At 34.4% G+C, this 212,519-nt stretch overlaps 6 protein-coding genes and 1 long non-coding RNA gene across 29 annotated transcripts; 2 read left to right on the forward strand and 5 right to left on the reverse strand.

Moving 5' to 3' along the window:
• Positions 1 to 6,594: 6,594 nt before the first annotated feature.
• On the reverse strand, positions 6,595 to 30,962 carry LOC138325887 (protein phosphatase 1 regulatory subunit 42-like). 13 transcript variants are annotated; one of them, XM_069271867.1, is made up of 12 exons: positions 30,808 to 30,853; positions 30,564 to 30,699; positions 29,780 to 30,010; positions 29,064 to 29,233; positions 28,664 to 28,802; positions 28,047 to 28,281; positions 27,196 to 27,327; positions 26,783 to 26,869; positions 24,802 to 24,837; positions 23,569 to 23,607; positions 21,582 to 21,696; positions 6,595 to 9,096 (listed from the first exon to the last, which is right to left on the reverse strand). In XM_069271867.1, the coding sequence occupies exons 3-12, from the start codon at positions 29,912 to 29,914 to the stop codon at positions 8,946 to 8,948; spliced, it is 1,239 nt and encodes a 412-aa protein (XP_069127968.1). In that variant the 5' UTR covers positions 29,915 to 30,010; positions 30,564 to 30,699; positions 30,808 to 30,853; the 3' UTR covers positions 6,595 to 8,945. The 13 variants fall into 13 exon arrangements, 12 of the variants coding, with proteins under 12 accessions (XP_069127968.1, XP_069127969.1, XP_069127967.1 ...); XM_069271873.1 differs by lacking the exon at positions 30,564 to 30,699 and adding an exon at positions 15,751 to 15,781 and having other exon boundaries at positions 8,959 to 9,096; positions 30,808 to 30,962; XM_069271868.1 differs by lacking the exons at positions 24,802 to 24,837; positions 30,564 to 30,699 and adding an exon at positions 24,488 to 24,502 and having other exon boundaries at positions 30,808 to 30,962.
• LOC138325888 (uro-adherence factor A-like) lies at positions 18,222 to 21,456 on the reverse strand (the record flags this gene model as incomplete). Its single annotated transcript, XM_069271879.1, has 1 exon — positions 18,222 to 21,456. A coding segment is annotated over one exon (1,494 nt), but the record flags the coding sequence as incomplete, so codon positions are not given.
• Positions 30,963 to 31,494: 532 nt separating the features above from the next.
• Positions 31,495 to 43,242, forward strand: LOC138325889 (guanine nucleotide-exchange factor SEC12-like). The gene is made up of 9 exons (XM_069271880.1): positions 31,495 to 31,630; positions 35,701 to 35,899; positions 36,409 to 36,620; positions 36,956 to 37,039; positions 37,458 to 37,573; positions 38,692 to 38,868; positions 39,299 to 39,371; positions 39,646 to 39,805; positions 40,174 to 43,242. Exons 1-9 carry the CDS (start codon positions 31,502 to 31,504, stop codon positions 40,257 to 40,259), a joined length of 1,236 nt encoding a protein of 411 aa, XP_069127981.1. The 5' UTR covers positions 31,495 to 31,501; the 3' UTR covers positions 40,260 to 43,242.
• A 669-nt stretch (positions 43,243 to 43,911) lies between these two features.
• On the reverse strand, positions 43,912 to 152,674 carry LOC138325890 (centrosome and spindle pole-associated protein 1-like). Of its 7 annotated transcripts, XM_069271881.1 has the most exons (64): positions 152,304 to 152,674; positions 150,326 to 150,434; positions 148,849 to 148,923; positions 148,015 to 148,041; positions 145,675 to 145,770; positions 143,749 to 143,916; positions 142,591 to 142,719; positions 141,892 to 142,092; positions 141,349 to 141,468; positions 139,774 to 139,971; positions 133,851 to 133,988; positions 126,842 to 126,982; positions 126,352 to 126,492; positions 125,956 to 126,087; positions 125,530 to 125,643; positions 124,827 to 124,904; positions 123,443 to 123,571; positions 122,257 to 122,433; positions 121,086 to 121,241; positions 119,305 to 119,358; positions 118,526 to 118,573; positions 107,141 to 107,233; positions 104,911 to 105,036; positions 102,389 to 102,481; positions 100,411 to 100,464; positions 99,806 to 99,874; positions 97,058 to 97,167; positions 96,420 to 96,495; positions 95,942 to 95,988; positions 93,872 to 93,974; positions 89,665 to 89,694; positions 88,601 to 88,672; positions 86,769 to 86,847; positions 86,190 to 86,201; positions 85,152 to 85,166; positions 81,980 to 82,076; positions 81,573 to 81,740; positions 81,159 to 81,377; positions 79,103 to 79,138; positions 76,863 to 76,972; positions 76,514 to 76,604; positions 76,112 to 76,144; positions 73,586 to 73,712; positions 72,945 to 72,994; positions 71,654 to 71,751; positions 71,289 to 71,476; positions 70,815 to 70,868; positions 70,344 to 70,493; positions 69,881 to 70,018; positions 67,174 to 67,242; positions 63,854 to 63,940; positions 63,155 to 63,191; positions 62,513 to 62,601; positions 62,146 to 62,192; positions 60,717 to 60,832; positions 56,938 to 56,967; positions 53,896 to 53,919; positions 53,310 to 53,330; positions 51,426 to 51,557; positions 48,351 to 48,440; positions 47,188 to 47,288; positions 46,793 to 46,901; positions 46,506 to 46,575; positions 43,912 to 46,266 (listed from the first exon to the last, which is right to left on the reverse strand). In XM_069271881.1, the coding sequence occupies exons 2-64, from the start codon at positions 150,419 to 150,421 to the stop codon at positions 46,203 to 46,205; spliced, it is 6,042 nt and encodes a 2,013-aa protein (XP_069127982.1). In that variant the 5' UTR covers positions 150,422 to 150,434; positions 152,304 to 152,674; the 3' UTR covers positions 43,912 to 46,202. The 7 variants fall into 7 exon arrangements, with proteins under 7 accessions (XP_069127982.1, XP_069127983.1, XP_069127984.1 ...); XM_069271882.1 differs by lacking the exons at positions 124,827 to 124,904; positions 125,530 to 125,643; positions 125,956 to 126,087; ... (2 more) ...; positions 133,851 to 133,988; positions 148,015 to 148,041 and adding an exon at positions 138,493 to 139,239; XM_069271883.1 differs by lacking the exons at positions 124,827 to 124,904; positions 125,530 to 125,643; positions 125,956 to 126,087; ... (2 more) ...; positions 133,851 to 133,988; positions 145,675 to 145,770 and adding an exon at positions 138,493 to 139,239.
• Positions 152,675 to 157,391: 4,717 nt separating this feature from the next.
• LOC138325892 (syntaxin-7-like) lies at positions 157,392 to 187,473 on the forward strand. 5 transcript variants are annotated; one of them, XM_069271888.1, is made up of 12 exons: positions 157,392 to 157,436; positions 166,925 to 167,130; positions 169,111 to 169,182; positions 169,448 to 169,517; positions 175,009 to 175,102; positions 175,289 to 175,432; positions 175,854 to 175,906; positions 178,846 to 178,936; positions 179,308 to 179,380; positions 180,233 to 180,315; positions 182,086 to 182,191; positions 183,372 to 187,473. In XM_069271888.1, the coding sequence occupies exons 2-11, from the start codon at positions 167,064 to 167,066 to the stop codon at positions 182,185 to 182,187; spliced, it is 849 nt and encodes a 282-aa protein (XP_069127989.1). In that variant the 5' UTR covers positions 157,392 to 157,436; positions 166,925 to 167,063; the 3' UTR covers positions 182,188 to 182,191; positions 183,372 to 187,473. The 5 variants fall into 5 exon arrangements, with proteins under 5 accessions (XP_069127989.1, XP_069127996.1, XP_069127994.1 ...); XM_069271893.1 differs by having other exon boundaries at positions 157,393 to 157,432; XM_069271889.1 differs by having other exon boundaries at positions 157,395 to 157,461.
• Positions 187,474 to 187,654: 181 nt separating this feature from the next.
• LOC138325894 (uncharacterized) lies at positions 187,655 to 188,204 on the reverse strand. Its single transcript, XR_011208835.1, has 3 exons — positions 188,079 to 188,204; positions 187,826 to 187,994; positions 187,655 to 187,742 (listed from the first exon to the last, which is right to left on the reverse strand). It is a non-coding gene; the product is annotated as an uncharacterized lncRNA (long non-coding RNA).
• Positions 188,205 to 192,407: 4,203 nt separating this feature from the next.
• Positions 192,408 to 198,402, reverse strand: LOC138325895 (uncharacterized protein DDB_G0284459-like). Its single transcript, XM_069271899.1, has 3 exons — positions 197,741 to 198,402; positions 195,060 to 195,364; positions 192,408 to 194,680 (listed from the first exon to the last, which is right to left on the reverse strand). The coding sequence occupies exons 1-3, from the start codon at positions 198,129 to 198,131 to the stop codon at positions 194,384 to 194,386; spliced, it is 993 nt and encodes a 330-aa protein (XP_069128000.1). The 5' UTR covers positions 198,132 to 198,402; the 3' UTR covers positions 192,408 to 194,383.
• Between the last annotated feature and the right edge of the window lie 14,117 nt (positions 198,403 to 212,519).

Below are 212,519 nucleotides of genomic sequence, written 5' to 3' on the forward strand. Positions count from 1 at the left end.
TTGGCGGCCGCCATCGCCAAATAGTTATCTGGCGGCCACCATTTAGTTATCTGGCCGCCAGATACTTAAGTGGCATATATAGCTATTTGGCGGCATCCAGATAATTATATATTGCGGCCGCCACTTCATTATCTGGCGGCCGCCAAATAAAACATTTCGGTTATCCTGAAAAATATTTTCCTATGTGAGACTAATACGCTACCGTAGTTGTATATGTATATATGTCGGACACCTTAATAAATCGCTCCAGCAATAAATAAATGTCTGTTTGAAGTAACCAGTAACTGGTCAACATTTAAATGGTTAACAATAAATATGTCCGTAGTGTTATATAACTATAAAGAGGTTTGCCTAACCAACCATGGAGAGGTTTGCCTAACCAACCACAGAGGTTTGCCTAACCAACCATAGAGAGGTTTGCCTAACCAACCATATAGAGGTTTAGAGAGGTTTGCCTAACCAACCATAGAGAGGTTTGCCTAACCAACCATAGAGAGGTTTGCCTAACAAACTATAGAGAGGTTTGCCTAACCAACCATAGAGAGGTTTGCCTAACCAACCATATAGAGGTTTAGAGAGGTTTGCCTAACCAACCATAGAGAGGTTTGCCTAACCAACCATAGAAAGGTTTGCCTAACAAACTATAGAGAGGTTTGCCTAACCAACCATAGAGAGGTTTGCCTAACCAACCATATAGAGGTTTAGAGAGGTTTGCCTAACCAACCATATAGAGGTTTAGAGAGGTCTGCCTAACCAACCATAGAGGTTTGCCTAACCAACCATAGAGAGGTTTGCCTAACCAACCATATAGAGGTTTAGAGAGGTCTGCCTAACCAACCATAGAGGTTTGCCTAACCAACCACAGAGGTTTGCCTAACCAACCATAGAGGTTTGCCTAACCAACCATAGAGAGGTTTGCCTAACCAACCATAGAGGTTTGCCTAACCAACCACAGAGGTTTGCCTAACCAACCATAGAGAGGTTTAGAGAGGTTTGCCTAACCAACCATAGAGGTTTGCCTAACCAACCACAGAGGTTTGCCTAACCAACCATAGAGGTTTGCCTAACCAACCATAGAGAGGTTTGCCTAACCAACCATAGAGGTTTGCCTAACCAACCAAACAGAGGTTTGCCTAACCAACCATAGAGAGGTTTGCCTAACAAACTATAGAGAGGTTTGCCTAACCAACCATAGAGAGGTTTGCCTAACCAACCATAGAGAGGTTTGCCTAACCAACCATAGAGAGGTTTGCCTAACCAACCAAATAGAGGTTTGCCTAACCAACCATATAGAGGTTTGCTTAACCAACCATAGAGGTTTGCCTAACCAACCATAGAGGTTTGCCTAACTAACCATAGAGAGGTTTGCCTAACTAACCATAGAGAGGTTTGCCTAACCAACCATAGAGAGGTTTGCCTAACCAACCATAGAGGTTTGTCTAACCAACCATAGAGAGATTTTTTTTAAAATTTTTGTCTCGCGTTTGATGATATGCTACAGAACGCGGAATAATTCATTAAGGGTTATAAACAAAATGCGATATTAAACAATTATTTTATTGTGATAGCGATAGGTTTTGTCCGTCATGCTCGTCATTTCTTTATATGAATGCTTACATTCAATATTGTTTTTGTTCAGATATCACTTGGATTGTACAAGTGGCGTTAGACAGTGCAATGCACTGCATCCCACTGTCGTCTACCTATCACCGTGTCAGCAGTTGTCAGACAAATTTATTGGTCAATGAATGTTTAATCATTACACGATCGATTGTTTATAGACAGTACTTAGCTACCACGGTGTAGGTAAATCTGTATATCGCAACAATGACCCGACACTAACTATTTGTCATAGATACATTAAAACTGTAAACATAATAAATGTTGTCCCGGTCATGAGGAGATACAACTTCGCTAGCCAAGGATTTTCAGTACTATGCGAAACTGGAGGTTATAATGATAGTATCTAAATACCAGAGATTTAAACACTACTTAAGCTAAAAATAGGGACATTTGAACTACAATGTATCTTATCGTCTAGATATATCGAACATACATCATATAATGTTGTGTATTAGCACAATTGTTATGAATTGTATATCATTGTTAGTTATGTTGTAATGAATATAATTCTCAATTTCAAATCAACAATATGGATCAAGTGGTTGTCCGAATAAATACCTGGAAATGATAATAAAAAAACGTGTCGTTTATTTTTTAACACCAAAATACACATTTCCGTTTTTTTATAACAGATGGAGAAATGTATCACAAATTGGCTCAACAGACTGACGAATAAGTATATGTTGCATTATAAACGCTACAAGATATGTAGTTTAATGGTCGACAGAACCTTACCAAGCGCAGCTGGCAGTCAATTAGACTATGAACTTCAATCAGTTATTATGACGTCATTATCATTGACTTGTGACGTCACAATTGTCGTGCCAACAATCACGGAAAACGGCTGTTCATTCCTTGACGGTAACGAATGATTAATTTATTATATATATATCCCTTTGTATGTCAACATATTGGCTATGAATGACAACTGAAAACGTTCAATGCTTAAATATCCAGCTGTGTCTTCCCCACACTAGTAGTATTTGTTACTTGACTAATAGTTTGAGTGTTGACCGGTGCGGAACGTTTACATGCGCTTTATTATTGACGTCATAATTAATTGTTGACGTCATAAACACCGGCGCGCCGGCTCGACCCAATACCGGTCTCGGGAAACAGTTCATCGGGTTGGTCCAAACACCTCGGGAAAATAGTTTTGACTATTGACTGGAAAGGCATGAAACAATTGTATAATATAATATGGCATAGGGAAGTTATAATTGCCTGTGCTGGGCAGGCAACAAGGAGAATGTTCGCAGCACTGGTGTGAAGGGCAGAGACAGGAAAGCAGACCGACTGTCAAGAAAAGCAGAGAAGTCGTCCAGCTGGCTGTGGTGGAGACAACAAGACATGAGCTGGAAGCTATCCACAGACGGGCAGTGATTTGGCCAATCACTGTCGACTCGCCATCTTGAGAACGTTCCAGGTTAGGAGTCGAAACGTTCAGGGAGAGGTGGACCTGGCTGATGACGTCTGTGGAGCTGCAATCCAGGGATTGAATTTAGGTTTTTTTTCGTGCAACAGGTTTCAATTTTTAGATTCGTCAGATAGGCCTGTTGGTTACCAAGAGAACCTTCTTTGTGGATAAATCATATCCAATATATATGTGATCTTGCAAACACTTTCCAACACAGTATAATGCAATGTATAAAAGGTCAAAGTCATTCAGATTTGAACAGACTTGATGCCTTTCATCACAGATTGTTATAGAGTCAAGACAACGTCTTTTGACCTATTGGTCATAGTGGAGATGTTGTCAGAAAAGTTTGCCTACTGGAACCAAGCAAACTTGAATAAAGGCTAAGGTCACTTGTTTGAAGAAATTTGGTAACCAAGCACAATACTAGGTCTGTGGACCTCATAGTTATTGTGGATAATGTGTTGGTAGATTTGAAGATTTGAAAAAAAATGTTGCTTGTCCAGCATCAAGACATACAACAGGGTTGACATCAGGTCTCAGGACCTCTTAGTTATTGCTAAGTTGTTGGCGGTCTTTGGGCATTGTGACCCATGACCTTCCCAAGCTCAATCATTTAAACAAACTTAGCAGTGCTTCATCCCTGCAGGCTACAAGTTTTTTTTTGTCTGACAAGCAAAAATCTAAAGTTTTGTGATATAAACAACGAAAATAATTTTCTGTGTTTTTTTTTTTTATTATTTCTATGTTGCATTGATAACAGTGTCAAAAATATTTCCTTCCACCTGGTAACATTAAACTTGAGCAATATTGTTTACAATACACTACACCACTACACATGTGTGTATTCAAACACATGTGTAAAACGTCTCATGTATGTGTCCAGTTACACATGTGATGTTAGTCTTCACTGTCTGTAGCATTCCTGCATGAAATATCTTACACATGTGTACACTGTTTAATACACACATAAGTACACACATAAGTTCTACACAAGTGCACTGCTTACATCAAATATTTTGTAACATCAGCATAAACAATTATTCCTTTCAACATTCAAAAACATTTTCTTCTGTATGTTCATCAGAAAAAAATAAATTCTACAACCCTCCCAGTGAAAATTGTTTACCTTAAAATACTTACATTACATGTACAAAGGAAATTTGATTATTCTTTTATTGGTACACTAATTCTCACTATTCCATACATAAACAAATATTCATACCCTGTTTTCACCTATCTACCAGAAATCGTCCGACGGTCCTCCAGAGCAACATTATCACAGCTACATGATACTAGTCCTTTTATCATTATCACCAAATACCTCCCCCATTAACATATACAACCGCTAGCAAACAGTCTACTGCCATTCCTTTTAAGAAAACAAATAAAAACTGAATATATAAGCCTACACACGAACATGAAAATTAAAAAAAAAAAAAAAGCATCTACATAAACAAACAGTTTTAAATTTAAGTATACATTGAAATGCTCACTGTTAAGTTTACAGAATGTGTCTCCCCAATAGGTAGATATATGGAGACATGTGATAAAAACTTCACAAATCAACAAAGCGTACAAAACAATAGCGCTGTCTTCTACCAAGTGACATCACATATAAATATATCTAAATCACTTAAATCATGAAATATATCTATTAGGTCATTAAACAAATGTGGGGTGCTGTAAAATTTGGTAGGATATATATAGCACACAGAGGCTTACAGTACTGAACACATCAGGAAGGTCGGCCAACTATATCTTCGTGATAGAGTCAAGCTCAAATAAGAATGATTATTGAATGGAATGGTGCATATTGTTAAAAATAAATAAAACAAATCCACAAAGTTAAACTAGGTAAAGTATTAATCTTGTTTATGAAGTCTATGGTCTACGTAAATACCAGAACAAAGTTAAACTAGGTAAAGTATTAATCTTTTTTATGAAGTCTATGGTCTACGTAAATACCAGAACTTTGCAGATAATATTCTTTCTGTTCTATCAAGTTATATGTGTACTAGTAAGAGTAGTAATTATATAAAAAATTTAAATATGGACACAAGTTTTTAAGAATTAAAATATCTTTTTTAATGAATCTACGATCTATATAGATGCCAAAGCTTTACCGAATCTATGGTCTATATTTTTTGTATGATATATTTACATTAAATATTTTCCTGTTCTTCTATGCATAAGTAACTCCCCGCCCATTACGTTTGTTCACTCCCCTCCTTCTACACATCTCCTCCCATCACTTTTGTAGTTTTATATTGACCAACATAATCCACCTAACCTTTACAATAGAAGACTCTTCTCATTGACAATACAACAGCATGAGAACAAAATCACACAGATTAACAATTTGCTGTAATTTATGACCAAGTAAGCAATATAACATCAGATTTCACCACAAATATCAAAATATGTTAGCACTTCCTTCGCTACACTGTATATCAAGACAGCTTACTGAATGATAGGTTCCAAAAGTAGAAGCAGAGGTCAGACAGGAATATCATGCATATACATGTTATATTAATGGATGGAAAAATTCCCTGTACCCATCTCTGTTCCTTAAAAAAGAAACTTGATATAGCTACCTTCTACATTCTATGGTCAAATGCCCTTTACATGTTCAAATCCATAAAAATAAATGAAAATGAAAATGAAATAAAAACCCTGGAGGACAAAATGAAATTTAAATATGTAATGTTGATGAATGATATCCAAAGGTACAAACACTTGACAGTCGTGGGTCTCTACGCTTCTTTTACAAACATTTGACACACATCATAAATCATGAAATAAAACCAAGCTAATCATAACCAATGTTGAACAGTCCACAAGCTACAAGAAACCTTTAAATGTTTATCTGCAAACGGATAACAATTCAGTCATGTCATTCTTGCTGACATTGATATTTCTGACAGGTAAAAATGAGAGATACACATTGCACTAAAATCATTAATTCCCTTAGGGGAGAGACAGGAGATATCTCAATCTTCTGTTGGAGATTCTTTAGTCATCAATTCAATTCATTTTAGCCCATGGACCTTAGGGTCCATAAGAGTAAAAATCAAATACTCGACTAGCCTTGTATTGGACAAGATAAGAACCTTAATATATTACTGTATGGATTCAAATTCGACAGTCTCAACTCAAAAGGATATTTCATTACTCTTATTTTTTTTAAAATGAAGTTTCAAAATACATTTAAATGTACTTCTGCAGTGAAGAAGGATATATCTGTTTCAAAAAATTAGAAAAACTTAATTGACACTTACTAACTTTCGCATATTTATACTTATTACTCCCATTCATATCTAAATACATCATTTACACTTTCTATCACACATAATACTGCCAAAATACTGATACAGATCCTGAATTAAAATGATAGAAATCAAATGCAAGATATATCATTATTATACATTTTGTTATATAAAAATTATCAACATGCATCTGGACGGCTTTTACTAATATGCACACAGACAATTGGAGAAAACAACAAGTAGGACTCTATGGTCAATGAAATATTAATATCAATTATATCACTCAGGCTAATTCTTTTACATAACCAAGAAGCAAAATATGGCATAAATGTATTGTTCTACATTTCTTATGAAACATATAACATAAAATATTGACAAATTCCACGTCATTGTTTAGTATTTTAATTGAAACCGTTGTAATTACAAATCGTTGATCAATACGATTCAGCAGGTAAATATGTTCGCTGTATCTATACCCGAGCCAACGTCACGCACGTTTAACAAATGAACTGCATAACCACTGAGGAGGTGATAAAATGATTTTTTAGACGAGCCAATTCACCTAATAAGGTAAACACACTATTGTCAGAGCGATTTGAGCAGTTCTAGACAAAAGTAGCATTACTCTACGAGCAAGGGACAGGGTTCGGCATACAAGAAGTTCAACCACAATGTGTAATGGCGGACAGCGAGCGAGTTTGAACACTCCACACGCATTTCACCACCATGGGCTTTTCTGGCATATTACAGTAAAACCAACTGATCTAATTTCCATTAGAACTGGGTTTTTCCCGATATATGTACAAATTTTAATGTTCTTTTAGCCTGAATTGTCCCTTTAATATTAATATCAATTATATAAATTATTAAATTGGGAAAACATGCACAAATAACCGACATGGGAAAGAATTTAACTGATATCACAGACTGAGTTTAACAATTAAATATTACAATTTGGTAACACTCTATGTTTTAATAATGATAACTGAATTGTTAACAGTTAGTGGATGGACGGTATTATAGCACCTTAACCCACTTACGACATAGGACGGAAACTTGGTCACTGACACAACACCACACAGCTTCATAGCTTAACACACATCATCTGTAGGTCACCAGTGTACTAGTAGGACGGAGACTTGGTCACTGACACAACACCACACAGCTTCATAGCTTAACACACATCATCTGTAGGTAACCAGTGAAAGTGTGGAGAATTATTGTAGTATAACCAACACACATCATCTGTAGGTCACCAGTGTAAGTGTGCAGAATTATTGTAGCATAACCAAATCAGAACAACTGGAAAAATTATGCAATCAACAAATGATATTATTTTGATGATAAAATTAAATAACTTTGATTTTTTTTCCCCTTAACATTTCTCTTTCTTTACATTTTTTTTCTTAACAAATTTGTTTTTCTTTACAATTGCTTGCCTCAGAAAATTAATTTGTGTGTATTGAAAGTGTATATATTATTGTCACAATTAACATAATACTGATTGCAATAAATCTACACATGAAACGACAATTAAAGTTAAAATATATTGAGACATTTCCTATAATATATTCTAAATCAGCATTTCATATACAGCTACAAAATTGCACTGATGAATAAATAAGCATGAACAAATATTCAATTCACAGGTATTTCTGGATAGTTACATCACGATATTAGTCCTTCATTTGGAATCTTACAATTGTATAGGAAAACATAATGACAAATTCTACTTGACTTCAATAGTTATTCTTATAAGAATAAACCATCTCTCTCTCCATGTAGTTGGAAGAGATAATATGAATAACTATAATTAGTAGCGTGAGAGGTCTTGCCAATATTACATGAACCTGTCTGCAGGTACAATGACATACAGATGTTAAGCAGGCAATTGTGAATCTCTAGTCTTTAGTATTTTTTCTGTTCCTTAACTTTTTGTCTTTGCCTTGTGTTCCCTAGAAGAATGTCCTCTTGTAATTTCTTTTGAAATCTCAGCCTTACAACATCAGATCACTCCATATATGCAGTCGTGATACTACATGGCACACCAGTAAAAATATTTTACTAACATAACAATAAAAGCTACAAAGTAATGTATGTGTCTCTTCAATGTGCTAGTAATACTTAGTAGATCCTTAACTCTGTACTCAGTACCAGGTGATAGACTAATGTCATTGAGCAGGTTCAGCACCCATCAAAAGTCTGGTGATAAATGATTGCTGTACAACACATTGGATGGATGAAGCATTGAACACCGTGCGTATGAACAGAACACTGTCCTCTAAATTGTCTGGCTCAAAACCTACACAGAACACTGTCCTCCAAATTGTCTGGCTCAAAACATACACAGAACACTGTCCTCCAAATTGTCTGGCTCAAAACCTACGAAGAACACTGTCCTCCAAATTGTCTGGCTCAAAACCTACACAGAACACTGTCCTCCAAATTGTCTGACTTAAAACCTACACAGAACACTGTCCTCCAAATTGTCTGGCTCAAAAACCTGAATGACCTTTAGGCCAATATGGGTCTGTATGACCTCAATGTATGTCCCTGTATGTTCAGGCACCACTCAGTGTATGTCCCTGTATGTTCAGGCACCACTCTGTGTATGTCCCTGTATGTTCAGGCACCACTCAGTGTATGATCATCCCTGGGTGTATGTGCTGGGTACTGTCCAGGTTTCCCGACAGTTCAAAGGTCATGCTCATCAGAGGACGTCGCCGCAGAGGTGCCGATGCCACCGATCCCGAGGACAATGGTAGTGTTGCAAATTCATCAGCGTGTCTGTGGGGGAACATAAACAAAGTAAGATAGTTAGTCGGGATAATGATTGGATGTATGACGTGTACAGTAATAAACATCAGCGTGTCTGTGGGGGAACATAAACAAAGTAAGATAGTTAGTCGGGATAATGATTGGATGTATGACGTGTACAGTAATAAACATCAGCGTGTCTGTGGGGGAACATAAACAAAGTAAGATAGTTAGTCGGGATAATGATTGGATATATGACGTGTACAGTAATAAACATCAGCATGTCTGTGGGGGAACATAAACAAAGTAGTTAGTCTGGATAATGATTGGATGTATGACATGTACAGTAATAAACATCAGCGTGTCTGTGGGGGAACATAAACAAAGTAAGATAGTTAGTCCGGATAATGATTGGATGTATGACATGTACAGTAATAAACATCAGCGTGTCTGTGGGGGAACATAAACAAAGTAAGATAGTTAGTCCGGATAATGATTGGATGTATGACGTGTACAGTAATAAACATCAGCTGGTCTGTGGGGGAACATAAACAAAGTAGTTAGTCGGGATAATGATTGGATGTATGACGTGTACAGTAATAAACATCAGCGTGTCTGTGGGGGAACATAAACAAAGTAAGATAGTTAGTCGGGATAATGATTGGATATATGACGTGTACAGTAATAAACATCAGCTGGTCTGTGGGGGAACATAAACAAAGTAGTTAGTTGGGATAATGATTGGATGTATGACATGTACAGTAATAAACATAAGCGTGTCTGTGGGGGAACATAAACAAAGTAAGATAGTTAGTCGGGATAATGATTGGATGTATGACATGTACAGTAATAAACATCAGCGTGTCTGTGGGGGAACATAAACAAAGTAAGATAGTTAGTCCGGATAATGATTGGATGTATGACGTGTACAGTAATAAACATCAGCGTGTCTGTGGGGGAACATAAACAAAGTAAGATAGTTAGTCCGGATAATGATTGGATGTATGACATGTACAGTAATAAACAGAACATAAACAAAGTAAGATAGTTAGTCGGGATAATGATTGGATATATGACGTGTACAGTAATAAACATCAGCATGTCTGTGGGGGAACATAAACAAAGTAGTTAGTCTGGATAATGATTGGATGTATGACGTGTACAGTAATAAACATCAGCGTGTCTGTGGGGGAACATAAACAAAGTAAGATAGTTAGTCCGGATAATGATTGGATGTATGACATGTACAGTAATAAACATCAGCGTGTCTGTGGGGGAACATAAACAAAGTAAGATAGTTAGTCCGGATAATGATTGGATGTATGACGTGTACAGTAATAAACATCAGCGAGTCTGTGGGGGAACATAAACAAAGTAAGATAGTTAGTCCGGATAATGATTGGATGTATGACGTGTACAGTAATAAACATCAGCGTGTCTGTGGGGGAACATAAACAAAGTAAGATAGTTAGTCGGGATAATGATTGGATATATGACGTGTACAGTAATAAACATCAGCTGGTCTGTGGGGGAACATAAACAAAGTAGTTAGTTGGGATAATGATTGGATGTATGACGTGTACAGTAATAAACATCAGCGTGTCTGTGGGGGAACATAAACAAAGTAAGATAGTTAGTCCGGATAATGATTGGATGTATGACATGTACAGTAATAAACATCAGCGTGTCTGTGGGGGAACATAAACAAAGTAAGATAGTTAGTCCGGATAATGATTGGATGTATGACGTGTACAGTAATAAACATCAGCGAGTCTGTGGGGGAACATAAACAAAGTAAGATAGTTAGTCCGGATAATGATTGGATGTATGACGTGTACAGTAATAAACATAAGCGAGTCTGTGGGGGAACATAAACAAAGTAAGATAGTTAGTCCGGATAATGATTGGATGTATGACATGTACAGTAATAAACATCAGCGTGTCTGTTGGGGAACATAAACAAAGTAAGATAGTTAGTCCGGATAATGATTGGATGTATGACATGTACAGTAATAAACATCAGCGTGTCTGTGGGAGAACATAAACAAAGTAAGATAGTTAGTCGGGATAATGATTGGATATATGACGTGTACAGTAATAAACATCATCGTGTCTGTGGGGGAACATAAACAAAGTAAGATAGTTAGTCCGGATAATGATTGGATGTATGACATGTACAGTAATAAACATCAGCGTGTCTGTGGGGGAACATAAACAAAGTAAGATAGTCCGGATAATGATTGGATGTATGACGTGTACAGTAATAAACATCAACGTGTCTGTGGGGGAACATAAACAAAGTAAGATAGTTAGTCGGGATAATGATTGGATGTATGACGTGTACAGTAATAAACATCAGCGTGTCTGTGGGGGAACATAAACAAAGTAAGATAGTCCGGATAATGATTGGATGTATGACGTGTACAGTAATAAACATCAGCGTGTCTGTGGGGGAACATAAACAAAGTAAGATAGTTAGTCGGGATAATGATTGGATGTATGACATGTACAGTAATAAACATCAGCGTGTCTGTGGGGGAACATAAACAAAGTAAGATAGTTAGTCGGGATAATGATTGGATGTATGACGTGTACAATAATAAACATCAGCGTGTCTGTGGGGGAACATAAACAAAGTAAGATAGTTAGTCGGGATAATGATTGGGTGTATGACGTGTACAGTAATAAACATCAGCGTGTCTGTAGGGGAACATAAACAAAGTAAGATAGTTAGTCGGGATAATGATTGGATGTATGACGTGTACAATAATAAACATCAGCGTGTCTGTGGGGGAACATAAACAAAGTAAGATAGTTAGTCGGGATAATGATTGGGTGTATGACGTGTACAGTAATAAACATCAGCGTGTCTGTGGGGGAACATAAACAAAGTAAGATAGTTAGTCGGGATAATGATTGGATGTATGACGTGTACAGTAATAAACATCAGCGTGTCTGTGGGGGAACATAAACAAAGTAAGATAGTTAGTCGGGATAATGATTGGGTGTATGACGTGTACAGTAATAAACATCAGCGTGTCTGTGGGGGAACATAAACAAAGTAAGATAGTCGGGATAATGATTGGATGTATGACATGTACAGTAATAAACATCAGCGTGTCTGTGGGGGAACATAAACAAAGTAAGATAGTTAGTCGGGATAATGATTGGGTGTATGATGTGTACAGTAATAAACATCAGCGTGTCTGTAGGGGAACATAAACAAAGTAAGATAGTTAGTCGGGATAATGATTGGATGTATGACGTGTACAATAATAAACATCAGCGTGTCTGTGGGGGAACATAAACAAACTAAGATAGTTAGTCGGGATAATGATTGGATGTATGACGTGTACAGTAATAAACATCAGCGTGTCTGTGGGGGAACATAAACAAAGTAAGATAGTTAGTCGGGATAATGATTGGGTGTATGACGTGTACAGTAATAAACATCAGCGTGTCTGTGGGGGAACATAAACAAAGTAAGATAGTTAGTCGGGATAATGATTGGATGTATGACGTGTACAGTAATAAACATCAGCGTGTCTGTGGGGGAACATAAACAAAGTAAGATAGTTAGTCGGGATAATGATTGGATGTATGACGTGTACAGTAATAAACATCAGCGTGTCTGTGGGGGAACATAAACAAAGTAAGATAGTTAGTCGGGATAATGATTGGATGTATGACGTGTACAGTAATAAACATCAGCGTGTCTGTGGGGGAACATAAACAAAGTAAGATAGTTAGTCGGGATAATGATTGGATGTATGACGTGTACAGTAATAAACATCAGCGTGTCTGTGGGGGAACATAAACAAATAAGATAGTTAGTCGGGATAATGATTGGATGTATGACGTGTACAGTAATAAACATCAGCGTGTCTGTGGGGGAACATAAACAAAGTAAGATAGTCGGGATAATGATTGGATGTATGACATGTACAGTAATAAACATCAGCGTGTCTGTGGGGGAACATAAACAAAGTAAGATAGTTAGTCGGGATAATGATTGGATGTATGACGTGTACAGTAATAAACATCAGCGTGTCTGTGGGAGAACATAAACAAAGTAAGATAGTTAGTCGGGATAATGATTGGATGTATGACGTGTACAGTAATAAACATCAGCGTGTCTGTGGGGGAACATAAACAAAGTAAGATAGTCGGGATAATGATTGGATGTATGACATGTACAGTAATAAACATCAGCGTGTCTGTGGGGGAACATAAACAAAGTAAGATAGTCTGGATAATGATTGGATGTATGACATGTACAGTAATAAACATCAGCGTGTCTGTGGGGGAACATAAACAAAGTAAGATAGTCGGGATAATGATTGGATGTATGACGTGTACAGTAATAAACATCAGCGTGTCTGTGGGGGAACATAAACAAAGTAAGATAGTCTGGATAATGATTGGATGTATGACGTGTACAGTAATAAACATCAGCGTGTCTGTGGGGGAACATAAACAAAGTAAGATAGTCCGGATAATGATTGGATGTATGACGTGTACAGTAATAAACATCAGCGTGTCTGTGGGGGAACATAAACAAAGTAAGATAGTTAGTCCGGATAATGATTGGATGTATGACGTGTACAGTAATAAACATCAGCGTGTCTGTGGGGGAACATAAACAAAGTAAGATAGTTAGTCGGGATAATGATTGGATGTATGACGTGTACAGTAATAAACATCAGCGTGTCTGTAGGGGAACATAAACAAAGTAAGTTAGTCGGGATAATGATTGGATGTATGACATGTACAGTAATAAACATCAGCGTGTCTGTGGGGGAACATAAACAAAGTAAGATAGTCGGGATAATGATTGGATGTATGACATGTACAGTAATAAACATCAGCGTGTCTGTGGGGGAACATAAACAAAGTAAGATAGTTAGTCGGGATAATGATTGGATGTATGACATGTACAGTAATAAACATCATCCATCTACTTACACTGAACATTAACATTATTAGAAATCCTATTAACTCATTAAAAAATACATTATGCATATGGTTCTATAGTCTCATCTAATTTAATTAGCTAACTCAAGTGAGTCCCACCAATATGAAATTAATGAGATTGCAATCAGGAGCAAATTAACAATTTATTACATGTCATTTATAATGACAGACAAACATTATATTGTACCTGTAACATCCTTCCAGTATAACTAATACAACATGACAGTGATATACAATATTCCTATCATGTTTATCACATCATTTTCCATGTACATGTAGTAGGTTCCACACTTAATTTAAAGTAACTAAAGGTGTTTCAACATGTTTTCTTTGGCAAATAACGGAAGCTTACAATTCAAATTACAAATTTCAACATGATATAATTTCGTAATAAAAAATATATATACGCTTTTTTTTTTAAATACACAAAATATGATAAATTATTAGTTAATTAATCACTGCAAAAACAAACAAAAATGCCATGCTGAGCCATTAAGTCCCCACACACCATATACACGAGAACATAATCATGTTTAATATGTTCACTGTTCATAACAAAAACTGCCCATTTTAATTTACTACACATCAGACTTTGCAAGTAAACATTTTTGTAAACTTGTTTGTACCTATTTTTTCATATGGACTGTTCCAGCCTTAGAGTTAAAAAGATTTCAACCTGTAATCTTTTGGTGAATTAGGTAAGAGGACAAGCACACAATTTTACTGTTAAAAGGTTTAAGATTTAGGTGCCCTACTATTGATGTATGACGTCCTTTGGTCATCAGACTGGACAGTAACATCATCAGACTGGACATCAACAAAGGTCAGTATAAGGAGCTACACACTGGGACCTTACCAAACAATTTTTACTACTGTCAACATGGTACAGCTCATTTCGGTGTTAATTACACAATCACACAACAATATTATATGTAAATGATTTTAGTGTTAATCGCTAATCGGGACAGTGATTATTTATCGTAAACAACCTTGAGACATTTATAAATGTCCCTAAATCCATGACATGAGTATAGAGCTCAAAACATGTGGGACTTTTTGACAAACAGAAAGTGATGAATGTAGCAGTGAACATTCAAGGTCAAGTAAAGGTCACACACCAACGGTTACACATCTCTGATACCAATAGTTTGAAGCCATTTCTGTAGACAATAATTTTTTGAGCCATTTGTTTCCACTTAATGGCACCAACTAAACACAAGATGCAATAGATGACCTTGAACTGTTGACCTCAGGCAATAAAGACCAATTACTGATGATAACCTTGAACTGGTGACCTATGTTTACGTACAGATAACATAAATACAATGACCTTGAACAAGTGACCTTTTGATTCAGATTGTATCCGTGATGACCATAAGTGGTGATATTAATACAAATAAATGTGATGAAACTGAACTGCAAGTGACTTCTGGCAACATTGAATGAATTGGTGATGATCTTGAAGAGTTTACCTTTATACAGACAACATCAATGTGATGACCTTGAACTAGTGACTTTTCCAATACTGATTACATACTGATGATATATGAAATGTATACCATGTAATATATTGATGATCATTGGTCCCAATCATCATTGGCTTTCTGGGTGTGACAGAGATTCAAATTTGTCAGTAAACAACCAAACATGTAGTGAAACATGTGAGTAAAAAAACTATAACCACACAGCATCAGAGATTGAATACATTACCTCCCCTGGCCTTCATGTCATCACAATGGTTCTACAGACAAGGAGAAGGATGTTATAACAAGGTTCTACTAGTACTACAACCTCATTCTTACCAGGAGGCCGTTATAACAGGGTTCTACTGCTAACTCACTTTCACAAGGAGACTGTTATAACAGGGTTCTACTGTTCATTCACTCTCACAAGGAAGCTGTTATATAACAGGATTCTACTGCTCACTCACTCTCACAAGGAGACTGTTATAACAGGGTTCTAGTTTTCATTCACTCTCACAAGGAAGCTGTTATATAACAGGATTCTACTGCTCACTCACTCTCACAAGGAAGCTGTTATATAACAGGATTCTACTGCTCACTCACTCTCACAAGGAGACTGTTATAACAGGGTTCTAGTTTTCATTCACTCTCACAAGGAAGCTGTTATAACAGGGTTCTAGTTTTCATTCACTCTCACAAGGAATCTGTTATAACAGGGTTCTAGTTTTCATTCACTCTCACAAGGAAGCTGTTATATAACAGGATTCTACTGCTCACTCACTCTCACAAGGAAGCTGTTATATAACAGGATTCTACTGCTCACTCACTCTCACAAGGAGACTGTTATAACAGGGTTCTAGTTTTCATTCACTCTCACAAGGAAGCTGTTATAACAGGGTTCTAGTTTTCATTCACTCTCACAAGGAATCTGTTATAACAGGGTTCTAGTTTTCATTCACTCTCACAAGGAAGCTGTTATATAACAGGGTTCTAGTTCTCACTCACTCTCACAAGGAAGCTGTTATATAACAGGATTCTACTGCTCACTCACTCTCACAAGGAGACTGTTATAACAGGGTTCTACTGCTAACTCACTTTCACAAGGAATCTGTTATAACAGGGTTCTAGTTCTCACTCACTCTCACAAGGAGACTGTTATAACAGGGTTCTACTGCTCACTCACTTTCACAAGGAGACTGTTATATAACAGGGTTCTAGTTTTCACTCACTCTCACAAGGAGACTGTTATAACAGGGTTCTACTGTTCACTCACTCTCACAAGGAGACTGTTATAACAGGGTTCTACTGTTCACTCACTCTTATAAGGAAGCTGTTATAACAGGGTTCTAGTTCTCACTCACTCTCACAAGGAATCTGTTATATAACAGGATTCTACTGCTCAATCACTCTCACAAGGAATCTGTTATAACAGGGTTCTAGTTTTCACTCACTCTCACAAGGAGACTGTTATAACAGGGTTCTACTGTTCACTCACTCTCACAAAGAGACTGTTATAACAGGGTTCTAGTTCTCACTCACTCTCACAAGGAGACTGTTATAACAGGGTTCTACTGTTCACTCACTCTCACAAGGAGACTGTTATAACAGGGTTCTACTGTTCACTCACTCTCACAAGGAGACTGTTATAACAGGGTTCTACTGCTCACTCACTCTCACAAAGAGACTGTTATAACAGGGTTCTACTTCTCACTCACTCTCACAAGGAGACTGTTATAACAGGGTTCTACTGTTCACTCACTCTCACAAGGAGACTGTTATAACAGGGTTCTACTGTTCACTCACTCTCACAAAGAGACTGTTATAACAGGGTTCTAGTTCTCACTCACTCTCACAAGGAGACTGTTGTAACAGGGTTCTACTGTTCACTCACTCTCACAAGGAGACTGTTATAACGGGTTCTACTGCTCACTCATTCTCACAAGGAGACTGTTATAACAGGGTTCTACTGCTCACTCACTCTCACAAGGAGACTGTTATAACAGGGTTCTACTGTTCATTCACTCTCACAAGGAGACTGTTATATAACAGGGTTCTACTGTTCACTCACTCTCACAAGGAGACTGTTATAACAGGGTTCTACTGTTCACTCACTCTCACAAGGAGACTGTTATAACAGGGTTCTACTGTTCACTCACTCTCACAAAGAGACTGTTATAACAGGGTTCTAGTTCTCACTCACTCTCACAAGGAGACTGTTATAACAGGGTTCTACTGCTCACTCACTCTCACAAGGAGACTGTTATAACAGGGTTCTACTGCTCACTCACTCTCACAAGGAGACTGTTATAACAGGGTTCTACTGTTCACTCACTCTCACAAAGAGACTGTTATAACAGGGTTCTAGTTCTCACTCATTCTCACAAGGAGACTGTTATAACAGGGTTCTACTGCTCACTCACTCTCACAAGGAGACTGTTATAACAGGGTTCTACTGCTCACTCACTCTCACAAGGAGACTGTTATAACAGGGTTCTACTGCTCACTCACTCTCACAAGGAGACTGTTTATAACAGGGTTCTACTGTTCACTCACTCTCACAAGGAAACTTATAACAGGGTTCTAGTTCTCACTCATTCTCACAAAGAGACTGTTGTAACAGGGTTCTACTGTTCACTCACTCTCACAAGGAAACTGTTATAACAGGGTTCTACTGCTCACTCACTCTCACAAGGAGGCTGTTGTAACAGGGTTCTACTGTTCACTCACTCTCACAAGGTGACTGTTATAACCGGGTTCTACTGCTCACTCACTCTCACAATGAGACTGTTATAACAGGGTTCTACTGTTCACTCACTCTCACAAGGAGACTGTTATAACAGGGTTCTACTGTTCACTCACTCTCACAAAGAGACTGTTATAACAGGGTTCTAGTTCTCACTCACTCTCACAAGGAGACTGTTGTAACAGGGTTCTACTGTTCACTCACTCTCACAAGGAGACTGTTATAACAGGGTTCTACTGCTCACTCACTCTCACAAGGAGACTGATATAACAGGGTCTACTGTTCACTCACTCTCACAAGGAGGCTGTTATAACAGGGTTCTACTGCTCACTCACTCTCACAAGGAGACTGTTATAACAGGGTTCTAGTTCTCACTCACTCTCACAAGGAGACTGTTATAACAGGGTTCTACTGTTCACTCACTCTCATAAGGAGACTTTGATAACATGTTTCTTCTGTTCACTCACTCTCACAAAGAGACTGTTATAACTGGGTTCTAGTTCTCAATCACTCTCACAAGGAGGCTGTCATAACAGGGTTCTATTGCTCACTAACTCTCATAAGGAGACTTTGATAACATGTTTCTTCTGTTCACTCACTCTCACAAAGAGACTGTTATAACAGGGTTCTAGTTCTCACTCATTCTCACAAGGAGACTGTTATAACAGGGTTCTAGTTCTCACTCATTCTCACAAGGAGACTGTTATAACAGGGTTCTACTGCTCACTCACTCTCACAAGGAGACTTATAACAGGGTTCTAATGTTCTTATAGAACCACATTCAACTAGCTTTTACAATTAATATTACCTAATTCACAATGGACTCTCCACTGAAGTTGAGGATGTATTTATGGAGATATCTATGGTAAAAACACATTTTAAAGTATAAAGTATACATGTACTTCTCAATAATGTGGAAAAAAATGAAAAACATCCTTTCAGTATTGAGAACTGCTCAAAAAAACATCTCATCTAATTTTCTCTCACAGAAAACCAGACATACTGGCACAATGATATTAGACTTGAATTGATTCATTTTGAATTGCTATACTTTACCTGACTTGCTGCCCAGACTTATTGTCTGAGTTGTCTGACTGGCTTACACATACTGATCTAGATTATCTACATGTACTTATTGATATGTTACAGTTATCTACATGTATTTATTGGTATGTAACAGGCACATGTATTCACTTTACCTGACTTATTGGCCTGATTTAATGATTAACTATGACAGAAATTAATGACTCCTGTTTCCCCATGACTTATTGATTTGTTATTAAAGATGTACCTTTTTGGTCTGAATTATCAACTCATTTTAGCCTGAATAATTATTCAGTCCTATTAACCTACTCATATTGACTTACATTTATCTGACATATTGGCTTAACAGATCGAGTCAATTTGACTACACTTATTACCTCGGTGTATGAAAAATAAATCATCTAGGCTTGACTCACTTTTTTTATGAAATATTGACATGACTTTTGGAGTAAACTTACTGACCCATTTTTACCTGATCTATTTACCTGACTTGGGTCACTTTTACTGAACTTACTGGCCCGACTTGCTGAGTCACTATGACTTATTTACTCACTTTAACCTGACTTACTAAGTAACTATGACTTATTTACTCACTTTAACCTGACTTACTAAGTAACTATGACTTATTTACTCACTTTTATCTAACCTACTGGGCTGACTTACTGAGTTGGACTAACTTACTGAGTCACTATAACTTATTGACTCTCTTTTATTTAACCTACTGGGCTGACTTGCTGTGTCACTATGACTTATTGACTCTCCTTTAGCTGACTTTCTGGCTTGACTTACTGAGTCACTATAACTTATTGACTCTCCTTTAGCTGACTTTCTGGCTTGACTTACTGAGTCACTATAACTTATTGACTCTCTTTTACCTAACCTACAGGGCTGACTTGCTGTGTCACAATGACTTATTGACTCACTTTTACCTGACTTTCTGGCCTGACTTACTGAGTCACTATGACTTATTGACTCACTTTTACATGACATTCTGGCCTGACTTACTAAGTCACTATAACTTATTGACTCACTTTTACCTGACTTTCTGGCCTGACTTACTGAGTCACTATAACTTATTGACTCACTTTTACCTGACTTTCTGTCCTGACTTACTGGGTCACTATGACTTATTGACTCTCTTTTACCTGACTTTCTGGCCTGACTTACTGAGTCACAATGACTTATTGACTCACTTTTACCTGACTTTCTGGTCTGACTTATTGAGTCACTATAACTTATTGACTCTCTTTTACCTGACTTTCTGGCCTGACTTACTGAGTCACTAAAACTTATTGACTCACTTTTACATGACATTCTGGCCTGACTTACTAAGTCACCATAACTTATTGACTCACTTTTACCTGATTTTCTGGCCTGACTTACTGAGTCACTATAACTTATTGACTCACTTTTACCTGTCTTTCTGGCCTGACTTACTGAGTCACTATGACTTATTGACTCACTTTTATCTGACTTTCTGGCCTTACTTACTGAGTCACTATGACTTATTGACTCACTTTTACCTAACCTACTGGCCTGACTTACTGAGTCACTATAACTTATTGACTCACTTTTACCTGACTTTCTGGCCTGACTTACTGAGTCACTATAACTTATTGACTCACTTTGACCTGACTTTCTGGCTTGACTTAATGAGTCACTTTGACTTATTGACTCACTTTTACCTAACCTACTGGCCTGACTTACTGAGTCACTATGACTTATTGACTCACTTTTACCTAACCTACTGGCCTGACTTACTGAGTCACTATAACTTATTGACTCACTTTTACCTGACTTTCTGGCCTGACTTACTAAGTCACTATAACTTATTGACTCACTTTTACCTGACTTTCTGGTCTGACTTATTGAGTCACTATAACTTATTGACTCTCTTTTACCTGACTTTCTGGCTTGACTTAATGAGTCACTTTGACTTATTGACTCACTTTTACCTGACTTTCTGGCCTGACTTACTGAGTCACTATAACTTATTGACTCACTTTTACCTGACTTTCTGGCCTGACTTACTGAGTCACTATGACTTATTGACTCACTATGACCTATTGACTCACTTTTATCTGACTTTCTGGCCTGACTTACTGAGTCACTATAACTTATTGACTCACTTTTACCTGACCTTCTGGCCTGACTAACTGAGTCACTTTAACTTATTGACTCACTTTTACCTAACCTACTGGCCTGACTTACTGAGTCACTATAACTTATTGACTTACTTTTACCTGACCTTCTGGCCTGATTTGCTGAGTCATAATGACTTATTGACTCACTTTGATCTAAGCACTCCACTCTTAGCTTTCACTGGGGTTTGCTGTTTCTCTCTGGAAGCTGGGTCCATTGTGGTTGTCCGGGCCAGTAACTCATCAAACTGTTTCCTGGGAAGTCCTACAAACACAAAAGGGGAAGAAGAGTTGGTACATGTCCCCCTTAATTGATCGAGCAATATTCATACGAGTCGAGACTATCTGTCAGAGCAACATTTAATGTTATATATAGCAACACAATATTGTTCCATAACCAGTTTAACACATCAATATTGCACACAGAAAACTATCATAGCACAAGCAAGTTTAGCCTCATTTAAACAATCACATATCATGACAAATTATTGTTCTAGTTTTAATACATCGATCAGACAAATTATTTCATGTCATACATATTTGAGGGATTGCACTTTACTGAAAACTTATTCTAAACTCTATAGTGTAATGCAATATATTAAAGCCGATTTAGAAAATCTACCACAAACTCTATCTTGTAATAAACTACCAAAGAAACCGTTATAAGAAAAAAATGACCTACTTGTCATAGTTAGAATGAAGGAAAATCAAATCTACCAAATAATTAATGTAACATCAAAGTTCATAATAATATTTTCTTTCTGTAAATTCATAATTCATATAGATTAACTAACATAAACTAACATATTCAACATGAAAGTAACAAATGATAATTTTATATCATAAAAATTAAAGACTTGTCCCTGAGTGTGTTACAGACTGTATAATTCTGTGTGCTTGTGTGGCCGGCAATGTGCACATGGATGGTGACAAATTTGTGATTCATTACCATTACAAACCTACATGTAACTCACTTAAAACTTAGTGAACTCTGCAATGAAAATATTCAACTGGATACTCATTTTACTGTTCTGTATTTGCATATCACAGTTATCTGTCATAGCTTGCAGGTAGGTATTGATTGTGATTTCACATGTTTGTAAGTGTAATGTCATGCATTTCAAAGAAAATGATAGGAGTTTAGCTCCAAAAAAAAAAAAAGACATCACAATAGATACCTACCCACAGGGGAGGCAACAGTAACTATGACAGAATACATCCAATCTAATACAGAAAGCTTGATTGAAACAAAATTATAATTTATTCATTGAACTACGTTTTTGCACATTAAGAAGAGTTTTACCAATTTATATCAACATGCATTTTGTTTTGAGCAGAAAGAAATATCATGCCGTTTAGTGTCATTCAGAAAAAACCAACCCCATCACCTTGGAAATGTCTGCTACCACTATAGTATCTATATTCCGGGTATACATGTCTATATATATATCTACATTTTACAAATGTTAACAGATACCTGAAGTAGAAATCTAATATTTCTGTACATGTAATACTACATGACAATATGTGAACTCCATGGATTCTTTATTACGTATATATACTTGCCAATTTGAACACCAGACAAACCAGAAAAAAAAATCCTCATCACAATATACCTGACATCCAGTGACTTTGTCCATGTAATATTACCAGATACAAAAGAAATCATGTTGTCATGATACAATATAGCATGTCACCAGGTTTGGAGGAGGACAAAAATGGCAGCTGTCACTGGATTTTGCAAAATATTTTGAAGTTGAAATTTTTCAAAATGAAGTTTGCTATTACTATACTTAATATATAAAATTACAATATACTGTGTAGATCAAAAGACTAGAAAGAATAGAATTAATGATATATAGTTCATTTCACATATTCTGGCAATGATTATAGGGTATTCAAAATGTTAAAAAAAAAAAGAGAAGAAAATGACATTTTATTTGTAATCCAGTCAATAGCTACAGGCAACACTATGTAAGTGGTAGTGTGACTGCCATGTTTAAAAGTTAGATAATTCTACCCGATTGGTTATAGATCTAGCGCTACAGACAGTTATGATAAGGAATGCAGGGAGGAGACAGGCTTCTGGTATACACGGCAAGTCTACAATTATCAACATGGAGTTATGATGGCATACCACTTCTATGCTTCTTAGCGGATCTACGGCCTTCAATTCCTGTGGAAAACACAACATGGCTACCGTATAGCAACAGGTCACCAACACAAACATAACATTAAATAGCATGCACGTACTGTTAGTTCACATTTAGTGGGACAACCATTGAACAATTTTATATAAAGTTCAAATTTAGTGTGACATGGATTGGACAATTAAGTACACATTTAGTGGGACATGGATTGGACAATTAAGTTCACATTCAATAGGTTTAACTGCCACAGTCAGAGTTGAGGTATAAAAAACTAGTAGAAATAGAGTCCAATCCTGTCTTTGGGTGTTGGAATACTGTTGCTGAAAAAAGCCTGAAACATTTTTTGTTTCCCTAATTAATTGTGTACTGGTATTTCATGATTTAAGAACTGTCCTAGAGTTTCTATATTTAAATATGTATTAGTCTGTGTTGTGATATGGACAATCAAGTATATATCATTCCAATCTGTTATAATCACACTTTTAAGCAAATATCACACTCCACCACAATTCTGCAATGTTAAAAATGAATGTGGGGTTTTATTTTCTGCTTTAGAAATTAAGGCTCACACGCATTTATTGCTTTTTGATTGATAAGAAGATTTATAAAATGTCAGCCAAGAAGATTTATTTTTGGATGATTCCTACCAACTTTATGACTAACAATAATTGAGGTTAATGATATGCTTATCCAATGGGCATTAGTCATGGCGTATCATCACCTGTATATATATCATCTGTATTAATTAGTAGTAGATAAACAATAACTCATCAGATTAACGTTGTAAATCTCTGCTCATCGTTTAGTAAACACTGAATTTATTAAGTACAAAACCAATACAAACATGCAACAGTACATGCAAGCTTTACTATAAAACACATAATGATAAATCTGCTTCAATCTCACCTTTCATCATAAGCCCTATTGGATAAAACATGCATGATAAGTACCTGGCCAGTCTGCCATCTACACTACACAGTCATTCTCAGCTACACATGCCCCGTCAATGATTAGAGTCAGCCCGCAGTGACCCCAAAAGCTTGTCAACAACTTACGATTAGTATGCTTTCAGTGTTAATATTCACTGTATCTAATTATAAGATGGCATAAAAGTATCATGAGAAATTAAAGGGTTACTGATATTGACCTTGTACAGAGAATGTGACAAAGTTAAATGTTTCAGAGAGGAAGCATTTAGTGTCCTATATACTGTATACTACCTCCTGGCAGGAGTTTGGTCCTCAATATTGTCTTGGCTGTTATTACAAGATGGTGACACAGTATTATCTTACCAAGCTGAAATATCTTACACTGAGGAATCATTGGTTTCTAACATGCACTATAGGAAACCTGGATTACCAACTTCATGGAAAGATGATAGAGTATTAAGGTCTAGACTATTATAGTTCTTTTTCAAAAATGAAGTTTAAAACTAAATAAACTTAATATTTAAATATTAATAAATCGTAAAGGATAGATAAAGATACACAATTAATATACATATATGTGCTGATAGAATGTGACAGATATTGAGAATTCCTGTTTTAAAATTAGTAATTTCTCTCATAAATGAAAACAGAATAGAGAGACTAAGGATTTAGTGATATAATGATTCATACTTGAAACATGCATTCTCATGATGCATGTAAATTTGTGTTTTAAGACCTCAGAATTTCAGAATTGTCTGTTTTTATAAGCAGGTATAAATCAACGTCACTTGTGTGTGATAGTTACATCATGAGGATACAATGTAGGAGTCATGCACAAACAAATGACATAATCAATATCCGCTTATAAGAAAAGATAACCTATATCACAAAAAGACTCCAAAGTGGCAATCTACAGGTACAAACTGGGTCACTAGCCTATATTCACATGCAGGTCTCTAATCTCCATATGGATAGTTCTATATCATGGGACAAAACAAAAAGTGTATGAAGGAGTCTATCCTATAAACATATCTATACCTCAGTGGTATCAGTTAAATGGTTACGGTCTGAAAAGTAATTGATAAAGATAAGGAAACAAAGAATATATTCTAGTAACTGCTTTACTAACAGAAGATGTATTTGTTCTATAGAAATAGTCAAACAAATGATTAAACACTGTCATATTTATATCTTCTCTTCTTTATCATATAATATTTTGTGCAATGAGTACTAAACATTCTTAAGAATAACAAAAAAGACTTAAAATATATTCAAAGAAATTTTAAGATCAGATACCAAAATTATTCAAATTTTATGGAAAGGGTACAAGGGAAAGGTCCAACCTACATCTACGCATTTTAATAGCTTGGAAATAAGCATTAAAGCATACAGGTAAATAAGCTATGGTTGGGTGCTTATCATTAGGTGTGGCAAACATAATCAGTGAACCATGCAATATCTTGATTCTGTCATCAACTATCATGTATGAAGTATATCTATCAGTCAGGAATGAATTTGTCAGTTATACCATTCCCCAAACATTTTATTGTCACGGCAATCAAACCATCACCATAGGACATGGGGCACATTGTATTCAAATAACCCAGTGGGTAGAAGCACATTCATGGGTAGATAACTCAACATAAGAGAGTGGTATGGGATGGGAGAAAGGTTTATTATAAATGTGTAGGAAGGGGAGATAATACAACACTTAGTGTATGGAGGGGAGGTAACCCAACTAGTACCCAACCATACGGAGGGGAGATTATCCAACCAGGACACAACAGTGATACAACATGTGGGGAAATGGAAATTATCATTGGAATGAAGAAATGCAAAAATATTGGGTGCAGAAAGGTGATTTAATTTTCAGATCTGGAAATGTCAAGTAATAACTCATAACATGGAAGAAAAAAATATACTCAAATTCAAAAATAAATATCATAGATTAGGGAGATAATCTATACGAGGTGCAAGGAAGGGAAACGCTAACACTTGGGAATAAGGAGGGGAGGTAACCTCACTAAAAAAAAAAGATAGAGGGGAGGTTATTCATTGTTAACACATATAGTCAATACTTGCACTATTTTAGAAATGGAACATTAAATCACATATTGACATCAATTTTTAGCGACTTCATTTTTTTTTTAACCCTTTGTTGGACCATAAATGATTTTTTATTTGGTGACAGATCAATAATTATCTTGTGTCTTATACTTTGTGCCTCAGAGTGAGATCATGGACATATAATTATATGAGAGAGAGAGTTTACCTGGCATCATGTAGCCTGGGATCTGGCTGCTTTTTACTGGTCGGGCGGGGTCCTTTACCGGGGGTAGCTCTGCTGATCTGTGCAAGCCTGTATAAATAGATACCATAATGTATAACAAACTATGTTTTTATAGAGCCATTCTAATGACATATTAATATGATTAACTTAATGAATACTATAAGTGGTACCCCTATGACATTATTAAGTCATTTGACAGAAGATAAAAGATTTTATTGGCATGGCCCATTAAGTATAGTTCACAGGCCCAATCAATGGTAAATGGAAGCCGTCAATGATCTGATATTAGAAGCTTGATTGTGGTTTATTATCCTTTCTATACGAACAATAGGAAAAACTAGTTGGATGCCCTGGCAGAAGGAGGAAGAGAATACACCATAAATAATTCCACTCACCATCTCCTAAATCTGCGTAAGCACTTCTCTGATAGATTTCATCTCGCTTTTTCTTCTGTGTTTCTTTATTTGCATGCCATTTTCTAAGGAACTGTCTCGATGTTTCTGTTATTTCTTTTCCATCTAAAACCTCTATATAAATTAAACAACAGAAAATTAACAAGTCTTCTTTGACATGGTAGTGTAAACTTTGGAAAGAAGTTCATGGGGAAAAACATTGTAGAACATCTTAGTTTCCAGGATTTTTTTTGTCTTCATCTTAATTTCTTTTCTACAAAGCTATATTTACAGGAGCGTGCAGTTTAAAAGAATCATAAATTTGAGTTTAACTGAAATATACCATAACCTCATTTACTCAAAGTCGATAAGCAATGGAAATTGAAGTTCATATATTTAAACCTAAAAAGATTAAAAACAAATGTGTGTTTGACTGATTAGAGTTAAAATATTAAAGATGCTCCACCGCCAACAGAGCATAAACAATACTCATCATTTGAAAAATAATTGGTGTTCAATCGTGTATATATATGTCAAATTAACACAAAAAATAACATGAAATAATTCATTTTGCTTTCGCTGCATTTGCAATCAGTACATCATTCCATATAGGACATAGTACCACGAATTATTTTGGGGATGCAATTAATTATTTTTAATATTTTTAATTTGAAGTAAAATTAGAAGCTCAAATTTTTCATTGGTGGTAATGGTGTAAATTAAGTAACATTTGTAACTGAAGAAAAATACTTAATCGTTTGCTTCTGTTTTTGATAGTGAAAAAAAAATCATTTGTCAGCGGTGGAGCATCTTTAAATGAGATTGTGCTATAAATGTTGGCCAGACATTCGTACCTAGAGTTTTAGCCATGACAATGATTCTGTCACGGTACTTGGCTTTGTGACAGACAGGATTGCCCATCAGTTCTAGTCTCCACAGATAAGGCCAGTTACCAAAGTTGTGTGCAAGATCCTTCATGTCACTCAGCTCATTGTCATTGGCCATGAACTGTGAGATATTCCTCAGACCAATCATGTCACGGACACTGTCCAGTCCGTTACCAGACACGTTGAGCACCTGTAGGGACATCTGTAAGGCAAACAAAAATAATGATATCACCTAGTGATTGAACTGAATACAAATCTTTTGGTAGTACATTTACTTTGCGAATTGCAGGTTGAACATTTCTATGAGCGGGAGTTTCTGAGGAATTATAGTCTAGCTAGAATGGAAAATAATGAATGTTTATGGATAGATGTCATGTTTGAGAATCAAAAATAATTCTAAATGGTTTACAAACAATTTAAGACATTACCACAGGGTTCATCTGTACAAGGAGTTTGTCATAAATTCCTACTCTAGTTAATTTAATATGAAAACACATAACAACAGATTGGATTACATACATGTAAATGACAGCTAAATCAGTTGTGTTATAGTTTTCACTCATTATATGGAAACAGTAACTTACAGCTATTCCTTTTAGAGACCTTGGATCAAACAACAGCTTTTCCCCTGGCGGTAACCTTTGATTTTCTACATGGAGCTCCTGTAGCTTGTCCATTTTGTCCAGGCCTTCTAACACTGTGATACAATTACCTCCCAGATACCTGTGGATAATACCATCGGCACTTTACAATGAACATTTAGGAGAAACAATCAAAATTCATCATATAAAGACATACAATCTATACATAGGCGTCTGTCAAACTATGATTTTATGCAAAAAATACAAATTAAAGTATCATCTAGCACTTGATTTTTAAGGATTCATTTATTAATTTAGTAATAAAATTACCATAAAATATTTGTTCAAAGTTTTAGATAGAATGAAGTATATAATGTGTAACCTCTTATATGTGAGCACTCACAATTTCTGTAGGCGAGTCAGCGGTGAGAGATTTTCTATCCTAGAGATGTCGTTGTTCTGGAGGTATAGCATAGTCAGGTTCATGTTGTGATGTAAGGACGGTATCTTGTTTAATTGATTGTCATATAAATATAATACTGTCAGGTTACGGCACATACTGATATCCTCGCCCTGTAATTAACAAATGGATGGAATACTTTATTTCCTTGTAAGACCATTGATTGTACATAATTTAATAAATTAAAATTCATATGTTCCCATGGCAATGTTTCAACATTCAAGATTTCTCAAAAGATGGTTTATAATCCTTATTATGATCAAGATGTACTATTTTGTCAATTTATCAACCATGTTGAAGTATTGATAATTTCATAAGTTAAAGAGAAAAACAAGGATTTCCCAAACATCAGTTTTATGTTATACATGCATGCATGGGTTCATGATGGTTCTAATTTAAAATTAGGGTGATCGGGTGGTGTAGTGGTAAAGCCACTCGCCTTTCACCTCGGGCGTTTACATTCGAGCAATCGAGAGTGATTTACATAAGTTGTATAACTATAGTTTCATAATCGATGTAAAATAAATAAAGTTTATCTTTTAATTTGAAATTGCCAGGAATTTCTTTTTATATTTTTAATCCTAATCTTTGAACATATAACATGCAACATGATGTTTTAATAACAAACTTAAAATGTGTTTTATATAGGAATGCTTTACCACATCATCAATGCTTCGGTCTTCCAAATACAAATGAGTCAATCGTCGAAGGTACTGCTGCATTGATTCATCCCGCTTCTTTTTTGTGTAGCCAGAGGTGCCCCTAGCAATGAGGTCGAGTGTTAGCTTTACCATGATGGTATGGAGCCTTGGAGGTTGTGAGTCTGTGAATATGTTGGTCACCAGGTCTCAAGCATCAGATGTAGACAAGTTATCCCCCTCAACATCATCCTGTGGTAACAAAACAATTATGGCTTCAGAATGAGCATAGTCATACAATAAGAAAAACAATTCTTAAAAGTTGTTTTATGACAACTAATTTATATACAGTGACTGTATATATATATATTTTTAATCTTTGAATAAAAAGCTGTAAATCAAGACGATAACCTGTAATGTACAGTACCTTTGGATAATTCATACAGGTTTATCTGTAGGAGTCCCACTTCTAACAAACATCAACTAGGTTAGTTTGATGGCAATAACCTGATATACTCTGGTATTCACTATTCAGATGAATAAAAGTTATAGGATTTTCCAACCTTTAGATTGTGACTCCTTTCATTTTTGTACACACATAAAATCAAATTTCATATTTCATCTGTAGCACATCAATGACAATCACCAATATGACAAGAAATAACTAGACTCTATACTTAGAGAAATTTGGAATATTGATACATTTGGTTAATTTACCATCTTCAGTGCCATCATAATTCCTAAACACATGTCAACAGAATTATACCTTCGTGTATGTGATCCTATTTCATTTATCTATCCTCACCTGGCGGAGACAGAACAGTGTTGCCTAGGCATAAGTGTATCTACAGTCTTGAGAGTAATCGATAGCAGGCTCCTACTGTCAAGTGTCAGAAGGGGTGTAATAAGGTGTAGTCTAAGTCAAGTAGCTTAGCTAGGGTCTAAAATACAATTGTCATCAATAAATATCATTACGTAGTAAATAATAAATTGACATAACCGTTGTGTGTGGTAGATGACATTTTTTAATGTGGACAATTCATACTTACATGACTACATCAACTTCTAATGGCTGTGTTCAACTCGGTCTATTAGAGCCTAACAACATACTTATATTTCTACAGACCTTCCACCGACAAGAACAAGGTCAATACATTTTTCAATTATTTTTATATTATTTGGGTACATATACCATACAAATTTTCATTTTTCAAAATATCGAATAATGAAAATGTGGAGGACGTGCACAATATTATTACCTCATCAGATATACACTATCATTTAAAAATAGTTTACATAAGCGGAAGAATTACAAATTTATCCACAGCTTCGTCACGTGACCTGTTGTCAGGCAACTTAGTATTCAATTATTTATCTAATGTTTTCATATGGCTTAATGCATCAATTCATAAGGGAAAGTGCATATTTCAACTACATGAACAGTAGATTTTATTTTTTCTTTTCGATCATATTAAAAGATTCTGTGAAATTCTATAAAATCGAAATGCCGCGACACCAACAAGCATTTCTGAAACCCAGATCAGCAAAGGGAACTATTTTTCTGTTTTAGCAGATCCGCAGAATTTTTATTTTGTGATGTTTAATTTAGGTGATTTAAAATCAATAATAAGATTATCTCGACCATTTTCTTCGATATTATTGGTGGAAAAATTATTCCCAACAATTGAAATTATTTATATATATTTAACTAAACCGGGACCAACCGGAGCAAATCGTGGCAAGATGGCCGACAAAGGTGGTTTGTTGGCAAGAACAGAATTTCCACTTTACGTTGTCAAATCCTTAGACGAAAGACATTTTCTTGTAGCTGGCGGTGGTGGTGCTGCAAAGACTGGCATTGCTAATGCAATCGTAAGTTCTGTATTTTGGTGATACGTTATCCGATTTTGGTTTGTTTTTGCCGTTCTGTCCAACACGGCCCTGCCCATGGCAGCTGTCGGTGTCAACTGTGTCGACAACATAGGCCGACCTTATGGTGTGTGGACTGTCTGCCTGCTGATTATATGCAGTCGCTTACATCAGATTTAATTAGTTTCTAAACCCTTGTCAAAAAGGCAATAGAGTGAGAAGACAAACTGATTTAATTTAAAAGTTAAAATAGAGAGTGCTTCTTCTTTAGGTATTCGCCATCCGTCAATAGTGACGATTATTCGGCACAGTGGGGATGAGGTAATATACAGTGCATTTTTTTTGGATCGGGCCGAAGCAAAGCGAACTCTTGTGATAGAGTACTCCAACAATGTTAGAGGTATACACGACGAGACACTTTTGATCATTACGCCATGTCTAACCTCTAACAATTGAGGCAGGATTCATACGGGGAAGAAATGGGTTCGATATGAATTTCAAATTGTGTTTACACTAACCTTTGACAATCCACATATTGAAAGAATTATCCAAACTCATGCTAAATCCAAAATACAAAGCGTCACTATTGCACTTTTAATTTTATAATGAATTTAGACATTTCTTTACCCCCACCACTATTTGTAAGTCTACCTGATCGCTATTTTTACTCTGTAGTTACCAATTATGGAATGGTGAAGGAAAGTAAAATATTCTTATCTGCAATTTCAACTAAAATGTATTTAGTTTATTTGAATATTTCCAGAATTCATCAGAACTGATAAACGTCCTATAACTTGATAAACCGGAAGTGATCACAAATTGCAATGAAAATTTGAATAGGATTTAACCTAGCTACAGCGCTGGACATGATTGCTATGGGTCACCTATAAAATGTGTGATACTCCGTGGATTTATATCTGGTCATACAACCTAATATAACTGGATGTGTCAGTGATAGACAAGGCCAGACGCCCTGCGCCATATGCACATCTGTTGAATAAATGACACATCAAAAAAACATACTTTGCGCTCTTTCGGCGCATAGACGTTTGACTGATCATCGGTAAGATACAAATGGTTTTTGAGACAGACCCCGGTTTCTAAACACGCTGATGAAAGGTCGTTTTTGATTGGTTCCCCGCCAGCTGATTTGTCCAATGTATACAGAGGTTACATGACGCGTATTACAAACCACTAATGCATTGAAATATCGAGTTTTGTTTATCGTTTTAATAAGTAAATGTAACTATATATCGTGTTCTGTCTTCGAGTGTAAGCGATTTTCATCTAAATAAACGACTTGTCACGTGACACTCAGCAATGTTATAAGCGGTCCGATGTAAACAAAGATGTTATCCCGCAAAATTCTGATACTGTACGGGGAGTTCCCTGCGTTAAAACTTAGATTTAAATCTGTACTTGCTGGTCGAAATCATCTGAGATAATTTCCATTCCTTTCACTCGACAGCCTGAAAGCGACAGAGACAATTTCTTTAGCATTTTAATGAATTAAACTACATGTATTTTGTGATGTGGTCGATCACATTCATGTTACTTCACCTGAAGAACACCTGAACACTGCGTGTGACTAGTCATCCACGTGCATTACGGTAGTAATCTACAACATTCCTTCCGTATTTGGAGACAGAAACAGATAAACTTGTAAGCGTTCATTTCGTTTTGCTTCTACAGTAAGTTGATTACCGCTGGTCTTTGAGTCGGTATATGAACTACATACTACTTACGTTTCTGATTTTGTATTTGACAAACATTGACACATGAAGTGAACTAGGTAAAATGTCTGTGTATTTCTGCTAACATAGGTATAATCCATGTTTTATTTTATTACAACAAGAACAAAAAAGTTTAATATTACTTTAAATTTTGAAGCAGTTTCTGGTTAAATTATCTGTTAACAAATTCATCTGCTATCATTATTTTCTTATTTGCTGAATCAACATTACACTGACTAGGCTAATGAGTGACTAATAAAACATTGATGATACAAGCTGATGTTAATTTTTTTTTCGCCTCAATGTCCCAAGAAAATGTTGTTTTGGCGCATTGTCTGATCAAATGTCTCATCGAAATTTGATATCAAGGGGACATAGTCGCATAGTAATGAATCGCCTTCCCTTTCACTGATGTGTTCATGGATAACTATTTATTTACACTATATATGATATATGAAATTCTGGTAAGTTTTCTTTCTGTCATTATAAGCATCAAACTTCTGCCCTAATTCGAGGGCGGAACTTGGGAAGACTCATATAGGCTTAATCCCAGATTAGATGTTGGTATTGCCCATCAGAAGTTTCTCAATACCGACGTCTAATATAGAGATGTCTCGGTAACATTATTCTATGTAAATCATCCATATATGTAGAGATGGAAAACTTTCTTGTAAACTGGAAACGGAAATCACAAGATCCAGTATTGCGCAAAACAGTATGCGAAGTCACACTCTAGTGTGATTACCACACTCAAGTGTGATTACAAACAATATTCTTTAAAATATTCAAAATGAAAACATTAATGAAAGATAACTTAAGCCTTCTAAGTAATGGAAAGCCTTCTAATTTAAATTCTAACTGAATCTAACATGTCGTTTTGTCCTGAATCTTAACTTAAACATCGTTTTACGTGACCATTCGCTTCAGAATTTTCTGCTTGGCAACAGAAAATGACGATGAGAGATGATACATTATGTAGTCGCAGTCGCATATTTTTGCATTAAGAGAAGTAGAAGTATTCTATGTAAATATTTTTTTTCTTGCTATAAACTCAATGCCAGTAATTCAGCAAGGCTATGATTCTAATATAGAATTGGTTTCAAATAGTCGATAAGTCAATACACATAATAAGCAATAAGAACAAAACACATAATATCAATAAGAGTCTAATCGCCGGGTCAAGGGAGATAACTCTTTCGCTGTTAGAAATTCTTTATTCATTTACCTGGCTTCTCAACTGCATTCATTACAATTATATATTTCTATTTTTTAACAGTTAAAAACTCAACATATAAAAGAATGGATTAACTGCTATGCTGTAAGATAGGCTTTGCCTAAAATTAATTTAGAGTGTAATGATCGCAACTTGCACTCGGAAACATATAGACTATATATAACTTAAACTTATATAGGTTTCTGCTACACTCGGACCTCCAAACATTTGAATTTGGGACCTTCGGACACTTAGCTGGATGAGCTACCTGGTCAGATGATCATCTTAAGTCCAATATCACAATTACAGGAGAGGAAACAAATTAATCCATTCAGATGGGTATTCAAAAATCAATCTCAAAAGATGATTGTCTTGGGCTGGTTAAGATCAAGGTTAAATACTCTACTGATGCGACCACTAGTCACTTGCATCAGTGTAGATATATAATATGGCTGAAGGCAAGGCCTTCAAGGGCGCAGCCAAATGTTTCAGTAACCATTAATGATGCAACGTTAAAAAGTGCAATTTGTAGAAATAAAGGAGCTGAATTTTCTATTTATTTTTTATTCATATATTAACTCTATTATCCCAGTCCCAAAACCTACATTTGAGAAGGAAACCCCTATGAGAGAAGGAAGAAATTTTATTTCCGTAACGGTTATTCCGTTTTTGGTCAGCTGATTATATTGGAAGATGGTCTAAATCACTTGAATGTTTGAAAATAAAGAACGATAACACTGAGCTTCTGCCGGATGAAGATTACGTTTGTCAGAGCATAAGATATGATTTCCATATGTATAAAAAAATAGCGGATGTAGGATTGAATTTTGAAGATTTGCTTTTATCTCATATTTTTCATGTATTTGTTACCTTAAAAGTACTTCGCACTTCGTGCCCTTCAGATACACATGTCTGCACCTTCAGATCTTTTTAGCAGAAATTTGTATGCAACTGGCCCATCATGAGAAACCAGGGATGTATAAAATGAATATTTTTATAAATATGTATTCAAGTACCGATCCAACTTAAATTAAGCATTGTTGCGGCTTTCAATTGTATCCACCAGCAATAATTATAACAATACCCAACAGATTGTTTCATTTTGTGAATGTTTTATTTATTTCCAGGAAGTATATGAGGTTAAGCTTGAAGATGGCAAACTTCAGGCCGTCAGTATCTGTAGACACGACACTGGAGCACAGGCCATCATGAATGGCACGAATGTGTATGATGGCAGACACCATCACTTTGCTGCTGGTCTGGACGATGAGTGTCACATATACTCACTTAAATATAAAGTGGTGTCACCCAAAAAGAAGACATCAGGTATTACACTTTATATTTCTGATCGGAACCCATGTACATATATATATGTCAGATGTAGTTGCTGTATACAAGGAACATGATTATATATATGCTATAGCCAGTGTTTCAAGATGCAGATATAATAGAAATACAATGTATTAAGGAAGTGCATAATTTCCAGAGAAAAATTCAAAATAAATGTGCATCATGTTTTGTGCTCATAAATTATTGCAATATGCTGCAGGAAATTTCTCAAATTTCTACATTTATTTAAAGGATAAATCACAAAAAAATCTTTAACAAGGTCTTGCATTGGGACTCCTCACTCTGGGTCCTAAACTTCCTGGTTTGAGTTACGGTATATTTTTCCTTTTCTAATATAGTACCAGTACTTACAAAATTTTAAAAGGAAATAACAATGCAAGTTTGGCTGAATTTTTTTTTTAGATTTAATTCTACAAAAAGTGCTACAAAAATTGGATTACATAACATTATTATTGTATGATGCATGTTTTACACATATTTCACAGATGATGGAAATTTACGAAAAAGGAAAGGCGATACCAGCTCAGAGGGCACTCCAAACAGTACTGGGAAGCAGATAATGTTTGACATTGATGAAGTAAAAAGTACTAAAACAGACTTCAATAAAGACAGCAGTTTTCAGAAGGTGGCCCAGATCAGTCCGAATCGAAGCTTTATAGCTACCGGGGGGACTGATGGTTATCTACGTGTGTGGAAGGTACACATATTTTCTGGCTACAAAAATCTAGCCTGATAAAATTTCTCTTCAATATTGAAAAAAAAGCATTAATATATATTAGGGGAGCTTCACATTGTGAGCAAAGTAATTTTATGTCATTTGGCATCACATGCCGATGTCATTTCACCACTCAAATCTCCTGAACTAGTATGGTATTTTGATGTTTATTCAAGAGTTAATGCATTTTAAAACTGGGCGGTATACATCAAACAAAAGAGGAAATCTCAAAATCCAGAATAATGTTTTCAATAACTTTACTTTGACGGGAACTTTTAGTGACTCTTTCTTTGATAATATTAATTTCTTTGCTTCAGTTTCCAGCATTGGAAAAAATGTATGAAGTTCATGGCCATAAAAATGATATAGATGATATAGATATTAGCCCACCAGGTGATAAGGTAAGTATTTGTTTTATATGACCACATATAAATGAGTTAAATATATAATAAAACTTGCACCTACTATGTATTGTTACAGAGAGATCTGACACAACATTATTTTTTTTCTATCCCATCCAAAGCTGTCCTTTTGTTTATAATTGTTTGGTAGTGCAATTTCACTATCAAAGAATGAAACTGAAAACAAACATTTTTAGGTTTAAAAAAGTCCTATTACTGCCATAAGAATTTTATCTTGGTATATAGGAAGTGTATAGTCCATTGCCTAGCTTTTGTTGACTGTGCGAATGAGTTTAATATCTATAGTGAAGCAATGTTGAGTGTGGCCTGCTCTTGGAATGATAACTTCTCATTTGTTCTGACCCTGACTTAGTCACATAACAATGATGTAAAATCATAGTTTTTGGTATGTTTATAGATTGTGACAGTATCTCGAGACCACTGTGCCTGTGTATGGAATTCTAAAGATGGTAGTAAGATTACAGATCTCAAATGGCCGTTACAGTCAGACGAACACAGATATAGATGTTGTAGGTAAGTAAGTCTGATGAACACAGATATAGATGTTTTAGGTAAGTTAGTCTGACAAACACAGATATAGTTGTTGTAGGTAAGTTACAGTCAGACGAACACAGATATAGATGTTGTAGGTAAGTTAGTCAGACAAACACAGATATAGATGTTGTAGGTAAGTTAGTCTGACAAACACAGATATAGATGTTGTAGGTAAGTTAGTCTGATGAACACAGATATAGATGTTGTAGGTAAGTTAGTCTGACAAACACAGATATAGATGTTGTAGGTAAGTTACAGTCAGACGAACACAGATATAGATGTTGTAGGTAAGTTACAGTAGACAAACACAGATATAGATGTGTGTAGGTAAGTTAGTCTGACGAACACAGATATAGATGTTGTAGGTAAGATAGTCTGATGAACACAGATATAGATGTGTAGGTAAGTTAGTGACAAACACAGATATAGATGTTGTAGTTAAGTTAAGACTGATGAACACAGATATAGCAGTGGGAAAGCTAGATTCTACAGTTTTATTAAATGAAAGTCATCTTCTACATTTCATTTGTTGAGTGTTGGTGGGCTATTCAAATTTCCTTTCAGTGGTCCATTAATCATCGGTCTGCCTGTAAACAAATTCATGATGCCGCCATTTCTCAATACGCACTGAAAGAATATATCTCAAATTCATTGGTAGATTTGGTAGGATTGCATTTTTGGGACTGATCAGACAACAAGATGTCTGTCAGGCAGTCAACTTTGGTTTTGATCGTTGGAGTTTGTAACTTCCGGTTTTCACTATTTGAAGATTTTCTTTATATTCTGAAGGTTGTTATTGATATTTTGCAGTTTTTCTTGTAAGCTTGCATTGATGTGTGTGAATCGTAAAGTAATAGATATTTGGCTATCTTGAAATTTGGCTAATATTTGATATAATCTTACATTTTGTACTTTTTATAGAACACCTTGTTTTATTAGCAAGTAAAGATTTTTCATCGCCATTTTGGTATGAACAAAAAAGGAAATGATGTACAAACATGTATGTTAAGCAAAGATTTTAAATCTGTGTTCATATGTTGTGCTAAAATTTGATTTATGCCTATAATCTCTGAATGTTTTTATTTTCTCTTTCACAGGTATGGTTTGATAGAAGGCAATAAAGACAAATACAACCTATACACTATCAGTATACCAAATAAAAGATCTGCCCAGAAACCTCTACCCTGTTATATTACCATGTGGAATAGTGAGAAATTCACACCAAAGCGTATGATGAATGCTGGTACAGAAGTCCTATCAAGTTTGGCTGTGAGGTAAGGCTGTCATTCATTATTTTAGGTAAAAATTACTTCAGAAATAAAGTCTTAATTGTGAGCTCATTTTGGTAGAGTTCACTATGTAAATCACCTGTTACATTAAAATTTAACCTTTGTAACATCACATTTTAAAACCTCAAGAAGAACTCAATAACTGATTAGAATGAATATGATTGAAATTGTAATCCATGCTCATTAAGTATTGCTGTGATAAGCAATCTCCTGTTGCAGTTATTTTCACAAGATTTAAGCACCTGTTAAATAGATAAATTGAAAAATAGGTTTGTTTGCATTACATAGATCTTCTTTAGATTTAAACTAGATGTTGTTTTATAAAGTAATGATTTATTTGTATCTTGTTGTATTTTTTAAACTAGATGTTGCTTTATGGAGTAATAATCTATTTGTATCTTGTTGTATTTTACAGTGATGACGGCATATACATCGCAGTGGGAACAATATCTGGCAGCGTAGCTGTATATATATCCTTTAGTCTACAGGTATACTTTGATTTCTAAAAAAAAATATTTTGAAGAATCGAACCATATAATTTCATTCAGTTATCACCAGGAATTCACTCAATTTGCCATCTTCTACCTCTAGAATATAACTTCTGGGCACTCATTCTGTAGCCCTGATGATGATGTGATCACTACATAATGTATATTTGTTTCAGTGTAGCCCTGATGATGATGTGATCACTACATAATGTATATTTGTTTCAGTGTAGCCCTGATGATGATGTGATCACTACATAATGTATATTTGTTTCAGAAATTGTATTACAAGAAAGAAGCCCACAGTATATTTGTAACAGGAATAGAATTCATGCCAAGCTCGGAGGGGACACGACAAGTGACTGGAAATCAAGACTTTACTTTATTGAGTATCTCTGCTGATAACACTATCCGCATGCATCAAGTGGCCACACGAAGTAAGTTTTACTGGTAATGATGTATACTCAGTTACTCCCGCATGTACTGGGACAAGGTTACTGGGTCAAGTTACTCTTTGCATCTATTTATAAATAGAATGTATGGAGAAGATTTTTACCCGGTTTTATTTTGAGTGAAAAACTAAGAATTTTAATGGATTCTTAGAATTTAAAGTTAAATTTTCATTATTCACCAAGTTTATCAAAATCCAATTTGACGTAGACTTGGTCAAGTCCTTAATACTTGCAGGATCAGTCTAAGGGAGAAATATTTGTCCCGGAAACTGTAAATGCTCTTAATATTGATAAAGTTATTTTAGTATTTTAATTGGAGACTTACAATGTATCTTACCTCATTTTGTTGTCAGATTCCTACAGTGTGCTACTGATAGTGTTTGGTGCTTTACTAATTGTGCTGATGATATTTGTGATGCTCGGAGAGTATGGGATCTGAGAGAAACATTCACTGACTAAACTAATGGCAGCTACCGACATGTAAACCCAAGGAATTCCAACAGCTTGGATCTATAAAAGTCTCATTGGTGATGGTGTTAAAGTGATTTTTAAGAAAATAAGATGTATCAAAAAATGTTATTATTCAATGATTTCTGGGGTCTGTTATCAGACTTGCCTTTATTGGATGCAGGACTCAGATTTTTTTCCATTTAATCTTTTAGAAATAAGACTTGTCAACATAAAATGAAGGGTTGTGTCAATCACTATTATGCAGTTCTAACATTAGGTGCTTTGACAACTATACCTATATATATGTACGAATGGTAAAATCTCTACTCTGTAAACAGCTGTAACACCATCGAAATTAGATACCTCTACTTCAATATCACCAATATGTTCAGAAATTAGATACCTCTAATTCAAAACAAACATCATGTTCTCCCAGAAAGTCTTCTTCAGTAAAGAAGTTTTAGCAAAATATGTGCAATATGTTCCATTGTATAGGGTGATTGTAAGGTTGTAAAATATAGCAAACTTGCTTTTCTTTTCCTTTTTTTAACATTTAGCAAAAATGTTGTGAATGGTTTTGAAGTTTGTGGAATTTGTCTACGCATGTTTAATTCATTTTTATTTTCGTAATAAACACATGTTTATGTTAAGGAATAAAAACTACAATAAACAAAAAATATCTTCTAAAGCAAAATTAGTAATTATAAAACCTTGTTCAAACATAGTAAAATACTAAAGATTGAAAACGATAGGAAAAGGAAATTCCATAAATGTATATAAATGGTATTTTTGTGAAGATATGTCGTCAAGAAGGAATATGCTTTATAATGGTGACGATGCTGTAATTTCATGTGAAGTGATATGTTACCGGTATTCATAATGATACAGTAGTAATAAATGGGTGTAAATTTCTGTGTCCCTGTTAGTATAAAGCGTACCAGCTGTATAACATATCTTTGTCTGTATGTAGTAACTGCTTGATTATTTGGTGTAAAGCTTAAGAGTCAGTTAGTACTGTACAGTTGCTAAATTTGTGGATTCACCCAAATTTACGAAATTTGATACATGTACTTTGCAAATTTTTTCAAAAAACATGGTTTTACTTATCAAACTCTGTCATGTAAATGACGCTCCTGAAGTCTACATAAATTCGCAAAAATAATTTCCCACAAATAAGATCTACACTTTAAAACATTTTAGGCCTGCATATAAAGACCACCTATGGGACAGTCAAAATTATTATACTGATTTAAATTGTACTGTAAATCACTTCATTATTTTCAACATATTGGAGGGATCTTACTGAATCCTAGTCATATACATGTGTTAAAATATTTGTTTAATATTTGAATTTAAGCTCTATGACTCGCAAAATTACACAAAAATAATGTTGTTTATAGTACCTCATATCAGTCAAGGGAATAAAAGGGGATTAACCATAGCTATCAAACAAGTTACCTGGTATATGAATCAATCCTTTTGTGCTAATGTTTGTCAAATATTTGGTCTTAGTAGACACCAGAGCTTTAACTTATATTATTTATCTTTGATCTTCGTCTGTCATGATGTAAATAGTTTTATAGGATACCACAATACATGTGGTGTGAGATTTATGCTAGTCCATTTGGTTGCCTATATTGCTCACTTTCACGATAATCGACTTTGCTGGTCAGAGTTATTATTGTATCATGTAATTTTGATTGAAGTACATGTGTGCACACAACAAAAATATGCAACGATCATTTAGAATTAAGAAGTCAAGAAAACCTCTATGAGGCTCTAGGATCATTAGGAGATAAAGTGTGTGCTTTTGATAGCCAATTAAGAGTGACCTATTTAACAATTAAGAACACCATTGATGATTACATTAATTGGCTATGTCTAAACTTAAGATTTGTCATACATAACAGTGTACCATGATTTTAGGGCCTGATAGATCTCTAATATAAAACCATTTCTAGTCATGGTTTGATTTACTTACTATATTTATTAATACAATGTTTTTGTGTGTGGATAGTTTCCCTAAACAAAACCAGTGAGCCTCGTAGGAAAGGTGTGTTACTGGGGGAGCTCTAGACTGCTTGATTGTATATTTTATCTTTATTACATTTAGAATATCAAAAAAAGATTTCATTAAAGACTAGGTTACTTCTAAAATTTCATCATTTAAGTTTAATTTTGTAAACCCATGATTGTTGTCTTTAAATGGATTAATTTTTCTACGGTTATAGAAATATTCTAACTTATTATAAACTAAAAGTTACTTTCCTGCAGTTATAAATGTTGACGTATAAATGTGTGCCTGTTTGTATGGGTTTGGGGATGTTTGATATATTCTTAATTTTTATTTATAATTACTCATTCCTATTTTATTTTATGTCACATTTAAACGAATTGTATGATATTTGTGTTATAACTTTAACCCATATCATCAGATGGAAGTATAACATGTGTATAGAGGATAGCTTAAGTAAATACTTCATACATTCAGAAATTTTCATTCAAACAGAAATAAACTGCAATATTTAAAGACGACAGGGTAATGGTATTATCTAAGTTTAATTAGTAACCCTTTAATTTATAAGTATTAAATTAATATCATTTTTATTGCAGCTTAATGTTTCTAAGGAATTTTCTTTACATTAATTGTAGAAAACCCAATTATTTATTACAATGTATTTGTTTTTGGTGATTGAGCAGTGTATTAAGTTATTTAAAAGTTAAGGTGAAGAAAATTTAATCTGAAAACAGCCATTTAGCATTTGAAATGCTAATGACAGTTAATGGTGGGAGAGTGCTGTCTGTGATATTGTAGTGATTTCTGTAGTATTTGTACTTTTATATGTTATTTTAATGTCTGGTTACACACAGTGTAACATTGTTAATAACTGGTCACCAAAGGCCACTGGCAATGTACGATATCACCGATAATAAACCATATGTGCTACGGAATAAATCATTTACATACCATACATTTGTAATTGTTGTAATCTTTCTTGTTCGGCCACATTGTATGCATTACCAATATGACCAGTTTCTGATATATAAGATCATCATGACTGCGAGTTGGAAGATTCTGGAACTGGTATCAGTTTTATCAACAAGTTTACTAAAGTCCAAACTAAATGGTCCTTAAACGAGAATCAGGTTTTGTTGACCCGAGTCCAAAGTCAAAACTGGGACCTCACTATCTTTTGTCATAGATATTTTTGCAGTTTCATAACATGTCTCATGACCAAAAGTGAATAGCAAGTTTTGGACAAAAAAAGCAACCATATTTAAAATATTTCTGTACTCATGGTTCATTAATCTGTTAACTAACTTGCATAATATGCCTTTTACTCCAAAAGAGGAGTTAACTTGCATAATATGCCTTTTACTCCAAAAGAGGAGTTAACTTGCATAATATGCCTTTTACTCCAAAAGAGGAGTTAACTTGTATAATATGCCTTTTACTCCAAAAGAGGAGAGAGGCAATAATTACGGCGAATACGGTACATAGGTTCTAATGATGATGTGATCTGTCAACCTGATTTGAAGTCGTAGATCTCATAATGTCTGATCAGAAATATTGACCATTTGGTGTCTGTATCAATTTGTCTAGTGAACAACTCCTAGATCAAACAGTAGTAAACACACACTTGATTTGTGACATTTTATTTAATATATCATTAATCAATTTTTCCCTGATGACAAAGGAATGCTTCACTACATTGATAGTATTATAATAAATAGTACATATTTCTACATTTAATTATACATGACAAAGTTTATATAAATGCACTGTAAGACTGGACGGATATAAAAAACATTCAGAATCCTATAGATATAATACCACCATTTACATGGTGAAATAAATGTTTCAACATTCTGTATCTTTGCCCCAATTTTCTATTGTTAAACAATTCCAAATAAGCAATGCATACATGTACAGAAAGTACATATTAAACATACATGACTATTTTGTTTGACTAATTAAAGTTAATGTGACATATCATTTCTATTTCGTGATGAAACACATTTAATTTACGATACCATATCCCCTGTAATTTGAAGGCTGTTACGATACGGGACAGTGATACATTTATCAGAGAGTAGGAGTTTTCTCCCTTTGAATGAGATGGCGCTGTGACAACATAAAACAGCACCAATAACAGACTGCCATCATCAGGCAGACACAATGTTAATGACAAGAAGTAAGCTGTACCACATCACTGAACTAAATGGCCATGAATGGAATTATCTCCTCATAAAAATGGCAAACTACACGAGAAGATAAAAACACTAAATAGAACTATCTGGAATAACTTGTGAGAAACAATTTCCTGCAATTATTATTGAGCAAGATCTGGAAACAAATCTGAATTCAAGGAATTAGTTAATACTAAAAGTACCATTAGTAATATGGTAAGTTTCGAATTCTGGTATAATGTAACTCCTAACATCCACGTAATGTTTCTTAAAACTTTATTTCTCTCTATTAAACTTCCATCCCAGCTCCTAAGAGTAAAGAGAGACTCATACCATAATGAATAGAACATAGTTACATTGTTACAATATCACAATAATACACTGTACATTATTATTGTATTCATGATATGATCCCTAAAGACAATACAATGGTAGGTTGGGGACATGGAATACAGGTACACCAATTAATCAGGTGTTTTAATACATATATACAACCTATATCTCAACATTATATAACTAAGTGCATGGCGTACTAACAAGTGCAGGGTATTTATAGAACGAATATCACAGTCTTGGAGAACAATAAATAAAATCTCTATATCTTACAAACAAAATAGGTGTACTATTAAGTAGAATGAAATACAGATCCCATGTCTATGAGGCAATTTTGTGCTTTATACACTTGATATGAGCTAGGCTCAATCATTAAGCTTGCTAGATATTCAACATGTAAAAAAAAAACGAAAAAAAAAACCTAACTTCGTTTAAATCTGCACAAAACTTCAATTCCCATTTGAGGTTTGTTTATGAGTCATTATCAAATCCATTAAGAGATCCTCATGGGATTTGATCCATCATTACATGGCTTTTAGGAAAATCATTGGTAAACTCTTAAAAAAATGTATTAATTTAAATCATTCAATTTAAACTCTTTACTATCAAGTTAAAATTATAAAATGGCAATGATTAAACAATAACTACAGTTCCATAAATATATATCAGATCTTAATTATGGACAAGAATATGATACACAGTACAGATAAAAATCCCCAGTGAACATGCTTATGATTATAAAGGACAGCATTCGGACACAAATCATCATCAGGGGTCAACATAATATTTGATTAATCAGGGTCAATGTAATGTTTGATTAACCAGGGTTAACCTAATGTTTGATTAACCAGGGTTAACCTGATGTTTGATTAACCAGGGTTAACCTGATGTTTGATTAACCAGGGTCAACCTGATGTTTTATTAAAGACTGTCAACCTTCTTAGATGATAACTTATAAGGTGTTATGACATACTTCGTCAAGTTAAATGACACATTTCCTCATGTTAAATTTCATATGTATAGGCGTGACAGACTCTTCACATTTTGGTCACATTCTGGTCATTTTGTACTTCTCTATTACATGTGTCCTTAATCTAGTTGTCCTGGCTATACTGGTATCCAAGTCATTTGACACGTAAACATTTTAACCACGTTAAACTGATGAAAAGTCCACATTCATCCAGTAATGTGTTTTCATGTCTTCCTTGGTATTGTGCCATGATGGCTTATAAATGTCCTTGCATTTTGGCCACTAAGTCACATCGTACTGTCCCAGACTATTTGGCGATAGCCTTTGGAACATCTCAGTATTTGGCCGAGCTGTGTAGACCACTGTTGTGGGAACACTATATTCTCTTAATATGCATATAACAAATCGTCCTATCGATCATTAGACACTAAGAAGCTGCTATAACTGTTTATTTCCTGGCTGTAGCCACGTATCGTCCTGAAGAGTTTGTCCAGATGGCGGCCTGAAACAATCAAAACAACACTATAAAAACGGCACAGGTTTGCTCTTCATTTTCTGCATTTAATATTCTACCTTAAATTTCTTTTAATAAATAATAAATGTTTGGTAATCAACCAACACAGAACAGGGCATTATCTTATCTTATCCATTAAAACTAGATCAAGGTCATAAAATTAGATCAAGGTCAATTGTTTGAACAAGTATATTTTGAATGGGTATAAAAGACAATCAACACTTTACCTGTTATATCTCTGCTTGGCCATAAAGTTTTCTAAAATTTCATCAGGATCAGCCATGGACACTTCATCAGCTGTAAATAAAACTTGAAAATTTTATTTTTGCACAGAAAAAAGTGTGCAAATTACACAAGTTTTTACGTTATGTATGATTAAATTAAAATATAGAAGAACAATTTGCATAAGTTTTAATGCTCTACAGAAATAAGCATTTTGAACAAACCAATTTCAATGCATTTTCTGATTTATGTTTTAAAACTGAAGAGATAAAACAGGAAGTCCTGTACTGACCATTCATTTGCTGTAAACGCCTAATCCTGGCATCGTTCTTCCTCTGTAGGCGGTCGACATCCAGACTGGATACAGATCCCATCACATTGGATGGGCCTGCTAGGTCATGCTGTAAACAATGATAATAGATATGGTCATTTCCAATTAACTATAAAAGTATTTTTTTTATATTGAAGAATGTATAGTGAAATGTTTTTTTTTTTTACAAATTTTTTTTCTATCTGATCATTTTTTAAAACTAGCATTGTCAAACAAAGTCCAATTTCGATATAAAACCTAAACTGGACTGGTTGTATAGACTTGCTCTTCTTCCTCACTAAAGGGAGTCAGTTGTAGCTATGACTTCTGTTTTTATTAATTTTCTTATCACTGCAATCAAATGATATCTAACTTACGAGTGGTGTGACTCGCTCCCGTCGCCTCATTCTGGCAGAATCATTCCTCTTGGGCGCCATGTCATCAAAGTCCTCTGGGAAGTGATTCACATTTTCTACATCTGTATAAGGGTACAAATCTGTCCTTGAGCCACAGGTAATAAAAGTATATTGCTTATCTCTATTACAGTATAAATAGGCTATTTCTAACAATATTGGTACAAAATCTTAAATCAATGTTAAGCCTTTTCAAAGTTCATATGTGTATTTACTTTAATTTACTGTGAAATTCAAGTGTAATTCTCTGCATGTACTTGTGTGCAGATACATTATGATGCACAGTTGAAAAATGTTCAAATTTCAAAAATCGTTATTTCAAAATACAGGTACATTTTTTTTTAAAGGACATGCAATTGATGTCAATGCATTGGCCAGTAATAATCGTAATACATATAAAGAAAATCATTTTAAATGTAACTTTGTTAATTAGATTATTAGTTGTGAACTAAAAAGTAAAATAAAAGTATGAGTGAAAACTAAATCTAATAGGAAAACATGTTATAAATCTTGGTAAATTAGTAAATTAATGTATATGGAAAAGGAATATACAGTATTTAAAATTTTAATTGGCAATAATCAAGAAGCAGAATACATTTATATTTTATCCTGAATTTCTAGTCTAATATCAATTACCGGGTAGTAATTTACAAACTATTTGGTTTGCATACATCACAATCATAAGTGTAGGGAATAGCGAAGGTGACTGCTCCAACACCCTTAAGTTTAATATTTTAAGCCACTCCCTTTTCTTTCATAAATACCATTAACCTTCAGATCCTCATTACAAAATACACTGTACACACCTTTTATTATAATAATTATGTTTCTAACCTTTAGTTACAATCATAATGTCAAATTTGAAAAAAGAAATTCAGATATATCAGAATTTTCTCAGAACTGACTACGGTATGTGTCTTAATGTAATGAAATTTTCATGCATCAATGGTTTTTAAAATTTTAGTACACTTGATGAATTTATCTTTTTAACAATTAATGTTTTAATAACACGTATATCTATTAGGTGAGATTGGTAAAAACTGTGATGGAGATGAGAAACATGCAGTATAAGAGAGTGACCATATCCAGGAGAACACCATGCCCTGTACAACACATGCAGCACCAACCTATAAATGCTGTGTTGGCCTGGAGAAGAGATCTCGGCGTGCCGGTCCCCTGGCGCGCTGACATACCTAGGTCATTAGGAGGGACGTAGCCTGTAGGACACGATACGTGGTTAATGACAGTGAAAATATCAACAATGTAAATGTAAAAGCATGTGGGATTAATAAATAAAGAAACAAAGAAACAGATTAGACAACAGCGGATCAACTAACATAGGTCTGTTTGTCACATTTCATTTAATTTTTGTGAAATTGAACAGGTAAATTATGTATCTACTTCAATAAATCAACATATGCCATGTATCACTTCTCTCTAAGATCCAATGTTGTCTAAAAGTGATGATAAATTCGAAAAGAGATCTAGAAAAATTCTAGAGAAATTGCAATGGTTGTAGGCTACAAGGAAGCAAAATTCATCAACTACATTATATGTACTTAAAATATTTAAAAAGAATAAAATGTATTTTAATAATATTTCATATTTAAGACCAAGAAAAATAGATAAAAATGTGAATGAATTCTTCAGTTTGCGATGCGCATCATCATTGTGAACAAGTGGTGCTAACCCTACTTTGACATATATATTTGTTTCTTTACTTTTTTATAGTGCTGTGCCATATCGTCTGTCTTTGTCTCAAACACAATTTTCATTGAATAAGAAGTGGTTACAGAGATTTAACAAAATTATCCAATAAGAAACTATTTATTAAACAGAAAGTTTGCTGAGTTGAACTGGTGTGAAATTTTAAAATTCAAAATCGACATTCAGAAGATTTACCAAAACTAAAATGCATATCATATATGTTAAAAAGTAATTAAAAGTTTAAGCAACATCAGAAAAGTTTTCATAAAGGTAGTGAAGAATTCATATTTCTACAGTAATATGTGTAACAATACACTAGATGTACAATCTATACAAGGCTACAAATCACTACGGATCAACACTGTAATGGCTGAAGATTTACATTGACGGTTCGAGTTGAGCTCCCAGGCATGGAAACGTACAGTCGGGGAGTGGTACTCTTCAATACAGAGGAGCATACACATTATCATACTGTTTGGTTACAAAGCAAATCAAAAGCTTGCTGTTGGTTGTAATGAACTTAAAATCAATGATAAACAAAATTGGTTTTAGCAACATAACTATATAAAAGTTGTAATTTTTACAGCTAAATTGGTTTATAACTACTGCACAAAGTCACACAATTGTATAGATATAGATAAAAGATGTTACACCACTTACACAAAAGAGTCTGTTGAACTGTGCTGATAAATAATTTTTAATTTTATTGTAGAGGAATTGAATCAGGCTGATTGAAGTGATCAATGTTGGCCTAAAGGTTACATTTGGATGTTTGGAGGTCAGAGATCCTGATCTGAACTCTATCTTGCCTCAATTTATTCACTCGGTATACAGTTGGTGCCAAACTCTTGGTTAAAGTGGGATGAATGCTTAAGAATCTGGCCGGGTCAATAGCCATCGATCAGGTAGCTCAAATGAATACTCTAGAGTATCCAAGAGTTCCAAATGTCCTTATGTCACTACCACCCAAGTCTGTCTAGCAGATAGCACACTGCCACACTGTTACTACCCTTAGGCTAGCAATCTTCTTTCACTCTCATCGTTACCTTTATTACTAGCAATGCTGTACTGAACGTACAGTATATCTGGATTTATTACTAATATATCTAGCGTTATGGCACCAACTTCTCTTTAATACCAGTATACCTAGCATCAGCGTACGAACCTTGTGGATTATGTATTACATGAGTTTTCTCCCTTGACAATATTCCAGCTCGCATCACTTTGTAAAGTTAAACATTTTCATGTCAATATCTAAGTTGCTTCCAGTGACTCTAAACTAATTAATTCATTGTATCAATGTAATCAATTTCTTGTAAACATCTTAAACCATGCAATGTATAATGACAGATCATAAATACGATCAACATTTCCCTCAGTAATAAAATTAACAAAAGATTGAAACATTTTGAGAAAAGAACAAGTACTGAAAGTGCATAAACCACCATATATCATATGATGTCTAGGAAGGCTAATGAAAGTAATAACTAAAGAAAAAGCTAATTGGAGAAATAAATGTCTAGATCAGAGAAAGAAATAATATATATTCTTGGTATCTGATAAATGTTGCTGCTCAGAATGATTTTTTTCTCTTGGTAGAAATGAAATGAATAAAAAAAGATAAAATTCTGAAATCCTGCACTCTATGTAGCTTTCAAAATCCTAAATATGGTTGAGCAACCAAGAAACCAAATAAAGTTCAAGTGAAAAGGAAATGCGTGATCTGTTTAGAGAAAAAAGAAAATTAAGAAAATAAAGATCCACATGCAATTACAGTCTTACAATATAATATTAATTGTCTTTAAGAAAATCAGTGGAGTCTGAGCTTGAATTTATTTGTTTTAATACATTATGAAAACTTTTGTCTGAAACTGATATATATACTAGTTCATAATTACAATAAGATTGATGATAAAATTACACAGTCATATAGACTTTATTAACCAGATATGAATGGTTTTGAGTGAGTGTATAAAGTTAAGACTTTATTCACCAGAAATAAATGGATCTTACTCCTGTCTTTGAGTGTCTGTTAAGATTTTATTAACCAGGTATGAATTTGACCTAAAGTGAGTGTCTGTATATAGTTTAGACTTTAATTACCAGATATGAATGGGACAATTACTCCTGTCTTTGAGCGTCTGTATACAGTCCAGATTTTATTAACCAGATATGAATTTGATTTAAATTACTCCTGTCTTTGAGTGTCTGTATATATCTAGTTTCTTTTAGTGTCAGTATATAGTCAGACTTTATTGACCAGGTATGAGTGGGGCCCACTTCTGTCTTTGAGTGTCTGTATATATATAGTTTCTTTTAGTGTCTGTATATAGTCAGACTTTATTATAGTTTCTTTTAGTGTCTGTATATAGTCAGACTTTATTGACCAGATATGAGTGGGGCCCACTTCTGTCTTTAAGTGACTGTATATATATAGTTTCTTTTAGTGTCTGTATATAGTCAGACTTCATTGACCAGATATGAGTGGGACTTACTCCTGTCTTTGAGTGTGCGTATCTGTTCGTTTTGCTGTCGTAGCATGGCGTCCTGCTGTGACTCCAGGGTTGTGTTGGTGTAAGGCTGTTCAGGGAACATACTTCTAAATGCTCGCCTTGACTCTGTATCACCTGGAACAATGAACAAGGTTAAGTGATTAATACATTACACATTGATAATCAGTTACTCTATTTTCTGAATTATAAGTCACACCTGAGTATAAACAGCAAACACTTTTTTTAAACAATATGATTGGATTTCATACACATATATGCTGCACTATAGTACAATGAAACTACAGGTAAGTTCACCTGTACAATTGCAATTAGGATGATGATGACATTCCACAAATTCTCCATGATAATAAGTATCTTTATAAAGGAAAATAGATACAAAATATGTATAGTTTAAGTAAACAGATTATCTACATGTAATATAATGTTGAAGAAAAGATGATTTGATATTTAATGTTTAAATAAAAAATTCTATGAAACCAATTAAAACTTGTGTTAAGCAAACTTCACCAACTTCAAAAAGGCTACATAGAGTACTTGACCCAATAAACACCCAGGGACCTTAATGGGACCACATTATTGTTTAATGTCAGACACAAATCAGTTTACATAGAATGCAAGAGGGAAAATACATGTATATGGTAGTCATATATTCAGGCTGCATTTGATAAATATTTAAAATCCAGGTAAGTGAACATGATGGAGAGGGGCGTTTATAGGGAGGGGGGGTGCTATTGGATCAAATACACCAATTCAATTCAAACTTTGATGTTATGATCCTCCTCTGATAATTAATACAATTCAACAGTAAAAGTTTCTGCCTCTAAGGAATGTTAAAATCATGAAAATCAAATATCAATTGTGTGAAGGGATTGGCAGCATCCAAATCAGCACTTTATAAACTTTGAAATAATTACAAATGCATAATTACAAGAATCTCATAAATCAAAGAAAATACATCACAGAATTACGAGTATGATCTAGGAAATGAACTATTTCAATGACTTTTTTTCCTTTATCAAACCACACATCAAGAATGCATCAATTGTTTTGGTCAGCCCATGCCAGCAAGTGTCTTTTTGAAATTACAAATAATGGGAAGCTTTGTCTAAAACAACATATGTTGACATTGGAAAGTACATTCTAGATGTCTAACAAATAAAATATAAGAAAAACAATCCTATTTCTAAAAAGACAACATCAATATAAGAGGTAAAAACTGTAAATTACTTGGTAAGCATAAAAATATTTATTGTATAACTTAGCTAAACTCTCTTTCATTATACAGTTATAACAAATGTTGAATCATGAAATTCTAAAGGGAATAATATAGAATAATCAACAATCAAAGATTGGTAAACAAAATGGTTGGAAGTACCTGTGTAACAATATAACAATTAAAAAGTCAAAATGTCTGGCTCAAATGCAAGATCATATGTACAGTTGTAAAAGAAATCATTCCTGTCAAGTGTCCCGACCAGGAATCGAACCCAGGCCTCGGGCATGATAAACCAAGGGTTCTACTAACTGAGCAATAGAGACTGTATTTAACATTAACACAGAGTGTACCGGACACACTGACACTTTTCTTTTGTTTCTACACATATTTTGAAGTTGGTAAGTATACATAGTACACAGCCCAAGTCTATATACCTAGCTTATCACAGATGATGTTACAAAAAATTGAGTCATTTTTGATTGGCTAAGCAAAAATTTCTTTCTAAAACGGTATCATGATCTCTGAGGTAGACGGTAACTAGCTAACATGAAAATATATACAACAGACACACACTATCATATTAGCGAGGTACATCTTATCATTAATTAACAGATCTGACGAGACATGGACACTAAGACAAAAGGTCATACCAGGTGGTGCAGCTTTGGACTCTGGAAACAAAGGGCAATATTCTACATAAAGACTCTAATCAAAATCGCACGAAAAAAAATGTAATAACATATTCAACCCAATAAATGCCAAGGGGGCTTAATGAGAAAATTGAGGGGTGCTTGATGGGACCAAGTTTAAGCATAACTTGTCACATAATAATTGTATTATCAACAATTTAGTTTATAAAAAAATGAAATAAAAAAACTGTTATGAATAAATATCTTCAGCCTACATTGCAGACTTTTTATAGCTATAATCTTCTGTAAAAAACAACTTCAGGCCTCAAAAAGGAGTATCAGTAAGAGAAAGTGGCCTATTGGGTCAAATAAGTCTACAGTGTCTGATGTAGTGATTGATACAATAATATAATAGACTTTACATCTATTATACAATGTACTTATCAATGACATCTTTATATATTAAAATGTATGATTTTCTGTATATTAATCACTCATTATGACAATCAATCATGATACAAAAATCCAAAGACAACACTTATTTCACTCAAACAAAAATAGGTTTTTAAATAAAAGACAACTCTGTCCACTAAACATTGTGACCTACCAGCACTGGCTTCTGATGTTGGGGCTGAAATGGCAAGCCAACAAATACATCACTCTTCCTCTGATGATTTAGAAGTTTAATGTAAAGTTAGAAATAGAGTTAGATCTGAAGTCCTCAGAATAAACCTTATGACGACAATTTTGAAAGTTTGGAAAATCTTTGTGTATTTCCTTATTTTTTTTATTAATATATGCTAGGTTATAGCATCATGTTTAACAAAACATTTGTTAAACAAACAGGTATACCACATAAAGATCTACCTTATATTCATTCTATAACATTCAACAGGTAAAATATATACACACATATCCTCTCTACTAATAGGGTACTATTACTGGGATTAGGGCACAGCAAACAGACAATGTAATTGCAAACAGAAAAAAACCATAGCAATTGTATCATGTAGTAAACTTGCGTATGTTTGGGCTATTAAATTTTATAGAAAATGAATTCCTAAAATATATTTTTCGGTTTTCATTGCACTCAGCCATGATTCAATAGGCTATCTCTAACTCATAAGGATTCATAATTGCTTCTATTGGCACCGATGCAAACATTGACCTCACATTGTTGTTGTCGTCTTAAATTATCACAGATACATGTAAACGACAGTAAATTTCTGTATTGTAATGGTAAAGGACTATATATGGTTTTGGCCCTTTTTGGCCCCTAAATCCGTCAAATTTTCAAAACTGTTATTTAGTATTTATTAATAAGTAATTTGATTTGACATACATTTGTATTTAGTGCATCGTTTTAGAAACCATAGAGCGCATCCTTAAAAAACCTTATATTTCTCCTAAAGATGTATTGGAAGAGCATACATATTTTCAGTAAATATTATGTTTGTTCAACGATGCGCTCTATAGTTTCATAAACAAAATGCAGCAAAAAGTTACTAAAATTGTCATTATAGTTGAATCTGAGATGTACTAAATATTTAAAATACAACAAATTAATCACTAAATAACAGTTTTGGAAATTTCATGGATTTGGGGGCCAAAAAGGGCGCAAAACATACATAGTCCTTTATAATATATTATACATAGTCCTTCAAAGTAATACAATGATCTCACTCCAGCACAATCACTGATTATACAACAAACATTTAAAGAAACAAGAGATCCCAGAGGGATCTTGGCGCCCACCAAAGAATGATCTATATCTGACAAAGGAAAGATGGATCTTTTCTCTACTTTTTAAACTTTTTCAAACATACTACATATAAAATTTGAGACAGATCGCTTCAGTACCTTTTGAGAAATAGCGGTAACAAACTTCAACTATCAAAATCCAAGATGACTCCTTGGCGGCCATCTTGTTGATCAATCGGTCCCAAATCACAATATGCACAACTAGGGCCCTAGGGAAACCTACATGTGAAATTTGAGAAAGATCCATTCAATACTTTCTGAGAAATAGCGATAACAAACTTTGAATATAAAAATCCAAGATGGCTGCCTGGCAGTAATTTTGTTGACCGATCGGTCCCAAATCACAATATGCACAACAAGGGCCCTAGGGGAACCTACATATGAATTTTGAGACAGATCCCTTCAGTACTTTCTGAGAAATAGCGATAACAAACTTTGAATAACAAAATCCAAGATGGCTGCCTGGCGGCCATCTTGTTAACTGATCGGTCCCAAAATGCAATATGCACAACTAGGTCCCTAGGGGAACCTACATATGAAATTTGAGACAGATCCCTTCAGTACTATCTGAGAAATAGCCATAACAAACTTTAACTATTGAAATCCAAGATGGCGGCCTGGCGGCCATCTTGTTCACCGATCGGTCCAAAAATGCAATATGCACAACAAGGGCCCTAGGGGAACCTACATATTAAATTTGAGAAAGATCCCTTCAGCACTTTTTGAGAAATGGGGATATCGAACCTTAACTATCAAAATCCAAGATGGCCGCCTGGCGGCCATCTTGTTTTTCCTATCAGCCTCAAAATCTGTATGGCACAAATAGGGACCAAGGGTAACCTCCATGTGAAGTGAACAAAATTCCTTCAGTAGTTCTCAAGAAATATTGATAACAAACTTCAACTGCCAAAATCCAAGATGGCTGCCTGGCGGCCATCTTGTTTTTCCTATCAGCCTCAAAATCTGTATGGCACAAATAGGGACCAAGGGTAACCTCCATGTGAAGTTTGAACAAAATTCCTTCAGTAGTTCTCAAGAAATATTGATAACAAACTTCAACTGCCAAAATCAAAGATGGCTGCCTGGCGGCCATCTTGTTTTTTCTATCAGTCTCAAAATCTGTATGGCACAAATAGGGACCAAGGGTAACCTCCATGTGAAGTTTGAACAAAATTCCTTCAGTAGTTCTCAAGAAATATTGATAACAAACTTCAACTGCCAAAATCAAAGATGGCTGCCTGGCAGCCATCTTGTTTTTCCGATCAGCCTCAGAATCTGTATGGCACAACTAGGGACCAAGGGTAACCTCCATGTGAAGTTTGAACAAAATCCCTTCAGTAGTTCTCAAGAAATATCGATAACAAACTTCAATTGCCAAAATCAAAGATGGCTGCCTGGCGGCCATCTTGTTTTTCCGATCAGCCTCAGAATCTGTATGGCACAACTAGGGACCAAGGGTAACCTCCATATGAAGTTTGAACAAAATCCCTGCAGAAGTTTTTTAGAAATAGTGATAACAAGCATTGTTTACGGACGGACGACGGACGACGGACCACGGACGCAGGGCGATTTGAATAGCCCACCATCTGATGATGGTGGGCTAAAAAAACAACTAGGTATTGCCTGCGAGACATAAATGCCCCTGCCTCCATCTATATCTCACAGCGAGATGGGAAAGGACAGACATAGGTAACAATATATGCCTCCCTTTTCCCATTTCATGGTATGGGTATAAAAATCTGAGCAAGGAAATGTAAATGTTATCAAATCAAACACTAGTCTAGTACAAACATGGAAAAATGTTATAAAAACCAAATAAACCACATTTTATCTATAACAATAACCCCAAAGTAAACTCCAAATGGTCAGTATAGGAGTCGCCACCTACCCGCTGGGGCTGCTGTTGGCTCCTCAGGGGCTGTAATAACCAAATCTCATACCTATACACCTCTGCTTATAACACAACAGTTATATATACACAAACTTCATACCTATTGGTCACTCTCTATAGCTCTACAATCTATATACATTGTACAGACAAACTCCAAACTCAAATCTAAATCTGAATCTATAGCTGATAATAACAACCTCTGAAGATAATGACATGACTCATATTCATGGTCTAATAGCTAAATCTGATAATACAGTTGATTCCGAGCCTACACTCTGTATATCTAGGCTAGTTGATTCTGTGCCTACACTCTGTATATCTTGGCCAATTGATTCTGAGAATACACCCTGTACATACTGGCCAGCTGATTCTGAGCCTACACTCTTTATATCTAGGCCAGTTGATTCTGAGCCTACACTCTGTATATCTTGGCCAGTTGATTCTGAGCCTACACTCTGTATATCTAGGCCAGTTGATTCTGAGCCTACACTCTGTATATCTTGGCCAGTTGATTCTGAGCCTACACTCTGTATATCTAGGCCAGTTGATTCTGAGCCTACACTCTGTATACCTTGGCCAATTGATTCTGAGCCTACACTCTGTATATCTAGGCCAGTTGATTCTGAGCCTACACTCTGTATATCTAGGCCAGTTGATTCTGAGCCTACACTCTGTATACCTTGGCCAATTGATTCTGAGCCTACACTCTGTATATCTAGGCTAGTTGATTCTGAGCCTACACTCTGTATATCTTGGCCCATTGAGTCTGAGCCTACACTCTGTATATCTTGGCCAGTTAAGTCTGAGCCTACACTCTGTATATCTAGGCCAGTTGATTCTGAGCCTACACTCTGTATATCTAGGCCAGTTGATTCTGAGCCTACACTCTGTATATCTTGGCCAGTTGATTCTGAGCCTACACTCTGTATATCTAAGCCAGTTGATTCTGAGCCTACACTCTGTATATCTTTACTGGTCTGTATATGTGAGCCTACACTCTATATCTTGGGCAGTTCATTCTGAGAATACACACTGTATATCTAGGCCAGTTGATTCTGAGCCTACACTCTGTATATGTTGGCCAGTTGATTCTGAGCCTACACTCTGTATATCTAGGCCAATTGATTCTGAGCCTACACTCTGTATATCTTGGCCAGTTGATTCTGAGCCTATACTCTGTATATCTTGGCCAGATGATTCTGAGCCTACACTCTGTATATGTTGGCCAGTTGATTCTGAGCCTACACTCTGTATATCTTGGCCCATTGAGTCTGAGCCTACACTCTGTATATCTTGGCCAGTTGAGTCTGAGCCTACACTCTGTATATCTTGGCCAATTGATTCTGAGCCTACACTCTGTATATGTTGGCCAGTTGATTCTGAGCCTACACTCTGTATATCTTGGCCAGTTGATTCTGAGCCTACACTTTGTATATCTTGGCCAGTTGAGTCTGAGCCTACACTTTGTATACCTTGGCCAATTGATTCTGAGCCTACACTCTGTATATCTAGGCCAGTTGATTCTGAGCCTACACTCTGTATATCTAGGCCAGTTGATTCTGAGCCTACACTCTGTATATCTTGGCCAGTTGATTCTGAGCCTACACTCTGTATTTCTTTACTGGTCTGTATATGTGAGCCTACACTCTATATCTTGGGCAGTTGATTCTGAGCCTACACTCTGTATATGTTGGCCAGATGATTCTGAGCCTACACTCTATATATCTAGGCCAGTTGATTCTGAGCCTACACTCTGTATATGTTGGCCAGTTGATTCTGAGCCTACACTCTGTATATCTTGGCCAGTTGATTCTGAGCCTACACTCTGTATATCTTGGCCAGTTGATTCTGAGCCTACACTCTGTATATCTAGGCCAGTTGATTCTGAGCCTACACTCTGTATACCTTGGCCAATTGATTCTGAGCCTACACTCTGTATATCTAGGCTAGTTGATTCTGAGCCTACACTCTGTATATCTTGGCCCATTGAGTCTGAGCCTACACTCTGTATATCTTGGCCAGTTAAGTCTGAGCCTACACTCTGTATATCTAGGCCAGTTGATTCTGAGCCTACACTCTGTATATCTAGGCCAGTTGATTCTGAGCCTACACTCTGTATATCTTGGCCAGTTGATTCTGAGCCTACACTCTGTATATCTAAGCCAGTTGATTCTGAGCCTACACTCTGTATATCTTTACTGGTCTGTATATGTGAGCCTACACTCTATATCTTGGGCAGTTCATTCTGAGAATACACACTGTATATCTAGGCCAGTTGATTCTGAGCCTACACTCTGTATATGTTGGCCAGTTGATTCTGAGCCTACACTCTGTATATCTAGGCCAATTGATTCTGAGCCTACACTCTGTATATCTTGGCCAGTTGATTCTGAGCCTATACTCTGTATATCTTGGCCAGATGATTCTGAGCCTACACTCTGTATATGTTGGCCAGTTGATTCTGAGCCTACACTCTGTATATCTTGGCCCATTGAGTCTGAGCCTACACTCTGTATATCTTGGCCAGTTGAGTCTGAGCCTACACTCTGTATATCTTGGCCAATTGATTCTGAGCCTACACTCTGTATATGTTGGCCAGTTGATTCTGAGCCTACACTCTGTATATCTTGGCCAGTTGATTCTGAGCCTACACTTTGTATATCTTGGCCAGTTGAGTCTGAGCCTACACTTTGTATACCTTGGCCAATTGATTCTGAGCCTACACTCTGTATATCTAGGCCAGTTGATTCTGAGCCTACACTCTGTATATCTAGGCCAGTTGATTCTGAGCCTACACTCTGTATATCTTGGCCAGTTGATTCTGAGCCTACACTCTGTATTTCTTTACTGGTCTGTATATGTGAGCCTACACTCTATATCTTGGGCAGTTGATTCTGAGCCTACACTCTGTATATGTTGGCCAGATGATTCTGAGCCTACACTCTATATATCTAGGCCAGTTGATTCTGAGCCTACACTCTGTACATGTTGACCAGTTGATTCTGAGCCTACACTCTGTATATGTTGGCCAGTTGATTCTGAGCCTACACTCTGTATATCTTGGCCAGTTGATTCTGAGCCTACACTCTGTATATGTTGGCCAGTTGATTCTGAGCCTACACTCTGTATATGTTGGCCAGTTGATTCTGAGCCTACACTCTGTATATCTTGGCCAGTTGATTCTGAGCCTACACTCTGTATATCTTGGCCAGTTGATTCTGAGCCTACACTCTGTATATCTTGACCAGTTGATTCTGAGCCTACACTCTGTATATCTTGACCAGTTGATTCTGAGCCTACACTCTGTATATCTTGGCCAGTTGATTCTGAGCCTACACTCTGTATATCTTGGCCAGTTGATTCTGAGCCTACACTCTGTATATGTTGGCCAGTTGATTCTGAGCCTACACTCTGTATATGTTGGCCAGTTGATTCTGAGCCTACACTCTGTATATGTTGGCCAGTTGATTCTGAGCCTACACTCTGTATATGTTGGCCAGTTGATTCTGAGCCTACACTCTGTATATGTTGGCCAGTTGATTCTGAGCCTACACTCTGTATATCTTGACCAGTTGATTCTGAGCCTACACTCTGTATATATTGGCCAGTTGATTCTCAGCCTACACTCTGTATATCTTGGCCAGTTGATTCTTAGCCTACACTCTGTATATCTTGGCCAGTTATTTCTGAGTCTACACTCTGTATTCTGTATACCTTAGCCAGTTGATTCTGAACCTACACTCTGTATCTTTACTGATCAGTATACATGAGCCTACCTTTGTATTTGAGATCCTGGAACTCCTGTATATTCTTTGGATTAGCCGTGTCTGAAACCCGCTGTGGAACTGAGGCATTACCCTCAGTAGCTCTCTTAAACACATCAACTTCTTTCCTAAAATAGTGAAAAAAATCACAAATTATTAATAAGGTTTTAGGGATGGGGGTCTTTCAAAGTTTCATAAATTCAGACAAATGATCGTGATCATCAACAGGAAACATAAGATAACTATAGTTCATAATAATATGGCTATGGAAACCTATCTCCGATTTCTTGAAACAAAAGTGCAGACTTAAGGATGTACTCCTCTGAGAAGTCAAAATTTTCTTGTATTAAACTTTTTTTCGCATATAGATTTTTGGAAATAGGAGTTCATACCATAAAAGAAAATGGAAGAAAATACATATGTCCGTGTGCTCGTTTTTGAGCTATTGTCACTCAAAGATACCTAGTTGATAAAATGTTGGATTTTATTGGAATTTTGCCGTTTTGACCAAATATACAAGATATTAAAGCCATAATTTCCTAATGAGCTGTTTGATATGTATAAATGTTTGTAGAATTTATTTTCGAGTAGTCTTTTTTAAAAATATACCAGTTTTGATTAATAAGACTAATATTTTTTCTCAGAATAACAACATATGCAACCCCTACCCCTTAATTTTGAGCTACAAAATACACCTTTTCCAGCCATTTTTGCCAAATTTTACCCTTTATAGACAAAGTTCTGGTATTAATTTTTTGTTAATATTTTGCATATTAACATGGAAAGGGCTGTTCTTTCTAAATCAGGCAGAAAAATGGCGGGTCCGTGTGCTTACTTTTTTTGTCCCATTTGAATATTTGTTATTTTTCAGTATTTTAGAGTAAAAAATAAAAGTGCTCAAATTACCATTAAATGTAAAAATAAAGTGACAAAAGTGTATCATTTTACACATAAATGCTAAATATTTTAATAACCACGAACCCAGTAAAGATTTACAGCAAAAACTAGCTCGATACAGCTAAAAATACAGTCGCAGTGATGATTTAAGTAAAACCAATTTCAGTAAAAAATGGTAAAACTGTGGCTCTACTTAAAGCGAAAAAAGACACAATTTCAAAATGGCCGCCAAATGGGTCATTTCTTAAAATCTGCATATAAAAAATCTACTAAAAATAGAAATGTAATTTTTTGACAAAATTTGCAACTGGCAGCTTGCTACAGATATTGATAAATCTTATTTGAAAATCTTATAACTTCTTTGATCTATGTCGAGACAAGACTTCAACGGGACTGAAACCTCAGAAGAATACATCCTTAAGTCAAAACTTGATTTTTTCTTCTCCTTATACAACTTGTGTGAAACAATTTTGACTTAAGTCAGTTTTTGATTTAAAATTGTTACGAGAAGTTGTGGCCTGAAGCCATGATTTGCTATACTTACGGTTGAGGTCTTTGTACAAGTCTGGGATCAAACACCTCTGGTTCATTCTGAATTAAAAATTCAGGTTATAAATAAACTGCATCATTCTATCTTTTTGTCAATGTAGCTATATTTTATTTTTATTCTTGTAAAGCATGACATTTTTGTGATTTTGCAACTACCACTTATCCGGTTACGAAAATTTGATCCATAAAATATCAAGAAATAGTTAAAATTGCATTTCACACAATAAAATTTTATTGATTCACTAAAAGAAAATTTTCAAGTCAATTCGCAAAACATAACTATACAGTATAGTATGTATAATAATTAATCACAGAATTGTGTTGTGTATAAACTCCAGATTTATCTCCAGTAAACTCAGTACCTTTTGTTTATTTAGAGCCCCTTCCACTCTCTTCCTCTCACTCTCCAACTGCTGCCTCATGGTAGCTAGCTCCCGCAGGACCTCGGAACCTATTGAATAATTCACACATCATTACTGAATAGATCATCCTTAAAGTATAAACTCGATCATCATAGGTATAGTGTTATCTCCCCTCGTAAAAATACTTATCTCCCTTGGTATAGCATGATAACACTCAGGTATTTTTATTATTTTTAATTGTTACTCGACACCTTGACAACTGTTCTTAATGACAACTCAGGTCCAAATACAATGTAGTTCAATAGTTTCTACAGGGCAAAGAAGTAATTCTAATAATTTCTATAGATAGATTAAAACAATAACGTATGTGTGTCCTTGTTATTCCTCATATTTATTTTCAAGTTATCTTCCCTTATGAAGTTATCTTCCCTTATGAAATATAGCATTAAGTATTGTTTAAGCAAAGTTATCTTAAATAATTTTTTATTCAATCAATATTTATTATAAATAGACCTTAAATTTGATATGGAATGTCAAAAAACTTGCATACTAATTATGTTTTTTTCCTTAGATATGATTAAATTTTTAAAGCTGATTATAATCAAAGATTATTTGTTTGTTGGTAGTATTTGATAGACTTACTGTTGGCTCTCTGTACAGGGTCTGGTGGGGGTCGTGCCTGTTGGTGAGAAAGTTTCCTTAATTAGTACCATAGTGAGGTGTAGGGTCAGTGTTAGTAGAGGGCCATGCATTGGTAAGCTCTATAGGGTATATATACAGGTACAATATACCAAACATGCATGGGTAATCTGTACACCCAATACTTTATATATAAGACATGCTACATCTCTACCAGTCACCTGTACATTCTACTGCAAACAAAGCGTGTTAATGAACTACTGAAGGAGGTATCTACTTATAAAGTCTGAATATCTTAATTTCTCTGTTTTCCATTGAGTGAAGAACATATGACAGGACATTGGAGTCCCAACATTAACAAATAAACATGTCTTGTTGAGGGATAAACACTACACAAATATATATCATGTATCTATTTCTACACATAAACAGTGCTTAAGTAATCATTATAAGCTATTCAAGACGTCCTCAATATCCAAAGCCAGTAAATATGCAGAGAACTGTTGTTCAAATAAGTTATGCATCATTCCATGAGTTTAACTGTAGTTATACATCATGTCGTTGTGTTATAGTTGTTGCCGACTGTTGTCAAAGTGTAAACTCTTTCTGCATTCAGGGGAAATTGTACTTGATGACTTCTGTGAGGACTCTATGTGGAGTGTACTTGTTGACCTCTCTTGTACTTGATGACCTCTGAATTACCTTGGGTTTGGGTTGGGTTTCTCTCTGTGATCGTTGAGCTGGAACAGGCGGCGAGTCTCCTCTAGCCTCCACCTCATCCTCGCCTTTCTGTGTTGTGTAAATTTGGGATTAGTACTATATCTACTGGTGTCTATAGAAGCTGGTGACATTAAGGCAATGGTGTCAGCTATCAAGCTTGGTGTATAGAATTATAGCTGTACCACAATGGCTAATTCATACCCCCCCCCTCCCGCTCCCCCTTAGCTCCCCCTTACTGTAAACAATGGCTAACTCATTACCCCCGCTACCCCTCTACTGTAAACAATGGCTAACTCATACCCCCCGCTACCCCTCTACTGTAAACAATGACTAACTCATACCCCCCGCTACCCCTCTACTGTAAACAATGGCTAACTCATTACCCCCGCTACCCCTCTACTGTAAACAATGGCTAACTCATACCCCACGCTACCCCTCTACTGTAAACAATGACTAACTCATACCCCCTGCTACCTCTCTACTGTAAACAATGGCTAACTCATACCCCCCGCTACCCCTTACTGTAAACAATGGCTAACTCATACCTCCCGCTACCCCTCTACTGTAAACAATGGCTAACTCATATCCCCCCTCCCGCTCCCCCTTAGCTCCCCCTTACTGTAAACAATGGCTAACTCATACCCCCCGCTACCCCTCTACTGTAAACAATGGCTAACTCATACCCCCGCTACCTCTCTACTGTAAACAATGGCTAACTCATACCCCACGCTACCCCTCTACTGTAAACAATGGCTAACTCATCCCCCCCCCCCGCTCCCCCTTACTGTAAACAATGGCTAACTCATATCCCCGCTAACCCTTACTGTAAACAATGGCTAACTCATACCCCATGCTACCCCTCTACTGTAAACAATGGCTAACTCATACCTCCCCCCACTACCCTATGCTTTACTGTAAACAATGGCTAACTCATACCCCCCAGCTAACCGTTACTGTAAACAATGGCAACAAAATAACATTAATTTGCTATTTTCTGAAAATTTTACGCATACATCAAAAGCAACAACATGCTTGTCAATCATATATTACATTCATAATGACATTTCATTTGGCAACCATGGCAATCCATGACAACAAAATCACCTCTGATGTTTTTGAAAACTTTTGTGGTCATGCAACAAACTTTAATTCATTCCTGTGTAGTTTCATCACAGGCTTATGAAGATTTGTTTGGACAAGATTCGGAGATTAATGACAGACAGAGAAGGTGATCCAATATACACTTCAAACCCCACCCTTTTTGTTGTCCAAAGAAGTCTAGGTCCTTATCAGAAGTTTGAAGCTTGAAGTATTGATACTACTTCAATCTTTATCTGAGAAGTTTTTCAAAACAAATGAAGCTTTATGAGCTTGAATGAACTCAACAATTAAATCATATTATAAATCCAAGCATAATAAACTGAATGCATCAAAGAGCAATTGCTCTCAAATGAACTAAAGATACGGTTGTATATATAAATCAAATTTTTTTGTAAATTAAGTAAATTTGTCATTCAATATTTGGGACTAAAATAAGTACCAGTAAACACGTTCATGGGGAGACCCCACATACACCCAGAAAATGTCACAATGATAGCCCAACATAACATTGATAATGCTGTGTGCATGAGAAAAAAACAGGACATATAGTCTACTATGGCATTTGTCTAAATCTAATAAAGGCATAATAATGCTAAATGTGACTACTAGACTCAAAATCAGTGCAGATGTTATAGATGTAAAATTTCTGCTGTCTCTGAAGTGATAGTACCATTTAATGAATTGACTTACAATCTCATGGTGACTTATATATACAGAGTCATTTTAATGTTCAAAATTGGTGAAACAAGAGACACAAAAACCTTATTGTTAATTGTGTCCTCAATGTTTTTCTGTCATGATGTTGAAATTGATTACGAGAGAAAGTTTTGTAATGAAAAAATTATCAAACAAAAATAAACTAGAACTGTCTCCAGAGTGGCAGACTAATATCCCACGCTCAGGCTAGTGGGTCCTTTTAATTAGTAATAACTCCATTACCATGTAATAGGGGACATTGCAGAACCCTTTATAGTTTATTCAACTCCCCTTTATGTCTGGGCTATGTGTACCAAATGTTATCAAAATCTGTTGAGTAGTTTAGGAGGAGTTTGCCAGACAAAGTTGTGTCTACAGACAACAGACGGACAGACAGACGGACAACCAGATTCCAGTGTACCCCTCCTTACCTTGTTTTTGCGGGGGTATAATAAATTAAAGCTAAACTTAAATCATGCATATATATGTAACAGTAATATTCTGAGGGACAAAATACTAGTTAGTCCATAGCATGCCATGCACTTGTTCTGTCAAACCCATTGTGTCACCTTATAGTTAGGTACACTAATGGTGGTATGTTATCTGTATATCTGACTACAGGCATACTGTACTGGCTATACAAGGTACACAGCCAGCTGTCCAACATGCAGTGCTATATTGTACATTCCAATGCTGCTAAAATACTGTGGTTATACAGTAAACAGTCAAAACAGATGAAATTAAAAGTAAAGTGATATAATTTAGGTTTCACAGATCTAGATAAGACTTAAAATTTAAAAAAAATATATGAAAATGATTATGATAATTGGACATTGCAATTAGATATCATTGGGAAGAATTTCAATTTTTGAAATGTTTATGCAGACCCAAGAAGTTTCTGTGCATACCCAAAAGGTGAAAACATGTATCTAAGGCTGAATTACAGAAAAATACAAACATGACAGAAAAAATGGAGAATAAAGGGACAACATGTATATGTATAATCTAAGAGAGAGTGTGTGGGGTTTACCGCGGGTTGTTTGACATTGGGCCCATTTTTGGGTGGTAAATAGGCCGATTCTGCACGGTAATAGCCAGTGCTGGTATCGGAATCCTGCCGGCTAACAGGTCGACTGGGAGGGTGAACTTGGGGGACCTTTAAAGTTGATATATCTACTTCTGGTTCCTATACAGAGCGATATTACACCAGTATTATAAGGCATACATATAGTGTATCAATAGTTAAAGACAAGTCAAAACTAATGTCAAATATTGTAAAAAACAAAAAAAACTTACTATCTTGTCATATAAAAAGCAGCAAAAATATCTTACAAAAAACGCTTATCAAATTAGAAATTAAGCAAAAGTGTTTTCTCCGTATACATTGTATATGCTTATTGAAACAATAATAATATTTATAAAAGAAAGAGATATGAATAATAGATAATATTAACAAAAGCTTGTCAATAAAAGTTTGGAACTGAGAGAGTTAAAACAATTTTTACCGGTTCTCCATCTGATGTTGCGAGTTTGCTGCGCAGAGTTGGAACAGGAGGCGATGAGGTACGTTGTTGCTGAAATATTATAAAGCAGGATATGGAACTATCTACAAGGCTTACAGACTATCTACCGATAAATGGTTGATGATTAGTGCCCAATTATAATTACTGGTCTGTGTTCTCTTGGTGTGGTTCTTTTTTTTTTTTTTTTTTTAATTTTTTATATCTTTCTACTGATTACAAGTTAAATTTGAATTCAAAGTATTGTAGTTATGAGGAAAACTATAAGTTTCAGCATAGCTAATATATAGTAAAACCAATGGTTTAAGTATTGGTTTTAATATCACTGATCATGTAAAACGAATACTATGCGTTATTTTTGTTTTCCCCATATGATGTTTACTATGACTTATCATAATTCACAAAGAAATTACAAACTTTGAGTGTGTAAGCAGCCTAATGTTGTCAGAAGATCTCAGCAACTTTAAAATTTGCACCAGAAAACACAGATTCTATATACATAGTCTATTGGCAATGATATACAAGCTAGCTCAATATCTAAAGACTAATTTTAAAAAGAATTTAAAAAAATAAAAACTAGCCACTAATATTTTATATTATAAATTCATTTGATTTTTGTGCCATTTACAACATTTCAAGTGACCTAAAGGGCCTGTAACGCCCACCTGTAATAAATGTCTTTATTGTTTTGCATTATTGAATGTACAATGTAGTTTATTTTTCATTCAGATAGACAGTGAAAGCTTATCTCAGGTTTGATCTAGCCCATGACAGCATTTTAAAAGTGATTAACTTAAGAGAAAATCTTCAAATGATCTGTGGACGTGTAAGAAAGCAAGCCATTTGTAGACAACAGAAGCTGCCCCAAGACATTATCCTACTATATATACAGGTGTGATAAAGTTTTATAATAACTAATATTATTTATATAATATTGAAAAATAAAAACAAGAGGCCCATGGGCCTTAACGGTCATCTGACTAATAGTACAATACAACATAGTCGTTTAAAGATTTTAGCCTATTTGACCCCTATGACCTTGAATGAAGATCAAGGTCATTCATTTGAACAAAATTGGTAGCCCTTCATCCCAGCATGCGACAGGCCTAATATCAGGTCTCTAGGCCTCTTAGTTATTCACAAGAACTTGTTTAAAGGATTTTAGCCTATTTGACCCCTGTGACCTTGAATGAAGGTCATAGGTCATTTATTTGAACAGACTTGGTAGCCCTTCATCCATGCATCCTGCAGGCCCAATATCAGTACCCTAGGCCTTCTGGTTCTTGAGAAGAAATCGTTTAAAGATTTTAGCCTATTTGACCCCTATGACCTTGAAAGAAGGTCAAGGTCATTTATTTGAACAAACTTGGTAGCCCTTCATCCCAGCATTCTACAGGCCTAATATCAGGTCTCTAGGCCTCTTAGTTATTCACAAGAAGTTGTTTAAAGGATTTTAGCCTATTTGACCCCTTTGACCTTGAATGAAGGTCAAGGTCATTCATCTGAACAAACTTGGTAGCCCTTCATCCCAGCAAGTCACAGGCCCAATATCAGTACCCTTGGCCTTCTGGTTCTTGAGAAGAAGTCGTTTAAAGATTTTAGCCTTTTTGACCCCTTTGACCCTGAATGAAGGTCAAGGTCATTTATTTGAACAAACTTGGTAGCCCTTCATCCCAGCATGTCACAGGCCTAATATCAGTACCCTGGGCCTTCTGGTTCTCGAGAAGAAGTCGTTTAAAGATTTTAGCCTATTTGACCCCTTTGACCTTGAATGAAGGTCAAGGTCATTCATTTGAACAAACTTGGTAGCCCTTCATCCCAGCATGCCACAGGCCTAATATCAGGTCTCTAGGCCTCTTAGTTATTCACAAGAAGTTGTTTAAAGGATTTTAGCCTATTTGACCCCTGTGACCTTGAATGAAGGTCAAGGTCATTTATTTGAACAAACTTGGTAGCCCTTCATCCCAGCATCCTACAGGCCCAATATCAGTACCCTGGGCCTTGTGGTTCTTGAGAAGAAGTCGTTTACAGATTTTAGCCTTTTTGACCCCTTTGACCTTGAATGAAGGTCAAGGTCATTCATTTGAACAAACTTGGTAGCCCTTCATCCCAGCATGCCACAGGCCTAATATCAGGTCTCTAGACCTCTTAGTTATTCACAAGAAGTTGTTTAAAGGATTTTAGCCTATTTGACCCCTGTGACCTTAAATGAAGGTCAAGGTCATTTATTTGAACAAACTTGGTAGCCCTTCATCCCAGCATCCTACAGGCTGAATATCAGAACCCTGGGCCTTCTGGTTTTTGAGAAGAAGTCGTTTAAAGATTTTAGCCTATTTGACCCCTGTGACCTTGAATGAAGGTCAAGGTCATTCATTTGAACAAACTTGGTAGCCCTTCATCCCAGCAACCTACAGGCCAAATATGAGTACCCTGGGCCTTCCGGTTATTGAGAAGAAGTCGTTTGAATGAAAAGTTTACGGACGGCGGACGGCGGACGGCGGACGGCGGACGGCGCACGACGACGGACGGTGCATGATGACAATAGGTCATCCTGACCCTTTGGGTCAGATGACCTAAAAAAATATTGAAAAATAAAAACCTACAAGTGTTCAATACCAACACCACAGAAACAATGTAAACATTTGAATGATATGAAATAAACATGGCAGTCCTTCAATTTTATTAGACCTACCGACTCAATTCTCTTCTGGTCATCTAATTCCCTCTCTCTATCTCTCTGACGAATCTCTGCTTTTTCTCGTTTAGCTCGTTCTGCCTCACGACGTTTTTCTTCATTTTTCCTGATAAGCTCTTCCTGTTTTCTGCGATTCTGATCAAAGAAATTCCCAAAACTAAGGTATAGACTATATGATGAACAGGCTTTGTCTACAGTAACTAACTAGGAAGGCGTAATCAGTGTGTCTACAATGGCATCAGTGGATCTGTATTACTAATAATCAACAAGCTTCTACTGGGGAATTAATATCTTAGAATTTAAGAAAAAAATGCATTTCTATTGAAAAATGTTTTTGAAGTCAAAACTTTAAAATCTTTGGGATAATGGATGCAGATCATCATGGGATGTGTTTGTTTTGGAGTGAGCTTTAATCATGTTTTGAAGTGATCCTTCCCCCAGTTGTCTAGTCGTCCGTTACCTCTTCTTCTTTCTCTCTTTTCTTCCTTTGTTCCTCATCAAAATCTCTTTGTATTCTCTGTCGTTGTTCCTCTAAGCGACGATTTTCTTTCTCCTCTTCTATTTTCTCTTGTTCTTTTTTCAACTGATCCTGTCGTTTCTTTTCTAATATCTGATAAAAGTGTAGAATGTTTTGTACAAAATACTGATAAGCGATTTGACTACATTTGTGTACTTCAAAGTTATACAATTTACCTGGAACTTATCTTAAGCAATAATGATATTTCATCCAGATTTTCCTGAAATTTGAAAAAAATTTTTACCAAACAAGCCATGTACTGTGGAACTATGTTCATCAAAAAGTCTACAAAACATGATTGCTGTGTTACTGTGGCTTTTCTTTAAAATCACATAAACCCTATAAAATCCTGTTTGGTCGTGTTTAGATCCAGTCAGGCCTCGCTGTAACTATGATTATTTACAGACACTGTACCTGTAACCTCAAATCATCCTTGTATTTATCTGCTTTAGATTTTTCTTCTTCAGTCTGTAAAAACAAAAATAATATGAACTTTACCACATGTCTTATATTTTACATGCACATCACCTTTTAAACAGTGACAACCTTCTACCTGCCATTACAAATTATGATATTCTTTAGTTTTCAATTGAACTTCAAATTTGAACAAAAATTATTGTAAATACTAAAGTTTTAATATATACCGTATAGCGGGTTATTTTCAGAGGGATGATATTTTCAAGATTTCGTGCCACATTGCTGGATTGCAAAAATTTGATCAAGAAAATTGAAAAATAGTTAAATGATATCTACCCTTAAATCCATATTGCGAAAATATAATTTTCTCGTTTTTAGATCAAAATGCGAAAATTTTGGTTTGCAACATTATCTGCTATACAATAATACAAGTTTTAAGTTTTTAAAAGCTTAAAACTGACGTAAACATACCCTAGGATTCCCGAAAATGCCGTGACCCCCGAGTGCATATGTTGTTTCTCCTTCAGCATTGATCTGAGCTGGAGGAGGAGGAATGTAGTCGTCTTTAGGTGAGACTGGTGCCCTAAAACGTGGCGACTCGCGTGGAGGAGGAGTATAGGACGGGTCATCTACTCTCTTACGCATCTGTCGTAGGTCAGCTGGAAATATCAATGACAAGTTTTTATTTATATGTTCTTAATGTCATCCATCAAAATTGGCTAATGAGCAAAAACACTCTGTGGTTCTCATCTACTGGCTAATAAATCAGCACTGTCTGTGTTAAGTCTAATCTATAGGCTGATACCCAGCGTTTTCTATTGGTTTTAAGACATTACCTATAGGTTGACCCCTGGAATCCAGATTGGGTGCCCCTCCTCCTGACCGGCCAAACGGATTGTAGTTGAGCATGTCTTCTTCAATCTTTTTCTCATACCTGGCAAACAGAGAGAATATAAGACTCTTTCATATGTGGATATGAAGGATAGGGATATTCTACCCAAGAGTCACAAAATGTAGTAAAAACAGAGGCTTGCCAAGGGTTTTGCAACATTTTGTGATATCAAGGGTAGAATATCCCTATCCTTCATAACCACTTATAAAAGAGTATTTTTCTTTCATACCTCGATGCTTCCTTGCAATTTCACAACTGTAATATCCCGCCATTTTGAAATAAATTCAAAGAAATCCACTACTGAAAGTCAATTTTTAATAATTACGTGATATTATCAAAAAAAATTCCATTGTTTGCGTCTTTTATAGTAAAACCAGTCAAGTTTGTGAAAAAAAATGTTAAAAGGAAATAGAAATTCTGTTGACGCCGTGACGTCACAAGGCTTTATTGCATGGGTAGCCATGCAATACAATTTGTTCTGAATGTTTTACTTTTAAGATAATTACTATGGATATATAAAGAAGTCCTACCATTAAGATAACTACTATGGGTATAAAGAAGTCTTACCAGTAAGATCATCTTACCAGTAAATTTACCATTCTTATGGGTATAAAGAAGTCTTACCAGTAAGATAATTACTATGGGTATAAAGAAGTCTTAACAGTAAGATAATTACTATGGGTATAAAGAAGTCTTACCAGTAAGATAATTACTATGGGTATAAAGAAGTCTTACCAGTAAGATAATTACTATGGGTATAAAGAAGTCTTACCAGTAAGATAATTACTATGGGTATAAAGAAGTCTTACCAGTTAGATAATTACTATGGGTATAAAGAAGTCTTACCAGTAAGATAATTACTATGGGTATAAAGAAGTCTTACCAGTAAGATAATTACTATGGGTATAAAGAAGTCTTACCAGTAAGATAATTACTATGGGTATAAAGAAGTCTTAACAGTAAGATAATTACTATGGGTATAAAGAAGTCTTACCAGTAAGATAATTACTATGGGTATAAAGAAGTCTTACCAGTAATAAAGAAGTCTTACAAGTAAGATAATTACTATGGGTATAAAGAAGTCTTACCAGTTAGATAATTAATATGGGTATAAAGAAGTCTTACCAGTTAGATAATTACTATGGGTATAAAGAAGTAACCTGTCCATAATGTTTAGTTGCGACAACAGTAAAGGCAGAGATAAATAAATCAGTGAACAGATCACATATAATTACCTCATATCCTCCTGCTTTAATCTTTCTCTCTTTAATTTGTCCAACTCCATCTGAATAAAAACAATGGCCATGGTAGAATGAAGTCAGAGCAATTCCTACCACAGTTTTACTGGTGAGTTTGGTAGAGTCTGAAACGGACTTGAACTTTATTACAATGACTTGATAATTATTTGGCAGGAAGTAGACGACAAGGTTCTACCATGCGCATGCTTTTATAACAAAGTCTGACTATTTTGAAAAATTTTAACTCAATAAGACGTTATATGAGAAATATTTCATCCTAAAAATGTTCCATTTTAGAAGAATTTGATTTCAATGGATTCTTCATCAAAGCATGACTTTTGAATATTAATTAGTGCCTTTTTGCTAGTGTAAATATCACTACATCTTATATCATTTGCATAGTGCGGGAAACACATATTACCTCTTCGTATTTCTATTAGCTAAAAGCGGGTATAAATTGTGGTAGAAACAAGTCACACGACTCATGGTTGTTGGGATATGGAATTTATTGCACACAGGTGAGCTATTTTTTAAAAGTTACAAAAGGCACAAGCTTTAAAGTGTGAAATTAAATCATTATGAAAAAGTTTTCAAGAAGAAAACAATGAAATTAGCTAGTATACCTAACAGGACCTTACCTGTCGGGCTAGGTCATTAGCATACTCTCGTTTGTTAGAGTTGATAGTTTGGCGGTCCTCTTGATCAGCATCAAACTGGTAAGGAGTGGTTCGACCAGGACTTCTGTGTCGAGCTGGTCGCCGAGCACTGATATAGAAATCATCATAATACACCCAGGGGTAAAAAACAACAGCTTCATATCATACAACTACACCCAGGGGTAAAAAACAACAGCTTCATATCATACAACTACACCCAGGGGTAAAAAACAACAGCTTCATATCATACAACTACACCCAGAGGTAAAAAACAACAGCTTCATATCGTACAACTACACCCAGGGGTGAAAAACAACAGCTTCATATCGTACAACTACACCCAGGGGTAAAAAACAACAGCTTCATATCATACAACTACACCCAGGGGTAAAAAACAACAGCTTCATATCATACAACTACACCCAGGGGTAAAAAACAACAGCTTCATATCATACAACTACACCCAGGGGTGAAAAACAACAGCTTCATATCATACAACTACACCCAGAGGTAAAAAAACAACAGCTTCATATCATACAACTACACCCAGGGGTGAAAAACAGTAGCTTCATATCATACAACTATACCCAGGGGTGAAAAACAACAGCTTCATATCATACAACTACACCCAGGGGTAAAAAACAACAGCTTCATATCATACAACTACACCAAGGGGTAAAAAACAACAGCTTCATATCATACAACTACACCCAGGGGTAAAAAACAACAGCTTCATATCATACAACTACACCCAGGGGTAAAAAACAACAGCTTCATATCATACAACTACACCCAGGGGTAAAAAACAACAGCTTCATATCATACAACTACACCCAGGGGTGAAAAACAACAGCTTCATATCACACAACTACACCCAGGGGTAAAAAACAACAGCTTCATATCACACAACTACACCCAGGGGTAAAAAACAACAGCTTCATATCATACAACCTAGAATCAGTTACACAGAACAAACTTATAGTTTGTAGTAACACCAAATACAACACATAAACCACAAACTCTAACACTTCACATCTAACAGATGAATGTTTTACTGTAATAGGTTAAATTAGGTACACATACATCTATACATAACCTTCACTGTTCACCCATTATGTATATCAAAGTAGGATAAAGAGGTCATAGGAGATCTTCAGAAACCAAGAGTTGAAAGAAGAGATATGGGGAGATAGATAGCAGTCAATATAGATGGTAAACATTGATTGTTGTCAAAGAGTATAGGTTAGTGTTAGAATTCTCCACAGCCAGAGATCAAACAGGAAAGTTCCAGGACATCAGAGTCTTTATAAAGATTTATAACATTTCAATGGAGTAAATGTTTGTGAACTAAAACAAAACTTAAATTCATGTGGATCATTTAACTCATTTTTATTCTATGTTTTAGATTGTTGTATGTTTTATTTAATTATAACAACATGTATCTTTTTAGAATAATTTTTGTTCCTAATGATAATGCACTAAATGTTGATTATTGTAGCAGGAAAGTGAGTTATATTGCATACATCTAAACATAAGTTACTCAGGAATTTAAAAACACACCGATTTGAGCATGTGTTAAAAGCATATGATACATGGAAGCCTTTACTGCTATAAGTAAAGCAACATCTGGTTATTTAACCTTACAATGTTTCAATGCACACCATATGATATGAAAAGTAACATTTTTATGGGATTTCTATGAATGCCATTCAAATATGTTGTCATAGAAATCCTCAGTTGTATTACATTACTAGGAATGCCACACAGTAAGTTATATACTAGGTTTATTCTATAAAAGTTGTCTTCTAATACCACAAAATTAAAGTAACAAGAATCAATATAAAGTTAAGATCTTAACTTTTCTAATTCAATGGTTGGAACAGTGACTGAGTTGATGACAAATTTTAGGCAAACAAATTTCTTGATGTAACCGATATTAGTAAATTCAGATAAGTTAAAACATGCAGTTAATTTATCACATCAAACTCTATTAAACAAAGATCTGATTCACATCAAAGAAATGCCATCAATATAAAGAACCATTATATGTCACACAACCTAAAATTAAACTCTAGCTCACTTGTATTATTATCAGTAACTACGGGTCTTTAGCTGTGTGTTGATAAACAGAGGATCTTACACGAGATTCTAGGTAAAATAGTTTCATAATTTGATATGCCATAAGCTTTACGGCAAAAGTGTAGATCACATAACAAGTATTTATGGAATTAAAGACCAAACTTGCAATTTTGATTCAGGCTCAGATGCGGCGCTTCCATTTACCGACAGAATCATGTAACGTCTTATTTTGATTACGAGGTCATTATTAATTACCTATAATGTGTTATTACATGTGTGTCGTGATATTCATGACATTGCTGTATGACATGGCCGAACGGGTCAGTTATATAATAATAACAGTTCTCTTGTTGATGGCATCCTTTACTGTGCAAGATAGAACAAACAGAAAGTATCTGGTGACAAATTGGGTTTGTCATGAAGTTTTACCTATTTTGAGTATCCTTAAGGATTCCTCGATGGCTGAAACCATAAACAGGACCAAAATATCAGTGAAATTCTTCTAATAGAACTAGTGGTGTTAGGACAGAACCAGGGATGTGATTGGTCCTCTATTTTGTTAATCAAAGAAAATCCTCGGAAAAGTGGACGAATCCCATCCATTCCTGGACAGAACTTGTTTTTGTTGGTGAACGATATTTGGAACGCTTTACTTTTACTCCGGCTATATGCATATGTGCATATTTCTGAAGACTGATCAAACAGTGTTATGGTGAATAATGAAAATAGACTTTTAGTAAGCTACATCTTCCAGTACCATTGTCCCTAATGAATTGAACAGTACTGCAATCTAAACATCCTTCTAATAAATCAACATTAGACGAGCCTTACCTGTCATCAAATGTGACTCTTGGGGAGCGTCCTCCTCTTGGTCCCTGCCCCTCCCCACCGAGGTTAAGAGGAGGTATAGCTGTACCACCGACTACAAAACAAACCATTCCATGCTCAGATTGTGGAAAATGTTACAGCCCCCTATTTTTTAGTTATAATTGTTTTACTACTTAAAAACTTATTAGGAGTAAAAGAACAATTCTTTACAGCATTTATTTTTTTTTATGTATTTTTTGTTTTTTGAGAATGGCTTTGTTTTTTGAGAATGGCTTCATTAAGATTATTTTATTCATCAGTTTTTACTGCTTTTTAGTAAGATATGAAGAATGCTAAATGATGTATTTATTACCTGCTGGATCTGGATCCAGGGGGTTCCGCATTCCGTAGAATCTGTAGGCGTCGTCAATAGAGTTACTGGCATTGAGGCCTCCGATGTTTTCCTGGCCCGTTATGTATGTACTACAATAGATACTCAAAATCAGCAAATATACTGTAAGTGTTCACCACGGCTTTGTTATTTTTTTGTTAAAATGTATAGTGTCGAAATGTGAGACAAAAAATTATTTGTAGTCCTGAATTATAAACAACTGGCGCCTTGCATTGACCAATTGCAACCATTGGTTACTGAAAGTTACATGAATTTTACTGTAACATTTGAATATCATACATATCTAATCGCAAACCTGAAATTTTTACTGAACGGAATCTACACCACCATCTTATTCCAGGGCAACACATTTTGTGCTGACATTACAAAGGAACTTAATTGTGTATATAACACTTATCTGCCTATTTGGTATCAATTGTGATGTCATGTTTGTACGATTAATGTCATATTTCAGAGAAAACAACCAGAGTTTCTCTCATATAGTATGACATCACATTTAACACATATCTCTCTGTAATATGTAACGACAGAATTTCCAGAATACTTACAAATAACTTCGACTGTTGGATTTCCTTTTTTAGCAAAATAAAAATCCACGGTACGCAAAAAAAAAAAAAACAACATCAAGCAAGTCTGTTAATACTGAACCAAAATCAACATCTATAAACATGCAGCGTATCACACACAACCGTATCCCCCGTCAACTCTCTATCAAATGGTCTGTGTGTGGTAGTAGGGTCAGAGGAAACCCAGACCAACATACAGACATGTGAAGAATAGTTCCCTGTCACAATAAATCAACCTCATGTCACATGGGTAATAACATAAAGATACCGGTAGATTGTGGTCAGTATTGAAATGCCATAAATGTATGTAACATTGAGTTCATGGAGCTGGTCCAAACAGATATTTGGGGTGATGTCAATACTATACACTAATAATGCACAGCATGCATCATCAAGTGTCTAAAGCTGTGAGGCCATCTCAGATTCTGGACAGTCTTAAACAACCAAGGCTTGGTCAGTACCATGTCAGGTAGATAGTAAGTCAACTGGACTGTTAACAATGGAAATGTTTTGTACAATTGTTTCAGAAAAACTGCAGTGTAATAATAACATAATGGCCACCATTTGATTAGCCACTGTCGTAAAAGGACAATTTCATGGAAAAATAAGGAATGGAGGACCAGGACAGACAAATTAAGATGACTAGGGCATTCAGAATCTATGAGAGGATGAAATATGAAGACAATGATCAGAAATAAGAACAAATTTACTCAGTCCAGCTACAGCATTAGACATACACATAGAAGAGAGATTACTAAAATCATCTAGATTAAATAACAAAAGGTGATGGCAAAGATTTGGGCATGAGTTTTAGGAGTGTTTTGTCTATAAATAGCAGTGAAGATATTTATTTTTTATACCTCTAGCCAGCATAAAAGGAGATAGGTACATGTCAGTCATATCATTACCATCCTGTCCATTTTTTTATATGACGACTCAGACATTTATACATGTAGTTTCAACATTAAAATCAATCTGCATGCAACACAAACATAAAATACTGTGCTCTGACATGCAACATAAATCCTGGTAGTTTGCTTGTGTTTAAAACACCAGTAGTTTTTGAAGATGGAGTTTCTAGCAAAATAACCTAAACATAGTCCCGAGGTAGAGGGAAGTGGTTTTATATAAGTGTCTGACACATTAAAGGCTTGGCCTCATACTACGATTGAGGAAGAAGATCAACTCCTCTATCCAGCTAGTTTGTAGCTAATAGTTCCATCAATTATCTTTTGATCACCTTTTATTTCCCATTTCACTACCTTAGAAATAAATATATTGAAAACCACAAGGAAATGCATTTGAAAAACATTGATTAGCTGAAGATGACAGACAGAAATGTGTTGCTATGGAATTCAGCTTGATAATGTCATAAGCAAAGAAGACTAAACAATGATAGGTTATTTCGAAAGAAGTTTACATTTTTTTCATCTAAATATTAAAAACAGTTTTTGAACTATGTTGAAATATTATTTTTACTACCAGTATATTATAAGCAAACAAAATCACACATTTTATACACTGAATCTGAAAATCTACATTAGAAACTTTGTCGTTAGTGTTTATAAACTGTCACAGCATTTGTTACCAAGAATTCATTTGATGTGAGTGCAAAGGGAGATAACTTAGATATACTTAGGTATGCCTGTGTCTGGGTCCAGATCACCAAACCTATAGATTTAAAGGTTTCCTTATGTACCTTCTTGATACAATCCAACATTTTATGGTACAGGCAATCGAAGCATAATCAACATATTACAATGTACAACATGTTTCTTCTGATTAATCTTTTGTGTGTCTAATCATATTATAGCTGATCAATCTTTTGTGTGTCTAATCATATTATGGCTGATCAATCTTTTGTGTGTCTAATCATATTTTGGCTGATCAATCTTTTGTGTGTCTAATCATATTATGGCTGATCAATCTTTTGTGTGTCTAATCATATTTTGGCTGATCAATCTTTTGTGTGTCTAATCATATTATAGCTGATCAATCTTTTGTGTGTCTAATCATATTATAGCTGATCAATCTTTTGTGTGTCTAATCATATTATAGCTGATCAATCTTTTGTGTGTCTAATCATATTATAGCTGATCAATCTTTTGTGTGTCTAATCATATCATAGCTGATCAATCTTTTGTGTGTCTAATCATATTATGGCTGATCAATCTTTTGTGTGTCTAATCATATTATGGCTGATCAATCTTTTGTGTGTCTAATCATATTATGGCTGATCAATCTTTTGTGTGTCTAATCATATTATGCTGATCAATCTTTTGTGTGTCTAATCATATTATAGCTGATCAATCTTTTGTGTGTCTAATCATATTATAGCTGATCAATCTTTTGTGTGTCTAATCATATTATGGCTGATCAATCTTTTGTGTGTCTAATCATATTATGGCTGATCAATCTTTTGTGTGTCTAATCATATTATGGCTGATCAATCTTTTGTGTGTCTAATCATATTATGGCTGATCAATCTTTTGTGTGTCTAATCATAATATAGCTGATCAATCTTTTGTGTGTCTAATCATATTATAGCTGATCAATCTTTTGTGTGTCTAATCATATTATAGCTGATCAATCTTTTGTGTGTCTAATCATATTATAGCTGATCAATCTTTTGTGTGTCTAATCATATTATGGCTGATCAATCTTTTGTGTGTCTAATCATATTATGGCTGATCAATCTTTTGTGTGTCTAATCATATTATGGCTGATCAATCTTTTGTGTGTCTAATCATAATATAGCTGATCAATCTTTGGTGTGTCTAATCATATTATAGCTGATCAATCTTTTGTGTGTCTAATCATATTATAGCTGATCAATCTTTTGTGTGTCTAATCATATTATAGCTGATCAATCTTTTGTGTGTCTAATCATATCATAGCTGATCAATCTTTTGTGTGTCTAATCATATTATGGCTGATCAATCTTTTGTGTGTCTAATCATATTATGGCTGATCAATCTTTTGTGTGTCTAATCATATTATGGCTGATCAATCTTTTGTGTGTCTAATCATATTTTGGCTGATCAATCTTTTGTGTGTCTAATCATATCATAGCTGATCAATCTTTTGTGTGTCTAATCATATTATGGCTGATCAATCTTTTGTGTGTCTAATCATATTTTGGCTGATCAATCTTTTGTGTGTCTAATCATATTATAGCTGATCAATCTTTTGTGTGTCTAATCATATTATGGCTGATCAATCTTTTGTGTGTCTAATCATATTTTGGGTGATCAATCTTTTGTGTGTCTAATCATATTATAGCTGATCAATCTTTTGTGTGTCTAATCATATTATAGCTGATCAATCTTTTGTGTGTCTAATCATATTATGGCTGATCAATCTTTTGTGTGTCTAATCATATTTTGGCTGATCAATCTTTTGTGTGTCTAATCATATTATAGCTGATCAATCTTTTGTGTGTCTAATCATATTATGGCTGATCAATCTTTTGTGTGTCTAATCATATTATAGCTATGCTTGTGTCCTACATTCTGACAGTTTCAACTAGCTTGACCAGTGTTCAAATGAAAATGATTAGGATATTATTTACCTAAGATGTCCACAATGTAAATATACTAACACAAGTGCTTTGTGTTCATAAATGCTTATTCTTCAATTCACAAATAATGAGTATTTTAAAACTTGGTTGGATCAGACATGTTGTACTTACGTCGGCTGGTATTGTAGACCGGGAGGGAGCGATAGACCAGTTGGTCGTCGTGGCTCCAACAGACTCGTATCAAATCCTCCGCCTCCATCTAAAAACGCTGATGGCTCGTATCCTCCACGATCTCGTCGACGACCCTTGGGGGCAGAACCGTCAGCTCCAAATGCCACACCCCCTCCTAATCCGAAGTCTCCTGAAGGATCATACCCACCACCCCGAGGTCTGTAACAGACAGTTTCGGGACTGAATATTCATTTACAAATACATACACTAGAAAAGTATTTATAAAAATATGACTAGTATAAAGTACACTTTGTGATCAGTACATGCCTTCAATTTTTCCATAGGAAATCAGTGTGTATACTTCTAGCCATCTGACCAGCATGATATACATGTATTAATGATATAAAAACCTACGCCTGTTGATTCTGTACAATCTTCGAATGATAAGCTACAACTTCAGGACTTCTTATCCTTCGCCGAGGAGAAACTCCCGGCTGACCTGGCAGGTTTTTAACTCTGACCGGAGTTTTCTCAGGATCTAGGTATCCAGATGCTGCAACCAGCAGTTCTTCTCTCTTTTCCCTAAAGCAAAATAAATTTGAAAATTTCACTGTGATCTTAAATCACTTTCATGGTAAAACAAAAATGATAAATCTTGCTGGGCATCAGAATCACCAAGAGAAGTATCTTACAAAGTTAAGGTGTTTTAGCCTCCGTTTTACTTTTCATGGCACTGTAATTTTAATATTAACACTTCAGCATCATCTATTTTCAAAATTTTATTTGTAACAAAATTTTTTTAAAACATCAACAATATGTACCTGGTTTTGGCTGCAACTTTATCTCGCATCTGTAGTTGTAGTTCATCGCGATACTTCTGTTTCTTCCTCCGTGTAGCACTGTCTCTGTCTTGTTGTCCTATAAACACATGTGTCTGCATTATTTTACATATATGTACGCCTGTGTCACACTTACAATATATGTGTCAACTTCACATAATTACAGTGAACATATAGGAGAATGTAAATTCTAAACTCACTTAAAGTACTGCCAGGATAATTATGATAAGCACTAAATAACAATGATAGTTAAGCACTAAACAGAATTCTGTTCTGTATTATGATACAATGACATGGAAGAGCTAGGACTGCTGACAAAATGAATATTGTATGTTTGCATGACTGAGTATAATATAAAAGTGTTTGGAAATGTAAAAATCATAGACAGATTTTGTCACTGGTTGAATTCTGTCTATAAAGTGATGGCCATAAAAAACACTTCATGAGATTGTCATGGATAAAAAAAAATTCTCCACAAAAATGGCTGATGGCATTATCTTGTGTCAATGTTTAAATCTCCCTCTTCAGTCTGTCACAAGAATATCACAGGTGTCAGTCAGTTTCACAACAGAGCACATGGAACAAGTTATGGAAATACATATTGTGTACAAAATGCACAAAGAAATTTTGAAACAGTCAACTTCAAAACTGCAGTGACATACAAAATATTTTAAGACAGTAGAGAAAATTTTCATCATTTTTTTTCTGTTTGAAAAATTTAACATCAGGATTGAAAAAGGTGCACGATTAAAAGATATCAGGACGAAAACTTGCCACCAGTCTCTAGAATGTTTAAATTGTCGTCACCATGTGACTTGATTCCACTTGTCTCTATAACCTGTCTGATTCCCAAGTATCAAACTAGGGGGAGATAATCTAGTAATAATAACATTCTTATCAACTGGTGGCCAGTCTTCAGTCCAGATGTTAACTGGTTACTAGTCTATACACACTGTGATGATTTATTTCACTCATTCACCCCTGAAATTCTATTATGAACTGTCCCAGCTTTTGTTTTAGGAGAATTTATATATGTATTCAGGGGTAAATGAATTAATGATAACACAACTTAGTGTAAACCAACATATTTTTACATGCATATGAATTTTGTGTATTTTGTTGACAATTAGAAAAAAATTCATGAAAAAAGTGAATTCCATACATACAACAGAGATTTTTAAACTGTAAATCGTGAAATTAATTAAATCACCGTGAAATTCAAGTTGTTAGGCACGAAAATGTGAAATAAAATTGTAGCAAAAATATGTTGATTTACATATTGTATCATTGTATCGACCTTATGATAATGTAAATTCATTTAAATACATGTAATATAATTTGAAATTTTGTTATCCTTACTACATATATTATAAGTAGTTAAATTGAAAACATTTTTATGCCAGGGTTTTAGCGACAGTGAATATGATTGATAAAGAAAACTTCTACAAATGTGCACGTTTAGTAATAGATTTGAGTATGTACATAATAATTGATTATTTTTCTTCACAAGGCTTTAAGTCATAAACGCAAAATGTCCTCTCCTAGAAATTAATAGGCTATATGTAATATCATGTTTTTGGATAGCAATTACATTATTGTCTTTCAAATAAAAGCTAATTGGAATCCAAACATGAAATCAGACAGTTTTGAAAATAATCAGAATTTTGCCATTGATTAATGAATGTGTTACAGATATACATTTATAAAGGGGGACAACCACTTATAATCACTATCTTTTTTAAACCTTTATTCAGGCCAAGATAAAAATAGTAATATATCTAGATGTTATTGCTAAATATAACAAAGATGAGATATGATATTATAACTTCAATGAAAATAACAGACAAGCATGTAAATATATCGGTGTAATTTTGTGTGATGCATGTATATTGCAAAATACAAAATTCCTTGACAGAGATGATAAATTAACTGTATTTGACCCGTAAAGTTGAGAAAATGTAGGAGGTCCTTCATGGGACAAAATTTAGACCTTTTACAAAATCATTGCACAAAGCAAGGTACAAAAATCAATTTTCAAAATAAATTATACAATATTTATATCTTCAGCCAGCATCAATTTTCATAAAGATTTAAATTCAAGATAAGTGAACTTAAATTTAGTTGAAGCCTTGAAGAGGGGAATTGGACACAGACTGGGGCATGGGGTATTTTTGTGGAATATTGGAGAGCATTTTTTCATGAGAAATGTATAAAGTTGAGAGTTATTAATTAATATTGGTAAATCTCTCATATTTGACAGATGATTTGTAATTATATATGTATATATGTATGGGGTAATGATGTTTACAGCAGTACATCTTTCTTTTTGGAAAGAATTTGATTTCTAATCGATCTTTCTGGTCTGTATCTGGTGGGTGAAGGTAATTTTCTCATGGCTGCTGCATTCTCATTTCTTTATTATTATACTTTTTGAAAAACAAAATTACTATCTATAATCTCATTAATAATATCTCATATACTGTCATGACTTCTGAAACATATACTTTCAAATGCTTTCAAATACTCTTTCATATCATTTGTATATATACATTTTGTTACCAGGGAGAGAACTTACATAGCTATAGATACTGCCTGTTGTTTGATCCCATTTCAATTTATTTGAAATAAAATTTTGAAGAAATAGAAATTTCTAATCGATCATGAAACCTTACTGTTATCAATATATATCAGCCCAGTGATAATCACAACAACAAACTCTCATCTTCCTTATAAACGTGAATTGACACCTTCCAATCAGCCCAAAGTTTTGTATGACTGACAGGTGCTATAAAGAGGTGTATATTTGTATGGAGTCTCAGTTCATCACACACACACCATCTAAAGGTAGCTTATATTCATGTTTAAATTGTTGGCTGCTACCCAACAGCAGAGAATACACACAATCCTTAAAGAACTTATTGTGGTGAAAGTGTTTATTTTTCCTTTTGACATGTGACACAACACAAACTGAGGAATGTGAACATGCGAGGGACTCTGGGATAAAACTTTAAAGGGTAATAATAATGATGTGCATGAGAATACAGGGGTCAGCCTGTATACCAAACTGTAGTGCAGATAAAAATTAAAATCTCTATAAACTAAACCACAGTATTCCTCCACCCAGGGGAGATTACTCTAGTGTAATAATTCTCACCTCTATCACGAGTACCTGCTCAAGTTTTAAACGTGGATTTTCAAATAAGTTAGTCTCAATGTCTTAAGTAACATTTGGGAAAGTGAATATATTACAGTGTGAAGAGCAGTTCATATAGTTGGTGAATTAAACACAAAAATGAATATTATATTCACAAATTAATAAATACAATCAAAACTGACATTACTGTTGATAGTGAATATTTTACTGACTGTTATATCAAATTTCACCATTAATTGACATTCACATTAATGTGGTGAAATATTAACCTTTGAAATTCAATAGATGACTTTTGAAACTGATAATGAATTATACAGTACACAGTATATAGATGACGTAGCTAAAACTCTTCAGCAAAGTTAGGAAAGTCTCTTCTTTCAAAAACAGGTATATAATGGAATAGCATTCTAACAAGACAGATAATAAATATTATGATTGATCATTCTATATTACATAAATTGGTCATTAATGTAGGTGAAAATATAGGTCACAGTGACCTACTTAAAGGACACTAATATACCTGGTAAAGTTCAAATAGTAAGTACTTTAGAATATGGGATTTGGGAAAGCCATTATATATGTGATGACCAATAAATAAATGGCCACATTGTGAATATGATTTAGTTGCCCAGTACCGGTCCACATGTACAATAAATATGTGAGGGGAGGGGTGGGGGTATTTGTACCTTTTTGATATTTACAGTAAAACCTTGCCAACTCCCAGTTGGCCTGGACATCTTTAAACTTTGAGTAAAGCAGGGTTTTAATCAAGCTAAACATCTTTGGATAATTTGTGAAATTAGACAAGGTTGGCATTTGACAAGTTCAAGATGGAATTAAGAGGTCAACCATACATGAATTTCACGGTTTTATCAAAATACATCTGTTCCCTGCATAACTTCTCAAAATTATAAATCATAATATATAGAGGAGATACAGTAAACCTGGTCAATATCAAATGTGACATAGGATATCAGATATCTACAGGTGCCGTAGGTGTTAATTACAAACACATGGGTTAGGTGTGGTAAAACCTACCTTCACTTTTGCCTGTGAATGGTGAATACAATGCAAATCTCACTTATCATAGTGTAACACAACCTCAAACGGAGGCTGCCAAACCACACAATGTGCACAGTGGCCTTGACCTATGGCTACAATGACCTTCATCTTTCCAGCAAGATATTATGTCAATAAATTAATCAATGAGTTCCCTGAATAAAGGTTTTATGACACTGTTAAAATGAATTATTAGAGTTGAAACTAATAATTAATCATCTATAATAATACACCAAACTTTAGCTGTACTAGGTATAAGTTGCTGTATATACATTAAGTCTAAATATTGTTATGAATGAAAACCTTTAATTCTAGCACAAAAACTTTATATTCAGATATCATCCATCTAATATATGATACCCAGAAAACTGAGAATCAATTCCATATTAAGACCTATACCACCAAACAAAACATATGTCTCTTGTTTTCCACACATATATGTAGACCGCTTCCATGTGAAATTAGAGCTCGTTAGTTGACAGGTAATTAACAAACACATGACAGTTACTGTATATATGAGGGTACCATTGTTTGTAAATGTTGAGATTTTATACGTACCTAGAGGAAGTGTGGCGAAGAAATCTCCGGGTGGCCGTGACATATCCTTTGTACGAGAACTTAGTGGCTCCTCTGGTTCCTATAGCCAATAACACACACCAAAACACAGAATTAAACACACAATTACCACTTCCTTCCACACACTGCTCGATCAACACTGGCTAAAGTCAATCGAATTCCGGTATAATCAATAAGTTTTACCGGTACACAAAACTCTTTAACTCCTAGAATAAGTGTTGTCTTGTACTAAATCCAAACACAGCGAAGATAAAACTTGGATATTAATGTTCACTCACTGGCACAATATTTGTATATCTCTGTAATCCAGGTATATTAACTTTATCAGAACAATCTACAGGTATGTAATCCAAACACTAGTAACATAGCCCTCTGTCCAGTATATCACTTAGGTAGGTAAGGGATCAGATCCCGTTATAGCTAGCTACCTGTCAGGTTTACTCGTTAAAGGTATTCTCCATACAGGTACTTACTATAAGGTATTACAAACACACTGCCAGTTCTTAATAAAATAATAAGACAAATTGATACAAGTTTTTTTGTCATCTAAAGATTGTAAATGTAATCAGTATAATGTAATGAGTTCAGAGTTCAGTAATTCAACTGTGACCACCGTCTTAACTGTCAACAAACAACTCTAAGCAGTGTGTGAGAGTCTTAGGTGAAATCTGTCAGAACTAATCAATTTAAATGTAACACTACCACACATTCTATGTACAACCATCAAATCATGCACGCTACGTACAATCACAATATATCAGAGAGAGTTCTCAATGGTGCAGATCTACTTTAGAGGTGTATTGAAAGAAGACTGAATATTGTGACGTCACGGATCAATGAGTTTTAACGGTAAGCTAGGAGATATCTACAGGGTGAAAACTACTAGTATAGAATCTTATAGAGAGGCGCAGTTCTATAGAAAAGGTGTATATATATATATACTATAGTCTGAGACAGACGACTTGGGGAGGAACAAAACTATCTTTGAGATGTTTACATGGTACATAGCAACAGGAAACACAGGCAAAACAGCTGTCAGTACTGGTGAATGAAAACGGCAAACACTTCCACACTAAGAGTATAATCCCCTATATGCTATATACTTTGTACCAGTCGGTCAAATACTGGAGTAATTAACACGGGGTTAAAAAGAACAAGATTTTTATCATAATAAATCTAACAAAACAATAGAATGGTCAGAATGCAGGTCAGCAAATTCCTATAACACTAGAAGTGTACAAAAAATATCAAATTAAATTTGAAGTAAAAAAATATATAAAATAATTACAAATAGAATATTACGACAACATAACATAAGAGTAATAAAGTAAAGCCCATAGTTCCTATCATATAACAGAGGTCTTGGTTCCGATTTTTTTACTTCTTGACACTTTCTATTTCAACTCTGTGTATTTGCATAAATTTTTACACATTGAAACCTTCAAATTAAATAAAAAAAATTTTCAATTTTTTTATTCAAATATAAAGTTTGTTTTGAAAGGTGTTTTTGACCACAATCACTGATATATGTTTAAATAGAAGCATAAACTAAACTAATTACATGCAGCAATTTTTTCTATGTATTCATTATCTATGTCATGAGATCATGTAAAAAAATGGTGTCATTTTCTCACAAACATGACTTAATGATCACTATGTGCTAATTAATATGCAAACCAGAGTACTGAAACATGTCGGATATTGGTAAACAATTTGAAGAAGCATAACTACGGTATGTAATTTACTAAATGAGATGGTACAATATGGACAGACTGAAGCCAGCACTAAATCTAACACATGCTGCGCCACAATACCTGTCTATCTCTGCGGCCGCGGTACCTATAGTTTTCATCAAGTTCTGAGTCAGACTTTGAATCCAAATAGTCCTAGAATCATAACAAAATTCTAATTTGTTCCATTTCTACAGGCTTTTCACATCATCAATTCAGCTTTTAACGTACTAACAGGTTGTTATCGCTTCACATTTCTCTCTCCATGTAATGTGGCTTCACATATTTCATTAAATGTGATGTTGTTTCACATTTCTATTAGCCCAGTTAAGGTGCTCTTTGCATCAAGAAAATAATTTTAAAGGTGATAGTCAGAATAAGGATCATTTTAAAACCAGATTTATGCCTAAATGATATAAACATACAAGCAAAACCTGAAAAATGAAAAATCAAGCAAGTAAAAAAATCTACAGTAAATTGTTAATTTTATTTTAGACGATCAAATAAATGGCAGGAAAATAATTATGTTAAATTGTGATTTTTTTCCACACAAATGTGAATGTTACCTTTAAAAGCAAACACTGTTAAGATATCAGGATCTACATTAAATGAAAATATCCAACCAAACTCTGTCATTTGATCATCAAACATTACCAAACTTATTCATGTTTTTTCCTAAACTGTACACTTCATTGTCTTATATAATAACATTTACCAGTATAATCTAAGTCTTTAAGGGAAGTGTAATCTGAGGTTCTACCTGGTATGTTATACAGAGGTAAAAATGAGGGTATATTTGATTATTAGGGTCCTTAATGTATTATATGTATGCTAAACAACTTTTATTTTTTATAATGCAGGAGTAAAATCAAACTTTCTCAAGAATCGTTCTAACATTCTGTATGTCTAACCGTAATGAATTTTAACATTACTCCATCATGTTGATTTTAAGCAATATTTAGCTATATTTTACAATAAAACATTCAACAGATCTGATGCACTGGAAATTCTGAAAAGTTGCCTTTATTGTTTATTTTATCTTTAAAAACCTCTGAATCAAAATAATTTGACAAAAAGTGTACAATTCAAGAGAACGCATGAGGGAAAACATGTTGAAATCTGCACTGAAAACTACACGGAATACCTACCTTACGCTCAGGTCCGCTTATCTTTTTGACCTTTAGTCGGTACAAAAAGGATATATTCTAGCTTAGTCAATATCATTAAGTTCAGTTTTAAAAAAAATTATTGATTATAAACTTATTTTGAATTTCAACCTTCATTTCAAATATTACTGCATTGAACTTGAAAAAATAGGTATAGAATTTAAATTAATAAAATAAATCTACTTTAAAAATTAAAAAATCATCCTTGACTAATAATAACATTGACAGCATAGAAAGGAAAAAATGAGCTCTAGATAATTATAATAATTTTACTAAGGGAAGTAAACCTTCTGTGGAATTCTGAGAGAAAAGTTGTGTTTCCAGGCTTTGTAAGATATGTAATCATTCTGAGTTGTTGGAGTTACATCCCTTTAATAGCTTGACCGTCATAGTCAGTCTTAGAATGCTTCTAATGCTGACATGAATTCAAAGTTGAGATCCAAAATGGTATAGTTTCATAGAAATCTGAACTGATCTGTTTGATAAGATAGACCAAATGGAAAATAATATATCAAAATATTTTGTTTTACTGAAAATAAATAACGGCAATATATATATTTTTTATAAATCTATCAATATAAAGCCTGTTTTCAAGTACCATTAATTGGAGTAGATAACAAGAGGCCCAAAGGGCCTTAACGGTCATCTGACTACCTTGGCAATAGTAAAATTAATTATATATGGTGTCACTTTGTCAGGACCATGTCAGGATCATTTTCAATTTCTTTCAACAAATTTTATTTCAAACAAGAGGCCCAAGGGCCTTAACATATAGGAAATTAATTAGATATAGTGTCATTGTAGCCATCTTCGATTTTGGATCGACCCAAAAAATAACAAGACTTTGTCACGAACATGTCGGGATCATTTCATGCAAGTTTCAGCCAAATCGCATCAGTAGAACTTGAGAAGTTCAAAATGTGTTTTCAAGATGGCGGCTGCAGCGGCCATCTTGGATTTCGGATCGACCTAAAAAATAACACTTTGTCGGGACCATGTCAGGATCATTTCATGCAAGTTTCAGCCAAATCGCACTGGTAGAACTTGAGAAGAAGTTCAAAATGTGTTTTCAAGATGGCGGCTGTGGCGGCCATCTTGGATTTCGGATCGACCTGAAAAATAACAACACTTTGTCGGGACCATGTCAGGATCATTTCATGCAAGTTTCAGCCAAATCGCACTGGTAAAACTTGAGAAGAAGTTCAAAATGTGTTTTCAAGATGGCGGCTGTGGCGGCCATCTTGGATTTCGGATCGACCCGAAAAATAACAACACTTTGTCGGGACCATGTCAGGATCATTTCATGCAAGTTTCAGCCAAATCACAACGGTAGAACTTGAGAAGAAGTTCAAAATGTGTTTTCAAGATGGCGGCTGTGGCAGCCATCTTGGATTTCGGATCGACCCAAAAAATAACAACACTTTGTCGGGACCATGTCAGGATCATTTCATGCAAGTTTCAGCCAAATTGCACTGGTAGAACTTGAGAAGAAGTTCAAAATGTGTTTTCAAGATGGCGGCTGTGGTGGCCATCTTGGATTTCGGATCAACCCGAAAAATAACAAAACTTTGTCGGGACCATGTCAGGATCATTTCATGCAAGTTTCAGCCAAATCGCACCCGTAGAACTTGAGAAGAAGTTCAAAATGTGTTTTCAAGATGGCGGCTGTGGCGGCCATCTTGGATTTCGAATCGACCTGAAAAATAACAACACTTTGTCGGGACCATGTCAGGATCATTTCATGCAAGTTTCAGCCAAATCGCACAGGTAGAACTTGAGAAGAAGTTCAAAATGTGTTTTCAAGATGGCGGCCATCTTGGATTTCGGATTGACCCGAAAAATAACAACACTTTGTCGGGACCATGTCAGGATCATTTCATGCAAGTTTCAGCCAAATCGCACCGGTAGAACTTGAGAAGAAGTTCAAAATGTGTTTTCAAGATGGCGGCTGTGGCGGCCATCTTGGATTTCGGATCGACCCAAAAAATAACAACACTTTGTCGGGACCATGTCAGGATCATTTCATGCAAGTTTCAGCCAAATCGCATTGGTAGAACTTACGAAGAAGTTCAAAATGTGTTTTCAAGATGGCGGCTGTGGCGGCCATCTTGGATTTCGGATCGACCCGAAAAATAACAACACTTTGTCGGGACCATGTCAGGATCATTTCATGCAAGTTTCAGCCAAATCGCACTGGTAGAACTTGAGAAGAAGTTCAAAATGTGTTTTCAAGATGGCGGCTGTGGCGGCCATCTTGGATTTCGAATCGACCCGAAAAATAACAACACTTTGACGGGACCATGTCAGGATGATTTCATGCAAGTTTCAGCCAAATCGCACTGGTAGAACTTGAGAAGAAGTTCAAAATGTGTTTTCAAGATGGCGGCTGTGGCGGCCATCTTGGATTTCGAATCGACCTGAAAAATAACAACACTTTGTCGGGACCATGTCAGGATCATTTCATGCAAGTTTCAGCCAAATCGCACTGGTAGAACTTGAGAAGAAGTTCAAAATGTGTTTTCAAGATGGCGGCTGTGGCGGCCATCTTGGATTTCGGATCGACCCGAAAAATAACAACACTTTGTCGGGACCATGTCAGGATCATTTCATGCAAGTTTCAGCCAAATCGCACCGGTAGAACTTGAGAAGAAGTTCAAAATGTGTTTTCAAGATGGCGGCTGTGGCGGCCATCTTGGATTTCGGATCGACCCAAAAAATAACAACACTTTGTCGGGACCATGTCAGGATCATTTCATGCAAGTTTCAGCCAAATCGCATTGGTAGAACTTACGAAGAAGTTCAAAATGTGTTTTCAAGATGGCGGCTGTGGCGGCCATCTTGGATTTCGAATCGACCCGAAAAATAACAACACTTTGTCGGGACCATGTCAGGATCATTTCATGCAAGTTTCAGCCAAATCGCACTGGTAGAACTTGAGAAGAAGTTCAAAATGTGTTTTCAAGATGGCGGCTGTGGCGGCCATCTTGGATTTCGGATCAACCCAAAAAATAACAACACTTTGTCAGGACCATGTCAGGATCATTTCATGTAAGTTTCAGCTAAATGGCACTGGTAGAACTTGAGAAGAAGCTCAAAATGTGAAAAGTTAACGCACGGCGGACGGCGGACGGCGACGGCGCACGGCGGACGGCGGACGGCGGACGGCGGACGACGACGGACGAAACATGATGACTATAGGTCATCCTGACCCTTCGGGTCAGATGACCTAAAAAGTAACGAGCGTGCTGGAAATTGATCAGGTGATCACTATATATAGGACATACAGGTGTAAGAAATACCTCAGATATATGTTTACAAACAAGCCACTTTAGACTGCTCTTCAATGTTCAATGTTCTTTAAAACTCCTTATATCAAAATATTTGCGACACCAAACGCCTCAGGTACGATGAAATGCATGCAGGATTAATATTATCTTCAGATACCAAACATACCAGAGTGGTATTAAACTGCCTGGACTAAACTATAGTAAAATAGAACTACTATGGATAAAATGGAGGCTCCCACAGATTTAAATAATATCAATTTCATTCTTCTTTCAAAAATCAAAATGGTGGTTAGATATCACAATGTCTGAAAAGTTTTGACATGCATTTGATAAAGGGTTTGTCATGCTAGCAAATAACATTTTTGACATGTATTTGATGAAGAGTTTGTCATGCTAGCAGATACAGGTTGTGTATATATAATTGGGGGTAAATAAACAGACATTGTTATTAGTCTTAGTCTTTAGAGATACACACCTAAATGATCAGAGGAGAAATTAGTTAAATAGTTTTAAAGATTAGAATACCCGTGTTATGTTATATAATAAGAGGAATATATAAGAGAAGTATGAAATTTCAGTATTCATTATTTTAATACTATTCATTAGCAAATCTTTCTGTTTTCTACTAGTTTTGGTCTTTTAATATTATTTGTATTTTCCTTCAACTGAATTAAAACATTTTAATACATCAGTCCAATTAATACAAACTCAAAAATTCGGACAAGAAATGTCTGACCTAAATTATTCCCTATCTTGATGGTTTTGAATGTTTCCCAGTAATTGCAGGGCAATTAAATCATGCTAATTACCCATCACCATATATGTAAATACCTGTATATAGGGGCCTATACCTATAACAATAGCTTCATGCATATTCATAAGTTTGGATCAGTAATCATTACCAATTTGGAATATTGTTGTTCCTTTGCTTCGTCTGTCCTTAACCAATTATCATCGTCTAGGATTCCTCGTTCCTTCGATCGATCATTTTGGAATCTCACTCGCCTGATTATGTGAAACACAACATCATCAAGACTACTCCGTGAAAGACACAAAACAAAAAGCTACTGATGATCTACCATGTCTATACAGTAAAATCTGTGGACAATGTCTTCCCTTCTTATTTAAAAAAAAAAAAGAAACAAATCTTTTTTTTTTTAAATCTATTTCATTTTTCTGATTCTCAGTTAAAACTTTAATTCTCAACAAATTTTTGGTTCAGTGGGAACACATTTTGTCCACAGAATATCACAGCGTAAACCATAGGGATATCAATAAATAACTCACTACATCTGAATGGTACAGCCTTGTGTATATCATGTTCTAAATGGCTGATCAGCAACCAATCCTGCAGTACACTTCTGACTGTCACAGCGATAGAACATGGTGCGGGGGCCCAAGTGACAACCAAGTGTTTACTTACAACAGGCTATACCATTCAGTGGGTACAATATCAAAACAAAAACATGGCCAATGTCACACTAAATCTATTTCACTTTGTAATGAATCACCAAATTTACCATTGTGATTCGTATGTTTTTTTTGTTTTTTTTTTCTTCTTTTTTTGTTATTTCTGTGAATATTATATGAATTGTGGATAGAATGTCTCCTAAGAACACTTTTTTGTCCCCATTACATACAGAATACAGACATAAACTCCATGTGACTTTGGTCATGTTCCCTGTTACTCCAGATACACTGAAAAACTAATCAAATATATCCATGATATAAACCATATTCAGTCTGATAAACCATAACCATTGCCTAGATAGTCACACATAATCAGTGGTTTCTTTTGGAATGGAATCTTTAATATCATATCCGAATAACTAGATAAAAAATAATACATTGCATGTATTTTATTTCCTTGCGACAGTGTTTTGGTTTCTCCAGTCTGATGATGGTGAAAGCTAAAATACAGGGGAGGTGTTTGTGGGGGAGAAGCAGAAGATATAAAAGAGTTGAAGTGACACGAATGTTTCCTCATACCAAATCATGATTTTCCTTTTTGTCTGCAGACAATTTTTCAGATTTGTCATTCCTCCTACCCCTAAATAAAGAACTTTACAATAAAGTATATGATGGTGGCAAAATAATTCAGGATGATTATTGAAATCCAACTTGGAGGTCTCTCTGGTAATATGAATAGATCCCAGATCAATTCAATGACATAAAATAAAGTAACAGAGTACCAAATTGAAAGGTCAAGGGAAATAACCCTGGTCAAACTAAGTAATCTCGGATCAAACTTAAGGGTGATAACCCTGGTCCAACATTAACATCTGCGACCAAATTAATGGGAGATAATCCATATCTATAAAGTCATGCAAGACTAATCAAATGAAAGGTATCAGGATGAAAAGAAAGCAAAGGGCATGCTGTACGCTCTTCTCCAATCCAAACTGTGGGGATCGGATATCTAACTTTCAGATCATGTAAAAGTGAGATCATCTTTAACATAGAATATTATCACATATAGTCATATGATTATCATTAAGGAACTTATTATTATCAAACACATACAATGAATATAATATATGAAATATCAATGTATTGCATTCTGTTGAGTAACATGTAAACAAATTGATTTACATAATATATAAATACATGCAATCATAATTATAGACATTTACATAAAGGATGTATCTAAATATGTCTTTCTAACATGCATACATTCTTTTTAACCAGTTAACAAGTCTATATATATACAACAAATGCTTGCTTTTCTTTTTTTCTTTAATGGTATTGAAAGGTTCACCACTTTTAAGAAATAGAGCTAAGATTGTTTAGGGCTGTAATACTTTGTAACTTTGACAGAAGAATGGGACTTATCTGAGGATATCTGTGGTAAATAATCTCAGTCTTCATTATTAGAACAGTACCAACAATTGAAATATTTTTACACCTGTAACAAATGTTTATCAGACATCAGATTATCACAACTGATACCTAGACAAAGGAATATTACTTACCGTTGCTCATATTCCCGATCAAGATCTCTCATCTTCACATCATCAATCTGTAAAATAACCAAAAACAAAAAAAAAAGAGATCAAACTTTACCAATGTTATTCTATGAAAGCATTTTGTACTTAAGATTGAGCTTAGATTTATTGCAGAATTATTTGTTGTTTTCTTAAAGATTGGGGTTGGGGGGGTGTTGGTGGGGGTGTTATAAAAATCCTGATAGGACATTCACATTGTGCCTCTTCACAATAACAAGTATTCAGACTAACAATGAGGCCTGTGAATTACATTCATGAACAGATTACACATATCTATACTGTATATTGATTATTGTCACCAAATTTAGGTTTCATTACATTCCCTCCAAAAGTTTAGGAGGAATTGGTTGATTATTGTCTACAGATGGATGGACGGACGGACAGTCAAACATACAGACAAACCTGCATAGTTTTAATTAGATTTTCCAATGTCTGATGTACTTACCCCTACCCTGTTGATGGCGCCCTCACTAGCATAGGGTCTTATTCCTCTGCTGTCCCCATAAGGGTCCTCATTTCTCCTAAAGGGCAATTAGAGATAGAGTTAACCATCTGGCAGACATCACATACAACTCATACTGGTATATATATACAAATCGTCTAAACTGAAGAAATGTTAGTTTTGCTTTGTCCTCTAGTAAGTAAAACCACAGTCTTTCAATATGGATATCATGTATTGCGTACTGTATCTGCATAATATATGCATTACGAAGTACATTAAAACCCTGCTAACTCAAACAGATTGGGACCTATCAACAGTATATGGAATGCCAGGTATTGAAGTTATCAAAGGTTAGTCATCAAATCCATAGTCAGTTATACACCTGTCACATTCTGATCAACTATGTCTGTAACTGCCAATATAGACTACATTTTCAATAGATAAAACACTAAAATTATCCATTGTAAATGTATGCATATTTTTAGAGAATGTATTTGCCTTCGAGAAATGTATACCAAAAATCAATTACATGTGTATGTTTAATGAATAGATGATTTAGTTATGAAGGTAAAGGAGCTATCATTATGCTGTTGGAGGAATGCTATCATGATATGAGAGTGGTGTTACTGTATTATATCTACCTGTACTGACGTTCCTCTCGTCGTTTCTTTTCCAGGATCTCATCATAGGTAGGGGTCTGCCATCCCCGTCTCGTCTCTGGGGGTGCATCCCTGGGGGTGCCTCGCCCCCTCTGTAAGATATAGGTCATCACTTTACCTTAGAGGCCACTGTACAACACTAAACTGCACCTACATCTACACAAGCACATCTACTAGGCATGCACACTACAAATACAGCAGTATCTGTACTCCAAGTTCTACTAGTCAGGGTAGAACCTACAAGGCTATTCGATAACCTGTACTCTTCATTCCGAAGTCAGTGCAGTCTGGTCCTGTTAACAAGTCACATGGGTAAATCTATATCCAGGCAAGCTCCTCATAACATTTATAAGTGTATCGTAGATACCTGATATATATTTATTTATAACAGGAACAATTAATCCAAATTACTAGAATGGCTGTAAAAAACTACTATCACACATTTAAATACCAGGAAATTTACACAGCCTATACTACAAGCACATTTCTATACAGTCAATGTACACACTCTGGGTTTGTTTGGTATAACACATTTTAGTCTTATAACAGGAACACTTCACATACATTCCATAGTATAACGATCACTTTCCATGGAAAAATACAACCTCGGATATTCTACCCCAGTAAATCCAGAAATCTAAGCTACATCTCTAGACATTTTCTAGCGATTTTCCAGACAAACCTTCAGGATCCTGTACAAGTAGTACATAACATGGGCATAATGGCTGACTACGTTTATCTGTACGGAGATATATCGCGCCTAAACCCTTACACCAATATCCACCAGGAGTCACAACACCATTAAAACCCTTTCAGGTCAACATGTGAGGTTTAAATAAAATTTCATTTATTTATAACACGAAGCACTAAATGAATGATATCAGCGTTGTTACCAACAGTTTGGTATGTAACAGGTGACCTGAATACTGGCCCTCACTCTCACTAGGACACTTCATAACTATACTTAATTGGTGATCTACTTTAAACATGGTTTATCATCTGGTTTTACATCATGAAATCTTTAAATCATAAACCAAAAAAAAATATTGGTCTTGTATATCAGTCTTTTGACATATTTTATGATAAACTGAACAAATATTTCTCACCAAGACTGTTCCTATGTGATCCCACATATGGAAAAATATTAGTAAGAACTTAATCAATGAAGTCTCGAAAAATCAGACTTAGGTTTTCTAAACAAAATAGACATTAAAGCAAATTCTTAAAATCAAGCTAATTGCCCAGTACCTAAAAAAAATATTTTCTTTAATCAATATTCTGATCGATGGATGCAAAGATTAACCTGTTTCAGTCAAATCATAGCCGCTAATGCAGTTTTAGTGAGTTGCAAATTGGTAAAAAAATTGAAGTGTATATAGGTATATATAACTACATAGAAACAATATCACTAGATCCTGAATTATCATATTATTATATAATCATAGAAAAAGAAAATCATCCAATTAAAGCCACTAATAAGTGGAGGTATGAATAAATACATTAGGGTATTTAAAAGTTCAATTAGCACATCACATCTAAGGCAACAAGAATTCCACCGAAGTGGATGTCGCCTGCACAGCATCACAAAGAATAGTTATTTAGAGTTGAAAATATTGTTAATAATTAGGTAAATTTATCAAGTCCCGTAACCCTTGCAAATATTGATGGATTTTGACCAGTATCAGACCCATCTAAAATATCATTGATATAAAGCAATATACCAAATTTGGTTGAAATCGGACTATAAATACTAAAGTTATCGAGTGGAAACCATGGATTTGTCTGTTTTGACTAATTTGAAGTCCCATAACTCTTGCAAATATTGACAGGTTTTGACCATTATCATACTCATAAGAGATCTCATTGATATAAACCAATAGACCAAATTTGGTTGAAATCGGACAATAAATAATAAAGTTATCGCACGGAAATGGTTTCCCAGATGCCGACGTCGACACAGATGCCGACTCTGACATAGTGATACCTAAGTGTCACCCTTGCATTGCAGGCGACACAAAAATCAGCCAATCTCAAACAATTTATTTTATAGCTTAGTCATCAGGTTTTATATAAAACAAAATTGGAAAAACTTTTAAATACAATCAGATTTTAAATCACATGTAGATTTAATTGGCATCCATCTTTTTTTCAACTTATGATACAGATAATAATCTTTAAAAGCCCCAAACGTAAGATTAACAAATCATATGAAAGATGAAATAAGAGAAATGTTAGTTTTTTCCAGGAAAGATTTGGTACTAAAAGTGGTTTTAAGGTAATAGACATTTATTCAGTAATTATTCAATGTCCTCAGACATTTGCACACAAGAGATTGGTAACATAATAACAAATAATTAACCTAGTACAGCTGCATTCTCTTTAATATAAGTACTGGATAAAAAATTTACTTAAAGTTAATCTATTAAAAATCAGTCTAACTGCTAGAGATACAATGCAATAATTAAAATATCACTGCACACAACATGTATAACAAAACAGAAACTTCTATAAAATGGTTATATTTAGGTATGTAAAATCCAAATGGAGAACAAAATAAAATCACTTGTAAATAAAATAAGCTTAATAATCTTAGAAATAAATTGATTAGTGAATACTAAGTGCCGACAAAACCGTGGAGTATATTGATGGTGTGACTACATCGGTGACACGTAGGTGGCGCTGTATTAGTAAGGCTAAAACACGCAGCAATCAGCACTACACACTACTTACACCTCGGCCTTTCTGCTTTTTCAACATTTCATTGTATTCTCTATTTCTCTCCTCCTCTTTACGTCGCCTCTGTTACCACGGAATCAATCAAATTATTCATAAAAATCAACTTTTCATTAATCTTCGATTATTCATTCTTAAGTACCAAAATTGATGCCAAACAAGTTATTTATGCACTTTTTTCTCTTTTGTGTTTCTTTTTTTTTTTTTTTTTTTTTGCTTTCTTTCATTTTTTACACATGTATATGAAATCAAATCAAGCTTGACATTAAACTATAAGCCACAATTTCTCAAGTTTTGTAACCAATATTAGATTTAGGTTAAACCATGCTATGTATATTACACATTATATTTGTCTAACATGCCTCTTTGGTCAAGTTACTGTAAATTGAACATTCTTAGGGTGCAGAAATTTTCACAAAATGTAATTCTAATTAATTTAATTAATGGTAATATATCATCAAGAACTCTACATAATTCTGCAACAATGGTATTAAACGAGACTTATGTCATATAATGTGAATAGTTTAAAATAAGTTGATAATTTCCACGCTTAAATGCTCTATCTTGACAGTAACCAGACGAGATGTCAGCTGTGTTTGTACCTGTGCTGAGTTGCTTTGTAGACCAGGTAGGGAAGCCTGGAATTTCTCTGACTGCTGAAACGTGGAAATCAGAAATTGTTTATACACAGACATGCAAACAAACACTACACATACACACTCCTCTCTGTCTTCTATCTAATTAATCAACATATATCATAACAAACATACAGTGTAACAAAAATCATTTTGAAGTGAGAAAGTGTAGTGTTCTAAGTGATGAAACAATAATTACTACAACAACAAAAACATCCTTAAAACATTTAAATAGAAAAAGTTGATATAAACTTCAGGAAAGTTCAACAGTTACAGTGCACTGTTTATATAGTATATTACAATGTTCTCAGTCTTGTGTAACTTATTTATTATCATTACCAACACCAGGGGAAATACCCCTAATGTTAAACCTGCCTAAACTGTACCCTCACAATACAGAACCCTGGCGAATGCCAAATCTTCAAGGGGAGTTATAAAAAAAATAAGAAAACATCCAAAACTGATTAAATATTTTGTATCAGCCATAGATATTGTTTTGGTGTTCTTTTTGTCATATAGGATATCTCAGCAAAATGTCCTATAGCCACCAGCGAACTAAAAATAAAACGACAAAAAGTTAAGAATTCTGCTGCTGCATTATGAAATATGAAGTTTTACTGAATCCAGATAATGTAGGAATGTGCTTTTATGCAGTATATTTTCGACTGATTTTTTTTTTAATCATTGGCCCACCACTATAGTATACTACCAATGTTAATCGTACCCCTCAATTCAACCTTGATTTTAAAACTGTTGACACAATAATTTGTACTGATAAAATGGTATAGTTCATGTAATGTTTTAATTCAGTTTGAGCACCTGTATTCAAACAGCAGGTAACTATACCTATCCTATTGATATTGTTCAGCATTAAGGTTTAAACCCTACAGGACATGCTATAACAGGATACTCCTCACCTTGGTCTCAAAACACATAAACCATTAACAATGATACTCAACACATATCACTTACATATGCAAACAACAGTTTATACAAAGTGACTTAAATAGCAGCAACTCAAAGACATTCAAAATACTTCTTTGAGTCTCTGATAATTATATAGAAAAAGGCAGCAATCATAACTAACGGGTAAGCACAGAGATAAAATTACCATCGATAAGAAATCATTATAACATATTTAAGTATTAATCATGAATGTTTCATTTCAGTTGTAGTAAAATTTCACAACAGTTTACTTTAATAAAGATTGGACAATAAGAAAATTACTATCATTTAGTAAAAACGTTGTTATTAAAATTTTTATTTTTGATTTTACTATTAATTTTCAGTATGGATATTACAATTAATATTTAAGTATGGATATTACTATTAATATTCAGTATGGATATTACTATTAATATTCAGTATGGATATTACTATTAATATTCAGTATGGATATTACTATTAATTTTCTATATGGATATTACTATTAATTTTCTATATGGATATTACTATTAATTTTCAGTATGGATATTACTATCAATATTCTGTATGGATATTAAAATCAATTTTCAGGATGAATATTACTGTTAATCTTTGTATGGATATTACTATTAATTTTCAGTATGGATATTACTATTAATTTTCAGTATGGATATTACTATTAATTTTCAGCATGGATATTACAATTAATTTTCGTATGGATATTACAATTAATTTTTAGTATGGATTTTGCTGGTAATTCCTAGTGTAGGTTTTCCATATACCTGTACTATTGATATTAGTGTAGGTTTTGCTATCAAATTTGGTAGAGATTAGACTTTCTAGTATGAAATTTTACAATAAAATTTAGGTATTAGTACAAGTAGGGTTATGAGTAACTTCTTATCAGGATTTCAATATTTATATATTGGGGTTTTTTTTTATTAAAAAGGTTTTAGTATGGGTGTCAGTAGAGTTTTCATCAGTAAGGTAGATGTTTGAGGTTCCAATATTTATCATGTACCTTAGTGTTACGGCGAGGAGTCGGTGGCTGAGCGCCACGATCTAAATCTAGTCTAGGTACGTCCACCTGTGACGGCGAGTTCCTTCCGTGTCTCTGTGATGTATTTAAACAAAAATATTCCAAACAAGAGGCAATCTTTGTATCATACCTGGATGTTCTACACATGCTTAAAGCTACAGATTATAGCCTACAGAAATTAATTGATCATTGTTTTGTACTGTGTCAAAACTTTTATCCCTTGACTGATGTTTTCAGTTTTTATTTTATAAGTTTCCTTCTCTTAAGGTTGACTCATTAGAATGAAATTTGCTGAAACCATTTATCCAGCGATAAGTATTATCTTAAATTATACTTTTCAATGTTGATGTTCATAAAATCTTATTAAGTTTTACCATTTCATTGACTTTTTAGAATGAATTTTCTCCTTTCTATCAAAAAGACAAGAAGAGTACAAACTATGTAATGATCAACAGATGTACTAGTTTCCACCAGCAAGCAAAGACAGACAAACAAGCTATTAGTATTCCAGAGAAAACATTACAGAGTCTCAAAAGGATGGGAGATCTAATATAAACCTGTGTTCTTAACTATCTACTGGTAGTTAATCTAGTTATAGTCAAACTCTGACTAAAACCCCTCACTCAGAGTGTCTTACTCATGCTTATAAAAATTTTCATACTACAATGTCAATTTTGAGTTATCAATAGAAAAATTTAAGAGTCTTCATTATATTTTCTTATTTCAGATTTCATTACGATTTATTTTTGTGTTCTTTAAACAAGGTATTTTCTGAATGTATAACCCCACAATTGGGTGTTGGGTTGATTCAGTGTGTATCTATATACAAGTTCTACTGTTTTACAACACTTCAGCATTTATAGACTGGCATTAACTCACACTTACAGAACTGAAGTATATCCCACACTGGTAAATAAGTCAACACAAGATATCCACGTAAAACAAAGTCAATATCTGTTAATTATATATCGATGAGACCAGCACACACCCGACCATGGTGGTTATAAGAACAATGGCGACGCATGTCTATAAATGTACCTCTGTGACCTAGCTATTTCTGGCGTGGTTCGTCCTGTCTATACACAACTAATCAAGCATTTAAATATCTATGATCGAAGACAATGCCCCAGCACTAAGTATACAGTATACAGTATACTTATCATCATGACTTGTTTACTTCAATATCATCATACAAGAACCTTTATCTGTCCGAGGATCTAACTACATATCAGCACAATAAACAATTAAACATATAAGATAATGACAATAAGGATTATCTCCCTTAACGTCAATGACTACATATTTGTTGTCTCCCTTTATTTGTTATTTCCCTTTACTGGCTTTCTTCTTTAATAATAAAATCAAAATTGATAAAAAATCAATCACTAGCTTTATCTAAATGCAGCTAACAATGATGTAATGTGATAATACCAACACATAACTGATGTAATGAAGATAGATTTAAAAACATCTTTGTCCATAACTTACATAAGTTTTACTAAAGCATTATGTTAATTATCAATATGATGTACATTGGACCAAAGTGAACATCTGCAACACTTACATATGGAAAACTTGTGTTTTCTTGAAGAAATCTATCCATGTGTCACTGAGAATTTCCAATTAAGTCTTGTACATTATTCCTTGAATTGGCCATCTCATTAGTCCATGTATATGATAGGTATCACACTGACCAGTGTTTTATCTACTGTCTGATATTCAGACTGACCACTAAGTGAATGCTCTCTCAGTGCCTATGTACAGACTGACCACACATCATTCAGAATTTGTACCTACTGTTTTGAGGCAGTGTGTGACAAGTACAGGTACTGAACATACAACCAATAGACTTGTGGGATACCTGACCATACTATTATAGATATTGTACAGTATAGATGGGAGGCCTGGAGTAAGTGACCACATGATATTGTACCTACATCAGACTCAGGTAAGTATCTCCCTCATCTATTATTTAACACACCATCCACACCAGCAGTGATCACTGACATACTTAGGACCCTAGGGTACACATCCAACATCAACTCACTCAACATATAGCTATATCCATTGGATTTTATATTATTGTGCAGATTTTATGGTTGATATGTAACTGAAGCAATTAAATGTGGAGTTAGACAACTTTCAAACCTAAGTGGGAATGGTTGAAGTATTACTTCAAGAACCAATGATAAACCTCATGTCATGTACTGGATGGAAAATAATTTCATCTGAAAAAAAGAAGAGGGCTAGTAGTGTGAAGACACCTTAACCAATCAGCCGGTGTGGTCTACCTTAACCATTCCCCAACCACGACTCTTAGCTGGAGGTCGAATGTCGTACGACTCGCCTACCATGGCCCAGTGGTGTAGGCCTAGCTGGTAGATTCTTTAACCGCTTCGAATCACACTCTTCAATATAAAAGCTTGACAGTGGTAAAAAGCGTTTATATAATTAAGCCAGGAAAACAACTAAAGTATCGTGGATGATCAGTTAATATTACTTACAGATCTTGGTCTTTCCCGCTCCCGGGGCAAAGGAGGGCGCCTATCTGCAGATTTTGATCTTCGATTATCTTCTTTATTTCTCAAATATTCATTGTATTCTTCATTTCTTTCCACATTTCTCCGTATCTACATTACAATAAAGGTCGGACCATTTACAACTAGGGAAACCAAACATGAGATTTTCTAAAGGTGTTGTTCTTGATGAAACTCCCATCCTTTTAACAACACTTTTACTGCAGGCAACATACATGTACAGTGTTAGTAAGAAAGGGAAATCTCCGTTCATTTGCCATCCCTGTATGTAAGTACGTATTTTCCGGACAATAAGGTATGTAACTATATATTTACCAAACTTTTAAATTAAGGCATTCTTTCTTGTTTTGTCACATAACATTACAAATACACAGATTGATACCTAATCAATAACAAATTTAAAACAAAATAATAACATGGAAAAAAGAAAACCAATCAGTAGAGATTATTATCTTCCTTCAACAATTGTTTATATTAACCATGGCAACATTTAAAATTTTTTTTTTTTTTTTTTTTTTTTTTATGCCAGAAGAGAAAAATGTCTGAATTCAAAAGTTTGGTTGAGATGTGCATAATAAACATAGAACAATGTCAAGTTAAGACAAAAAAATATGGAAGTCAGGGGCTATAACTCAAACTCATGGGCCATAACTCATGCTATGCATTGCATTTCTGGTACAGTAGTGGATCATTAGATTAACATTGATAGTGCAAATCACAATGCAAATACTTCAACACTATCATATATTCAAGATGAAAGTAACTCAGAATTTTTGAGACATTTTGAAGACTTTTTTTTATTCTATTTGAGAAAAAACTCGAACGTAAGAAAAGAAATGTCTAAATATAGCATTTAACTAAAATCTAAAAGAAAAAGCAAAAGATTCATAACAGATAATTATAAGGTAAAAATAACTCTGAAACCACAGGAAATAAATCATAGAAATAAATAAATTGAATATTTTAAGGATGAAAAATAAGAAAATATCTATTAAAATAGGAATATTTACAATACAAATTATGGATAATGTCAGCCTCTTTGTTAAGCCAAAGAATATTATCAGCCATTTTCTATCACCAAGCATTTCCAACAGCACACAATTTTGTCAGTCTTTTATAGCTCTTATTCATGGAGAAAAAAACAATTTGATACTGGTTGTTATAGGACTGAAAACTGATCATTGAATATTGAAATGTTTTCAATATTAAATGTCAGCAGGATTTGCACTAAAACCTGCACTACCATGGCCAAGTTAGCATTCAACCACACACATAATGTGTATATCTCTACAGCAAACAAGACAAAAACATAGCTACTGGCTGCAAAATGAGTGATATCCCCTCTCATTGTAAATCAATGAAATATCACAACAAAAACCTTCACAGAAATAGTGAAATTTTCCTTTAAAAATACATTCTCATTTTTGTTTGAAAATTAAGAGGAAAACTGTCTACAAAATTCTACTTGTTAATTTTTCGTAATATTTTTCCAGAATATATTTATTATAAAGGGACATAACTCCGGAGCAAGTTGTTTGAGCAAGGGACATAACTCTAAGATGATGGCACATGAAGCCATGCACAGAGACTTACGGAGTATGGTTTAACGTCAGAATAATCTTTAGGACGTTCAAACCACTCCTTCGACCAGCTTCTTGGCGAATCAAATGACAAGTTGAGTTGATCCTAAAGCATAAAGGCACTGGCTCTTTATGAAAACTTGTAGCACTCTCGAAAAATAATTATATTGAAATTTCATCATTTACAAAACATCTAACTGAGAAAATAAAGATTTGTTCACATATGGTAAAGAAAAAACACTAAAGGAAATTATTGAAATGAAAGCACTGTTATACAAAACACATAAAAACGTGTTAGAAAAGTTCTGAAAATTCAATACTTAAATAAAAACAAACCATGAAAAAATTTAACAAAAGAGTAATACCGATACTTGAGAGTCAACAATAAAAAATACATTCAACCATTGTGTAGCTGTAGTGCAAGGGAAATGTCATAGAAAACATTTATTTCATAATGTAATGTTCTAAAAAAAAAGTCTTCATATACACCTGCAATGAAAGTTTTAGGCAATTTAAAGGTGAAACTATAACAGATATTTATTTCTTGTTAATATAAGAAAATGTCAATATAGTTTTAAACAAAACAATAGACACAAAGTCAATGGTGGAAATTTTACCTGCTCATCTTCCGCTGCAGATTTTCCGGGAAGGCCTCCGCTAAAACTCTCCGGCTGGGAATTCTCAATCCGGGCTCTGGTCCGAGTTGGAGTCTGTAAATGTACAACCACATTCACATATATACAGACATACCGGTAAATCCATACAGCATTTTAATGAAAATCAAAAGATTTTCACATGTTTCTGTTCCTAGGTAAAATAAAGTATAATAATTCTACTTAAAAGTGTACATGTTTGTTCTACTTAAAAGTGTACATGTTTGTTCTACTTAAAAGTGTACATGTTTGTTCTACTTAAAAGTGTACATGTTTGTTCTACTTAAAAGTGTACATGTTTGTTCTACTTAAAAGTGTACATGTTTGTTCTACTTAAAAGTGTACATGTTTGTTCTACTTAAAAGTGTACATGTTTGTTCTACTTAAAAGTGTACATGTTTGACTTGAAGTCAATACAATGACAAAATTAACATTGACAGTTAAAAAGTATTTGTGACAGTCATGCTTTAAAGTTCTATGTGCCATAACTGGTCGAAAATTTTGACATGCTATCTTTTCTTCGTTAATTTTTTGAAAACCATAAGATTTGGTGAATTAAGCTGTGAAAATCATTCCAATGGCTTATAAACCTTAGTTATAACACAGAAATTATGTACTGTAAAATTGTTGTTTTTTATGCCTTAAGTAAGTTTAGATAGAAACATATCTGCAGAAATCTATAATTACTTATAACATTGTAAAAATGTGCAATGAAATTGTAGACCACAATCTGGCTTCATGGTCTGACCGTATGTACTCATTTCACTTCTCTATTGATGTAATTATAATGATTTCTCGCAGTACTGTCAAATATCATTTTCAGCTCTTCTTTGCACATGTGAAATTAAAACCTATGCACTGAAAGTTTTGTAATTTTCAAAATGTTGGTAAATTTTGGTGATGAATGACATATTAAAAACTCATCTTGATTCGTTAGTATGGAAAAATACAGCACATATGACTTTTGATGTGCTAATCTTGAAATATATGTACATATTTCAAATGATCTAAATGTACTAATATTATCTTTCATGCAGATGTTACTGGTGTAATGTCTCCGTGCCAGACAAAAAATGCATTGTGAAGTAATCATGATATACCGTAAACCACATCATTTTTATGAGATACAAATTTTCTAGAATATTGATTTCACAATTAATTGTAAAAAAGTCTATATGAATGCACAATTGTCAGTAGGATTCCTTGATCGTGAAATGTATCCACAAATATGTCAATAATAACGATGACGCAAAATATTGTAACAAAATAAAGTGGTATACAATAAGTAACGAGGTATCGTCAGGATTCAAGTACAACATGATAAAATTGCCGCCTCCACCAGATTCTGATGCAGTTAAAATTCTTCCAACCGTATAGCATCTTTAACATTATCAATATCAATAAGAATTAAAGATGCTCCACCGCCGACAAAAGGTATTTTTTCTCTATCAAATACAGGAGCAGACAATTTAGTATTTTTTCTTCAGTTACAAAAGTTACTTACTTTACACCATTAGAACCATTGAAAAGTTTGAGCTTCTAATTTTACTTCAAGTTAAAAATATGAAAAATAATTAATTGCGTCCCGAAAAAATCACTGCATCCTATATGGAATGAAGTACTCATTGCGCATGCACCAAAGGCGAAATAAATTATTTTATATTATTTTTTGTGTTAATGAGACATATATATAAACGATTAAACACCAATTATTGTTCAACTGATGAATATCATTTATGCTCTGTCGGCGATGGAGCATCTTTAAACAGTATTTAACACATTTTGCAAAAAGCCGTTTGTATGATACATATTTTTCTTTCCTGTTTTCACTAGAAAAGAGATCAGTATATCAGCAATTATAATATTACATAATTATGTTCTAACTCAGGGAGTACTCAAACACAGATTGTAATAAAGCAGTGCATGTTGTGCAAGTGGATGTTATGTTTTTTAGGGAAGAAATTATGTACACAGTTGAAGAACACAAGAGCCATGCTTGAACAATCTAAGAATAGACTGAGGTAGAAATAGTGTATAAGTCTAGAAATTGTGTACATGTTAAGGTAGAAATGGTGTACATGTAAAGGTAGAAATTGTGTACATGTTAAGGTAGAAATTGTGTACATGTAAAGGTAGAAATTGTGTACATGTAAAGGTAGAAATTGTGTACATGTTAAGGTAGAAATTGTGTACATGTTAAGGTAGAAATTGTGTACATGTTAAGGTAGAAATTGTGTACAAGTCAAGAAATTGTGTACATGTTAAGGTAGAAATTGTGTACAAGTTTGTGTACATGTAAAGGTAGAAATTGTGTACATGTTAAGGTAGAAATTGTGTACAAGTTAAGGTAGAAATTGTGTACATGTTAAGGTAGAAATTGTGTACATGTTAAGGTAGAAATTGTGTACATGTAAAGGTAGAAATTGTGTACATGTTAAGGTAGAAATTGTGTACATGTTAAGGTAGAAATTGTGTACATGTTAAGGTAGAAATTGTGTACAAGTCTAGAAATTGTGTACATGTTAAGGTAGAAATTGTGTACATGTTAAGGTAGAAATTGTGTACATGTTAAGGTAGAAATTGTGTACATGTAAGGTAGAAATTGTGTACATGTAAAGGTAGAAATTGTGTACATGTAAGGTAGAAATTGTGTACATGTGTAGAAATTGTGGTAGAAATTGTGTACATGTAAGGTAGAAATTGTGTGTAAAGGTAGAAATTGTGTACATGTTAAGGTAGAAATTGTGTACATGTTAAGGTAGAAATTGTGTACAAGGTAGAAATTGTGTACATGTTAGAATTGGTAGAATTGTGTACATGTTAAGGTAGAAATTGTGTACATGTTAAGGTAGAAATTGTGTACATGTTAAGGTAGAAATTGTGTACATGTAAAGGTAGAAATTGTGTACATGTTAAGGTAGAAATTGTGTACATGTTAAGGTAGAAATTGTGTACATGTTAAGGTAGAAATTGTGTACATGTTAAGGTAGAAATTGTGTACATGTAAAGGTAGAAATTGTGTACATGTTAAAGGTAGAAATTGTGTACATGTTAAGGTAGAAATTGTGTACATGTTAAGGTAGAAATTGTGTACATGTTAAGGTAGAAATTGTGTACATGTTAAGGTAGAAATTGTGTACATGTTAAGGTAGAAATTGTGTACATGTTAAGGTAGAAATTGTGTACATGTTAAGGTAGAAATTGTGTACATGTTAAGGTAGAAATTGTGTACATGTTAAAGGTAGAAATTGTGTACATGTTAAGGTAGAAATTGTGTACATGTTAAGGTAGAAATTGTGTACATGTTAAGGTAGAAATTGTGTACATGTTAAGGTAGAAATTGTGTACATGTTAAGGTAGAAATTGTGTACATGTTAAGGTAGAAATTGTGTACATGTTAAGGTAGAAATTGTGTACATGTTAAGGTAGAAATTGTGTACATGTTAAGGTAGAAATTGTGTACATGTTAAGGTAGAAATTGTGTACATGTTAAGGTAGAAATTGTGTACATGTTAAGGTAGAAATTGTGTACATGTTAAGGTAGAAATTGTGTACATGTAAGGTAGAAATTGTGTACATGTTAAGGTAGAAATTGTGTACATGTTAAGGTAGAAATTGTGTACATGTTAAGGTAGAAATTGTGTACATGTTAAGGTAGAAATTGTGTACATGTTAAGGTAGAAATTGTGTACATGTCAAGAAATAGAAATTGTGTACATGTTAAGGTAGAAATTGTGTACATGTTAAGGTAGAAATTGTGTACATGTTAAGGTAGAAATTGTGTACATGTAAAGGTAGAAATTGTGTACATGTTAAGGTAGAAATTGTGTACATGTTAAGGTAGAAATTGTGTACATGTTAAGGTAGAAATTGTGTACATGTTAAGGTAGAAATTGTGTACATGTTAAGGTAGAAATTGTGTACATGTTAAGGTAGAAATTGTGTACATGTTAAGGTAGAAATTGTGTACATGTTAAGGTAGAAATTGTGTACATGTTAAGGTAGAAATTGTGTACATGTAAAGGTAGAAATTGTGTACATGTTAAGGTAGAAATTGTGTACATGTTAAGGTAGAAATTGTGTACATGTTAAGGTAGAAATTGTGTACATGTTAAGGTAGAAATTGTGTACATGTTAAGGTAGAAATTGTGTACATGTTAAGGTAGAAATTGTGTACATGTTAAGGTAGAAATTGTGTACATGTTAAGGTAGAAATTGTGTACATGTTAAGGTAGAAATTGTGTACATGTTAAGGTAGAAATTGTGTACATGTTAAGGTAGAAATTGTGTACATGTTAAGGTAGAAATTGTGTACATGTTAAGGTAGAAATTGTGTACATGTTAAGGTAGAAATTGTGTACATGTTAAGGTAGAAATTGTGTACATGTTAAGGTAGAAATTGTGTACATGTTAAGGTAGAAATTGTGTACATGTTAAGGTAGAAATTGTGTACATGTTAAGGTAGAAATTGTGTACATGTTAAGGTAGAAATTGTGTACATGTTAAGGTAGAAATTGTGTACATGTTAAGGTAGAAATTGTGTACATGTTAAGGTAGAAATTGTGTACATGTTAAGGTAGAAATTGTGTACATGTTAAGGTAGAAATTGTGTACATGTTAAGGTAGAAATTGTGTACATGTTAAGGTAGAAATTGTGTACATGTAAAGGTAGAAATTGTGTACAAGTCTAGGTAGAAATTGTGTACATGTTAAGGTAGAAATTGTGTACATGTTAAGGTAGAAATTGTGTACATGTTAAGGTAGAAATTGTGTTACATGTTAAGGTAGAAATTGTGTACATGTTAAGGTAGAAATTGTGTACATGTTAAGGTAGAAATTGAGTACATATTAAGGTAGAAATTGTGTACATGTTAAGGTAGAAATTGTGTACATGTTAAGGTAGAAATTGTGTACATGTTAAGGTAGAAATTGTGTACATGTTAAGGTAGAAATTGTGTACATGTTAAGGTAGAAATTGTGTACATGTTAAGGTAGAAATTGTGTACATGTACAATTCTAGAAATTGTGTACATGTTAAGGTAGAAATTGTGTACATGTTAAGGTAGAAATTGTGTACATGTTAAGGTAGAAATTGTGTACATGTTAAGGTAGAAATTGTGTACATGTTAAGGTAGAAATTGTGTACATGTTAAGGTAGAAATTGTGTACATGTTAAGGTAGAAATTGTGTACATGTTAAGGTAGAAATTGTGTACATGTTAAGGTAGAAATTGTGTACATGTAAGGTAGAAATTGTGTACATGTTAAGGTAGAAATTGTGTACATGTTAAGGTAGAAATTGTGTACATGTTAAGGTAGAAATTGAGTACATGTAAAGGTAGAAATTGTGTACATGTTAAGGTAGAAATTGTGTACATGTTAAGGTAGAAATTGTGTACATGTAAAGGTAGAAATTGTGTACATGTTAAGGTAGAAATTGTGTACATGTTAAGGTAGAAATTGTGTACATGTTAAGGTAGAAATTGTGTACATGTTAAGGTAGAAATTGTGTACATGTAAAGGTAGAAATTGTGTACATGTTAAGGTAGAAATTGTGTACATGTTAAGGTAGAAATTGTGTACATGTTAAGGTAGAAATTGTGTACATGTTAAGGTAGAAATTGTGTACATGTTAAGGTAGAAATTGTGTACATGTTAAGGTAGAAATTGTGTACATGTTAAGGTAGAAATTGTGTACATGTAAAGGTAGAAATTGTGTACATGTTAAGGTAGAAATTGTGTACATGTTAAGGTAGAAATTGTGTACATGTTAAGGTAGAAATTGTGTACATGTTAAGGTAGAAATTGTGTACATGTTAAGGTAGAAATTGTGTACATGTTAAGGTAGAAATTGTGTACATGTTAAGGTAGAAATTGTGTACATGTTAAGGTAGAAATTGTGTACATGTTAAGGTAGAAATTGTGTACATGTTAAGGTAGAAATTGTGTACATGTTAAGGTAGAAATTGTGTACATGTAAAGGTAGAAATTGTGTACATGTTAAGGTAGAAATTGTGTACATGTTAAGGTAGAAATTGTGTACATGTTAAGGTAGAAATTGTGTACATGTTAAGGTAGAAATTGAGTACATGTTAAGGTAGAAATTGTGTACATGTTAAGGTAGAAATTGTGTACATGTTAAGGTAGAAATTGTGTACATGTTAAGGTAGAAATTGTGTACATGTTAAGGTAGAAATTGTGTACATGTTAAGGTAGAAATTGTGTACATGTTAAGGTAGAAATTGTGTACATGTTAAGGTAGAAATTGTGTACATGTTAAGGTAGAAATTGTGTACATGTTAAGGTAGAAATTGAGTACATGTTAAGGTAGAAATTGTGTACATGTTAAGGTAGAAATTGTGTACATGTTAAGGTAGAAATTGTGTACATGTTAAGGTAGAAATTGTGTACATGTAAAGGTAGAAATTGTGTACATGTTAAGGTAGAAATTGTGTACATGTTAAGGTAGAAATTGTGTACATGTAAAGGTAGAAATTGTGTACATGTTAAGGTAGAAATTGTGTACATGTTAAGGTAGAAATTGTGTACATGTAAAGGTAGAAATTGTGTACATGTTAAGGTAGAAATTGTGTACATGTAAAGGTAGAAATTGAGTACATGTTAAGGTAGAAATTGAGTACATGTTAAGGTAGAAATTGTGTACATGTAAAGGTAGAAATTGTGTACATGTTAAGGTAGAAATTGTGTACATGTTAAGGTAGAAATTGTGTACATGTTAAGGTAGAAATTGTGTACATGTAAAGGTAGAAATTGTGTACATGTTAAGGTAGAAATTGTGTACATGTAAAGGTAGAAATTGTGTACATGTTAAGGTAGAAATTGTGTACATGTTAAGGTAGAAATTGTGTACATGTTAAGGTAGAAATTGTGTACATGTTAAGGTAGAAATTGTGTACATGTTAAGGTAGAAATTGTGTACATGTTAAGGTAGAAATTGTGTACATGTAAAGGTAGAAATTGTGTACATGTTAAGGTAGAAATTGTGTACATGTTAAGGTAGAAATTGTGTACATGTTAAGGTAGAAATTGTGTACATGTTAAGGTAGAAATTGTGTACATGTTAAGGTAGAAATTGTGTACATGTAAAGGTAGAAATTGTGTACATGTAAAGGTAGAAATTGTGTACATGTTAAGGTAGAAATTGTGTACATGTAAAGGTAGAAATTGTGTACATGTTAAGGTAGAAATTGTGTACATGTAAAGGTAGAAATTGTGTACATGTTAAGGTAGAAATTGTGTACATGTTAAGGTAGAAATTGTGTACATGTTAAGGTAGAAATTGTGTACATGTTAAGGTAGAAATTGTGTACATGTTAAGGTAGAAATTGTGTACATGTTAAGGTAGAAATTGTGTACATGTAAAGGTAGAAATTGTGTACATGTAAAGGTAGAAATTGTGTACATGTAAAGGTAGAAATTGTGTACATGTTAAGGTAGAAATTGTGTACATGTTAAGGTAGAAATTGTGTACATGTTAAGGTAGAAATTGTGTACATGTTAAGGTAGAAATTGTGTACATGTTAAGGTAGAAATTGTGTACATGTTAAGGTAGAAATTGTGTACATGTTAAGGTAGAAATTGTGTACATGTAAAGGTAGAAATTGTGTACATGTTAAGGTAGAAATTGTGTACATGTAAAGGTAGAAATTGTGTACATGTTAAGGTAGAAATTGTGTACATGTTAAGGTAGAAATTGTGTACATGTAAAGGTAGAAATTGTGTACATGTTAAGGTAGAAATTGTGTACATGTAAGGTAGAAATTGTGTACATGTTAAGGTAGAAATTGTGTACATGTTAAGGTAGAAATTGTGTACATGTTAAGGTAGAAATTGTGTACATGTTAAGGTAGAAATTGTGTACATGTTAAGGTAGAAATTGTGTACATGTTAAGGTAGAAATTGTGTACATGTAAAGGTAGAAATTGTGTACATGTAAAGGTAGAAATTGTGTACATGTAAAGGTAGAAATTGTGTACATGTTAAGGTAGAAATTGTGTACATGTTAAGGTAGAAATTGTGTACATGTTAAGGTAGAAATTGTGTACATGTAAGGTAGAAATTGTGTACATGTTAAGGAGAAATTGTGTACATGTTAAGGTAGAAATTGTGTACATGTTAAGGTAGAAATTGTGTACATGTAAAGGTAGAAATTGTGTACATGTTAAGGTAGAAATTGTGTACATGTTAAGGTAGAAATTGTGTACATGTTAAGGTAGAAATTGTGTACATGTAAAGGTAGAAATTGTGTACATGTAAAGGTAGAAATTGTGTACATGTTAAGGTAGAAATTGTGTACATGTTAAGGTAGAAATTGTGTACATGTTAAGGTAGAAATTGTGTACAAGTCTAGAAATTGTGTACATGTAAGGTAGAAATTGTGTACATGTTAAGGTAGAAATTGTGTACATGTGTAAGGTAGAAATTGTGTACATGTTAAGGTAGAAATTGTGTACATGTTAAGGTAGAAATTGTGTACATGTAAGGTAGAAATTGTGTACATGTTAAGGTAAAATTGTGTACATTAAGGTGTACATGTTAAGGTAGAAATTGTGTACATGTTAAGGTAGAAATTGTGTACATGTTAAAGGTAGAAATTGTGTACATGTTAAGGTAGAAATTGTGTACATGTTAAGGTAGAAATTGTGTACATGTTAAGGTAGAAATTGTGTACATGTTAAGGTAGAAATTGTGTACATGTAAAGGTAGAAATTGTGTACATGTAAGGTAGAAATTGTGTACATGTTAAGGTAGAAATTGTGTACATGTAAAGGTAGAAATTGTGTACATGTAAAGGTAGAAATTGTGTACATGTAAAGGTAGAAATTGTGTACATGTTAAGGTAGAAATTGTGTACATGTTAAGGTAGAAATTGTGTACATGTTAAGGTAGAAATTGTGTACATGTAAAGGTAGAAATTGTGTACATGTTAAGGTAGAAATTGTGTACATGTTAAGGTAGAAATTGTGTACATGTAAAGGAGAAATTGTGTACATGTAAAGGTAGAAATTGTGTACATGTAAAGGTAGAAATTGTGTACATGTTAAGGTAGAAATTGTGTACATGTTAAGGTAGAAATTGTGTACATGTAAAGGTAGAAATTGTGTACAAGTTAAGGTAGAAATTGTGTACATGTTAAGGTAGAAATTGTGTACATGTTAAGCTAGAAATTGTGTACATGTAAAGGTAGAAATTGTGTACATGTAAAGGTAGAAATTGTGTACAAGTTAAGGTAGAAATTGTGTACATGTTAAGGTAGAAATTGTGTACATGTTAAGGTAGAAATTGTGTACATGTAAAGGTAGAAATTGTGTACATGTTAAGGTAGAAATTGTGTACATGTTAAGGTAGAAATTGTGTACATGTTAAGGTAGAAATTGTGTACATGTTAAGGTAGAAATTGTGTACATGTTAAGGTAGAAATTGTGTACATGTAAAGGTAGAAATTGTGTACATGTAAAGGTAGAAATTGTGTACATGTTAAGGTAGAAATTGTGTACATGTAAAGGTAGAAATTGTGTACATGTAAAGGTAGAAATTGTGTACATATTAAGGTAGAAATTGTGTACATGTTAAGGTAGAAATTGTGTACATGTTAAGGTAGAAATTGAGTACATGTAAAGGTAGAAATTGAGTACATGTAAAGGTAGAAATTGTGTACATGTTAAGGTAGAAATTGTGTACATGTTAAGGTAGAAATTGTGTACATGTTAAGGTAGAAATTGTGTACATGTAAAGGTAGAAATTGTGTACATGTTAAGGTAGAAATTGTGTACATGTTAGGTAGAAATTGTGTACATGTTAAGGTAGAAATTGTGTACATGTAAAGGTAGAAATTGTGTACATGTTAAGGTAGAAATTGTGTACATGTTAAGGTAGAAATTGTGTACATGTTAAGGTAGAAATTGTGTACAATGTTAAGGTAGAAATTGTGTACATGTAAAGGTAGAAATTGTGTACATGTTAAGGTAGAAATTGTGTACATGTTAGGTAGAAATTGTGTACATGTAAAGGTAGAAATTGTGTACATGTAAAGGTAGAAATTGTGTACATGTTAAGGTAGAAATTGTGTACATGTAAAGGTAGAAATTGTGTACATGTAAAGGTAGAAATTGTGTACATGTTAAGGTAGAAATTGTGTACATGTTAAGTAGAAATTGTGTACATGTTAAGGTAGAAATTGTGTACATGTTAAGGTAGAAATTGTGTACATGTAAAGGTAGAAATTGTGTACATGTAAAGGTAGAAATTGTGTACATGTAAAGGTAGAAATTGAGTACATATTAAGGTAGAAATTGAGTACATGTTAAGGTAGAAATTGTGTACATGTAAAGGTAGAAATTGAGTACATATTAAGGTAGAAATTGTGTACATGTAAAGGTAGAAATTGTGTACATATTAAGGTAGAAATTGTGTACATGTTAACGTAGAAATTGTGTACATGTAAAGGTAGAAATTGTGTACATGTAAAGGTAGAAATTGAGTACATATTAAGGTAGAAATTGTGTACATGTTAAGGTAGAAATTGTGTACATGTTAAGGTAGAAATTGTGTACATGTTAAAGGTAGAAATTGTGTACATGTTAAGGTAGAAATTGTGTACATGTAAAGGTAGAAATTGTGTACATGTTAAGGTAGAAATTGAGTACATATTAAGGTAGAAATTGTGTACATGTAAAGGTAGAAATTGTGTACATATTAAGGTAGAAATTGTGTACATGTTAACGTAGAAATTGTGTACATGTAAAGGTAGAAATTGTGTACATGTAAAGGTAGAAATTGAGTACATATTAAGGTAGAAATTGAGTACATGTTAAGGTAGAAATTGTGTACATGTAAAGGTAGAAATTGTGTACATGTAAAGGTAGAAATTGTGTACATGTAAAGGTAGAAATTGTGTACATGTAAAGGTAGAAATTGTGTACATGTAAAGGTAGAAATTGTGTACATGTTAAGGTAGAAATTGAGTACATGTAAAGGTAGAAATTGTGTACATGTTAAGGTAGAAATTGTGTACATGTTAAGGTAGAAATTGTGTACATGTAAAGGTAGAAATTGAGTACATGTTAAGGTAGAAATTGTGTACATGTTAAGGTAGAAATTGTGTACAAGTCTAGAAATTGTGTACATGTTAAGGTAGAAATTGTGTACAAGTCTAGAAATTGTGTACATGTTAAGGTAGAAATTGTGTACAAGGAAAGATATTGTATAAAGAGATGAAGAAAACAAGAGCACATGCTTAAATAAATCTTAAGGTAGAAATTGTGTACAGTGTTGGGAAGCACAAGAGTCATGCTTTTTTAATATTGCAGAAACACATTCAGAAACCTACAGAGTCATAGTGGGGCCTTGGAGGTCGGCCGTGTGTCTGACGGGGCTCCTGTAAACAATAGGCAATCACAATACAAATACAACACCTAACAAGTTACAATACCTGGTCGTATAGATACATCTTTACGCAACAACAGATTTGTAATACAAATTGGTGTATAAAGACCACCCAAGGGATCAAAATCGTCTTTATACGCAAATTATATTTAAATGGACCATTTTGAAAAAGTGGTCTTATTAAGCAAGTGGTCTTTATACAAAGGTGGTCACCAAGGTAGGGCTGACTGTAGTGAACTTCCAAGAGAGAAAATAATCTCTTTATAAATATTTCTTTAAGTCACACAGAACATGTCTTAATATTAAGTCAATGCAGATTATATGGAATTATATTCATGATTAGATTCAACGTAATCATCAAATATCATAGTAATAAAGACTTCATGTTTTATATTAATTTGAAAACGGAAATTTATGTTGTTGATATGTATAAAACACACAACAAAGTGTTAATTTAAATAAAAATGGTGCTTCATATTGTTGTGTAGATCATTTCCAGTGATATGATATTACAGGGCCAAAACAGAACATACACCCATGTCCTAGCAATCACGTCATCTGTATAACAGTATAACAGGTTTTACACAGTGCTTTTAAGCAAGAGAAGGTGCATGGCTTGAGATAGACCTCCTAACCCTCTAAAGCATACAATGGCTAGCGACTGACATCACGGTCACATCCAGAGATACTGAGCATGCATGTAACACTATATGGATCTGTTACCTGGGTGTATCTCGTGCCCTTTTCAGAGGACGGTCGAGGGGGTCTGCCTCCTTTCTGAAATTTGTTACAAGCGTTACATACGGTACCTTTATAACCCTGTCATCATGACTGGAGATTGAACTCTATATATACACCAGCTGATGTCAGCACTTGTTGCCAGTGCCTAAAATAATACCAAACTTTGTTGAATATCTACCCCAATCATAAATTTGTTGTGGATTATCTCCCTTAAGATTATAAGTGAACAGATTTTCTCCCCTTAAAATAAATATGATCTGTGCATATGTGGGATTAAAAACAACACAAACACAACTGAAGGCTATGGTTTGTACAGTTGTTATGACTGACTTCATTTACCATAACAATCATACTATCTAACTTATTGAAGCTGAATTAAGTCAGACAATCTCTGACTACCTGTCAAATCCACTATTACTAATAAAGCCACATCCTACTATTACCACTTTTATACATAAACCTGGTAATCATTGACAAGAGTTTGTTAGGTCACTACATGACATTTTACTCATTATCACAAAGGCTTTAACTGTGTATTTTCAACTTTTTTTTATTTAATCATCTTCAGCAATACAACTAAGGTACAGTAGGCACTGAGTTTGAATTTCAACTAAAACTTAAGCAAACAAACCGCCTACTTTTTTCAACAGTTTTTTATAAGACAGGAATATTATACCTATAAGACCTTAGCTATACTATCAGTATACTGAAGGTAATTGTTATTGAACATTAGCTCTACTGTCAAGGTACTCAAGGTAATTACAGGTATAAGCTATTGAGCAATAGATCTACTCTCAGAGAACTCTAGGTATCGAGCAGATTAGCTCTACTGACAGTACAGGATGCCTGTTATGCAGTGAGGTATTAGCCACACTGGGGGTTATCCCCCTTTACCTCCGATCTCTCTGATTCCAAGACCTCAGCGTACGATTTGGTCATGTCTCTAATAGCCATAGCTTGCTGAAATTATACATCTGACTTAATTTTCACTTGCCAATTAATAACAAGATTTACATGTTATTAGTAGTAATCAATGTTTTAAATTATTTGATTTCCATCTTGCTGTTGTAAATTGTAACTGTTCTTTTTAATCAACTAAGGGATTACTCAACACCAACTTCACCTTTAGTAACTCATACCACATTAGATAAAAGATAGGCAGTTATACTCTTTTAATTACCAATAACTATTCACATCCAATTAATAAGCTACTAATACACTATCAAAAAGGCATCAACTTTCAATATAATCAGTAACTTTATTTGTGTGCCAGGCAGGAGTGATGTTGAATGTGTTAAGTGCATAATGTCCCACATGAGTGAGTTACAACGAAGAGGAGTAGGAATAGTGTTAATACAGTATACACTGTATCGGAACCACCTAACCACTCAGCCATATTGGCCTCAATAAACAGAGAAAGGAAGAAAAGATTTCCTGCTGAAAACAAAGAACTATCCATTGATATAAATTAATTATTGCTATCTTCATTGTCATGATATCATCATCAGCTGTGTGATTCCTACTCAGATCAAACTAAGATTGGTCTTGTTCTAATTGAAAGTTTTCTTTTCCTACGTGTGTAAAACTGAGAGTTGTCTTTCTCTAGTAGGGTAACAGTCAGAGTTGTTTTTCCTAACTTGAGTAAAAGCCAAGAGTTATCTTTCCCTACTAGGAGAACAGCCAGAGCTGTTTTTTCTTAACTTGAGTAAAAGCCAAGAGTTGTCTTCCCCTTAATTATAAAACAGATATTGCTATATTTCTACCTCTGTGAGCAGTTGGTTGTACTCTATCTTGCGTTGGTTGTTGAGTTTACTGGTGCGCTGCTGTTGTTCCATCCCTAACTTATTCATGAGTCCTCCAGGTGTCACAGGGCGTCCTTCGTCTTTCTCTCTCTTCAGCCTCCTTCCTGTGTTAGTTTTCTGTAAAAATTCAAACAATTTGTGTGTCATACTGAATAATTATAAGAATGTACGTATATTTGAACTCTTCGTATTCAAAGAATGGAACAGTTCATTAGGAAAAATGAATCTACAGTTTACTCTGATGTAGATTTGCCCCTGCCAATCTCTACATTTTAAATTATTACAAATTATTTCATTTTTCAGACTTTTCAATTTTTCTCCAAGAAAGAAATGATCATAAAGATAAACAAACAAAAACCCATAAATACTATAGACTGGCAGTTACGTAAAAACAAGTATATAGTATTTGATTAACTGAACAAGGTGCAAAATATATCTTTATAGAAATAATATCTGCATCGAAGATATAAGATATACTTTAAAAACAAAAATAATTAATAAATGAAACAAAAATCCTTTCAAAATCAACTCTTTTAAGAATCTTTCTGATCTAAATGAACCAATGATATGTATTTAAATGACAATAAATTTCTAAAAGCGAAGTGCATTAAAAAGCAACTCATTAAATAATGCATCAACATCAAATTAATTTCAATTATGATTTCATTAGCCAATCCTTAAAGCACTGCAGTGAATGGCATTTTAGTAATACTATATATATACGGTAACAACTGTAACAGAATTAGTTGTAAAATGTGTCTGTTAGTATATACATATTATACAAAAAAGTTAACACAGAGACAAATGTAATACAACAATAAACAATGAAAAAATAATCTGAACTGTCCCATGCAGCAACTGACTTTTGTCATGAAAAACAGGAATCTTGATATAAATATAAAGACCAAATTCAGATTCCTCAGAGGGTTGTATTGTTTTTATTCTCCAACAAATAGTCCAAATGAACAAAAAAACCAATAATCTTAGTTAAAATACAGCAAACATATTTTTTCAATAACAAAATCATTTTTAAGGGAGATAACTCTTCAGGGGAGGTAACTCTGTTTCTCATGACTTTATGACAGAGTATACAGGTATATCTGACTATACATGCAGTGTTGTGCATGTCTACCTGCTCCTCCTCTACCTGTTCCACATCGTTATCATCAGGTGTGACCTTGACCTTGACCTCTACAGGTGAGGGGTTAAAGGTCGTTTGAACAGATACAGCGTCCTTGAGTGACTGTCGTGTTGGGTTTTCTGTTCCCGGGTGATACATTCGATTTAGAAATATTCGGTTTTCCTCGAGCTGTTTGCATGTAACCAAACAATTCAATGATATATTTTATCTTGGTATGAAAAATTACTCCTAATTGTATTCTATAAAAAATATTATAAAACCCTATCACAATCAGTAACATAACCCTATCATCAGTCTTCGACCACCCAATGTATAAATTTTCATACAAACTACAAGCCATCATTATAACATCACAAAATATTAGCAATAATAAGGCACACAGATTAAACATCACATTGTATTAGCCAAATTTACCAGTATAAGTTTATCTTGCACACTGATTGTCTCACCTGGCTGACAAACCTCATCCTCTCTACCACATCATTCTTAAATAACATCATAAAGCACACATGTATATAGTTTTGACATACTACTGAAATATATCAGTGATTCTTGAGCCTATAAAGCATTGCCTACGTGTATGTATTTTGTAAAAGGGAAAGAACTCCCATTTAATGTTCGTCAAAGAAAACAACATGGCTCCCAAAGCTAATTTAGGTTTTGAAGCATGACAAATTTGTTAGACAGGTAATATGGTCTCATATTTGTCTCAGTTTTGGAAATAGGAAACTAAAGAGACAACATGAAACCTTTTTACATACCTTTAACAACCTAACTAAGTAACTATTGTTACCTGATCGTAAAAGTGATATCATATGAAGTTATTATGGTTCATTTCTATTCTTTCTGATTGTATCTAAAAGAAAAACATTCAAACAAAAGTCAAGCATTGTGAAGTTGAAAAAGATAGTAAAACAACTTCCAAATTCTTAAAATAATGAAATGCTAGTGTAGATTGTCTATATTTGTTATGTTACTAAGGGGAGACAACTGTGAAAGTCAACAGAGACAAACTGTTTGTTGTTCATAAAGGATAGTGCTTTATCCATTAGTATACACTGTAGTTAGTAAATGTGTGTATAAATATTCAGTGCTGGGGCAAGTGTAGGTCTACAGCATTATAAAGGGCTTTGACTCGCCAACATGTTGGCTTCAAAACACTGCAAGAGTTATGTACCTTTGACAACATTTCCTCGTTCTGGCGCTGACGGTCAAAGTCAACCCGCTCTCTCTCCACCTCATATTGGCCCTGGGGTAGGGACGAGAGTAACTCAGGCCTGGCCTGTTCCCGGGGATAGGGGTCAGGCTGAAGTAGCCAAACAAATTTTACATTCACTATGATCTGAATTTGCATTCATTACAGAAAAAAACACTCAATTCAATTGGTTCTATTTTTTTTTTAAATCATTCCTAATTTATAATTTAGGCTATTGCTAGAATTTTAATAAAATTGTTCCATTCATCCGGTATAAGATCATGGAATATACTTTATGAAGATGGTTTCAAGATATCGATATAAGGAAAGAAAGCTACAGAAAATTGTTATTCTTATCAATTATTATTAAACATTATAAAGTTTATAAAGTTCAACAGGTACACAACAAGGGAACAAAGAGATACACAGTATTTCAAGTAGCGTTATAGCCAGCTCAATATAATTAGATAGGTAATGAATAACATGAATTTTAGTAATGAACATGAGTACAAGAAGTATAAAACAAAAACAAAATGCTGAAAAGTAGTTAAGGAAAGGTTAATACAATCACACAAAACAAAACTATACTGTAATCAATACAATATGTAGAATACTATGTAGTTTGTTTTAAAAGTTGAAATCAAGTTGATTCTGTTTATTTGCATAAAAGACATTTAATTCCAGACGAAAATATAAATGTATGAGCATATCAGGAAAATAGACAGCGTTGGAGAAATGTGTTCTCCGATACACCATCGTGAGGAAAGTCATTTTATTCATGTGATGATGTACTACTGCTGTTGTAAAAGCACATCAGAACGTGGAGACATTTTGTGTCCATTTCTAACTGGACACTGGTCAGTATCAGTCAAACTGAACAATAACATCATTCAATATGACCCATAAATAGACAAAGAAAAGCTCTAATTAATCTCACTAATTAATTATACACACAAAGAAACTGTGCAGCTTTATAATCTGTGCTACGTATGTTGTCTAACACTACTTTGAGTACACACAATCTAATACAAAATGTAAATAAAAAAACATATTAAATATTTACATGAAAATTGCTCAATAATCCCTATACATGGGTAATGGCATATTAAACTATGGAAGCGATAAGGTACAGTTTGAATCAGAGATTCAATTTAATCATGTATACTTTGAACACAGCTAAAATGTAGGAGATAAACAATTAAAAATAATTGATTACATTGATAAAATATGAAAAGTAATGCAAAAAAAATCTAAAATGTTACTACAAGGTATACATACCTAATAAATATCTAAAATCTTACTACAAGGTACATGTATACATAAATATAGAATAATTTTAAGCAGAAGATGTGCTGCGATCATATACCTTAAGTAATCGCATTAATTCTTGTTGCTTTTTCTCAAAATCAGTTGTCTCCCTTCCTTTCTGATTGCTATCATATTGCTACAGAAACAAAAATTAGTTAAATATCAAAATGCCTTTAATAATTAACTAATTAAGAAATTTATTGACTAAACATACAATTTGCCTAACTAATTTTCAAAACAAGTACTTATCAGAAGTTTAGAAGAAAAAAAATTAGGACCTGTACTTTTTTTCTCATTAAATTGCTGTTATCAAAATAACATGAAATCTTCAAGAGAATTCTTTAAAGTTGCTCCACCGCTGACAAATGGTATTTTTTCACTATCAAAAACAAGAGCAGACGATTTAGTATTTTTCTTCAGTTACCAAAGTTACTTACTTTACACCATTACCACCGTTTAAAAGTTTGAGCTTCTAATTTTAATTCAAGTTAAAAATATGAAAAATAATTAATTGCATCCCGAAAAAATTCTGGAGCACTATATCCTATATTGAATGAAGTAATGATTGCGCATGCACCAAAGGCGAAATGAATTATTTTATGTTGTTTTTTGTGTTAATTAGGCATATATATATACACGATTAAACACCAATTATTGTTCAAATGATGAATATCATTTATGCTTTGTCGGCGGTGGAGCATCTTTAATTGTTACAATAAAAAGAGTCTATAATTTTTCATGATTTGAGAATATGCAAGTACCTGAGTAAAATCTTTTTGCTTCAAGTCGGACAGATTTTCATTTTCACTTTTGTTAAATTCTTCTGGGAAATTTGACTTTTTGGTTCCTTTTTGGTAAGGATTTTTGGATTTAAGCTAAAACAAATGGTTGTAATCTGATTTTCATATGTTTCTAAAAATTCTTTAAAAAATATGATGAATATGTATGTATAAAGCTAAATTTAACATACTGAAAATGTTAGTAATCTAAAGAAAATAAAAAAACTTTTTTTGTTCAGTTGACTTTTCTTTACAATTGAACATGTTATACAATCCTCAAAGAACAATGCATTAAAAACAATGCTCAGTCCATAGCATTGTAATCTAAATGTCATATATAATCCACAATTTAATTTTAAAATATTACTTGAAACATAAGAGTAACAGCTTAAATAAAATGCCAGTTACCTGGCCAATCATTTCATTATATTCTCGTCGTCTCTCTTCCATAAGCTTTTGTCGTTCCTTTGCATGACCAGATATTGGGAGACTAATCGCCTCCCCTTCTAGAGGATTAGGGCTGGACTCCTCAGACTTTTTCTATTGTTGTTTCACATAAAAAACAATTAATGATTCTACTAAAGTCAACAAAATTCTCAGTAGGTATTACTTTCATTTGGATAAACTGAAAATAGCGATTCTCTGAAGACACTGAACATATTTAACAGTGGATATATTTGCAGAATAATTAAAAAAAATAAAATCTAGGCCTAATGATTAAAATAAGAGTTGCACATTAAAATTGTGAAAATGATTTTTTAAAATTTCAGGTGTCTTTTACAATCAGAGTAAGGTGTGTTGTACCTGCGGCAATGTTCTATAAACATGTTCTTGTTTTCTCTCTGGAGGTTTACCCTGTTCATGCTGATTATCAGATTGTGACATTAAACTTTTGTCTTCTCCATCAACCTTGGGTGGCTGTTTGGGACGACTTTTCAACTTTTTCTAGGATTTCAAAAAGCATCACACATGAACCAATACCTAATGGACATGCAGCATGGACACAATCTAATGTCTTCTACTGTTAATGGATGTTCATAATATCAAGTGAAACTTAAGTAAGGCACCTGTATTTCAAATGGTATTATAAGATAAGATTATAAAACCCTATTGTTAAACAAGCATATAACAAAAAACCTTGATCTTGGATGTATATTAATTTGATTACATTTAGTATAGAACCCAAAAGGTTTTAAGATTTATCTAAAGTTTATATCAAATCATACAATATGTAACAAAGGTCAAGGGCATTTAGATGAGATGACCACTAACAAAATGGAGGCACTGTTTGTACCTTAGCCAACATATCATTGTATTCTTCTTGTCGTTCTTTGATCATGCGACGACGCTTCTCCTCGTGGGCCGATAGAGGCAGACTGATTGCCTCCCCTTCTAGAGCTCTTTTGCTGTCCTTATCTGCTGCCTCCGTAGCTTTCTAAATTAATGTTACTTTTTGAAAGTATTTGTACACATTGACTTTAAATATAAAAACACTGCAGGACTATAGTAGTAAGTGCTAGAGGGTTAGGTGGATGAAATAGGAATAATCTTAAAAGTTTAAATATCTAGTACACAAATTGTTTTAATAACTAGTACATGAATTAAGTAATTTAAGAAACGAGATGCATAACTGAAGTATATTTTGTGCCTATACTTCAACCGTATATTTATACAACATAACTTGAAAATGCTAAAAATCATCACAAAAAATTTATTTCAAAGTTTATAATTTTTCATTAGTTATTCAATACCACTGGAATAAAATACCACTGGAATAATCTATTGTCAAAATCATTACAAATGCAGTGTATTTATAAACATCATGTCATTTAATTTGACTGCCTATTTCTAGTAATAAATGATACAAAAGCAGGGAAGGAAATATATACATATATTACTATCTATGTTTAGATCTTGTCCTACTGATCTTGTCCTTCTGACCTTGTCCTTCTGATCTAATCTATTGTATATATTACAGGTGTAAATATATCTATGTTTAGATCTTGTCCTACTGATCTTGTCCTTGTGAACTAATCTATTGTATATATTACAGGTGTAAATATATCTATGTTTAGATCTTGTCCTACTGATCTTGTCCTTGTGAACTAATCTATTGTATATATTACAGGTGTAAATATATCTATGTTTAGATCTTGTCCTACTGATCTTGTCTCCTTCTGAACTAATCTATTGTATATATTACAGGTGTAAATATATCTATGTTTAGATTGTTAGATCTTGTCCTTCTGATCTTGTCCTTCTGATCTTGTCCTTCTGATTTAATCTATTGTATATATTACAGGTGTAAATATATCTATGTTTAGATCTTGTCCTTCTGATCTTGTCCTTGTCTGAACTAATCTATTGTATATATTACAGGTGTAAATATATCTATGTTTAGATCTTGTCCTACTGATCTTGTCCTTGTGAACTAATCTATTGTATATATTACAGGTGTAAATATATCTATGTTTAGATCTTGTCCTACTGATCTTGTCCTTGTGAACTAATCTATTGTATATATTACAGGTGTAAATATATCTATGTTTAGATCTTGTCCTTCTGACCTTGTCCTTCTGACCTTAACCTTCTGATTTAATCTATTGTATATATTACAGGTGTAAATATATCTATGTTTAGATCTTGTCCTTCTGATCTTGTCCTTCTGACCTTGTCCTTCTGATCTAATCTATTGTATATATTACAGGTGTAAATATATCTATGTTTAGATCTTGTCCTTCTGATCTTGTCCTTCTGATTAATCTATTGTATATATTACAGGTGTAAATATATCTATGTTTAGATCTTGTCCTTCTGACTTGTCCTTCTGATAATCTATTGTATATATTACAGGTGTAAATATATCTATGTTTAGATCTTGTCCTCTGATCTTGTCCTTCTGAACTAATCTATTGTATATATTACAGGTGTAAATATATCTATGTTTAGATCTTGTCCTTCTGATCTTGTCCTTGTGAACTAATCTATTGTATATATTACAGGTGTAAATATATCTATGTTTAGATCTTGTCCTTCTGATCTTGTCCTTGTGAACTAATCTATTGTATATATTACAGGTGTAAATATATCTATGTTTAGATCTTGTCCTTCTGACCTTGTCCTTCTGATCTAATCTATTGTATATATTACAGGTGTAAATATATCTATGTTTAGATCTTGTCCTACTGATCTTGTCCTTGTGAACTAATCTATTGTATATATTACAGGTGTAAATATATCTATGTTTAGATCTTGTCCTTCTGATCTTGTCCTTGTGAACTAATCTATTGTATATATTACAGGTGTAAATATATCTATGTTTAGATCTTGTCCTTCTGATCTTGTCCTTGTGAACTAATCTATTGTATATATTACAGGTGTAAATATATCTATGTTTAGATCTTGTCCTAATGATCTTGTCCTTCTGAACTAATCTATTGTATATATTACAGTGTAAATATATCTATGTTTAGATCTTGTCCTTCTGATCTTGTCCTTGTGAACTAATCTATTGTATATATTACAGTGTAAATATATCTATGTTTAGATCTTATCCTTCTGATCTTGTCCTTTGAACTAATTATTGTATATATTACAGGTGTAAATATATCTATGTTTAGATCTTGTCCTTCTGATCTTGTCCTTGTGAACTAATCTATTGTATATATTACAGTGTAAATATATCTATGTTTAGATCTTGTCCTTCTGATCTTGTCCTTGTGAACTAATCTATTGTATATATTACAGGTGTAAATATATCTATGTTTAGATCTTGTCCTACTGATCTTGTCCTTGTGAACTAATCTATTGTATATATTACAGGTGTAAATATATCTATGTTTAGATCTTGTCCTTCTGATCTTGTCCTTGTGAACTAATCTATTGTATATATTACAGGTGTAAATATATCTATGTTTAGATCTTGTCCTTCTGATCTTGTCCTTGTGAACTAATCTATTGTATATATTACAGGTGTAAATATATCTATGTTTAGATCTTGTCCTTCTGATCTTGTCCTTGTGAACTAATCTATTGTATATATTACAGGTGTAAATATATCTATGTTTAGATCTTGTCCTACTGATCTTGTCCTTGTGAACTAATCTATTGTATATATTACAGGTGTAAATATATCTATGTTTAGATCTTGTCCTTCTGATCTTGTCCTTGTGAACTAATCTATTGTATATATTACAGGTGTAAATATATCTATGTTTAGATCTTGTCCTACTGATCTTGTCCTTGTGAACTAATCTATTGTATATATTACAGTGTAAATATATCTATGTTTAGATCTTGTCCTTCTGATCTTGTCCTTGTGAACTAATCTATTGTATATATTACAGGTGTAAATATATCTATGTTTAGATCTTGTCCTTCTGATCTTGTCCTTGTGAACTAATCTATTGTATATATTACAGTGTGTAAATATATATCATGTTTAGATCTTATTTGATCTTGTCCTTCTGACTTGTCCTTGTGAACTAATCTATTGTATATATTACAGGTGTAAATATATCTATGTTTAGATCTTGTCCTACTGATCTTGTCCTTGTGAACTAATCTATTGTATATATTACAGGTGTAAATATATCTATGTTTAGATCTTGTCCTACTGATCTTGTCCTTGTGAACTAATCTATTGTATATATTACAGGTGTAAATATATCTATGTTTAGATCTTGTCCTTCTGATCTTGTCCTTGTGAACTAATCTATTGTATATATTACAGTGTAAATATATCTATGTTTAGATCTTGTCCTACTGATCTTGTCCTTGTGAACTAATCTATTGTATATATTACAGGTGTAAATATATCTATGTTTAGATCTTGTCCTACTGATCTTGTCCTTGTGAACTAATCTATTGTATATATTACAGGTGTAAATATATCTATGTTTAGATCTTGTCCTTCTGACCTTGTCCTTCTGAACTAATCTATTGTATATATTACAGTGTAAATATATCTATGTTTAGATCTTGTCCTACTGATCTTGTCCTTGTGAACTAATCTATTGTATATATTACAGGTGTAAATATATCTATGTTTAGATCTTGTCCTACTGATCTTGTCCTTGTGAACTAATCTATTGTATATATTACAGTGTAAATATATCTATGTTTAGATCTTGTCCTTCTGATCTTGTCCTTGTGAACTAATCTATTGTATATATTACAGGTGTAAATATATCTATGTTTAGATCTTGTCCTTCTGATCTTGTCCTTGTGAACTACTATCTACTGTGATATATATACAGGTGTAAATATATCTATGTTTAGATCTTGTCCTTCTGATCTTGTCCTTGTGAACTAATCTATTGTATATATTACAGTGTAAATATATCTATGTTTAGATCTTGTCCTACTGATCTTGTCCTTGTGAACTAATCTATTGTATATATTACAGTGTAAATATATCTATGTTTAGATCTTGTCCTACTGATCTTGTCCTTGTGAACTAATCTATTGTATATATTACAGGTGTAAATATATCTATGTTTAGATCTTGTCCTTCTGATCTTGTCCTTGTGAACTAATCTATTGTATATATTACAGGTGTAAATATATCTATGTTTAGATCTTGTCCTTCTGATCTTGTCCTTCTGAACTAATCTATTGTATATATTACAGGTGTAAATATATCTATGTTTAGATCTTGTCCTTCTGATCTTGTCCTTGTGAACTAATCTATTGTATATATTACAGGTGTAAATATATCTATGTTTAGATCTTGTCCTTCTGATCTTGTCCTTGTGAACTAATCTATTGTATATATTACAGGTGTAAATATATCTATGTTTAGATCTTGTCCTAATGATCTTGTCCTTGTGAACTAATCTATTGTATATATTACAGGTGTAAATATATCTATGTTTAGATCTTGTCCTACTGATCTTGTCCTTGTGAACTAATCTATTGTATATATTACAGTGTAAATATATCTATGTTTAGATCTTGTCCTACTGATCTTGTCCTTGTGAACTAATCTATTGTATATATTACAGGTGTAAATATATCTATGTTTAGATCTTGTCCTACTGATCTTGTCCTTCTGATCTAATCTATTGTATATATTACAGGTGTAAATATATCTATGTTTAGATCTTGTCCTACTGATCTTGTCCTTCTGAACTAATCTATTGTATATATTACAGGTGTAAATATATCTATGTTTAGATCTTGTCCTTCTGATCTTGTCCTTCTGAACTAATCTATTGTATATATTACAGTGTAAATATATCTATGTTTAGATCTTTCCTTCTGATCTTGTCCTTGTGAACTAATCTAATAGTGTAAATATATCTATGTTTAGATCTTGTCCTATGACTTGTCCTTGTGAACTAATCTATTGTATATATTACAGTGTAAATATATCTATGTTTAGATCTTGTCCTTCTGACCTTGTCCTTCTGAACTAATCTATTGTATATATTACAGGTGTAAATATATCTATGTTTAGATCTTGTCCTACTGATCTTGTCCTTCTGAACTAATCTATTGTATATATTACAGGTGTAAATATATCTATGTTTAGATCTTGTCCTTCTGATCTTGTCCTTGTGAACTAATCTATTGTATATATTACAGGTGTAAATATATCTATGTTTAGATCTTGTCCTTCTGATCTTGTCCTTGTGAACTAATCTATTGTATATATTACAGGTGTAAATATATCTATGTTTAGATCTTGTCCTTCTGACCTTGTCCTTCTGATCTAATCTATTGTATATATTACAGGTGTAAATATATCTATGTTTAGATCTTGTCCTTCTGACCTTGTCCTTCTGATCTAATCTATTGTATATATTACAGGTGTAAATATATCTATGTTTAGATCTTGTCCTACTGATCTTGTCCTTCTGAACTAATCTATTGTATATATTACAGGTGTAAATATATCTATGTTTAGATCTTGTCCTTCTGATCTTGTCCTTCTGATCTAATCTATTGTATATATTACAGGTGTAAATATATCTATGTTTAGATCTTGTCCTGATTGCTTCTGATCTTGTCCTTCTGAACTAATCTATTGTATATATTACAGGTGTAAATATATCTATGTTTAGATGATCCTTTGATCTTGTCTTTGACTTTCCTTCTGACCTTGTCCTTCTGATCTAATCTATTGTATATATTACAGGTGTAAATATATCTATGTTTAGATCTTGTCCTTCTGACCTTGTCCTTCTGACCTTGTCCTTCTGAACTAATCTATTGTATATATTACAGGTGTAAATATATCTATGTTTAGATCTTGTCCTTATGATCTTGTCCTTCTGATCTAATCTATTGTATATATTACAGTGTAAATATATCTATGTTTAGATCTTGTCCTACTGATCTTGTCCTTGTGAACTAATCTATTGTATATATTACAGGTGTAAATATATCTATGTTTAGATCTTGTCCTTCTGATCTTGTCCTTGTGATCTAATCTATTGTATATATTACAGGTGTAAATATATCTATGTTTAGATCTTGTCCTACTGATCTTGTCCTTGTGAACTAATCTATTGTATATATTACAGGTGTAAATATATCTATGTTTAGATCTTGTCCTTCTGACCTTGTCCTTCTGATCTAATCTATTGTATATATTACAGGTGTAAATATATCTATGTTTAGATCTTGTCCTTCTGACCTTGTCCTTCTGATCTAATCTATTGTATATATTACAGGTGTAAATATATCTATGTTTAGATCTTGTCCTACTGATCTTGTCCTTGTGAACTAATCTATTGTATATATTACAGGTGTAAATATATCTATGTTTAGATCTTGTCCTAATGATCTTGTCCTTCTGACCTTGTCCTTCTGATCTAATCTATTGTATATATTACAGGTGTAAATATATCTATGTTTAGATCTTGTCCTACTGATCTTGTCCTTGTGAACTAATCTATTGTATATATTACAGGTGTAAATATATCTATGTTTAGATCTTGTCCTACTGATCTTGTCCTTGTGAACTAATCTATTGTATATATTACAGGTGTAAATATATCTATGTTTAGATCTTGTCCTTCTGATCTTGTCCTTGTGAACTAATCTATTGTATATATTACAGGTGTAAATATATCTATGTTTAGATCTTGTCCTTCTGATCTTGTCCTTGTGAACTAATCTATTGTATATATTACAGGTGTAAATATATCTATGTTTAGATCTTGTCCTTCTGACCTTGTCCTTGTGAACTAATCTATTGTATATATTACAGGTGTAAATATATCTATGTTTAGATCTTGTCCTAATGATCTTGTCCTTCTGAACTAATCTATTGTATATATTACAGGTGTAAATACCTGACTCATCATTTCATTGTATTCTTTCTTCACCGCCTCCTTGAGCTGCTGGCGTTGGCCTTCATGGCCAGACAACGGTAAACTTATACCTTCCCCGACCAACTCATCTCCATCTTTCTTTTTTGATGGAGGAATAAGCTAGAATATTGAGAAATTTCGTTTCAATAAGTCACTCTTTGGCATCATTTATAATTTGATACATTTCAGTTGAAGACAGTCTTAAAACATCACAAAATATTTCTCATAATTACATAAACATTCTATATACATAACATCAAAATAAAAGGAGAATTAACTCCTGAGACAAAATAGTATATTCTGGTGTCTTCTAACAAAGCTTGATGCCAATATGTTTCAGCCTTAAGGTAGGCTGTCATCAGGGCACAGCCTACATGGTGTACATATAGTAGAGTATAACAATGGAGGTCATGTGACATGTTCATATATAAACAGTCAAATAATGACAAACAAAGCATTACAGTATACTAGTGCATTGGTACCTTAGCGACCATTTCATTGTATTCTGTTTTCCTCTCTTCCTCCAGTTGTTTTTTCCGTTGTTTGTGACTCGAGTCTGAGATACATAGACTCATCTCCTTCCCAGATACAATCAGATTTTTGCTTGTTGGTTTTGTATCCTAGTTTTAGAGCAAGGTAACAAAATTCTGAATTTTTTCTGAGTGTTCTCAACTCTCTTATTTGGAACTATTCAACAACACATCATAAATTGTATAAAAATATTAATTTGTTTTTCTAAAATTCTGAATCATTTCTCCAAAAATCACAAAAACACAATATAAATATTTATACAACAATAAACTCTAAATCTACCCACATTGTGCATATGTACCTTTAAAACCATATCATTATATTCTTTATTGCGTTGGTCCTCCAGTTGTTTTTTACGTTGTTTGTTACTCGAGATACGGAGACTGACCCCTTCCCCAAAGTCCTGTGGGATAGCTTTATCCTTTTTATCGTACTGATCGTTTGTAAATAAATGTAAATGAAATGTGAGAAGGTAAATCGTGCTATGATGATTTTGAGATAAAGTAAAACCCCTTTAACTCGAACAGCAGGGAACCAGATCGATAGTTCGAAGAATAGAGGGTATTTGACTCATCCGAGATTGGTCATGATTGATTATCGACAGTCAAATGTCTTGTCTCAAAATATGACAAACAATGCATGTCAATGACATTTTAATTACCGTGATTGTGTGCATTTTGATTTTTCATGAAAGAGGAATATGATTGCAATATCAGTTTTGAAACATATGTATTTTATGAAATTAAGTTTTTAAAAATTTTCTCAAGGGCTGAACACTTATTCCACAAATACATGGTTTAAAGTAATGTATTTGATGAAACAGGGATATATTTCTGTTCGAGGAAAAAGGGGTATTCGACGAAAAGCTGTTTGAGCTATCCAGGCAGGCTCGAATGGAGAGTATTCGAGGAATGTGGGTTAGAGTTAGAGGGGTTATACTGTAAAATAAATTTTATCCAAACTTTTCTGAATACGTTTTAAATTTCACTGTGTAAAATCCACAATGCAAGTAACAAAGCAATACACTGGCAATCTATTAAATTAGCCCATCAGCATATCACTGACACAATGCAACTCAAATAATCACCAGGTAAGGGAGATAACTCATGATTCTTCATGGAAGCACTTGATTTATAAGCAAGGCAGAAAGATCTTAAAAAATGTTATAAACCTGGATTAAATAGATTACCAAAAACCAAATGGTGTCTCCTTTGGAGCAATAATTTGACTTTTTTAATTTGTATAAAATAACTTTGTATTCTATCTTCAAGAAAACAGTCAAAATTTGTTAACATTTTGAGGGTCAAATGGCAATGTAACTTAATAAAAATCTAATCTCTGCAATATGAAGTTACAAGAATTTAGTGCGAATTAAGATACCCAAGTTGATGAGACTATACATCAAGAAAAGACATTTACGAACTGTGCAGGTATACCTGAGCTAACATAGCATTATATTCTTGGTTTCTTTCCTCGACCAGTTTTTTCTGACGCTGTGTATGACTAGATATCGGAAGGCTCACACCTTCGTCAACATCATCCTTCTCACCAGAATTTTCATCAGTTTTCTTTTTTTTCAGAAAATAAAAGACAGAGAAACAACATATTTAAGTAAAAAATAAAATTGGCCTACTCAGATATACCATAAAAAGAGATATTAAACCTGTCAATCACAAAAAAATTTGTTAAAGAAATATGAACAAAACCTTAATATGACATGATTCGGACTAACATTTCACAAAATCATTGCACAGAGTAAGATATTAATTTAACCAATTTGTAAAGAAATCAAATAAAGAAACCTGCACAGTTTTCATATTTTCAATTTGTGGCACTTTTAAAGGGGCTCTTATTGGGCTGAATGTGGTATTTGCATAAAATCTACATTTATGTACATACATTATGCAACAGGTTTTCAACACACAATTCTCACAAAATATATTATATATCATACATTTAATTATACTTTAAAAACATAGAATGTGTTCATCACTTCAGATCTCTGTAAAAAACTGTAGAAGATCCAGTACCATATACATGGAAACTTGTTTATAACTAAGTCCAACAGTTCTAAAAATCAAAACAACTGCATAATAATTACTAGTTTTATACAATACTAGAAATAGACATTCATTTTAATCTCATTAAACCAATAAACAATAAAACCTGACCTTATATCATCTACCAAATTAATGGCAATACATGTAAACATACAAAATGTACATGTGTATTACATGTGATGAGCGAGTTATCAAGCCTGTTAAAGTGGCCAGCAATAAAACCTGATTAAAAGTAAACTCCAAACCTCCACCATTACACACAGTAGTACAATCCACACCACAGGGCTGGTTAATGCAGTGTTAGATAATGTTATGTACATGTACATGATGTAATATGTCAGAACACCTGATAATTTGTAGACAAGTAGGACATGTATTTTATGTAGATTTATACACTTTTCTATCAGCATATGTAGGCTAATGATCAGGCCTCAATATGACCTGAATAAGCTTGTCTGGTCTTTGTGTTACCTAAATAAGCTTGTCAGGTCTCTGTGTTACCTAAATAAGCTTGTCAGATTTTTGTGTTACCTGAATAAGCTTGTCAGGTCTTAATGTTACCTGAATAAGCTTAAGCTTGTCAGGTCTCTGTGTTACCTGAATAAGCTTGTCAGGTCTCTGTGTTACCTTAATAAGCTACTAGGGCTGTAACGAGTATCCGAGTACTCAAGTATTCACGAATTATTGAGAAAGATCGGATACGAATATTCGTTACTCCTGATATTTGTGGATCGCGATCTTTCAAAAGCGAAAAACAATACCTTCTTTAATGCTGTCATAGCTCAAAAATGTGAAGGAATGTACAATAAAATCTGAATATCATCGATGTTTTCACTTTGAAGTAGACCGGAAGTACACAAGAGCTGCGTGAAGTAAAGCTAGCAACATGTTATTTTCGTATCCACGCTTCGATGCAATTTTGTTGATTTCTAGAGATGTAAAAGATTATAATCCTTAATAATAATAATAATGATAAAACATAATTATTGAATTCTAGAGATGTAAAAGATTATAATTGATTTTGTTTTCATTACGGGTCGGAAATATGTAAAAATACGAATATATTATATTAGGCTACTGAGTACTGTAGATGTGAACCCCATGTCAAAAACGAAAGTAACTAGGCTAATTATGAGTCAAAATCATAAATAACCTGATTGAAAATAAAAACTATAGGCCTAAAACCAAATTATATTGTAACTACTCTTACAGATTTAAACATTTTTTTCTTCATCTCAATGTTTTTCTGTATTCGACCAAAAAAAAGTAACAGTGAAAATGTTTTGATATGGTGATTTATGCCTTACCATGATAATTTATATACAGTGTACCAGTTCACAGATGGTTTGACTATTGATTCATGCCATAATTGATGTGCAGTAGTATTTTTGAGATGACGTCATTTCAAAATTCAAATGATTTGATTTTTTTTACTGTTGCAGTGACTGAATCCTGCTGTACTTCCCCTGTAACTCTATATATTGCTTAATGATAAGGAATGTAAAACTGCTAAAAATGGTTTTGTTATCAATCAAACATTTATCAATATAAGAGCAGTATTGATTTATCAATAAAAACAGTTTTACTTCAATTGAATCTTTTGCTTCTATCTAACTGGTGATTCGTGGTCCGATCTGTGAATCGTCAACCCTGAATCGTGGATCGGATCGGATCGCCACATGTTAGACAATCCACAGCCCTATAAGCTAGTCAGATTTCTGTGTTACCTGAATAAGCTTGTCAGGTCTCTGTGTTACCTTAATAAGCTTCTCAGATCTCTGTGTTACCTGGATAAGCTTGTCAGATCTTTGTGTTACCTGAAAAAGCTTGCCACGGCTTTATGCTACCTGAATAAGCTATTAAAACTGAAATTCAAATCATCATGCCTCCAAGTGACCACCTGAATAGGCTTATAAGCTAAGACCTTCCCGTTTCCTGAATAAGATAGTAACAGTGTTAATGAATCCCCACATTAAATCACACATCTATTCTACATCACACTGATCACCCACATCAGTGGCAGGACTGTGTACCTTAGTTCTCCTGCCATACTCCTCATGGTATCCCGGAATGTACTCAGAGTTTGGACGCCGTCTGGTCGGAAATACATCTTCGTGGTAATGGTCATCAAACCGGACATGGACAGTAGATGGTCTTCCTTCCTCTAACAGTCGCCTTTCCTCCTCCAACTTCCTGTTCTGTTCATCCTCAAAGTCCTGTCGTTTCCTCTTTTCCTCCTCCTGCCTTTTTCTCCCTTTCTCAAGCTGCTTAAACATCCCTTCATCTTTCTGCTGTTCCTTCCTCAGCTTCCTCTTCTCCTCCACCTCTTGTCTGTTTTTATCTCGTATTTGATTAAGAACACTTTCCTGATGCTTCACCTGCAGTATTCTTTTTTCTTCTTCTTCCCTCTGTCGTTTGTCTGCTATCTGTCTTTGCAGTTCCTCCTGATATTCCTTGTCTGCTTGTGCCTGCATCCTCAGTTCTTTCTCTCTCCGTCGTTCCTCCTCCACTTGCCTTCGGTTATCTTCTTCAAGCATTCGCTTGATTCTTAGTTTATTTTCCAGTTCCTGACGTCTTTTCACTATCTCCAGTTGTTTGCGGATATTTTCATCATTTTCAAGTTCTGCTTGCCTCCTCTTTCTCGCCTTCTCCTCCATGTGGTCCCGGATCTCCACATGTTTTATCACACTCTTATCATAGAGGTGAGGTTCCACTCGCTGTGTATTCTCAGACTGAGGCTGTGGCCTTGATCTTTGATATGAGGCTGGCTGGTTGGTTTGCTGAATTGAAAAGCTTGTGGCTGACTTTGATATAGAATTAAGGGAGCTATCTTGTTAAGGCGTGTTTTACAACATTCATCACGCACAGTGAACACAGCCTCAGTGCTTTATACATTATAGCTATGTAAAAATGCCACATTAAGATTCTATTTCAGTTCAGATTACTTGTAAAAGCAAGAACATCTTTCAAATCAGTAATGTTACAGTATTTTAAATGTGAAAAATGAACATGATCATTATGAAGATAATTATATAATAAATGAAGGTTTACACTTACAAACGTAATACCTCTATAGCTATCTTCTGTGAGTTAATTTTTATCACACATCTATCAGAACAACAGATGAGTTTTCTTGTCTTACTATTCCACACACATGTCCCTGCAGGTGCTTGTTAGTCTACATTTATACCAGAATGTGACACACCTGTAGATACACACCTGTTGATTCAACAACACAATAAACTAAATAACAATGCCATGCAACTACACCTGTAATAGAATTCATTTCTTAAAAACATGATAACTTGTCTCACCTGTTGAGGTTGTCTGTAGTCCTCCTGGGGTGGGGGATATCGGTCTGACAGCCCCTGGGGTGGGGCAAATCTGTCTGATGAGCCATAATCATCTAGTCTTGGACTGAGGTCCACAGGTGGTCGGCGTTCCTCGTAAGAATTTCGGGGAGAAATCTCATCTATCTCTCTCTGCAGTGCATCCTGCTGCTGCTGTCGCCGCTAGTAACAGAATATTAAATATATTAGCTGGAATCTTAACGTATACATGTACATAGTAACAAATCGACCAGGTGTAACAAGTACAATTTTATTGAAAGGATTGCTAAGCTTTTACCTGATAACATTTGGTGGAAAATTTAGTGAATTTAGCATATGCAGCAAACAATCTTTCAATAAACATTGTAACATATATTTAAAAATTACCTGCTGTTTTTTTCCATTATTCAATTTGTTACAATAAAATCATATTTCTTTTTTTTTTTATTAAATTAATATCAAGAATTATATATCAAACACCTAATAATCTGAAAAAAGTGAAATAGGATGATAGACTTAAAGCGTTAAGTTTGTAAACCCTTTGTAAACCCTTTGGTCCAAGCCTCAAATAAATCTTGTAATTTAAGATTGATGAAACACTTCAAGTTTAGAATTAAAATCAGAATGGCCTAAATCTATAGAGAGATATTAATGCTCCTTTAGAGAGGAAAGTTCTGGTATAAATCCAGGGAAGCAGTGCTCCCTTTTCTAATCTACCATTTGTACCATTTCAAAGCAATGTTTTTCTTTCATTCAATTTGATATGTACATGTGCCTATGAATCTGATTCTCCCCTAAATTCTCACAATGAACTCTTCCATCTTCAGAATAGCAATTATTATTAACATGCATTCAAATGTGCTGTTATGGATGAATGAGTTGAAAAGACAATATTTATAGAACCCTATTTTTGTGGTTTAAACATCTTTGCAATCTTTATATGTACAAACTGGATGGCAAAATATAGCAATACTGTGAAATGGTATTAAAAGAATTTGTTCAGGTCAACATTAATATTAGTGCAAATAAATGGAAAAAGAGAAAGAAATCATGAAACTGAACAAAACATCAACAAGTAATTGCTTTATAACTGTGGCTTCCTGAAACAGAAGTGTTCTGAAGACATACATGCTATAAACATGTGCATTGTTGGCTTTGTGGGTGCAACTCTTTCCCTAAGCTTTGTCTAGTCTATAAAGCCTTGTATCACACAAGTAATTTAAGTCCAGATTCTTAAATGTTGTAATGACAACAACCCTGTAATACCAAGCTTCCATATACCACAAACTATAACCTCAGAAACACAGACATAACAACTAGCCCTCAAAATAACCCGACAATTCACTCAAATAACTTGTATTTCTGTAAAGATGGGACAAGCAATTAAAGTACAAGTTTCCTGAAAAACAAAGGACAATAATGAAAGGTCATATAAGACCTACAATATACAATGTATTTTTACAATCTTGCAAATCATATTAATAGATTGAAAAACATCTTTTGCATTTCTTGACCTTGACCAGTCAAATGACCTTGACCTAGAATGACCTTGAGTTATACCTGTAGTGCCTCAACTTCCTCTGGTCGTGTTGGAAGATCTCTGATGCGTGCCCGTATACGTTCCGCCTGAAGCTGCATTCCTGGATCGCTGAATTCCGGGGAGGGTGATCTCCGACGGGGCTGTAACCAAGGTAACAGTGTGAGGGTGAAACAGCATGTTATTAGTTTTTGGTAGTGTAGGAGGGAATATTGAGTCAGTTTGTTGCACATAATTATCTCCCCTTGGGGCAGGTATCATGTGATTATTTTGTGTGGGAAAATTGTGCTTTCTCTAAATTAATCAAGGCACTCAAACAATTTATTAGTAGTATTTAATAATTGCTCCCAAGAGAAGACAGTTCTGCAAATGAATGACTCAGCAAACAGTATGAAAATTTGAGAATAGAGGGAGTGTCAATTATAGGCTCACTGGCCAGGAGAGAGAGGGTCATTTATCACAGTGTAGACACATGTACATGATGTGAATAGTTGTCTGTGATTGTGGGTACAATCATGTGGAGATTGGTTCTAGACACCTTAGACAAAGTGAAGAGAGACAGATACCTGTGATTCCTGAAGCCTCACATCTCTCACTGCCGGTTGTTGAGCCAACATTTTACTGAACTGTTTTTGCTTTCTTTCCTCAGCTTCATTCTGATAGCCTTTCCGATCAGTTACCTCCCCTTGTCTAGGAGAGACTGTAATCAGAGGCTGCTTGTTTGGATAGTCTCGCTTTAACTTTATCAAGGCTTGTTCTCGCTTTTGCTGCAACAGACAATAGAGTGCCATTTTATCAGCTGTATTCATAAATTTTACACAAAATCTACAGATGCATGAATTACAATAGCATTATTCTGCTTCGTTAAAACTTTTGAAATTTTATCCTTATCCAGAACTGATATTTTTTTTATCAAAATTAACTTTTGACCTCTAAGATTATAAAATATATGATATAACCATCACTACTATTCAGTTTTTACTATGGATACTTTCTGACTATAACCATGGATACTGTATGACCATTACTACCTGGATACTTTCTGGCTACTGTAGGACTGTAACTATGGATACATTATGGCCATAACTGTGGATACTGAATGACCATTACTACCTGGATACTTTCTGGCTCCTGTAGGACTGTAACTATGGATACATTATGGCCATAACAGTGGATACTGTATGACCATTACTATCTGGCTACTTTCTGGCTACTGAAGGACTGTAACTATGGATACATTATGGCCATAACCATGGATACTGTACCTTTTCTAAGTCCTCCTTGTACTGCCTCTTGCGGTCGGGCTCCCGTTCACGTTTGAACTCTTCGTATTCTCCAAACTTCATGCCCTCCAGAGGGGGAGTAGGTTCCTTCTTCAATAAACGACCCTGGTTCTATAGCAACCCAGAAATTACCAAACAACATAAACTTCTTTTTAATCAGGTTTAAAACAATGCAAAATTTCAACAACCTCATTAAATTTCAACGTAGAACAGTAGAACAAAACGTTTGATTCCAAGTTAAGTTTACCAATCCTTTATGATTGTAACATTGACAATACAGTTTCAAGAATTCCTCGAATGAAGATATGTTGATTACTATAATTAGCCCGAAAAAAATTGGTTATATTGTACAGAAATGCAATTATTATTTTTAGGAACTTAAAATTTCTATAAACAATTCCAAGCAACCTTAACGAAAGGAATGTGTTCATGAAAATTGGTTTTGACCTGCCAAAATGAACAGTACAGTACATTTATCGCACAAAAACAAATTTCTACTTTTAATAAGTGGCATTGACTTTTGCTTTCAAACCTTGAACATGAACCCAAGCAAAGCACTTTCGTAAGTGATCAGTCCTGAGGATCTAATGTTACTACACAGAAACCTATATGGAATGTCACCAAGACTGCAGATACTGCCAACATACTGACACATCTTTGCAGTGCGCTCAGAGAACAAAAAGTTTTTACTTTGTTTCCAAATATTACCCGAGAACCCCAGGGCCCCGACCCTGACCTAACCAAACAAGTGGTAGATTGTTATGGCCTTGTGCTGTGTATGGTAGTCTTTAGGTATGTGGCATTTTCTACGTCTGAACATATTCCTGATAAATTCTTTTAAAATGGTATAGCTATATTCAAGGATAAGTAGGGAGGGAGAAAGCTGAAGTTTCTGAAGTAAAACCACAACCATTGACCTACAGCCTCTATCTGGCACCTACATATGTGCCTCAGTGAAGTACTAGTGGTAGAATGAGATAGCTATTAAATTTACAGAATTATAACAGAATAGTGAAGCCTCGAAGGTTCTTTTTACAAATAGTTTTGCTTTCTTTATTTCTGTAATGAGTCCAATGGCAGCCATGATAATAATAATCGAAGTACAAATTCTAACAGGAAATGTCACCACAAGCTTTTTACCTGTTTTGATTTGAGAAATTTATTATAATCTTTGCGTTTATCATCCTGAAATCCCTTCTCCCAGTCCTCAAAGTTGACAGTGTGTTTCTTCCCCCTGTTGCCTTGCTGAGCTGGAAGCTGAGTGTGGCCTGTCTGATCCCAGGTAAGTCTACCAGTAGGGGGCTGGCCCTTTAGGGGCAACGGAGCAGAGAATGAGACAGACATACAGAGGACCAAAGATTGGTCAGGTCGCAGAATGGAACACGACTTAATTAGTGAAACAAATGAAATGATACCACAATAAAATGGCTGTACATATATACAGTAATGAACCAAATAAATCACTCTGACTGCATAAAAGCAGGACATAGGAATGGCAAACCAGATGGATTGGTATGACCAAAGAAGGGCAGACAGCTGTCAACAGTTGAGCAATAATTAAAGTGTTAGAAGCACACACTGATAAAACACTGCAACCAAAAAATGGTTATCTGCTTTGAAGATGTCAGCTAGCAAAGACAAACACTGGCTATAGTTATGGTAGACTGGTCTCACAAAATATTTCACACGGCAAAATACATTCCTTCTTGTAATGGTTATAGTGTATATAATTTCCTCTATGTAAACTGGCAGCATTCTGTGTAAAAGTGAGATCTCCGCATTACCTAGCAGGTGAAGCAAAGCCATCCTTATGTAGCCATAGGATTTTAACACACAAGCACTATATATACTTTTGGCTGGTTAATAAATACAGCAATTTAATTTGTACTCCCAATATCTAATGTAGGCATATGATATGAACAATTGGCATCCTTCTGATATCAATAGAATAATTAAACAAGATTGAAAGTCAGAGGTTAGAAGTCGATCAGATACTGTCATAGTTCTGACTATAAACGATGCCAACTAGCAATCCTACAGAGTTACTTCAATAACTTCGCGGGAAACCAAAGTTTTTGGGTTCCGGGGGAAGTATGGTCGAAAGCTGAAACTTGAGTTTTTTATACATTCTTTGAAACAAGCATTTTCTGGGACTTTTTTTCAAGGTTTGATTCAAATTAAGTTCTAAGAATGACTGGAAACTGTTTGGGTACACTCATTGACTGACGGTAGTACTTTTATTCTTAATTGGTGACATCTTGACCCCTTTTAATTGCTCTCCCATGACAATTTGATATACCTTGCACCTGTTATCATATCTTATGATAACCCAGTGCTACAGCGACTGGCACACATAAACCCATCCAACCTGCCGCCACCCACCACATTATAGAAATTAAACATAATACTGGCCACCAATGAACCACATGTAACACAAGGTAATTGTTATAATGTAACACAAAACCATCTGATGTGTAACACAATGAAAAACTAAAACGTAGAGAACTAAATGATTGTAACGAGATAGGGTATGTAATGTTTATACACCTGCAAAAGCAAAACCAACTTGAATCATTGACATTTGCAACAAAACAGGTTTTGCTAGGACAAAGTGGCCTGTTCGGTATGTTGTATGCATTATTGATGGTGTCTGTATTTTTATGTTTCCATTTGATTCTTCAGCTCCAACAATTCAACACAGCACTGACTTCTATTCTAGCCAGCGGTACCACAGTGAGGGTAGGGAGTCCTACAGGTCAGATGTGGTGTACCATGAACACAACGGTCATTCTACTACCATTTAGGTTTTACCCAGGGTAACTAGAGGTAACACTAGTATCCTCACTTACTTGGTACCACAGTGAGGGTAGGGAGTCCTACAGGTCAGATGTGGTGTACCATGAACACAACGGTCATTCTACTACCATTTAGGCTTTACCCAGGGTAACTAGAGGTAACACTAGTACCCTCACTTTCTCGCACAATCCAATGTTTGCTTGGCAAATTCTATCTCTAACACAAGATTGTGTTGACAAAATCAAAACTTGTATAAGATTGCCCTAATACCTTCTGTAAGTAGTCCTGATATTCCTGGCGCTTGTTCTCCATCATTTCTCTCTTAACCACATCATAGTTGTACAAATCCCGGGGAGACTGTGAGTTCTAGCAAAGTAACACACACTATAATGTCTCAACACACATTATTGATGTAAAACACGTCCATACAATCTGGCAAAATAACGTCTAATAAAAACATATTATTGATATTAATCACTTCAACACTATCTGGCAAAATAATGTCTAAAAAACACTTATTATAAACAAAATCTACAATAAAATCTGGCAAAAGATCTAAATACCTATAAAGGACACTGCATAGACCTTTATTTTTTCAAAGGTAAACTCACATAACGTTATCAATGAAAAATGTTTATCACAATGTAAATACAGGTGTATTGATATTACATATCATACATACATACAGAATTTAGTGTTAGAAAAACTTAATATTTTTGCCTTTGACACTGATCAAAATGCACACACAAATGAACAAATATATATATATGTCCCCTTCTAATCCCCAGAGACAATCTATGAAATAAGGTCTGAAACCTATAGTTCTGTGGAAACCTGTGAGGAAATATGACTGTTTCAATAGCAACAGTGACCTTGAATGTAACCTGATCAAGATAACCTTGACCTTGTCCTTGTGCTTGACCTTTTATTTTTCGCTATGAATATATTACATGTGCAATTGGAGGCGGATGCTATAATGGATAATATTGGTAACTAAAGTTGCTCCATCTACTTAGACAACTATAGCTATAGTCCTTTATAGGTATTTGTCTTGGTTAATGATCAGCTGTGACAGTTGTCTGCAGATATATCAATTTGTAAACATATAATCATAAATGTTTAGGGTTTTTATCATGCAAATCAACTTAAAGTATTACATTCATATATCTTCATATGAACTGAAAAAGAAATATCATCAAAACAGCAAGCTATCACAACAATAATTGTTCCGTCTTTTTAATCAGTCACCTGCTTGTAAAATATCTGGATCCGCTAGGACATTTTCTGTATGTTTATAATATCATTCCGTTGTGGTCTGAGAATCACAATCAAAACAATTTGGAATTCAAGAAAAACCTATTTCAAGATTCCAAGACCACACATGTACAATACAACATTCCCCTGAAAACAAACATTCCATATTATGATTGATATTGTAATATATATAAGCACTTTAATGTAAACAAAACATACCCAGGTATATGTATCAAAATATGAAATAAAGTTGTATTAGAGTTCACACACAAAAAGTATGCAATATATAATTTAATGCAAGATAGCTAGGTTATATATCAAACTAAATGGCAATTATATAATTATCAAGTGATTAAGATGTGTAACAACCGTGACTGTTTACTGTATGTGATGTTAACTGATCATGATTGCGTAAAATAGAGATAATTTTACATAAAGAAACTACCAGTATCTGCAGAGTAAGGGGAGATAATTTGTAATCTGTATTAATGTCATCATACTGACAATATAAAACAAACTTTTAAATATCAAATCACAAAGTATGAATATCAAATAGAAAATATCAGTTTACATCTATACATTTCCACTTTCAGATTACTTTCCCTTACTACACAGTAATTTAGTTATTTTTTCGAATATTTCTTCTAAAAGTGAAAAATTACAGCCATACAGATAATAGTGAATCCTCGGTTTGTGAAATGGGATAATTTTACCAATTCCCTACAAATCAAATACGTAATTATAAATCTATTAATATATATGACAATTCAGTGTTTCCCGACACCAACCAACACCTGACAAAGCTTCATATCAATCTGTATAAAACATCTGACAGGGAAAGACAGCTACCTTCAACAAACCACACCTCACCAGACACACATGTATACACTGACGAACTGTGTACACTGACAAACTCTATACAGACAAACTGAATATACCAACACACTTAACACAGAACCATGCATTGTTAGATTCACCGTAAAAACAATTATAATTTTGCATGCATATACCATAGAAACCAAACTCTCTGTTCCAGTACATTAATTTCCAATACATTTACAATTAATGGATGAACTGTCACAGTAAATAATGATACAGCATACATACATGTATTGAGATATCAAACACGTCATTTTTAGACACATCTAATGGATAAACAGTATTACACCAAAACCAAATTTAACCTGGTGGTCAAGCTGGTTTGAATTTTTCAAATGACCACACAACTGAAGCCAATTACATTAACAACTTATACCAGGGGTTGTATTAGACACACTACCATTGACAAAACCATAAACAATGCATTCCTGTAAATGATCCAGACCAAAACCTAGACATGCAGTAGGAATCCTGTACCTTTTTTCCAACATTTGTCCCTTTTTTCTGAAGAAAAAAAAACACAATAATTTTGGTAATTTACTTCTGTTTGATTTTTGTGAGCCGGTTTTAATAGTGTGAATCTCATGTCACCAGTGTTTAATAGAGCTGTATAAAGCCAACGAAAACAGCAAGAAAAAATATTTAAAAAAAAAAATAGAAAAGAAAACAACGTCAATATAATATGCATACAGCAGAATACTGGAATAATAGTAGTCTTAAAACAATGGCATAAAATCCCATGCAAACACAAAAGGCTGTCTCAACAAAACAAAAGGAGAGTTGTAAATCCCCTAACAACTAACTGTATACCAGAAGTTCATTATATTCTTGTTGCCGTTCAGCGTTTAGTCGTAAGCGCACTTTCTCATACTGGCCTAATTTTGAGCTCAACTCTGGTGATGGATAACGCCGTCTTGAGAATGCATTTTCATTCTCATCTTCTTTATTATCTTTCTGATATGTGAACACAAAATTTTGAACTTGAAAAGATCAATATCTTAATTGCAAAATATTGCTTATAATCTCAACATGTTGGTTATCATTTCATTATCATCTTCTTTATTATCAATCATTTGTTCAATGTTTTCTTATATTATATCAAAAGACTTTCAATGGTTAAAGAATAGAGATGCAAATCTGCAATTAATTAAAAACTTGAGTTATGATTATTTAGAACAATAATAAATCCGAAAGAGTAAGTTATATAGTGATCCTGATTAATAGAGAAACTGAAAGAAATCCAATGCTATAAGACTGGACTAGATAACAGAAATGAGAGTGCAGTACAGTGTGATTGTGTGCCAGTTGTACCTGTTCGGCGTACTGATTATTGCCCGATCTGTCCCATTGTCTCCTTCTACCTCTTTCTGTCTCACTGTAATCGTCCTAATAAGTAATGCAAACCATAACTATCTATGCAGACAACTTATATAGAACAGCAAAGTATGTCTACAACTGTGGTTATTGAGAATAAATAACAAGTTTGGACAAATATTTTAAGTTAAAAAATACATAAATAAATCACTAATCTATGGTTAGCACACATAAATTAGTACAATGTATATTGAAATGACCAGACACCCATAAATAATGCAAGCATCATCTCATGTCTCAAATTTTAAGAGGGAAAAGTCAGTCATGTTACCATAGCAATCCTCAGCTTATAGGTCTGGTGAGATCATGATTATCTCGCCTTGGTTAAACACGATATGAAGACCCACCCTTTTCTATTACTTGTCGTTTTCCCCTAATTATGATAATAGCGGTATTTTAGATCAATACACTCCCATCACATTAGGGCAAATACAGGACAGAAATACACTTGACTTTTTGTTTTTTAACATAATATCAGTTTATGTCACAAGTTTGTAAAACACATAATATTGTATGTAACAATGAAGGCCATATCTGTGTGTAGCTATGAAAACGTAGGTAAAATTTTGATCTATTAGTCTACGCACCAAACACTTCACTGCAACATTGTGGTCTCAAAGACGCATTACTGTAAGTAACATCAACCCCATAGATACAAATGATCTATACAGCTAGCCATGCTTTTGTTTATCAAGTTTATGCATTTTATTCTTAGGTAATAAATATGATAAAAGATAATTGTTATGTAAATGCAGCAGGTACATTCAAGATATCTATTTACCTGTATAAGATCAATAAGGATTTACTTTATTTATATTAATTGTCCGATTTCTTTTATATTGTATGATGTATTTATGTTTTGAAGCACCCCAAATTTGTCATTATCAGTATATATAATCACCTATTGATAAAGTGCAAATTTCACATTAAAGGTTTGTGAATACAACAGCACCTAAAATATTTTCTAAACAACAACAAAGAGCTATAATGTATAAATGAATTGAATTGGGATCTTGAGGAATGGAAAAAAAAATAAGATCACAGATTTTTTTTTTTTAAACAAACAAAAATGTAAAGACTATGACTTACAAGCAACATTGATATAATTTAAAACATTACCTGCTAATAGTGTTAGTCTTGTCACTGTGACATAACGCAATTTCAGTTTTTTTAAAATCTATTTCATCATTTTTTTTGTCACTATATTAAAAACTATATACATGTGACACAAATCCAATACCCCACATATTATAATTATTTACCCTATATATACATAACATCAGCAAACAGACAACATATCAATTCAATCCAAATTAATTATTATTATAATAATAATTACAATGATAATGGATTATAAGGATAATAAACTAAACTTTACACAAGATGTGACTTAATAATGATCATGATAACTTACATTAACTGTTCGCCGTTCCTGTTGAAGTTTCTGGCGCTGATCTTTAATGAATCTGTCAATATCATCCCCCTGTCGCTGTTGTACTGCAGCAGCCATACTGGATGTTTGTCTGAGAACAAAATTGAATAAAAGAATAAGTATATTAATTAATACATTTAAAATCATTAAAAAAAAACTTGACCAGTCTGTATGCAAATTGTGTAAAAATTACTTGATTTTATAAAAAGGTCAACTTCAAAATTCAAATGTGTCTTTTACTTTAAAAGAATGTCCTAGTCTTCATCATCAAACTTTTCTGGTACAGCAGAAACTGTTGACTACAATATCTGATCATGCAGTTGATGAATTATCCTTCTGCTGGGGCTCATTTATTTGGTTAAAAGAGTCATTTAGTTATCAAGTCAATGCCAGAGACTCATTTTTTTCTGTCAGGGCACTTGACAGAAATATGTATCTTTTCTATGTTCTCATTATTTGACAAGCTAATTTCACTAGCATCAATCCATCAGTTGATTAAACATACATAATTTGCATATACACACTAGATTCACATATCTGCATGTAGTTTGAAACCATTACTGCACTGAATTGCTTTTGTTGTGAATTAATTGGACCTATGGTATGTGCTTTTATGCAATGCGACATAACACAGTAATGTCATGCATGATCAGTCTTTATTCACTGACTTACCATTTAAATGTTAGAAAAAAAAAGCATGTAACATTTCCTGATACACTCGTGATTTTGACATTTACAATGTATGATTCTGAATGAACAAAAAAATAAATAAAAGATTTTTTTCAGAATCACAGGTGTTACCGACAATGGTCAAAGGACCCGTCCAAAATCATTTCTGTATCACTGTGATAGTTCATCCACAGGTGTTCGTTTCTAATATAAGTATAAGTATAATACTGGGTCAAGGTCTATAACTCGGCCGGCCATATAACACTACCCAATTTCAGAAAAAGTATGATTATTATCCAACCGTATAGGATATAATAATAGAAATACTCTCAATCGACAGCCAGATAATTTATCTTTAATTTGGTATATGATACAATATATATCATGCCGTATAAATGTCACTAGGTATCCAGAAACATCGGAAAACAGCCAGATTTCAACTGGTCGGACACTGTGGTGTCCTCCGATGAACACGCTAGGGCTCTAATGGGTAGTTCAAAAACCACTGCATGTCAACACTTCAGCTTCATAGGAATTAAAGTTTGGTAAAAAACAAACTTACCGGTATGTTAGTGTTTATCTATGTACCATCCATTTGCGAAATACAGCCTTTTGAAATTTCCGATTGAAAAAATGTGTGTCTCTAACCGTCATGTTGATATGTGTGTAGTACATTTGTTTTCTCGGCGTTGATTGGTCAATTAATTTTCGAGAGCCAATCAACGCCGACAAAACAAATCTACTGCACACATACTTACATGGCGGCTAGAGACATAATTTTTTTTCAATCGGAAATTTCAAAGGGCTACGTTAGGCAAATGGATGGTATTTATCCAGGGATTTACTAACCGGTAAGTTTGTTTTCTACCAAACTTTCATTCTTATGACGCTGAAGTGTTGACATGCAGTGGTTTTTGAGCTACCCATTAGAGCCCTGGCGTGTTCATCGGAGGACACCACAGTGTCCGACCAGTTGAAATCTGGCTGTTTTCCGATGTTTTTGGATACCTAGTGACATTTATACGGCATGATATATATTGTATCATATACCAAAATAAAGATAAATTATCTGGCTGTCGATTGAGAGTATTCCTATTATTATATCCTATACGGTTGGTTAATAATCATACTTTTTCTGAAATTGGGTAGTGTTATATGGCCGGCCGAGTTATAGACCTTGACCCAGTATTATACTTATACTTATATTAGAAACGAACACCTGTGGTTCATCAGACATCTCAAAGTTCATGACGGTGTGTAACATTGTATGATTTATCTTTCTCATACTTACCTATATGTGACTGTGTATTATTGAAGTTTATATCCTAAAATGTTGTGAATCCAGCATGCAATACAGAAATTAAAGTTATAGATTGACTTATGAACCTATTTACAGAATCCGGAAAAGATGTTGCCATTGCTTTCAGTACTGAATTTTTCAGTGTTGTGATGTCTGGAAGAGCGTTTATAGCAACAAGATAACATCAATTTTATCCGACTATTCGTCAAGAAGATGTCAATCTGTAGATAAAGTAATTACAAATACCACATATCCCTTCTCCACATCACACTGAATAATCCTAAATACACCGTTGTAATTAGAAAATCGACAATATTTCTTAATGATAACGAGATCCAACTTGAACAGGAAGTACACAAGGAATGCTCAAGAACGCATGCGCACAGGTACCAATTGATAATAAAAACCAAACCAAAATCTGGAAATAAAATCCGAACCTTTTACATTGACGACTATGAAAAAAAATTACAGTAAATGTCGATTATCGATACACTGTGGGAAATAAATAAAAGAGACTTTCATAGAGAATAATTATGAATAATTAATTTATAAATATTATTGCCAAAATGCAATGTAACATGTATGATGTAGGCCTATAGATCTTTGTTATCTTCTTATTCGAACTTGTCGTAAATCATAATAAAGACACTTTTACATTTTAAAAAATCCGTACTTCACTTATTTCCATTTAGTTTTGAAATGTTTATTATTTGGTTGCTTGAGTCTGTATACATATTGAAGCTTATTTGCTCAGGTAAATGTGTCAACACTGAAATTATCGAAGACGAAGCAGGGGCGTAGGAAGCGTTCCCCAGGACGGGGGGCAAACCCCATTTTCGCCGACTGAAATTTTTCTAAAAATGATTATTTGAAAGAAAAAAGGGTCCTCCTGCACATTTTTCGTACTTCATTCTAGAAAATTTTACGCTGCGCGGCGCATTTCCTAAAACATAATGTCAAACCTTGAATAGTAAAAATTCAATACACACGAACTAGACTAAAAATGTCGATCAAGGGATTCTATGTACTATTTAAAAAAAATGACAATTAATTCATTTTTTATGTTACATAACAATGTGCCGATGGTGTGAAGCCGGTATATTAATTCAGATCAAGTAGGGTTGCATAATGTTATGACGAAACAATTATCATTTCTAAATGCAGGTAGATTTAAATCGAAAAATTACCATGTTAAAAACGCTTTATAATCTTAGTGAAATCAATCCAAAATAGATCATACCACGAACGACTTGTAGAACTAGGCCACTATAGTACAGACGAAAGAGAAGCGATATATGGTTCAAGTATACAGAATCCTATAGGAAATAGATGACGTGGATAAGTCTAAATTCTTCGTAATTGACAATACCTGTACTAGAGGACATCAAAGGAAACTGAAAAAATACAGAAGCAGGATAAACTGCAGGAAGAACTGTTTCTCAAGCAGAGTGGTAAATGATGGGAACGGTCTCCCTGAGACAGTCGTGTCAGCTATAAGTCTAAACTCCTTCAAATCAAGACTCATTGAACATTGGAGAAATCTGCATATCAAATTCACACTTGACTGCTATTAGACAACCCTTGTTTGAAATAATGAGTGATCTATTTTAGTGTCAGTGTGTCGTTAAATAAGAAACTCAGATTTCATACCAATATCACACGATATACACGATAGGAAGATAAAGATATATCTTACAATCACTAATTGCTTCTTTTAAACCTTTTAAAACTTTTAATTGTAAATAGTGCTTTTAAAATATACATAATATAAAACGTTGCGCAACAAGAAGCATTCTCGGCCCCCTCTGATGGATGATTGAGAATGAACAAGAAGAGGATCAAGGATAAAACCAAATATAGATTGGCCTTACAAGTCCACGACTTACATAACGGCTGGAAACAGTGTGAACAGTGAGATATTGGCCGTGATAGATACAATTAACGGGAAGTGATTTGCCACTGCTATAATCACAGGTGTCATACTGTCATCAGGAGTACCTGGTCACCGCCTCAATCAACTCAACGGGGTTCCATTTACATGTGTCTGGATATGAACAAACCTCGCAGGCTATACCAGCCCCCCCCCCCCCCCCCAAAAAAAAAAAAAAAAAAAAAAAAAAAAACAACAAAAAAACTAAGAACTTAAACTTGAATAATGATACACATATATATCTGGTACCAATTTCTCATTTCTTTCTATTTATTAGTCCGCGGGATATTTGCTCATCGACTTAGCGCCATTATTCTGACAATAGATCTAAGTCTGCGATCCATTCTGTATATCCAATAGTCCCCCATTTAGAGATTTTTAGACTTCTGGTATAGTTTTAAAGGCGGCGTGTTCTCTATATAACCAGTGAAATTGATTCTTTCGAGTTTATTTTGAGGTCAAATTATAAAATGACTGGACTAACCCATTTCAAATTGAAAATGTGGAGGGAGTAAACAAAAAATAAATCAAACGTACCTGTTTGGTTAAACAAAAAGGTGAACTTACATATTACGACAAATTTTTCTGGACCTATGTGTAATCGTTCCGCACTAAATAAATGCGCTTGTACCTGAAGAGCGAGAAGCGCGGGAACCTCTCATATCAGTCTGATTAACTTACATTATCACGCGGGAACCTCTCATATCAGTCTGATTAACATACATTATCACGCGGGAACCTCTCATATCAGTCTGATTAACATACATTATCACGCGGGAACCTCTCATATCAGTCTGATTAACATACATTATCACTCAATCTGTTGACTTTAGATTGTCAATATTTGTTTTGAAAATTAATAAAGAACAAATAGTTACCAGTAATTCGTATTACATTCATAAGTATACCCAGTCTTTCCGTATCAATTTTTCCCTAATGTTTTCCAGATTCTTGGATTTCTTGGAAACATATAAAATGTGATTTATAGCAAGGATTTATAAGTGAGAAGGATTCGTGACTGTCTCTTTACATTACTATACACCACGCGAGACGCCTATGAACCGGAAATAAAAACCATTTTTCTCAACAAATACTTGTCTTATCGAGTCAAACGAAACACCAATGTAAAGTTTATTAAATTTCACAACGTTTATTACATGCTTTAAGACCGGAATATTTAGAGGATATGTCTTAAATTTTCGTTAAAAAATACGACAGCTCATGAAATGAAGGCCTCGCACCCGCAAGCTACATCAAAGGCGGCGCCGGCGGATATCAAAGAAAATCAGTCGTCGCCCAACGTCCATCCTCGATAGTCCAGGGGTTCCGATCACTTACGATCTCTACACCCCTGGACTATCTCATAGTAAAACTGGAGGCAACAGAACAGAACAGGTAATTTAGTCTTTTGATGTACATCAAAAGAACCGTATAACGGTACACTGTGGTTGACTGTGTGGCTTTGATGTTAGGCGTCGCTCTCTCTGTAGTCTTCAAAGGAAATCTTTGCTGGCCTGTGATTGGTCAAATGTTTTCAGCTGAGCTGCCTTCAATTTCACTATGAGATAGTCCAGGGGTGTAGAGATCGTAAGTAATCGGAACCCCTGGAATATCGAGGATGCCCAACGTCACGGTCAGTGCACAAACACAAAAGCTCCTGCCTTGCACTTCCCCAAAACCCAGTGTGACTTATCCTTCTCATAGACGTCCTTGTTTATAGATAGATGTATATAGGAACATTTGTGTACATTCGCGTGCTTACATGGTAACAAATTGGTGTCTTCAAGAATTAGTGGCATATCACATTATGCGTTCACATTCACAATTTGGTCTTCTGGTCTTTGGAATATTCAGAAACCTTTTAGTCTATAGAGAGTATATTTGAGATTTGTCGTATTTATTCCCTTGTGAAAGCCATATTTCGAGACTTGTAATGTCCTGGTAATAAGTCAAACGTTGAACTACTATTGAACTTGAATATTTGAATATTTGAATGTCATACTTTCTGCATCCTCTAATGGTAATAATCACTGTTACTAACTAACTAACTAATTCGCAAACTAACTAACTAACTAACTAACTAACTAACTAACTAACTAACTAACTAACTAACTAACTAACTAACTAACTAACTAACTAACTAACTAACTAACTAACTAACTAACTAACTAACTAACTAACTAACTAACTAACTAACTAACTAACTAAAAGTAACTAACTAACTAACTAAAACTAACTAACTAACTAATTCGCTAACTTGCCGGTCTGTCTGCCTGCCTGTTAGCTAGATACTAATTCGCTAACTAACTAACTAACTAACTAACTAACTAACTAACTAACTAACTAACTAACTAACTAACTAACTAACTAACTAACTAACTAACTAACTAACTAACTAACTAACTAACTAACTACCTAACTAACTAACTAACTAAATAACTTAAACTAACTAAAATTAACTAACTAACTAATTCGCTAACTTGCCGGTCTGTTTGCCTGCCTGTTAGCTAGCTACTATTTAACTAACTAATTCGCTAACTAATTCGTTAACTAACTAACTAACTAACTAACTAACTAACTAACTAACTAACTAACTAACTAACTAACTAACTAACTAACTAACTAACTAACTAACTAACTAACTAACTAAACTAACTAACTAAACTAACTATCTAACTAAAACTAACTAACTCGCTAACTTGCCGGTCTGTCTGCCTGCCTGCCTGCCTGCCTGTTCGTTAGATATATAGACTAACTAACTAACTAATTTGCAAACTAACTAACTAACTAAACTTACTAACTAACTTAGCAAACTAAACTAAATGATTTCCTTACTTACTTTCTACTTACTTACTTAAATTACTAACTTTCTTATCTACTTAGATTATACCTAGGTAACGACAAAAACTAACGTAAATAACCAACCAACCGTAAACTAATTAATTGATTACTAACCAACTAACTAAATAGCATTACCTAACTAATTTACAAACTAATATTTACCTTACTAACTAGCTACCTACAAACCAATTTTCAATTAATTTTAAAGTTACCGTACCGCTAACCTTTAACAGAGATTTTAAAAAGCTCTGCCATTAATTAATTATACTTTTAAACCGAACGCGCCTTATTCCGACAGAGTAACATCCCTTGAATTTACGTCACTCGGTAATGGCAGAAGCAAGATGAAGTAGGTGTGTACGGAAGTGAAAAAATCAGGTTATACTCCATTGCACGTTATATATATCATTTAGATTTGTTCCATATTAATAACCCTTTAAAACGCTTTGATGAATCCAATTTTCTGTCACATCATAAAACCCAATATGGTTACAAAATAGCTTTTAGAAATTCCGGCCGCCGACTGGGAAACAGGCGAAATCGTTAAAAAATGTGATTAACTGTCAGACTGTATGTAGATTATTTCTCGAATCTGTCTAATCATCATATGACTAGAAATCTCATTGCATATGAACTTGCCTATTCATTATTTTTCGTGAATGAAGCGAAACGGTTAACGTTCCACACGCGAGATTATGACACAACAGTTCCAAAAATAGATGATGTTTTCATGAAATTAAAACATCACCTGACTCTGACCTATCTTATATATGCCATTTAGTGAATCAGTTATTACCTATGCTCTTGGACTGATAATTAAGGTAGTATGAATTTTGTGCTTATAGAGGAAACAATATTTTATTCATCATTCATTGATTTAATCTCTACTTCACTGTACGTATACTCAGAATACTGGCAGGCGACCAGTTCTCGCCGAGTACCAATTCTCGCCACCGCATCTGTATCAGAACGATTTACATGCAAATTTGGTCAATAAAGCCTTCTTCTGATAAAAGACACTACCATGCTGATTTCCACAAAAAAAAATGTCTCCAAATTCGTCTGTAATCATACAAGTACATGTGCGATGGCTAGAATTGGTACTCGGCGAGAAATGGTCGCTTGCCAGTATGGTACATTATGACCTACATACTGGTCAGTTTGGGAATAAGTCGTTTTGGTAACATTGCTGAAGTACGAAGAAACTATGTTATTTTTATGAGAAGGATAAGTCACACTGAGTTTTGGGCAAAGACAGCGCAGGCGCTATTGTGTTTGTGCACTGACCGTGACGTTGGGCGACGACTGATTTCCTTTGATATCCGCCGCCGCAGCCTTTGATGTAGCATAGGGGGTGCGAGGGTTACCGTCTTACTTTCTGAAGCGGGCTGCCATTTCATGAGCGGCGTCGTATTTTTTTAACGATAGTTTAAGACATTTCTTCTAAATCTTCCGTCTTAAAGCAAGTTATAAACGTTGTGAAATTTAATTTACTTTACATTGGTGTTTCGTTTGACTCGATAAGACAAGTATTTGTTGAGAAAAACGGTTTTTATTCCCGGTTCATAAGCGTCTCGCGTGGTGTTTAGTAGTGTAAAGTGACAGACACGAATCCTTCTCACTTATAAATCCTTGGAAGAAACTATGTTATTTTTAACAGAGTTTTACATACTACAGCTACTTTTCTATTATATACTGGCTGGCGACATATTATCGTGAAAAAATGCTGATTTTTCTCTATTTTTTTCTAAACGTTGTATTTAAATTTAGATTTTTAGAGTTGTAAGTAATCTTTAGTTCACAACACTTCAAATGAATAAGCTTTAAGTGAATTTATCTAATATTTTACAATAAACACAGCCCTTTGGAAAAAGTCGGTCAAATAGGTGTTCGTGTCATTTACTGAACATATTATCGTGATTTTTTTCAAAAAAATATTAAAAATAGTTACGTGTGATGGAATAAATTAAATTTGGTATCAACATAAAGATAAACATTTGAACTATTTTTAAAAAATTTATTGATGTAAAAACTGCGTTGCAAAAGAGAGAAATCGTGTATTGTTTATGACATGTCCAATCGTTAGATTACGCTGACACGGGAAATGAAGAGGTAGCCATTTACCGATCTATATCTGGTAAAATGACAAAAATTTCTCTCATGTTTGTATAGATTATTAGCATTCTCAATAAATTTTAAAGATATTTGAATGATTTCTGGTGGTGATTAATTCTGTAAACAATAAAATAACAAATCAAATCGGCATTGTTTACTACCTTGTATTTTGTCGTCTGGTCAAAAGCGCTTGAGTGACCCCGATCAGCGTTCTTTTCTAAGATTGAATTACCTCCCTTACACCTTTCGTTTTTTTATCGCTGTTGTCTATCATCAGAGGAAGCAGATGATATATAAATCGGAACTATTATCTAAGAATAAAGCCGATATCATGCACCCCCCCCCCCCTGACTAATGTTGTACTTGTGAGGTAAGATTTACTGAAATTTGGTATTTTTATGTTAAAAATTAAATTTTCTTCTAAATTTGACAAATTTTGTTGGTAATTTTGGTAAGTGTCATCTTACTAAACACAAAATCGTTTAAAAATCGCATTCGGTATGCCACGCCAATCAAAATCACGATAATATGTTCTTCACGATAATATGTCGCCAGCCAGTAATGAGAAGGTACGTGGCTTCATTGGCATAAATCTTGGTAGGGATTGTAATCATACAGATACTACAGATCTAGATGTGTTGGCGACATGTGTTGGCGAAAATTGGTACTGGGTGAAAATTGGTACTGGGTGAGAACTGGATGCTTAATTACCAGAAGAAGAATTTTCCCTGCAGCTGTCTGAGTGGCAGAACAGTAAAACTGAGTCACAAGTTTGATCCTAGCTGGTAGCACACTATGTACACATATACTTTTAACTTGATACATATATATTTGGTGTTCATGTAGACCACTAGTACTATACTTCAAGCAGAAGTATTGGAACCTTTTGATTCCTACAAGATATAGAACCTGGGTTGGTGTACATGTGTAGCGGCATTGGGCTTGGTCGATCATCAGTGACCAGGTAGCTCAGTCGGTAGAGCACTCGGCTAGTGTTCGGAGGGTCCCATGTTCGAATCCCGGTATGGCCGCTACATTTTCTCCTCTCCTGTTACAGAATTGGCGCCCAACTAAATAACCCAAGGTAGTGGTGTTTGGAAGGGTCTCGTGTGTCTTCGAGGGCGAAGACTTCGAGAAAGGAGGAAGGAGTGTAGCGGGATTGGGCTGGGTCGATCATCGGTGACCAGGTAGCTCAGTTGGTAGAGCACTCGGCTAGTGTTCGGAGGGTCCCGGGTTTGAATCCCAGTCTGGTCGCTACATTTTCTCCTCTCCTGTTACACATGTGTGTTTGTTGTTAAACACATGTACATTTGGGAAGGGGGAGTAGTGTGGCAGGTTTTTATTGTAAATACTGTACTGTACCAAGGACGTATATGAGAAGGATGAGTCACACTAGGTTTAGGGTAAGAACGGCACGGTAGCTTTTGTGTTTGTGCACTGACCAATGACCATGACGTTCAGTGTTGACTGATTTTCCTTTGATATCCGCCTGCGCAACCTTTGATGTAGCTTGCGGGTGCGAGGGTTACCATCTTACTTTCTGAAGCGTGCTGTCATCTTATGAACTGTTGTATTTTTTTGCGAAAATTTAAGACATTTCTTCTAAATCTTCCGTCCTAAAAGCAAGAACTAAACGTTATGAAATTTAAATAACTTTACATTTGTGTTTCGTTAGACTCACTAAGACAAGTATTTGTTGATGGTTTTTATTCCCAGTTCAATTGATATCATTTCACTGGTCAAATAGCAGGTACTAACTGAACTTCCAGATATATTAGCTAGCTAGTGTCTGGAGGTCTTGGGTTTGCACCCTGGTGTGGCCAATACAAATGTACATTTTCTCCTTTCCTGTTACAATTTGGCACTCAACACAAAACACCCACAATGATACTGTAGTATATATATATCTCTTTTATCTTTGAGAGCAAACTTTTTGAGCGGGATGGAGGACTAGTACTGGACTGGGTGGACTTCATGAGCATTAGGCTAGTGTTCGGAGGTCCAGGTTCAGGACTAGTACTGGACTGGGTGGACTTCATGAGCATTAGGCTAGTGTTTGGAGGTCCAGGTTCAGGACTAGTCCTGGACTGGGTGGACTTCATGAGCATTAGGCTAGTGTTTGGAGGTCCAGGTTCAGGACTAGTCCTGGACTGGGTGGACTTCATGAGCATCAGGCTGGTGTTCGGAGGTCCAAGTTCAAACTCTGGTCTGATTGCTACATTTGCTCCTCTCCTGTTACAGTTTGTCTGGACACCTTATACCTACGTTTTCTCCTCTCCTGTTACAGTTTGTCTGGACACCTTATACCTACATTTTCTCCTCTCCTGTTACAGTTTGTCTGGACACCTTATACCTACGTTTTCTCCTCTCCTGTTACAGTTTGTCTGGACACCTTATACCTACGTTTTCTCCTCTCCTGTTACAGTTTGTCTGGACACCTTATACCTACATTTTCTCCTCTCCTGTTACAGTTTGTCTGGACACCTTATACCTACATTTTCTCCTCTCCTGTTACAGTTTGTCTGGACACCTTATACCTACGTTTTTCTCCTCTCCTGTTACAGTTTGTCTGGACACCTTATACCTACATTTTTCTCCTCTCCTGTAACAGTTTGTCTGGACACCTTATACCTACATTTTCTCCTCTCCTGTTACAGTTTGTCTGGACACCTTATACCTACATTTTCTCCTCTCCTGTTACAGTTTGTCTGGACACCTTATACCTACGTTTTTCTCCTCTCCTGTTACAGTTTGTCTGGACACCTTATACCTACATTTTCTCCTCTCCTGTAACAGTTTGTCTGGACACCTTATACCTACATTTTCTCCTCTCCTGTTACAGTTTGTCTGGACACCTTATACCTACATTTTCTCCTCTCCTGTTACAGTTTGTCTGGACACCTTATACCTACATTTTCTCCTCTCCTGTTACAGTTTGTCTGGACACCTTATACCTACATTTTCTCCTCTCCTGTTACAGTTTGTCTGGACACCTTATACCTACGTTTTCTCCTCTCCTGTTACAGTTTGTCTGGACACCTTATACCTACATTTTCTCCTCTCCTGTAACAGTTTGTCTGGACACCTTATACCTACGTTTTCTCCTCTCCTGTTACAGTTTGTCTGGACACCTTATACCTACATTTTCTCCTCTCCTGTTACAGTTTGTCTGGACACCTTATACCTACATTTTCTCCTCTCCTGTTACAGTTTGTCTGGACACCTTATACCTACGTTTTCTCCTCTCCTGTTACAGTTTGTCTGGACACCTTATACCTACGTTTTCTCCTCTCCTGTTACATTTTGTCTGGACACCTTATACCTACGTTTTCTCCTCTCCTGTTACAGTTTGTCTGGACACCTTATACCTACGTTTTCTCCTCTCCTGTTACAGTTTGTCTGGACACCTTATACCTACATTTTCTCCTCTCCTGTTACAGTTTGTCTGGACACCTTATACCTACGTTTTCTCCTCTCCTGTTACAGTTTGTCTGGACACCTTATACCTACATTTTCTCCTCTCCTGTTACAGTTTGTCTGGACACCTTATACCCTACGTTTTCTCCTCTCCTGTTACATTTTGTCTGGACACCTTATACCTACGTTTTCTCCTCTCCTGTTACAGTTTGTCTGGACACCTTATACCTACATTTTCTCCTCTCCTGTTACAGTTTGTCTGGACACCTTATACCTACGTTTTCTCCTCTCCTGTTACAGTTTGTCTGGACACCTTATACCTAACATTTTCTCCTCTCCTGTTACAGTTTGTCTGGACACCTTATACCTACTTTTCTCCTCTCCTGTTACAGTTTGTCTGGACACCTTATACCTACGTTTTCTCCTCTCCTGTTACAGTTTGTCTGGACACCTTATACCTACGTTTTTCTCCTCTCCTGTTACAGTTTGTCTGGACACCTTATACCTACATTTTCTCCTCTCCTGTTACAGTTTGTCTGGACACCTTATACCTACATTTTCTCCTCTCCTGTTACAGTTTGTCTGGACACCTTATACCTACGTTTTCTCCTCTCCTGTTACAGTTTGTCTGGACACCTTATACCTACGTTTTCTCCTCTCCTGTTACAGTTTGTCTGGACACCTTATACCTACATTTTCTCCTCTCCTGTTACAGTTTGTCTGGACACCTTATACCTACGTTTTCTCCTCTCCTGTTACAGTTTGTCTGGACACCTTATACCTAACATTTTCTCCTCTCCTGTTACAGTTTGTCTGGACACCTTATACCTACATTTTCTCCTCTCCTGTTACAGTTTGTCTGGACACCTTATACCTACATTTTCTCCTCTCCTGTTACAGTTTGTCTGGACACCTTATACCTACGTTTTCTCCTCTTCTGTGACAGTTTGTCTGGACACCTTATACCTACATTTTCTCCTTTCCTGTTACAGTTTGTCTGGACACCTTATACCTACATTTTCTCCTCTCCTGTTACAGTTTGTCTGGACACCTTATACCTACATTTTCTCCTCTCCTGTTACAGTTTGTCTGGACACCTTATACCTACATTTTCTCCTCTCCTGTTACAGTTTGTCTGGACACCTTATACCTACATTTTCTCCTCTCCTGTTACAGTTTGTCTGGACACCTTATACCTACATTTTCTCCTCTCCTGTTACAGTTTGTCTGGACACCTTTATACCTACATTTTCTCCTCTCCTGTTACAGTTTGTCTGGACACCTTATACCTACATTTTCTCCTCTCCTGTTACAGTTTGTCTGGACACCTTATACCTACATTTTCTCCTCTCCTGTTACAGTTTGTCTGGACACCTTATACCTACATTTTCTCCTCTCCTGTTACAGTTTGTCTGGACACCTTATACCTACGTTTTCTCCTCTCCTGTTACAGTTTGTCTGGACACCTTATACCTACATTTTCTCCTCTCCTGTTACAGTTTGTCTGGACACCTTATACCTACATTTTCTCCTCTCCTGTTACAGTTTGTCTGGACACCTTATACCTACATTTTCTCCTCTCCTGTTACAGTTTGTCTGGACACCTTATACCTACATTTTCTCCTCTCCTGTTACAGTTTGTCTGGACACCTTATACCTACATTTTCTCCTCTCCTGTTACAGTTTGTCTGGACACCTTATACCTACATTTTCTCCTCTCCTGTTACAGTTTGTCTGGACACCTTATACCTACGTTTTCTCCTCTCCTGTTACAGTTTGTCTGGACACCTTATACCTACATTTTCTCCTCTCCTGTTACGGTTTGTCTGGACACCTTATACCTACGTTTTCTCCTCTCCTGTTACAGTTTGTCTGGACACCTTATACCTACATTTTCTCCTCTCCTGTTACAGTTTGTCTGGACACCTTATACCTACGTTTTCTCCTCTCCTGTTACAGTTTGTCTGGACACCTTACACCTACATTTTCTCCTCTCCTGTTACATTTTGTCTGGACACCTTACACCTACATTTTCTCCTCTCCTGTTACAGTTTGTCTGGACACCTTATACCTACGTTTTCTCCTCTCCTGTTACAGTTTGTCTGGACACCTTATACCTACATTTTCTCCTCTCCTGTTACAGTTTGTCTGGACACCTTATACCTACGTTTTCTCCTCTCCTGTTACAGTTTGTCTGGACACCTTATACCTACATTTTCTCCTCTCCTGTTACAGTTTGTCTGGACACCTTATACCTACATTTTCTCCTCTCCTGTTACAGTTTGTCTGGACACCTTATACCTACATTTTCTCCTCTCCTGTTACAGTTTGTCTGGACACTTATACCTACATTTTCTCCTCTCCTGTTACAGTTTGTCTGGCACTTATACCTACATTTTCTCCTCTCCTGTTACAGTTTGTCTGGACACCTTATACCTACGTTTTCTCCTCTCCTGTTACAGTTTGTCTGGACACCTTATACCTACGTTTTCTCCTCTCCTGTTACAGTTTGTCTGGACACCTTATACCTACATTTTCTCCTCTCCTGTTACAGTTTGTCTGGACACCTTATACCTACGTTTTCTCCTCTCCTGTTACAGTTTGTCTGGACACCTTATACCTACATTTTCTCCTCTCCTGTTACAGTTTGTCTGGACACCTTATACCTACATTTTCTCCTCTCCTGTTACAGTTTGTCTGGACACCTTATACCTACGTTTTCTCCTCTCCTGTTACAGTTTGTCTGGACACCTTATACCTACATTTTCTCCTCTCCTGTTACAGTTTGTCTGGACACCTTATACCTACGTTTTCTCCTCTCCTGTTACAGTTTGTCTGGACACCTTATACCTACATTTTCTCCTCTCCTGTTACAGTTTGTCTGGACACCTTATACCTAACATTTTCTCCTCTCCTGTTACAGTTTGTCTGGACACCTTATACCTACATTTTCTCCTCTCCTGTTACAGTTTGTCTGGACACCTTATACCTACGTTTTCTCCTCTCCTGTTACAGTTTGTCTGGACACCTTATACCTACATTTTCTCCTCTCCTGTAACAGTTTGTCTGGACACCTTATACCTACATTTTCTCCTCTCCTGTTACAGTTTGTCTGGACACCTTATACCTAACATTTTCTCCTCTCCTGTAACAGTTTGTCTGGACACCTTATACCTACATTTTCTCCTCTCCTGTTACAGTTTGTCTGGACACCTTATACCTAACATTTTCTCCTCTCCTGTAACAGTTTGTCTGGACACCTTATACCTACATTTTCTCCTCTCCTGTTCCAGTTTGTCTGGACACCTTATACCTACATTTTCTCCTCTCCTGTTACAGTTTGTCTGGACACCTTATACCTACATTTTCTCCTCTCCTGTTACAGTTTGTCTGGACACCTTATACCTACATTTTCTCCTCTCCTGTTACAGTTTGTCTGGACACCTTATACCTACGTTTTCTCCTCTCCTGTTACAGTTTGTCTGGACACCTTACACCTACATTTTCTCCTCTCCTGTTACAGTTTGTCTGGCACTTATACCTACATTTTCTCCTCTCCTGTTACAGTTTGTCTGGACACCTTACACCTACATTTGCTCCTCTCCTGTTACAGTTTGTCTGGACACCTTATACCTACGTTTTCTCCTCTCCTGTTACAGTTTGTCTGGACACCTTATACCTACATTTTCTCCTCTCCTGTTACAGTTTGTCTGGACACCTTATACCTACATTTTCTCCTCTCCTGTTACAGTTTGTCTGGACACCTTATACCTACGTTTTCTCCTCTCCTGTTACAGTTTGTCTGGACACCTTATACCTACATTTTCTCCTTTCCTGTTACAGTTTGTCTGGACACCTTATACCTACATTTTCTCCTCTCCTGTTACAGTTTGTCTGGACACCTTATACCTACATTTTCTCCTCTCCTGTTACAGTTTGTCTGGACACCTTATACCTACATTTTCTCCTCTCCTGTTACAGTTTGTCTGGACACCTTATACCTACGTTTTCTCCTCTCCTGTTACAGTTTGTCTGGACACCTTATACCTACATTTTCTCCTCTCCTGTTACAGTTTGTCTGGACACCTTATACCTACATTTTCTCCTCTCCTGTTACAGTTTGTCTGGACACCTTATACCTACGTTTTCTCCTCTCCTGTTACAGTTTGTCTGGACACCTTAAACAATAAGGATCCTTGTCTGTTTTATTCAACAGTTCCTCTACATCTTCATTATCTTGTCAAGTTATATCAACTTTATGCCTTATTGTAATTAGATATTGTATGCTTTCATACCTATACTGTTACAGGCTTTGAATACAGTCTAAAGCCATCTGCCAGCAAAGAACCTTATAATTTACCATCACTGGTGATCAGACATTGGGAGACTCAATTTGTGTTATAAAGAGACGATACATCCCTGAAAAATACAACAAATTGCCTTCCAAAATGGCATCTTATGGAAGAGGGGAGTTTGAAGGTGGTTTTTCATCCTATCAATCTGGCAGTAGATCATGTAAGTGAAATGTATACCTGGTACCTTACAGTTTCAGTATACATGTATATTGTTTTTAGCCCACCATCATCAGATGGTGGGCTATTCAAATCGCCTTTCGTCCGTGGTCCGTCGTCCGTCCGTCCTTCCGTCCGTCAGTCCGTCCATTAATAATTCTTGTTACCGCTATTTCTCTAAAAGTACTGAAGGGATCTTTCTCAAATTTCATATGTAGGTTCCCCTAGGACCCTAGTTGTGCATATTGCATTTTGGGACTGATCTGTCAACAAGATGGCCGCCAGGTAGCCATCTTGGATTTTGATAGTTAAAGTTTGTTACCGCTATTTCTCAGAAAGCACTGAAGGGATCTTTCTCAAATTTCATATGTAGGTTCCCCTAGGACCCTAGTAGTGCATATTGCATTTTGGGACTGATCGGTCAACAAGATGGCCGCCAGGTAGCCATCTTGGATTTTGATAGTTAAAGTTTGTTACCGCTATTTCTCAGAAAGCACTGAAGGGATCTTTCTCAAATTTCATATGTAGGTTCCCCTAGGACCCTAGTTGTGCATATTGTATTTTGGGACTGATCGGTCAACAAGATGGCCGCCAGGCAGCCATCTTGGATTTTGATAGTTAAAGTTTGTTACCGCTATTTCTCATAAAGTATTGAAGGGATCTTTCTCAAATTTCATATGTAGGTTCCCGTAGGACCCTAGTTGTGCATATTGCATTTTGGGACTGATCGGTCAACAAGATGGCCGACCAGCCGCCATCTTGGATTTCGATAGTTAAAGTTTGTTACCGCTAATTCTCAGAAAGTACTGAAGGGATCTTTCTCAAATTTCATATGTAGGTTCCCCTACGACCCCAGTTGTGCATATTGCATTTTGGGACTGATCGGTCAACAAGATGGCCGACCGGTGGCCATCTTGGATTTTGATAGTTAAAGTTTGTTACCGCTATTTCTCAGAAAGTATTGAAGGGATTGTTCTCAAAATTCATATGTAGGTTCCTCTAGGACCCTAGTTCTGCATATTACATTTTGGGACTGATCGGTCAACAAGATGGCCGACCAGCAGCCATCTTGGATTTTGATAGTAAAAGTTTGCTACGGCTATTTCTCAGAAAGTATTGAAGGGATTGTTCTCAAATTTCATATGTAGGTTCCCCTAGGACCCTAGTAGTGCATATTGCATTTTGGGACTGATCAGTCAACAAGATGGCTGCCAGGTAGCCATCTTGGATTTTGATAGTTAAAGTTTGTTACCGCTATTTCTCAGAAAGCACTGAAGGGATCTTTCTCAAATTTCATATGTAGGTTCCCCTAGGACCCCAGTTGTGCATATTGCATTTTGGGACTGATCGGTCAACAAGATGGCCGACCGGTGGCCATCTTGGATTTTGATAGTTAAAGTTTGTTACCGCTATTTCTCAGAAAGTATTGAAGGGATTGTTCTCAAATATCATATGTAGGTTCCTCTAGGACCCTAGTTCTGCCTATTGCATTTTGCGACCACCATCTTGGATTTTGATAGTTTAAAGTTTGAAAAGCAGAAAAAAGAAGTGTAAGTTTGAAAAGCAGAGAAAAGATCCCTCTTTCATTTGTCAGACATAGATCAATCTTTGGTGGGCGCCAAGATCCCTCTGGGATCTCTTGTTCAAAATATTATAATTAAAACAAATATAAAAGTTCAATAGTATTGTCAAAACTAAAGTCATTATAATTAATAATTTTATTGAATTTTCTCATTCAATATGTCTTAATTTCCCCAGATATTCCCCATATTTCTTAATGACATTAGAATTATTGCATGCCTATAAAGGCTACAAATATACCCATGATAACGCCAGGATCACATATTTTACTGATGTTATATATTTATAGAACAACTGAATGAATTGAAGAAATGGAATTATATATAATCATGATAAATATAATGAATTACATTGTCTCATATAATTGATAATTGTGCATTGTCTTTAAATTTTGTTTTAACAGCAGGTGGAAGCGGCGAGTTCAACAGACTGGTTAATAATATTAGCAGTAACATACAGAAAATCACTCAACATGGTAATTAATCTAATTATACTATTTAAATTGACATGTAAAACAATTGATCTTCAATTAAATATAGAACATCACGGAAATCTATATATCTATACTGTCCTGTTACTTCTTTTTACATAAAATTTGTTGTATTCAACTGTTTCGAATTTAAGCACATGAAAATGTGAAAAAAGAACACATTGAATGAAGATGATAATCAATGCAAGATGACAGTATATATCTTAATTATATGTATGTTACATGTAACTTTTATTTGTTTCATTAACAGTGGCTCAAATGCAGAGAGCTGTCAATCAAATTGGCTCCAGTCATGATAGTGACAGTCTTAGGGAGCAAATGTAAGTAACTGGACATGTTATAAGATATAATAACTATAGTTATGGTACTGAATTTGACCTGTAAATGGACATGTTGTTATAAGATATAACAACTATAGTTATGGTACTGAATTTGACCTGTAACTGGACATGTTATAAGATACATAAAACTATAGTTATGCTACTGAATTTGACCTGTAACTGGACATGTTATAAGATATAATAACTATAGTTATGCTACTGAATTTGACCTGTAACTGGACATGTTATAAGATATAATAACTATAGTTATGCTACTGAATTTGACCTGTAACTGGACATGTTATAAGATATAATAACTATAGTTATGCTACTGAATTTGACCTGTAACTGGACATGTTATAAGATATAATAACTATAGTTATGCTACTGAATTTGACCTGTAACTGGACATGTTATAAGATATAATAACTATAGTTATGCTACTGAATTTGACCTGTAACTGGACATGTTATAAGATATAATAACTATAGTTATGCTACTGAATTTGACCTGTAACTGGACATGTTATAAGATATAATAACTATAGTTATGCTACTGAATTTGACCTGTAACTGGACATGTTATAAGATATAATAACTATAGTTATGCTACTGAATTTGACCTGTAACTGGACATGTTATAAGATATAATAACTATAGTTATGTACTGAATTTGACCTGTAACTGGACATGTTATAAGATATAATAACTATAGTTATGCTACTGAATTTGACCTGTAACTGGACATGTTATAAGATATAATAACTATAGTTATTGTACTGAATTTGACCTGTAACTGGACATGTTATAAGATATATAAAACTATAGTTATGCTACTGAATTTGACCTGTAACTGGACATGTTATAAGATATAATAACTATAGTTATGGTACTGAATTTGACCTGTAACTGGACATGTTATAAGATATAATAACTATAGTTATGCTACTGAATTTGACCTGTAACTGGACATGTTATAAGATATAATAACTATATAGTTATGGTACTGAATTTGACCTGTAACTGGACATGTTATAAGATATAACAACTATAGTTATGGTACTGAATTTGACCTGTAACTGGACATGTTATAAGAGATATAAAAACTATAGTTATGGTACTGAATTTGACCTGTAACTGGACATGTTATAAGATAATATGAAAACTATAGTTATGGTACTGAATTTGACCTGTAACTGGACATGTTATAAGATATATATAACTATAGTTATGGTACTGAATTTGACCTGTAACTGGACATGTTATAAGATATAATAACTATAGTTATGGTACTGAATTTGACCTGTAACTGGACATGTTATAAGATATAATAATATAGTTATGGTACTGAATTTGACCTGTAACTGGACATGTTATAAGATATAATAACTATAGTTTACTGAATTTGACCTGTAACTGGACATGTTATAAGATATAATAACTAAAGTTATACTGAATTTGACCTGTAACTGGACATGTTATAAGATATAATAATTATAGTTATGGTACTGAATTTGACCTGTAACTGGACATGTTATAAGATATAATAATTATAGTTATGGTACTGAATTTGACCTGTAACTGGACATGTTATAAGATATAATAACTATAGTTATGCTACTGAATTTGACCTGTAACTGGACATGTTATAAGATATAATAACTATAGTTATGGTACTGAATTTGACCTGTAACTGGACATGTTATAAGATATAATAACTATAGTTATGGTACTGAATTTGACCTGTAACTGGACATGTTATAAGATATAATAACTATAGTTATGGTACTGAATTTGACCTGTAACTGGACATGTTATAAAAGATATAATAACTATAGTTATGGTGCTGAATTTGACCTGTAACTGGACATGTTATAAGATATAATAACTATAATTATTGTACTGAATTTGACCTGTAACTGGACATGTTATAAGATACATAAAACTATAGTTATGCTACTGAATTTGACCTGTAACTGGACATGTTATAAGATATAAAAACTATAGTTATGGTACTGAATTTGACCTGTAACTGGACATGTTATAAGATATAATAACTATAGTTATGCTACTGAATTTGACCTGTAACTGGACATGTTATAAGATATAATAACTATAGTTATGCTACTGAATTTGACCTGTAACTGGACATGTTATAAGATATAACAACTATAGTTATGGTACTGAATTTGACCTGTAACTGGACATGTTATAAGATATAACAATTATAGTTATGGTACTGAATTTGACCTGTAATTGGACATGTTATAAGATATAAAAACTATAGCTATGGTACTGAATTTGACCTGTAACTGGACATGTTATAAGATATATAAAACTATAGTTATGCTACTGAATTTGACCTGTAACTGGACATGTTATAAGATATAACAACTATAGTTATGGTACTGAATTTGACCTGTAACTGGACATGTTATAAGATATATAAAACTATAGTTATGGTACTGAATTTGACCTGTAACTGGACATGTTATAAGATATGATAACTATAGTTATGGTACTGAATTTGACCTGTAACTGGACATGTTATAAGATATAATAACTATAGTTATGGTAACTGAATTTGACCTGTAACTGGACATGTTATAAGATATAATAACTATAGTTATGGTACTGAATTTGACCTGTAACTGGACATGTTATAAGATATAATAATTATAGTTATGGTACTGAATTTGACCTGTAACTGGACATGTTATAAGATATAATAACTATAGTTATACTACTGAATTTGACCTGTAACTGGACATGTTATAAGATATAATAATTATAGTTATGGTACTGAATTTGACCTGTAACTGGACATGTTATAAGATATAATAATTAAAGTTATACTACTGAATTTGACCTGTAACTGGACATGTTATAAGATATAATAATTATAGTTATGGTACTGAATTTGACCTGTAACTGGACATGTTATAAGATACAATAACTATAGTTATGGTACTGAATTTGACCTGTAACTGGACATGTTATAAGATATAATAACTATAGTTATGGTACTGAATTTGACCTGTAACTGGACATGTTATAAGATATAATAACTATAGTTATGCTACTGAATTTGACCTGTAACTGGACATGTTAAAAGATATAATAACTATAGTTATGGTGCTGAATTTGACCTGTAACTGGACATGTTATAAGATATAATAACTATAATTATTGTACTGAATTTGACCTGTAACTGGACATGTTATAAGATACATAAAACTATAGTTATGCTACTGAATTTGACCTGTAACTGGACATGTTATAAGATATATAAAACTATAGTTATGCTACTGAATTTGACCTGTAACTGGACATGTTATAAGATATAATAACTATAGTTATGGTACTGAATTTGACCTGTAACTGGACATGTTATAAGATATAATAACTATAATTATTGTACTGAATTTGACCTGTAACTGGACATGTTATAAGATATATAAAACTATAGTTATGCTACTGAATTTGACCTGTAACTGGACATGTTATAAGATATATAATAACTATAATTATTGTACTGAATTTGACCTGTAACTGGACATGTTATAAGATATATAAAACTATAGTTATGCTACTGAATTTGACCTGTAACTGGACATGTTATAAGATATAACAACTATAGTTATGGTACTGAATTTGACCTGTAACTGGACATGTTATAAGATATATAAAACTATAGTTATGGTACTGAATTTGACCTGTAACTGGACATGTTATAAGATATGATAACTATAGTTATGGTACTGAATTTGACCTGTAACTGGACATGTTATAAGATATATAAAACTATAGTTATGCTACTGAATTTGACCTTTAACTGAACATGTTATAAGATATAATAATTATAGTTATGGTATTGAATTTGACCTGTAACCGGACATGTTATAAGATATAACAACTATAGTTATGGTATTGAATTTGACCTGTAACCGGACATGTTATAAGATATAACAACTATAGTTATGGTACTGAATTTGACCTGTAACTGGACATGTTATAAGATATAATAACTATAGTTATGGTACTGAATTTGACCTGTAACTGGACATGTTATAAGATATAACAATTATAGTTATGGTACTGAATTTGACCTGTAACTGGACATGTTATAAGATACATAAAACTATAGTTATGCTACTGAATTTGACCTGTAACTGGACATGTTATAAGATATAACAATTATAGTTATGGTACTGAATTTGACCTGTAATTGGACATGTTATGAGATATAATAACTATAGCTATGGTACTGAATTTGACCTGTAACTGGACATGTTATAAGATATAATAATTATAGTTATGGTACTGAATTTGACCTGTAACTGGACATGTTATAAGATATAATAACTATAGTTATGGTACTGAGTTTGACCTGTAACTGGACATGATATAAGATATATAAAACTATAGTTATGCAACTGAATTTGACCTGTAACTGGACATGTTATAAGATATAATAACTATAGTTATGCTACTGAATTTGACCTGTAACTGGACATGTTATAAGATATATAAAAACTATAGTTATGGTACTGAATTTGACCTGTAACTGGACATGTTATAAGATATAATAACTATAGTTATGGTACTGAATTTGACCTGTAACTGGACATGTTATAAGATATAACAACTATAGTTATGGTACTGAATTTGACCTGTAACTGGACATGTTATAAGATATAATAACTATAGTTATGGTACTGAATTTGACCTGTAACTGGACATGTTATAAGAAGAATAATAACTATAGTTATACTACTGAATTTGACCTGTAACTGGACATGTTATAAGATACATAAAACTATAGTTATGCTACTGAATTTGACCTGTAACTGGTACTGAATTTGACCTGGAACTGGACATTATATAAGATATAATAACTATAGTTATGCTACTGAATTTGACCTGATGAACACACTTGTCCCTATAAATTCCCCATTCCATTTATCCTTTTTAACATTTTGAATCATCATGAAACATAACCATTCTTGACATCTTTTAAAGTCACCAAATTTTCAGACTACAGACCAGTAAAGAGATGTGATAGGAAAGTGTGGACATCTTTGTTAACTACAGAGTAACATTTATATGATTTACCTATTTTATTACAAAATGTTTAAGTAAGCAGAAATTTTGAAATAGCCAGATGCCAGGAGTTCTGATTATTATGGCAAGATAGCAAGTGCATGATTGAATATTGGACAAATCATTACCAAGTCCGTTCAAATGAATGACCTTGACTTTCAGTCAAGGTTATAGAGGCAGAGTATTATTACACATAATTCCATGAGGGATTTTGATAATAACAAAATAATTAAAGAATATCTTTAGAATAATTATGTACCAGATAGGATACTAGTGATCCTAGTCCATTGGTTCCCAATGGTATTTACTCCTAGTGTTAGAAATCTGTCTTATGGTGTACAGGATTGAAGGTGGTACTTTCTTCATTATGATATTGCTGTTTATTTTAGGCATCAAGCACAAACCTACACAAACCAGCTAGCTAAGGACACTAACCATGACCTGAAGGAGCTGGCACACCTCCCCATGCCAGCATCAGAACAGGTACAGTTATCTTATTCCAGAAAATTATTAACTTGGTACATTATGTTATAAGTCAATACATCGTTATATATTGTCAAAATAGCAGGAAAATAGAAAGATGAGTTTGAAAGCGGTTTTAGAATAAAATATAAAACTTATATTTACTATTCTGTGTTGGTTGAACTTTGATATGTGTTGTTTTTATAGAGTAAATGGAGAATGCAGAGAGACAGACTAACAGATGAGTTCAGTAATGCTCTGAAGAACTTCCAGACTGTACAAAGATCTGCTGCAGAGAAGGAGAAAGCCAGTGTAGCTAGAGCCAGGGCCCATTCCAGTTCAACAGCTCCGGTAAGTAAGGGGATATAACTCGGATTTAAAGTCCACTATGGCTACTCATTCAGAAAATATGTTGCCATAGGCTTAATTAGGAAATGTTGCTCTACATTGTATCTGTAGATAGAGAAGGGGCAATGGTGGCTGATTGGGGTTAAGATATTCTGACAATTATCACTAGCCTTCATTCTAGGGTTTCCCGTTCAAATCGCATATAGGGCGTTTACTGACCGTTGGATTGGTGTTTTTGCTATGGTACTGTGGCTTTCTGTAACCTTCTGTACATGAGTTCTTTCTTTCAACCAAAAAAAGAAAAAAATCCTTGTCAAATAAGGGAAATAACTCTAAATTATTTCTGTAACACTTGTGGCATGAAAAAAATGTGCCATGTTTATTGCTGTTGCTTATTTCCTTTGTTGATTTTGTTTATTTTCAGGGTTTACATGAGTTTAGTGATATTCGACCTGAAGAACAACAAACAGCTCCCGGGTATGTACCTGTCAGTCAGATAGCATCTTCAAGTTTGTTTACAACATAGTACTGATATAGGGGAAAATTATTAGGGCTTTTCACTATTTCTGAAAAGACCTATTGTTTTCGTTAAGTTTCTTATTCTTATTATTATTCTTTTTATTCTTCTTCCTGTTTTTGTGAACGCTTTATCGGTCAAACAGTAAGACATAGGATAAAAATGATTTCAGTATGCTTAAACCATGTATCTGAAGGTGTTCCATGAGCATAATTAAGTAGGTCAAAAATTCCAAAATGGCCGCCATGACGTAAAACCTAAAACCACAAAAACTGCTATAACTCAAAAAGTATGAAAGCTATTTCAAATCTGAAGGTATTTTATTGTAGGATAGTGTTTCCCACAGCCCCGATTAGCATGGCGCCGCGCCGTGCCCTTTTTACCCGTCGCCATGCCCCTATGACATAACGCCGTGCCCTGTTTGTCCCCAGTACACTTCTACTAAACTACCAAAATACCAGGTAGTGGCTTGATAATTAAGTAAACAAAAGAAGTGTGACCACTCCCTGACCCCCTGACCAACACCCCAGTGGCCCTAATTAGCAGCCTTGGGCTATTTCCACCTTGGCTTGTGGTGTCACTTTCAGGTCTGTGTATTACGTAAGCTGAAGTCAAGCAGCCGATCGGCAGCCTAGAAAACAATCAGCTGGCCTTTCAATAAGTTTTATGACTACAGCTAGTGAGCATTACTTAAAAAAAACAAACACTGCTTACAACTGTAAATGATTTACTCACGTTTTTAATGTTAAATATGCCTATCTATATCGGATGGATGTCACAAGATTTGCAATCGTAATGGCCGCCATTTTGGGTGTATTGTAATAGTAGATCCGGAGGTATTGAATTTCAGGATTTTACTAATATTCACGTTTTTAAAAATGAAAATGGTATTATTTTTTTTAGAATTTCGGTGTGAATTTATTTTTAGAAAAGATATCTTAATAATAATAAAATTATTAATAGCAAAGTAATTAAAATAAATCAAATTAAAAAGAAATCAACTTCTATCAGATTAAATTGAAATATTTTGCATACTACTCTAACACTTATCTGTATTTTCTTAATTTAGTGCTTGTAAATTTAGAACATTATTTTAATTAATTGTCCACTATTATGAAACATGTTATCTTATTCAAATCAATACAGTATTTTTAATATTTAAATAAGGATATATATAAAATAAAGGTAATTGGATTGAAATAAAGGAATACATTTTGAATTTTCCCATCTTTTAATTAATATAAATGAAATTAAGATCTTTATTGTGAATCAATTATAGTCATGATCATATGATCTGCAGATTACAATATTCAAAATCATTTTTTTCACTCAGAATAATTAAATAGATGTCCTGATATTACTTAGCAACACAGAGAGTTTAAAGCATTTAAATGATATTAAGTTGAACCAGAATTAAATAAACAACAAGACAGTTTTAAATATTTCCCCTTGTATTGGAAGTTGTCGATATAACCTTTGTGCCCCTCTGATGGTTATTTATTGCGGTCAAGGTGCCCTTTTCAAAACCCAGCACCATGCCCTTTTTTTTCCTGTGGGAAACACTATAGGAAATGAACATATCTAACTTTTACCCATGACATGTTACCACAAAATATGTCTCGTTAAAAAGCTCGCTAGAGGTCAAGGTTTAAAAAAAAAGTGACTATTTGTAGATTTTCTTTATTATTAAATTTTTTCCAAACTTTTTGCATTAAATCGATGCAGTATCTCATTCTGAAGGTTTTGATGTCTTCAAATTAAAAATTGGTCCACTAAATAATTTTTTATGACTTAATTAATATTTAACTAAGAATTTTTTGCAAATTGCAACAATTATATTTTAAACATCTCCTCTGATTTAACCAGTCAGATTAAGCCCAAACTCACACAAGATCTTCCACTTATCACCGTGACCAATTCTTGTTAATATGGTGTTGATTTGAATTCAAATATGGCCGCAATGACGTCACTTCCGGTTTAACATAGACAGCCATAACTCGTTAACCACTGAGCCAATTTCTTTCATTTTGTTATATGTTATGTAGAATAGCATGTGGAGAAACTTTGTAATTGTATATTTTTCTCTAAAATGTCAACTTCCGGTTGATCATCGACTCATAATGCAAATTCACCGTTTTCGGTGAAAATAATGAAAAAATCTTCTTGTCAAGTTCTACATAGTAAAGAGGCTTCATATTTTGCATAAAGTAAGCTGAGGTAGTTGACTATCAGGTTTGAAAAAATAAACGAGCTTGACCTTCATCCAAGGTCATAGAGTGCGTGTGATTATAGAGCTATAAAATAATCCTGTGAAAATTCAGCTCATTGAGACAGCCATAGCTCGTTAATCACAGAGCCAATTTCTTTCATTTTTGGATATGTTATGTAGAATCAAAAGTGAAACAATTAATGTATGTACCACTTTTCTGTAAAACGTCATTTTTTGGTTGGAAATAAGGGACAAAGTTCAAAAATGCAATTTTTCGACAAAATCTTTAAAAAATCTTCTTCTCAATTTCTAGAAGGCCTAGAGACCTAATACTAAGCATGAAGCATGCTGAAATAAATGCCTACCAACTTTGATAATGTGATGACTATATCCAAGGCCAACGGGGCTAAGCGTCTTAAAATATTCAAATGACTTATTGTAAAGTTCTGAAAGGCCTAAGACCTGGTATTGGACTTTTGGTACGTTGAAACTAAGCGCTACCAAGTTTATTATGAATGACCTTGAACTGAGTAGCTTTTAGGTGAAAAGCCTGTCAAACTGTCCCTGTGACAATTTCTAGTTTAATTTTATATTTTAATCATAAAAAACCCAAGAAAACTTTATTGTTTTTTAACAGGTTTTTAAAATCCAACCAAAAAGACTCACTTGAAACATTTCTGATTTTAACAGATTTTCTCAGACACGTCAAATCTTACAAATGGAAGAAGATGTTGATCTGGAAATGTTACAAGAAAGGGAAGATTCCATTAAAAAACTAGAGGTAAGATCTAAATAAAAAATTTCAGAAAAATTCAGTTTTGATCTGAACATTCCATTTCTGAAAAATAGAAGTGACAACTATATGTAATCTCTGGGTGGACAATTACATTCAAAACAAGAGGAAGTTTGTCCATGTTCAATAATAAACTGTTATAGAAGATAAAAATCTAAAGCCATGCTTCAGCATCTACTAGGATATCTGAAAGTAAGTTTTATGTGGCAATATTATATCCCATTTGATTATACTTTGAAGTATAATATACTTAGACTTTTGCTGCTTCTTTGTTTGGAGAAATCAGATACATACATGTTTTACAATGTAAATATCATATGTGAAGCAAAATTTGATGATTTTCTAATGTCATATTTCAGAGAGATATTGTGGATGTAAACCAAATTTTCAAAGATCTTGGTATGCTGGTGCATGAACAGGGCGAAATGTTAGGTAAGTATATCTAATTTAGGTGCCAGATTTTATTTATCATCATTTCATACTTATTTACTTGGCGTGAAATTGCTCGATAATCAGGATACAATGTTTGGGTCTGTCACATCCTTCCAGCCTGTCCAAGACTCGGCATCATGAAGCGGACTGAAGTCCAAAACTGTCTTAATTTTAGACTTAACCAATGAATTATAACATTACAAATAGTTACGTCATTTATGATTGGTTAAGTCAAAACTTAAGACTGAAGATTCTGTGATCCTGATTTCACATGAAGGGGAGTCATTTATTTATACATTGATAATTAATATATACAAATGTACTAGATAAATCAGTTGCAAGATGTCAAGACAGGTTTTGTTGAATTTGTATATTTGTCAATTTAATTAAGACTTGATGTTCTGTTTATTGTTAATATGTCAGTGTTTATGTCTCCTTTGCAGACAATATAGAGGTTGATAAATCATGTTATATACTTATAAACATGTCAGTATTTGTTTTTCCTTTACAGACAATATAGAGGTTGATAAATCATGTTATATACTTATAAACATGTCAGTATTTGTTTTTCCTTTACAGACAATATAGAGGTTGATAAATCATGTTATATACTTATAAACATGTCAGTATTTGTTTTTCCTTTACAGACAGTATAGAGGTTGATAAATCATTGTATTTACCTATAAATATGTCAGTATTTGTTTTTCCTTTAAAGACTGTATAGAGGTTGAGAAATCATTGTATTTACCTATAAATATGTCAGTATTTGTTTTTCCTTTACAGACAGTATAGAGGTTGATAAATCATTGTATTTACCTATAAATATGTCAGTAATTGTATCTCCTTTTACAGACAGTATAGAGGCTAATGTAGAGAGTGCCCAGATCAGGGTTGAGGAGGGAACACAACAGCTGTCAAAAGCCAGAGACTACCAGGTAAGCTTACCTTCTGTATAAGTCTTTATTGTGTGTTAATGTGTTAGAGTGATTTCTGTTATTGGTGTAATGTTGTGGTGAATTATCTCCCCTTATCCCTATCCTGGAGGCCAACTTGATTTGCACTCTTCTAATAGAATGTTACTTCTAGTTCCAAAATGTGTAGCTTTTCTTTCTTCTGTGAATAGAGCAAATCAAGTTGACCTCCAAATTGAGTCCTGTTATTTACAAATAACTATTTACATCACAAAAAAAGGGTTGTGATTCATCCAAGTTTATATCAATGTATTGAAATTAACCTGCTTGTGCAATTTATCTGCAAGCAAGTAATTTGAATGTTTATTTTGTGAAAATAACAAAAAATGATCAAAACCTTCCTAATATATGTAACTTGTTAATTGTTCCTGAAATGTCAATATCAATGTGTGCAGCTTACATTAAAACTTCTAAATGCTATTTATAATTACTGAATAGAGGAATTGTCCGTACATAATTTGTAAAGGGTGCGAGGGAGTCATCCATGTGTTCCCACCCTGTCTATCTTGTCTCACATCCTTTTGTTTCGATTTTCTCTCTCCTTTACTTCCTACTACCCACAACAGAACTTTATAATTGGATTCCTGTGCTCACCTAAGTAGTGATCTGGCTCAAGGATCATGATGCAATCTTAGACTTTAGTCTTGGCTAAGTAACAAATAAAAAATGGCGTAACTTTTTGTAGAGTCATTTGTAATTGGCCAGGTATGATATTTCAAATACAAAGTAACACACAAACTTTGACCTACATAAAAGAAGTCCTGGCTCTGTCCTAAATGTCTTGATGCTGTTGGTAAGCAATGATTGCATGCAGACCTATATTTTGACATTTGACCTATTTTTAAATTGCATATTTTGGTTCTCTAATTATTACTGCCACAAAAAAGGAAGAGGGTTGTTATGTGTTTTTTTTTTATTTTTAGCTCACCTGGCCCGAAGGGCCGGTGAGCTTTTGTCATGGCGCGGCGTCCGTCGTCCGTCCATCAACATTTCCTTTAAATCGCTACTAGTCATAGAGTTCTGCATGGATTGTAACCAAATTTGACCACTAACATCTTTGGGGGAAGGGGAACAGAAGTTGTATAAATTTTGGCTCTGACCCCCCTGGGCAGGAAGGGCTGGGCCCTATATGGGAAATAGAGGTAAATCCTATAAATCGCTACTTGTCCTAGAGTTCTGCATGGATTGTAACCAAATTTGGCCACAAACATCCTTGGGAGAAGGGGAACAGAATTTGTATAAATTTTGGCTCTGACCCCCCGGGGGAAGGGGCCCAATAGGGGAATAGAGGTAAATCCTATAAATCACTACTTGTCCTAGAGTTCAGCATGGATTGTAACCAAATTTGGCCACAAACATCCTTGGGGGAAGGGGAACAGACTCTGACCCCTTGGAGCGGGGCCCAATAGGGGAATTAGAGGTAAATATTCAAATTCCTTCAGAAATGAAACAATGAACCAGTATTCACAACATTACTTGGCATTACAAACCAGGTGAGCGATACAGGCCCTCTGGGCCTTTTGTTACACAATCCATCTTTTGATAATAACTTATGGTTACCAGTAAGACAGATAGATTATAATATTTTAATTAAGAATGGTCATATTTCATACAATTCACTTTTACTTGTTTCGTTGTTTAGTTTGTATCATTGCATGTTGCAGACTTTTTTTTTTTGCATTATTGTGTGTTTATTTTCCCTATGTTTAGTTCTCACTTTACATTCATTTTCAGTCGAAAGCAAGAAGAAAAAAGTGCTTATGTATAGTAATTCTCCTAGTTGTTATAGCTGTCATAGCCATTATTTTAGCTGTATATTTCTCACAGAAAAATTGATGAGGTATGTATGATTTGTTACTAGGCCGTTTTCTATTGATATTTATATATTTATTAGCTAACACCATTAGAATACCTGACTCTCCTCAGAATCAATGATAGGGATATATATGATAGTCTTATTTATGCAATTAAATTATCTACCTGACTCTGGAGACTCCACAATCATTTCTGCTTTCCATAAGTTTCTTTCTTTCCAGTTACTTTACATACAAGGTATATGTACAACCTTCTTATAATGATATGTAAATACAGCAACAACATTCTTATGATTGCTTTAAATTCTTTTAATTTTGTAAAAATCAGGATCACATATAATTTAGGAATCTTCTATCAAGAAAGATATTGGAAATATAGATAAATACAAAAAAATCAAGAAGAAATCTTACATACATAATTATGGTAATCAGTGCCAAAATTTGATGCTTAATCTGTATCAGACAAGTATTGTAAAAGGAAAATATAATTTTAAAGATTATGATGACTACTGACTGTCCTTGAATAAGAATCCTTCACGCATTAACATTTCATTTTGTGTTTTTCATGTCATACATCTTTTTAGGGGGATTTGATTTCACTGTAAATCTTGAACATGTATCTGTTTGAAAAAAAAAAAAAATCAGCTGAACCTGTGATAAAATTTTGTTGTGTCAATTTGTTTTTCTGAAATTTGTTTTCTCTTGACATGCAATTTCTTTATTTGTTTGAATAATTAACGTCCTATTAACAGCTATGGTCATGTAAGGACGGTCTCCCATGTATGCGGTGTGTTGCATGTATGTTGTGCGAGGTACGTGTTTTGGGAGACTGCAGTATATTCATGTTGTGTCTTCTTGTAAAGTGGAACTGTTGCCCTTTTTATAGTGCTATATCACTGAAGCATGCCGCCGAAGACACCAAACAACAAACCCCACCCGGTCACATTATACTGGCAACAAGCGAACCAGTCGTACTATTCCCTGTATGCTGAGCGCTAAGCAGGAGCATAAACTACCACTTTAATAGACTTTGGTGTGTCTCGGCCAGGGGACAGAACCCAGAGCCTTCCTCACAGGGGCGAACGCTCATTTCAAGGCCAAAAGTGAGGCAAATAAAATGAAGAATTATTTTAATTGTAATTTACAATGCATTATGTAAGGTTTTTTTTATCAATAATGTTGAATGATGTTTCTTTTCTTTTACAGCATAAATCCCGCCGGAAAAAGTGTATTATTCTGATCATTGTACTTGTGGTTGTGATATTCCTGAGTCTGATCATCTGGGCAGCGACCAAGTCCGACTAAAGTTATCCGTACGCCGCATTTAAACAATGTTAACAGACTGTCAGGGGAGACAACCAAAGAACTCTTAAAGTGTGTGTCAGAGGAGACAACCAAAGAACTCTTAAAGTGTGTGTCAGAGGAGACAATTAATCCAGGAACTTGAATAGTTTTCTCTTGGGAAGTAATTATCTAGTGTGTTGTTATTTTGAAGAAACTGAAATAGGAAATGATTAAGTACGGAAAATAGGATTTTCATGATCTCATCGATATTTGTATCACATAATGGATGTATCAGATATTTGCTTTTATATACAATGTATAGTAAGTTCATGCCCCACAGTGTCTACATAACTCTACTGTCCCTGTGTTGTGTGTGGCATTGTGTACCAGCAGCTGAAAAGCTAGAAAAATGTCTCCATAAAAGGAAAGATAACCACAGCAAAAAATGTCTCCATAAAAGGAAAGATAACCACAGCTAAAAATGAAATTTTATTTCTTCTATAGGTTGGCATGATCTGCTTTTCAAGCAACATCAATGTTAAATAGCAGACAACTGCAGGACAGTTTGTCTGTTGTTATTATAAGGTATGTAGGGGAAGTGTCAATAAGTACATTGTGTAGACATTAAAAGATCAGTGAATCTTTAATGGTTACATTTTATAAATGTCTTTGATTTTGTTTAAATGATTGACTTGTGTGTTAGCCTAACTTGGTTGTATTTGTATTTCAATCTCTACACACCATGAACAATCGCAAAGCAGACATAAACTGCATCCATATCTAAAATTCATGTCAATATATCATGTATATTATATATCCTGAAATAAGCCCTGTCACATATCTTAAAACACAGCTGACTTAAGGTCAGGCCTACCCAAGGGAATGTGTAGGCAATATATACACGGTGTGGGATTACTGATATAGATGTTGTAACTGTTTTGTATGCTAAAACTTACAGAAATGATTGGAATATTCTTCTTTTATAATGATTTTATCAAATACCTGAAAAGTAGGTTATACTGTAATAGCATTAAAAACTTTCATACTTCGAATACATTGCACTAGGCAACTTGTTAAAAAATATACAAGGCAAATTGTTTAAAAAAAAACCCATACCACAATGTACCATTTTTCAGTGGATTTATATATCACATGACTTTCACTTTCTGTTTGATAGGATTTAGATCACTTCCCTTTGTCAATCAGACTGTATCTGTCAATAAGGTTGGTTTCTACACTAGCCTCCATTGTAAGGCTGCTCTGGGGCCTTGACATTCTGGCCCACATCCTAGAGGTAAATAATTCTGTTAAGTAAATTCTCGCCCATAATTTGATATAGAATTACACATATCCCTTTCTTAATTGATAGTGAACCTCCTTAATTCCTAAATCTTCCCAATATTTGGAATATCTATTAAAATGAGTTTTATTCTGGCTTGGAACACCAGACTAAAACATTTCAAAGATATCTGCAGATTTTGGATTTTAGACATCTCTGGGATCCTGCATTTTGAAAGACTGTACATAGGTCATATGTAATTTCTTTACTGTGTTTGTTTCATATACTTCCAATGTTTTCAACTGGTTGATACTGTTAATAAGAATGGGACCAAATTTTGTGCATGCAAAGATTTGGGAAAACTATACAACAATGTACAGTTGTAACTTGTTTTTAAGTGAAATAAGATTTGTATATTCACACAAAACGTGTGCTCATTTTTGAAGTGCTTTCGTAATAATCATCAAGTGCTTACGATAATGAATATATTATCAATTGGAAGTAGTTTATGACCCACAAGAAAGATACACTGCAGTTTATAGTGTAAAATATTTCTATTGAAAATCAAATAATGATGATACTGGAATTTTTTGGCCAGGAGTATTGTATTCCATGTTGAAAAAATATCTCTAATGATGATAGGCCTTTGTGATAAAACAGGAGGGAGTGTCATTATGTTGAAGAGTTATCTACCCTTGCCGATATAGGTGTTGATTGTGTCAATGGATACTTTCCCACAAGGAAGATAACTATGTTTTAGATGGAATCCAGTGGAAATAAATCAAAGTATAGGTGATATTTAGACAACTGTTAAAAACAGTGATGACTGTGGATAGGGAAATTGTGATTGATGGGCATGGTCTAGGCTAAGATGTGTAACTGTTTAACGCAGTGCAATATTTATGTGAAGCAGTTTTTACTGTACAGTCACCAAAACATTCCCATCTGTAAATTTAAACATGCAAAATATTATGCCATTGATTTAAATAGATATGTGCACAGTTTTGGAAAAATACTTGGAAATGAAGCAGACATTTAATGTGTAAATACTGAGCTGCATTAAAATGGGATGTAAACCCTATATAACGGGAAGTGCTGTTCTGCAAATACAGATAATATATCCTTATTTATTGTGTTAATGTTATAGATGATTTTATATAAAGACTTGTTAATATTGTATAAATAGATCAAAATGTATATAAGATTTTGTTGTTATTGCCCGTTACCTAGCACCAAAGGTGATGAAACACTGGCATTCTTAACAAAGAATTCTTTTTGTTGGAAAATGTGGGGGAAAAAGGAGCGGAATTTTTATTACAATTTTCTAAAGACAAATAGTATTTCATTTGTTGCCAAAATAAACCAGTTTGCTCATTTATAGAAATTTCAGCTTTGTGAATACTCAATCAATTTTATTGAAACCAAAATTGTAATGATCAGTATATTTTTTACTGACAGTTAGCATGAGTGTAGCATCTCTCAACAACTCGCCTAAAAATTGTCTTCACAATTATTTTCTATAGATGTTCCTTGTTCCTGTCTTTCCATGTCAATGAAAATCTTTAAATATGTAGGTTCTGGCCCCACTTTGATCATCCTAATACCTTACAGTATTTGTGGGAATACAAAGGGAGCTTACTTCATTACTAATTATGCTTTCTTATGACAATTTGATTTTAAGGAATTTCACTCAGTGTAGGAAAAGGTATGAAACTGATATCTCTATTTTCCACAGGTCACGCTAAAGTTTAAGATAGTGCTTGTAACTGTACACCTCAGTGATATAAATAAGCTGTTTATTGTTTAAATGTAATTAGTGTAGATGGTCTCAGTAATGGCATTGTCGGAAACCCAAGGATGATCTGGCTTTGCTTCCTCCCCTCATCTAATCTGAAGAGTGAGTGGAGGAAGCTAAGTGAGAATATCCATGTGTTTCTGATTATTCTGTCTTTGCATATTTCAGACTTACGTCCTTTGCGGGTAGGTATCTATTGTGACTTACCTAATTTTTGTGAGTGAAACTTGCATCATTTTCTTCGAAAATATGACATTACCTTCGCAAACTGATGATGTCATATTCAATACCTGCCTTCAAGGGCAAATAACTCTGTAATATGCAAATTCAGAATAGAGCGATCGTAATGTGTGCTGATCATCAGTCCCAGTATGTAAGACAGCGAGGGGAGAGGATGGTAGCTCTTTGTATTGGATTAGACTTCCATGTTAGCCAATGTTGATATTGTACATAGATTTTATGTAGGTGTGTATATCTGCTAAAATGTAAAAGCTACCTTGGAAATGCAATGTATAGTTGTAATTAATGTAAGGTAAAAATGAATACATTATATGTTTCATCGTATTTAACGCACATTTCCACTTGTCTTTTGTCCGTATGCTATATATCTGTGTAGATGTAAACTATCTTTCTGTGTGTATATTGATGTTTTTGTCCAACAGGGGTTTGTCATGGATGGATTCTGTTCTCATAGTGGTATACAATAATGATGTGACAAAGGGTTTAGAATTCATGTCAAATCCATGTGATTTGCCCAACATCAGACTGCTGTATACTGGCCTGTGGATCGATTCATCCTGTATAAACTGAACCTGTCGTTTCAGACAATACAACAGAACCTGTATAAACTGAACCTGTCGTTTCAGACAATACAACAGAACCTGTATAAACTGAACCTGTCGTTTCAGACAATACAACAGAACCTGTATAAACTGAACCTGTCGTTTCAGGACAATACAACAGAACCTGTATAAACTGAACCTGTCGTTTCAGACAATACAACAGAACCTGTATAAACTGAACCTGTCGTTTCAGACAATACAACAGAACCTGTATAAACTGAACCTGTCGTTTCAGACAATACAACAGAACCTGTATAAACTGAACCTGTCGTTTCAGGACAATACAACAGAACCTGTATAAGCTGAACCTGTCGTTTCAGACAATACAACAGAACCTGTATAAACTGAACCTGTCGTTTCAGACAATACAACAGAACCTGTATAAACTGAACTGTCGTTTCAGACAATACAACAGAACCTGTATAAACTGAACCTGTTGTTTCAGACAATACAACATAACCTGTATAAACTGAACCTGTCGTTTCAGACAATACAACAGAACCTGTATAAACTGAACCTGTCATTTCAGACAATACAACAGAACCTGTATAAACTGAACCTGTCGTTTCAGACAATACAACAGAACCTGTATAAACTGAACCTGTCGTTTCAGGACAATACAACAGAACCTGTATAAACTGAACCTGTCGTTTCAGACAATACATCAGAACCTGTATAAACTGAACCTGTCGTTTCAGACAATACAACAGAACCTGTATAAACTAAACCTGTCCTAACTGACAGTATAGCACAACTGTGTCAATTTGTGAATTGTTGAAGCTCGTTTCTCCTTGAGAATGACCACACATTTCTCTGTATAGGCCAGAGCTTGGACATCCATCTCCAACTAATAATGCATCACATGCATTCAAATTTGCAAAATAATAAAAATGTATCAATGATGAAAAATTGTTGTCTTTCTGTTATAAACTCGAATACACTAAAGTTGACAAGATTTGGAATTTTAGCTCTCCTGTTCAAAGTCAAGGGAGTGAGCTTAAGCTGTGACTTTTTTTCTATTGTTCAGTCATTCATCCAGTATCAGCCATTTAATTTAGTCATCTCAAAAACCCCAAACCCCCATGGACATAATTTGATAAAGGGCTACTGTACCAAGGTTGTTCAAATAAATGTTTACAACCTTCACTCAAAGTCATCTGTGTCAAATAACTTAAAATCTGACACAACTTTTCAGTAATAAAGATGTCAAGAGACCAGATATTTTAACTGCAGTTTGCTGTGATGTATGACATGTGTTCAAATGAATTGCCTTGACTTTATTTAAGTGCATAGTGATCAAAAAGTTCTTCAACAACTACTCAAATACCAAGGGACTTGAAGAGGTCAAACATACAATATCCTTGCATGAAGGGCTACAAAGTTTGTTCAAATGAATGATCTTGACCTTTATTCAAGGTCATGGGGTTTGAGGCTGTAATATCTCATCAGTTGTCTAGAGGAATATAGACCTGCTGATATTTACCGTGTAAAATACTTGGACATGAATATCGAGTTGACCTTCATTCAAGGTCACAGGAGTCAAATATGCCTCCATCTTCAAAGGAAGTGTTTTTGGAAACCAAATGATCTTGTAAGGGGTATGCATACAAGGATGAAGAAAGCAATCTTGTTAAAAATCATTGACTATTTTTCATGCAAGGTCATTTCCAGTAGACAAAATTTAAAAAAATGTGCTATATTATGGTATTAAAGTGCCCTTTTGGCGATTATGAGACCCACATAATTTATCTGGTACTAGACATCTATGGATTGTATGTAAAATCATCAATTACGGGGTAGATAGAATTTATATTTGGTTACGGCGATACACCGTTGTTATGTGACGGTACAGTTGGTACCTGGCCAAACATTCAGCAATTAGCTGTCCAGAAAGTGTCAACAATAGGGAACTACAGCCGCTTACAGTTTATATACACATAGTTCACACTGTTTAAAGCAGCTTCATATATGCGTGTGAACTGCAAGCCTCTGTGGGTGGAACTCCATTAAAACATGTTATATTAATCTACCGTACGTATAGATCAGTGACGTCATTGACACTGTGGCGAGCGCGTTAATATTTGACTTATTCTTAAATATAAAAAAACGTCAATAAATGAATTAGCGCCATTTCCCTCCCACCTCTGTGTACACACCCTTCCTCTACAGATATATCCAGTACTTTATGATAAGTAGCGATTTATTGGTAACGGACTTGCCCCTACTCCCTTATTGTCCCTTTCCCATTCGCCCAATGGCAGGAGTTACTATTTATACAAAGTATGATCCCTTTCCTGAAGGATTTCTGTGACCAAATCCTTTGGTTGAAGTCTGTTGGATTTACACAAGTCGTCCATACACATTTTGAGATTGTTCGAAAAACAATATAACCGTCAGACAAACATGTATTTTGACAATATATATATTGTTGTGGCTATTTCTTTTAAATTGTCCTTATTTGTTGCATTGAAACACAGCCGATATCTTGGATTTATTGACAAATGAAGTCTGTTATCGTTTTTCTGAGATATTACAGATGGAATTTTTCTTATATATACTTATCTTGATCCTAGTTATGTTGATTTCATTTTGAGCCTGGTTGAAAAGAAAAATGGCAGATATGCAGCCATCTTGGATTTTGACAAAACCTTATTATCATTCATCAAACGAGAATGAAGAGAAAATCCGTCTTCTCAGTTTGAATTATAGAGATCACTCAATGATCGACGCCAAGATCTTTCCGTGATCTCTTGTTCTTAGTTCCCATCATCGTTTGACAATTGGCGTTGGGGGGAGGGACCCTTTATGATTTATAGCGGTACGTATTTTAAGATGTTAGGGTACTCGGTAAAGCTTTATTATCTGATTTCTTATCTTCTCGTATCCCTAAGACAAACAATCCGACATTTCTGAGTGGACACGCGTATGACGAAGACATCTGTATTGTATCAGGACCATTCAGATAAGACGGACAGTATTTGCCAACTGGGACAATTGTTTCAACAGCTTGAGGTCAGACAAGACTCGACGCTGTCGAAAATCACTGGTACAAAAAACATGGAATAATGAAAACAATGTGGCATTTTCTAATTTTGTGTTGCAAACACTTCCAGTTTCCTGTATGCGCTGAACTACTATACACTTCAATATGTTGACTATATCTATTGATATTAAATGGGAGATAACTGAAACTGGAAAAAAAGGAAAACAGTCTTCATAAAAAACATTAATAGAAAGGTGCATAAACTCCTGAAGTGAAGATAATTTCTTCCACTAACGGAAAAGATATCGCCAGTACTAGTAACAGCTTAGCAGTGAAGATGGTATGATCTTTGGTATCACCTCCGAACGTTTGAAACAGATATTTTCACCTCTGATATATGGACCAAGGCCAAAACAAAGCAAAACAAATCAACATCACTTCTCATTTTCAAAGCGTGTTCACCTTGGGATCAAGGCTCTGATGATCTTAACGTTAGTGAAATATACATCGACTGAAATGATACTGTAAAGACAGGTTCCCATTATAGATAGGTAGTCGCTATACAGAGGGTCCTTATATAGTGAAATTTCGAGCGGAATTTGCAAATCGGTCGATATACACAGGCGGTGGTAAGAGCATGTTTGACTGTACGTGTATTAGTTATATCCCTCAGGATCACTACAGGCCTACCCTTTATATCTTATTCATTTCTACGGAGTTTTCATATATAATAAGACGCAGTGAGTTAAACGACCATTAGCTTTCTTCCCCAACGAGACGGGTTTCACTAAATATTACACGAATCTATATATAGTAGTACGTGTTTGATGGTTTTCGCGAGATCATAGCGTGCGCATATTTTATTCTTGTGTCTCAAAGATTGGCACATAAGATTAAAGCTGTAAAGAAATTCAAAAGAATTACAAATATTCGCTAATATTTAATTTTGCTCAAAGTAGAATGACTCAACCAAATCAGAATTGGTTAGCATTACTCCCGATTGGAGTACATTCCTGTGTTTTTTTAATAACGCTGTGGGCGAAAAGTTAAATGCGATTGATAAATGCGGCTTTTCATTTAAAGTACACAGAAATTTAAAAGGAAAATAAACTTTAAAAAGTATACGGAGTATTTGTAAAGCCATTAGAATATTGAGATGTAGATTACCTAGTGTATATATATCACCACGAACCTTACACTCAGCGCACCTTGTGTTACGTACTCGGATAATTTACCGTTAGAAAGCGTACACGTAGTTAGCATTAACGGAAAGTTAAGACGCACAACATTTAATCCAATTATTTAAATCTATTCGTCACCTCAACGGTAGCCTAAAGAAATGTATTCTAGATTGTAAAGGGAATATGAAACACTTTAAATTCTGGTTGGTAAGTTATTGTAAAGTGAACAATAAAAAGGTAAAAAATGATACTACAAAGGTAATAACTTCACTTAGTTTCAGACCGTTAAATCTATAAACTTGAAGTATGTTAGATCGTCGTGTAATTTGCACTCGTATACCAGGTATGATATTCATGCTTTTTATCACCTCTTACTTATCGTTGTAGGTTTATATTGATATACCCTATTTTATATAGGCATTCGATCCCTGTACACCTGTACACACACTCTACCATGTCCCAACACGATCCTCCGTTTGGCACTTTTCTGGAGTGTTAAATACCCGCTACTAGTATTATATATTAAGGGGTAGGTTTATAATCCTTTTTGAAATGACACAACGAGAACAAATCTGACTTAACAAATCTGACACAGGTGTTTCTACATTTTATCATTTCTTTATTCTAATGCTATTGGGTATGGTTAAATGATGAGCTCCTTTTGGGTTCCACATTAAAATCATTCACCCACATTTTACGACTGGACGTAAAGGATGGATACACCCGTGTTATAGGGTTCATAGTGGAATAAGTTTTTTCCCGTTAATTCGTTTTACCTGTCCAAGTATTACAGATAAAGCTGTGTCCTTACCAAGTGTAGGATTACCAAAGCTTAGGTCTTTAATCCAAATACAATATACAATAAAGACTCTGAAACCTTATCAATTTGATTTTTTATTTCATTTGGGTTTAACGAAATTCGTGTGTAGATCAACCAACAATAGAGTCCATTATGGACCGTACCGTAATACTGTTTAAGGGGTATTACTTTACACAAAGACGTACAATGGTTTATAGGTATATATGTAACAACCCTCCCTCTCTGTAAACGTCCAGGTCTGACCAGGGTAAAATATAGGTGCAGTTTTTCAAATCAGCTAATGAGTACTTTTCAGAAGATCACAAATATCTCCAATTTCAAAATTCAACTTTTTTTCAAGAAACAACGGAAATTGGGGTGTACATAAAGAATTTAAATATGTCCTTTTATTTCAACAAAAAGAATATCTTAAGTTACCGTAGTTAATCAATGTCGAGAGAGTCGTTCACTTATTAATATTGGAATTCTGTATATATACCATACCATTGTCTGTCATGTAAAGTATAATGAATAAATAATTATACAACAGTCCAAGAAAATCAAATAGTCGAGAAAATCCAACATTTATCCAATTTTAGAAAATGAAATATATGACGGATATTGGCGTCATGAATTGCATTATTAATTAATTAGATAAGCACAACTAGAATGTGATATACACATGTATATCAAAGGAAAATAAAGAACTAACGGATTTTATGTTCAATCGAACTATAATAAAACGATGAAAATGAAATGGTCTAACAATAAACAAATGCTGTAGTAGAGCGAGAGATCAATAACAAATACATTAGAAACGAAGACTATATAGGGGACAAGGGAGATGGCATGTTCTCAAAGGAAGTGAAGCAGTATTATGCTAAGGTGAAATCAAATTTGATTAAATTAGCTACATTTAAATTTCATTCCGAACTTCAATGTATAAATCTAAATTTACAACTTTCTTTAATTGTTAAGAAGGGTTATTACCTTCCATAACGAAAATTGTTGATTTCAATATATATCTAAACAATTAATACTACATTGTAGTATACAATACAAAATAAATGTTTGTAAACAATATCACAGCGAATGCCCTTGAACAGACATATTTTATCTGATGCGCTATATATCCGTGTACTCCCGACCTGAGGTAGACCACGGCCATCATTTATACATATCCACATAAATAAAATGGTTCCCTGATCGATAGGTTGATGGTTCTATGCTGATGTACCTGCTCCTTCGGGCATGCACCATTGTAACCGTTCTATAGGCAGATAAAATGGTACGATTGACACGCACCTGCCAATACTTCTTGAGGTTCAATAATTAATATGGCGACTGAGTGCAGCACGAAACAGTTTTTCACTGATCAGACTTCTCTAATTAAATAGGTATCAACTCTAAAACAGAGGTAAATTTTGTATGCTTCTCGTATTGAAGACATCAAAGAACAGATCTGGAGAATTTGTTCCGAATATGAGTGACTTATTGGCGCTGTATTATAAAAATTACCGATAAGTAACTAAGCCATCTTTGAAACCATCAGACTTAACAGGCCTACAGACGTGTTCTGTAGTAACAAAAGACACTAGAAAATGTTCGACGCCATTTTGTGAAGATACGTAACATGTGTTATGAAAGTTTGCCAAAAGAATATTTTGTAAGTTAAGCCGACATAAATCATGGAACACCTTGGAACTGATCATTTTATAGTGACTTTTCACTTTAGACTGACACAACTCGAACCAAAACGTACTTTCTAGATATCTTTCAGGTATTGAGTTTACCCTTACAGTTATACCAATTCGTTGTGAATGTTTCAATATCAAACTCCAAACTTATGGAATTATTAAAACACCAACACCATTGGCAGTCATTGGTGGATACGGTAACCATAGTTACCATTTAAACTACCAAAACTGCCAACAGTAATTCCTTATATGGAAGTGAGTTCAGTGTATCAACAACGCTCCTATATTGGTCGTATTTGACAAGCTCCCTGTCGACTTTGATCACAGTTTCTGAGTTAATAACGTTGACTAGAATGGCCTATGAGGGAGGGCCTTCCCCTTCCGGGTACTCGCTGGTCATTGGGTTGGTATTTCCTTGCAGCAAGGCTTGTTCCTTTCGTTTCCTGACCATGGCAGCGTGAGCTTCTCGCTTGGCCATTTTTTCCTTGATTTCTTGCAGTCTCCTCTCCCGTTTATCGGCCACAATGTCTATTTTCTGATGAGCTTCTTTGTCCTTTTGTTCCTGACTCACCATGAACTTCTCGAGCGCATGAGTAACACTGTCTTTGCTCTTTTCCAGCTTCTGTATCTTTTCTAGACGTTCTTGTTCCTTACGCTGTTGAACAGAAAACAATCATTGGAAATTCAAAGAAAAGTAAACTTTAATTATGCAAACAAAGACATTATTATAAGTATCTAATAACACATAAAACAAATAAAACAAAGAAACTCCGAGATGATATCTAAAACTTCTGAAGCACGTTTTAGTGGCGAATCAGACTGGTTTCACATCAGTTACAAGAGATATAGAGAAAACTTCAATTGGCAAACTTTGTACTTAAAGAGATTGGTAGATGTCTTTATTGTAACGTTCAGTAAACCATTGTTTTACAAAAGACAATATGATTAAATATCTCACATATAAACCGTGGTCTAATCTTTACTCTGTAATGATCAGTTGGCTGTAGTAAGTATGTCTGTTTTAAAAACCTCACCTTCTTCCTCCTCTCAGCCTTCTCCAGTTTTTCCCTAATCTCGTCCTCTGTTAATTGTTTCTTCTTTTTCCGTCGTTTTTCTAGCTTGGCTAATCGTGGTGGTGGGCGTGGTATACCGCTTCTGTCTCCGAGGAGTGAGTCTTCTGCCGCCACGATTTCGAAACTCGTACCCCCGGAGGATTTGGCTGTTGGACGGGCGATGAGCCCCTCCTCCCGGAGGGACTGTAAAACCATGGATTCCTCCATACGGCTCTTGTCCTTGGCACTCAGGCGAACGGGACATGCTACTCCCGTGATTCCTAGCTCTGTCAGAGCAAATGGAAAATATATTAGTTTTCATTGACAGTTTCGTGGCTCAACAGCGTATACAAGATTACTTGGATTACCTGCACATTGAATTTGGTATGTATGTTATCAAAGCTTGATACCATGTATGTTATCAAAGCTTGATACCATGTATGTTATCAAAGCTTGATACCATGTATGTTATCGAAGCTTGATACCATGTATGTTATCAAAGCTTGATACCATGTATGTTATCGAAGCTTGATACCATGTATGTTATCGAAGCTTGATACCATGTTTGTTATCGAAGCTTGATACCATGTATGTTATCGAAGCTTGATACCATGTATGTTATCGAAGCTTGATACCATGTATGTTATCGAAGCTTGATACCATGTATGTTATCGAAGCTTGATACCATGTATGTTATCGAAGCTTGATACCATGTATGTTATCGAAGCTTGATACCATGTATGTTATCGAAGCTTGATACCATGTATGTTATCGAAGCTTGATACCATGTATGTTATCGAAGCTTGATACCATGTATGTTATCGAAGCTTGATACCATGTATGTTATCGAAGCTTGATACCATGTATGTTATCGAAGCTTGATACCATGTATGTTATCAAAGCTTGATACCATGTATGTTATCAAAGCTTGATACCATGTATGTTATCAAAGCTTGATACCATGTATGTTATCAAAGCTTGATACCATGTATGTTATCAAAGCTTGATACCATGTATGTTATCAAAGCTTGATACCATGTATGTTATCAAAGCTTGATACCATGTATGCTATCAAAGCTTGATACACTTTTTCTAGAAGTAACAAGTAAGAGAATATTCATTATTTCCTTCCTTAACTCATATGCTGTCTTTTATACAAATCTTGGCAGTTGTTTATAAAATACAAAAGAGTGAAGCATCCAAATGATCGTGTATATTGATAAATCTCTTCCTATAAATGAAAAGAGGTGAAAGTTAGTATCGTGGAAAGAAAACAGGGATATTCGTTATCATATGAAGGAATTGCACTTGTTTTTTTGTTTGTTTTTATGTACATATATTATTGACATCTCTTGTTAATAAGGGATGTGTCAGGTTGGGGTGGAAAGGGGAGGAGCTTACCCATTGTGTCATCCCTACCTGGACAATCAAATGTTATCAGGAACTATAGACAATTGTATTATTATTTTGGAGAGTAGCTCCAATGTGTATGGGGGTAGGATTGGAAACTAGGGGTTGGGTGGGGTGGGGTGCATGGTGGGGGGCTAAGTAGTTGTAGGGTGAGAGATCTAAGTAACACGAATCCTTTGTAATAAGATTGTATTTGTACACTTTATTTGTATATATCTCAATATATACTATGTAGGTTTAAAACCCCAGTTATTAAATCTAAAATTACTCCCCAAGAACAAAATCAAGTAAGGTACACAATATGCTATTGTAAGTTTACCCTCCGAATATAAACAATTTGAACGGTAGTTTACGAGGCTCTTTACTATAAACGGATTAAATAATTTCAATGACAAAACTAACTAGGAATGTACAGTGACCGCCATAAGTTCGGGAATATTCATCGTCAAGTTGGGACACGTATATTTCTTTAAAAAATGTTTCTTATTGATTTAAAATCATGTCTTAAATTTTAAACGCCATGGAAAAGGAAACTAGAGATATTCTGACATTGCAATTTAAAGTTTTGTCCTAGATTGTCGGTAAGTGTTTTGTCGTAGTAGGTACGAACACGGGTGAGATAAAATCTGACCTACATTATATGTAGTTAAAATACTCAGGTGTAAGGGTACAGTCGACGGTGGCCTCCGGAATACAATACACTTTAATTAACATGCAATATAACAATACATACAGATCAATATTTAACGAACCGGACACGATTTTTACGCTAGTTAGTTATACATACACAATACACATAATGTAGTATAATTTCAGGCAAGATTAACAAAATAGTTTATAATTATAAAAAAATATATGAACTGCGCGACAAATGGCAAACTAGGGTACTAGTTGGGGGGGGGGGGGGTTGGATTAAAAAGAATCGAGCAGAGGCAAGGAGTTGGTATAGCAGGGTATAGCAGTTTTTTTATGATTATAAAGGTTTTTATGGTAAACTTAATTGAAGACTGTTTAAAAAATTAAAGGTATAGAATACTTTATTAAATTGTTTTAATTCAATGTTTTTTGATTGCTGATTTTTGTTTTGTTTTATTTCGTCACACTAATAAATGATTAATAAAATAACACAAAATATTAAACCTAGATATTAGACAGAAGTATAATGTAAATATTGAAGTTCGAATCTCTGCTTGTGAGTATCGGACATGTTAAGTGTTGTGGTTGTTGGGGATGGGAGGGGCTGCTCTACTTACCCAGATTGTCATTAGGGACGAAGCTGCTTTCCACATCCCTGACCCTGCTGGTATCAGACTCCTCTGTAATTACGTGGGCGTACTCCGCTCCAAACCCAGAATCAGCACTATTCTTTGAGAATTTAGAGGTGGCTGATGTGCCCCTCTCAGAATCCGGTATAGAATTTCTGTCGTCCAAACTTAGACATGAACCTAACGAGTCTTTACTTCTTGTACTCTTTGATGATTTTGTCCTTTTGTTTTTCTTTTTAGCCACTTTAGACCCAGTAGTTTCATCTATAGTAAATTCAGACATTTCACTTTTAGTTTTCCTTATGTTTATGTTATCATGTCTCACTTCGGCAGCTCCGACAGGCTGTATTTGAACCGCCTTTCCTTGTTTACACCCCATTTTTTTCTTTTTAATAAATCAGGAAATCGTCGGTAAATCCCTAATTTGTGTGTATGTCCTTTTAGCCAGATTCCGGATCCTGGCGCGCACCTGCTAGCTCCCTGATGGCTGATGTTACCGCCTCAGCTTGTGTCTACAATGGCTACCTTTAAATTTCCCCTGGGTCTACTGTTGTTCTTTCTGGCTAATCTCTGAACGATTCGTTTCATTGATTACCGTCTATCGCTACGGTAAATAATAACACAGGTGTCGTCAAGCCGCCATTGTAACTATAGACGCTGAGGAAAATATTGACGTAAATACCCGAGAACAACTCGGGGTACTTCGGCTCTTGATCGATAAGCCAATCAAAGTCGTCGTAGTGTAATATATATATATATCTACGGTGAAGCATAATCAGCTTTAAAAACGCTTATCAGCAAAGAAGCATTTCAAAAAATAAATAAAGGAAAAACATCAACAAGAAATATATACAATTATTTATTTCACAGAACTTACTATGGAAACTTTATAAATGTATTTTTACAAAACTCAGCTTTAATTCTATTTTGAAACATGTGCGTAATCTAATGGTGTACACCAGAGATTTAGACACATATTGGTATAGAAAATCTCTGTGTATACACACACATAATGTAAAACGCACATAAAATATCAACCGTTCCACATGACATTATGGCGGAGACTTGTGATTTGAGCAGTGTCACAGTCTCCCATAGGAGTCGCCCTTTTCTGACTTTAGTCAAGTAATAAAACAAACCAAATACACAAACAGTAATAAAAATGTGAATAAAAAACACTTAAACAGTGAGTAAAATATGACGTTAGCGCACCAAATTTTATACTGTAGCACACAAAATTTTATACTGTAACACACACAATTTTATACTGTAGCACACACAATTTTATACTGTAACACACACAATTTTATACTGTATGTAGCACACAAAATTTTATACTGTAGCACACACAATTTTATACTGTAGCGCACCAAATTTTATACTGTAACACACACAATTTTATACTGTAGCACACCAAATTTTACAATGTGAATTTAGGCGCCACACGAAGTCTACCTATTCTCTCATACACTGGAGAATGACGTCCCCCGACTAGTGTAGTCAACACCAGGTAAGTTAATCCACCAAGCTGTAAGTTAAGGAGCCAAGTAGTGTTGAAGATATCCAGTATGTTGAACAGCTTACCATCATTCTCCCAATGTCTTACATAGACCAAGACTTCCCAGTATAATCACCGAGTCTATTTACTGGGATATTAAATCAATCATACTGTTACTATCACAGTTTAATGAAAATATACACACGGCAAAATCACCCAACAGTTTCGTGCAGTATCAAGAAATAGAAACTTAACAGAACAGTATAAAACAGAGCAAGTTTCCCGATGAAGACAGGGTCTAACTGACATATAAATATTACGATTGACTGACAGATGGTCGTGGTGTAAGTTTGTTTTCGATATTCATAAATATTCTAGACTATCAATATGAAATGTATGTACATGTAACGTCAAAAAGGAACAATAGGGCACAAACAAAAGAGATCGTCAATTAGTGAGTCTGGTCGCTGAATTAGGACTGTGGAAATCCCTATGAATTGATGTTGATTTTGACTGTTAATGTATTCTTTAATTTGGCGTAATAGTGAAATATGCATGAAGCGAAGACTGTACACGTTTAGGAGACGATTCAATTAAGTATATCACCTTATGTCAAGGAAAATGTTTCAGTTTTCCATACACTTTTATAAATCGTTTACCTTTTTACCTGCGTATACATCGCAACAAAGTATGACGAAATTCAGGTTTTATTTATAGAAAAAAATGCAACTAGCATTCTCTTAAAATTTACAAAAAAACAACAACAACAAACAAACAAATACATAAAGCAGTTATTGAGATAAAGAGTGAAATAATGAAATAAAGAGCAAACACTTTTTTTCTTCAGTTTTTAAGTTTAGCAACACAGTCATCCTCGATACTTCAGTGGTTATTCTCACTGTCGCTATAGACACACGTGTATAACGACAGTGACAGGAAACCGCATGGAATATATATAAATATTACATTACAAATATTTTATCCCCCATGCTGAAGAGTGATGAGATAAGAGCTGTCAAGGTTGAATATTGAGGATGCAAAAAGTATGATGAAGTTTTGTTTTACCGTAAAAAACTTAAAATCGAGTTTACCTTTGAAATTAATAATGACAATATATACAAAACAATTACCAAAGTAAGGAGTTCAAAGTCATCTGTAAATCATAAAAATTAGAAATAAGTTCTATACGCAGAAGAGATTAAAAAACTCATTATGCATGAAACATGCATGTATGATTTAACCATCAACCGTTTAGTTCGTTCTTTTGTCCCAGTTTAGAATCGGCTGTCCATTAAGTAGTTTAGTTTCTATACTCCGTGTAGTATTATAAGACTCTTTCATATGTGGATATGAAGGATAGGGATATTCTACCCGAGGGTCACAAAATGTAGTAAAACCCGAGGCTTGCCGAGGGTTTTGCAACATTTTGTGATCCCGAGGGTAGAATATCCCTATCCTTCATATCCACTTATGAAAGAGTATTTTTCTTTCATACCACGACGTTTTACTGCAATTTTACAACTATAATATCCCGCCATTTTGAAATAAATTCGAAGAAATCCACGACTGGAAGTCAATTTCAATACATGAAAAATTACGTGATATTTTCAACACAAATTCCGTTGCTTGCATCTTTTATAGTAAAACCAGTCAATTTTGTGAAAAAAAATGTTAAAATTCTACCGAGGAAATAGAGATTTTGTTGACGCCGTGACGTCACGAGGCTTTATTGCATGGGTAGCCATGCAATACAGCCTCAGGCGACATGAGTGTATTGCCCTAGACCAGCCAGTATTACACGTGTAGGTATGAAAGAAAAGGTGTTATACAGGTGTTGTGAGGTCTCTAGTTTATCACGACTCTGTCAATATCAATATACATGTAGTATATATGAATACAGCAGGCAGTCTGGGTTGACACTGAGTGAGCATGACGGAGTTGTCGACACTTGGATAGTAAAAACTGACGTACACATTAAAACATATCAATTAGTATTGTGACTGACGATCAATCCTTTTTTTTAATTCGTGGCATTTCAATTTTGATAGTAAAAGAGTAGCGCTGTCCTAGTAATTTACCATCAGTTTTAATTAAGAGCTATTGATTTCGCGCCCATATACTGGAGTGTGTTGTTCTTAAGACAGGAAACGCGCACATTTAATATTTAATATCATACACTAGTTATTATGTAATAATCATTGTTTTTAACAAATACATGAGACTAAAAATGCCACCAAGATAACCTATATGTACGACCTAGACCAATACTATATATTCACGGCCATTTTTTGACCTACTTACAAGACAACATGACTATGCTTTTAATTAGCCATTAACAGCTTTGATAGATTTATACGGTAATCGATTAATAATTAATAAAAATCCGTATTATTATATCGACTCTATGTTGTATAGTGTTATTTCTCAATGTTAGGCTCCACACACTGTGTGCATAAATTTGAGTATCATTGGGTGGTTACAAGGTAGATATACAGTTAATTAAAATGTTAAAAAAAAAGCTAACCAGCCATTCTTCCGTTGTGTATTCGCACACGTACCAATTGTTTACTAATCTTTTCTAATTGACGTACGTCTTCACCCGGACACCCATTGTCTCCGGTTCACATTTTAAACTAGAGATTGATAAATATAACAAAGAGGAGCCTTGAGATCGGTACGATATTACAAAAATGTACCAGTATGTATCATACCGTGTAGACCGGGATTTCTTGTACACTTCCAACATGGCGAAAATCAGCTGATCACAGTAAGTATACTTATAATTAAACATAAATTCCATGTTAAAATATATCATGTGATTGAAGGTCATTTACTTTTCTTACGTTTTGTCTTTATAAGTATTAAATGCGACCAACATTCCCGTTAAAAGATGCCTACCCACCCGGTTATACTGCTTTTATACTGTATTCGTTTTTAAAAAAATGTAATCATGATTTATTTGATTATAACTGTATAAAAGTTTGCGAAATCCTTTTCCGTATATACGACAAAGGATATAAGAACTACTTCCGGACTTGTACACTCCCTTCCTCCATTCACATGCCCTTTAATAATGACATTAATTAGTGTGGTACCACGGAAGTCGTCTAATTACAGTTTAGTGGGTACGGTATCCAATTTCTTACAGGTATGCCATTTTTTTCTTTTTGAAATGAGTAGGTTTTGACATTGACTATAATTAATATATCAATGTTTTGTTGGTCTGTACATTGTATCGGCTGGAAAGTTTAAACTGATTCAGAACAAGAATATACTAAACTGTATATATTGACAAATTCTATAATCATAATCACCCCAAACTGAACACGACAGTCATTGTAACAATCGCGTCAACGTTATAAAGATGTACGTTACAGTAATTTGAAGAAAAAAATCTCTCAGTTCCGGTATTTCACACGTCGAAATCAATCAGATTGTAAACCCAAAACTACATAAATGTATTTGATATGGTATTTTTTTCTTCAGTAATCTATTGAAAACCATAAAGATGCTCCATCGCTGACAACTAGTAATTTTTCTCTATCAAAAATAGGAGCAGACGAATTAGTATTTTCTTCAGCTACAAAAGTTACTTACTTTAAACCATTACCATCATTGAAAAGTTTGAGTTTCTCATTTTACTGCAATATAAAAATATTTAAAAAATTAATTGCATCCCGAAAAAAATATGGGGTACTATGTCCTATATGGAATTAAAGTTATATGTGCCGTAACTGGGCGATAATTTTGACATGCTATTTTTTCATCATTAACTTATTAAAAACCATAAGGTTTGATGAATAAAGGCGTAAAAATCATTCAAATGGCTTCAGATGACTTATAAACGTAAGTTATAACACAGAAATTTTGTTCTGAAAAAATGTTGTTTTTATGCCTTAAATATGTTTAAAATGAAAACATACCTGCATAAGTCACTTTATAATTACTAAAAACATTGTCAAATTGTGTAATGAAATTGTAGACCACAATTTGGCTTCATGGTCTCACCGTATGTACTCATTTCACTTCACTATTGATGTAAATAAATGATTTTTGGCAGTACTGCCAAAAATCATTTTCCGCTCTTATTTGTACATGTAAAACTAAAACCTATACATTGAAAGCATTGTAATTTTCAAAAAGTTGGTAATTTTCGGTAATGAATAACATATTAAAAGCTCATATTGATTCGTGAGTATGAAAAAATACGGCACATGCGTCAAAAGCAAAATATATAATATATATTATTTTTTGTGTTCACCAGACATCTATTAAACACCAATTATTGTTAATTTGGTGAGTTTCATTTATGCTCTGTTGGCGAAGGAGCACCTTAAGATTTGTTGAATTCAGCTGTGAAAGTCATTCAAAGGCACTGAAAAAATGTACGATGCCTTATAAACATTAGTTCAAATAAATTTTTTTTATTGTAAAAGTTCTTTTTTAATGCTTTCTGTATGTTTTGACCGTGGTTTGACCGTATGTACTCATTTCACTGCACTGTATAGACGTGAATGTAATGGTTTTCGACACTACAGGAAAATTTAATGTCAACTCTTATTTGTCAATGTGAGATTAAAAGATTGTACTCCGAATGTATCTTTTTTTGGTGAATAACATTTTTTTCTTGATTCGTTAGTATGAAAAATACGGCGCATAGTTTATGAGTTTGTTTGAGTTTTACGGCCCATCGACAACTAAGGTCATTTAGGGCAAATGACCTTAGTTGTCGATGGGCCGTAAAACTCAAACAAACTCATAAACTATGCGCCGTATTTTTCATACTAACGAATCAAACTCAAAGATCTGTCCAAATAAGGACAAAACACCACTAATGACAAATTGATTAAAAATTATCATTCATAGAAACATTGGAATATATGTTTATAACGGGTTATTTAGTTGGATTTTTTGTCTTTTTTTTCTAAATTTCTTTAAAGTTGCTCCACCGCCGACAAATGGTAATTTTTAGCTATCAAAAACAGGAGGCAGGTAACCATCAGTAATGAGTTTGAACTTCGTACTTTACTTCAATATAAACGTATTTCAGATGATTTTTTTCCCGCACAATCAATACCTCAATCCATCTACACGATTAAACATCAATTATCCAAAGGATAACTGTTATTTATGCTCTGTCAGCGGTGGAGCATCTTTAGTGATTCGGAATCTTTACGACACAAAGGGGCGCGTTGGCTGATATTTCTATTGCTGAAAAAAAGTTGTGATCAATTCTGCGCCGTGATCTATAACATTTAAAAACTTGCAACAGCATTTTTTAGTCTTTTCCAAGCATCCTGGTTGTTCGGCGAGAGTGAGTGGAAGGCACGACAACTCTCAGTAGACACTGAAATATAACTCCGGTTCTAAAAGCTTGTGTAATGAATTACCAAAGGCGTTTGGCTCTATTAAACCCTCTCTCTCCCCCTCCCCACCCTCTCTCTCCCCCACCCTCTCTCTCCCCCACCCTCTCTCTCTCCCTCCCCACTATAGAGCCAAACGCCTGTGGAATTACTTCGTTTCCCTCCCCCCAGACTTGAACAGAATTCAGTTTTCATCTGTACTCTATTTCAAAGCATTTTTGTACCATTACACAATTTAATATTTTCAGAGGCACAACTATCTATACGCGAAATATGCTCCGATAGAAATTACACTCAAAATATATCTATATTACATGCAATTTGGAGGCATCATTTTATCATTCAGTCGGTCTTGTATCTAGTAGATACGAATATTTTGTCCCTTGAAGGTGGAAACGGTGGGAATGATTACTTTCGATAAAGGAAGTAATTGTACACCCATGGCCAGTGAAAAGTCATAAAAAGGGGGTTATTCATTACATTCATTGGAATTTTTATTTCTAACTTATCTATATCGTTTGTGTGTAAACTGTTCTTGCTCACAGTGTTTGTGTCTGAACTGTTCTTGATCACAGTTCGACTAATTGGCTTGTCTCAAGACACGAAAAGATAAATGTACGATGGCTAGGAGATGTATTTACAATAAGTAAGGAAGGCAATGTCGATCCTGTGAGTGTAGCGAAAACAATCGGCCTTATAGTCGTATATGTGATGTATTCATATCAAACTCACTGTTGTTAAGACATCTATAGATTATTTAACTCAACTCAGTGGTAAATTTCCAAAATATTTTTAACGATCAAATGAAGTCTTTAAAAACTCCATCCCAATAGACACACATTTCCTACACATTCATGTCTTTTTTTTTGGTCTTTAGGGTTGACTATGGCCTCACTCCGGACCCACGGACACTAAAAAGGCATTCAAAAGGTAGGTGACCCTTTTATTTAGTATTCATAAAATTATTGTTGAAACGATTTTTTTTATTTGTAACAGTTATCTCCCTTTTACCATTTTTAATCAAACGCCAACCAAATGCAAACGTTTAAACATACTACACTAGTACTAAAAACCAAGACTTACCTGTAGTACCTGATTTTTTTCATTTGAGGGGATTTTAATATACACGTAATACATACCAAACTAAAAAAAATGTTCAAGTTCATTACGTAGGCATTTCAACAATGTCATTGTGGTTTCACAGTTAAAGATCGACAGCATTTCTGTTTTAATTGTTATTCGATCATACACTGACCAGACAACTAAATAAATGTATCCCGCTATCTTTTTTTATGATTGTTTTGGAGATATGATCCTAAGTACTCTAGAAAATTAATTAATATTCATAAACTTTCAGCAATATATCAAAGATACTCATTGTTTGTTTGTTTGTTTGATTAATTAACATCCTATTAACAGCTATGGTCATCTATGGACGGCCTCCCATGTATGCGGTGTATTGCGTGTATGTTGTGCGTCTTTTAACGGCGAAAAGCCAAAATTTAAATTTGTTAAATTTCGTCTTTTCGGGGCGAAAAGACGAAAAGACGAAATTTAAGGTTTCTTAATTATCGTCTTTTCAGGGCGAAAAGACGAAAAGACGAAATAGCACAAATCAGCTACCGTAATGCAGCTGACCCTAAAGAATCTTCACCCAAATATTTTGCTTATCACTGAGTAGCCGTAAAATGGCCCAAAGTGATACCCCTACTTTAGTAGAAGCCGTAAAACGACCTTAAGTGATACCCCTCCTTTTTTTAAGTAGCCGTAAAACGGCCCGAAGTGATACCGCTCCTTTTTTAGTAGCCGTAAAACGGCCCAAAGTGATACCCCTCCTTTTTTAGTAGCCGTAAAACGGCCCAAAATGATATTCCTCCTTTATTTAAGTAACCGAAAAACAACCCAAAGTGATACAAAACGACCCAAAGTGATACAAAACAACCCAAAGTGATACCCCTCCTTTAGTAGAAGCCGTAAAACGGCCCAAAATGATATTCCTCCTTTATTTAAGTAACCGAAAAACAACCCAAAGTGATACAAAACGACCCAAAGTGATACAAAACAACCCAAAGTGATACAAAACAACCCAAAGTGATACAAAACAACCCAAAGTGATACAAAACGACCCAAAGTGATACCCCTCCTTTAGTAGAAGCCGTAAAACGGCCCAAAATGATATTCCTCCTTTATTTAAGTAACCGAAAAACAACCCAAAGTGATACAAAACGACCCAAAGTGATACCCCTCCTTTAGTAGAAGCCGTAAAACGGCCCAAAATGATATTCCTCCTTTATTTAAGTAACCGAAAAATAACCCAAAGTGATACAAAACGACCTAAAGTGATACCCCTCCTTTAGTAGAAGCCGTAAAACGGCCCAAAATGATATTCCTCCTTTATTTAAGTAACCGAAAAACAACCCAAAGTGATACAAAACAACCCAAAGTGATACAAAACGACCCAAAGTGATACCCCTCCTTTAGTAGAAGCCGTAAAACGGCCCAAAATGATATTCCTCCTTTATTTAAGTAACCGAAAAACAACCCAAAGTGATACAAAACGACCCAAAGTGATACCCCTCCTTTAGTAGAAGCCGTAAAACGGCCCAAAATGATATTCCTCCTTTTTTTTAAGTAACCGAAAAACAACCCAAAGTGATACAAAACGACCCAAAGTGATACCCCTCCTTGACGTTATTCTTCTATCTGACACTTGTAGTCACACCTTTGCGGACACTATTGATATAGATCGTGATATCTCTGATCATCAGGCAACTTGTGTAGAATTGACTGTAGGCACAACGATAACTAAAAACTTTAAGCGTAAAATCTGGTGTTATAATGATGCAAATTTTGATCTTTTTAACAATAAATTAGAGACGACTGACTGGACTGAACTTTTTTCTCAAACAGGTAATGTAGATGACATGTGTCAAGTTTTTTCAGATAAATATTCCTTCCAGAATTGTAACCATTAGGCCAATGATAAACCATGGTTTGACTCGGACATAAGACGAGAAATTAGGAAACGAGATAGACTGCTTCATAAATATAAATCTAATCGTACTCCGTTAAATTTAAATAACTTTAGAAAATAGCGCAATAAAGTTAACAATCAAAAGAAAAGAAAAAAAGAATTGTTTTATGCGGACATTAATGGTCTCCTCGATAACTTTAGTAATTCAAATCCCAGAAATTTTTGGAAACTTGTCCGCAGACTTATTAAAAATTCTGATGTATCTAACTGTATACCTCCTTTGCGGAGTGCGACTTGAATTATTGAAATTGATGACTACACAAAGGCAAATATTTTAAACGACTACTTTATATCAATATCCAATATTGATGACAGGGGGGTGGAAGTTCCTATTGCTGAACCTAGAACTGACTCTATAATATCAGACGTACCAGTTACCGTAAATGCCATAATTGACATCCTCAAATCATTAAAAAGTGGGAAAGCAGTAGGACACGATTCAACTAGTCACATTATGCTAAAAAACACTGCAAGTGCAGTAGCCTACCCCCTTTCCATTATCTTTCGTACCTCATTAGAGACTGGATCCTTTCCTACACAATGGAAACGTGCATTAGTTATTCCTATATTTAAAAAAGGTGACAAACAAGATCCTTCAAACTATAGACCCATTTCATTATTATGTACAATTGGTAAAGTATTTGAGAGACTAATCGCAAAGTACTTACATAATTATTTGTTAGATAATTCGCTTATTTATAAATATCAGTCTGGTTTTCAACCTGTACATTCTACTACTCATCAACTCATAGAAATCTTTCAAAATATATGTGATAATTTGGAAAAAAGACAACCAACCTGTTTAGTGTTCTGTGATATCTCTAAGGCGTTCGACAGAGTGTGGCACAGGGGATTGGAAAAAAATTAACTAGCTATGGTATATCGGGGAAATTATTGACATGGTTAACTGATTATGTTAAGAATAGGTCGCAACAAGTATGTTTGGGGAATGCTAAATCTAATGCTAAAATTACTAAGGCAGGGGTGCCTCAAGGGTCTGTCCTAGGTCCCCTTTTATTTATTCTTTATATTAATGATATTACTGATAATTTAGACAGCCTATCTAAGCTGTTCGCTGATGATACTTCTCTTCTATGCACTGACAAATCCCCACAAGTTATAGAACAAAAAATAAATAACGATCTTTCGAATATCCAATCTTGGGCCGTCCGATAAATGGTTAGTGAAATTTAATCCAGTAAAAACACAGGCTATCCTCATTTCGAATATTGACCTTAATTTTGTAATTGATATTGTTTTTAATAATGTAAATATCGACTTTGTTGATAGCCACCGACATCTTGGAGTGTATATAGATTCTGAGTATAAGTGGGGCAGACATATAGACCATATCAGTAAAACTGTCACGAAACAATTAGGTGTTCTACGGAAATTAAAATTCATTCTCTCTAGACAAACGTTAAGCAAAATTTATAGAACTTTTATTCTTCCTATATTGGAATATTGTTGTGAGTTGTGGGACGGTTGTACGGTCGCTGAAGCTGAAATCTTAGAAAAATTACAATTAGAGGCAGGTCGCATTGTTACGGGATTACCATCGTTCTCAAGCAGAAACTCTATATACTGTGAAACTGGATGGGAGCCCTTATCTAACAGACGGTCTCGCAGAAAACTCCAACTCTTTTATAAAATACATCATGGGCTAACCCCAACCTATCTACAAACATTCCTTCCTTCTATAGTTGCTGATAACACCCAACACCTTCTTCGTAATGCAGAAAATTACACACTTCCTAATAATAGACTTGAATCTTCAAATATATCTTTTTCCCGTCTACCGTTCGTTTATGGAACCAGTTACCTATAAACACCAGACATAGCGAGTCATTCTCTAATTTTAAACATGCTATCCAGAACCAAGACGTACCTGTAATACCCAACTTTTTTTTTTTATTTTGGAGACCGTAAATTAAACATTATACATACAAACTTAGGAAACCGTTCAAGTTCATTACGTAGCCATTTATTCAGAGCCAATATTGTAACAGATCAAAAATGTCATTGCGGTTTCCCAGTTGAAGATCCACAGCATTTCTTTTTTAATTGTAATTCATATAATGACCAAAGAATCATTCTATTTCGACAGCTAAACTCATTTATTCCACTCTCTGTCAATTTATTACTTTTTGGAAATATGAACTTAAGTATACAAGAAAATGAATTAATCTTCATGCACACTCAGCAATATATCAAAGATACTCATAGATTTTAACTTCGTCCTTCTATTATTATCAAATATTTCCATATCTGCTTTACTCCCAACATCCTACTGGTTTTGTATTTACACTTAAATTATATTTGTATAATCCTCCGATACTGACGACAAAAGAGAAACGAATATTCAAAGAAAACCTAGAGTGACCAGGAGAAAGACAAACCGAAGACAGGATGATATGAACATTGAGAAGTCGAAAGTTAAGAATAGTGGTTTAGAACTTCTGTCGTCTTTATCGGAGGGGTAGATTTTAAATTTTAAAATAATAGTATATTACGAGTTGAAACTAACACCTTGAGGAGCATACTGGTTATAAAATAGCTCTCTCCCTCCCCCACCTCTCTCTTTCTCGTTCTTCCCTCACTCTCTCTCTCTCTCTCTCTATCTCAAATACAACTTTATATATTATGTATATATTCTCTTGTAAATGCCATCTTGTCTGTAATTTGAATGTTTTATTATTTTTGGGAACGGGCTTTATATAAGTTGTATAACTTGTGCCCAATCCCATTGCACATTTTGCAATAAAATATGTTTAAATCAAAATCAAACCCCTCCTTTTTTTAGTAGCCGTAAATCGGCCCAAAATGATATTCCTCCTTTTTTTGAGTAGCCGAAAAACAACCCAAAGTGATACAAAACGGCCCAAAATGATACCCCTCCATTTTAGTAGCCGTAAAACGGCCAAAAGTGATACCCCTCCTTTAGTAGAAGCCGTAAAACGACCTAAAGTGATACCCCTCCTTTTATAAGTAGCCGTAAAACGGCCCAAATTGATACCCCTCCTTTTTTAAGTAGCCGTAAAACGGCCCAAATTAATAAGCCGTAAAACGGCCCAAATTGATACCCCTCCCTTTTTAGTAGCCGTAAAACGGCCCAAAGTGATACCCCATCCTTTAGTAGAAGCCGTAAAACAACCTAAAGTGATACCCCTCCTTTTTTAGTAGCCGTAAAACGGCCCAAAGTGATACCCCTCCTTTAGTAGAAGCCGTAAAACGACCTAAAGTGATACCCCTCCTTTTTTTAGTAGCCGTAAAACGACCCAAAGTGATACCCCTCCTTTAGTAGAAGCCGTAAAACGACCTAAAGTGATACCCCTCCTTTAGTAGAAGCCGTAAAACGACCTTAGATGATACCCCTCCTTTTTTTTAGTAGCCGTAAAACGGCCCGAAGTGATACCCCTCCTTTTTTAGTAGCCGTAAAACGGCCCAAAGTGATACCCCTCCTTTTTTAGTAGCCGTAAAACGGCCCAAAATGGTATTCCTCCTTTTTTTAAGTAGCCGAAAAACAACCCAAAGTGATACAAAACGACCCAAAGTGATACCCCTCCTTTAGTAGAAGCCGTAAAACGGCCCAAAATGATATTCCTCCTTTTTTTAAGTAGCCGAAAAACAACCCAAAGTGATACCCCTCCTTTTTTTAGTAGCCGTAAAACGGCCCAAAATGATATTCCTCCTTTTTTTAAGTAGCCGAAAAACAACCCAAAGTGATACAAAACGGCCCAAAATGATACTTTTTTTAGTAGCCGTAATACGGACCAAAATGATACCCCTCTTTTTTAGTAGTCGTAAAACGGCCCAAAGTGATACCCCTCCTTTAGTAGAAGCTGTAAAACGACCTAAAGTGATACCCTCCTTTTTTTGATAGTCGTAAAACGGCCCAAAGTGATACCCCTCCTTTTTTTAGTAGCCGTAAAACGGCCCAAAATGATACCCCTCCTTTAGTAGAAGCTGTAAAACGACCTAAAGTGATACCCTCCTTTTTTTTGATAGTCGTAAAACGGCCCAAAGTGATACCCCTCCTTTTTTTAGTAGCCGTAAAACGGCCCAAAATGATACCCCTCCTTTTTTTAGTAGCCGTAAAACGGCCCAAAATGATACCCCTCCTTTTTTTAGTAGCCGTAAAACGGCCCAAAGTGATACCCCTCCTTTTTTTAGTAGCCGTAGAACGGCCCAAAATCATACCCCTCCTTTTTTAGTAGCCATAAAACGGCACAAAGTGATACCCCTCCTTCAGTAGAAGCCGTAAAACGACCTAAAGTGATACCCCTCCTTTTTTAAGTAGCCGTAAAAGGGCCCAAATTGATAAGCCGTAAAACGGCCCATATTGATGCCCCTCCTTTTTGCAAGTTTGGCATTAAAACTATACAGTGTCTGCTCGGCATTTAACAACTCACATAAATTATCAGCTTCATAATTTTATGTAAATGGTATTTTATAGTGAATGGTTGACTTTTTTCATTTCAGAATATTTTATTGTCAGATGTTAAGACAATCGGAATTGGACAACAGGCACCATGCCTATACGCCCTCACTTTAATTGTTAGTTCGTAAGCTTAGTTACTAATTAAGGATATGTGTGACGAAATTTTTATTCTGACGAATCAAAGAGAACTTTTCCCGTTATTCATTAAAGTGAACAGTCGGGCAAGGATGACTAAAGTCGGTAAAAATGGTGTGAAATTGTGAATGTATCCCGTATTATTTCTTATGAAATAGAAAAATAAAATCTCTCGCCAAAATGTGTCTGCGTACGAAGAAATTAATTTAAAGTACAGGAGTCCTAAAACGTCCTCCCGGCTGACTATGTCCGTGGTTACACTTACAGGCAGCCTCGCGTTCAATGCTTTCAACTTT

The sequence above is a fragment of the Argopecten irradians genome, chromosome 6 (genome assembly GCF_041381155.1).
Source record: "Argopecten irradians isolate NY chromosome 6, Ai_NY, whole genome shotgun sequence".
In the NCBI taxonomy this organism is placed as follows: domain Eukaryota; kingdom Metazoa; phylum Mollusca; class Bivalvia; order Pectinida; family Pectinidae; genus Argopecten; species Argopecten irradians.

Bases quoted from the DNA above. Each gene is read 5' to 3' on its own strand.
- LOC138325887 (XM_069271866.1), bottom strand. From the start codon at position 29,914: ATGGTAAAGCTAACACTCGACCTCATTGCTAGGGGCACCTCTGGCTAC. The intron at 28,803-29,063 runs GTGAGTGCTCAC...TATTATCCACAG, and splicing joins CTGACTCGCCTACAGAAATT to GTATCTGGGAGGTAATTGTA. The intron at 9,097-21,581 runs GTGAGTCAATAA...GTTCCCCCACAG, and splicing joins AGTGGAGTGCTTAGATCAAA to ACACGCTGATGAATTTGCAA.
- LOC138325889 (XM_069271880.1), top strand. From the start codon at position 31,502: ATGGCCGACAAAGGTGGTTTGTTGGCAAGAACAGAATTTCCACTTTAC. The intron at 39,372-39,645 runs GTATACTTTGAT...TATTTGTTTCAG, and splicing joins ATATATCCTTTAGTCTACAG to AAATTGTATTACAAGAAAGA. The intron at 39,806-40,173 runs GTAAGTTTTACT...TTTTGTTGTCAG, and splicing joins GCATCAAGTGGCCACACGAA to ATTCCTACAGTGTGCTACTG.
- LOC138325890 (XM_069271881.1), bottom strand. From the start codon at position 150,421: ATGGCTGCTGCAGTACAACAGCGACAGGGGGATGATATTGACAGATTC. The intron at 81,741-81,979 runs GTACATATTGTT...ATTTTGCTTTAG, and splicing joins AAAGTTGCAGCCAAAACCAG to GGAAAAGAGAGAAGAACTGC. The intron at 56,968-60,716 runs GTAGGCTCATGT...TGGTTATTACAG, and splicing joins CCAGGATCTCAAATACAAAG to CCCCTGAGGAGCCAACAGCA.
- LOC138325892 (XM_069271888.1), top strand. From the start codon at position 167,064: ATGGCATCTTATGGAAGAGGGGAGTTTGAAGGTGGTTTTTCATCCTAT. The intron at 167,131-169,110 runs GTAAGTGAAATG...TTGTTTTAACAG, and splicing joins TCAATCTGGCAGTAGATCAT to CAGGTGGAAGCGGCGAGTTC. The intron at 169,183-169,447 runs GTAATTAATCTA...TTTCATTAACAG, and splicing joins ACAGAAAATCACTCAACATG to TGGCTCAAATGCAGAGAGCT.
- LOC138325895 (XM_069271899.1), bottom strand. From the start codon at position 198,131: ATGGGGTGTAAACAAGGAAAGGCGGTTCAAATACAGCCTGTCGGAGCT. The intron at 195,365-197,740 runs GTAAGTAGAGCA...TTGCTCTGACAG, and splicing joins CGTCCCTAATGACAATCTGG to AGCTAGGAATCACGGGAGTA. The intron at 194,681-195,059 runs GTGAGGTTTTTA...TCTGTTCAACAG, and splicing joins AGGCTGAGAGGAGGAAGAAG to CGTAAGGAACAAGAACGTCT.